The 240163-nt window shown below is 40.9% G+C and overlaps 2 protein-coding genes across 3 annotated transcripts; both read right to left on the minus strand.

Moving 5' to 3' along the window:
- Window positions 1-102919: 102919 nt before the first annotated feature.
- On the minus strand, window positions 102920-184882 carry MSRB3 (methionine sulfoxide reductase B3). Of its 2 annotated transcripts, none has more exons than XM_058022726.1 (7): window positions 184682-184882; window positions 162772-162898; window positions 149352-149460; window positions 147465-147542; window positions 137196-137224; window positions 110004-110101; window positions 102920-105290 (listed from the first exon to the last, which is right to left on the minus strand). In XM_058022726.1, exons 1-7 carry the CDS (start codon window positions 184880-184882, stop codon window positions 105126-105128), a joined length of 807 nt encoding a protein of 268 aa, XP_057878709.1. In that variant the 3' UTR covers window positions 102920-105125. The 2 variants fall into 2 exon arrangements, with proteins under 2 accessions (XP_057878709.1, XP_057878710.1); XM_058022727.1 differs by lacking the exon at window positions 184682-184882 and adding an exon at window positions 168454-168523 and having other exon boundaries at window positions 102922-105290.
- Window positions 184883-187704: 2822 nt separating this feature from the next.
- LEMD3 (LEM domain containing 3) lies at window positions 187705-227166 on the minus strand. Its single transcript, XM_058022782.1, has 13 exons — window positions 225599-227166; window positions 211872-211909; window positions 209395-209461; window positions 202206-202273; window positions 200305-200384; window positions 200076-200224; window positions 199367-199468; window positions 198262-198364; window positions 197851-198029; window positions 191182-191263; window positions 188399-188504; window positions 188234-188312; window positions 187705-187992 (listed from the first exon to the last, which is right to left on the minus strand). The coding sequence occupies exons 1-13, from the start codon at window positions 227115-227117 to the stop codon at window positions 187829-187831; spliced, it is 2736 nt and encodes a 911-aa protein (XP_057878765.1). The 5' UTR covers window positions 227118-227166; the 3' UTR covers window positions 187705-187828.
- Between the last annotated feature and the right edge of the window lie 12997 nt (window positions 227167-240163).

Here is a 240163-nt window from a genome sequence, read left to right on the forward strand (position 1 = left end):
GACATGGTCTGGCCACAGAGTTAGCATCACAGCCTTTGTTTCCATATTTAAGTCATTTCCATTCCACAAATATTTCTTTAATCAGCAAAACAAAGAAACGGCTGTTACATGATAGATGAAGCAAGTCAGAAAAACTAACTGCATGTAACACAAGGACCAGGTAGTGATCAGATCTGGTATCTACAACTCAAAATGAAATCCCTGAAATAATGTCAGAGTTGTGTTTACGAAATTCTTCATAGCACTGTTACAAGAAATAATTACCAAACTGGGCTTTGCCACTTGCCCCAAATCCCAGGGCAGTGCTTCTGTACACAGTCCTACAACCTTGGGGAAAGAATAATTAATTTCTACCTCAGTTTCTATATCCTATAGCCACAATTCCAACTCCTGGCTTTACCCATGGCAGTGACAGAGCAAGCTGAAAACTTAGACACTATTATGATGGATTCCAATTATTTCCAGGAATGCTTCCATCCCCTACACCAAAACAAAATTATAGACTCTCTTGTATAAATACAGATTCATTTTCATGAGCAAAATTCCTCCATCTCTGCAGCCTCCAAAATTAACTATCCACCTCTCCTTCCTCCAAACATAATTTATCCTAGCTGCATTCATTACTGAGCAGCTATGTTAGCTGCTGCTGTTTCTTTAACTCTTGTTAACTTATGCCTCTTACTGTGTCACCTTCCTCTTGTGAAGTAGTGAGTGGTGAGCAGGAGCATAGGAGCAGGAGCAGGAGCAGGAGCATACCCGGTCCATTAAAGAAACAAGCTGGGTACCTTTGGCAGGTAGGAGAAAAAGAACGATCAGTCATGGAACTGACACCAAAAAACTGTATTTTCCTTTTAAAACCCTTAAAAAGCTCTGAAATCCTCCAACCTATTTGGAAAACCATTAGAACTGAAAGCTTCAGCCTTAGCACCTGGTGGGTCAAGGCAAATTGGGTTCTAATTAGCTCAAATGTCCTACCCCACTGCACCTCTGCCACTGCTCAGGGAAGGAGAGAAACCGAGAAACCAGCAGGGCAAGGGAGGTGATTCTCCTCCTGTGCCTCCTTCTTGTGAGACGCACCTGGAGTACTGCATCCAGCTCTGGGGCCTCCAGCATAACCAGGACATAGACTTTGGAGCAAGGAGGGCCATGGAGATGCTCAGGGGCTGGAGCACCTCTCCTGTGAAGACACTCTGGCACAGTTGGTGCTGTTTAGCCTGGAGAAGATTCCAAGAAGACCTCACAGCAGCTTTCTAGTACCTAAAGAGGACTACAAGAAAGCTGGAGAGGAGCTTTTCACATGGCCCTGTAGTGACAGGACAAGGGGGAATGGCTTTAAACTGAAAGTGAGTGGGTTTAGGTTAGATATTAGGAGGAAATTCTTTACTGTGTGGGTTGTGAGGCACTTGAACAGGTTGCTCAGAGAAGCTGTGGATGCCCCATCCCTGGAAGTAGGCAAGGCCAGGTTGGATGGTGCTTTGAGCAATGTGGTGTAGTGAAATATGTCTCTGTCCATGGCAGGTGGCTTGGAATTACATGATATCTAAAGTCCCTTCCAACTCAAACCATTGTATCATTCTAAACAGCACAACCCTTTCTCCTACAGAGACAGATCCTCCTTCTGCAAAAACCCATTCTCAGTCTGGCTTACTTTCTCTTCACATCCACCAGCCCAGTTTTGATCCCAGTACTGTTCAAGAAAATTGGAGACAAAAGGTCTGCAGGTATAACACATGGCTGGCTGTATGGAAAGATGTAGGAAGTAAACTCACCTCAAATTTAGGAGCTGGGAGTGGGGGTAGCCACTTTTCTGAGCCCTATGTTCCCTCCCCAACATTTTCAGGGAGCAGGGGACTGGACACAGCTTCCATGTGAAGGGAATTGCTGCAGACTCATCCAGAGAAAGAGGAAGATGTGGACTGGGCCAGACTGGCATCAATAACCAGGAATGTATACATTAAGGAAAAGCTGTGAGATCTAAACAGTGTCAGCACATGATTTCTGTGTCTCACTTGTTTTTTACAACAGCTTTTCCAGAGGACGTCACCATCACTTTGCTCACTATGAATGAGCAGGGTAGGGCTGTCATTATCACGCATGCACCCTGCAGAAGGGTAGGAGGTGTTAAAACAGAAAGGTGGGCCCAAAGAAAAAGCTCTGAATGACCATACTTAAAAATTTTCCACAAGTTTCTTGGAGTCTGACTCTTGATGTTTTTATTTGTTGGGGAGACAGGAGGTTAGCAACTCTGCACACAGTGTTTGAAATAAATCAGTTTTTCCAAATTCAAACTCAAATTCAGTATCTCCAGCAGCAGGTCAGAAACTAAAAGTCATGACCAGAAGTGGGGTCACAAAAGTTTGAAGTGAGGTTACAAGCTTGATAGAAGTGAAATTATTTAAGCAGCATCAGAGGATGCAAGCCCATCAAATGTGAAACTAATGTTTAGTATTTTCCATTACTTGTGCATTTTTTCTGAAGCTCTAGCTCCAGGAGTTTAATGATCTTCTACTTACATGTAGAGATAAGGGAGCAAAGAAAAAAGCATGAAAAAGCAAGAGAAATGCATCCTAATGGCTTTAAAGAAATCACCTGGGGTGGGAAGATTGTGTTGGGTTTGATTTTTTCTTAATTTTTAATTAATTTATTTTTCTTAAGTAATTTGGTACTGCCTAACTACTGACTGACTAACAGTCCTTCCCTCCCAGGACAGATACTGACTTAATACTTTGCAACCTGTGCAACTTTGTCACCTCTTATCCATTACTCTGTCTACCTTCAAGAGTAAAGTTCAAGTTTTCCAGGGTGGCAATATATCTATTTTGTTATGGCAAATCAATCACTGCACAGACAAAAGCCTTGAGTACAGCTGTCTCAAAGGCAATATAGTAGAAATTTATTGTAGTGTCTTTCTAAATCACAGTAAAAATCAAATTATTTTGCCTTTCTTTTTTTGCTGCTGCAATGGCAAAGAAACTTATACCTGCACCTAAAGAAAGAGGTGATGTTTGAAAGAAAGAAGTTAGAGAATTACTGATTCTGGGACTTGTATCATTTTATGCCATTAGTTTCCCCACAAAGCTGAGTCTCTTTGGCCTTTGGTTTCCTCATGTGTCAAATGGAATAATTTATACTTTACCTGACAGCAGCTGTGAAATAATTAACATTTGAAAATGGTTTCAAAATCCCATTGGGAGGTGGAATGCCAAAAGAATGCAATGTATTTATGGTGTCTGAAAGTATAGATCACAGAATCAAGATTGGAGGAGACCTTCAAGATCATGTAGTTCAACCACCAACCGAGCACTACCATACTCACTCCTAAACCATAAGCCCCCAACATGAGTGCCTCATTCAGATGCCTCTTGAACACTTCCAGAGACAGTGACTCCACCACCTCCCTGAACAACTTATTCCAATGCCTGACCACTCTTTCAGTGAAAGTTTGTTTTCTAATATTTAATCTGAACCTCCCCAGTCACAACTTAGGGCCATTTCCTCTCATTCTTTCACTTGAGACATACCTTGCTGCAACCTCTTGCCAGGTAGTTAGAGAGGGCAAGGCGATCTCCCCTGAGCCTCCTTTTCTCCAGGCTTGGCCCAGCTCCCTCAGCCACTCCTCATATGAGTGGGTCCTCCTTTCTAGACCCTTCACCAGCTCTGTACACGCTCCTGCACATCAGTTCTCTGCACAGCAGAGCACTCAAGGTGCAGGCTCCCCCGTGCTGGGGACAGGGGGACAATAACTGCCCTCATCCTGCTGACCATGCTGTTCTTGATCCAGGCCAGGATGCTGTGTACCACATGGGCACACTGCTGGCTCATATCCAGCCAGCTGTTAACCAGCACCCACAAGTTCCTTTCAGCTGAGCAGCTCTCAAGCCACTCTTCCCTAAGTCTGCAGCATGGGATCGCTGTGACCCAGATGCAGGACCTGATGCAGAAAAAAATTGTGTTATTTTACTACCAGCCCCTTTTTGTTAGAAATTTTGCTAATAAAATAGCATCTTTGCATCAAACTACTTGGTTTGACTATTAGGCCTTTTCAGCTCTTCCCATTTTTTAAGGTATGCTCTATGTCTGGTTTTACCCCAAGGTAAATGTGTATGCATATGCATGAATGATGAAATCCTTGAAACCTTTCAGTGGAAATTATGAGACAGTCTGAGCTATCATAGCATCTCCATATATGTAATGTTTTGTGATGTGTGTGTATGTATTTCCTTAGTGTTCAGAATGACTAGCTGTTATGCCCAAAATAGCCTTTGTACTTTACTCATGTGGTTTTTTTCTCAACAGTTACGCTGAGTCTTTGCAGTCAAAATTTCCTAGCCAGTCATGCAATCAAGTACAGATCAGCTGTGTTCACACTGCCAAAGACAGCCTGTACCTCAAAGGCTCTTCAGCTTAGCTACTTCTCTCAACTTCCTAAGAACAGCTTCATAAAGGAGGCTTTACGTAGATGTTTAGGCTATTACCAAGACCACACTTTCCAGTAATCTGACCTGCCTTTCCCTGAAAAGCCAGCCAGGACTTGGAGTTGAAGAAGATGTCCAGAAGCTCAGATTTCTTATCACCCGCCATTACTTTCCCCGGGTGGAGGGGGGAGCAGGAGGGGTGTGCCCAAACCTCTTTCTCTCTCTCTTTCCCCAAAACAAGCAACCTACCAAACACCAAAGTGACATTTTCTGCTTCTCCATGATGTTCTGGCCAATAGTGATGCTTTGCTCTTGGCTTTTTCAGCTTCTGCAGCTTGCTTCCCTCATCTGCAAGTCTAGGAAGGTTGAGAGTGAGGCTTTGGCAGAGACACAGGCCACCACTCCAGCCTCTGGAAAGCTTTTGATTTTCTCTGGGGAGGCAGGGAGAGCACTGGTGTGAGACCTGCGAGCAGCTGGTGAGTAGGTGGGAGCCAGGCAAGCAGCACTGTGCCCACTTGCATTGCTGAAGGTGCCTCTGGGCAGAGCCAAGGGGGGCCTGAGATACTGGCAACACCAACATGTGTGGTGGTAGCAGATATGGGAATATGTCTGGAGGAACAGACAGCAGAACAGACAGACAGACAGTGCTGCCTGGCTTCAGCAGAGCGTGTTTGCACCCCAATCAACACAGCCCCCTAAACAAGAACAGAGGGGTTTCATAAGAATGAGTCTTTCCACAAATATGACTTGTTTGCGTTGAAACAAGCCATATTCCATTTAAAATCCAAAATGGCTTAGATTTTTTGTGAAGAAACTTATAATGATTATCCCCCAAATGTGTATTATTCCTGTTTGTAAGTAAATGGTTCTAAAAATCACCTTTCAAACAAAGGAAACAGTGACTTGTTTTACAGAATTTACTGGAAAAAGTTACTGATTGTCCAGGCAGCCATTCAGGGGTGTGGGTGAGGGGGATGTTTAAATATAGAAATAGTCATAACTACCATGACTTCTAAAATTAAAAAGAAAAAAGAGCACAAACAAAAATTTACAGTGTCAGTGAAATTATTCACTGGAAAGTGAGGATAATCCATGCTCCTAAAAAGCAGAAAATAACTTCATGCGGTTGACAGTTTTATTATAGGAACATAGGAAAATGGTGACAGAAAATGATATTTTGATGCTGATTGTTTTATTTCTGCCTCCTTCTCCATGTTTTCTTTTCACACATCTGAGCATTTAATACACCCTGATTGTCAAGTAATAAGCAAATGGAATGGTGTGAATTAATTATCTCTTTCATTTAAATGTACATCTTAATTAAGTTTATTCATAGGAGAATTGGCATTCTGAAAAATTCTTTACATTTAAGAGATGTTAAAATAACAAAATCACTGAAGTTTAAAGATTGTCAACTAGGAAAGGCATTTGTTTTCCTTAACTGACTAGGAGACATAAAAAAGCATATCCCATTGACTTTTAAAATACCTAAAAAATAAAATAAATTAAAGTAATTAAAGAACTCCACTAATTTAAACTACTATTTTTTTTAGTATGTAATGAATATGTAATTAAAAACAAACCCCCAAGAGGTAGCTGTTATTAAAAGTGTATTCCACAGGGACAGTTACAGATTTCTATTCCTAAGAAAAAGAAAACTTTTAAAGAAGAGTTAATGGAAGGCATGGCTTATTATTTTTGAGGGTGGAAGGAAACTTGGTCACCGATTTTTATTTTATTTTTATTTAGTTTTAAATAGAACCCTCTAAATATTTTTCGCACAGATGAACTGGTAACATGGAAGTATTTGCTGGCTTTATGAAAGATCGAAAAGGCTGACTTTTCCTCTGGCGTAGCTTAATCATTAGTAAAACCAAAACAAAACGCACACTAAAAAAGCTGTTATTTCACCAGCTTGGGTTTGGTAAGTGCCTGTTGAGTAGCACAGCAGAGAAAGGGAAAAGGTCAAAGTTTATATTGAGCTGGATGCTTTGTGGGGTCTTTGAATTATGCACCAAGGCTCGAGCTGTCCTTTCCTTGCACGTCCCTTGCCCCCACTGCCTTGCTTCCTGCTCCTGCTTGATTTAGCCCTGTAAGGAGAGGAGGGGAGAGGAGCAAAGGGGAGAGGGGAATGGAGCTGGTTTTGACCCAGGGTAAGCATCACTCCTTGCCACAGTGGGTATTTGTCACAGGAGAGAATGTGGTGCTAGCGGACAGGGTGGAGGAAGGCAGTTCAGAAGGGAAACAAAACTGGAGGGAAATGAATTCTTGTAAATTAAAAGTTGAGTGTCTTAAGATATAATAAATAAAATATTTTTTTTCCAGATATAGAGAAAGAGCACACCTGTGCAGTGGATAGCAGACAAGCTATGGAAATATGGATTAAACCTTTAAAAGGAGAAAGAAAATGCGGAATTAAAAAAAGCTTGAAAGATTCTTTCTTTTCCAAAGGCAAGCAAAAGGCAGCGTCAAACACAGCTAAGCATCTTCTCTCCATGTGCCTTTCTTCCACTCCCCGGATCTGTGTTTCCTGAGTTTCTCATTTTGAGTCACTGGGGGCCAAGGAGGGGGTTGGGGAAGGGGAGACAGCTGGGGCACTGCTCCGGGCTGCTCAACCTGAGCCTGGTCCCATCTGTGGGGCTGTCCCCCATGCTGACCTCTGTGGAGGCATACAGGGTCCCAGCCACACAGTGGGAAGGTAAATTTAACCAGCTGCTTCTCAGGAGGACTCTGCCTGGCTGGCACACATGTACCACACGCCTACTGACCTCCAAAACCAAAACAGCAGAGGAAGGGGTACGTCTAACAGGTATAAAAGTCTCGTGGGCTCATTACCACAACAGCTGGTCCCATTTAGTAACCAGGGCTCTGCCCACCCCACAGCGAGGAAGCTGAAGTCTTTCCCTGGTGGCTCTTGATCCTAGGCTGGAGGCTGGATGGCAGGAGATGGTCATAAATCCTGTCACAGTAAGGAAGGGATTAAACCTAAGTGTCCCAGCCTTAGGTAAATGATCTAACCTCAACTGTGTTAATCATAACATACTGGTGCCCTGGCTTAGTAACCAACCTCCAGGTGAAGGGAAGACCTCCTTTTGTTTCTGGAGTCAGCGAGAGGGCAGAGCAGCCTCCCCAGGGTTACAGGATGCTCTGCTGACCTCTGGCAGCTCCCCACTGAGCTGACAGGCTGTGTGGGGTCCCCAGGGAAGCAATTGCTTCCCCGGAGCAGAAGCAGCAGCAGCAGACATCATAGTTAAAAGTGATTTGGATTGCACTCTCGAGTCAGGGGCTTAAAAAGAAAACACTACAGCGTGCAACCCTTGGGTGCCTTTTTTCTCCCCCTCTGGACTCATGTATGCAGTTTTGAAAAGGCTTTTGAAGTTGGCTCACTCCTGTTTTAACCAGCATATTTTTACACAAACCTTTGTACTTTGTATCCATGGTGAAAATGATTAAAATCAACACTAGTTAGCTGTGGCTATGCAAGGGACTGACCATGATTATTGAAACTGAACAAGACCTAAGGCTGCCAGAAGTTGCCTCTCTAACTAAAACTTCAACTACTTATTTAATCAGTTTCTGATTATTTTGCTGACAATGATATCTTGGTATCAGCAGAAAGAGTGCAACTCTTGTTTCTATTTTTGTAGGACAAATACGTACTTGATGGCACAGACAGTGTCTTCTGTGCCCAGCATTCTTCAAGCACAGAATTAAACTGATTAACTTGGTAAATAGGGTATATTGAAGGCTTTTAGTAATTCATACTTGTGGTAAGGTGCAGTTGGAGACTCACTACCTGAGATGTTGGATGGAGTTGAGCAGAGATGGAGGCACTGGTTCTTCCCTCCTCCTCCTCCCCCTCCTGAGCTCTGCATGTCTTGAACTGCTGCCTAACTAGGCTTGGGAACTCAGGCCTGTTTTCTTGTCCCAGAAAATAATTCCATCACTGTAAGCATCTTTAGATCATGTTGCAAGGGCTATTGCATGAATATACATTAATTCAATTAGATTGCTTGTCATGTAGCTATTGTGTAGAGATAAGCAGTGGGCTTGTGCCTTTAATCTTTAACATTGTCATGTGGATTTTTAATGGCTCAAATGTCTCCTCTTTTAGTAAAAGAATTGATGGCTGTAATGTTTTTACTTGAGTGGAGCCTCCCCGCCAAAATTTTTGTTGCAGATTAGCTAGTGCACATGAACAGTTATGAAGGGATGGAGGTCACTCACATCACCTTAGTGTGTAACATGGGTGTAGCTCATGAAATTCCATCCAGTCCCCAGCTTCTGGCACTCATGGCTGCACTGAAGCATATTTGCCACTCAGATTTGCCAGGGCAATATTCCCAATATTCGGTCTTTAAGAGCATCTTTTAATTTTTAACTCTTTTGTTGTCTTCTTGCATAACATATGGCAAATAATTTTACCTTTTCCTGCTCCATTTTCCCAAACTACTCAGTGAGAATAGCACTCATCTTCTGAGGACTGTCGGAGACTAAATTCATTAGCATGAATTAGCATGAGCAAGGTGCTCTGAGATGGGTGGGCAGAAGGTCCAAAGTGTATTTAAAATTGAAGAAATGTATGATTCCATCTCCAGCTGTTTGCTGCAGCTTCTCTGACTCCTAAAAAATGTTGCCATAGAAACTATAAAAGCTCCTGCCTATGTCCCCTGCTTTTATCTTCGCTGCACTTTTTTCATGCCATGGTTCACAGTTATACCTTTTCCTTAAGCAGAGTTCCTCTAGTAAAACAGCTTTTTCTTCAACTTCTCTACTTGTGAAGAAAGAATGCCTTTCATTTGCTTGCATATAAACTTTCTGCATTTTTTTGTTTTAAAATGACAATTTTAAGTCCAATAGCTGGCTTTTATTAAGCCACTTTTTGTATTTTACCACAATTCTGAAGTGATTACAAAAGATATTTCAAATACAACAAAAACCCAGAAGGATTCAAGTTTCCTTCACCTTCCTAAAAAATTATGGTGTTTTAATGTCTTTTTTTCCCACAGTATTTACTAGCTTTAAAAAAAAATCCTCTTAAGATAAAGTAAAAAAGTCACATTTGTAGTGCATGGCTTTCCTTTTATTTTTGCAAATGCACTTTCCAACAGAGCTCAATCTATTTGTAATTACTCAACACTACAGAATCTCTCATTGGGCAGAAGATTAGATAATAAAGTGTCTATGACAAGGACCAATCTTTAAAAGGGCCAGAGAAACAGCACCTAAGATATCAGTAAGAGCAAAAATTCTAGCTGAAAGAATACACTGGTGTTTCTATTTACCAACTTATCAGCTTTGCTTAAATTAACTATGACTGAAGTATGCTCTACCCTTTTCCTCAATTAACTTTTCATTCATTCACAAATTCGTTGGGCCTCACCCTGGAATGAGACCCTTCGTTCTTCAAAGAGCCAGGGTGACCTGCTACAGTTTCCAACTAATCAGAGAAACAAAAAAAGGCTGAGATTAAACCCCAAGGAAGCCAGGCTATCTTGGAATTCACTTGCAAGAATAAACATTGTCACTTACAACAAGCAGATCTGCAGATATTTAACAAACCCCAGGGTGCTCTATACAATGAAGATTTCCACATTTGATTGCCATCTTCTCTGGCATAGGGGTTTTTTTTTGGTCTTTATCTAATCAAAAAGTTAGCTGGTGTGTTAAACAAAAGAAACTTTCAGCACACTTACAAAGGTTTAGACAAGCCTTTATGTCCTTGTCCATCGCAGTCAGCTCTGGCATTGTAAATCACAAAAATCACATTAAAATCATAACTCAAACAAAATTTGAGACATAATCTATGTGCGCACTAAGTCAATTTATGTGTGACCTTGATTTTTTTTGTAAGAAGAAAAGAAACCCACTTAGAATTTATTGTGGTTAATGCTACCATTTCTGAACACGCCTTGCAATAACTTACTATTAATTTATTATTTTACATAATTTTTTTTTTCAGATGTCTTTTCACTTGAAAGAGTGGGAATTGTGCACTGACAGAATATTCAGAGTTGAACTGATATCTGTAACCAGTGTTACAGATATCCTTAGAAAATAAAAATATGTTTCTGGAGTCAGAAAGTTGGTAAGACTTAAGAAAAAATCTATCTGACCTGCTGGGCTGATGGAATCTCCCTCTGCTGTTGGTTGTGGTTTTCATTTTATGTAGCAGAATGTTCAGTTTAGGCAGAGCTACCCAGAAGATGCCCATGAAAAAGTGTCTGTCAAAGGAAGATCTAAAAGGAGTAAAATTATCAGCAAACATGGGTATGAGTGGTGAATATTTTTTTGTAACTGCTATGTTCATACACGGAAGGAGATAAAACAAGGGAGCAAGAAACGTGAAGCAGAATGTGCTAACCATGCATTACACATTTCAAGAAGAATGAAAACAGGACAAAAGGGGTGGTCAGATCAATGGGTTTCATGCCAGAATCATCTCAACACACATAAACACATCTCCAGTGATTATTTTGACTCCCTGTAACAGTTATTTCTTCCTATTGCTGTATTCTAGAGAAACAATGGAACGTGAATCATTCAGTAAATTGAAAGACGGAGATGGAGAAAATGGACATGCTTCCTTGTACAAAAAAGTCCCAACCTCTTCTGGGATGTTTAGATGCAGATCAAGGGAAATGTCGACAGTGTGAGGAAATGGGATTGCTTGTGTTCAGTAGCTTTTGGTTTATGTTTGTATCTTTAAAGAACAACAAAAAACGTATATATGTATTTATGTATGCATGACTCTATCTATCTATCTATCTATCTATCTATCTATCTATCTATCTATCTATCTATCTATCTATCTATCTTTCTGCTTACCTGCCACTCACCTACCTACCTGTATATAACATTTTTGTAGCCATGAATAAGAAGATAAGCCATGCTCTATAGCATGAAGTGGGGTATTTGTTTTTGTTTTTTATAAGACCAACCAAGGTAGCTAGGCAAAAGAGAACAGCAGTGAGAGTCAGTCTCCTTCAAGTCAGATGGCTGGTGGAAATGGATTGGGCCCTCCCAGCAGCTGTTGTCTGCAGTGTGCTGCCTAAACTCCCCTCAAGTTCTTCCACTGGTAGAACTGGGGAGTGCTAAACAGATGGGGGGAAATGTGAAGCAGGCAGAGATGGTGGATTCTTTGGTCAGCACAGTTATATCTGAAAGCAGATGTCTGCCAACCACCTCCACTGCACTGAGAAAATGAAAACTGCAGCAACTCTGTGACTGAGGCAGATGACTTACCTTCCATTTCAGCACAGCTTGGGTAGTCACAATAAAATTTTAAATGGCAATTTGACACTGGGTTTTGTTTCTTAAAACACAACACAAATGGTCTAAGAAGCTATGGTTCCTCCAGAACAGCAGCATAGGTCCTGGTCTCCTGTACAAGTCTTAACTCTGCTCCCACTAATCTAATAATCCATAGACTTTAGTGGTAGCAGTAAAATGCCCCAAGGGAATAAATAATGACTACTGTGCTGAACAAGAGTTTGCACAGCCTGTGCACTTTTTGCAATATATGTTGACATCTGGGATGAAAATTAACAGGATAGTTGTCTCCATGAAAATAGCAAAGGTGTCTCAGACATGTTCACAACTGACTTGCAAACTGGTTTCAAGAGTGCAGTAGCAGAGACATATTAAAACCACTGTTGTTTGAGCCCTTTATCCTTTCTTGTTTGAAACTTTATGAAAGACTTAAAATTGCCTTCCCCTGAATTCAGTTAACCTAGTTACTCCGTATTTCTCCATATAGATTGTGGAAAGCAGGACTTCATGAGTAGTTCAAACTGTGCATGAAGAGTCCGTTAACAAATACACAGTGCCAAATTATTGGGTACACTGCAGTAAAAACAAAGGGTATGTATGGCTGGGAAGGGGAATAGATTTTGTGAGGAATGTGTATTCCCAAAGGAAGTGGTAACTTCCATAAACTCTTGAAAACCCATTTTCCATACCCACCACTCTCACCACCTTCATATAAACTGGGCTGTTCAGTAAGATGTGTAGCTTTGTGGCCCACTGCGACTTGACATTATGGCTGAACAAGTTGGGTGAAAAACAGCCATGTGAAATTTTCACAGCACAGCTCACACCAATACAAAGCCTTGCCTTGGTTTCAAATTTCTTTACCAATCCAAAACCCAGACAAGCTTTATTGAAAGGCTTGTTAAGGTTCACAAACCACAGGATGAGTTTGTGGGTGCGCCAAAGAAAAGAAAGGTCTAAAAAGAACAAGCAGAAACTGAGAGCAGATCTACTTTGGGGTCTGCCATGGGCTGCCTGTGGGTCTTGGTCAGCTTATCCTCCTTCTCCTCCGTGTCTCAGATTGCACTGCTTGAGTAATGCTGCTGAACTCTCTGTGTCTCCAGAGCATCAGGAGGATGAATGGCTGGGAAGCCCTTTAGATTAGTGGAGTGTTAAACTAGGACTAGAGCTGGCTATAGAGACTTCCCAGTAGAGCCATAACAGCAAAGCTCCAACAGAGACTCAGCTGGAGAACCCTTTTTCTGGTTTGCAGAAGTCATCATAAGGAAACACATAATATTTTCCTGAAGACAACTTTTTTGACTTATAGTGTACACCTTTTCATGGATTTTGCCTGGATACTTGTGGCTGCTAGTGCACTTCCTCTAAGGCAAAGGTAATAATTGTTTAATTGTAAAATGCATTTTACTGATTCAGTTCTCCTCCCCATTCCACCAGAGAGGAGGGGGGAAGAGAGGGAGGTTGAGCAAGCAGCTATGCATTGTTTTATCTCTAGTCAGGCTTAAGGCCACAACAGCTGAGCAGGACATTGGAAGGACAGAGATTTGGGCTCACAGGAAGGAGCAGGCAGAGCAGGCAGCTTTGCTGCCAGCTTCACAGGCAGACTGGTGTGTGTACGTGCATGGAGGGTGGTTCCTATCTGTTGTGCTACAGCTCCTGACAAATTACCATGAAGTCACTAACTGGAATTAGTCTGTTAGGAAAGATGTGAACCTGGGCTCAGTTTTATTACAGTCATTTAGGATTTTAGCAACTGCTTTACCAAGGAAGGATGTAAGAAAAGATGCTGACAAAGAAAGAAAAACAAAAGGGCAAACATGAAAAACAGTTTAAAAAAAAGTCCATATACTGATGTTTTCATTCAGGTAAAACTATGCTGCTCTGGATCACATACCTATAATTTCATGAAAAACAGGATGGTATGGAAAGTGAGTCCACTGACTTCAGAGAATACTTTGTTGGAAAGCTGAATAAACACACTAATCTGTTTGCTAATCTATGCTGCTGTTTGGAGAAATGCAACTATTTAAATTGTGAGATTGTGCTAAAAGTATTCAGGTGTGCTACAAGTAATTATACAAAATAAGGTATCTCCCTATGACTCAAGCACCTTCTTGCACAAGCATTTTGCTGTTTAAATTCCACAATTGCCTTTTAGCGGAGCTATGTGGTTTTTGACCATGTTATTAGAAGTTTTTAACATATCTTGTTGTTTTGTCTATAGGCTTCATTTTTATATTGCAAGTCTGCAAAGCCCTACCCACAAATTCCTGGTATCGGCCAGAGGGAAGAGAGCTTTTTCATGTCTGTAAAGGAATTTTATTGGGTATTAAGAAAACTTGCTGCAACCACATTCATTGAGGGGTGATGAAATCAGAGGCTTTGTGACAATCCCAGTGAAGTGTCAAGATATTGATTACACTGAACAATTTTGGCCAAATTTCATTTTGCAGAAGCCACACCAAATGCTGTCCAATACATTCAAAAGGGGATTTTCTGCTGTGTATGTCTAGACATACAGTCTAGAGAGGGTAGAGAAATAATGGATACAATATCTGCAGCCAAGCAGTAGGAAACAGGGAGGTCTCTGTTATCTTTACTTCATATTGGATGAAGTGAGTCTGCTGCAGGTTAAGAATTTTGAATTACAGTAGATATCTTTCTGATATAGAGCTACATATCATAAAAAAAAAAAAAAATAAAAAAAAAGGGTGCCAAAATCAAGACTATCAGCTACACATAGGGCCCCAAAAATGATCAGAGGGCTGGAACACCTCTTCTATGAACACAGGCTGAGAGAGTTGAGATTGCTCAGACTGAGGAAGAGAAGGCTCCAGGGAGACCTTAGAGCAGCTTTCCAGCTTTTGTATCTAAAGGGGGCATACAAGACAGATGGGGGAAATTTTTTAAGTAGGGCCTGTTGTGACAGGACAAGGCTGGTTGTTCTAAACTAAAAGAGTAGATTCAGACTACATATAAGAAGGATATTTTCTACAGTGTGGGTGGTGAAAAACTGGCACAGTTTGCCCAGTGAAGTAGTGGATGCCATATCCCTGGAAATATTCAAGGTCAGGCTGGATGGGGCTCTGAGCAACCTGATCTAGTGGAAACTGTCCCTGCTCATTCCAGAGGGTTGGACTTTGAAGGTCCTTTCCAACCCAAACTATTGTACATTTCACTATTTTTCCAAATGAGGGGTACCTCCAGCTTTTTGATACATTCATATGATTGTCAGCATTTCTGAGGGGAAGAATTAATTCAAGAATGTGTGAGCAGAAGCCAGAAGGTGTACATGAAAGGATTGATTTTCTCAGGAACTAGACATGGCCTAGGCCAATGAATTTCTTCTGCCTAAGAAAGATTAGAGTCCATGTGACAATCATAGCTAATGAAAAACCCATTTGTGGAATTTGTCCTCATTAGAAGCTTCAGGAACCATCTCAGTGTTACTGGCTCACATAGACGTGCACGTGTGTGCACCTGCACACACACTTTCAAACACATCCCCATTTATCCTGCAGAATAAAACCCCAAATCCATTAGACAGTGTCACCTGTCATTTTCAAGTCTGAATACCTGTACACAAATAATCATTAGGGTTATAATGTATATGCAGGATAGCTTCCAAAATGGAAAGTTTGCTATGAACAGATCCAGCAGCCACTTTATAACTCCACCCCAAAACTTTACTTTTTTCTTTGTTTTTATCACCACTAAATACCTTGTAAAGCCAATGAATCTAATTGTATTATTACTACCTGTATCTGTATGATATCACTTAGGGAAAAGTTGCGTTTATGCTGGTTTTACATTTCAGGATACCTGATAACCCATTGATTAAATATGTTGACACATGCAAAATTTGTCAGCTTTAATTAGGTGACATACATCAGCATATTGTTTTATAGACTTTTTTCCAATACATTATGTCACACTTTTTTACCACTTTCTGAAAATACAAGTGCATTTTCCAAATCCATACATTTTGTCTCCACATAAATCTGTTTGGAAGATAAGTCTTGTAGATTTATCCTGTGTGTATCAATAAGAAAACTGAGACACAGGCCTAGGTCTTTGCCGTTGTAATTCTTCACTTGCAATCTAACAGTCCTAAGGTTCCCATGAAAAAGACATGCATGGAAGACTTTTATTGAGTTACATACTAATATTATGCGCTTTACTTATAAACTTCATAGTGATAAATCAACTGAGTGCAATTTCTCAAGTGCTGCAGAAATTTTCTGTGACTGTGACATAGCTGTGACACTTTGAAGCCATAAAACCCAATCCTGTGCGCTGTGTCATGGGTTCTCCGGGTGCGATAACCACATGTTAAACACACACTTAACCTCCCAGCAGCGCATGTCACAAGGCCACTAACATGTACATGTCCCCCAAGGGAGCTCCGAGGAAGAGAAGAGCAGGGAGGCAGGATTACAGTGCTGCCCCTGCTAATGATTGCTTTCCAAATAGGTCTGTGGTCATTGACTGGGCAAAGCTGGAAAACTTCGAGTGTAGTTGTTTAGACTATTTGACGGACTGATGTATAGGAACTTCTTTGTACAGTGCTGTCAGTGTCTTCATACTGATGTGGAATACCACTCAATAAAAATACTTTTCCTGGGGAGGGAGTAGCTGGTGCTTTATTTTAGCTGGGAGAAACATTGTCTTTCAGTCTGACCGATCGGTAACCGGAACTCGCCCTCGGGGCCGGGGTTCCGGGGAGCTCGAACCCGGGGGCCGCGGCGGGGCGGGGGGTCAGGGCGCCCCTCCTCGGGCTCTTGATTATGTCTAGGGAGCCTCGGCAGGACCGCGCACCGCAACCCCGGGGCTGGGTGCCGGGCTCCCGGAGCGGCAGCCGGGGTCACTTGCGGAACAAGGTGCGGGTGCGGCGCTGGCAGGGCGGCGGGGCTGCGGGCGGCCCGGGCCGGCGGGGCCGCGGCGCTGAGGGCGCTGCCCGGCACGGCCGCTGCCCCCGCCGCCGCTCGGCCCGAGGCCCCCTGGCGGCCGCCGCTGCCCCTCACACGCGGGCCTGTACGAACCGCGCTCCGATCCACCCGCACCACGGGCTGGAACCTGCGGGTTCTGCCCGCTTCGCTCCCGGTGTTGGTTAGGACTGATAGCAGTGAGGCGGGAGCGGCTTGGTAGGAAACGTCTGCTCCGGAGAGTGGAAGGGTACGGATGTATGTGCCCGCATTACATTTCGCGTTTGTGTGGGCACAGCAGGGCACGGCTGTGACACAGAATCTCGGAGTCACGGGGTGCTTTGGGTTGGTAGGGGCCTTAAAGATCATCTAGTTCCAATTCCACTGCCATGGGCAGGGACACCCTCCACTAGACCAGGTTGCTCAGAGCTCCATCCAGCCCGGCTTTGAACACTTCCGGAGACATCCGCAGCTGCTCTGGGCAACATAGGGATTGTCTCTGTATAGAAAGAAACAGAATAAATGCACACACACGCAAAAGAGTGTATGGAGAGAACCAGCTCCACTGAGCTACTTGTCTTGTAACTACATTACCAGTATTAAAAAGCAGCCAAACCCATCCCTTTGCTGTAATAAACACAACAGGTTGAAACAAATACACAAACTCAGAAGCCTATAAAAAACGAAGTACAATTGTGGGGGAAAAGCATTTGTGACAGTTGTCAGCAGCAACGCAAATTCTCCATGCACACTGGAGGTTTTGCTAAGTCTTGAATTTAATAAGGTTTTCCCATTTCTTAATTTGCTGCTTGTTATCCTTGTCAGAAAAATGCTGTCTTAATGCTGTTCTCCAAAGACATAAATAATGATAACTCTTTTTTTATTTTTTAAACGTTTTTACTTGTAGACAGCAAAAATTATTTCAGAAGAAGCCCACTGTGATTTGCAAGCAAGCAAATATAGAAGCAGCAAACAGATGTATGTGTATAGCAAATAAAATAAAATTGTATATATATGTATGTATAAATATGTATGTGTGTGTATATATATGTATGTTCCAGTAGAAAGAATGCTTCCCTTTCCATCAAATCTTTGCCAGAGGAGATGAGTTCACTGTATCAAGAGATTTGTAGAATTTGTAGCATTCTGGATTAATCTTATCTGCAGAATACACACAGTCACCCCCTTTTTTCTTTGTACTCACAACTGTTTTCTCAGCTTCTATGCCTCACAGCTGCAGTGCTAATAATTTATCGTCCCAGTTACCTCCCTCATACTACTTGATCTGAGTCTTCTTCAAAGCCAAAGGAGTGAGCCGTTGGACGGGGTGCGATACAGGCAGCATGCGAACGAGGGGGGTGAGAGTGAGCTTCAGCTTCTCTTTGGTCATGAGTTCATGAGCCTAGTAATGCTGATGGGCAGGGTAACCAGAGAAAGCAGAGATTATAAAAAATGACCTTTGAGATGAGGCCAAATCATCTTTGATGTAAAGCAAATTTGTACAGCTCTGTTTCTCTAAGCTTGCAGTAAAACAGACCTAGCTGGCAGTGGGAGACTGAGTGGAGGAGTTCCCTGAGTGTTGTTGGGAGGCACAGTGATGTTTCTTGCTGCCATCTCAGTGCAAATGTCATGATAGGGTGAGTCTGAAAGCACCTTGGTACCTGCATGACCCTGATGCAGTAGTAGCCTCTTGGAAATACCAAGGGTTGGCACAAATGACAGCAGCCTCTAGACTGCTCCAGCATGTGCCCGAAGACTGTTCAGCAGTGTGTAGGTCAGCAGCTGGAGAGACAGAAAGATGTGCTTGGGTTGTACTCCAGGTTTTGGTGTGAGAGCGAAGAGCAGGGCCAAGTCGTGTTATTAAACAAATATACAAACTGGATTCACTCACATGTGGAAGTAGCAGGCAGCCAGATACATTCAGTATCAAACATTTGGAATGGGATAGTTTCCTCTGAGTCTTCATGACCCAGGCTACTAGTGATAAAAGGAAATTCACTCTATGTGAGCTAAAAGTTATTTCAGTGCCAAATTCCACCTCCTGCACCTCATTATCTCTCCCCTTCTGCACTCCTGGCTGGCTTCATGTGAAGGGCTTTCAGTGCTGAGCCAAACTTCCTTGTTTCCATTTTTTTTCTTTGCTGTTCACCCTAATGTTTTCCTTTCTCTTTGCATCTCTCCCAAGGCTGATCAATGCCATGCATGCACAAACACTCAATCTCCCAGCCACTGCTGAGCAGGACTCAACACCATTTTACCTTGCTCCCAAGACAGGCAGGACTCCAGGATAGAGGACCAAGTGGCTGTGGCCATAAACATGGTGTCCAGTGCCCTCTTACACCATGGTGCCCATACACAGGGCTGGCAGCTATGACAGAAGGCTTAAAGTAGACCTGTCACTTTCCAGAATCACAGCTTAACACTAGAGAAGACATCTTCCATACCTAAACAAGCACCAGATGCCATAGGTAGGCAAGCTCACAACTTGTCTGTTTACCCCTTTGTTGGTGTCAACTGAAGTGACTCATTGCCTTCACAGAAGACTTGTGCCTCGATAAGTTTTGTTTTTTTTCAGAAATGATATCCTGAAATTAGACAAGCTCAGTGCCAAATTGAGTCCACCATACATTTTCAATTGCAGCTGACCAACTACGTAAAGGTTTCATTACAATCACAATTTCCAATTAGAAAATGGCCATTCTTGAGTGCATTTTCACATTTTCCAACAGAAATTTAGAAATATCCCCAATATTTAAAAAATGAGGCTATCTCAAACCCTGCACTTCTCTATGAAGGGAAATTTTAAACTACAATGCTTTGAAGAGATCTCTTTTCTTTTTCTCTATTTCCAAATAAAAGCATTGATTGAAATTCACCCTGTGTGTGAAAAGGTCCCATATAAATTCACCCTGTGTGTAAAAATATCCTATATTACTACATTTTGGTTTTCTCCTAAGAGGGAAAAAGCATTATGTAGAAGTGTGCCCACTCAAACCCAGTGGCTTACCAGGGGCCTTCTCACATCATGGTTTCCTGGTGATGTGCAAGCTGCTTTAGAGTGAGGTCTGCAGACACCTTCCAGCAGTGTAGGTTGATACAATTTTTGCAAATGTGCAGTCTGACATGAGTGCATTCACACTCTGATTGTTGTGCATCCAGAAGCAGATAAGGAATACCTTATTGCCTTAGTGGCTGCTGTAAAAGCCCCACAAATGCCAGCACCTGAATCTCCTCATAGAACATGAAAGCAGGGCAGGGCAATAAGAGAAGAGAGTGCAAAGTGGGAGGTGATGGAAAGATGCAGACTAAAATGTTTGGTGGGGTGAACAGCAAGAGTACCCCTAGGTGCTCCCTAGCGGGGTAGGGAGGACAATGCAGGATGTGAGGGCTTGGGTGAATTTTTGGTCGTGTTTTAGTAAGGTGGGGAAGAACAGTTTTGGATCCTAGACTGAGTCTAGTGACAGAGTAGAGAAAAAGTCATGCTTCCTTGAGCCTGCATGGACAAAGAGCCTGTGGAGGACCAAGAGCTGCTACTCTGCTATTATGAAGGTCCTGTAGCTGCTGGTTTGTCGGCAAAATACTTTTGGAAAAATGATAATCTGTAAGTCTTTTAAACTCATTGTCTTAAGAGTAGAGAAACAAACTACATTACTTGTCTCAAGGACCAAAGGAAATTACTTGTTTATCTGCTTTTACCTACCAAATAGGATGTGTTGGTAAAGACTGCATATTTATGCCATGATTATGATTTCCTTATTAAACAATTTCTTCCAGAAGACCCAAATATCTTTGTAAACCTTGTTCCTGTATTAATGTGGGCATACAGAGATGCCAAACAGCTGAGACATGATGTTTTCTAAATGACAAAGGAGTCAGGCACCCAGCTCTGCTTGGCTTTCCCTGGGAGCAGTGCATCTCAGCCCCCTTGTAAATTCCAGCCTAAGCGATTTGCCCCAGGGTCATGAAGTGAGTCAGTATGTAAAGTGGGAACAGAGCCAGGCCATCCTGACTCTCTGTTTCCTACCCTAACCACTGCACTACTCACAGGATATTTGGTCATGCAAATCTCATTGCACAATATCTTGTCAGCAATGTTTTGCCACGAAAAAATTGTCGCCCCTAACAGCACATGGAAACAGATAGAAATAGTAAGCCCAAGCAGTTCTCTATATTCAGCGCTGCAGATGACACATCCCACAGTCAGATCTTATTACAATCAAATATTTGTGGTGAAAGGACTGAGATGAAATGATGCAGTCCTGATAAAATGGCCATTAAAGACCAGATGTATGCACCTGGAAAATGAGACACACTGCATTAAGTATCATGCCACAAGTACTCCATTTCCTATTTGGGGTCAGTTCTAAAGTCAAATGACATCACTTCTCATGCTGAGAAGACTCTTTTTAGTCTTAGAAATTCATGTAAAAATGAAATAATGAATTAATGCAAGTCAAGTATTCATATATGTTCACTTAACCCAAAGAAAAATATGTTACATTATATATTTATATTTATATTTATATTTATATTTATATTTATATTTATATTTATATTTATATTTATATTTATATTTATAAGCTCAGCCAGTGAGATAAGTATCAATTGATTAGTGCTGCTGGAAGGAGAATTTGTCACTATAGATGAAACTGTGCTTAGTATACTGAAATTAGTGAGTTATAGTCAGTTATCTGTTTGGAGGGGTGTGTGTGCGTGTGTGTGTATGTATGTATGTATATATAGTATTCTTTTAGCTCTTGCCCACTCAAGTATTGCGCTGACATGATGAACCGATAAGGGTATCCTCAAACTGCAGGTTCATCTTTATAAGTTATTTTAAATTTAAAGTAAACTTTAAAATGAAATGTGTCATTTTCATTCTGTGAAAAAGAGAATGAGAATCCAGAGGACTAGTTAATAATACAATTATTTTCTTGACCAAGCAGTAAATAAATACAACAGTAAATAAATGCAAATGTTAGAAAACATTTCCCTTGGTATTCTATACAAAGATTGAACTTGCTGAGAGCTTTGCAGTAACTGAGTATATAATCTATCACCTTTCCATTACACTGTCTTTAGCTGGAACACAAGACCAAGAAAAACATCATTTTGCCTTAAAAATAGCCACAGTCTCCCTGAGAAGCAGATTACACTGAGCCACAGCAGACCCTGTGAATGGGGAAAATGTTTCTCATTTCCGTGTGCCCATAGCCTGTTAGCATTATTTACACTGTGGCATTTCCCAGATACCCAGAGGAGTGGAGCTCATTCTGCTAAGTGTTGTGGAAAGATGTCATGAGAAAATAGTACCTGCCTGCAGATAAGAACTTTGTGTTTCCACTGTGCTCCTCTGCACTGCCTAGACAATGCAAATCTCTTTCAGTTGCTGTTTTCCAATACAATCCAATGCCATAATTTTCCATAGTTTTCATAGGTGAAAAACTAAAATGTGCCTTTTAAGCATCATGTGCGACCAAAGATGGGAAAATGGAGCAGCCAGCCAGGCTTGGTTTTGCATCCAAGTGGTTAGAGGACACTATTAGATCATACCTTTTGCATGCCTTTGTTCCTGCCAGAGTATTTATCACCTGCATTACCAGAGGAACCACATTTCCATTCAGGAAATTCTGTCCACGATGAAAAGTAATGCCGCACAGTGTAGCTGGAGTGCCATGACAGAGAAGGTCTAGGAACCATTAAACATGATGAAAACATGAGCAGAGAGCTCCAATGAAAGAATTTTAAGGCAAGCACTGACATCTCAGTGTCGATCCCTTTGTTACTAGATTAAAACTCAAGAAATGAGCATATTTGGAAACAGAAGCAACTGAAAACTGAACTTCCCTCTCATTCCCATTGTCCTTGGGTTTGAATTCTCAAAACCATTTTAAAACATCTCTAGCAAGTCAACAGCAGCTCCTGCTAAGGGAGGCTGCCAGGGATGGAGGCCAAACTGGCAATGCAATTGCATCTTAGACATCTATGGTCACTGATTAGCGCAGACTAGAGAGTCTGCTGAGAGTTATGCAGTGGCAAGAACTGATCATCAACTGTCAGTCACTGAGGCTATGAGGGATGTCATCACTTGTCCTGCCACAAGCACCTTGAACACAGTTATCTGAACTTTGTGTGCACTTCCCTGTCTCCTGGCTTTGATAAAGGTGAAGGTCACAAGTCTGCGCAGAAACTGCCAACTGCTGTCCAGAGTAAATGCTGTCCTAGACCCATGACAGGGGAGCCTCACTGGGGAGACATCAGTTCCCCTTAAATGGGACCTGGCAAAAACCCATGAAGAAGACCAAAACTTGGTGAGCAGAGTAAGACTGAGCACTTGGATGTTTGTGTCCATCCTGTCCAGGCTGGGTTATTGCAGTTACTGTCTGTGTTGGATCCAGAAGCAAATTAACATGTTCTCCTCAGTGGAGCAGGTTACCATGAACCCTCTATTTTTCTGCTCTCTACCCCTTCACTGATTTGTTGTGCAGTTTGTTCTCTGTTTCCAGTTTTTACTTCTGATTTTTAGAGGACTCTAAAGTTAACTTAGGACCCCTTTGAGTCATCTCACATTGACTCACTCAGTTCAGCTGTGTTCCACAAAGATAATACAGCTTACAAAACCTCAGATGAATCAAGCATACAGAAAACATTTTATGAAAACCTAATGAGATTTTAAAGATAGATTTAATGGTGTATGACTAGTGCTTGGGCATGTGACATCTTCCTCTTTACAAAGTGCTTTTTTCTTAGAAATAGCATGATTACAGCACAGGTGATTAAAATGTTTCCCACTGCCCAAACTACACAGAAAATCTCTCCCTAGTAGTTCCCATGACATATGTAGATCTCATTTACCTCAGTAGCATTTAAGCATCCCATAAAGAAATTCTATAAAACCCCTAAGAAATCCTTTGCCTACAATAGGAAATTGAGCAATTTGATTTAAACTCAGCCAGTGCTGGCTCTGGGTTTGCTGAAGGTGTGGACAAACCCAAACACATTAAATGTGATATACATGGCTAAAACACACTTGAAGGAAGTAGGTCAAGAAGAAGTTGGCTTGCTTTCTTCTGACAGGTTGGGGCAAGTCTCATCAGTGTATGTGCATTTGGCTTGTAATCCAGCCTTTAGTTTGGATCCTTCATTTGAGAATGACCTGTTTTGTCTTAATTTTATCCCCTCCCTCCAACAGCAGGGGTTTTGTGTAACAGCTACACAGAACAGCTGCTTGGACTATGCATAGGCCTGTTTACATTAGCCTGGTTTTTCTTGAGAAAGTCATGGTTTAAACAAATGGTTATGTCTATTTTAATCATTTTTGTCTTCTTTTGAAGTGTTTTTTCAAACATTAGCTTTTTTTTACTTCAAAATCAAGTTTAGCTTTACAAATTAGTCTGCTCTGTCATGTCCCCTTTAAACACAGCTGTTACTACAATGTAAACAGGGTTTTAAAAATTTAGATAAACAGTTACAAGAAAGAGGTCTTCAAGTGTTTTTAACACATGGTCAGTTCTTGCTTCCTTGATTTTCCTTGGTTTAATAATAGAATTCAAAATACATGCTGTAGTTCACAAATGTCAGCTCCCAATAATAACACTTACATAGTGTGTTACATTTGCAGTGATGAACAGAGAGACACCAACTAATCCTCCAAATGCCTCTGTGAAAGGCTGAGCATTATTTTATGGGAGCCAAAATGGAGTTTTGTTGGTTAGAGTAGGAAATATTTGTAATGATTTCCTACCTTTGGAAACAGCTTCAGTGCTGTCAGAGAGGATCTCCAGCCCTGTCAGTGATAAGAGCTGTTGGAGCCCCACTAGTGCTGCAATTACTGTATGTAATGTATGTACATTACTGCATGCAATATCTTTATGTACCAGCAGCCTGTTGGAGCACAAGGCAGGGACCAGGACTTACTCAGTGGAACCAAACACTTTGTTGTCTGTAGAAAAAAAAACCCATGGAAAATCAAAATTAGTGCTGAAAATACCATTAATGTAATTATATTGGTATACCCCATGTTAGCAAAAGACTGGTCAAAATAACCAACAATATTTTAGAAATTAAATTACGCCATCACATTGGCTGGAGTTCAGTATGGGATTTAAAAGATTCTTTGCTGAGACTCTGGGCACTCATCCTTTCTTGGCAGCATCACCTCTCTTTAACCGAGCTATCCTCGTGCCCTGTCTGAAAATTTTGCCATTATGTTCAGCAGCTGGCCTCACCAGGACATTACGGCTCTGTTAAAAGAATGTCAGTCATGTAACAACAGGGTGCACATGATTTTAATGTGAATACTTCTGTGAATGAGAGAAAGGGCATGGGGATCATAAATCTGAAAGTGAATGTTTTCCTTTTAATGAATTGAGAATGATTTCAAACTTCGGAAGTACTAAAATAAAGTGAAATTATGAATGAGCTCTCCCTTCATGGTTATCTCTAACAGCTAAATGTGAAGTGTATGGTATTTGTGTTGCATTTACATCAGGCAGCTGTGAATCCATACAGGGCCATTAAAAGTCAGCATAAAATATCATAAAGTTTGTTTTTTCTATGAGACTCCATGCTGGTTCCCCCAGATGAAGTTACACATATGCTTTCATCCTCAAAGCTCATTTTCAGATATTTAGAACTATGTTAAACATCACCTTTTTGGAATGCACGTTTCCAGTGTTGGATTGAACTACTTCAAGCAAATTGGATAGGCCTTTTGAGAAAATTTAGAGTGAAATAGTATGTCCCAGACACTATAAAAACTATTTGGTTTGATTTTTTAAAATTGAGAACAGTTTCCTCTTAGGAAATAGAACTTCTAATTTGCCCTGAGTGGTAGGACTCAGATGTCATCCTCTATGGGAGTCAGGTACCCAGATCCCTTTTGAGGCTGGGGTTCTCAGGTTGTAGTTTAAGTCCTCTGAGAAGATCAATTTTGAGCTGGCATAACTCAGTCCAATGATTTTGAGGGTGCACAGTATATGTTGTCACATAATGGACTATTGATGTAGGAAGAAGGGGTTTTTATGGTTTAGGCATTGAAAGTGAGAAAGACTCAGAGGATTAAGACTCATTTCACTTTAGCCATCAAAAAAACTAGGTACCCAAGTTCAGACCATCTATGATCAAAGGCTAGAGACAGGGCACTGCTAAAGGAAGGCCCATCAGAAAGCAGTATTACTAAGGTACAGGAGATGAATCACTCCTTAGAGGTACCCTTGATGAAACAGAGCTGAAGAGCTAGCTTTTAGTCAACTAAAACTGCTGAGATAAAAGCTGCCTTAATACCAAAGGCTTATTAGCAAAATAAAAATAAACCTAATTTCTTCACACACCCTTCAGTCCCTGCAACACATCCTTTGTTATGGACATCTGCAGTATGTAATATGGAAGGAGGGAAAGCAAGGTCACTCTTTTACACAATACAGTATGTAAATAATATCAGTTTTCTGATATTTTATGTCAGCATGCGAACTGAAGGGAAATTTCAATCTGGTAGATTGATCTGCTGTTAGTTTATTTACAGTCAGCTTCCAGAGTAAGCAGAAGAAAATGGACTCTCAGTTTTAATTAGTGGGTGCTTTTGAAATAACCCTGTACTTTCCCTCCTCCCTTCCTTCTGTATGGTATGCAAAGAAAGGTAGTATCAAAGGAGAGAGCACCAAAAGGAGGCCTTCTGCCTGGTACTTGTCTCCAGACATTTTTTAGGGGAGCTTTGTCATACTGAGTATGAAAATTGTGTGGACTGGAGCACTGAAAACTGTGATCTGGAAAATAAAGGAATCCCTTGCTCAATTAATCTTCTAACGTACACCTAAGAAAAACCATATCACACACTCCCAGAAAAGAAAGAATTAAAAAAAAATAGAGAAAAAGCCAGGAGGGAAAAGAAGGATGGGAAGAAGGAAGGGAAGGGAAAAGAACAAAGAAAAGAAAATGAACAGCTGGGTATTGAGTCACCTGCCTATCAAGAAACAACAAAAGCCAGTTGCCCACCCATCCATCCATCCATCCATCCATCCATCCATCCATCCATCCATCCATCCATCCATCCATCCTTTACCCTACCACAGCAAAGTTTTTTATTGCAAGGCCATGTGTTTTCCAATCCTCACCGTCAACATACATTTTCTTTCCATATGATTTTCGTCATTCATGGTTGGGGATGAATGAGATTGAGGTTTTTATGGTGTTTTCCTTTTCTTTTTTAGGGCACTGAATATAAGATGAACAGAGAGAAAAATTTTGAGAAGAAAAGATAAGGAATAAAAAGCCAGTTAGTTCCTTAATATCGTGGTTTCAAGGCTAAATTTTGGTAGGTCTTTCAGAGAAAGGTCCTTTTTAAAGAAGCGGAACTAGGGATGCTTGTCATCTTTGCTGGTGAGGCCACAGACCCAACCCTGAAGTGACATTTGCTGCTTTGGACTAATGGTCACATCATACAGATATGTCTTTCCCTAGTTTCCAACCCTACTGTGGCCATGATCTGTCAAGGGGTCATTCTTTCTATTTGTAGTAGAAACATCTTCAGTGCTGTCATGAAAGCAGCCTCTCCACGCACTGGGCTACACAGGCTGTTTGGAAAAGAGTAAGGCAAGAAATTTCATGTGTTAAGTTATACACCAGAGGGAGTTCCATGAATGCAGTACAAACATCCTGATATTACCAAAGAAAAATCCATTTAAAAATGACAGGACCTGGGAACTGCGATCCGTAGTTCACACTGTAGCTCCTTCTGTTTGCAGAACGTGCGTCCCTCCAGGTTCATTTGCCTTGCACTTTCCACAAGCAGCCAAACTTAGAGGCTGTTGAAAGCAAAATTACTCCTTGAATATTCTTTTCCCTAGATGGATCCTTGTCTATTTCTCACTGAGAAAACCACATTAAACTGATTTCCTGTAGGTTATATTAGAAAGTGGGATCCATTTAGGATCCCATGAAACAAGCACAGTTCTCACATTTGGAACTGCTTTAAGACAATATTAAAGAATTTGCAGCCATTTGGCCCTATGTGATGTATATAAGGATGGACAGTCTCCTCCTCACCCTTTCCACTCCCTACATGAACATGCAGTTTTAATGTCAATCTGCTTGCTGAAAGGATGCTATGATTTATAACTCATCTTCTGTTTTCCTTCATTATAATTCTTTTTCCCCTGCCCCTCTTGAAATGATACAAATTCCTTTAGGAATCAGCTGGTGTCTGACTTTTCCCCTGTACTTGAGTTTGCAATGTTGAGCTTCTCCCTACAAAATGGCATCCAGAAACCTGCTATATACCTTCCTAATGACTTCAAGAGTTTACTGAGTTCTAGAATTTGAATACAGATGAGACACAATGTACCAAACACAATTCCTGATGTTCTGTCAGGTCTTCTTTCCTACTTTCTTATTGTTTTGTGTGGTGATGTCTTTTGCATTTAATCAGATTATTTGTATACTGTGTCCCACCTTGCAACTGAATTTTTTCCTTTGAGAAAATTTCTTTCCTAATGCAAGAAAAGGTAGTACCCTCATTGAAATCAACTCTCTAAGTAAGAGGGAAGGCTTGTATTGTGTGAACATTTGATAACTATGACTGTGGGCTGAGTTGCTACTCCTCTTTGTCTGAGGAACTCAGAATCCATTAGGCTGATAGCCACTGTTCTTTTGAGGAAACTACAGCCCTTGTGGCCCTTCCTGTTTCCTTTCAACATTCTTAATGTGATAGTGGAAGAGGATATCCTAAGGTCAGACATTAAAATGTGAAGTTGTGAGGTGATGATTAAATGGGAACACAGTGAAAACTTCACTCTTCATTATTTTAATATAGTCCAGCCTCTGCTGATATAATCATTTCCAGCAGATATTTAAGGTAGTTATAGAAACGATTAAAAGAAAGGCCTTTCATTTATTATCTTAATTATATTTTCTGTGTTGCCTTTTTTTCTTTCTTTCTTTTCCCAGAGACCAACATTAAGTGTTCATGTTTAAGACTTACAAGCCCATTTTACAAGACAGTAATATATTTTCAGCTCTGTTTTGCTCTTTGATCTTTCAAAGTGTAATGCCTTACAAAGTGTTATAGCAGTGGACTCTTCAGTTGAAATTCATAAACATTTTCCATCATAGCTCCATTGTTTCACAGTCTTACACACTTCTGAAAAATCAGTTTTGGGCTGAAACTGTCCATTCTCAGTCACTGCAATTAGTTTTAAAATAGGGGAATTATCTGTTCAGGTTTTTTTTACTTATGGGAACAGTAGAGAAAAGGAAGCAGCACTTTCCCACGATAAGTGATTTTCTGAGCACTACTAGAGCAAAACCAGCTGAAATATTAATTTTGAACTTCTTTCTGTGAGCTGACTGCAATTAGTTTGTTTATAAAACATTTTTCTATATCAAACCATACAAATAGAAAAAGTGACAGCATCCAGGTGCATGGTGCTGATAGATGTGATCTCTCACTTGCAAGAAAGTTATGATTCAGCAACAGGGGAGTTCTGCAGGGCTGTTCATGGGCTTGAAGAGAAACACACTCTTCAAAAATAGGGTGTAATTAAAGGGTAAACCCATAGTAACCAAGGCAAGATCCCATGTGAGAACAACAGAGTAAAGTGAAGTACCATGCTCGACATGGTGAACAGGCACTGGGGCTCTGGCAGTCTTTGCTTCCCAGCTGCGAGGGAGGGGAAGTGCAGGCGGCATTGGCAGAACTCATGCACCCGCCTTGGCTTTGCACTGTCAAGGAGAATATTCAGTCAGCCACACAGGGACAGATTTCCATTCCTGTTTTCATTATTTAAATGCCAAAAGTATTATTATTTTACATTTGGGCTCAATCCAGACTCCAAAATACAGAGGATGTGCAGCTAAATTACAGTTTGCTGTTAGAACCTTACTTTGGCATTTCCCAACACTTAGTGATTTTAACCATTCATCTGTAGCAAAGTATCAGCCCAGGCTTTTCCCCTCCATTTAATTTTAGCCTGAGTATGGAGTGAGTACAATAACCTCGGTAAATTAAAGTGTCATGTGATTTCCTCTCCGTGAGCCGAGAGGATGTGTCTGCAGAGCTGTAATGAAGGAGAGTGAGCACCAGAACTGAGAGCTTGTGCTCCAAGCACATCAAAGCCCTTCAGTGTTCGTAGAGCTCATGTGCAAAAAAGTGCAAATGCTGTGTGAAATTCCAGTCTGAATGATGTATTTGGATGAGTTGCTGTCCTCTCCTATCTGCTGTAAGGTCTTCATCTGAGAAGAACGTATGACAGAAGGGGATGGAAAAAGCTTCAACAGTAAAGATGTGCTAAGATTAGGCACATGAGTAAAAGCCTTGTAACTGATCTCTAAATTGTTACACCTGGCTGAGATTACAGTCTTTTGCCAGTTCATGTCCAGCACTTACTTGGAGCATAAGTTAACTGGAGGCTTGTGCAAGTGATCATGAATTCATTCAGTTTTAACTTCAGGTCTGGTATTTTCACTTTTCCTTTAGAATCATTAGGTCTGTCATTATATCCCTTCAAGGAAAGGGAACAGACTCATAATGTTTTGAAGAGATGTAAGGGACAGGTGTGGGCCAACGCTGACCTCTTTCAGGTCCCATTAGATGGAGTCAAGAGCTTACAGCACTTCCAGGAAACATTCAGAATTAATGAACTCAGGAATGGGATCTCAGGATCTAGGTTACCTAATGAATTCTAGGAGAGTAGAACCACATTATGAATTGAAAACGCCTAATAGCAGATACTTCAGGCTGGCTGCTTGTAATTTCTTCCTTTAGTCCCAGCCCTGTTACAGAATTTTGTGGGGATGACAGAAGGATTTGGATAATCAAACGTGCAGTTCTACTCAAAACACCAGCTTCAAAATGGCATTATGTATTAATGATTCCCAGAACAAATTTGCTCAGTTCACAAGTGAAAAGCTGAGGGGTTTTATGTCTGCCAGCTCTGCAAATTCCCCCTAGGCTGTGAAGGTCAACTTTGTGCTATTTCCTTCTCACACATCATCATCATCGTCATCATCAGTAATAAAGATTATGAGGGCCAAGCTGTGCCTCAGTTACACCTATGAAAACTCCAGTGTGTTTCACGGGGTTACACAAATGTAAGGAATTGTCCCTGTGGCTGCAGAGCTGTGCTGCAAGGCCAGCACTGTACAGGGACCTGCACAAGGGATGAGCTCCAGCCCCCTCTCCTCTGCCCCACAGCACGGGGGGCAGTGCCTGTAGGTGACAGATCTGACACTGCAGTGCTGCCTCCTGGTCACCTGAGCTGCTACACCAGGTGAACCCTGCAGGAGTTTGTGGATGGATTCAGGCACCATGCAGGCAGCCTTGCTCATACAAAAGCTGAACGTCTGCTTGTGAGTGCAATGGCTGCAGCTAGGCCCTGGTGCATGTGCTTAGGAATAATTCTTCACTGTGAGGGTGGTGAGGAACAGGAACAGGTTGCCCAGAGAGGTTGTGGAGGCTCCATCCCTGGAAGTGTTCAGGGTAAGGTTGGATGGGGCTTTGAGCAACCTGGTTTAGTGGGTGGCATTGCTGCCCATGGCAGGGTGGTTGGAACTCCACGATCTTTAAGGTTCCTCTCAACCCAAGCCATTCTATGATTTTCTGACTATCAGCTTTGGAAAGGCCTTAGACCTTGTGTTTTCTCTCCCAATGCCTGGGGTTTTCTCTGGGTTACAGAGCTCAGACTTTGGGCTTTCTTTGTACCTGGACTCGTGCCTGTGTTGCAGTGTAGCTCCTATACCTTCAGTCAGCTGAATATGTAAAGGACCCAAATGATTTCCCACAACTTTCTGAGAAGGCAATATTGCAATGAGATTTACGCCAATTTCTAAAGTAGTGCCTAATAGGGAGCAGACTTCCTGGGGAAAGAAGTGTTATTTTTCCTAAGAAGTGTTATTTTTGTCACTTCTCAGACAAAGGCTGTACTACAAACCCATCTCAGTGTGACAGGGCTGACTGAAACTAAAAGCTGTCCTGAGGCACACTGTCCCCCAGAGCACATGCCAACATTTTCTATAAGAGGCTCCCAGATGACAGCTCTCTGCATGCAACTCTGGACAGGGCTGAGCAGCTGAGCTTCCTGTATAGGATTTCAGGATCAGACTCTACATGAGTTGAAAGTCCCCCCATAACATGTGTGCAACAATGGAAGTGAGAAAGCAGGTGGCTTTCTGTGCCTGCAGAGTAAGTTCAAGGGCATTTTCAACTATGTAATGGCTTTGTTCTTTATGTTGTTTTCTATTTGATGTCTACCTGATGCAGGCTGTGCTTGGGAGAAAGTCCAAGAGCCTCACTGCAGCCACACAGGAAGCATTAAAAGAGGAGAACTAGACCATACATTTGTTAAATCTCGGGCTTTTGGGGGATATTGAAAATTTATTGCTTCCTTAGATTATTTTTTGAATATTGCGCGTGCTTGGATAGCAAGACCCATCATCTAAGCAGCACAATGCACAGCTGACAAAAGCTTTTTTTACCTACTTTTCCTGTACCCTTTCACTGCTGGACTGTTCTGGGGATGGTAGAGCTAATCTGGCATAATTTCCATGGCACCTGGTGTGTTCCCAACAAGCAGTAGCAGCTTTCTCAATAGATTCAAGGTGTTGAGAGGCTGCTAAAATCCTTGCAGTTGTGGCTGCCTTCTCTTTACGGCTCTCCATCACCTTCTCTGTCTCTAAAGACTCCTTGGTACTGATGCTTCCACAGGGGTGTTGCTGTGTTTCATGATCCAGATGAATCTTTGCCAAAGCTCCCCTTTGCTTTAAGAGCAACCTTTTGTACTAAGGGATTGGAACGGAACAGAATTCTTCATTTTTGCACTAAGATGTAATCTCATTGTTAACTTTTTATGTGTCAAAGTTCTACTTGTGTGAACTACACAAATGCTTGTGAGCAGACACCCTGCTGAACTACAGTGGGTGAAATTACTTGGCATCATGAAATGTGAATAAGATCACTCGGAATTGGAAATGTAGTGGGAGCACAGAGCCACTGCTGGCAAAAACTTTTGTTCTACCAACAAGTCAAAGGCTGTGGGAGAAAATAGGCACAAAAATGTGAAGGGACTGGCTGTGCAGTTTACTCAAGTCCTTATCTTATCCCCAAATAGAAAAATCAAGCAAGACATCAGAATCTGTGAATTTGACTTGATTCCCAACCATTTAAAAATCTTGGGATAATATTCCCACTTCAGAAAAAAAAAAGGTTGAAAAAACTGTGGTCATATTCTTCATATTTTCATCTTGTTCTGAATAATGCCTTTACAGGGCAAGTTCTTGTTGGCAAGATAATATATTGTACTTAGCTTTTTTATTAGAATCTTCCTGTTTTCTCCCATGTTCTGAAAGTTCTGAAATGAAGTATGTCACCACCATTCCTTGTGGTCTTTTGAAGCATATCAACAGCTTTGTGATGACATGGAGAAACATGGTGCCATTCAGATTTGTCTCAAGTCTTTTTCCAATTAGTGAATCCAAACTGTGTGAAAGCTTCCTCTGTGTGCTTCATCAAAAGCAGTTTGCAAAACAGTAGCAACAAAGTACATTACCCCCATTAGCATCAGAAAAATAGGTCCACTGAAAATCACAAAACTGGGATAAGCATAAAGGCAGGCTTGTTTTTCCGAAGTCATGCACAGGGAGAGCCCTAAGTCACAGTGGATGAGGTGTTTAATAGCATCAGGCAATTAGCATTTGGTTCTAGTTGCAGACGACATCGGAGATATGTCAATCCTACAACCAGCTAAATTTGATCCACTTGTTGTTGAATGTCTGGTCTCCTTCTTTTTAATCAGACATGGTTCAAGTGATTCCATTTCTGCACTTTTAAAATCTATACTTTAGGATTTTTCCTTTCAGTCAGTCAGTGATCACTTGGATTGGAATGGCACAGGATTAAAGAATTAGATCCACACAATACTAAAATATGTAGCTGGCCCCTGGCTTTTGTGCAGCCACTTGTTTTGTCTGAAAGGGTCTGCAACGCAGCAGGATGGGAGAAAGGAAATAGCCTTCACCTGATCTGTTCATTGCCCAGAAAACAATTGCTTTTGCACTTTGCTTATATAACCCCTGCTTTCCTGCCTCAGCCAAGAATCCTGACAAGGATGAGACAAATAAGATGCCAGTTGGCAGCCCCTTGGCCCCCAGGGCTAATTGCACTGGGGTCAGAAACTCCAGCTTCTCTGGCCTCTCCCCTCCTTTTGCACAAGGAGCTCATGGAAAATCCACAGGACAGAGAGGAGCAGAACCACAGACTAACCCAAGAAGCTGTTCCAAAGTATGGGCAGCTGGGACCTGCACCCATCCCAGGTGCTCAGCAAAGTCTGGTCGCTCCTCTGCCACATGCAGGAACTTACCCACAAGACATGGAGCAGCCTGAGCTCCCTGAGACAGCAGCTCCCTTTGCCAGCAATGCTGAGACCATACTAGGGAGGAGCCAGTACTCTCTGGTCAGCCTAGTGGCAGCTGCACAATGTGCTTGGAAGGGAATGGAGGTGTGCAGAGCTTCACACCTTGGAGCTGGCAAGATCAGGCTGGAATTGTACTTGTCCATCTCTGCCCATTCTCCCTACAGGAGCTCAAAGCATGTCTCCACAGGCACCATACTCACAAACACAGAAAGAAGGGATGAGAACTCCTTGAGTGGCAGGCAAGAAAGGTGGATGGTGTCTTGAAAACCAAGCGTTGAGGAGCAGCCAGCCAGGCTGCTGGAGAAGCAGCAGGACTTAGCCCCACACCAGCACATGGAGCTTGCTTTCGTGGTAAGGGAGTTCCTGCTTGGGGACGCATTTTTTCCCTAGGGAATTAAGGAGTCAGTACTTGTCATATGAAGAGATGCTGAATGCAACTGACTAGGTAGCAACCAGACAGGCAGGACCATTGGAAGGGTATGTTAATGTATCCACTGAGGAGACCTAACAGTGAACTATCAGAAACCTGCTCCTGTTGTAATACTCAGTATAAAAAGACACACCTTCTTATATATAGCTATATATATGTACATATACATGAAAGAAAAAGGGGATGTGTGTGTGTGTCGGTTAAGTCTCTTACTCAAAATCAACAAATAAAAAGAAAGCCTAGTAGTAAAGGGTATTTCCAGTAAGTTTCTAGGAATGTGGCCTGTTGCTGGGATAGATAAAAACCTAACTTATCCAATGAAGGGTGGGTATATTTATATTTGCAGTACATAGGTGACACAATGCTCATGAAGGTTTTGCTGGAAGATAGCCTATAGACTGGCAGAGATAATTATATCTGCAGTCAGAGTCATCTGCAGAACAGAATATTGACTGCTATTATGGATCACTCTACGCTCTTTTTGTTTGACAACCCGAAGACATTAAAAAGAGCCACAGCCCTTGAATACATGCTGTCATGGGCGAGCTGCGACCTTGCAACCATGAAGTATGCAATGCAATGTAATGAAACCAGAGCTCAGTGAGGGGTGATATGGCAACACAGATGGGAAAATCCAAAGAAACTGATACTGATAGAATTTAGAGAGTCTTAATTATTGAGTAGAAAATGCATGGATCATTTGCTACGGTCACAAAAGTTCTATTACCTGGAAAATTTTATTTCAGTCCATGTGTCAGATCAGACACAAGTTATTCTAGGAACAAATCCTTGAGAAACTTGGGAGTGAAATAATTGAATTTTAAAGGTGAATGAAGTTTCCAGGAAGATATCAAAGGTGAGAGAGGAGCCCAAATGTGCACATTGAGAAAAGAAAATGTATGGTCTCATTAACTCAGAAATAACAAATTATAATCAATATACACCCAGGATATGATCATAAAGCTTATGTCATTATGTGAAATGCTGAAGTTCCCAAAAAAAAGCTGTAAAAGAAATGTGTTCAATGAGACATGCCTCTTATTTCCATAAAATGAATTGATATTTTTGCTTCCCTTCTTGCAAAATGGCTAGAAATTTTCTAGAAGACAAATAGAGATATTACAGATACAGTTGAAAGCATGTGGTCTTGAGATACTAAATTCTAGGCAGAAGAAGCTGGATAAGATAAAGACAAGAAGCTAAAGCTTAGTTCATAGGTTATGTAAGATCCTTGCTTTGACTTTATTATTTAGAAGAGATTGTACTTCTGATTATTGTAATTTATAATATATATATATATATATATATATATATATATATATATACACACACACACATGTGTTCTACATTTAGCCATAATGCATTCTCTCTGCTTTCTGAATTGGTGTAGTTGGTAAAATTTTAGTAGGATCCATGTTGAGAAATAATATTCTTATGCTCAGCATAAAAGGAAAAGATGGTTTCAGTTTTGAGTAGGATGGTCATGGTTCAACTACTGCAGAAGTTTTGAAGTCTACCTTGACAAAATTTGTGACCTATAGCTTACAGCTTCTGTAGAAGAATTGTTTTCAAGAAATGAAGAAACAAATCATGTACAATATTTTTTTTTGTATTTATAATTAATGGGAATTTATATACTGAAAAGAGTAGTGTTTCAAATGGTTGTTTTTTTAATATGAGTTAATGTCCAGTTTCAACAAGGTTAGGTAATAGAGTTCTGTCCCATACTCCATCTTTACTTTATAAGTAAGATCCCTGAATATTGAAGATGACACTAAATCTATTTTTCCAGTCTCAGTATCCTGTGTCCTATTGATTGTGTATGAAAATGCAACATGAAACAAAAGAAAAGGAAACGTTTGCTCAACTGACCTTCTCAGTCAAGATTTTTGAGACATGTTGTGGAATGTGCATTTTATGAGAAACAGCTTTTTAAAGTTTTGAAATCAACTGTTTCTTGGTGATAAAGATTAATTTAAAAAATAATTTGGAAGGAAATGGGGATGGTCTTCTCAGCCCCAAGGACTAGGACCTCTCACAAGGCTATTTTTAAAAAGTCAGGTTTTCATTTTGATTTTCAGTATCCAGAACATAAGAAGAAATGTGATAGAAAAAAAAATTAGAAAGACAGTCACATTAGATAATGACACATACACTGGATTTGTAGAGCACTTTCTTTTTACCAGGATGCTATCTGCCATGTAAGCAAAGAATTGTAAGTACAAAATTTATTTTTATGTGCAATGTGTCAATTGATTTGTACCATTTCTATGGATTGCACAATGGGTCTACATGAGAGAAAATACATCCCACTCCAGTCAGGCAGTAACGACAGCCAGCACCTCTCTCATTCCAATCGCATACCTTTTTTTAGGCAATATATTACATACAAAGAAACCATTGTACTTTCACTCCTGCCAAATGTGATACAGCTTAGAGGAGACAAAAGAGCAGAATGGTTCCTTTTAATAGATCCTGAACCTTCAAGTAAATGTAGAGAGGTTGCTCAAGCGCTAACCTCTGAAAGCTGAACCCCGCAGCTTTGATTGTAGTCGCTCAAACAAACCAAACTCCGCAGGGCTTGCCCAGTGGTAATTGCAATAAACAACATCCAAGAGCTCCCAAATATTGCTCAACCGAGCACGGGGTTGGCGACCTGCCAGGCAGCTGATGGCCACTTCTGATCTGCACACAAGGGCACGGCGCAGAGCCCTGGGGAGGATGGCAGCGGCCCAAGGGACCGGCATGGCTTTCCTCAGCCAGCAATGCGGGTCGGCGGTGGAGCAGAGGGAGGCGCTGGGGAAATCCTGGACATCTGTGGATCACATTTGGCCCCTGCACCTCCCCTGGTGCTTACACGTAATGAGTCCAGGAATAATACATACACAAGTCCTGGAGAGCGGTAGTACGACGGAACACAACCATTGTGGCCAAAATAAACACAACTAACAGCACTTTCCATTCAGAGTGGTGCTACTTGTAGCAACTGGGAGCATTGTATTATATTTAAAGCAAAATAGCACATGGGGAATATGTCACTTGGAAAAGAAAATCACTTGTGTAGAGAAAGCCCCGCTCCCATTCATGTTGAAGTCACCAACAAAACTCTGACTGCTCCTTCCCTGTAGGCTGTTTTGGCCTGATGTCAGCAGTGTTTCTGCAGGTTGTAAGCCTGTGCGTTATCATGGCAGAGCCCTAGTGAACACTGGGTGGTAAAGGGGGTAGTTTTCAGCAGAGGAATCAATATTCAACTTCCTAAGTACCTGGGAGAAATTCCCCTGCTGCCACCACTCCATGCTGTGCTCCACTGCCTTCCCATTAAATGTGTTTGAGCACATAAAGTTGACCTCTGCATGCCGAGAAGGGTTCCAAGGAAAAACAAAACCCAAGTTTTCTTTCAGGATTGCCAATATGGGCAATATTACTTATTTGTAGTTATTACACTAGTTGACAGGAGGCTAGGGGGAAATAATGCCTGCAGAAACACTGTACCCGATGAGGGAACCCCAGCTAGAGAGCAGTAACAAAGAGACCAGGCAGTGACGGTATATAAATTAATCATGAGTGCATGACAGGATGCTTTGTGCAAAAAAGCAAATTGCTATCTTTGGACATGTTCCAAGGGAACCTGAGTAAATCAGTGACATAAAGCATTCCCCTTTTCACAACTCAGAACTCAGGCATGAGATCCTGGCTCATGTTGGTGAGCACTTAGTCATACCAGCAGTCCCACTGACTCCAAGCCCATAACTTATGGAGTCTGTTTTGTTCTGGGCTCCTTGATTCAGAAGAGCTAGTGATAAACCAGGGCCACCTAAAATCCAGAAACACAATTGATGAAAAGGTCAGGGGTCATGATCTATGAGGGAATAGCAGGTAGACTTTGCTCACGCTGGTGAATAGGTAACAATGGTAACATGCTTTTTTTTTCAGGAGATGATGCAGGTATCAGTGAATGATTCGAAAAAAAACCCAACAAAAACTGTCTAGGAAAAAGGTTCCATGAAAGAGAGAAAAGAAGGTGCAATAAATACCACTATAGTAAAACTCACAAGTTCCAGTCAGGCTAGAACAAGTATATCCTGAGAAATCATCAAAGTATATAGAGCTCCCCCTCTTACCCCATCCATAGGTGCAAGACAAAGCCAGACTTAATACTTAGGAGTGAATGTTAAACATTCATAAGAATTAAAGTAACAGTATTAAAAAGCAGTGCAAACATAGCTTCTCCAAAACCCAGAAGGACACTCAGTAATAGTTCCCACACCAATTTTGTTGCAGTTAAGGGACACTCCAATCCCCACCCTCCCTCCCAACAAAAGAAGCTAAAGCAGAAGTATAAATAAAAGAAATAAAAATAAATTATTGAACAGCAATAGTGATTGTAGCAATTTCATCCCTGGGAAAGAAAAAAAACCCTCACATTTTAAGCCTTTCTTGATGTGAGCAGGAAAAAAACAAGCTAGACTTCAGAAACAGGAAATCACACAGTTCTGGGCTCTTGGAATGTTACAGATCTTGGCCAAAGGGCTTGTGACTGAAAAACCTACCAAATGGACAAATTGATTCATATGCCTGAATATAACCAGGCTACTTTTAGGCTGTAAATTCACATGGTACAAAGGCTCATGTAAGTTTCACTGTGTCTTAAAAGGTATCCAATATATATTTTCAAAAGACACAATTAGACTGAGTATTGTTACAGGACAGAGCTGTTAGTAAGTTGTAAGGCTGGGGTCACTATCATGTGATAAATGGGGGACTTAGCAAATCACATAGCTGGTAATCATGTTTTGGCTCTATAGCCAGCTCAAGGCTTTCCAAGTGCATGGAGATATCTAAAATTATGCCAGTATTATTAAGCTATTCACAGTCTCCAGATAAGCCCCTTCTAGCCAAGAAGACAGTATATCCAGCATCAGTATTTCTGTCTTTCCAAAGCTGAGGACAAGACATCCCAAATGCAGCCAAAATGAAGTAACATTCAGACATTACTCCATAGCTTAGACTGAATTTGCAGTGTCCCCATGAAATACAAATATACTCTACCTTATATTGTGTAATGTTCTCCCCATCTGGCTATATAAAGAGCACAGACAGCAAAGATGACCCATATTTCAGAGTCCTCAGTGAAGAGACCAAGTAGCCATCACCAGGAGCATGTTCCAGTACTCTGAAAGGAACCACCAGAGAGCTGCTTCAATTAAAACAGCAATATCCCTGGCTGATGAAGCAACTGTCCGTGATCAGATACATCACTAGCAGCCAAGAAGTCCAACATAAGCAAGGTAGCTTGAAGATTTTAATCTTACATTATCAGGAAACAATTTACAGCTTCTCATGAAGATATTAACTCCAAAGAAAGACTAAATGATGTAACAGCATCTGAATCACTATCCCTTGAACTGGAAGAATCACTGTATTTCCTAAACTGGAGACTTATTAGAAGGGCTGCAGCTGTCAAGCACTCCCCCTGCCCAAAAAAGTAAGGGATGCTACAGCCACTTTTATGTCCCAGCTTCAGTCCTGTGCCCTGCTTCACACCCCAGATACCTGTGAAGTCCAACAAAGGATCAAGTTCCAAGATGCTTCTCAGCCATTTCCTCTGCAGAATGTAATGCAAATGTTCCATATCTCCCTTGAACATCAATGGTTTCCCAGAAACTGAGAGGCTACAGGGTATGGTATAGCATTCATAAATCAAATATTTCCCTTATTAATGGATCAGTTTATGATAAGCCCTTTCCTAGATAGATGAGTAAGTTAAATCCATTTGTCAGTAGAGTCAAGCACTGGAAGAGACTGCCCAGAGAAGCCTCAAAATCTCTGTAGCTGGAAGTTTTCAAAACCTAACAGGACAAAACCCTGAACATCCAGGTCTGAACTCTCTGCTGACCCAGGTTTGAGCAGGAGGGGAGTTCCAAGAGGCTGGAAGAGGCGACCATGGGCCAAAGCCTGATGGGCAGTCCAACAAATGCTATCTAATAAGATGGGTACAGAGACTGCATGAAATACAGTTTAAATGGTTAAATTGTCACTTTGGGTCTATCCTCCATACCAAAAAAAACCCAAAAAAACCCCAAAAAATCTGCTTGCCTTGAAGGCCAAAACCTCTAATACCATGAGTCCACTTGCCTCTCCCATTCTCTGTGAAACTCCAAAATCACTAGTGGGGACAACAGGGAATTGCTATGATGTTGGCAGGTAGGAGATGAGTCATATGCAAATCCATGCGGTAACTGCAGTGTTATTTATGTGGTACCATTAAGACTGGTTTTTATTTCAGCAAGCCTAAAGACTTTATGAGACAATTTGAAAAGTCAATTGAAACAAGAAAATACTTAATTGATTTCAAGATTCCTTGCCAAAAGTTTAAGAAAGAACCCAGAACATTGCTCAGTTTCTTAAACAGATTTTTCTTTAATTTTTTTTGGCTTATAGACAAAATTCTAATTTCAAAATATTTTACCATAAGCATGAAAAGCAGAAACATTTTTAAACAAATGCACTTTCTATTAAAAATAATATGAAACAAGTGAAAACCCCGAGAAAAAAAATATTTTTACAAAATACACTTTTTCATACCAACATCTCAACACTTCCTTAGTGAGAATTCTTTGTGTCTGGAAGTTATTTCTGATATACATGGTGTAGGAGAGGGAAGAATGAAGCTCTGGTGTGTATAGCACTGTCAGACGTATTGGAATAACCTCAAAGGCCTATGAATGAAAATCCCAGTCAGACTGTCTCTACAGGAAATAGTCCATTCAAGGTCTGGATCCCTTTCAGAGAATTTGCTAGCAATATATATTAGCATTTATCAGTAAGCATTAAACAAGTCTTACAGGTATGTTACCGGCTGTTTGTTAATGACCAGTACGAGATTTTTCCAGGGTCACTGCCTCCTTATTTGCCTTTCATGAATACAGAGCCAGTCAATCCACAGGGCATGATAATGCTTCATCTCATGCAAAAGATACAGATTTATCACTCAGCTCTCCAAGGGAGTTGCAGCATGCTTGGGTTGCGATGGCTACTTTCTGACATCTAGAATTTAATGTGTGATAAGTTACTGTTTGCATGTATGATCGGAGGAGATTTTTTTGGTTTTCTGACATAAATTAATCTTTGATTTATCACCCAAAGGTTGGTTTATTTTCCAGGTCCATTTGGAAATATGTGGAGTCCAAAAATATTAAAGAATTCCTTAGTCTGGGTTCATTCCCCTAGGAATGTGCACTTCTAGAAGAATGCAAGAAAACAGGAGACTGGAAAGCCATCCTGTCCTGCATGCAGCATTAGACATCAGTACAAATGATTGTAGACCCTCACAGACACACAGAAGAGTAAGTGGGTAGAGACTGACTGGCTGTTTATCTTGGTCTTCAGGGTGAGCAGGTGGTGTCTGGTAGTATCTTTACACTTAACTGTCTCTTCAGTCCCCCTAAATACACAAAGTTCAGGTTTTGTTTGGTGTAATGATAATGACAGCAACTTTCTTCAGTACATCCTTCTCTCAGTGTCTTCAGCCGCAGCCAAGACCTGTGATTATTCAGAGAAAACACTGCAGCAATGTCCAAAAGTTCACACTGTCTACTGGATATTGTTTGGGTATCTACATGGAAGAAAATCTAGCATTTTCCATTATTTGAAATTAATTCTTTATTGAATTATGAAGATTTTACTGTCTGACTGGAATCAGTTTTGACACTGCTGCCATAAACTAAAGTCAGAATTTTAAGCCACACCTGCCCTGAATTTGTTGCTTAAGACTAAGAGAACTGCTGCAGTGCATCACACTGCTGATTAGCTCACCTGGAAAAGGCCAGCAAAGGATACTTTGTGGCATCATAAGAAATGAAATCTCTGCAATTCCAGGCAGTGTTTGAGGAGCATCTTTATCTGCAGGTTTCATAGAACCAAAGAATATTTTGGATTGGAAAGGATCTTTACATGTCATCTAGTCTGACCACCTTCTATGACCAGTGGCATCTTCAGCTACACCAGGTTGTACAGGGCCCCAATCAGCCTGACCTGGAATGTCCATCTGGACAGTCATCATGGAGTAACCATCAAGAGACGTCCATGGATTTGTTCTAACCTTGGTTTGAACCTACATATCCATTAAGTCACCATGACATCCTTGTGTCAGCACACTGTGCAATTGGGTGGAGAGATCTGTTTGGTTTAAGGCTTGTTCTGTCCAGACAGTTCATTGAAGACCTCTTGTTTTTTGATTGTGGTGAGAAGCAAATCTCACCACAAATTTCCCACTCTCCTGGTTTCAGGATTTTCCTTTTTTACCATCCATTAAAACACACACAGTGAGAAACTTTGCGTCTCTCACAGAGGAAGGCATGCACATAGAGCACACTTTAACGAACACATCAGAGTTAAGCTTTTTCTTTATGGTTTCTGTGACATTAACAAAATCAGCCAAAGGAGCAGATTTGAACAAATCTGGCAGCCAAGCAGCATTGGACTGTATTTACCACAATGTAGGCAAAGCACTCTTGCTGTGACGCTTCAGAGAAATTGTGTTGCATGTGGTCACCTCCGGGCTAAACCTGGCCTCTGTGGTGCTTGCTACTATATCTCATTCATCTTTTGTTTTTGGGAATTCTGTTAAGCCTTGAAGCACCACAGAAAGTACAAAAGGCTTTCATTACAGATTGGTGAGTGTTTTCCCTTAAGAAGATTCTTGGCATCCTGTGGAAGTGAATCACTGGCTACTCTGGCTGCTGCATAACTACTTATTGTTTTATTGAACAAAGGAGTAAAAAGTCACATAAAACCTTGCATATTATAAATGACCAGGGTATAATTCAGACCTGCCTATGTGTGCATTAATTTACACATTGGTCTTTTTGGAAAAAATGTCAACTGAATAAATATAGCTTAGGCTGAGCACTTGAACCACGAATTATTTTTATTATTTTTTGGTTAAATTCCACCCATCTTTTTTTCTCGCTTTCCTGGCATGTGAGTTTTTCAAGTGCAGAATGAAACCTTTTGCTAACAAGAGGAAAAAGAACTAGGACTACAGAAAAAGCACATACCTTTTCCAAAGTCATTAAGAGCAACTTTTGGCACTTTCCATATATGGGACATAAAGCTTTATGAACCCAATCCTTAATCTCTAGGCTCTCTGACTGATTTATATGTTTACTTATGGTATTGTGTATTTTCTTCTTCTGAAGAGCACAGTCAAGTCTCTTAAAATTTGTACACAAGAGACCTTTTTTATGTCAACAGAATAGTGTGAATTTCAAGAAAGTACTACAAGCTCCTTAGTACTTCAACATCCCTTGAGTCTTGGTTGGGAATGTATTTTTTGGAAAAGTCCAATTTTTAGTTTCTTTAACAGAAGTACATGTGTCCTACAGTTTGTCATGGACTTTCCTGGAGCCTCTCTGAGGGCCTGATCCCCAACACACCAGCTGTGAGGTGCTAAGTGACCACACTGCCCATGGATGAGTCACCACTGAGAAGTGTTGAGTACCTGCAACTCCCTCTGAAGTTAATGGACATAGCAGGTGCTCAGCATTGCTTCAAGGGATGGTCAAGACAGACGGGGAGTACCCCAACCCTGAAAAAAACCTGCTAGCAGAGGGAGGTCCTAAAGGAAAGAAAATTTGCTGAGGCCCCTTACATACCATTCTTCACAAATCCTGCTCCTGTGGAAAGAACAGGGAGCCCTTGTGCTCAGGAAGGCTGCACACCTGAAACGCCTCTTGTACTACCCTCAGGACTGCCATTTAAAGGAATAGAGGTTAAAAAGTCAGAGAGGTGCCTGCCAGGAGTCGCCTCAGCAGGGAGGAGCATTGCCCGCACTTCATCCCTACACACGGTGTGTCTGTAGCTGCCAAGATCCTTCTGGAGGGCTCACAGCACTCTGGGGTATTGGCCAGTCCTCCCAGCTCTGTGTTGTCCATGAACTTGCTGCTGAGGAGGCCTCTGCTCCTTCATCCAAGTCATTAATGAATACATTAAACAGCACTGGGCCCAGTATTGAACCTTGGGGGACACCACTTGTGACTGGACTCCAACCAGACCCTGTGCCACTGACTCACTGACTGCAACCATCTGGTACCTGCTGTTCAGCCCATTCTTAATCCACCTCACTGTCAACTCATCCAGTCCACATTTCTTGAGTTTGCCCATAAGGATATTTTGAGAGATGCTGTCAAAAGCCTTGCTGAAGTCAAGGTAGACAACACTCACTGCTCTCCCCTCATCCACCCAGGAGCTGTTTCTTTGTAGAAGGTCACCAGGCTGGTCAAACATGATTTACCTTGAGTGAATCCATGCTCACTGCTCCTGATCAACTGAAGGAACGACTTTTCTATAGCATAAGCAAAGTGTAGTAAGCTTACAGAAAGGCTTCCTTTAAAGATGCAGTAAGAAGCAGGCAATAATTGTGGGCCAGGATTTTGCTGGGTGGTGAGGTGATGGCATACTCCATACTGGTAGATGTAATGTAGGCAATATATAATGGCATGAACAGTCTATATAGCTTACCAGCTGCACAGCCACCTGTGCATTATGCTCTTCCCCATGTATGCCATAGACAGTTCTGCAATAGTGTGAAGTTGGAGATGGAAATGTATGGAGAATGGATGCGAGTACTTGACATAAAATGAGCCAAGCATCCTAAAATTGACATAGGATCTGTAAATGAACTCTCCTTCCACTGAATGTAGCACTAGCTAGCATTGCCAATATTTCTGTACGCGAATGCTTAATTGGGAAACCCTTTTTGTTTTCAGATCCTTTGAGCTCACCAGATAAGTAAACCTCATGCATGTGCAATCGTGCAAGTTGCCTGTGAATATCTGAGTTTTAGGTAATCCACGTGTGCACGATGTATTATTAATCTTTGTAAAAGCACACATTGCTATTTTTCCCTTTTGCATTGCTGGGATCAGGATGTTGAGGCTGATTGCATGTTAATCTGTATGAAGAAAAGGGGAAAAGGTAATGCAAAGTTCTTGAGAAACTCCTGTTTTCTTCATGACTCCAAACTAAATTGTTGCAGGCACATTTGCCTTTCAGAGGTTATTATCAGGTTTTGCTTTTTAGAAAACTACAGGAGAGGTTCTTGGAGATGAAATTTATATAGGGAAGCTCGTTTCCTGGTTTGCAGCTACATCAGTGTTTCAAGCTGGATCTAGATGCTACTTCTGAAGTGAATCTCTTAATTGCCACAGTTTTACATGCCTTGTATTGCCCTCTCAGAGTGCACACACTGAATTCCTTTTGGATGAAACTAAGCCAGGAAATGATCTCCAGAGAACCATCAAATGTGCTCCAACTGCTGATGGGCATTCAGTCCAGAGGAGTAGACTAGAGTTAGTCCAAAATAAAAGACGGGAATGTCAGGCCCTGTGCACACAAGGCTTTGCATTACAGAGCTGCTCCTACTGCTCCATGTGATGTCTGATGTAGACATAGAATCATAGAATAATTGAGTTGGAAGGGGCTCATCAGGATCATTGAGTCCAACTCCTGGCCCTGTGCAGGAAACCCCAAGAATCACATCATGTCCCTGAGAGCATTGTCCAAACACTTCTTGAACTCTCTCAGGCTTGGGGCTGTGACCACTTCCCTGGGGAGCCTGTTCCAGTCCCCAACCTGATATCCACCCTAAACCTCCCCTGACTCAGCTTCATACTGTTTCCTTGAATTCTGTCCCTGGTCACAAGAGTGAAGAGATCTGTACCTGTCCCTCTGCTTTCCCTCATGAGGAAATTCAAGACTACAACGAGGTCTCCCCTCAGTATCCTCTCCTCCAGGATGAACAGACCAAGTGACCTCAGTGGCTCCTCATACAGCTTCTCCAAACCCTTCACCATCTTCATGGGCCTCCTTTGGACACTCTCCAATATCTTAATGTCTTTTATTTTGTGGCTCCCAAAACTGCACACAGCACTCAAGGTGAGGCCACACCAATGCAGAGCAGAGTGGGACAATCCCTCCCCTCACCCTGGCTGGTGATTCTGTGCCTGATGCACCCCAGGACACTCTTGGCCCTTCTGGCTGCCAGGGCACTGCTGACTCATGTTCAACCTGCCATCAACAGGGCCCCCAGTCCCTTTGTGCAGTGCTGCTCTCCAGCACCTCCCCCACTTGGCCATTATCAGGCAAGATGAATAAAGTGCATCACTGATATCTCCTCCTTCCAGCTGTGGTGCTGATACCTAGAGAGGCTACCTAGAACAGAGGCTATACAGTGTTAAAGAAATAAAGTAGGCATTTATTAAAATACCTTTAAAAGATACACCCTGAGCAGTACAAGAGTCCAGCCATGGCTCTACCCAAGATGGACCCTGGATGGATGCATGATGGATGACTGATCATGAGTTTTTACACTTTTATAAGTTTTGGTCCATTTACATATTGGGGTTAATTGCCCAATTACAGCTTCAGATTAGGAAATCCCATCCTCCCAGATTTCTCTCCTCAATTCCCTGTTGTTTACACTTTTGGGGCCGGAAGCTGCAACTGTGTCCTTGGTTCTCAGGCTGGAAAAGGTTTGTTTTGTCTAACTAAACTGTGAAGAGAACTTGCTAACACTTTATATGAAGGTCAGAGTCACACACTAAAGCAGTACAGAATCTGAAAAATATGAAAGCTAAAACTTAAGGCACCAGTGCAAAGGGAATCTCCATGAAGCTGTTAAAAGAGGTACCAATATAATGTGCATAGGTTTTCCCCCTTTCCGTTGCAGAACTTAGGCTAATTAAGATGATGATCTTTCCTTCAGGACTCTTTGACAACTATGTTACTTGGTGTGTGAAATGCATGGTATTAACTACAAAATAAATAGTGGAAGAGAGATGTGACCATGTATGCTCTACGTTGTGATGCGGGTCCTCTTCTGCAGATGCAGCAGACATGGAAAATGGTTTCTACACCGTCCTTGTTGTCCATGGATTATCTGAACCACAGTGGTGGCATGTGTCCTGTACTTTCAGCCATTTGCAGATGATGGTATGATTATTTGATTCTACTGAAACAAATTTTCCAATGGAAGATTTGCCTTTCTTCATAAAGGGTTGTATCAGCTTTTTATTTTACACTTTTCTGTAATCTCTCTCTCTCTGTGTTTACTTCTGAGGTATTTTATCTCCTTAAGAAATACATATCCCATTTTTCTGGGGTAGCAGCTGAAATGCTACAGTTTCCAAGATGATACTGCAACATCGTTAGCAATGGCAGTATTTGTGAAGAGTGTGAAGAGGATAGCCTTCCCTATGAGCATTTGAATATGTCTCTCTGGTGTCCCTCTGTATATCTCTGGAACAACAAATCAGTCTGAATGTTCCCTTATTTACTTATACAAATGTTGGCTCCATCTGATCTAACCTTCTCCTTGCCTCCCTGAAGTGTCAGCCAGAGTCGTGAACAAATTAGTGCTCTCCTGAGTATCTTGGGTGCTATGGTCACTCAGCACTGAAGCTGCCAGCTCAGCTTGGCTTTTGACAGCTAGGAGTACAAAGGGAAAAGAAAGGAAAGATTCTGTTCATTCTGTGCAACAGAGGATGCAACTGGGAGAGCTGCTGGAAAGGTTCCTCATTTTTGTTAAGGAGTGGAAGCATGTACAGGTTTAGCCCAGAGAAATGCATCTGAGGGTAGAACACGATTGGAAGGAGTGACTATAGTTTTTATTCATAGTACATGTTTTAATTTCCCTTCCCTTAGAATAGAAATAATGCCTCATCTGCAGGAATAATCCACTCCTTTTGCTGAGATAAATGACTCAACTTTTTTCCTCATGGTTCATTCCATTGTAAATACAATTAATGACTCAGACTCAGAATGTTTCATTTCCTGCAAATATAATTATTGCCTTGTAAAACAGAGTATCTCCTCCCATTATCCCTTTAGTGACAGAATAACAATCACTACAAGTACAGAAAACTCATCTTAGTCCAGCTGAGTTCAGTTGGAGAACAACTGGTTTAGATCGGCTCCTACTAATAAGGGAGGAATGTCTTCATTTGTATTACACATGATGATTACTTCCGATTATCTCTGCCGAGCTTTAAATAAACAGGGACTTTAGTGTCTGATTAAAGAAATAATGAGTTCTGAATTATTTCTTCCATGTGAGCGAAATTTAGGGAGATTCCTAATATGAACCAAGCCCCGAGAAGGCAAGAGTATCCCCCTTTAGAAGGCATGTATGTGTTTTCTCCAGCATCTACCTTGTCTTTCTCAGATGGTGTAAACCAATGCTGCTTTTGGTGGAGCAGGGACAGTTTACACCAAATGAGCCTCTGGCTCTGTGTTTTCTGCCTTCCTATAAGAATTCTGTTTGCAAATTGATTCTTCCTTGAATGTGCTTCCCAAAAAGAACACAGCAATGCACCCACATGCATTTTGCTTCTACCCTGTGAAGTATTTTACCATCCTGAAGAAAAATCTCTATGCTGAAGCTTCCCTTCTGTGATACTGAAGAGCTGTTTTCACACCAGTCATATCTTTTACTGTCAGATGATTTTCCCTGCAGTAAACATGAGACGTGCATACACAGGCACTCAAGGCCAAGTTTCAACCCCATAAAGAATCAACAGCAGTATTTTATGGAGACTTCCAAACTCTTTGTATGAGCAGCAGCAGTTAGAGATTTCCTCTACTGCTGACAGTCTACAACAGAAAGGAAGTTTTGGGGAATTTTTGAAAGATGCTACCACAGCAAAGGAGTAGCAGCACTATGCTTGCAATGTAGATGGATTTAACAGTAGGACTCAGGTTGTGGTGTTGACTGCCAGACAGACTAAACAACAGCACAAGGAACTGAAAAACTATCAAAGGTATTTCCCCAAAGATTAGCTACCCACGTTGCCACTGTAAGGGAGGGAAGGAAACTTCAGTCTCTCTGACAAAACCTGAACTAGGTCACCAGAAGCAAGCAAACCTCAGAAAGCTTGACCTGCCTGAGACTCCAAGAATTTCCGTGTGCAAGAGAATAATGCATTAAGGGAATTCACCAATATTACTTCAGATTTCTTCGGAAATTCCTCAGGAAAATGGAGCCTCGGCACATAACTAAAAGGAGATAGTAAATCTCACATGAAATATCCACTAGGGAGAAATGTGGAAGGAAGCTAGCACATTAGCACATGGCCAAGAGCTAGGGGAGGGAGAAAAAATCCAGCCCCTCAGTTTGTCTGTGCTGAGGTGGTCCGGGTCAGCATACCATTCTCTCGTTGAAAGAGGATCTTTGTCCTGTTCTGGAGGTTCCCCAGAACTGTAAAGGAGCTGAGAAAGGAGAAACTCTCCAGAGTCTTCTTTCCTGAGCTGTATCTTACAGCTGCTCTACAGGAGGTTGCAATTTGCCCAGCACAGCCAGTAGATGAAATTCACCAGAGCTGCTTTGGTTACTGTGGAGAGGGTCTGACTCAATGTGCCATCATGGAGGCATGAGGTGGATGAGGTTTGCATAAGAACAGCTGAACTCCAAGTCTTTGTCTCAAGGATGTTCAAATGTCTCCCTGGAAATCAGAGGAACTCAGCTGTCAAGTTGCTTTGGAAAACCAGAGTTCACCTTTTTCCTCATGTAGAAACATTCCAAATGTTTATTCACACTCAATCTTTAAAGTGCATACAAGTATCACATTTGCTAGGCCTTTTGTACAACAGAGAAATTACAGTAACAGTTGGGGATTTTAACATCTATTTTTGTCATTTTGGTGGGATATGTGTTTCTGAGAAGATGTAGCTGGTAAAATTCTTCTATTCCAGGAGGTGAGAGAGCTCTTCTTGCAGGACCTGAAGTAAAAAAATTATCACATCAGCAGGGATGGAAAATCACCCTATGCTCTGCAGGGGATTGTCCCCATATGCTCCTGACTTTAGTGTAGAAAAAGCTCTGTGACTTCCTCCTACATTTAATTTGCAAAATAAAAATTCACAGACCTGTAGCCTTTTAGGGGAGAAGCAAATTTTTCCACCCTTGATGCAGTGGTCCCTTTTCCCAAATCATGCTTGGTAAAAGTGATTTGCAGTCAAAGATTACAGACCTCAACCCAAACTTTACCCTCTGTTAATGAAAGACAACAGCAATCTGTTAGTTCTGCCTGTTAAATGATGGAATGACTGAATGCACTTTGTACAGCAGCATAAATATGCCTCTTCTGAGTGCATTGTGGCTATACACTGAAAACTTACACACTGCTCACATGAACTGGAGCCTAGAAATATGTGCTCATCTAAGAGGTCTGGGCAGGGGCACAGGTCCCTTTTCCTCATTTTTCCAAGAGAGCACAATGGTTTTTGGCATTCACAATGTGGACTTTGGAAGATGAATAAAAAGCCACAGCTGAGCATCCTTTTTCTCTTACCTTGCCAGGAGCAGATATTTGGTGCAGAGTTGACACCACTGTTCTGAGTAGTGACAGGGGAGGACAGCTTTAGATGACCCTTCCCTCCCTAATCTGTAGCCAAAGTTTGGCAGTCCTCCTGCCCACAGGTTTGGAGGAAACTTCTGGTACATGGGAGGAAGGATCCACACAACTTTTGTACACTGGCTGACTGAGGAATGTGTCAGAGCAGGAGCCAGGACATCTTCTTCCCCATGCCTCCCTGCTTCACTGAGAAGGGAGCATGAGGCTGGATAGGGCTGAGAGGCTGAAGTCAGGACAGGAAGATGGGGAGGGGGAAAGAAGGGGGGAAGGAAACTGACAGAAGGAGTGGGGTGAAGAGCAGACAGAAACCAGAAAAAGGAAGGATTTTCATGTCTGCCTTTGACACACCAGCACAATTCATGAGAAAGGCAAGCTTTTGATAAGAAAAATATTTTATTCTCCTTGTTGGCTTAAATATTTGCAGAGCCCTGAGATCAGAGAAAGACTTTGGGTGCCATTCCACATGCAGACAGCCATCACATTAAAGGCAGGAATAAACACAGCAATATTACTGCAGTATTATTTTAGTCATGAACGAATCTGAATGCTGCAGTGAGGGCTGGAGGGTTACAGATGGGATCAAGAGGTGGCTCATAAAACAATCTTGACCTTAGGAGGGGTTTCACACCCTGTGAGAGCTTGAGTGCATCTGTGGGAAAGCAGCCCCACAGACCTCGCCCCTATACCTCCACCAGATGTGAGGGCCCACGGGCAGCATCTGGTGCTGCACAACTCCAAACTGAGCACACCAATGTTATATGAAAATCCACATCACACACTGCACACAATAAGTGAAAGCAGAGTGCTGCAGAGTAGATGTAACATCAAAAACTAGGCTGCCAAAAAGTGTAATCTCCCTCTAGGAAATTTATTGCTTGGAGGACTCTGTGCTATTCCCACAGGAAGATACTGGCTGCTGGTGGAGCCATGGGCCATGCTCCAGCATGCAGCATGCAGGTCAGGGTGCCAGGGCACCCCACAAGAGAGCAGGGGCAAAGCTGTGCTTCTGCTCTGTGGATCACAAGTGATTGCACACCTGCACATGCACACGTCCCGCTGACACTGCGCTGCTATTCCCACCACCCTGGTAGTCACTGTCCTGCTTTGGCTTGTTTTTAAGGACTCAGTGGGTACATGTCCATGCTGGGCCACCCCTGTGAAGTAGTACATGAGCTTGTGCTTTGTGCCCATGGAGAGAAGAGGGGTGCAACTGGGGGACTGACAAGCCCTCTGTCCCTGATCCAATCACATTAAACAAAGGGTGCTTGTCCAAGGAAAAGGAAAATCAGCCCCCCTACCCAGCTGGGGACCAGCTCCAGGTGGATCAGAAGTGCAAACAGCATATACTCTTGCTTCTGTCTTTTTCATTTCTGTTTCTACTGATCTTACATACACACACACATATATGCTATTTTTAACCTCCAAAATTAAGCTAGTAGGATTTTTTTTTCCTATTGGCTACACACTATGGTGAAATTACTTCATATATTGACTAGATTTTGTCTCCAAACATGTTGAAATATTTGTGTGAGGGTTGTGTATTGGGACCCATCAGTGCTGTACGGGTTGATGCAGTGATGCACTGCTTGCCACCATACTGAGAATGCTGGGATCCATCAGCTGGCCCAAGCACAGCTCAATGCACAAAGCACTTCTTACAGCCAGCCCCGAGCAGCCCAGCCTCATGCTAACAAAGGCTGGGAGTTCATTTAACTCAGTGCAATCTGCAGATTCATTCACAAATGTTTTCCAACAGACGTGCAGGCCCTTTTAGAAATGACGCGTGTGTAGATGGCAGCATCGCGTATGAACACGCTTTGCTTCATCACTTTTAACACACTTCCTAGAAACCCATGCTCCCAGGCTTAAAAAACACAGATTTCAGTTGCAAGCAGAATGTCAGCTTATAAATGACTCCTCTTTGCCTCAATGGCCAGGAGGAAATGTGGCTTCAGCTCAGACAGAAGAGACTTTCCTTGTTTCTCTTTAAATTTCACTTAACAGGGGATATGACCACTGTGCCACAGGGTGTGCCATAGGGGTTTTAAGCCTTTATTACACCCAGATGGTGGGTACTGACAGAGCCAGCTTTGGGTGTGAGAGATGGCTGGCAGGCACTGTGGGGCTGGCCGTGAGGCTGGACCATCAGTCCCCAGTAGCCACAGGGTGATACCCTGTCACAGTCTCATTCTTTGAAGGCTGTCACTTGTACATGGTGCTACAAGGCAGGGAAACATCAGGAAGCAGCTTTGGGAAGGTGGCTGCCTCCAGAGCCACCCCCTTTGTATGGTGATGGAGAGGATTGGTTTCAGACAGATAGACCTTGACACCACGTCTGTGTCAATCATCTTGGCCAAAGCACTGAGGCTGCTGGCTTCAGGGTAATCTGTGTGTCTGTGCTCACAATGACATGGAGGCTGCTGGCAGGACCAGTCTCCTTGCAGGAGTGTGGGTCCAAGGCTGAGAGTAGCCATGAATGATCCTTTTGTCCCCTTACCCCCCTCCCCTTCCTCACACCAGCACATATATATCCTCAGGTGGCCAAGGACCAGGGTATAAATTTGACTTCTCCTTAGTCAAAACTTCCACTAATTTGATCATGGTTTTGCCAAGGAAGGAATAAATATGGAGCAGGGACTTTGGGGATTTGTGCTATAAAAGTGAGAGCTGGAGAAACAGAGACTGGAACAAATATTTGAAGCAAGCGGTCACATCCAGGCATCCTGGCTCCCTCCTACGTGTAATTCTGGCCAAGCTTCTGCCCTCAGTCTCAACACCTGCCCCCATGGAGGGCACAGATTATCAATTGCCAGTGGGAGACCTCTGACAACTGATAACAACAACTTCCTGAGTTTCATGAGGGTCAAGTCAGCTCTAGGTCAGGCCAGGGCACAAGTGTTGAGAGCCAGCTTCCTACTTCTGACCCTGTACACTGGTGCTGTGCACAGCTCTTTGTCCCAAACCTCTGCAACACACTTATCAAGCATACTCATATAAAGGCAAGCTGGAAATTTCACACTTCTGAATGCAAAATAGATCACTCCATACAATTTTCCCATTTGTGCAGGTGTATTTCACCTTGGTGCCAGCATATACATATTTCCAGGTACAGCATGTATCTCTGTCTTGTGAAAATTCAGGCACTTGTCTGCTGCCTGAAAATTTGAGATTTGTCTTTTCCTTAAAAGCTCTAATGTCCAGTCTAGGAGCAGTTTAAATACCCAAAGGACTGGGGTTAAAACCAGCTGAATGATCCCCAAAGCAGTCTTAAAAATGAATTTCCTGTTCCCTCAGGTGTGGGTAAGTCCTTTACTTGCAGCTGGGCCAATGAATTGGGCACCTTATTTCTTTCATTTTCCCATTAGCCAGTCTGTAATAAAGCACCACAGACATCAAGTATGATTTAAATCTCCACTTCTGCTCAATATGCATGTCTGTGTAAGGTATAGGATTTTTTTCCCTTGGTCTCTTTTCTGTTTCAATTTATCTCCCTCACTCAGGAGTTTGCTGGTGAATACAATGGCTTCAGACTGGAGAGAGCTGCAGCTAATTTTCTTATTCTGTTTGAATAAATGGCTGTTGACTCTTACAGAAGTAGGTTAGGTTTGTCATGTGGTTCTAATATCCCTGAGTGCCAGCCACAGAGCTCCTAGTGCCGGCTGGATAAAAAATACACCTTTCATACATGGCTGTATTTGTCCTTGTTTAATGCTTTTTCTGCACATCCAGCTCTAAAAATGCTGGACTTGGAAAGGTCCCATTGTAAATGTGTTTTTCTGAACACTCTAGTTCTCCTTGGTCAGGTAGCTTTTACTGCTTGTCCTACCATGAAAGAGGAAGGGAAGCCTCCACACCATGGGAAAAGTATAAATCTCTCTTGCTGTAGGATGCAGAGTCCTTGTGTTCATAAATGCACATTGCCAGACACCCTTCATTGGCCAAGGAAGCCACTGCACAGTGAGATCCCAGTTTGATGCTACCCTCCTCTGGAGCTCAGCTGTCATCTCCCACAGCCTCACTCTTCCCACTGTCCTTTGGTTTCTTAGGATAGCACTCAAGGATTACTGCTGTAATCTCCCCAGTATCCCCAAGGACACCAGGGAAGCTAAAAGTGTAGAGCTCCAACAAAACTGGCAGCCTGTCATGGTGTCTTTCACCACAGCAAGCCATTATGCACTGTGGTTATTCTCAATAAACCAGGTGGCACCAAAATAACTTTTGCCTTCTGTCATGGTTAGTTTCTATATAGGCCCAGGAATTAATCAAGTCTATTGCTCCATTTCACACATTTCCATAAGGAGTGGAGTGGCCTCCACATCTGGATACTGTTTCTAGAAAAAAAGGTAATTAGGTCTAAGGACAGAGATTCAGAGTCCTCTTAAACCAGCACAAGGTGAGGACTTGCCTTTGGTCAAGGAGGAATGTCTTAGGGAACACCCAGGCAAGCTCAATATCCACAGGCCCTGACAGGATATACCCATGAGTGCTGAAAGAGCTGCTGGACACCACAGTGAGGCCACTCACAACATCTTTGGAATGTCATGGAGATCAGGAGAGGTGCCTGAGGACTGGAAGAAAGCAAATGTCACCCTGGTCTTCAAAAGGGCAAGAAGGATGACTCAGGGAACTGCTGGCCAGCCTCACCTGAATCCCTGGAAATGTCATGGAAAGGTTATAGAGTGCTTCATTCTGGAAACCATCTTTATCCACAGGGATGACAAGAAGGTGATCAGAAGTGGTGAGCACAGATTCACTCAAGATAAACCATGTTTGACCAGCCTGGTGATCTTCTACAATGAAACAACTCCTGGCTGGATGAGGGGAGAGCAGTGAGTGTTGTCTACCTTGACTTCAGCAAGGCTTTTGACAGCATCTCTCAAAATATCCTTATGGGCAAACTCAGGAAGTGTGGACTGGATGAGTGGACAGTGAGGTGGATTGAGAATGGGCTGAACAGCAGATCCCAGATGGTTGCAGTCAGTGGCACAGGGTCTGGTTGGAGTCCAGTCACAAGTGGTGTCCCCCAAGGTTCAATACTGGGCCCAGTGCTGTTTAAGGTATTCATTAATGACTTGGATGAAGGAGCAGAGGCCTCCTCAGCAGCAAGTTCATGGACAACACAGAGCTGGGAGGACTGGCCAATACCCCAGAGTGCTGTGAGCCCTCCAGAAGGATCCTGACAGGCTGGAGAGATGGGCAGAGAAAAACCATCTGAAATTCATCAAAGGGAAATGCAGATCCTACACCTGGGAAAGAATAAAGCCCTGCATCAGCACAGGCTGGGGTCTGACCTGACGGGAAGCAGCTTTGTGGAGGAGGACCTTCAGTTATGCATATTAGTTAGAGGCATCCTCTGAGAATGGCAGGAGAAACATGAAGGGCAGTTTCAATGGTGACAGATCCTGACAGCTTTATGTTTAGGTGAGAACTGGGAAATAAGCTTTGGGAAGTATGTTTTGATATTTAAATGCCTATGAGAGTAAGGGCAAAAAATTGTATTCAAGTGCTTTTGTGGATCCAACATGTAGAGCTTTGAAAGTATAAATGCAGCACACTTGACAACCATGTTTGCAATTAGTTATGCTCTTGAGAACTAATTACATACAATAAAAAGATCTATCATATTCTACAGATGATAGGGATTTTATGTATCACTTATGTACCTTTGGGATAAGGTTTTAGCATATGGAATCAAAACCTATGAGCATGAGGCAAACTGGTGGCTATCCACTGTGTCCTTTTCACAATACCATTGTGTCAAGCATAAATTGGCCAGACATTTCAATTTATTTACTGCCATTTCTCAGCTATAAACACTCTGAATGGTTTAAAACACTCAAACTATGCTTGCCATAGTATCCACAGTAATGAAAAGTGTGAGTATTTTGCAAGCTGAACAGCATCTGGATCGTTCAACAGCTAAAAGATATGTAGCAGAAATTAAAACTTGGGGAAGTAACCTTAGAAGGACAACATACTCCTCCTTTTAATATTTGTTGTTAACTCAGAGGCTTCGGGTTAATTATTTTGTTTCCAGCATATGAAACAACAATTTGACTTTGCTAGATGCACGGTTCTGTACCTCTGAATCCTAAAAGCATATTGTTTACACAGCATAATCAGCAAATGAAAATTATCTTGTTCACAGAGGATCTGGTTCCCACAAAATATCCACACCCTTCCTTGCTCATGAATTATGGATGTCTGGAGCCTTTACCAGAAACTTGGCTGGGCTGTGTAAAATCATTTTCTGGAGTGTGTGTTTTATTTTGAATGAAGCAAGCAGGCAAGAAGCCAGTAGGATTAAAATGGATTCTTTATTTAAAACAACTCACAAAATACAGCAGCTCCTACCATTTTGTTAGTGTCGCCTATTTCTTTCCAGATCCCTTTTCCAGGTTTTGACTGGTGCTCTCAAGTACACTGTGCATCTCTCAGGGCACATCAGAGGTGCCCAGGGCCAGTCGCCACCGCAGAGCCAGTGGACACGAGAACAAGGAGACTCTTATTGGAGCCCCAGCTGCCAAGTCACTGGGTCCATTATCCCAAGCCTAGCATGAGGAAGGGACATCCATCTTTCTGCTCACTCAGCTTAAGGGAAATAATTCCTCCAGGTATAATTTGGAAATACTGTGAAGCTTTAATTCTCTGAAATCGTAACAGAGAGCTCTCAGATTCCCTGATGAAAAAGGGAATGCTCTGTATCTATCTAATATTACATTGCACTCAAAGCTCTCTGAATTTATTTGGACAGGATTAACAGAAGTTTATTGAATACAGGCAAAATAATAAATCAACCTCATCCACAAGAGCTGGGATAACATGAGTACTCTGGCAGTGCCAAGAACTATCCTGCTTGACCAAGCACAATGCAGTCACCTTCTCCACTCCAAGCAAAATGGATCAGTGTGATCTCCTTTAAGTCACTGCAAGGTTTTTCTCCTTGTTGAATTTGATACAAAACCGAGAAACCATACAAACCTGAAACAAGAGATACAGGCCTCCTCTGCTGAAGAGGAGGTACCCTGACAGCAACAAACTACCTCTAGTGTCACAAAAGATACCAGAGTCTTGTAAAAATACTTCTTGGTGCAATTAAACAAAAAGCTGCCAAATTATTTAGCAATGACCTCTGACAGGAGAAATCAAATCTGTGTCTTAAACTCCTGCCACAATTACTGTTTCAATGTCAGTTGTCTGTCTGCTGTCAGACCTGGAGAGCCCTGGTTCCAGCCCTCTGCCTGTGTCAGCAGAGCTGAAGTGTTTCTGAGTTCAAGCAACAGCTGCCCCTAAAGGCCTATGAAAGTACTTGCTCTTATCCACTGCCCTTGGGTCCTCATCATACAGGAATCCCTTCCAAGGCCACTGCCCTGAAAGAATAGATCATCCTTTTGCTATCTGACCTCCAGAGAGCCAAGAAATGGCCTCTCCCACTGTGGAAAATCTTTCCTGACTGATGATACCCTCATTACAAAAGTGGCCTTGCCACCTCTTTAATCACTACTCCTTCTTTCTTGTTTTGTCTTTCCATGTTCACTGCTTATTAGTTTGCTCAGCTCAAGAACTTTGACTTTTACAGGTTGTCAACACCATGGGCACTAATCCCTGAGCTCAGGGAACAACTGCTCGCCCCATGCCAGCCCCTGTCCCAAAATTGCCTCTTCCCTGCCCCACATCTCACAGCTGAGGCTGGGATGGGCAGAGGTGAGCACTTCTAGGCTAGGACAAACGATGCTGAAAATGAGGAAGAAAAAGGGGGAAAAAAGCCCAAGAACCCTGTAGGGGCAATTGGCAGCTGTGCAGTTAGGAGGGCTCAGAGGGCTCCAGAAAGAAAGCATTACTCTGTGCACTTTCCAAGACTTTTTTTGAAAAGATGCCAGGCAGAGCACTTCAGAGCTAATTGCAAGAAGTAAGGATGATGGTGACATCTTCAAAAGTGGCCAGCTACCAATGGGCTTTACAGGGCCATAAGGCTGGTAGAAGATTATTTTCTTTGTTGTAGTGAAATCACATAGTCCTAGTTCTTATAGCTGTGTAGGTGTTTATCCAAGAACATGTGCTAAAGAAATACCTATGTCACTGAGACAAGACCAACCACCATAATTTATATAAGAAGGCCCACATTCCAGCATTAAGTAAAAAAATATTCTTGACATTTGCCATTTTTAAATCACCTCTGGGCAGGATATCCAGTCAGATATTGCCACAGTCCAATTAACCAGATAAGAGGAGGGACAAGAGTTAACATTCAAAAATACACAATTCTCCCCCCCTCCCTTGCCTGAAAATAAAGAATAATTAGAGTAGGATTATACATTTGTTATCATGTCTATTAATAATCAGCCCAAGGGCACAGAGAAGAGACCTTTTGACAAAGCAGAAATTAGAAAGAAATAGCTTAGGGAGATCTGCTTAGAGTAGATTAGAATTGTTGTTGAAAAGGTTTCCCCCTCCCCAGAAGATGCTCAGAATTGCACTATCATATTAGGGGAAAGTACTACAAAGGCTGCCAAAAAAGCATCAGAAGAAAATTAATGTAAGAGGAAAGACTGAGGCAAGGTGGTGTTTCAAAGATTACAGGCTTAATGTTGAGAATTTCTCTAGGCCAGCTTTTGTACTATCAGCAAAAGGCCCAGAGTTAAAATAAAATATGTGCATTCTATTTCTACTTTCTGATACTACTATTTCCTACATGTGGTTCCTTCTTTGGCTTGTAAGGGAACCAACATCGAGAGATCCACTGTATTGCAAAAAAACAAAAGCTGTATTTTGGTGTCAAAAAGGGTCATGCTTCTGACTTCTGCTATTCCTGATCTGAGTGACAATGAAAACTGTTCTCGTGTGCAGGACAGAAGGGTCATCTTGGAGCTTGTGGAAGTTAATTGTCCTTCAAATCAGAGGGAAGAATGAAAGGACTATTTCTGAAAATGAGTAAACACAAAAAATACAAAGGTACAAAAAATTATCATGCAGCCACTAGAATGGCAGGAGTCAGGAGCGTTCAGTGCTTCAAACAAGTGAGAATTGGAGCCAGGGAGGGAGGAGAAGAGCAGGGAAATACTTCTTTTGGTGACAAATTCCATTCTACACATATATAAGTATCCCCAGACAGATGCAGACAAGGGGAAGAAGATCTGCCCAAGAAGACAAACAGTAAGACATGCTGATGAATTTATGTATTTTCCTGGTGTAGTTCCACTGCTGCATATCCTGCTTCCTTCTGGTCAGATAAGTATGTAAAAAACCAAACCAAACCAAGCAAAATTCACTAGTGCCTTTTGTACTTCAAAGTGGAAAGAGAGGAAACAGGGGAAAACAATGCTGCTTCCAAGGGCACACACTAAATCAATTTCTGTAGAAAAATGGAGGCTTGTAAGATTCTATTAATGAAATAAATTCTCTGTGTATGACAAAAACTTCCTAACTTAAAGCTTTCACAGATAGAAGAAGGTACATTCTCCTATGTACATTAAAGCCATCAGAAGCAGTTTTGTAATCACAACACTTCAGCTATTGCTTCCTGTCCAAGCACAATGTAATCAGGAGAGAGAAGTGCTCCTGCCCATAATAACTCAGAAGCCCTTAGCAGTAGTTAGTAGCAGCTGGTTTTTCCCCAGATGAAAGACTCAAAAGCAGAATCATTTTTCTGCGCTATTTAATGAGATAGGATGAACCTGGAGTCTTTGCCTTACAAGAAGACCGTAAAAAATAATGCTTGCATACAATTGCACATGGTAAGATCATTCTTAATAATACAAGATTTAAGTGCCTGAGAGCAATCATTAACATGAAGAAGGGAAAGATGGATCATCTTTAGTATCTGCAGTGTGGAATTCTGTGTCTTTTCCTGTGTCTGTGGAATTTAACAAATATTACCATTGAAGATTTTTGAGATTTGTTTTAGTGGAGCAGTCAGGAAAGTCTTCCTCTTTCTACCTGCTCTCCAAGATACTGTGGTAAAACAAACCATTTCTTTCTCAATCTGTCTGCATGGTTCCTCATTATTAATTGTATTTCCCAAGCTTCAGGAGTGTCTTCATTAACCTAAGGAAGTCTTGTTTTCAAATTCCAAATGTGGTTTCTTCTCTGATCCTTCCTACATCCCCCTCCTTAAAATGAAAGGCTCCCATTCATAGTTACCCTTTCTTTCCTTCTCTTTTGCCAGTTTTCAGTCCAATATGCTCATTGTCCTTCTATTCCATGACTTCAGACCTTAGACATTTTAACCAACAGTGGAGAATGTTGTCAAATGCTTTCTGAAAAACGGAGTCTATAATATCCTTTCCCCTTCCTCACCAGGGCAGTAATTTCCTCAAAGAATTCCAACAAATTAGTTAGGCATGATCTCCTTTCCCTGAATTGATGTTAGCTGTCTTTAATCAAGCTCTGCTTTTCCAAGTGTTCCCTATTTGATTCCTTAAAGGAGTTTCAGTCTTTTCCCTTTAGTGAAGTTAAACTTACAAGTCTGATTTTTCCCAGTGTTTGGGGAAGCTGTGTCCTTTTTTCCTTAAGAAAAAAAATGATGAGAAATAAATTTCAAGTAATTTCAATAGCCTCTCATCTAGAGAGACTTATTCCCCTGGATTCTTAAGCACAACTTTTGCTGTCAAGAAAGGGGATGCATAGTAAGAAGACAAGGATGAGAATGACGAAACGCATCACAGATGACAACTTTGTGTAATCACATGGCATATTTTGAAAGCTGGAAACCAAATAATAACAAGTATTTCTGATGAAGCCTGAGATTTGTGTGGATCAAACTGAGGCCCAGCTCCTCTGCAGGGCAACAACAACGGGGACTCATACAACCCTACAGCGCTTCCTCACGGACCTCACTGTGGAACCTCTTGCAATGGGACATGGTTTGTGCTGAAGTCCTTGCTGTATGCATTTAAGGGGCTTTTCAGGCTGCCCCCAAGGTCATCCTTCACTTCAGGCATGAGTAAATTGGGAAGGGGGATGTGGGAGATCAGTCCATCAGTCTGCATGTCCCCCTGTGCACAAGGATGATGTAGTGCATGACCTGGCTTGACGATGGCACGAACCTCTCTGCGCACGCTGCTGAGCGCAACTGCATCGTGTCCAAGTCAGCCACTGCCATGCAGTGCCACAGTTCTTGCTGGGTATTTGCTGGCCATATCCAGTCACCTCTGACTGCACTTGGGACAAGCCATGAGGGGCAGGCAGATCATGGCTTGGGGGGAGGCTGCAGCCCAGCAGTGCCTCAGGACAGGGCAGCCTGGGAGCCTGGCACAGGGCACTTACCATACCCTGCTGCTCTCACACCTGCATTTGGCCTTTCTTGTGGGTGGGTTTCACTTTGTAGTATGTCCATAAATCACCCCTTTCTTCAGATACCAGCTTCATTCCCACTGAGTTCTAGGGACAGAGCACAGACAAGAGGAGAGCTGCCTTGAGGAAGGGGACAAAGATACGATCGTGCAGGATGGCCTTGCTCCTGGTCTCATGAAGTACCAAATACCCAACACATAATTATATCAGAGAAAAAAAATGACGTTTTCACTGTCATTGGTAGCAAAAAGGAAATAAAAAACATCAAAGAAAATAAGGAAGTTCTGCCTCTTTGAAGTATACAGGATCCACTCAAAGTTACAGCAATAAGCACATCCCATGAAACTTTACATTTTAATATGAAGTTGGATTGTATGCACTTCTTGGATTCCCATCTCTGCAAGTGATACTGAATTGATCTAAGATTAGAAATAAGACATCCCACTATGTCAAGAATAAGGTTTCCTATAAGAAACCTTATTGAACGTTTTCCTGTAAGAAACCTTATTATGTCAGTAGGTTTCTGTCCAGAGTAAAGGCAACTGTTGGATCCTCCTCATTTCAAGCCCAAATTGTTAACACAGACTGTTCTGGGAACATATCATTTACTGCTCAAAAGGAAAGGAGGTTCTAGAGGCTGAAGAATCTCTCAGAGGTAAAGAATATACATTTTAAAATATACCAGAATCAGTCATTAACATCAATTGTGCTTGAAACACTAGACAGCCCTCAAAGCTGTTTCTTCATACTTAAGAGGACAATACCCACTTCCTACCTCTGGCTGTCCTCTTGTTTTCTTCTTGCCACTAAGCACCATTCTTAGAGCATCAGACTTCTGAGAAGGGAGTTTCATAAACTCTCTCTTAAACTCTTTTCCCTCTTAAAAAAAAAAAAAAAACAGCTCTGCCATTAAAAAAAAACAAAAAACAAAAAAACAAAAACCAAAAAACCAAAAACAGCCAAACAAAAAAAAAACTACCCCAAAACCAACCAAACAAACAAAACCCAAACAAAAAATCCCTCAAAAAACAAAAAAAAAGAGAAAGGTTGATTGCTTCTGTTACTCCTACACTGGAAGTATTCAGAACCTCATCCCTCTGTTGTTCTGATTTTCTTTCTTCCTGTTTCCAGATTTCATGACCCACCCATTTGTCGTTGTGCTAAGATTTCCCTTTGACTTAAATATATCTTTTTGTTTCCTGAAGGTCTCCTTTCTTTCTGCCATTCTCCTTCCTTTGTCATTTCTAGTGTCTCCTTTACAAAGTCTTATCTCATTCATAACAGCTTGTCTATAAAAAATAAATATTGTTGGTGGATCAGGCACCAAATTTGTTCCACTAAGCTGAAAGTCTTTTAGAGTTTTGATTTCTGGAGGACAGTGATCAGACAAATCTGCTGAACTGCAGGTAACTGACCTTAGCTTGTGTCACGTGTCAGGTAAATCATGTCACTTCAAAACGCAGCAGAAGGGATTAAAACTAATATTTGAGACAGGAGCATAAGCATGGTCATTCAGTTGTGTTGCTTAGACTTGTTCCGGAACAAACTACAGCAGGCATCCCAGCTTCTGTAAATCTTACTCCACTTTCTGGGTTTGTTTTTTGCAGAACTGATGAAAGTTAATGGTCCATAAAAGGCAGCAGACACTCCTATTTTATGAAGCAACTCCTGGGGCTAGTACAGGATCTGGTAAAAGGGTGAGGGTGTTAGCCCAACACTGAAAAGGTTCTCTCCCAGTCAGAGAAGAGGGAAAGCAGGGCAGTGGGATCCTCAGCTGCCAGCCCACGGGTTAAAGCATGGTGCCCTTCCCAGCCCTGGCTGGGGAGCTGAGCACTCAAGGAGGAGCCAGAGGAAGTGGCCAGCAGAAAGTGAGTTTCACAGCATTACTCAGCGTTAACTAATCTTATTATTAATTCCTGCAATGCTAATGAAGGATAGCCTTGCAAGACTGGTGAAAGGTCAAAACCGGGATACTTAATAAATATATTTTAAAACTAATTGGAAAGTATATTGTACATGGTTTTATGCAGCAGTCAGATGATGTCCTTTTATAACCAGCAACTTTTCACTGCACTGGATGCACTGTCTCCAAGGCTGTCCCAGTGCAGTGTGGGACAGAACCCAACAGAAGAGCAGAAGGAGCAGACACACTTAATCCTTGACATTTCAGTCCCATGACAGCCCAAGCATGCAGCAGTAACTCCATTATTAAATCTCAGCCCAACTCGGAGAGTGTTTCCAGATCTTCTCCAAAACCAATAAAACACAAATTTTAAAAAGCCAGGAATGCTGCCGTTTTGACGGACCATTAAAAGACACATTGTACTGCTACAATTTTATCAATTACCTATATTACTAGGACCTACAGCAGCTTCTTCCTATTATCAGGTTTGACATTTTTTATAGATTTCTGATTGACCTGACATCACTGCACCCAAAAATGTATTCTTGCTACGTATCTGGTGTCTTATTAATTCCCACATAAAAATAACTGTGATTCAGCTGATTTAAAGCAGTTTGAGTTTGCCTGCCTTGCAAACAGGCCTTCAGTTAAAGATGTACCTCCTTTTCCAATTTGTATTCGCAGCTTGCTTGTTTTGGCTAGCTTTCCTATGCTGACTGCTAGGCTGGCTCTCAGCAGACCACCCCACACCACTCACCCTCAGACCTTACCAGGCCTCCACCAGTGCAGATGTTAGGATAGTGACCTGCTTCAGTGTTTTTGATTCCTGCTGTGCCCCTTGTCCTGACTCAGCATCCTGGTGAGAGGACGTGATTACTGCTACCATTGTCACTCACCCAGCTGGTGAGGTTCCTCGCCGTGGTTATCTGCCTGTGGTAGCTTCAAAGACCATCAGCATCACCTCCCTGGGGTTCACCAGATGCAGGTTAGCAGTTGCCTCCTTTGTACTGCGTGCCCATTGCAAAAGGACTTATGGAAGAAAACCACAAAGAAATGAACTGTAAAAGTGCATCCCATCACCCTCCTATGGTGGGCCCAGAAGTCACAGTGCTGTGAGCCTGCCTCAGTGAGAAGTGATTTCTTAGCTGACATTTGGGCATGTGGAAGGCTAATAAGTGCTTTTCAGCCAGCTAATCAAAATCAGTTGTGGTTTATTTCTAGCCTTCACCTTCATGTGCACTGAGGAAAAAAGTCACTGGTACCATCCACTGAAGTTGTCTGCATTTTTTCCATGTCCAGTCAACTCTTGATGTTATTCTCAATAGACTAATACAGAACATATGTAAATTGGACTGTAAGAACATATTTAGTATATTTACCTTTGAAAAATGAAGTTATGATGAGGAATGAACATCGAGGGGGAAGAGGGTGGGGAGATAGCTGGGAATATTTCATCAGGGCACAGCTAATCTCCAATCTGGATGCACTGTTCCCAGGTGATCGAGAGCTGACTGAGTTTCAATCACAAACGTGGCTCCTTTCTTTTCTGCTTTAAACCAAAGTAAGCTTGAATTCTCTGGGCTAATCTACATCTTTTTCTCATTGCAAGACTTGGCACTATTCAGTACAAATAGCATGCTTTGCTCAAGGAACTGCAAGAGTAATGAAGGCCAAGGCTTTTTGAATCGTGCCTGAGATGCATTAGCGAAGCTGTGGGGCACTTCCCGCAGCACCTGCCTGGGCTGTTCCTGGCAGCACTGGGAGCTGATGGGTTTTCCCTTTCCAGATCTCCAGATGACAACAACGTTTAAAGAGGCAGCTCCTATTGCACGCCTGATTTTGGCAAGTAAAGGCTGATGCTTACGTGGGAAGAGAAATCACCCATTCCTTTTCATCGTGACCTCTTTACCTAAGCTTCACAGCACATCTGGTCCTCTTACCCCATGCCGCTGCCTCTGATGCACCCTTTCTTCTTTCCATTTTTCTCCCTTTGTAACTTACCCCCTCTTATGTTACCACCTTTCAAAATCATAATAGCTTAACATGATGTTTCCTGCTATCATTCCTTCCTCACCTCCTCACCTGTGGTCCTGGTTGCAGCCGTAAGCTCTTTGGGAAATGGCTTTCCTCCGCCTCCTTTCTGCATCTGCTGGATGGGGGCCCCAGGCCTGGTCGCTCTGCAGGCTAATAAACGTGAATAAAAGTAGTGATAACAAGTAGCAACTCTGCTCCTTGACTAATCAGGTCTTACGTATGTTGAGGACTTTGCTTCTTTAGAAATTGCATATCCACTACAGAAAATGGGAATTAATCCATGATCTTATGCGTTGTGAGTTCAAAGGACAATAATCGCCTCACCTGTGTTATGCTGCTGACCTGATACAAAATTAATTTGGAATGCAAGTCATGGGAATACATTTTTCATTAACCATTTGAAGATGGAATTCCTGAAGAAATTACTGAAAATTTTTGTGTAAGAATCAATAACAAGAAAGTCCTGACCTGCTCCTTAAGAGTTCACAAGTCAAAAAAGTACTGAACTTCATCCAATAAATAATACATTGTGAATTGTTCGCACAGCTGTGCTCTACTTGCAAGGGAAGTTCAGGGGGTCTAATAATCCCTCTTCATGCAGAATATTTTGTTACATGGAGAAAATAGTAATTCAGAGGATTCTCAATTTTTCTCCTGTAATAAATTAAGAAACTGTTTGATTTTGGCATTTTCAAGGAAAATGCTGTTTTTTTTTCACTGCTGTGAACTATCTCAGAATAGGGTTTCTTAAAAGTAAATTACTAGCATGGCTGCCATTAAAAAAATCAGCATTGGTCTAGTAATTACCACACAGTCCCAAATGATGTAGTACAGGAAAATATATTAATCCCAGAGATAGTGTATGGTAACTTATGGTAAAAATTGCTTCTTTAGGAGCAGCCACCACAACTCCATCTGTTTTAACTAAAATAACTGTCCAAGTGACCCCAATTTCAACTTTATGAGGCTCATACTAATAGGGAATCTGAAGAAAATGAGACAGAGTTTAGCTTCGTGTCACTACTCACATTTTCAAGCTCTTTATCAAGTATCTCTTAAAAGTGTCCTGTATGCTAGAGCTCCAAATGTCTGTCTGCAAGTGATGGACTCATCTTTAAAGAAACAGATCCACTTAATGTGTCGAGCTACAAACATGAGCCTATTGGTGCATATGAACTAACATGTCACCCAGTGATTGATGTTTCCCTATTACTCTGCCAAAATACATTAAGTTAAGCTCCTTTTCATCTCCACAAATAGTAGGGACTACAGATGGCCCTCATTTGTAATCCTTGGGAACTAGCACAACCAAGCAATGCGAGAGGGTGTCGGTACCCATCGCCCGCCTGAAACGGATTAGGGAGATTTCAGTGTGGAGCAGCGTTACAGGAATAAAGTCACATGGCAAGAAATAATGGAAAGGACGGGGTGCTGATAGTGGCTGCGGGCATTAGTAACTGCAAATGACAATGCTCTCTGAGCAGACAATCAGAGAATCACATTGTCACAGAATCACAGAATGGGTAAAGTTGGAAGGGACCTGGTCCGACCTCCCTGCTCAAGCAGGGTCATCCCAGAGCACATTGCACAGGCCTGCATCCAGACAGGTCCTGAATATCTCCAGTGAGGGAGACTCCACAACTTCCCTGGGCAACCTGTTCCAGTGCTTGGTCACCAGCAAGGTAAAGAAGTCCTTCCTCATGTTCAGGTGGAACTTCCTGTGCATCAGTTTCTGCCCATTGCCTCTTGTGCTATTGCTTGGAACCACTGAGAAGAGCATGGGTCCATTCCACTGACACCCTCCCTTCAGATCCTGATAGATATTGATGAGGTCCCAGTTGTCTCTTCTCAGGGATTAACAGGCCCAGTTCCCTCAGCCTGTCCCCATATGAGAGATGCTCCAGTTCCTTACTCATCTTTGTTTCCTTATGCTGGACCTGCTCCAGAGCGCCGTGTCTCTCTTGTACTGAGGAGCCCAGAACTGGACACTGCACTCCAGATGTGGCCTCACCAGGGCTGGTAGAGCGGCAGGATCTCCTCCCTGGACCTGCTGGGAATGCCCTTCCTAATGCATTCCAGGATACCATTATCCTTCCTGATGAGCCATGGACAGCCACACAGCTTGTCCACCACAGCCTCCAGGTCTTTCTCCACAGATCTGCTTTCTCAGCAGGTCACCCCCAACTGGTGCATGAAGTTAGTCAGATTCAATAATATTTTAGCAGTGTGCATGACTAAAATCTGCATATTCTTTAGTGGCATTCTGGTCCCACTGAATTTCATGGCTCATCTACCGACTTCAGTTTTGGTCAGGATTTCATCATGGCATGAAGATTGTTGAGGTCCTGGATGAGAGGCAGAAAAAAGTGGGGTTGTTTCTTGGCACTGTTTGTCTAGTGAGCTTTTGGGACTGGGAGATGGCTGGGCATCTGCTTTTTAAAGTTGTGCAAAGCAATTCCCCTGTGGCCTTAGACTGGTTGCTGGAGGCTCCCACTTTAGGTGTCCTGGCTGCAGCTGGTCATAGAATCACGGAATGGTTGGAATTGGCAGGGCCTTTAGAGATTGTCTAATCCCCTTTCCATGCAGAGGTATACCTTCCACCAGGCCACTCAAAGCCACAATGAACCTGGCCTCAGACACTGCCAGGGATGGGGCACACACAGGCTTCTCTGAGCAACCTATTCCAGTGCCTCACCACCCTCACAAGTAAAGAATTTCTTCCTTTTATCCAATCCAAACCTACCCACTTACGGCTGGAAGCCATTACCTCTCATCCTGTCACTACAGCCCTTTTGGAAAATCTGTCTCCGAACTTTCTTGTAGACCTCTTTTTGTTTTGGAAGGTCTCTCCAGAGCCTTCTCCTCTCCAGGCTGAACAACCCCAGCTCTCTCAGCCTGTCTTCATAGAAGAGATGTTCCAACCCTCTGATCATCTCCACAGTGCCCCCCTCCAGCAGGTCCAGCAGACCTGGGAAGAGGAGTCTGACTGCTCAAGACATGTTTGGTGTAAAGCCATGCTGTGTCAGCAGAGAGAGGAGATGGGCCCCGTATCACCTTCACCAGGATCAGGGCCAGTGGCAGGCAGGGCTGCAGCTGCCAGACTCTTCTCAGGGCTGCACACACCCTGCCAATTGAAGGTGTTTTGGGACACAGCATGTGTATGTCTGCTCACCAGTGAACATGTCCTCTCACTGTCCTCAGAGCTCAAGTCCACAGGGTCCACCTCAGCCAGCCCTTGGCTCTGGAGCCTGCCAGCCCCTGGGGATGGAAGGGGGATGCCGGTCTCCCTCTCCCATGGGTTTCTTTTTACATAAAAACTATTACCATGTCTCATGTGAAGTGAGCACATTGTAACACAGACAGTCTTCACCTGATGCATATTATGAGAGCAAATTTATGTCACCTCACTTTTTAGAAGAAGACAAAAAACCAAAGAAAGCAAACAATAATTTTGAGAGAGGGATTTGTGAGGCAGAGGATGGCAGATGTGGCTGTGAGCAGACAGTGCCAAGTGCAGTTCAGAGGCCAGGCTGGGAGGGAGCCTCAGCCTCCAGACAGCACAAGAGATAATGAAGGTCTTTCCAGACACCATTATCTGCTTCAGCAAAGCACTGGGACTGGCTGATGGACCTTCTCCAGGGAAAGATGTATGCAACTCCTCAGAGGTCAGCACTTAGCCAGGGGAATGAGGCTGGTGTGGGTCTAGACTCAGAAACTGCAGAGACAGGGATGTCTGAGTCTTCTGCAGGGTCACTGCTTGCAGCCGCCCAGAAGTTTGGCTGGATCCTAGACAAGTGATAGAGGAGCAGACAGCATTCCACATTTTCACATGGTGTAGTTACTCCTGACTGACTGAGGGTAATAGCAGAAAGGTCCTTCTGGAGCTGGCACCAGCCTCTGGCACTACTGTGTTTTCCCTTCTGTGCCACTCCCTGCTTGCTTCACCAGTCCAGTGTACTGCTGCAGCTGGCTCTAACACCCAACATTCCTGCCATGAAAGTACTGTCTGATTAGAACTCTGAGTCTGGCTGCTCATCCTGGGTAGTGTCACAGTAGCATCCTTCCATCATCCTTCCTTTCTTCTTTCCATCAGGTTGACAGTCATCACCTTGTGTTCTCTTCACTCTTTTCTTGATTCTCTGTGCAGATAGAGATTGTACCGGTGCATGGGATAACCAAGGAATACCCCAGCCTTCTCAGCCTGAGCAGGCCCACACAGCCTCTCTGTGTGTCCCCAAGGACTCGGGGTGGGGGGGAATTCACAGTATCCTGCATAAGTGCATTTCTCCTCATTCTGCACCTTCCCCGGGATGCCCAAGGCCCCCAGAGCCATGGTCAGCATCATGATTGACAGGTTCCCACCACCCTTCAGCATCCATGTTTCTCCCTCTCCTTCTCCCATCACAGAAAGCCTCAAGATGAACCTTCAGGTGAGAAGGGGAAGTTTGGAAGCTCCCTCTGGCCCCAGCTAGAGAAACAGTGGAGAAAGAGGGGAAGGTGGGCACTGGATGGGGAGGAGTTGATGTGGTGTGAGGATCTGGAGGCTGTAAGCATAATCCAGGCAGAGTGTGACTCTGACATAAAGGGTTCTTCCCATTCATGCTAAATTGTGAATAGATTTTCCTTTACATTAAATAGCCAACTTCATAAAATTGTACACATTTTCTTGTCAGAGGTCCAGTTTTAGATGTTGGATTCAATTGACTGAAATATCTTTATCTTAATCCAGTTGAATTTAGATAGGACTGTTCTCATTATCTCTGCAGAACCAAGTGTCTCAAACCTGAGCCAACTGCATTTTCCTCTGGAGTTTAATATAATAAAGATTTTAACAATCATATTCATAGGATTCCAATTAGAATGAGGTTGAAAATAATGATACAGGGCAAAGATAAATGCACTTCAGGTGGTAACTAAGTATTGAATGTCCAACATCAAATACACCAGTGATGACACAGGCATTAAATGTGCATGTAAAGTATCCATATGCAAATTACTGACTGAGTGTTATATTGGTGTGCATAAGAACATGCTTCCTTCTCTTATCTGGAAAGGATATAGGCTGAATTTCTGCATCTGCTTTTCAAAACAAAAAGGACTCCTGAAATGGAACTCATTAGTGCAGGCTGGTCTACATTCCCAGGACAGCTGAAAAGGTAGTAAAATCAGAATTATTCACTTCTCTTAAAATTTAAGTTTTGCAAATACTTGGGTGTTTCATATTTACAGAAAGAATGTCCCCTTTTGGATACATATAGCTTGATCCTGCAACCACTCAAGAATCATATGGAATGAAATTGAAAACAAAAGCCATTTTCATATCTGCTGTCAGTCTACATTTAAAAGGTGGAGATGAACCTTACTGCTCACTTTCTCATGAATATTTCTGTGAATAAGATTTTGTTCGCAGTGGAGTCTAACACCTGTGAGCTTTCATGTGGGGCACTGTTGGTATTGATGTGGCCATGTTCAGCCTGTGGGTTTTCAGGGCTTAGGAGAAACGTTTTAAGCTCCCTATCAGCAGAAACATGAGTAGGTACATTACTGAAGAGAAGGACAAGTCTTGGAGAGGAATGACACAATATAACCCCAGTAAGAAGAGAAATCCCACGGTCTGTTTGTGTTGATATTAATGTGCTGTACTGAAGGAACTTGAAGGAACCATGCAGGATTATCTGTTATGAATACTTTAAAATCTTGTTAACTCATTTTTTGTGTCTTCTAGAAGAAAAATGGTGGAAATTTCTACCAGTATTTCTTCATGTTACACAGGAGATGCAATCCTGATTATTTTAACAGGAGGATTATCCCAAAAAAGGATCTGCTTTCTGGTAAGTCTCTCAGAGGGGTTAGCTGCTGTGCTGCAGCACAGCTGTTCACTGCCATGAGATCCAAGGGCATCCTGCAAGGTGGCTGGCTCAAGGAGGGCAAGCATGGGTAGTTTTGGAGACTGTGGGACACGAAGTCTTGCAAAGCACCAGGGCTAATGTTGTTGGACTGGTATGTGATTTGCCATAAACCACTTCAAACCTTCCTCACTGCAGTTTTTGTTCAGCAAAAGCAAGCTTCAAAAAAAGAGTAAAAATATGTTTTTTCCAATGGCATGTAACGTCTATGTTATATCAGTCAGTACATAACCTCTGCAAATATTATATGTTCACTGCATGTCACTGTAGGGAAAAAACCCTAACCTTTGCAAATAGTAAGGTTTTTTTAAAGTGGAGTTCATTACAATGTTACTGTATTAAAAAGTTCAAATTTCCTGCTTATTCTTTCTCTCTCCAGAAATATGTTCTAGTTCAATGTATTTAAGTGGAGTTTGAATTTTTCTCTCCCAAATCTCTGTTTAAAATCTCAAATGCCAACATAACCCCACAGTTTTTTCTCTTACCAAAAGTCCCCTTTCTGTAGGTCACAGAGGCGGGGTCCTTCCAGGGCTAGCACAGAATTTCACACAAAAAGCAGCCAGCCTTCTGCATCCCAGTTTCTAATTTAATTTCTGGATCATCTGCTCAGTGGCAGCATTTCAGCTGTTCAAGGAGTTTTCCAGCACCCCGCAACCTCCACTGGGTGTGCTGAGGCTTTTGTTTCATTGTTGGTTTCCCTGCTATGCTGCCAATGACTGACAGCACACATGTGCCCCCTGAGAGCACGATGGACTGTGTATAGCTCACCAGGGACATCCTGGCGGCTTGTGAACCGATGCAGGAAATATTGTCAACTACGTGTTACTGATATATCCCAGCTCTTCTCATGACTCGTATCTTTGAAGGTTTGTTGGGTTTTTTTTCTGCTTCAGCAATTGATGGTGCCTGGAGCAACCCAAACCTGGTCATTAACCAATAAATACTTGGTTTAAAATATCCTAGGTTAACTAACTTGCTTTAAGAGAACTGACTGAGAAGTCATTTATTTAGTACTTATGATCCTATCCTAAGCGGGTGCCTAATTTACAGCTGATTGGTGAATGTGCATCTTTACAAAGCTGGTTCCTGTGGGTCCAGCTGCACAATGTGAGACGAAAAGGAGCCTGAGGATGTGGAGGAGAGGGCACGAATGGCAGCGCTGCCACTGAGAAATGCTCCTCCTGCACCAAGGGGCAGCGTGGTCTCCCACACCCCCAGTCACAGTCCAGGGCTGTGGCCCCTTGCCCCACTGCAACCCTGCTCTCTGCACTGCACTGCACTGATGTCCTTTTGCAGAGAAATGCACCGTTCCTGGTCAAGGTGTATGTGCCTCACACCCACACCCACACTGTTCTCCCTCACATCCCACACACACCCCTCACAAGTTCACAAACACACCTTGCACGTCTGTTCCCAGTCTTCTTCTTGGTGTGGTACCCGGCCTTTCTTCAACACCTCCAAGAGAAAAACTGAAAATGAAATGTCTCCTGGTAGTCTCTTTGGCACATCAGCATTCAGCACAGTGGGATAAAGAAAATTAGTTTTTTTCTAATCATTCAACCTCTGCTAATGCATGATCCTAAGATAAAATTTTATTTAATCACAGCTAATTTTTCACAGTCACAACAAAATCAATCAGGAAACTAGGTGTGGTTGTTGGGCAGTCTTCCCACCACAAGTGGGTGGGGAAACTGAAGGAGGAGCCCTTGGTCCAGCCCAGGACAGCATCACCTTTGCCAATAGATGAAGCTGGGCAGGGCACTACCTGGTACCATTTCTATGAAATGCCATGTTTTTCTGATCATAAATGCCTATGTGCAGGAGGGCAGAGAGGCTGCCTACACAGCCAGGCGTCTCCAGGCAGAGGAACAAAGCTGCTTCCCTCTTGTCCAGGGAAGTCCTTGAGTCACCATCTCTGGAGGTACTAAAATATCAGTAGATTTGTCATTTAGGGACCCGGTTTAGTGGGGGCTTAGCAGTGCTAGGCTAAGGGTTGGCCTCAATGATCTTAGTGATCTTTTCGAATCAGAATGATTCTGCAGTTCTACTTCTGAAGGAGTCCAGATCCTCAAGTCCAGATTGCTGAAGATGTTTTGGTTGTATTTTAATGGACACTGGCTTCAATGTGGTTAAGCAGGCAATTATCCTGAATTGGATTAATCCCATCCTGACTACAAGCTATCCTCCCACTTTTTCAGCAGTTCATGCTAGGGCTGCAGAACTGTGGGGCAGAGTCACCTCTGCCTGTGTGGGTAGCACAGGTCCCCAGGCTCTTTTCTAGAGCCCAGAGGAAAGAGGGTGTATCACTGTTGCAAACACACTGCTTTCAAAACAGCTCACTGACACCTACAGACAGCCACCAGCTCTTCAGTGTCAATTTCACGTATTTCTGATTATTTAATTCAAATTATTAGTAAGTCAGAATGAACATGAGAAGATATCACCCACTTACTTACACCTAGTGGTGTGCTAAGGAGAGAAAGCTCCAACACTTCAGTGACTGACCACCTTCTAACTCTCTTTGTAGCTTCTGGTCAAGTTCTGCTACCTGGACAAAAAGGGGTGAGTCTGAGCTTTTGACTGATGTGAGTATTCTATTTTGTGTGCAAAAAGTATCATTTACCAGGACAGCATAAATCTGGTACAACTTGTTTGCTGAAATACAATCTGACAGGTACAGTAGCTAGCTGTAACTTTCCAGCCAGGCATATCCTAGATCAGAGGAAAATCCACAGAGTGTGGAAAAGTGGTTAAAGTTATGATAATTGTTACAGTCCTGTATCTTCTACCAACAATGAAATCAGCTTATAACTCCTGAATGGAAAGAATTATTCCATAGCATTCTCCCTTGTTCTGCATCACTACCAGGAAACAGGGCTATTACATAAGATGAGGTTAACCCTGGATGAGAAGAGATACATTTTATTTTCAAAAGATATTAAGAAAGACAAAAGTAAATCCTTCTGACCTGGAAAATTTCTATTCTGCTCATGCATCAAAAAAGAAAACTTTTTAAAAGAACATCACAAGGATAGCATGAACAAGTAAAATCCAAGTTAAGGCAGGTGCTGTGTGCTCAGCTAAACCAGGGATAGCACATTAAATCTTTTCAAGAACACCAGAGGTGAACAGCCCCGCTCAGGAGTAGCCACATCCATCAAGGGCTGACAGTGGATAACAGCAAGGATAACCCCAGCCACAGCTGCCCTGCACTGTGGGTGTCCCCACACCAGACTGCCTGTTCCAGCTTTGGTGGCAGTGCTCAACCTGCAGCAGTTTGTGCCAGGTCAGCACCTGCACCAAAACATCTCAGGAGCCAAAATTCCCTTCTGCAGGACACACCTGCAGCTGGAGCTGGGATCAGGACCAGTCAGCACTGGACCACTGAAACATGCCACTCTGATACTCTTGAATTTGGGGAGTTTGATTAATCTTTGGGCTTTCAGATAAGTTATACCAGCAAATACATTCCATAGATTTTGCTGTGGTATGCAGTCATTTTAATACAGTCTTTAATGTATTATAAAAAATCAACACATCAGCCAAGGAGTCAGTCATTACATGTGCTTTGTTTTATAGATGCGAAAGGATAACACAACAAATAGGTCATGTTTAGCATCGTTACCTCCCCATGTAACATACTTGCTAGGGCAGGGACAGACCTGGAGCTATTTCTAGGCTGTTCCATGTAATGCTTTTTTATCTGCTCAGGTCATTGTTTTCAGGTGTTTTATCTGTTGTTGTTTACTTGAAGGGAAGCAGATTTTCCTTCTCCTGCTACAAAGCCATAAAAAGGAAAGATTGAAAGATGAGCAGAAAAAAGCTTCCAGCCTCTCTCTCCTAAATAGCAGGTTGCTACTCTGCCTTGAGCCTTTCTGGCGTCTGCCAAACCTTTCTGGATTGAATGGAGAAAAACCATGTAGCAAGAAGGAGAGGTTTTTTCCCCCCATATAATGAGAAATATTCTCTTTCGTGTCCTATGTACAAACCAGTCCCCAGCCAAGGCAGGTCATCACCCAGACAAACCTGCCCACACTTGTGTGGGGCACCAAGAAGTGTGGCAGGTTCAGGGCTTGCCCACCCTGCCTGCATGTGAGTGCTGCAGATGGACTTCAGAGATTATGTCCTTTGGAGACAAATTGCCCTTTCCCGGTATTACAATCGGATTTTTTAAATTGTGAGATGACTCTGATTGAATTAAGATGTAAACCATATGCTGAAGTCAATAGCATGGATTTTATTTAAAAGTAAGTGAGTGGTAGAGAGAGGTAAGGGGAAGGCAAAGAGAGAGAGAGTGACAGAGAAACAGATCATGTAGAAAAAAAGATATCACCACTCCAAAGATTCTGATGGCATCCCATTGGTCTTATCAGTGGTTGCAGACTGCGCGCATTAAGTGGTAGGAAAAAAAGAATCCACAAAAGACTCCTTTCATAGGGCTTAAATTGCTCAGGGGCTAGGTGGAAACATCCCCAGTACCTCCCCTGGATGATGTAATAGTGAATCAGGAACACTTAATGAACCTTTGACACCTACTAAGACGTTCCAGCTGTCTCTCACACCATTGAATCAATCAGGGACCCATTATGGTCCATCATCCGAGATGAACAGCTCAGGCTATGTGTGAATGTCCTGGGGCTCCCAGGAGAGTTTTCACAGCTGAGTCATTATGCAAGGGAGGACGCTGGAATGATAAGAAGGACTATCCCACCTATCAGGATCTGCCTCTTAAAATCCTCTCCCCTAATCTTGAAACCCAGTCTGTAAGCTCAGGTGTGGCTGCCCTTCTGCAGCTGGGAGAGCGATCTGCATCAGGAGCAAAGCAAGCAGATTGTTTGAGCTATGAGCATCAATCTCTTGCCACACCTGGGCGGTCACTGCAGGTGGTCAAATGTTAGCAATTCAATCTCTTACACTTCTGGATACATTCTCCTTTGACCTGGATAACTGGACAATAGTACCACCTTATCTTATCAAGGTCCTTTTGCAGTCCAAATCAGTAGGCATATTCAGGGAGGGGTGAGCTTCCATAGATGAGCAGCTGTTTCTTGGCGTTTGCTACGGTGGACAAAAGTATTTTGGTGATTTTAGCAATGTTTAAGCTATTAACCAGTTCAGTTTCTGGCACCTGGGATCCCTGCTGCTCTCCAGCCAGGCAGCATGGGCTCTCCTGTGTGTGGCTGGGCCCCGGGGCACACAGCAGGAATGGAGGGTTGGTCTGGTCGGGGGGAACACCCCTCTCCCTGGCTGCAGTACCCACAGAGTGAGTCCCACACCCGGCAGGAGAACACATGCAGCCACATTTGCACATGTGCACCCAGCAAAGATGCTCTTCTAACACCTCCTTTCCTCCACTCCTGTGCCACCCCCATTGCCTGTGACTTTCTGTAGTTACTTGGATGTTGAATTAGAAACACTTAAATACACTCTTTGATCCTCCACTGGAAATGGTAGCCCAACACATTTGGCTGTTAGCAGATTGTGGGACTGTATGCACAGGCCTGTAGAGCAAAATATCTTTGGTTTTGTGTAGAAACCCAGCTGTGCTCACACACGTGCCATGGCACATGCTGCATTGAAGTGTGATGACAATCGCAACTGGAAACACAAGATGCTTTCAAGGCCCTGTAATTGAAGCAAAAGAAAAAAAAGGCTGGGCTTAGAGCCTGTAGTGATCAGTACCAGGCCACGCTCTCAGCAGAACGCTGCCTTGCAACTGGCAGCATTTGACAGAATTTGTAATTGCCTTCCAGGCCTGGTGGCTGTTGCTTGTGCAGAGTTGGAAATCAGAGCCATGTGGGACCAACCAAGCAGTTGAAGTGTGTGCTGTCCAAGTTTGCCTGCAGGAAACAGAGTGGCAGCAGAGGTGATCCCTGAGGGAAGTGGAGCAGGGAAAAGAGGGCTGGGAACAGCCAGCCCCCATCTGCAGCTCCTTGAGAAGGTGCCCTGTAATATCATGCCCTGCATCTCAGCCAAGGGAAAAGTGGTTTTTGCTGGAGCAATGACTTCATTATATGTCAGTGCTTTTGGGGTGAGTGATTTTAATGGAAGTCTGAAGGCTGGTCCCTCTGCTGAAGCTGCCTTCAAGCCCCTGGGAGCCTTGGCTGGGATGCAATTGCTGTGCCACCAGCCATCATGAGCCTGTGAGAAACAACTGCTCACTTTTTGAAAATTTAAAAAGGTTTATTAAACCTTGACAAAAATACAACAAAAGGACTATATAAGGAAAAATTCGCAGCACTGGGAACCGCCCTCGTGGATACCACCTGGCTTTGTCTTCAAGATGGATGCTCAGTCTTTTATACCCCTGGGGTTGCATCAGCCAGCCCTGCTCCCTCCCAGAGTCTGTCAGTCAGCTCTTCTTTGCCATTTATGGGTGGAAACTGCTTTCTTGTAACTGGATTGGAGGTCAGCTGTTGCCATGCCGCACCCCCTAAGCACCAAGCTTTTCCATTCCCACCTGCCCCAGGTAAGGGACACGTGTGCAGCTTCTTTGTCCCTGTCCTAGACAGCCCAGGCTGTCTGATGGCAGCAGTACAGGGGGGAAAGGAACTGTGGGGAGAACAGAGGGCATCTAAACTACAATAACATAACTATACATCACTAAAGCTTTTCTTAATATTCACACAATAGTTATCCCTTAATTGCAAGAGCCAATAATCTCTTTATCCATCTATAACAAGCCTGAGTAACTTTTGTATTTCTATCTTGCCTTATTTGGCTTTCCACAGGTGTGTTTACTCTTGCCCTCTCCCTCCTTCTCTCTCTAAATACATGCCTGTACATACCTTACAAGTATATGTAGAACAAAACATACTCATTTACGCACTGTACTTGTGATATTGTTGGCTTATTTCCCTGGATTAAAGGATTACATGCTAAAGATGCCCCTATATGCTTGACTATTCATGCAACCCTTTAGCAATTATTTACTGTCAGTCTGACCAGTCTGGCTGGGTTTGATTTTCTGTTGGGAAAACATTCAGTATCACCAGCTTAAACTTGCTGTCTGGAGATCCAAGAACTAAATGCCCCATGTCAAGCCGCAAGAAGGACTAACCTCTCTACTTATCATAATTTACCAGGGTTTAAAGAAATGAGCTTTACTAGAAGAACTGAAACAAAGAAGGGAAAATCTATAAAGTATCAGCTTGGAAAATTCGGTGAATCTTCCCAGACTCAGAGAAAACCAGGGAGAAAATTGCTGTCCTGCACCTGAAATGCATGTGGATTCAGGGAAGATTACAGCATATTCCAAGAAAAGTAATCACTTTCATGGCTTGGCAGAAAGGCTTAAGACATCTATGATGCTTTTTTTATTAGATTCAGCCTAACACTATCTTGCCAGATACTTGCTGCTGTCAGTTTTCCTTGTCTTCACTACTTCTTCTCTACCACCACCTCACTGTCCAGAACATCCCCAAACTATTCCAGCTTTTTAAAATAAGGAGAAGAAACATGACAGTGTCTCCTAGAGACATACCTGGCTGGTCAGATATTCCTTCCCAGAAACTCTCCCCCTTTCCTCATGCTCTCTTACTCAAATCTTAGCCCAAATCTTACTCTTCTTCCTATGTCTGCTGGCCCCTGGTTCATGTGGGACACAAGAACTCAATTTTTCTCAACTTTTAAATGCAATTTTTTGTAACAAATAAATTCCCCCTACTTAATTATAACTTGCAAAGGAATCTCAGCTGGTGCAGTCAACCTCTCGTGCTCCTCTGCTGCTGGCAGGGGTTTGTCTCAAGCTCTCACAGCTCAGCTATTCTTCTCCCTGTCCTATCAACAGAAACAAGTGTTGAGGTTTTGCCCTTTTAAATCTCCCAATCCCCATTTGGAGGATATGCATGTAAATATATATATATAAATATATATAAATGTGTGTATATATATATATATAAAAATATATATATATACACACACACACACACACGCACATATGCGTTCAGGGAACCCATTCAAGAAGGGAAGGCAAGAGAATCCTCCCACTGCCTTCCACTTTGTGGGTGGAAGTAGTTCAGGGAATTCAGGGAACAATTCAGGGAAGAAGTTCACCGTGTGAAGGACCCTAAAAACAATTTTAAACAACTAAATGAGGAAGTGTACAGAGAGCCTGTGTGATGGGTTAATGTTTCAATTGCATTATAAACTACATGCTCGCATGTCTTGGAGTGTCTTTGGGCAATCTCCACATTGGGATTAATCTATTTTTGAGGGTGTGGCCAAGCTGTGCTGTCTCTGAGGTTCAAGACATGTCCAGAGAAATTCTGTCTGGCTCCAGGTTTGAAAACAACTCTGGCACCTGGAGATTGTGTCAGCTGTGTCCTTGTTAGTTGGCCTGTAGCAGAAACCACAAGGCTAAGACAATTCTGATTCTTCAGAATACCACAGGACCATTTTTTTCCATATATGTTTTCAGAATGGTTTGAGGTTATGTGCCCAGTTTAATTGTTTCCCTTAGTTCTGTAAAACAATATCAGTCTTAACTTGTCTGCATGTTCATAGAGGGAGTTATTTTTTTTTGTAATTAACAAGAACATTAAATCAAGACAGTGCTTGTTTAACATTTCAACACATTTTTGTCTGAAGTGATTCACTCAGACTGTTTTCCTGGAAAAGGTGTTTTCTGGGCCTGTAATCCCCTAGGTATGTGTTTCACCTTCCAATACTGAACTGGTATGAACATATGGAAAGAAAATCTTATCTCCTTGAATAATACCTAATACCATTCCCAGAAAAAATAATAATGATCTGGGAAATCTCCAGCTATTAATGTTTTATGAGTAACTAACCCCTCTATCTGCTGTTTTCATCCTTCTTCAGTACAGGAACAAAACGTCCCAGGCACTCCAGTGCATTTGCCAAGTTTCTCAAGCACTGCATCATCATGGCTTCCATTGATGCTCATTGTCATAACAAAAATCATGGTGTACTGTTTGATATTTATGTGGATATTTAATGTACTTTTATAAGCTTTCTTGCTCTTTCCCTCCCTTTTGGATCTTTAGTTCAATGACAGGTATGAACTCTATGCATAATACAGGGAATGCATTTAATACACAACAGTTGTTCTCTCACATGCAAGTGGTTTCTATAAAGAAACCATCCATCACTGCTATATAATAAGCCACATCTTTTCCTGAATTGTCTGTCCTTCTGAACTCACTTATGTGGGTATAAATAATATCTACTATAAAATAGGGAATGTGCAAATACTGGAGTTACTCTTGGAAGAGTTAATTTGAGATAAAACTATTAAAAGTGCCCAGATAACTTATGAATCCAAAACCCATTTTCAAAAGGGGGTGAGATCTAAACTAGTGAAAGGATGTAGATGACTAACCAACATAAATAACACAAACCCTAGTGTGGCTGCTCTGGGCTGTTTCAGCTCTTCAGTCCTTCTCCTGTTGCACACAACCTGCACATTCAAACTTCCATCATTGTGACATTCCCTGGGCTTGTATACATCCACAGGGTCATCTCAGGATTTTTGAAGATAATTCTTACTTCCTGCACAGGTTAATCTCTTTGATATAACCACTGGTGACTGGCATAAGAGCCACGAGTGTTGTACAAGACCCACAATGTGCTTCACTACCCACCAAACCTACGTGGACATGGCTGCTAACTAGTCAGGAATTGGTGATTGATTCATGGCCATATGTCAAAGCCAAAATGTTTCATGAAAATATTTTTCATTCTGGAAGCTTTTGCCATGCCCAGGCTGGAGTCCTCTTGCCAGTCTCGCAGGCTGCGTTCTCTGGCAGCAGACGATGCCCAGCTCCAGTTCAGGGGTTGCAGCTCCCAGGCCCTGCAGCACAGCAGGGCTGATGGCCAGTCTGGAGGCGCAAGAAGGAATGGGACTGAGGAGTTTCTACTCTCCACACATCACAGAAACGTCCAGTAAAGGCTGTGGAGTCACATCTGACACCACTGCACTTCAGACACAGCAGCCACCCGAGAAGACCATGCCTCTCCTCCCCATGAGCACATCTGCTGCCTTTGATTTTAGAAAAGGTGAAAAACAATGTTTTGAGCTTCCTAGGGCAAAATATTTTCAGAATTTCATTTCTACTGTAAAGGTAAAACTTTTTTAGGCTTTGTTCCAATCCAGAACGGAACAAGAAACTGTCTGGAAATGTCAGCATTTCCACAGAAGCAACATGCCAAGTTTTGACCTACAATTTCTTTTAAAATCTCTTTTTAATCGGAGTCCCAGAACATTGCTAAATATTCTGTGGAAACCATGGTTTCAAAGCCCTTGTTTCTTATGAGGATATTTCAAATTTCTGTATCCACATCCTTCACCTGGAAGTCACCTCATCCATGTGTCTCCCCTCCATGATTGTGTATTACACTACTATGTTGTGGGGGATTTGTGTCCAAATGTGGTACTGTGACAAAAAATGCAATGCCAGACTCTCTGTTTAAACTAGGAATTAAATTAAATTATGTGATGCAAAGTGAGCAATGTGTGATAAAAACATAAAAATGCAAAGAGAAAGGGTCTGTGTTTCTCTGAACATGACAGGGAATTGGCTACACTTTTCCTCACAATATTGAATGATGATATGTGCATGTGTTATATGCATGTGTTTCCTAATTTTTCCTAGCATGATGTGTAGCTCCCAGGTATTGTTGCTATCTGATCCTCTCCTGCTTTTTCAGGGACTCTCACTTGCTCCTGATGATGCCACTTGGGCTGTGTGGGGACATTTTATATCCACTTGCTACCTCCATGCACTAGTGAACCTGTTGGCCTACTCAGAGGAGGGTGGTGATGGGAAGTGAGAGTGACAGAAATCTGGAATTATTAATTTCTAGTGCTCTGAAAAAAACACCAGTTTTCAAAAGCGTAGAAGGCTAGAAATAAACTAAACATTACATCAAGCAACATCCTTCCCATTTCAGATATTTTACCTTCAATTTTGCACATTGTCCCTTAGGGTGGTAAAAAGCTCTGGCCTCTCTAGCTTCACTCCCCATCACAGGAAAAATGTCCTGCCCAGCCTTGCAGAGACTCCTTGGAGTAGTTACCTTAACCTGCTTTTCCTGATGGCCAGTGTGGACTCTAAATATCCCTTTTCCACCTCAGCTGTTTTCTTCACACTCCTTGTTCTAAATTCTTGTGTTGTGTTGTTCCTGCACAAGACAGGAACCTGGAGATATAAATGTAGAATAATTTTATCCCACCTGAAGCCACAAAATATTTCTTCCTCCTTAATTCAGGAAACAGGGTATTCCAGTGGAGGATGAGTCTCACCTATTTATCATTGTTGTCTGGACATAATCACATGCATTCAGTAAAGACAGAGATTCTTTTGCAGACCTTCCTAGCAGACCTTAACTCACAGCTTCCTGATACCTGCAAGTGAACAATCCTGCTAGCAATAAAAAATAATCTCCCAGGAGGACCTCTGATCCTAAAGCAAATGCTGTTTAATTCACCACTCATTAGGAGTGTATCTGGATTGATTTATTAAGCACTTCTGACCCCAAATCTTTTGAACAGCATTCCTTCACGATTAAATAGGGAATGGATTTGGGCAACACTTCTGGCAGACAGAGTGGAGGAAGGCAAGTGATTCCTGAAAACATTAATATCATATAACTTAATGAAAATATACTACAGGTTGGCATGCCCAGACCAGGAGGGATATGTTTTTATGTTTTCCACCCAAGGCCCTGGTAACTTCTGTAGTAAATATGGTTAGAACAATTCATTAATTATACATTTGTTGTTCCACCTTTGTGTATTTTAGAAATATGCAGTCACATTCAATCAATTAAAAAAAAAGGGAAAAAAAGGCAGTATCTTTGGGTCCAAAGAAAATCAATATATTTCATAAGTACACAACAGTCTGCAGCAGCAGAGACTCTGATACCCTCTAGGGAATCAGATCCTACTTTTTGCTTAATATTCAAAGAACAGAGAAATGGATACAACTGTACCAGAAGTCTTTTATATGTGACTGGCTACAGACAATTGCTTTCTAGTTGAGAAAAACAAACTTTCTCTCCAGTTGTACCCAAGTAATTACAAACAAGAAGAGAATCAGCCTCTGTTCTCTGAGCATATAAACAAAACACTTCAAACCTTGTAATAAGAATCAAGAGAGCAAAATACAAGCTCCTGCTATATGCCTTGCCATTCTCATTTGGCTACAAAGGCAGGATAAAGCATGGAGCAGTCTGTTGGCTCTATGACCTGTTTGGCCAACAAAGGTATATGCAGCAAATCTGGTATGTGCACTCCCCTCTCTCCTGGCTTCTAGTTAACAAGACAGTGCAGAATCTGGCTTGTCTCCCCCACAGAGATTCCAGAGAATTTACCAGAATATTTGCATCTACATAAATCACTAAGAACAACTGTTGCTTTAGGTGCCACTTGAATGGTAAGGAATGCATCAGCTCTCATGAATTCATCAGAAGATTCCTAAGAAAGTGAGCTATTATCTTCAATCAGATCTTCCTGTTCACAGGAGACTAAATGGCTGGGAAAAAACCTAATGAGAAATTTTTGAAATGGTTTATCTCAACTGACTTTTGGCACCTAACTCTCCAAATCAGATGTCTATTTCTGGTGGGTTTTCTCTGTTCTTAGCAGAGAGCAAGGGCTTTTTCAAAGAGTGAACTACATGACAGAAGAGCTAACAGGGAGTGATTAAGGCCCTGAAGTTAGGTTCTTGTATAAAGTTAGTAAGAATTGTGCAGAAAAGACCTACAACGTTGAACATTGTCAAACACAATTTGTCATCAGTAAGGATCTGACAATGGGATTCTCTGTGAGGTGCAGAGAGGCTCCTGTGAGTCTGCTCCATCTGAGATGTGCAAAATCAGAGTTTTCCCCAAAAGGATACTGCTGGGTAAGCTCCTTCAGCTGCTGCATAGGGTATCAGAAGGGAGAGCAGAAGTCCTCACTTCATGAGCACCACAGGACTGGGAAGGGTGAGTTGGTGAGACAGGTGGGCACATCTCACCAGGCTTCCCTACACAGACGCCCCTGAAATGGGATTGTGCTGTCCCCATCAAAACATTGATCCCAGAAGAGCTGGCATCTCTGCAGGTGGCTTCCCAGAGCAACCCTGCTGTGGTGAAATTGGGCATAGTCCCAGCTGCTGTCTGGGTGCCATGAGGGTGCCAGGAGTGCACCCATCTGGTATGGTCAGCAGGCTCCCTCCTGAGATGTGAGCAGGAGCCCCAGCAGAGAGGAATGGAATTTACCCATCTCCAGGCACTGTCTAACGAGGGAACAGGACTTTGCAGTGTAGGTGGGGGAGAAATCCTTCCCTCAGCAGCATCAACACACCCAGGGCAACACAAAGCCATTAATTACCTCGCACTGCTAACAACAAGTGACAGAAACAGCTTTGTGTCTTGTACTTGCTGCTGAAAATGCATGGAAAGTTTGTTCACTCTTCTGAGACCTTTCCAAGGGGCCACACAAGTGGTGAGCCAAATAAAGCCAGACACAGCCAGATCTGCCTTTTGCTTGGGCCTTCTGGATAAAAAGTTTGTGGTACATGAAAGAGCTCTTTGAAGTGACTGCTGTTGATGCTTGCAATGCATTTGGGTGAGCACAGAGAATACCAGGGCTGATGGTGTCAGGAGTCAGGGGGGCTCTTCCTCTTCATGCATGGAGAAGCTGAGGATATCTGAGAGCTCTTTCTAATACACTGTGGGTCTATATTTAAAGGACTACATACATTTAGATTCTGCTGGAAAAGGAGAAGGGTTTGTGACACGGGGCTGAGGGTAGAGCAGCATTTGCTGCAGCTCTGCGTCCTGCTTCACAGCGTGGCTGCGTCACCAAGCCCACCTTTCCCTGGGTGGCTGCTACAGATTATTCTGATGGCAGGGTACGTTTCTGACTTCAGAACACGTTCCCCATAAATGGCAGCAGGTAGATTCATTATTAACAAAATTTGTGATCTAGAGTCTCCAGATTAAAACATACAAGAACCTACCAAGTAGGTGGGTTTTTTACAACAGTTCAAAGAGCTGCCAGATGACCTGTCTTCTCTTGGTGGTGAAACAAATCATTGTGTTTGATACAGAGTTTTCCATCATTGTAAGGTAATTAGAAAGAGAGGGGAAAGGAGCAAAACGAAAAACCAATACAGAGAAAAATAAATCAACTTCGTGTCACATCCAGAGCAAAATCCACACCATCGGCTGAGATTTTGTGAGTTCTTGGAATTTTCCCTGTGTTGCAGTGTTATCTAAGCATTAGTTAGAAAACAAATGTTGAATGTCTTGGGGCAAAGGTGTAACAAATAACAAAATCCAGCCTGCCTGTTCCCATTAGACCAAGAGGCATCTGCATTGCAACCCTGCCCCAGCTAACCCCTCTGGATGCTGCTCTGCTCCATCTCGGACAGGTAGAGAAGACCAATGGCACTTTCTTCTGGGAAAGCAAATGGTGCACAAGATTTGAGCTGGGATGACCTGGCAAGGAAGTAGAATGGTGCTTGTGTAGGAAGATGGAGCAAAAAAAGTGAAGAAGTTAACTCCTTCAAAGAGTGAAGGAGTTACATGAGGTTATCTTTTCAGCCCCTTACCCCTGTCATCTTCCTATTTTAAAACCAGAAAACTCTAGGGCATAAAGCAACCCAAAGACAAATCCAATCTGTTCAGCTGGAAGCTCCTCACTATTCACAAAGTCATGAAGAGTTCTCAAATATTCCAGAGTGATTAAAAAGAGGAAATTCAAATACTTTATAATCTTTGGGTTATAGGATTAGGCCTGTAATAGTTTTACTTGGCTTTATAAGCCTGATCCTGTCCCAGTGAACATGATGGGAGGTCAGTTATCAAGCCACAGGGGGCAAGATAAAGCTCTATATGAGTTGCTATTTTTTACTCTTAAAGTTAGTCTTATTGGGCCCAGCCCAACTTCAGCTGAAGTTAATGAAAAGACTCCTGCTGACTTTAATGGGAGTTGGATTGGCCCTATTGTCCTTTGTTGAGAAAAGTAATTTTAAAAGGTCACGAGGTGAATTAAAAGAAAAAGAAACAACTACATCGATAAGCTTTATTCAACGTGCTCACCTTATAGAGAAGAAGTGTTGTCTTAGCTGGTGAGTGTAGTTCAAACTAGTCCTTGTAGACTCTGTAAGGATAACAAAGTATGGTTTTACTCAAAAAAAAACAAGTGGAAATGAAAATTTCTGAGTTCTGATTTAAAGATCTCTCGGTGGCTTCTATCTGCTCAATTTACAAATAAAACAGACACCAAAGTCAGACCTTAATCTCAATGAAAGCAACCTTGTGCCAGTGCAATTCCACTGACTTTTACAGATTTCTTCTTGATGCTTCAGTGGATTTCTTCTTGATTGACATGGGTGGGAGAGCTAAAATAAGATGCTCTGTTCCTAATTGCTATGGCCAAACTGTGACTTGGTCTATGCACTCTTCTTTCAGGGTAGTCTCTCCCTGCACCTGAAGCAATCTGGTAGGCAAAGTGACAGGGAAGAGAAGAAGGATTAGTTAATGACTCTGCTGATTGTGTAAAAAAGGAGCACAGATGCAGCTGATTCTCCAAATGTTCCCTTGGCTGTGAAGGACAAAGAAGACCAAAAGAAAAGAAAAACTTACAGTTGTTCTGGGTTTTGACTTGCACTCTATGTTTTCTCCAGCTCTAAATAAAGCAGAGCACAGGTTTTATAGCCATTTTCAGCAGATAAAACTATCAAATGAAAAGTTACTATTTTTGCACAATATTTTTTCATTATAAATTACAGACCAGTCTCCCTCAGAACAACTCTTATGCACTAGTTGTCAGAAGATGCTGTTGGCAATCAGCTTCACAAAATTCTTCTTTTCCTGCTTACCCTTTTTACAGGATGCATTTTAAGATCCAAGGGGCATAAAACATGCTACATTTCTTGGGAAATGCCTGAAGGAGTTTGGTTTTGATTTCTTTGTGTTGTCCTTGCTAAATATTTCATGCTGTGAAATTCAGATAGCCTTCTCCAATACAGGAAGTAGCAACAGGAAAATTAAAGTGTATACCTCCTCTGCACCCCACACCCCAATTTACTGCCATTTTATATATACAAAAATAATCTCTACCAAGCTGAGATGAATCAGAACCATCTTTCCAGCAGATGGTTAAAACTAAAGGGAGAGAAGGATGGCTTCATTGGGCTAATCCAAGAAAGGGAAAAGCCCTCTAAGCAGTTCCCTTTGCAGGCAGGTTAACAGTCCTGCTCTCAGCAGGTTCTGACCATCAATGAACTAACCCTTTCCTCCAACTCGCCTCCCGCTGGGCAGGAATTCAATGCATGAGCAGAGGTCAGTGTTAATGCCATCCTGCTAAAGGCATCCAGCTTTCATTCACAAAACAAACCACTTTACTGGCTTCAGAGAGAAAAGGAAGTAACCCAGGAGAAAAAATGCACAAAGATTTCCTATTAAGCAAGAAGCAGTTTACAACATAATACCAGTTGCAAAAGGGTTGAATCAAACATTGATATAATATATCTTTAAAGCAGCTTCCTAAATGAGAATCAATGAAAGATTATTTTGCCCATGTCTAAGCTTAATGGCACACTTACACAAATAAGATGAGAAACTACAGCTGCGGTGAGCACTTGTGCTGCCTGCTGCAGTTTATAGAACAAACATTTGGGATCTATCTGGCTAATCATGTATATTTTTCATGTGATCATCTGTTTATGCTTCTTTGGTTTATATGTCTTGGGGCTGGGCTGCGTGCCAAGGGGCTGGGGCGGCACTCAGCAAACAGCCCCTGGTCCCACGGGACCCCTGCAGGACCCTCAGTTACAGCTGCTCCAGCCTCACAAGGGAACAGGTCCCCCCCTCCTCCTGCCTGTTTCTGAGGATGCAGTGTGTTTGGAGCTGCACTCCTTAACCCCTCCTGTTCTTCCCACAGCGCTTGTTGCACTGGAGCCACACACTGGGCATGCATATGTAAGGACAATGCCATATTCTGTTTGGTGCACATTTTAACCAAAAAGTTGTATGGTGCCCTGGGGTGGCTCGATAGGGCTAGTGGTGGAAACACTTATTTCTGTATTTGCTCCCAAAATAAATTTTTTTCTTATGTGGCTTGTGTCACTTGGCCAGTGGCAACTTGAGGAACTCTCCATGGCTGCCTACTAAGCTGGGCTCCCTGGCTCTACTGTTGTTCCTCCACCAGACCATCCCCTCTTTCCATATGTAATTCCCATGGCTGTTTCACTGGGCATCTTCATCTTCCAGCCATGTGCACCCACGGAGGCTGTGCTTCCCCCCGCAGCTCTTTGCCTTGTGCCTCCCCATGGACAGCCCCACAGCCCGCTTGCACCCCAGGGTGCTGGGCTGATTTCTGCCCTCCCAGACCACAGCCAAGCTGCACCAGTGAGGGGCCAGCCCATGTCAAGTCACCAGTTGTGCTGCTCATGCCCATTGCGGCCCCCGTGGCCTCCCTACACCAGACTCAGCAGGTGCTCCTCTCCAAAGCATAGGTGCAGACTGTAGCCATTGCAAAATACAGAGGTTAGAGGAACCATAAAATAAGCCAGGGATGGCCTATGCCTCCAGTTCAAGGCTATGATAAATTTTAGAAGTGTTGATGCTGCTAGTGGGGCCTCTAGCTGTGATGAAGCAAAACCAGGGCTCTCTCAACATCCCAGCACTGCCCAGGTGCTGGTAGCAGGCAGGAGGGCTCAGACCAGCACTTGAAGATGGTTCTAGTTTTAGCAAAGGAGTAAGTCACTTTGAGCCCCCACCCAGAGTGGCTGTACAGTAATGAAAGGAAATGCAGAATGAACCTGGGTAAAGCCACAGACACACAGCTCCATAACAGTGACCCATGCTGTACCTGGCTATTCTGCTGATGGTCACTAAAGTTACCCATTTCCCTGGTTAACATTAAATGATATCATTGTTCTCCATCAGTTGTCATGCATCTGCTCTGCAGAGGACCAGAGACTCCCCAGACAAGCAGTGAGAGGGCTTTGTGGGATTGTGCCATGTGTCCCTCAGCCAGGCTGGGGGTTGCTGTCTCTCCCAAAGGAAACTTCAGCCAGGCCTTGCCCTTCATCACAACAGAAGCTAGAGACTCCATGGGTCCTTCTGCACATAAAGGCAATGTGATTTTGAGAGTCTGGCAAATAACAGCAGGGTCTGTTATGCTCTGCCTGCTCTCACAGCACCTTAGGATTTTGTGGGATGGACATCACTTCTGTACCCAGAAGGCTGTAAACCAAAGTAGTCTTATCTACTGGCAGGATCTGAGGCATAGCATGTAGAAAACTGCTCCTCCAAAAATCCCACCACTGGGGAAAGGACAGAGTGCCTGTACTTTTCAAATGCCTTACAGCTGAAAGCAGGTCCCACACAGCCTGACATGATAAAGGATGAGTGTGTGGGATCCTGACTCATGGGGCTCTGCAACCCCCGTGGCTGCTGGCACAGCCTGGAAGGGCAACTTTGCACACAGGACTGCCATGCAAAGCTGAAGCATGTTAAATCCCTGGCTGAAAAGGGTGACTGAGTGTTTCTCTGTGCAGCCTTTACCTCCCTGAAGATGTTTACTTTGCTCCTTGTGCTTCCCCTCTGTTTCCTTCCTCTCTACTTCACACCACTAATACATTAGGCACAGAGTAGAAATGAAACAGAAGAAATGAAAATGCTGTCTCAGCAGCAATAGCTCTCAAGCTGTGCTGGAAGGAAAAAATTAAAGTAAGATGGGTGGCTGAGGGAAGGGAGTAATGTGCTTGTCTGGCTCGTGGGTCCCCACAGGGAAGTCCGAGTGCAATGGTCTCTTCTTTATCTACACCCCCGTGGCACAGCACTTCAGTCTGGAGGAATACCATGAAGACAGAGGATTGCCATGCAATAGACCCTTCACAATAAGGTGCCAGCAAAAGTACTGGAATGTGTCCTTGCTACGGAAAAAGAAAAGGAGGAAAAGAAAAGGCCAAGGAAAAAGAAAAGGAAGTACAGAGTGGTAAAGGAAGTAAGTGGGGAAGGAGATCCTCCCCTCAGTCTGGGATGTCCCAGTTCATACACTTCTGAAAAGAAATTATTTTTCATCATGCCTAAAGTGGGTTACACAGTGTAAAGCTTCCTCCTCATTGTTCATTAGCATCACTGAGTCTTTCAGACAGAGCCTGAAGGCCATTTGCCCATGTTGAACATGTTATGTCCTGTGAAGGTCGTGGGGACGGCTGAATGAGAATAGTTGGCTGCCAGAGAGGCTGGTGGTTGCTGCACTGGCAATTTTTCTTTTCATCAGTCATTTTAGGCAAGCCAGGATGTTCCTTTCTCACAAATCTTGATCTACAAGTACAGGCCCCAGATTGCTTAATATTCTGGGTGCTAAGGGAATTTCAAATTCCTGCAGTGGGACATATGTCTATAGAAATTCTTTGTAGTATTTGAGACCCTCTGTAATACTTGAGTGGGTCCAAGTTTTTTTTCTATTTTTACAATAGCAATATGAGAAAGCACAAAGCTCACATATCTAATGATTGCACAAGTGGGATTTTTGGGGGGGAGGACAATAATTTCAGTCTGATCTTTTTCCATTATTTTTATTCAACTCTACATTCCTCAGTTCAGCTCTACTTAAACACAAAACAGAAACAATGAAGTGGCCCTTGTGTGAGGAGCAGCGCTTGTAAGAGACAGTCCCTGGGAGACCACAGGTGCTGGTGGCCTCGTTTTATAGGACAGCGACTGATATCCACCAGTGTCTGGAAACACCAAGCCTATTCACATGAAAAATAAATCTCATGTGAAATATGGCCTTCCATGGATCATCTAGTAAAGGTGAACGTTTTTTATATCATATTGCACACTAGGAAATAAAAACCAAACTGCACTGACAGGATGCATTGACAGTGCCCTTTCTACAGCAGATTTTTATGTGTTTTCCAGAGTCTTTAATTCTCTTACTTCAGAGTCTCTCTCACTGTGGATTTATGACATGTTTCCTGCTTCCCTTCTCCTCATCTGTTCTCCCATATCTCTTAGTTGAACTACTTTAAAGTGACATGTTGACGCATATCCGCGCGATGAAAGCGAGCACATCGATGGAGCGTGTTTCTCTGCAGCGTGGTGACCCCGGACCAGCCAACACCCCCAGCCAATGTCTGAGTGCAAATGCAGTGGACAGGCAGAGGGACATAGGCCTGACAGGAAAAATGCCAAAACCAGGCAGTTAGAAAGTCTTGGCCTCCATGGAGTAGTCAAGATATTGCTCTATTACAACACTTTGGATGCCTCCCTGGGGCTACTGGATGAGAAGTAAAACTCTTACTGCTACTAAGTCACAGCCCGTGATGGCAGCACTTTGGAAGTCCCCTCTGGAATAGTCACCCTCTGGTAACTTCTGATACCTGACATAGATGTATTACCCACCCCACCACCCACCATCATGTTCACCTGTGACATGCACCCTCCACCCGCAATCTTCTTTCTCTTTTTTCCTCTGAGCCCAGGCAGCCTCTGCTTGCTCAGCTTCGAGTAGCAGGGGAGCAAGGAAAGCATCCAGAGCAAGGAACCAAGGGTCTCCTCTGTGACCATGCTTGTCTGGGGACTAAACCAAGGATGGTGAATTAAAGGTTCCCCTCTCTCTGACTGCCCTCAGATCACTCATAACTGCTTTTGTTCCTTAGTTTCCTCCTATATAAATTAAATGACTCTATCTGTTCCCTGGTGGTTTTTTCCCCTCCTTTCTATCTATGTTATTCCCCCATTCTTACAGATTCAATTCAATGCCCAAGAGCATCTATATTTGCTAATGTTTCGAATGAAATAATTTAAAACATGTTTTGAAGAATTCCTGCTTCTCAATGCACTGCATCTTATGGAAGTGTGAAATCCTAGCATGAGGTTCAGACCCACAACTTAAGTATACCAAATGCTGTAAGAGATCACTGTCCTCTCCCCACTGACAGTCATCCTTGTTCTCTGGATAGACCAAGGAAATCTTCCTTTGGTCCTTACAAAGAAATGCTTATCTGTAGGACAGCCTCCAAGCTCTCTGCAAGAAGTGAAATGCTGAACACCTTTGTAAAAATATTGATCCTCAGCACCCCTTTCTGGAACATCTGTTCCAGGTTAGCCTTTCCAATGGATGCCTTGAGCAGCAGGGATTACTCATCCTGCAGAAAGAGCAGCACATGGCAGCTTGCTGCTTTTGCCTTCTGCTGGGCAGAAGATTTTGGAGGATGTGCACTTTTAAGGGATGCATTAATTCACCTTTCAAATGATCTGGCTGCTTTCTGCAGCTTTAGAGGCTGCACATGGTCTGCCTGCATCATCATAGGGCAATTTCTCGTTCCTGGTCAGTACAGCCATAAGTTAAATCTCAGCTGTTCTCTGTGTAAATCTATCAATGCTGTGTAATGTTACACTATTAAGACTCTTTTCACTATCACTAGTGTAAAAAATAGTATTTTCACCATAACACTTGTAAAATAATTATGCAAAAATATATAGATCTGCTTGCAAAGACCCTACAAGGAGGTGTCCTTAAAGATATTAAAATTTTTCCAATGTTAGCGTGAATCTTAGAGCTCGCTGTCTATTGAGATCAGCAAGGGGCAGTTTATGAAGATGGCTATGGAAAATCATTACAAAAATTCAAACCTGTGAGGTCATGCTCTTCCATAACTTTGCAAAACACCATACATTTGGATTAGTTCAGACATCTATCACCTGTAATAAAAATATGAATTGAAAAAAGCCAGTTCAAAGCAAGGTTTGCACAGAGCTCAACAGCATCCCATAGCATTCTGCAGTGCTGAACCCAGCAGAGTAACTCAGTGCTGTACAGAAAGGTTCTGTCTCTTGCTTTCTTTAAAACCTCCTGCTTGGAAATTTCATTGGATCCCTCTAGTTCTTCTGCCACAAGAAACAGGGTTCCCTATCCATCTTCTCAACATAATCTTACAGTATTCTGGTCATCTGCCAGGATACTTTGGACACAGACAAAGAAGCAAAGTTTGAGAAGGAAATAGTTAAAATCTCACTCTGACAGCTGCATAAGTGGGAAGCAGACTGTTCATTTGAAAGTGTGAGAATGAAGCCTGCTGTATACAGAGAAGCGGGCATTTGTGTGACTTCTTAGCTTAGACATGGTCCCTCACAAGGTCACTGTTTGCCACCATTCCACCAGGTCTAAATGGCTTTGGAGTAGTTTTTGGGAAGATTTTGTAACTCAAGTTAATCTTGACCTAGAAAACACTAGTCTGTTTCAATACTATAGCTTTGCTCTCAGCTCAGATCTACATGAATCATGTTGGGAGTTCAGCACATTATAAAACATAGAAATGAGAGTGGGCTGACTTCTGATTCCAGGGAAGTCTTGAATTAGAGAATTCCAGAAGCCTTGTTACTATTTAAAGTCACCTGCCTTCCAGCCCTCACCTTTGAGTTCACAGGTATGCTGGCCGTAGTCCCTCTCCTCTTCCAACACAGGCCATTTTTTTAAAGGTTTCTTTTGAGTATTCTGCATCTGAGCTTCAGTCTTTGCCTTCTCTCATCTTTTTCTATAGCATACTTAATGCTACCAAAAGACTAATGATAAACCTACTTTCAAAGGGACCTTAAAATCTAAGAGACTGACAGTCTGCATGAAATTTCCTAAGTACATCAAGGTGGTTATCACAAAGGCCTCTCTGGACGATGGCTTTTCCATGCTTCCTGGCCAGTTAAAGCTGGATACACACCTATTTAAGTCTGAGGGACACAATTCTGAAGGGTTTGCTGAAGTCAATAGCAGAATATGTCCCAGGACAGCAGGGACAGCACAGTGTAGGGTCACAGAGCACAAAGCACTATGAAGGGCTTTGCAGAATATGGCCCTCAGGCACGAGAAGTGATCTTTTTGCCACATGCAGCTGAGGATCCTCACACAAATGTGCTCTGCAATATTGCTCATACACATGGCATCGAGCATGGAGGAACCATTTCTGCAATATGCTGTCAGCTGGTGAGAAATTTTGCAGGAAAGAAAGCGCACAGCAGCTCCCAAAGCAGCTCCCAGCTGCCTTAGGCTATAGGCATCAAACCTACAGGCAGCCTTGCTGACACCACATAATTGTCCTCAGGTAGGGGAGGCTGAATGGCACCCTTTGAATCACAGAGTTTCACGTCTCTGGCAAATGGAAAAGCAGACATCAATAGATGATGAATATAGTGAGAATTGTATTCTAATTGGAAATAAGATGTATATTACCTTGTACTGGATCAAATAACATGAAGGATTAAAATGGCTGTGCTGAATAATTGAGATCCCAGTTGTATAATTTTTCCTATCATTTTAAAGTTATGCCACGGAACCAGAAATATTCCACTAATAAAAAAGGTTGCTCATAAAAAGGAAAAATATCAAACAGCCATCAATGAATAGGAACATTAGAGAGAGAAGAAGAATTTTCCCACTCCTCACCCCTTCTGTATATCCAAGTGCTACTTTATAAGCTTTGATTCTTTATAAAATTATAAACACAGAGAAATTCCTGAGAGCAGTTAGTGTACTCACGTCAGACATATGGTGATGCTGAAAATTTCTCTTAATTTTCCACCCATGCATTCGAGCTGCTGTGCAATTAGAAAGAAGTGGCAATACTTGATCACAGTAACAGCTGCATCCAGTCGTAACCTAGTGATTCAAAGCAGGAATATTCACCAGGTTTAAGACAACTCCATCTGAAAAATCACTTTCTAAATCTAGGCATGAGTAAACAGATTCCTTTCTACTGGGACTGTTTGTCCCCAGTGCCACACAAAGCAAGGAGCTGTAACCACAGGCACATTCGAAGCCTCTGTGTCATATTACTAGTAGCTTGAAATTCAGACTACAGCTCTTTGAAAAGATAGTATTTTTCCAGAAATGTTTATTTTACATTTAGAGCTGTTATTGTTATTTCTTCTCAGTGGTGTAGAAGTCCAGTTGGAAGAGTTTTCTTTCCTCTGCATTGAAGTTGAAAATTCCTGGAAAGCCATGACAATATTCAGCATTCATGATTACACAGACAGACATATTTCATGAAAATTGCATAGGCTTTTAATACAGGATTATGAATGAGCTCTAATGTTGAAATTATATTAGATTGGATTTCAGACCGTATTTAACATATTTCCATACAGCAACCTTGGGATGTCTTTTCAATAACAGTGATTATTACAGGCAGGCTGTTTTTTAAGAAAACATTAGTTCAAGGTGGACAGGTCTTCCTGAAAAATGTTCTACATCTTTATGGCTGATGTTTTAGTTGTTTTGAATTAACTTTTTTCACAGCCAGAATGAAACGTTTCACCATATAATTCTTCATGCATGTCTTCAAACAAACTTGGTGCCTTTGCTGTGAATTTTCGAAGCTGTAATACAATCTCAGGCATGAAAACTCTTTGTGAGCTGAAGGTGAGCATTTTGCCCCCAGTTATCTGGTTTCTCTCAAAATATAAATATTCTTAGGTAACATCTGTCTCTTTAAAAATACTGGTTGCCCAATGTGATTTGAAGGCATCTCTAAGTACCGACCTGTGAACAATCCCAGGCTTACTCTTTTGCAGGTTTCCAACAGCTGACTGCCCAGCCCACAGACCTTGATAAGGACAAGTTGCTTGATCTTATCTCTATATCATGACAAACACATTGAAATTATGCATTGGCCAGGAGGCATTTGGAAAGCAGAAGTCAGTGACTCATTGGGATCTGCCTGTATGAGCAATTTCTCAACCTGTCCTCATAGCACTGATCCCTGGACCAGTGGCTCAGCTCTGCCATTTGGCCCATTACTCCTTCCTTACAGAGTTCATACTCCTTCTTCTGTCTGGAACAGCAGTGGTTTTAAATGTAGTTAATTTGAAGATATCTGCTATATTAGGCTCAAGGTAACTGGGTGTGCCTCTCATGGTTCATGTAGTTGTCTCCTGGGGTTGCAGCACTTGCCTCTCCAAATTTCACTCGCTGCCATAAAGAGCACATGGACTATTGTGATACACTGATCTTGCCTGCTATTTGTGTCTCTTCCACACTGGTGTCAATCTAACCTAAAGCTGCAGAAAATGCTTAGATTTTACCAGTGTGAGGCACTGAAAGACCTTCCTTCAGTCATTAGCAAGTCTGATAGCTCTCATTAGTCTACTTCAGTCACTGGAGAAAAGAGATGTGTATTTCCTACACTGGTGACATAAACACTTCCCTCACTTTTATACTGCTGGAAGAAATGTGTATTTTCAGGGCTAAAACAGTAATCCATTCACAGTGCATTTCTGAAACCAACCCTATTCTATTCATCTCACTTAAATGGTCAAAACTGTGAAACTGGATGCCCCAGGTTCTACTCCTAACACCTAATAGAGATTCTTTGAAGGGATGTTTTGAAGACATTTGAAATAGGAAGCCCTGTGCCCTATTCTCACTGCTGTTGTGAAACTCTAGGTGAGTCCACACAGATGTGGATTTTTATTGCAGTTTAACATTTCTAAATACCATGCTGGTTAAGAATAGGCTGAATCCTCCAAAATATACTTTTATTTTTTACCCTCTGACTTGACCGATGGAATGTATCAACTAATTAAAAATCAACAGGAAACAAATGTCTTCACAGAGGTAAAGTAGTTATCTGTGGCAATTGTGGTTTGTGGCATAAAAGCTAGGATGGAAAAAACTCCACATTCAGAAAGACACATGCATTTTTAAACAGTATATATGAACTCATGCATGGCCACCCAGCGAGGGATGGAAATGCCTGAGAGAGATGCTTCCTCCAGAGCAGATTTGATAAGGTATAGGAGACCGTGCCTTCTCAGTCAAGCTGCCCACAGATATGACAATTCCTGTACTCTGAGACAGAGCAGGCTTGGCCAGTCAGCAAGGAGGAGCAAAGCTCTGCATCCTGCTTGGTCAGCCTCAGCCCTGCAATGCCATTCACAAGGGATGCAAAACTGTATCTAAAAGTGCCTCCATTTGTACTAATAGCAGCAACCTATCACAATTTTTTTTCTTGCCACCCAATATCAACTTATCAAAGAATAATTTAATCTTTTTTTTTCTACTTAAGAAAATCTGACTTTTAGAAATCTCCATACCCTGAATAGTTTAATCAACTGAATGATGAAATAAAATACTCAAAGGAAAGTGGAAAACCTACCATCTCACTTCACATCTGGGTGTAGGAAAAATGCTGCTCCACTATGACCAAAATGCTTTTAGATAAAACCTACTACTGGGCATTGTCTCAACCTTTCAAGAAATCACTTTCCACTGTGAACACTGACTGCAGTCAACACAAAATATTTAATCCTCTCATCTGAGACTCTTCCACATGCTTTGAGGTACTTGAGTTCACAAGTGAGAATACCAAATATCATCCCTGCTGCATATGCATCAGTCAGCTCTTGGACACTCTCCCTTGATGTCATGGTGTCAGTAAGGATGAGTGAAGCTGCCCTTTGCCCAGGCTTCTGTTTGATTTAAAATACCAGATTTGGTTGTTGCTAAAAGCACCTCCCACCATGGATGTCCTTGTTTTCCAAAGTAAACAGTCTCTGGCGTCTTGTGACCTGAACAGCCCCAAGTGTCTGACCTTGCAAAACAAAAAAATATTTTATTTGAAAAGAAAAATCTGCAGCTTAAATTATTTGAGGCACTGCTTTCCTTCCTCAGCAGGATGCTGGAATGTCCAGGCTGTGGTAGGAGCTGCTTATACGCCACAGACATACACAGGAACATATTTGCCCTCCAATGATATATTAGGCAACGGTTTTGAGTTGGCAGGCTACTAAAAGCCCTAGCCAAACAAAGATAAAATTGTAATTTATCAACAGAGAATGCTGAATTCATGGTCACTGGTGACTGCTGGGACTGGTGGTAGCCCACAGAGCTGAAGCTGACAACATAAAGACAACAAACTGCAGATACTGTTTGGACTTTTCTCAGCTTTGAGGGGAAAATAAGCTCTTTTTTTCCCCTAGAAATTGTTGAAACTGGGAACAAGATAAAATCACCTTTCTCCAAATCCAGTACGACATGGCTCAAGCAGCTGAAGTGTATTAAAATACTGTGATTGCAACTATCTTCTGCAGCATGTCGAAGAAGGCATGAAAACAGAGCAGTGGTGGGTGCATGCAGAGAGGCAGCCGGGGCACTGGCTCACTGAGGAGTCAGCAGTGCAGGCTTTTGTGGTACAGACCTCTCTCAGGAGAATATGGTCTATGGCTTTTAGGACTTATATTCTCTGAACTAGTTATTTCAGGGAGTAGGATTTTCCAAAGGCCTTGTCTTCCTGTCAAAGATTTTAAGGATTCTTGAAAATATTTTATCTCAAGTATGTTGAGACACCTTTCCCAGTAGTTTTTTCCATCACTTCAGGTTATAGGAACTTTGTTTCACTAAAGTAAGTGATGCTAGACACACACCAGAATGAGGTTAAGAATTAGGACCTATTTTTACAGGGTTTCACAAGTCTGTGTTATTTTGATTGTCTTGAGTTAAATGTGATCTTAAATGGTTGAAATTTCCATTTCCATCATGGAAATCCATGCAGTTTAAGGTGAATCAGAGGTGCAAACAGCATGGGGCAAAATCCAAGTTCCTCTTTCCCTTTCCCCACCCTCCATGTACCCTTCCATCTCCTGACTGATCTCTAGATGGAAACCAACTGTTCTTAGAGCAAGGAATTCAATCTTCTCACCAGTGGTAGCATCATTGCCAGCCACAGTGATTTCTGTGAACTGGTCCCAGCACTAACTAATTTCACAAAAAAAATCAGTGAACAGCTAAGAAATCACCAGGGATGCTGGCTGTTACAGACCTAGGGCAAATGTGGAGTTCTGGAGGTGAAAGGATCTCTACACCATTACTGACCTTTGAAATTTCCCAGTCCCAGAGGTGTACTTTCATGGGAAGAAAAAGCTGTTTCAGATCACACCAGATATTTTCTGCACTGCCCAGCAGTTAAGCCTGAGGATGTTCTCCAGATGTTTGTGTTTCTATGAAACATACAAAAATAAAGTTGTAAACTGGACAAGACAATACTCGAAATGTAAGAACAAGGGCTTTAGGGCAGCCTGGAAAAACATGAACATTAACCAGCCCACACATAAAATCAACTTGTCCTCTTTAAGAGGCCAACAAAGATGTATTTTAATTGCTTTTCCAAAGAACTGCTACTTTGCCCAGCAGGTGGGCACATATAACTTGTCATGGTTCTTATATTGCCAACAGGCAATTGTTTGTATTTTGAGGAACAGATACTCCTTTCACTTGGGCATACAAGAAGTGAGAGGTACAAGGTCTAGGCCAAGATGAAGCAACTGTTTAGACAGTTTTTATTCCACAGTGAAAAGAAAATAATAATGTACCATTGTCTGGAAAACTACAAAGAGCAAAAATTGAACATGCACTGGCTTAGATATCTACAGAGTGAAATGTTTTAACTGTTTGCAAGCTGTCTAACAAAGGTAAAACAGGACTTTGAAAATGGAAGTCTGTTGTCTTTTCTTTTCTGGAACTGTTTGTCTCTTCTGCTGGCTATATTAGCTAAGCAAAATGTCCAAGCAGACGGGCTACAAGTCCTAGGAGGTCTTTGGGGAAGACTTCTGTATTTTTCCTGCTTAATTTAGGCTGCTCGAGTGGGTCGTGATCCCAAAAATATTTGGACATAATGGACACCTTTTTGTTTAGTGCACTTAATACTACTCTGGTAGCTTGTGTATAGGGATTTCAGAGTGTCACCTGCCTACACTGCTTGGGGTTTGGCTATTCCAGTGATTTCACTGGGGCACGCTTGCAAGTATTACCTCACCTTTGTGGTTTCTTAAGTGACTGTAAAAGGAAGACAGCTGTTGGTTGCTGTCATGGCTTTGGTCTGAAAAGCCCGGTCAGGCCCTGTGGTGCATGACTTCTCTTTACAACAAAATGGGAGCAAGCCACACTGGAATGCAGGTCTTCACATATACAGGGTTAAATATTTTTGCAGGTTTATTGTAGGACCTGTAGGTGGCCTCATTTTAATAGTCAATAAAATAAGAAGTATTAGTCCAGTTCCCCAGCATGCTAAGCAACATTTTGTCATACTGAACTTGGAAGCTGACAAAATTGCTTCTGGTGCCATTCAATACTCTGCCATTCATTCTATAAAAGAGTGGGTGTATTTATAAAATCATTGATTGCAATGCAGAAAGTGCACACATTAGTTTTGTTTTCATCCTTATTTCCCATTCCCTCCCAGACCATGGGTAAAGGACAAGAGGACTGCTGGCTATGCAGTGACATTAGCACAGACATTTTGTAACAGAATGAACAGTAAGAAAAAATGAACACGTATCCCAGACTCTGTCAGAGAAGGTCTAACACAAATTTGATTGGGTAAATGGACTACAAAACAAGGTTAACTGAAACAAGACTGAACTATTCAGTACAATTAAATACCAACATTCACATCCACACTTGGCATCATGTTTGTGACAATGTATTCTTTGCTGCCACCCCAACAGAAACCCTGACTTATGATGCTGTCCTAATTTTGTGCTGTAGTCACTGTGGTAAGGCCTCAGTTTTAAGTACTTCATAAAGACACACTGGGGTTTTGTTTTAGTGAATGAGACCTCATAGAGCTTGTGAAAAAGGCCTACAATTCAAGTGCCTTTTATATGTGGAAGGCATAAAGCCCCAGCAACAAGAGAATCTCAAAGCAGATGGTTAACTGGCCGTGTGTAGCTGATCCTGCCACAACCGTTTCTCCTACCCTGTGGCTGGGGCACCCTGGGGAACACCAGGAGCAGCTAGGAGAGTATCTCTTACTAGAAATTTCTCTGGTTTTGAAGTGGTGGTGTACACATGTGTGTTAAGAAAAACTGCATGCCATGCACAGCAAGACACAGCCTGCCTTGAGCTAGACTGGAGCACAGAGCCATGCCCCATGTCTGCTGCCAGGGCAGCACCAGCAAAAGCATGAATGCCTCTGAAGATGTGCCTCAGCACAGCGCCTCTGGGTGCTGACAGACTGGCCAGGTTGTGCTGGCAGCACAGGGCAAAGCCAGCATGGGGCATCCAGCTCTGCCCCTCCTTTTAGTGGGTACAAGTTAGTACCTCATTTAAGACATATCAAACTACTACAGTTTTGAGAGGGAAGTACAGTGGATGGGTGGGACACAGAGTCCAAAGGGATTAATTTCTGGACTAAGAGAGATCATACTAAACTTGTAAACAGGTGTGCAGTGCGTCATCTAGACACTGAAAATGTTTGAGAACAAGTAGCAAGGGATTTAATTTCAATGTAACTCTCTGGTTCCCACAAACATACACATGGAAGCTAGCTTAAACACAGCCTGCAACTCACACCTATCTTTTAAAACACGCTGCAGGGCTGATTTACCAAGTGGCAATAACCTGCTGCCTGTGCAGTAGTACTCCAAACCTTGGAGATGAAAATTTGGCAGAAAGCAACTTACCAGCTACATTTCCCCACTGCAGATGGAGCCTGGGCACTGCAGGGCTCCTATGACATCCTTGCCTGAAACTTACCACATCCCACACGGAATCCTTTGGAAGAGACTAAAACTTCTGCTGAGGTTGAGCCTTTCTCTATACATTTCCTTGCTCTGCTGAGGCCCAGGTGTTTGTGATAGTCTCTTGAAAGTTGGTAGGTGCAAGGATACCTGGTACCCTGCAGTGCTGTGTCCCTGCCAGAAACCTGCAGGAGATAAGGCACTGTATGTGTAATATTCACAGTAAGTTAGGGGAAAGCAAAGTAAAAGCAGTTCCCTAAGACATCCTGCAGTGAAGGATGCAGAAATGTGACATAAAACCAGATAAATAAGGAAGCAAAACAGAATTATTTATAAAGAAATTTATTTTATATTTGTGTACAGCAAATATATGAAAACAAATGTGATTTGAAAAATGTATATTTGATTTCTTAAAAGTATTGAACCCTCTTATGGAAAGGTTTTAGTTATTATAAAGGTACAGAAGGCTAAAATTATACTCAAATAATATAGGTGTGTGTACGTATATATATATAAAAAACATGTGCAATTTTATATATATATATATATATATATAGCATATATAAATAACATGTGACTTACATGATTTTTAAGGTATCTTATTTAAACATCATATTTAAAATAGAGATATTAGAAAATATAGTTTGCTATTTCTACACAGTTTGCATTCAGTTTTTATAAGCATCTAGAGTGCAAAATTTAAACATACAGAAATATTCTATTATCCTGTACATTGTGCTCAGCTCCCACGTTTCCTCTGTCATGATCATCACCAGACTGAACCAAATTTGGAGGGTTCTATACTAGCCCTTACTAGCATCTTCTAAGAGCAATAAAAGGAAATCTGTCTTACCTTGCACTGCACTGTGGTATAGCTTGTGCACAAGAACAATGCATTTCCTATATTAAATGATCTAACTCCCAGAGATCACATGCACCTCACCATATTGATTCATTTCATTGCATTCCATATCCTGCAAAAATAAATCTCCTGTAGGACAGCATACATTACTGTGTTCTGAAGCTTAAGTACTATATTTCTTTAACATAAGGCAGGAATATACTGAAATTTGATAATACTTAAATCGAACAGCAATCTGGAATTAAACCACATTTATGTACCACATTTTTATAGATGCTGCGTTTTTAATATTTTTTCATGTCTTTCTAATGTTGCTTTGAAAAAAAGGCAATTATGACCATTCCATATGCTTTCACAGTAGCTATATTTTAACTGAAGGGTGTTTGAACTTCAGATAACATGTTTATTATCACTGACATAAAAACCTCGATCCTGCTTCTATAAAAATCAGTGGTTGCTTTGTTCCTACTAAAAATAAAATTGGATCCAAACATGTTAGTCACAAAGTTTGCTAGTAGAAGTAAATACCGTGTTCATTAAGTCTCTCAGTGTTTAAAGGCAAAGTGGTAGCAAATACTGTGTAGTATAGCTTAAAGAACAGTATTATGCACAATTCTAAGTGTTACTCAAAAAAATCGAAAAGCAGCTGTGAACAACATCTCATGGGACAGTGAATTTTGCTACATGAAAATTTCTGGAACTGTGACAGACTTTTTTCTAATTAATTTCTTACACCAACACTGTCACTCATGCCGCTACATTGCCATTGCACAAATTAAAGACTGGATCTTGTATGCAGTATGCATCCAGACCAGCTAATCTTTAAAACTGGATACGTCAGGAGGGTCTCCCTCTTTCTACTGCATTCATTCCTAAACTTCTCTCTAGCAGAAACTGTCATGTTTCTGAATCCTTGTAGCAACTGACAAGATAAAGAGCCTAGTGTCATCCTTCATCTACTTCACATTGCAAGTTTATCTCTGCACTTGCCCATATAATTACCCCCTGCAGATTTCAACTTTAATTCAGATTTGCGTTATGCTTGTTGAATAGGCCTCACAAACAAAGTCTCATTAGTAGCCTGCAAAAGTGAGCCTTACTAGGTAAAACCTTGATTTAAATTACCAAACAAAGGGGAAACACAGATGCTGAGACAATGTTTACATCCTCTCAACCACACCCTTGAAATTTTGGCAGCAAATTAGCCAAAGGATGCTTTTAACATCTCATCCATCTCTTTCAGTTGGGAAGGAACAGCCATAACTACAAGTTTTTGCAAGGTGCGGCTGGCTGATGCTGGGAGATGGTTGGATACGTATGACCAAAGGCTGCATGCCTCACAAGTCAGAACAAAGCAAAGATGTGCTAGGAATTCAGGATTTTCTTATGCTCAGAAGTTTCCTATAGACTGGAGATAAACACAAGTCCCATTTGTCACACAAAAAGGAATAGTGTGTAAACCTAGAGTAACACAGTATTAAGAAGAAACTAATAACTAATGATGTCAAAGCCTCTCAATTTAAAGATTCCCCAAAGCAATCTCAAAGAAAAGAAGAAAAAAGAAAACCTGCGGACTCAGTCAATACATTTTTCAATCCAATTATACAGTAAATGCACTGGCAGGAAAGGCCTCAGTTCTGAAAAGGTGAGGAAGAAGAATGATGGTGCAAAATGCTTTCATACATTTGAACATTCTTAGGATATAAGAGAGCAGGCAACTTGAAAACTAGAAAACATTCCTTGTAAGCTGTGTGGGATCCACGCAGTTTTCTGCAGGCTTTGCTTCATCCTACAGCTCAGCTTTGCCTGTTGGGGCAGGACTGGCATTAACGCTGCCTTCTCCAGCGTTGTTCTTGTCTGCTGGCTTGAAAGATAATGAAGCAGAGTTTGTGCAGTATCGTTTGCCAGTTGGGCGAGGTCCGTCATCAAAAATGTGCCCCAGGTGAGCCCCACACTGAAACAAAACACAACAGAGTATCAGTGTGTCTGTGCCGCTCGCTCGTGCCATCGCTGCGCTGTCAAACAATGACTGGCAGCTGCTGCCAAGGAAGCCACTGATGCCTACATCACCCTTTCAAGTGGGATTTACAATCGACATTTATTTGCAGGAGTGATCCAGGAAGATGATCTTCTGAGATACCACAGGCACCAAAGACTCCAAGCCCAAATTTCCAGGGTGTTTCCTGTCACCTACGCTTGGTTGGACCACCATCTCTGAGGTGTTTCTATAATGATTTCATGGCAGGAGCACAGCTAAAAACATGGTAGTGAGGACAGCACTGCCCATGCTTCACTTACTGCTGTAAGGATATCTGTGTAAGAAAGGGACAGCCTCAGCTTTGGCCTCTCCTCAGCCTGCAACCATCTGCTACACCCCTTGGTAAAAAAAATTAAACCCTTTGGTGATCCTGGCAAGGACCTAAACCACTAAAGATATTCTTTGGAGTGTGCTCTCACATTTCTTTTTTTCCCCTTTCTATAGTCTGGCATGCTTCTGAGCATCAAGGTCCTTCTGGGTGTACTTCTCGACCCTGGAGGGGATGGAGCCCAACCCACTCATCTCATAATAATTTCTCTAGTACATACAAGACGGGGACAGGTGACTGAAAAAGACCTGTAGTGCAGATATGTAATTTTTTTTTAACCAATAATTTCTGTCTGGGAGAAATTATAAATGATACTGAATTTTGTTTTTTGTAAGGAATAAGAAAGTTCAAATGGTCTGCTGCTCCTTTTGCTCTGTATGAATCAGACCCAAATACTTGCAGTGCTATTCAGGGTGAGCACTACTGATCTTGTCTATAAGAAAGGTAACAGTCTTTTGCTTTACAAGGACTGTTTTACAAATACAGTATTTTGAGGAAGCTAACCCTGCTGATCCTTATTCAAAAATTAAGATTACTATCACTGCACATTGTGCCTGACAATTTATCTGGATAAGAACTTCTTGTAATTAGTCACTTGAATTCCACAAGTTCATTTTTACAGTCTGCCGCGAGAAACAAAAAACTAAAACCTTGCACTGGAGAAATATTTATCTTGAACAGGAAAGTCATGCTGCTTTACCAAAGAGCCTTGGCCTTTCAAGTCAATAGCAGATCTCAGTGAGAGGTGGAATGATGTAATTGAGATCACAGACCTGCTTCATGGGCTCACAGTCAGACAGCAAAAATTAAAGACTGCAAATTATTCTTAAAGTTTAATTAATTCATAGTATTCCAAATACATAGAGGCAATAGTGACTATTCCAAACTCTGAATGAATTAGTGATGGCAAATCTCTACCCTGCAGTTAATGTGTTGCTAATGTTCTCCTGCTGTTATGGCCTTTAATTCACCAAAGCAGCAGGAAAGGTGTGTGTAGTAGCACGTAGTCTCGCCTCCAGGTTAAACTTTCTCAATAGACTGAAAGGCTGGGGGAGACTCTCACACCAGCTAGGTGGGACAGAAACTCTGCTCATTTAATGACAGCTGAAACAATAATCTTCACTGACTTCAGGAGCAGGGCAGGTAGACATGTGAAGCTTCAGTGCTCCCACCTGTTGGTTTCACCCATGCAAACACATCCCACATCCCACAGCAGGCTCCCTGCACCTCAAAAAGTGTCACTGAGACAGCCATGGCAGTCCAGCAAAGATCCCAATAACAACCAAGGGCTTCCAGCCTGTGGTATCAGCAGAACACACCCCCACAGGCAATGGAAAATGGCATGCATGACTGGGTTAAGCAGCAGTTGCTCAGCTTTTTAAGGAAGGAAGATAAAACAAGGGAAGTAAGTAAAAGGAAGTTGAATGGGACCTAGAGAAAACTAAGCTTCAAGTTTTCTTCCTGAAAGACTGCTGTCTTGCCATCCTTTCCTCCATTTTCCACTGCTTATCCTTTTTATAATTTTCCTTTACATTGAAGGCCATTTTTATGTTAGCATGCGCAAAAAATCAGAGCTGTTTCTGAACGTGGGGCATCTAACAATGAAGCATTTCACCTGGCTATAAGCATACCTTTGGGGGGAAAAAGAATTAAGTGTCCCAGGGAGAGTATTTTTCTCAATGCTCAGCATCCTAATTAAATCATCTCATCTCAACTAAGAGTGCTTCAAAACCTCCTGGCTGGAAGTGTTAAACAGATCTTTTCCAGACTAACATTTAACAAAAGATAAATCATTCCCTCTCTACTGGACAGCAACAGAACAAGAGAAACAGCAGAGAGAAATGGTCTATAGAAGTAATATATTCACACACAGACTACCAAGACAATCTATCAAAAAGGTTTTCCTCACAAAACCTGTGAAGCTGTATGAGAGTCCAAGGCAGTCTCATTACACCTTTTTGTGATGGCAGAATCACTCCAGGATTGAATTACTGCAAAATTTGTTACCTTTTGAGATTACCCCTCACCAAAAATTTATGTGGCGATTCTCTGTATAGAGGACTCTATAACTCATCTGCCCTAAACAGAAATGTATTTCAGTCCTTTGTATCACAGTATAAGAAACCTGGCACTCAGCTGAGAGTACAAGGATGAATTGACTTTACTGTCTCTCCCCACACATAATAGGCGCTGATCATTTTTTTAGGACATATGTACATGCCTGCAGAGCCTCTGGAAAAAAAAATAATTATCTGTTGCAGCCTTGCACATAAATACATTGGGCAGAATGAACTGGTACAGTGAAATGGTTAAAGCATTCCAAGTATGTGCTTGGGAGCAGGAAAGGGAGGGGGTCACTGCTAACTGTCAGTATGCTTGGATCTCCTAAGCCTCCTGGTTCTAATATACTGCTGGGAGGCACGGAAAGCAGCTTGCAGTCAGCTGCTGCAGCAGAGAGTCCAAGCTATTGGTGTGCAAACACTACTCTTGTGACTACGGAATTTTATTGATTTGCACAGGAAAAATAGTAGGTAGGGAGACCAGAGGGAAAGGGGTGCTTGAACAGGACAGAGGAAAAAAAGAGATGCAGCCAGTTTTACACTATTCCTCAACTGCATTTGTATTAACTTCTACCTGTCACTAATCACTGACCTTTTAAATACACCCAGGGTGTGTTCCAAAAACAGTGAAAGTTATTTCTAGGATAATCCCACGGATGTATTTGATTAATATTACAGTGATTTTCCCCCTGTGTTTGCTTTCTATAGTGAAGAACATTAAAAAATATTTCTTTTATTCTCTCAGACAGGCGGGAAGGTCTTTCAAAGAAAAATCAACCACTTTTTCATCTGCAAAGGATTAAATGGAATTATTGCCCCAGGAAGCTGGAATAGCTGGTAGGAAGTCGCTATTGGATTATATAGCAAATATGACCTTGGTCATATTTTTTTCTTCAAATTCAGATTTTAGTTTTGCTTTGATTTTATGGTATCTGCATGTGACTGCTGCTAATATTGCTGGTCTCAGGTCTTTTAACACTACTTTGCTTGGTAACAGGTAAATGACGTTCCCATATTCCTTGGCTGACCACAGGCTTCCTTGGGCTTCTCCAGGAGCTCTGGCCATCTCCTGAAGTGTGTCAAGCAAGTTGGCAATAAGCAGATTTTAGCACTGTTCAGGCCTACTAAGCAGAGCTAAAGAGACTGGACTGCATTTTTGATTATGCCAGTAGCCACTGCTGAAGCATGAGCTTCCCAATCTGCAGTCTCATGGCTACCTTGCTATTGAATTTAGGGAAGTGGATATTCCCACAAAATGTTGAATGGATCTTCTACAGCATATCATCCATGCAAAAACTTCAGAATTTCATAGTATATATGACAAACTAGCAGACATCCTAATATGGTCATTAACATACTGGGCCAAATGCTCTATGCAGACTGAAGTTAATGGATACTCTTGATAAGTTTCTCCACTCACTCTGAGCCTTATATAATGAGGTCTGACTGACTAGTAAGAATGCATATTGTCAGGGATAAAATCACTTACCCCCACAACAATGCTGGAAGAAGAGCAAATTATCACTGCCCAAATAAAGCTGCTCCTTCTCTCAGGAGGAGTTTGAGAATGTGGAGCTAGAGGGCTGCAAGCTGCTGGCTACAGCTGCTGAACACCAATGCAGCAGCTTCTCCCTTTGCTAGGTAATGACGATGCCTTTCCCTTCACAGAAAGGAGGGCAGCACAAAGGATGAGAGAAAGTAGAACAAGACGGATTAACGGAAAATTTGGGCATGTTTTGAATGACTACTGACTTCATTATTACGGCAGATGGGATTATTTGAGGCAGCCATTAGGACTGTGCTGGGAATGAGTGCTGGGAGCAAGTTAGCATGGATGCACAGTAATGTAGAGTGATGGAATCAGCACATAGACAGTCGCTCCACTGCTTTCAACTTCTCTCAACTGCTCACATGTGGAGTCAGTTGGACAGGCTCAGGCTCAGGAGCTCCTTTGAAGGGACCCTCTTCAGGAAGACTATTTTTGCACACTCAGCACTGAGTCCAACCATTTACATCTGCTCTGGTAAATCTCACATGAGACAATAATGTGCATTCCAACGATCCCTTTGTGCCTTCAGCTCATTCCACCCAGCTTTTTTGCCTATGACCCATTGTGCTCTCTCACAATTATTACTATTTAATAGAACTGAAAGGTTTGCAAATCTCAAGGAAAGTACAGCACACTGTAATGGTTTTTGCAGCCTTTGCTATTGGAATGGTCTGAATGTGCTATAAGCTAACCTGACTGCAGGATATCTCAATCCGATGCATCCCATAGGAGAAATCATCGTTGAAAGCAATTGCATCAGGACTGATCACATCATAAAAGGAAGGCCAACCTGGAAAAGAGGAACAAGGTAGGTAAAAAAAGGGGGTGTCTTTGTGGCAGATAGCATTGCAAAAAACAGGACAGAACTAAACTTTGAAAAATGTTTATCTGACTCTAGAGCATGGAAATAATGAAATGGAAATTTTTTTTTTATCCTAAATCACTTAGGTACTTTGGAAAACTTCCCCCCCAACCAGGTACAGTTGTTTACAGGAAAGGACTAAGCTTTCCCTAGCTGCCCAACCTCCATCTCCACAGGGATTCCTGCCCTCCACCACAAGCAGTGATAGCAGTTTAGCTTGGGGATAAAGGCCCCAGGTAAGGCAATTCAGCTTTTACCATGCGTTAAAAAAAAAAAACCACAAATTCCACCCTGAATATAAACAGCAAGGCTTTATGGAAGAGAAATGCTTTTGCTTTTGCAATATAAAGATACTTAAAAAATTAATTGGGAAATTGCAGTTTAGAGCCCCAAAACATGCCTTAACCTTTGCCTTCCCCAAGGCAAACCCAAAAGGATGTGTTCAGGCACTGAACCATCACGCATTAGAGGTAGTGAGATGATTATTATTGTATAGTCTCATGTCAAAACAGTAATGAGTGCTTCAGATCAGACATGGACAGGTGGAACCATAACTATGCCTGTGTTAGACACTAGTGGAGGATCTGCATGTGGTCTGCATCCAGGATGAAACAACTGCATTCACTAATGTACATGTTCAAAGCAGCTGATAGCTGAGCACTGAGCTGCATGACCTGACACCAGATGATGATATGTGTACCTGACCTACCAGTAATGGCCACTTACCAAAATAATGACCTTCCACTTTTTAACTATTCCACACAAAATCTCCCCCTCTCCACAACACAGGCAGTGGTGACCCAGAAGACACACATTACATAGTAACTTCTCAGCACTCCTCAAAAGCCATCATAATGCTCCATTTCCTGAAGCAGGGTTCCCACATCAGCAACTGACAGGCCATAAGGTCATGTCAGCATCTACCAGTGCCTATCTGAAATCTCACCAGCTATCTGTCCTTCTCATTCAGTCTCTTGCCAAATATAACATGCACAGGCAGCTCTTACTGTCTCCCTGTATTAACCATATGCTCAAGAATAAAGAATTTCCTCGTTTCTCGTCCTAGTATTTGTTGAGCATTTGCTACTGATGATTTTATAAAATGACTTGCAATAAGCTATTAAGAAACACAGCAGTAGCTGTGAATCACTGCATGCAGATGAATGAAGGGTGTATACAGCTTTCCATAAGACAAGTGAGTAAAATTTTCTGTAAGTAAGTAAAAGGAGAGTGGAAACTATCAACTTTTCCGAATGCAGGTAGAGAAAATGTGTAAACTGGAAAAAGACCCATATGTCTTCAGTTGTATTCTGGATTATTAAATATAGAAGAAGATTTATTAGGATGTAAGCATAACAAGGATATTTTTTTTAACAAATAAATGCTCAGAAATGTGTTTTTCTTGCTTTTCAGAACACACATACAGTAGCATTTCTAAGCTACCTGAAGGCATTGCAAGTCATAAGCCCTATGCTCACAAGGTGCCTCCTACCACCACAATTGCTTCCACCCCAGAACTTCCTACAGAAACAAGAAGAGTCATTGCCCTCTCTCCAATGATTACAAATGGGAGAGCTACAGACAGCAGGCAGACTGAGGAGCAAACACCCTGAACAGGGAAAATATCCCACAAAACAGGAACTCAAAACAGTGCAGCAATGCTAACTGTAAAAAAACAATTTATAAATCCTTCCCCTCATGCAAAATGTTGCTGTCAAACAACTACCTTCACAAACAGAAAAGGAGTAAACACATGACAAGTTTTGTAAAAGGGGTTATCCTGTTGACAGAAAAATTGATGTTTCCTAATTGGTGGCTCCTTTCCAACACCATTTGTCATCTTCTTAGCTGGGCCTCTGTCTAATGAAAATTGAGCTAGTCAGAATATTTTAAATGAAGTCTTATTTGTTTGTTTGTTTGTTTGTTTGTTAATTTAATAATTTTGCAAAGCAGACATTGCAGTTTGCCCTTGTGTGATGGCAGAGGAATTTCAAAGAGAGAGCTCTTTGGAACAACCACCTGATCATGTGAAAGCCTTTAGAGAAGGCAAACTTCAGGGCTGCAGAAATTCTCAAAGGAAACCATGCCTCCTTCATTATAGCAATGAGGGGGAAGTTTCAAAGACTGCAACACAGAGATTGAAGCAATCTGTGTCTCGCTGAGAAAATTATCTTGTGAGAAGAGTTTGGAGGAGATGTGTTTATGTCAGCTTTGACATTAAGAAAGACCATCCAGCTTTCTTTCTCTGGACTTCTCCTTTTGGTCTTCCCATTCACCAGAGAAAAATTATTTCCTTTGGATGCACTCCATACACTTCTACAAATGAAGTAATCTGAAACCTATATAAACAGGCAAGCTTCTCCTAAAGTAGTCTTTGTACCCAACTGGAGTGACTTCAGATTAGACTGTCAGTTCATGCTACATGTGACACATGTTCCAAAGGCTCCACCACTGCCACATATGGTCCCCAAGAGAGGGACTAGGAAACAGATCTCCACAGTGTGTATTTTTAACTCCCTGCCAAACTGTCTCTTCTCGAGTTACATGGCAGGCCAGGCACAGCACTCCCAGGACCAACCACTAACTCTGTGAGGGTTAACTGAAAACTGAGCAAACCTTGAAACAGACAATGTCCTGAAGGGCACAGTGACACACACTGTCATTCTGCTGACCTTGAGAGGAAGATGAATGAATTGCTCATTGAGTTGATGAGCCAGACTGACCAGAAAATCAATCCCCTTTTGCAGTCTCATTTCCCCTCCTGAGGTAGAGTGGAAAACCCATCTGATAGCTTGCTAAGCCTTCTTGAACCATTTTGTCTGCTTCAAAAGTTGCCAGGAACAAGCTGTAACAGCAGTAGCCTGCTTGCCTGCACATCAGGCCCCTCCCAGTGGTGTAGAAAGCCAGCCTTAAAGCTTCTGTCTATACAAGAAGTAAATGGCCCAGCAGTGGCCTCCATTTTGCAGGCCCCAGGCCACTTCACCTGTCTCCCTGGCTTCAGCCCCTCCATCCTGCCCTCCTGCCTCCTTCCTGCCCTAAGGCTGCAAAATGGTTAGCTACCTTTACATTTTAGGCTGCTTTAAGCCATCCATGAAATCTTCAGCTCACCTTTGAAGGCTATCTGGCTACTTGTTAAGGGCATGCTCCTGTAGGGATAGGGGTGAAGATGACAATTTTGGATCTCCTGTGCTTCTGCTAAGTGGAGAGAAACAGTAACCCTTATCACAGCAGAGGCTGAGAACTGGTGGAGACCCTTTGCAAGTCCTGGTTCCAAGACTCAACCCTCCTCGGATGATGGCCCTCTGTCAAGTCTAGCCCATATGTGATGGGCAGCAGGAGCCAAGCCATCCTTTTGAAGGGTGGTTAAACATACCAGCTAGGAAGAAACAGCCTCTGCAGGAAAGGGGCAAAGGGTACTGCAAGAGAGAAGATGAGGATGGGAGGAGTTTACCAGATGAATGAACAACTTCAAATGATATTCACACTTTTGTGTGTGTGAACAGCAACTAAGATTTGTGAATACATTTATCCTTGAATGCAAAGTTTAGTTTGAGGGGCAGTATGACACAGCAATTGCCAGCAATTTTATTGCATTATAGACATTTTAAATGGGTACATTCTCAGATTCACAGACAGTTTGCACCACACTGGCAATATAAACAGGATTTAAAATAGGAGTCTGTCATGTTTGAGTTCACTCCAACAACTCTTTTGCATGGGAGTCAGGCCACTATGTCCTAAGGGCCAGTTTCTGGTAAGTTAATAAGCAAGCCACAAGCGATGAGTAGTTTTTCAAATATACACCAATTATAATTTCTTAGATCTAAAATACGCTTAATAAAGCCATGAAACTTTCTTCTGTCAAGTATTTAAGTGAAAAGCATGTGTAAACTGAACATTACTGACAGATCTTTTCCGCTCCATCCTGCATGAGTAACGGAGAGGATCTTATGCTGCTGGGAGTCACACATAAGAGTCATGTCCTATTCTTTCTCTTTTGAGGACAGTCTCCAAATATTTTGTAAAAGCTGTGTAGCATTTCTAAAATTCACTCTACATGCCCTCACCAAAACTGAATTTTTTGTGTTTTATAATGCTTTCCCTATTCTGGAAAAGAGGAGACAGTGGTTTATGCCTCTTTGTCAAAGAATGCTTTCTTGCCTGGTACTGCCCTGGGCAGCAACACAGGACAGGGAGGAACAGAAACATTGAGTCTGGTAACCAATGCTGGATGCTGCTTTTGCCACTCTGGGCAGAGGACTTAAATCATTTAGAAGAGGCCATCTTCTTTCTCACTTCAGATCTCCTATTCCAGGTACCTGACTGAGTCTGTATTTCTAATGAGCTAGTCACGGTGGGCACCTATACAGGCAGCAGGCACAAGGTAGGTACCAGGACAACACAGCTGCAAGCACACAGCAGTGTGTCCCAGAGAGCTGACAAACTGAACAGTCAAACTGAGATGCTAAAGTAGCTATAGTGCCAGAGGAAGGCAGCAAACACAAATAGTGTGCCCATCGTCAAGCCCCCATTTTGCGTTCCTGATACAAATATGAAACCCCAGCAGGAGTAGATTGTTTCTTTCACATTAATCCAGGAAGCTCCAAAGACCCTTATTTTGTGGGCTACTCCAGGATTCTTTCTTGGGGCAATTCTAACCTCATGCAAAAAAAAAAAAAAGACATTTTGTTCTCATAAACTTTTGGAAAGTTACCTGCTGATTGATTGATTGATCAATTTTAGAAGCATCTCAAACCTCTATCCAGTATTGCAAGTTTGCACACATTTTACTCTAGTTAGATCTCCAACATCCTAGTAGATGGATGCAAGCACTTAGACATCTAACCGTTAGAACTGTGCCTCTATAATTATTTGCAGAAGCAAAATGGCAGGTTGCTTTAGAAAATCAGCCCCACTAGGCTATTTTTCCCCCTCTCCTTAACTAATACTCCTTTTGACATTTTTTTGAACAGCACAACTGCAATCCTAAAGCATGTAATACTCTGACATAATTCCCATCTCATACACCTGCCGATTGGAGAGTTCCAGTTTCTCAGTAACTGTGATGTCTGTGGTTGTTTTTCATTTTAGATCCCTAGGAGATTAAATCCAACCTGCATTTTATCATTCTTTGCTGTAATTATTCCAAGCATTTACTTCAGTGAGTTATTTACAGATGGAGAAGTAGGGGGAGATGGAAGATGTTAGAACTACCAAATGGCACCAGATGTAAAAGAGGACCTTGACCTGAAAAATACCTTGTTTCTCTGATGTGCTGTATTTTTAGAATTCTGATTCCCTTTTAACCTAATGTGGATTAATGAAAACCCAAAGGCTTTTTAAGGTACAGTCTCATCATTTATCTTCACTGAGAAACCATGTCTGTGTAAAAACATAAAGTGTATTAGGATTAAAAAAAAATAATAAAGCTTCTGCTTTGAAACTGCTGTAAAGCTGAAGAGCTTTCACTTTTTCCTTTCTCAAAGGTTTATTGAAACAGAATCTGAATGACATAGGCATCCACAGCTGTAACTTCTCACATAAAAGTTTAATGTAGAACTACAAAGTGACATGTTGCTATTATGTAGGATGCCTGTACAGATATAGGTTTGGTTTTTTTTTGGCTAGCACAGAACATCCTGGGTTATTTTTCTTAATATCTCCATGATGATGAATGAATAATGAATATTCTTACTCACAATTATTTTACTGTGAGGTAACACTTCTTACTGTGGAGGTTCATGTAATTTATCTAAATGTAGGTAGAAACAGAATCAGGCACTGAAACATCCTTGTTCACCAGCAAACAGCTTTACATTAGATATGTATTCCAATGGGGAAAAAAATGGCCATTCCTTTCCAGCACCATCAGATACAAGAAGGACAACACAGAACTGCTTTTCAACAGACCACACCGAAAAAGCATCAGAGTGGTAGCTAGGCAGGGGTTGAAGGGAACAACACAAAGACAAAATGAAACTTAATTTTGGAAGAAAAAGTAAAGATAGAGCTTCTCTCTAATATTACCTGTCTCTAACAGCAAAACTGGGCTATTGCATGTGCAGCCAGAACAGTGTGGGAAGGGAATTTTTCAAAACAACTGAACTTCTAATAGCAGCTTTTATGAGACAATTGCCATCTGTTTTTTCCTTTATGTTTCTCACTTGGGAAATAAAAAAAAGTGAAAGCCATGAATAAAGGTGGTATTTGTTTTCTTCCTTTACAGCACTCTGAGCATCCAAACAACTTACCATGAAACAGCATATGCAATCCAGATTTATTTCCTTGTTAGTGGGAGGAGGTTATATTTGTTTAAAATGATTGTTAAGGGAGATCTGAAACTTAGCGTCTACAATTTCATTTGACATCTGAATTTTTCAGAACAAGAGTGTCCCTGATGTCTCTTGAGCAATAAAAGCATGGGGCCTACTCTCTTTAGCAATTAATAACTCTATCACAATACTGCTCTTGCCCTAGCTGCTTCCTTTGTGCTTTCACTGTGGTCTAAAATACTGATTAATACAAGCTGGTTCTTTTAGAGTCTTCCTCTGTGATATTCAACATCTTGAATGTACAAGCCACTGCTAAAATCTCCAGGTAGGCAGGAGCTAGGATCTTCCTCATGTCTTCTTACAAAGATTGAGTTACTAATGGTTTCTTTCTTGGTTCAGGTTCAAAAAACTACTGAACCTAACTCACTTCCTCCCAAAGGACGGGTTTCTCCCCTCATCTGAATAGTGTCTCTTGTTACTTTAAATCATGGCTAATGTTTTTAAAAATATATCTTACACATAAGTCAGCTGTAGATCTTCAGCATCAAAGGAGCCAAACAGAACTGTGTGAAGCAGTGTAACCTTAAGCTATAATTTTAAAATGCCATCATGAAATCTCTCAAATAGTTTTTAAAATTTACTGTTGACCTAATAACCTCAGTCCAAAGCATTCAACTTCAAATAGTTGTTTTTGTTTTCCCTCCAAAAGCAGTATTGGTAAAACAAATATATATACTGCAAAATACCTTTAAATTTGTATATCAATGAGTTATCTGTGCAACTCACTTAAATTGCTGAAGTTTTCATAAAAGATTAGTAAATCAGGATAGCAGTAGAGCTGGCAGGCTTTAGATGGAAGTGATTTGATAAAATTGGAATTCTAATGCAATATGTTCACAGAGAAAGTTAAAAAAACCAAGCAAATGCAACCTTGTAATAATCAACATCTGGCACTGAAATGAACAGCAGTCACAGATGAAATACATATTTGAAAAATTTGTCATGGTGTCTTTCAAGTAATGAACATCCACAAATTGTTTGTTGAAATATTTTCCTTTTAGTACTGTTATGCATGTCTGGGAAATAAAGTTTGTAAAGAACAGCCAGAACTCAGCTGCATGCTTAAAACTGAAACCACAGAGGTTACTGAATTAATTTTAATACCAAAAAACCCAAAGCCTGTACTGTCTTCCTTTTGCAGCTATATTCCTTCTATGAGCCTCCTTCACTAATGCCTCTAGTATTGAATGCTCTAGCAGACAAGACAGGACAGCTGGACAAACACATTCTCATCTCAACTGTAAAGTTATAATTTTCTCTTCCCACTAGTTTTCCCTTGAAACAAGGGAAAGTGTTACTACACTGATTAAAACAAACAACCCCGCCGCAAACAACAATAAAAAAGACAAACGCTCCCTTTCTTCCATTTCCTTTATTAAAGGAGATGTCTAGGTGAGGCAACTTGGTCACAAACTAAAAACGGACATCATTTTCTTGGCCATGAAGGAAAACTTTTGTCAGGATTGGGGCAAAAACCGGAGGCAGTTAGATGATGGCAATGTCTGATATCAAAGGTTGACAGAATAGAGCACTGAAAGCAGAGTGAAGACAGAGCTTCAAACCACCAGGTCTCTAAGGGCCATTTGGCCACATGACAAGACTCTGCAGGAGGAGAATATGGAGAGGTGGAGCACAGCTCCTTCTCATGCCACTGTGGAGAACAAAACCCTCCTCTTTGCCTAATATTACAGTTTATCCACAAAGCTAGTCCTTAAGATTGATAAATTTCTAGACCATGATTTTTATCACACTGCAGGAACATTTCACCATGAACTACACACTCATCAAGCCCTGCAAGGAACCATGGCCTTGAAGCCATGCTTCTCATGGGGAGTGCAAAATCTACTCTCTGCAGTTTTCTTCAGACTTCTGAGGAGACTTCTGCCTCCCTAGGCCTCAGGGTAACTTTACAATTCCCTCTGAGTATTGCAGAGACTTTGTCTCTGCAACGTACAGTTCAACACTATGCCACATGCATAAAAAAATGCAAAAGCCACAGGACTACATAAAATCATAAAAGAAGAAAAAAGAAGTATTGCAGGGTTAGATTGTCTGGAGCTGCTGTTGGTTTGGAGGGAGATTTAAATATTTTTAACAACCTCTTATGCAAACTAAAAGAGGTAGGTAGTAACGCATCCTAGAAAACAAAGACATTTCTTCACAGAAAATGCTGGCAAAAACAACATACATGTGCACATATACTCACACATGCTCCTTTTAAGTTTTCTGCAGAAAACTTTGTACTTTGAAAAAAAACCCTGTAAGCATTGAAATGGAAAAGTTAAGACTTCTGATTGTAATGTTCACCTTTTGTTTTCTAGGACAGTTTCTAGGGCAAAGCATGCCCTTTCTCATAAACACTACATTTTCTTTCAACGTTTTAAAAGGAAATAATTTCACAGCCATATAATATCATCAGTAACACAGTCCATGGAAAGAAACAGCAAAGCAGTTAAGACCAATCTCATGAGGAGCTGCTCTCCTTTAATGCTTTGCTTGGGAAGTCCAGCCTGCCTCCAGAATATCCCAAAGACTGAGCAAGCATTAACATGAATATGGCTGCTGTATAGGTCAGCTCAGCACAGGTCTCTTATTCTCCTCTGTGCCTGTACTATTCCTTTCATGACTACATCTTTTATGTCTTCTTTTCCTTCTCCACTAGGATTCTATTACATTTTGTACTCAAATAAATAATTCAAACAAAACATAAGTACCATAGGCGAAGTCAAGACATGAAAACAACTTCCAAGGTAAGCTATGAACATATGTAATTAGGCACAGTGCAAATGTTCACAGCGGAAGTCAATTATACTCACTACATGTTTTCGCACACAAATAATACTGGTTTATAAACATACAACTCACTTCAGGGTCTTGTTTTCTTTTACGATACTCTAGGTAAAGAAATACGTACAAAGGAGTAATTTGTTTGGAAAACAAACCTGCTGCAATAAACAAGAGGAGAAATAAAAGATATAGAGAGTAGCAGCAAAAGGAAACGGGCCCCTATACAGAAGAAAACTGGAGAGGCAAGATCCTAAGGAGTGGACATAGTGCCTCTCATCGAGGCATTCAAGCAACTCAAGGAAAACTCTGTACTCATGCGGATTTGCCTCTATTACATGCTGCTTCCCACAACGTCAGGCCAACTGTAGTAGCTTGCTATCCACAACATCAGCTATGGACGCTCTTTGGATACTCCTTTCTCTAACGTTGATTAATATTTGTGTTTCTCTGGGCCATCCTGATGTGCCAGTGCCACCGCTCCGCAGGGGCCATCGCCCAGGCCGCGTACCCCTCCCCGCCAGTGCCCGTGCCCGCTGCTCCGTCCCGCTGCCGCCGGAAGGGCACCGGGGCTGGGGCAGGCACGGAGGGGCCCAGGCTCCGGCCCGGCCCGGGGCTAAGGGAGGCGGCCGCCCCCGGCCCGCCCGGCCGCTCCTCAGAGGCGGCCGCCGTCTCCAGGCACGGTGAGCCCGGGAGGCTCCGCACAGCGCATGGCCTTGTTCTTGTCTCCACCTGCTGATCCCATAAGCGAATGTACGCGAGGGAAAGCAGCCTCACGGCTAGACAGACTGGCAGACACGGGTCGGTGGTCACACAGCCGTGTTTCAGGGCTGTTCCCGTGCAGTCGCCGTGACCCGGGAGAGGAGGCAGGACACCGACACCGCAAAGGGGTGACCCGGTTTCTTTCCACTTTCCCTGTCAGACTTTGGAGGACAGGCAGGGTGCCATTCCGCCGTCCGTTCCCTCCTCGCCAGAGCCATTTTCAGGTTCGGCCGAGCCCCGCTGACCCGGGGCACGGGAGGGTCGGCGTTCCGCCGAGAGGGCGGCCAAGGCAAGAGAAACCCAAGTGCAGGCAGCCGAGCTGCCACTGCTAACGCTCGGTAAATTTCTGGAGCTCATGTGTCAAAAAGCATCACCTTCAGTTCGCTGAACCCTTCAAAAGAAGCACACACCAAGGCTCCAGCCTAACCTAGCTCTCACCCTCCTCAGAAAGGACGAAAAAAAAGACAGGGAAGGGATATACAAAGGCATTTCTCATCAGCTGCTAAATGGCCCGATATAGCCGGAACCTCCGCTTCTCTGCTTTATAGCAAGAGAGTGATGAAAACCCGATGGGACAGCGTGCAGGCTGCACTTTGAGCCACCGGGTGCATTTTTGGAATTGGACAAATATTCTGAAGTGGACACCTGGGAAGGGCATGGGCAGCAAGGGGAAATACTGTCAGGAAAGGAAGAGTTTAAAACTACTAGGAAAATTCCTGACTACAATTTTAAGAGGTGAAGTGCTGGTACAGATCAGTTTTCCTGAAAAACAGGAGCCGAGCTCGGACCTGGCTCCTGATCTGCTGTTTTGAAGACCTCAAAAGCAGAGCAATTTAGACAGCAACTTCTTCAAGGAGTCCGGGTAAAACTATAAGGACATAAAATTCCAGTCAGACACAGGAAATTCTTGGGGCAATTCAAGAATTTTATGAGTCAGAAGATAAAAATCCCTCTGAATACCTAAATAAACTAATCTAATGAAGTAGTCACCAGGAAAGGAGTGTGGTGAATCTGCATGTCAGGAAGGACAAATTTAAACAAACAGGAAATTGAATAACCTGAAGCTGTTTTCATTTTTACTCCCGGTTCCCTGCTTCTATTTGTTTTTAAGGTGCAAACCGAGTTGATGGCTGCAGAAGCTGAGGGGACTTTTTCATTTTAGAGGAAGTGTCAATTTAAAAGAAATTAATTACCTGGCTTCCTTTTGAAAAGGTGGTAAGTTGTTTATTTGTGATTCATTATTTACACTATTGTAGACCCTTCAGGGCCAAGTGCAATTGGCCACTAACCATTGCAAAGGAATGAAGGGAAAATCATTGATGTAAAGTTCATAACTGAGCATTTTGCTTTTTCCCTGTCAAGCAGAAGTGAAGTTAAATACTTCCTATCAGATATTTTACCTATGCTAGTGACTGGAGGGTTCATTCCAAAATGGATAGCTGCATCTGGTCCAGGTTCATATTGAGGTGCATACTTAGATTTTGACATAGAAAAGTTGACAGAGAGGTTTCCAGAGAGATCCTCATGCCTACAAAGGTCTAAAGTTTAGGTAAATGGAGCATCTATGGGAAGTGGTATTATACATAATGTTACATCCCCCAGTGTATAGCTATAGAGCTATACATTGTCTAGACTCAAAAAAGAAGGGGTTTACAATTGAGTACTGTTGTATCCCAAATGTCTTTTATAAGGAGTGAGGAGCTTTTTCAGTTTATAACATTTTCATTAAAAATTCTCTCATTTAGGAAATGAAATAAATTTTAGCAAATTGTGCTTTGCAAAGATCATGTCAGAATTCCTAAAATTACAAAGATTGACACTGTTCTCATCATGTTGCTTGTATACTGTAGTTGAGCTTGCATTAAAGTCCTTTTGTTCTCTCAGGTTTGCCTCAGCTTCAAGGAAGTAAACATACAGAGAAGCTGGATTTTTTTGCTTTATTTAATGAGGGCTGTGATTTCAAGACTCTTCCAGAAGAGACAAAAAGGAAAATTCTCTGTAAACAAGCTTTACTCCAAAACGGCTCTTCGGTTGACTAAAGTATTTCATTATACAAAGAGTTCATTATATGAAAACAAAAATACTGTATTTTAATTTTGATTTTCCGCTTTCATTTTATATTTCATACTAAAAATTGCAGATAAAAAGTTGTGCTGAAATAATTTTGAGATGAAAAATTAAACCTTCTTGCTCAAGAGACAAGCCACTGGTCTCTCAGCTTCCACAGTCTGATATGCTGCAGTAGACAATGTGTTAGGCATAGGTTGAACTGATTGCACTACTTTTATATAAATTTAGAACACTTCTTAGTTTTCTCTCTGAACTGCCTGTCTGGATCCTCCTATTTGGGGTTGTTTCTGGACTCCACTTAAAATACTAATTGTTTATATTAAACAGACAAGAGAATGTGTGATGTATTTTAACTGTCAAAAGTGTTGTGAACAGCAGCAGCTGGAAGAGGAATGTTTAATTCATTCTGTTACCCCCAAGTCTTTTAGAATCCTGTATCAGCAGCTACATCTTAGTCTTGCAGGCAAAGAAAACAGGGTATGAAGGGGTGGTAGCACTGCAAAGCTTATTCTACAGGGGAAAAAAACCAAGGGGCATTCATGTAATTATTACATCAAACTAGAGTATCACTAAATCTGCAACAGTATTGATACATCTGTGAAAGCTGTGCACGTTTTTGTGTGGAACAGTTCACATACTATGGCTTGTTTCTTGTGCTGGTTTACTCACACTGAGCTGATGCCAGACACAAGATGCAGGTAGTGATTGGAGATACCACTTGAACTATTCATTGTGTGATATTCCTAAAAAAGGACTCTTAAATCTTCTGGACATGGCTCAGCAGCCTGTGTGAAGCTGTGAGGAAGAATAAGTTTCTGCCCCTGCTCAATTTATTCTGACAGGGCACGTCAGAAGTTCCCCCACCATAACTGTTGCAGCATAAGCTTTTGCTGGGACCAGCGGATCCTGAAACAAGTGTAAGAGCTGTTACTTAAGAGAGCTTAATAAAGGCCTTGCTAAGTATCAAGATCACGTTATTTTCAACCTTTCAAATTTTCAAAAGCAGAAAAGCATCCTACCACATTTATACTATTTTGTGTATGTCCTTGAGAAAACCTTCTAAGTAAAACAGCAAATTAGCTGCACATGGAAATATGATCCTTCTAGTGTCTGAAAACATTAGGTAAAGACATGCAGGAGCTTGTGCAAACTGCTCTAGTGCAGGTTTTCTTGGTTTTTCAGGCCTGACCTCTGCCATGTGGTTTGGGGGTCTCTTTTTTTTTTTTTTTTAATGTCACATTTACAGGATGAATTTGGCACTCCGGAAAGGAGCACTGCCTTTGTTCATCCCATCAGTCTTTCGCTTGTCCAATTGCCACGGCTGTATTAGTAGGAAAAATAGACCTAACGAGGTGTAAAATAATGCTCTACATTCAAAACTTGAGCGCTGTAGCTCATTTCACTTTAATATTTACTCCAAAAGTAAACTGCGGAAACCTTGCATAAATAGTGCCAAATGAGTTTGCAAGGTATTCTAAATGTACTGAAATTAAGTTGATTAACACCTCATACACACAGTTGTTAATTTGGTTCCCTACTACCAAAACTTCTGCCAGGATAACTCTGCTATGAAGCAAGAGAGGAGATACATGTAGGGCAAGCTTGACTGGAAGAATTCTTAACAAAACAGCAGTTAGGCAACAGAAGCATCATCCATACCAAGCCATAAGCAGAAATACCTAAGTTGAAAAAGTGGATTGAGGTAGAGATTTTAATTTGATTTAAGGCTTTTTATACCCTATGTGTACCATTTCTCATTGTCAGCCCTTCCACTTTGTTTCTTCTATTAATTAGATTTTTCTTACACTACTTCTTTCTTTCCTTTTTCATTCAGAAAGGCAGCAAACTTCCATTCAGAAACGCAGTTTGAGCTTCCTCTCAGGCAGAGAGTGCTTGGGAAGCTGTAGCCTTGATTTGCTCTTGGAAGGAGCTGTACAGAGACTTTGTTCAGGTTTGAGAGATGAGTTTGTGGTTCCTTCTTAAAGGAAAGTTCTACAAACACTCTCACCAGAGAAGGCAAAATACAAAATCTTAACAAGAGCTCAGTAGGATATCTTCCATTTAAAAATGCTGATTTTTTAAAAAAAAGGAACATGAAATGCTTACTTGCTGGCAGCAAACTTTTTCATAGGCATGTCTTTCAGCAAAGACACTCTCAATGAAGTAACCTGCTACTCAGGAGGTCCCATGGAGGTGCATGGGAATCTTCTGTTCTAAACTTCAAATATTCTGTATCCAAAGTGGAGAAGCTTTACAGGACAGACTTAGGTGTCATAGGGTGGCTGAAACAATCTTTCAGCTTCTTCCCTTCTCTTTCCCCTGCCCTCAGTTGTCTTAGTCCTGCTGCTTTCTCACTGTTCACTAGCTGAGGTGCTTATCCATTTGTGGTAAGAAAGTTTAAATCAACTTTCAGAAGAAAATAATTCAACTTTTTTTCTGGGCTAACAAGCTCTATCAGTTAAGTAAGAGGTTAAACAAACAATGGAGGCAACATGAGGTGGAGAGTGAGAAAACAGGGCAAGGAGTGCAAGGATAACTTACTGTAATATCCCTGACTGATAAAAATTGTACTATTAGAATAAACTAAACCTCTGAACTCAGCTTTGACACTACATCTGTGCACTAGTATCACAGAAACATGATTATAAACTGACCACACAAACAACAGATTTGACTAGAAGGCTGCTTGAGGTCAGTGCCTTTATAATTCAAACAAACCTGTAATCCTTTAGTTCCAAAGATCTCCTCTGTCTCAGCATTAAAAAAGGCAAAGAATGTGAATTTAGAACTTCAATAACCTGTATCTTTTCAAAGTGAGCAGGTAGCAGTGGATGCACTTTTCTGGAAAGGGACTGAAATACAGTGTACTTTTCATTCCCCAAGCATGATGTGAGCTCTTAAAAAGCAGATAAGACAAATTCAAAAGCTACAGTATGTCAGTTCCCAACCCTATCTTAGGTAAAACAAAGTCTGACCACCTTTGACACCAAGCTACTCCAGTACTGATTGAATCCTATTCAACAAACTCAGACTTTTTTGAAAATACTTCATAACTCCTCACAAGTACACTCTCTTTTTACATAACTACGGAGTGGTCAAAGGGGATTTAGCAGCATTGCAACAATGGAAGTTGCAGGGACAGGGAAGGACTGGAATGCCAGGGGTTGCAGCTCTTCCCTCTGCACCTTTCATGTCTTCATGAGAGTGCAACCAAAAAAACATGTAGTCTGGCTGCAGGGCACTCTTAGCCTTAGGAAAAAATATCTGCTTTCAGTTGCCTAAAAGGGACTATTCTAAGCCCAAACTTTCACTGAAATGTAAAGGGTTTCTAGTACCCTGATAGGTTTGCAGTCACACCAAAATTTTTTTATGTGCACTGTAACCTCTTCCCAGCTCCCCAGGAAACTGAGGCATACCCATGGTTTTAAATGCTCGTGCTGAAATTGTATCACTTCAGGTGTTCTCAATAGGATTCCTTCCTGTAAAGAAACTAAAGAAGTAAAATACTGTCCAAACTGCTGCAGGAAGAGAGTGGACCCAATAGCACTGTCAGTGGCTGACAAATGACTTGGTTCCTGTGCCACTAGCAGCAACCCACAGAGCAGCTCACTGAAAACCCAAACAAGCCTTGCAGCCTCTGGCTTTAGAGCAAGAACTAGAGGACCTGAGGACCTCTGACCCATGTTCTGAAACAGACCTTATAAATGTACTTCCCACCCCTGCAGGCAGCTTAATGACCTGTACAGGCCGTTTCTGACATCAGCTTCAGAGCCTCACCTTCACCCTCCTTGAAGCTTTTTGGCATGAAACAAGAAGGTGCTGCATTTGCACAAGGCACCATCCCATTGGTGTATTTTTGAGGGAGGAGGTGGAGTGAGGAGAAGCAAGAAACCTCAGTAGCAAAATTTCCAGTGTTCAACTTTTATTTTTCAGTGTTCAACACTACTATCACCAGGTGTAATATTTGTTTCACACTGCTATTCTTAACACATTTTTTAATCTACACCCTAAGAAATGTTAAAATACTTGCAAAATGGAATTGCTTTCTGAAAGGCCTGAAACAAAGTGATCACCCTTTGGAGAGCTGTTTGTGCAATGACTGATCATCTCTATTGTTGGCATTCCCAGGGGTCACAGTGGGGTTCAACTGCATTGTACCAGGGCAGAACACAAAAGAAAGGCTGTCACAGCTGGATGATTGTGTAATCTAGGAAACCAACCTGTGGGTGCCAGATATTAAACATACAAATAAATGGGGTCTGAGTTTTAAGTTGATGCCAGGTTTGGGAATTTGGTTTTAGTTTCTTTCTACTATAATAATAGTGCCTTAAACCAGAGCCTTTAAGTGTCTCAAAAACTTTCTGAAAAATCTTAAATTTTTCAAAAAAAATTTTTTAAATTTTTAATTAATTTTTGTAAAAACTGGAAAAGTTAGAGAATTTGGATAAAAATCAAACAGCTCAACTGTTTTCCACTCTTCATTTTGCAAGCATATAGTGCAAGTCTTTGCTTGAAATGTTTCCTTTCCAATATCAGTGTATGTTAAAAAATCTGAGTGGCACATATCCTGCCCCAGTTCAATACATAGGAAAAGAGCCAAAATATTTTCCTTCAGATTACCAACTTAAAACAAACTTGCCTGGATACACAAGTCCCCAGCCTTGTTCACATGTACTTGTTTAGTGCCCAAATAAAAAAATCTCACAGTTCTAGCTCTGGCTACCCCACCCTCTGGGACTAACCTTAGCATCCTCTGTTTAAACATTTAACCTCTTTCTACAGTAAGAACATATAGCAAAGACCTTGCATCCATCTGAATATGAAAACTGGGTGAGCAGGACAAGCAATAATTTAATATGTAGCTTTGTACTAGCGTATCTTTCTCGTTTCTCTGTGTTTAATGATCTACTTCCTTGTGCTCATTCCATGCAACTATTTTTGGGTTTTTTTTTTTCTTCACTGATCTTTATGAGATCATTTAAATATTTGCATAAGCTTCAGTTAGTATCAGTTTGTTTCCTGAGAGGGTTACATTCTTCACTCTTGCTTTGAGTGTTTTAAATACCCGCTATCGCTGCTGTAACTCTAGTTCTCCATCATTCATTAGTTCTAAAACAGACCTGCACAAATAGACCATATAATTGAACTAATGAGATATGGGTGGTAAGTTTATGTAAGTACAGCCTGAATGAAAGGTAGAATGTCTGCATAGCTTAGATAATCTTATTCTTTACATTGCAGTGAAGATGACACTGCATGCCCTACATCTATTAATCTCCATGAATTCAATGAATGTTCTGCCTTATTCTTTCAGCTTCTTTATGAGACTATCTTTATGTTACTAAATTTGAAGTAACACAGTCCCATCCAAATGTTAAAGCAGAACTGTAGGCTGTAACACATTTGATTACTTAGGCATTTTAGTATCACTGTCCATCTCCATCTGTGTGAGGTTTAACCCCAGCACTGGACAAGACAGTTTATGAAAACTAAAAAACATGCAGGAACTATTGGCAGAGGAGTGAAAGAAATATACTGTTAGTGCTTGTACAAATTATGAGAAACCCATTAAAGCTCAGTCATTTTGTGGATAAGTAGAAACATTCCCAGAGGCTAAGTGGCAGGATAAATCTCATGAGTTTGAGCTTCTGAAGTTTCCCAATAGCCATTTTTGCTGTGGGAAGGAAGGTGGAGGGTGCAGGGATGGACAGAGTCTCTGTATGATCCATCTCTGTCCTGATCATCTTAAGGCTGTGGGCATTTGGATGAAGGTCCATGTCCTCACTGCCACCAAGTGCAGTCAAGCTGCCTGGCCACTCTGGGTGCCATACCAAAAGGTAAGTGATGGCATAGGTCCCAAACTTGGACTGGTGTATAGTGTTCACAGGAGGTGGGAAGGTGGTCAAGTAAAGGAGGTCAGGTACCCTTTCCCTCCTCCCAGAAATCGGAGCCCAGGCAGGGGCATGTCCCACTGAGCAGTCTAACTGGTGTGTTACACATCCCGGCCAGGAGCACGTTCTTTGGGAAGAGACCTTCCTGATGTGAGAAAGCAGGGGGAACATGAAAAATCACATAAATGTATCATTAAATGAATTACTTCTTCAAAACCAGAGTAAGGGAGTTAAGATTACAGTTCTACTATGTATATTTCTTTGCTTTTTAGGAGTGAGGCTTACTTTTTGTATGGTCTATAGTGTGATGCCTAGAACCAAAGGAGTGAAAGCAGCTGCTGGCTGCAGGATTCAGGATTGTACTGAGCTTCAGCAACAAAATGCTGCCTTGTGTAATCATACTGGCACAACAATACAGATACAGGTACACCTGAGATATTTGCCATTGTGGGGCCAGGGAAGAGTCACACATGCAGATATTAAAGAAAATAGAATTATTGAAAAAGGGTTCTCCTGTAATTCTCTTCTCCACCAGTTAACAGTGTAAATGATGACCAATGTAAATTCAGTTTGCCACAGTCTTAATACCATCATGACCTAAAGGGCAGTTCTGACAGTAGTCTTTCATTCAGGTTTTTCTTGCTATGCTTGAAAGCAGGGAGTGTTTTCATTCCAGTGAAACACTGTATCTTCCTTTCTTGCATTTTAAAGTTGTTTCAAGAACCCTAATGCTTTATGCAGCAGATTTTTTTATTCACAAGAACATTTTTTGCCACTCTTCAATGTAAATATGTCTTAATTGGTTTCCAGACATTCTATCAGTGCTAAGCATTGTCATTTCAAATCCCACTCCTCTTTGATTTAGTATTCCTGGAACTCCATTTAAATCCCTTCTAGTGTGTGTGACAGGGAAAAAAAATCACTGACTGAAGGGGAGATAATAGTTGGGAAGTGAGTATATGAGTACTTTCAAAATCCATAAATCTTAAGGTAAACACTTTTAAAATTATAATATAAACACGGAAATTCTGTTCTCATGACCACCTCCTTGAAAAGTAAGAGACAAAACCAGAATGCTTATGGTTTTAAATGTTAAATTTTCAAAAATACCCTTCAGTTTTCATATCTGCATTTATTGTGTCAGCCTTCCTTAGCTTGGTTAGAGCAGTTAACAGAATAAAAGACTTTGACTTTCTAAAAGTTTCTCAATAGTGACTTAAAATCATCAAAATATCTTCCTACTAAGCTTTTCAAAAATTTCACATACTTTCTGAAATATGCCAAAGACCAGTTTAATATTTGGGCCCTGAGTGAAGCTAGATTGAATATGATACATTTTTTATCCACTCTTATTATCCTTAGGCCATATCTCTTTGAGTTACATATTTCTTTTCTTGCCTGTAAACAGATGAACACTGGTGAATGATCAATTTGCAAAACATACTTTACCAGGTTTTTCACATCTGACAATTCTTACTAAGAATTTAAGAAAAAGTTATAAAAATGCAGTAATTCTCTGGGGTCACCATTTCTGGAGACACATAAGAAGATTTGGGTTTGTTTAGGAAAGGTGAGATTTAAAAAGGGAAATGAAAATGCATACAAAGAGAAACAGATCTAAATTATCACTAAGCTAAACTTATCTTTCTCATGAATATACTCCACAAAAGCTCTGTCTATAAGAGGTTTACTGACACCCAGCCGAAGAACTTGGGAGCAGTTGTGTAGTTCTCTCAAATTTATGATTTTTATCCTACTAAGCCTCCACAGCAACAGACATGGAAAATTACTTGAGGATCCCATCCACTCATCCTCAACTCTTGGTACATTCATTCCAGTGATAATCTATTGTGACTTTCAATGATTATGTAAATCAAAGTTACATGCCTAACTCTAAAATTGATGGACACTCAAAAGGGTGATTCAGTGTGCCCTGAAACAGACTTCTCCAGCAGAAGGGATGAACTCATTTGAGGATGTTAATCTCTTCCAACTGACTTGAGATGAAGCTCAGAGGGCTATGTTAAGGTAGATAGTCACAGTTAGCTGAGATGATCCCACTCCACCGACATGGTACTAGCTAGCGTAAAATATCCCTCCAAATGAAACGCTAACACTTCTCCATACACAGGGATTGTGTGAAAGCCAGACATAGACATAACCTGAAAGGGATATTATGCAGAAAATGAAAGCACCTCCATTGCTACAGCTAGTAAAGAAAAGATTAGTGCTAAATTAGGTGCTTCAGTCTTATTCACAACAATCAAACACTGTGAATATTGATTCTGTGATCTCAATAGGCACAGTGTTTGGATTGGAGTATACAGTCTAAGATTGTTCAGACATCTGGACCGTGGCTGATGAAAAGGTTGGGACCACTTTGTAAAGAAAAATAAGCGGGCAAGACAACTATGTACAAAACAATAAATGGTAATTCACCCCCAGTGGAAAGCAAGGTTGGTAACACTCCTGATCCAATCACATAGGGCTACGATTCTTTCCTTTCAGAAATGCTTTCAGGCCTTGTAACCAAATTCACTGTTGTGTGGCATTAGACCTGATTGTGATGCCCTTACTCATATAAAACTCCGTGCAAATTGTGTCTAACTTAAACTGGCAGCATTAGGCCTCATTGATGTTTTCACTAAGGACTTAATTCTAAACAGATGGCTGCTCACATGTACAGTGGCAGTTGCGTTGGTATGACACAAACTTGTCTACCATTACATCTTAAAGACTGTGGTTGCCACTAAATTAAGTCAGCAAGAGACAAGTTAATCTTCTTTGCTTCATACTCAGATCAACACTAAGGATTGTGATGGTGATCACTGAACATTCCAGTTTGATTAAAAGCAGGTTGCATTTTTCCCTTTACTATTAGTACTACAAAAACTGAAATCAGTTTTAATAAGAGACTAAAATGTGAAATAGCAAAAGCTGACAGATCTTTCATATGGTTTCTTAATGGTCATAAATTTACTACATCACTACATCAATGAAAGAAAAACATTAAATATTTTAATCTTTATTGAATCCTCTGTCATTAATAATTATCACATAGCTAGTTTGTACAGTCTAATTTTTTTTCAAATAACAAATTTATTCCAGTTTCAAGTAATACTGTATGATATCATTCTCATCATCTTGTGCAAACGAGATGTTAAGTTTCTTTTTCCTTTAACAAATCCAGAGGGAAGAAATAAAAATACCTCGCATCTCATTCAAATTCATAACCTCATAAACCATGCTAGCCAAAACAGAAGATGCGCTATTTTGGAAAACATGCACATAGCCACAAAAGATATTGTGCTTAATGCAACATTGCCTAAATCCAAAACAGGAAAATGCACTTTTGTGGTAGTGAGAAAATAGTAAGAACAGTGAGAACAAGAGTGAACACATTGACCATAAGGATCCTGTCCTGTTAAATTCATCAAGGTGCACAGGCAGAAAACACCCTCATGGTCCTCTGCCTGATGTGTGGCTGCAGCTTATCCCATAGAAAAGCTGAAGTCCCAAAAGCCATCTGACACATAGTGTGTGGGGGTTCCAGCAGGGTACTCACTGAATGCCATTGTCTCACCCCCTCCTCGTTTCCAGAGGCTGATGAGGCTGGCAGTGTGGTGCTTGTCCCAATGGTTTCACACAGCTCTAGATTTCCTTTGAGCTCAGTTCTGGTCACAGCAGTGCCAAACACCTCCAGATTGTCACAACTGAAATGATGCCAAGCTTTGCAAGTGATTCAGGAACAAATGATAATCAGTTATCACTCATCAGCACATAGTTCCCTGGGATGTACCAGTAAGATGTCCCAGCCATCTAATACTCCAAGTCAGGAGTATTATCCACATCAGGGCATGGCCCTGAAACATTCACCAGATGGTTCAGTTTGCATATTTGCATGATAAATCCTGATCATCACCATAGGAATTTTGCAGATGGTTCAGTTTGCTTCTGACTAAATGCTCATTTTGCTGCTGAACAAATATGACTGGCCATGCTCCTCAGCCATTGCATCCCCAACAACCTGCATGAATAGTTGTTAATGCCAAGAACAAAGTAGCACTGACAAGTAACAACAAGATAATCTGAGCTGCTGTTCCTGTTTTTGCAGTAACTGTCTCCCACCATGTCTCTGTGCCAGCTCATGCACATTTTCAAGAATCCAAGCTGGTGGTGGCCAGAGAGAAGGAAATCATTCCTCTTAGTTGAAAGAGAACCTGAAGAGGTCATTTACCTCATCCAAAAAGCTCTGGAGCATCCCTGTTCTTCAGTATCACAGTTTATTTTGCCACGTTTTACAGATTCTGCAAGAGATCTTTTACTACTTTTAAATCAAATGCTCTGATTGTAGGATGACTGTTGAACTTGCCAGCATGATTTTGTTAAGAACACCAAATATCACTTCTCCCTGTTTCTGAAACTACTTAGCCTTCCTAAGAAGAAATTAAGAACTGCTCTAACACAACCTGGGTGGAGAAGCTGACAGCAATAAAATTTAGGAACTTATTTATTAATCTGTATTTAAATATTTGATGAGTTAGATCAATGCATGTTTTTATTAAGTACCTTGCTGCTTTGTCAGCCTAAGGTTTTAGGCAAGTTATATTTCTTTTGTGTTGCCCTGGTAGTAAAGGTCAGTGAAAATTACTCACTTTCAAAATGCCTTTTTGTATCCATTTCTCTCTTACTTGGGCAGAGGATTCTTTATACTCTTAATAGTTGTACTGATGATTTTCATACAAGGGGACTGATGACAGGCTAAGGGAAATCAGGGCTGATACACAGAGTTTGGAAAGCCCATTGCAGAACATCTGGAAATGTAGCTGAGAGGAATTTGTGAGGGGAAAACATCTGATCACCTCCAGCCTTATAATTTTGTTCTTCTGTTCTCTAGCACCTGTGCTGAATCACGTAGCCTTGCAAGTTTGTACATTGTAGTGGCCACATTAAAGGAAAGATGCCAGTAAACACAAGAAAGGAAAGGATGGGAACCTTCATGGGAATATAGAGGTGGCAGCATTGTGCAGTGCTGAAGACATGGGAATACACTCATTCTGGTGGAAAATGCAATGTGCTGAGAGAAGAAATGACCTTCAGAGTCCCTGGCTGACACTGTGAGTCCAGACAAGGTAGGCAAAAGAAATTCCAGGAACTGTTGGGGGCTCCTTGACTTGCTTTGTATTTGACTGCTGGGGCAGTAGGAATCCAACAAAAGCTCATGTGTATCTGTCCCTCAGGACAGCCTCTAGGTGCATGGGCAGCTATTATATCTTAATTTCTGATACTAATTGGAATATTTCCAAATTATTGACACAAACAGTGGCATAAATCACATACATTATCTTTACATTTCATTTGATATGTAAAAGCAGGGAGGCAGAAGAACAGGTCTTGGAGATAAGTCTCTTTTTTGAGAGAAGTGTGAAGCTGGCACAGCAGATGATGGACACAGCTGAAGGCACTGTGTGTCCTTGGGCACTCTTTTTCTTCAGTGCACAGATATGTTTCTACAGCATGGTGCTTCCCTGACTCTCCCTCTCGCACCCTGTGCTCTCTGACTTTCTACATTCCATGGTCTGAGTGACAGATACACAAAAAAGAGTCCACTGGAGTCCTTGCATATTGTCCATGAATTTGTCCTTTCCTTTTATCACAGAACAAAATGGAATATTTTGCCCGTGATTTCACTGTGAACACTCTAACTTGAATATCACATCTCACCTCCACATTGGGTGCAGGATGCAGCAAGTAGAAAGGGACATGTCCCAGGAAAATTCCAGCCCTCCCAGTCGGCAGTAGGAAATTCACCATTACCATTCCCTGGTGACTAGGGGGCATGCTGAGGTAGTTTTCTTAGATTATTTTGATATTATTAAAGTGGGATTTAAAGTGTGCAGCAACAGCTTTTGAGACCTACAGTTCATCCTGTTAGGGAACAGCACCCTGAAGACCTATTTACTCTAAATTTTAAAAAAGCAAAAATCTATTTATCATTTATCAAATTATTTCCATTAATTGTTCCAATATAATTCTTATATTCTTAAATTCTGAAATCTTCTAACCAAGCACATGGCACAATAAGCATTTTAAACACTAAAATACTGATAATAAGAACAAAATTGTTTCACCTGTGGGGTTTTTTGTGGTTTACATTGTTCTCCAACAAATTGTGAGGAAAAAGAAATATTTCTCCTACAACCGTTTTTGCTTTCAATTACTTTGTTAGAAAAAAATCTATTTTCGGTACCAGTAGAATTCATCATAGTATGACAGGAAAGCAAAATTGTTTCATTTATAAGATCTTGTAACAGCGTGAAGCTAACCCCATGGTCTCTGAGACAGAAATCCTGCCAGCTGTAGACTTATAAAGAGTTAGCAGAGAAAAAGAAGTTTCTCAGATGGAGCTGTTAGTCATGATATGAAGAATGTGTGTCCCCTACAGATGTTATAGTTATTTGCATGATAAATCCTGATCATCACCATAGGAATTTTGCAGCCTTCTTTTAAGTTAATGCTCAAGTTCCAATTAATCTTCTTTTGACAATGTTTGTCTAATATTTCAGTGTTTAACAACATTTTCAGGGTTACATTTGCAGTGAGCTTATTTGGTACTTTAAATGCTGTATTTCTGACTTTGTACTTGCTTCAGAAAGACTTCTTTTAATTCTTCAATGCTTCACAAATATTTCTAGGAAAGGCAAGTATAATAGCATTGATAAATGTTTATTAAGGGCATATCTAGACTTGCAAGTTAACTGGAATTAACACTGGGGTTAATTTAGAGCAAGCAATAGTTGTGGAACAACTCCCTAGGAAAAAAAAATATATTCTATAATAAAATTACCTCATTCTCATGTTCCACACTTGAACTGTTTTGAGTAACATAAGATAAATGGGAACAAAGCATGTTTGTTCCAGTTTGTGGGATCATTACTTTACTTAGGAATGACAGTCTAGGGAATTCAAAATGAAATGAGGGATGTGAAAATACCTTAAGGTGTCTCCAAGAATCTTGAGGTTGCATAAATACAGACTCAGATGCCAGCAGCCCTTTTTAAACCAACACTACACTGACACTTTCCAAAGGCCTGTGAAATGCAGAACAGGGTGCTACACAAGGCACTGCACCCCCACACACAAAAGAGGGTTTTTTTTTACAAGGATGCCATCACCCATGCACCTTGAGTGAACAGGGTGCATTCACTCAGCAGGAGGTCTGGGATTATTGTCTGCTTTGGGAAAGTTATAGCAAATTCTTTGGTAGGGAAACAAAACCAGATGGTGCCAGTATCTTCACTTCTTCTCTGCTCTTACATATTGGGAACAAAAGAGAAACTTAGAGTCCTTGTGCCATCTGACTGTCAGGATCAGCTTCTTGGTGGAAGAATTGAGTGCTCTTCCTGTGAAGAGAAGGCAGCTGTACCTCTCACAATGATAAGGGGGGTTTGAGCCTTGGTGTTGCTTGGTTTTAACAGCTAGCCTTGGTTGTTAAGGGTATCTTTACAACCAAGATACCCTTGAAACCTGTGCCAAGAGACACAGCACTGATGAGACCGAGGTGTTAAACCTTAGTAATTCTCTGTTCCAAGTACAGGGTTTGGGGCAAAGATTAAAATGGGACCAGGAGCCCAGGGCAGAAAGGCCTGGTGACATGTGCTGAGCACACCACAGCTGCAATAGTGCCGAACTTTTACCACTAGCCTCAGAAAAGCCATGTCCCTGCCTTTGCTGCCCAGGGAGCGGCAGGCAGAACAGTGTACCTCACAGGAGAACTGCTTCAAAAGAGACTCAGAAATCTACTTGTAGCTTAAGCCACCAAGCAAATTGAAGCTCTGCAGAGAGCATTTTTCCTTTAGCAGAGAAGCAGACATGTGACATTCTGCTCCACACCCCAGTTTTGGTAACTGCACTAAAATAAAGGGGGTAATGGCAGAAAATGTCTGAAGCTGTCCCTCGTGCAATCCCTCTGTTTTGTCAAGATCCAAAAATCAATCTTAGCATAGAGTTTATTCAAGAAATATTTAAAGCAAGTAATCCCAAACTCACAGACTAAAATCACAATAGGAGCAAGATGACGTAAGTGTACAAGATGTAGGCATTGGCTATTTAAATGCTTCCTGCTGTAGATTTCACTTCCATATAGTTCCAAAGATAAAATCTAATGTAGAAGGAAAAAGCAATGTAATGCCTCACATTTCAAGCCCACTGGAATAAAGGAACTGGGATAAAAGGAAACTTACTATTCCATAAACAACCTGATTAATATACATTGTAAAATTCACAACATTATAAGCAGTTATAATCACAGCATTAAGCAAACTATATAGAAGATAACATTAGTCTAAAACCAAAATTTCCGCAATAATATAAGGTTTCCTGTTTAGAACAGACTTTTTCATTGTAACAAAAAATGTATTTTGAATTACCTTTTCAAGCAATGGACATTTCAGCTAGCTTCCGGACAATAGCCTATTCTTATTTTATTACTGTTTAACTTTAAGGAACACCTAGGAATAGTGAACTGAATAAGTAACAGTCTCCCCTGTTTGCTGTCCTGTGTTTTTTGTCTTGTTAGATATACATTAACCTGTTAGACTGACCTTCACTTCCCTCCCAGTTCCTACAACACATTACAATTCTTTATAAAGACATCTTGGGAGAGACTGCCTTTTGGTAATCCTCCTCAGTTGAGCTCTACAGACTGGTCTGGCATGCATTGTGTACCTGCATCTGTCACGAAAATTTGATGACAAATCATCTGTTTCCTGACAGAGAGGCTGCACTGACTTCAAATTCCCACGAAATGGTTTTGTCCACCAGGAAGAAAACCATTTGCTCTATTGCAGTGATCATTTTCAAACTCCAATCCTCCATTTGATTTAGTCTGCATTATCGTTCATTTGTATTACAATTTTTCTGGATCAATTAAAGCCTGTTGTAAGATACATCTTCTCTATCATCTTTTGGGAAAATGTAAAGAGACCGGAACTAATGAAAGGAATGAAAGCAAATGTTTCACAGTAACAATGCTGTTTTCAGAGGGTGAGAAATGAAGATCCTTTTTAAGGCTGACCTACCCCAGTTTGTTTAAAACTAAGCTGAACTTGAACTGATAAACTACTCTTTTGAGATTAACCTGAATAGTGTACATTCAGTAAAACACTGTAAATGTAAACATACCTGAATTGGAGTCAAACTTTGTTTCTGACCTGAAAAAGAAAATAAAAAGATTGTAAGTTACAAGAACTGCTTTATGCCATAAAAGCCATTTGTCAGACTGATCCCTCCAGCAAATACCATCTTTAACCAGACTGTCTAACTCTGTACATTAACATTTAATACATTCAAAGGCATTTAAACCCAAATAATGACTATTATCTTTAATATTTTACTGTTTTATATGCTGTAGTTACAAAGAAGATATTTTGAAAGGCAGATCACTAAATGAAGAAAATAAAATATAAATTTGAATTAGGATTAAATTATATACTGTGAATCATAGCATACAGTTGTTTGTATGAATTAAATAGTTTCCATTCATTTTCAAAAGTCATTAGGAGGATTTAACTCATTCATGGATGTTTCCAATCTATTTTTGAAGCAGATACCGTTTCATTAATGTCATATGTATTGTATCCAATGATCTGTACTTAATTGTGCAACATCCTAGGAGGTTTTTGTTTGTGTGTGTCTTCAATTTACTCATTCTGCACATAGGAGTAAGTGGTTTGATTTTCTTAAAAGTGGAAAGTGGGGGGTGGGAGAGAGGAAGGGAGCCAGACCCAAATTTTAACTTGTTTTAAAGTCTTTGCAAAAAGACAATGATGTGTGCATTATGCACCATTAGCTTTGGTCGTGCACTGCAGATTTTTCTGTCCCTAACAAGTAGTGTTTTCTTCTAAGGGCTTAGCTCTTAGCAAATGAACCCTATAACCTGTATATTTAATAAAAGGAAGAAAAAATTAGCCCTTGTGGGAACATCATATTTCGGATATCGGTTAATAATACTTGTAAATGTAGAAGCCTTTGAAGGTCTCACTTCAACTGTGGGAAAACTTAAGTTGGGTAATTACTCAAGATGCTGCTGATGTGCTGTCAAGCAGAATTAACCCTATGACTAGGGCTATCTACACAATCTGCTACAAGACAGCATTGTCTATATTGAGCTCTCAAACCAATTAACAGGCATGTTCCAATCAGATTTATATCGCCCACTAACAATCAGTTGCACACATGGTCATGGCTGTCACAGCAGGACACAAGGTCTGACCAGCAGGAGACCTGTTAAAGCATCTTACGTTGGCAGCAAAATGCATTTCCCCAGAAATTCTAAGGAGGAAGTACAATGTTGGATCCTTCTACATTGCATCAAGGAAGGAATGTATTTTTGGGAAGTTACAGTCCTTCTTTTTTCAGCTACAAATGACTGAAGCTCAAAAACTAATTGCAGATTTATTTTCAACTTTTATTTTATAAGCTTCTACATGCTGTTACATGCACTCTATATTTTTATATAACTCACATTGTAATTGTATACCAAATATCTATGCTACAGCAAATAAATATAAAATCAATTATAATTTGAAAAATTAACAGGTTCACACCATTAAAGTCATCAGAAAGGAAACAACTCTCTTCTCCCATTCTGCTCATTCTGCACCTTCCTTCAGTGTTCACAATATTTTGTCTTAAATATAACTCTCAGGAGATGAAAAGGTGAGAGGGAAAACACATATCTTCATAATTAATATTTTTAGTACCACCAAAAGCACTGAACAAAGAAGGCACGTTGCTGACATGCCTTCACAAATAGCAGCAGCAGTAACTGCCCAGGGCACCAGCCCATGCACAGTTTGGCAGTATAATTCAATTGGTATTACACCAGCAGGATGAAGTCCCCACCCTGTGAAATGTGGTAACCTGGGGGAAATTCCACTGAGTTGGAATTAAAGCTACTTAGTCAGTGTTTCATTTACAATATTCTCCTCAAGCTGCTGTATACCTGCCTATACTATTCTCTCTTGCTCATCACAGTATCAGCAACACCTCACTACCTACATAGTCAGACAAATGTATGAATTGTACCCTCAGCATCTGTTTATCTGCACAATCAACTTCTCGTTGCCTAAATTGTAGATACTCCCTATTAGTGGGTCAAAGAGAGCTCTTGCTTCTCAGCCTGAATGCCTTGTTATGGACATATGCACTGCAATTTGTGGCTTCAACAAACTGGCCCAAGGGCCAAGGTGGCAGAGCGTGCATGGGGAGGAGGGTCACAGGGGTCACTGGGCACTGTAATTAGTACCAAAGCTCCAAACAGTCATAAATTACTGGACAACACATCAGAAAACTGATATGGGGGTGATAAATGAATCGAACTTTGTCTGGCAACAGCAGAATAGTTATGAAAGAAAACACAACATGGGAGGTAGTACTAGGAGCCATCAAGAGGAGGAGGGTCACCTGTGTTATGGTCACCATTTCCCTTTGGAAAACCATGTAAAATTTAGGACACAATATTACAGAAACTGTTAGAGATCTGAATAAGGCACAGAAAAAAGTGCAGGAAAATAATGAAGCATCTTTAGCGTTGCAAATAAGCAACAAGTGGCAAATGTGAGAGAAACACACTGCAAGAACACAGTCACCTTGGCTACTTGAAGGAATGACAAAGCTTACAGCCATTTTAATGAAAGCAACATTTTTCCCTTCTTCCAAGATTTATATCTGCTTCTCAACAGCATATTAGACAAAATGTCAGAAACTAATTGTGCATGTGTTAAAAATGCTCAACTAAAATATGGCCATTAAATAGGAAAAAAAATAAATGCTGAAAGTACATTCCAAAGGGATGTTCTGCTACACACAAAAATATCCACTCTAACTCCTTTATACTTTTAAAACTACATTAACTAGAGGGAAAAAACTCCTCAATACATTGTTTGTTATCATAGTACATACTCTGATACCCAACCTAAGCATCCTACCAAGCAAGATGCACATTACATAGCCAGGTCCTGACTGTACAAACTGTCTCTTATCATTTATCACAACCAGAGGGTAGCACCCCAACACCATGCCCCACCATCCCACCCCTAAATGAACAGATAATAGCTTTCTGCATATTTTCTCTACTTCTGTCTCTTATAAAGGAGTATTCTGAAAGCCAGGTGATCATTCATAAATACCTTTGGAAAGGAGTCTATATGCATAAAGAGGAACAAGAGGGTATTTGTAAAGTGCTTTTCATTTCCAACTTCAATATGGCTCAACTACACACAACACATGGCAATACAAATGTTAAGTAGGCTCAGCTACCGACACACAATGTGCCAGGAAATGGTGAGCTACTGGAAAGATTTAGCTAAGCAAAGCTGCTGCAATACTTGCAAAGATCCCAGGAATAACTAAGTCAAACACAAACAACAGAATATATGATAGTCATTTGATCTGTACTGCAAAGAGGTGCAGGGTTTCTACCTGTTTTTTTCTAAAAGATATCATATACCAGATCTTCAGACTGCCAAGTACAAAGAAAGAGTGAGAAATGGAGTAATGATAACCATCATGTGTTCCTATAGTGTGAATTTTAAACTACTGCCTTACTAAGTAAGACTAAACTGCAGTTGTTCAGTGCCACAAATTAGAGTGTCAACAGACACACTAGAGCTGAAGTTAACACAGATCTGCTACTTGCCAGGGAAGCAGGCCTTTGTCAAAGAGAGAGGGAAGGGGACTTACTGCAGAACCTCTGCTGTTGTAACACAGCCTTTCCTTTTACCTTTCATGATAAAGTATTTAACAGGTTTTTATAGGTTTTGTTGAGGGAACATAGGGAACAGACTTTGGAAGCCCCACAACTCTCTCAGAAAGTACTCTGCAGTTCTGATCCTTGCATTGTAACATGGAAGAAGTCATTTATTCCTCTTGGCTTTCTAGGCCTTTGCATTAGCAGTTTATACCAGGGTGCTCCTTTGCAAGGCTGTGTTTCAACTGTGCTAAACAGAACATTGATAGGGGCAGACATTCAATATACTACTTCTCTCTGAAAAGGACTTTGATAAAGATCTGTTACAGTCATAAAGATGATGCATCATTGTAGGATCATATTTAAAGGAAAATGGACATGTACTAAATGAACTAGCCTATAGTTAAAAAATATTCTAGTCCAGAGAGTTACCATGTTGTTTGTAATAGTGTTAGTATTAATGATTGTACCATGTATACTTAAAGGAATTATGAACATGATTGAGAATACTATAAATCATGTGAGAGTGTTTTGTCTTCTCTCCTTACTCCTTTGGTATTTGATTTTCAAAGAATTTCATTCCATATTGGCATGGGCAGTTTGTTGAAGGGATGATGGCCTAGCAGGCTCCCGATGCAATCCAAGCCAGCTCATGTCCTGGTCCAGGTGACTGATTAGGACACAATCAATCCTCTCTCTCCCATGTTTGCCTCCCAGTGGTACAGAATATACCTAGCTGCAGTATCTGTGTTCCTGCCACAGCATTGCTAGCATAAAGAAGGCCAGGACAGTAATGCTCAGTTGTGAACATATTCCTGGACACTGCATTGGCCCTTATCATGCTGATGAGAGCCCTAGACAGGACCTAGGCAAACTGCAGGGGAGGCTCAGGCCAGGGACCAGAATGAACCAGGTCACTCAGTTTCAGAGTAAGGAGCTGATGTTAAAAACACAAGCCATGTCTTGTCACTTGACTCTAGGGCCAGAGAAGAGACTTTTGTCCATTTTGTTAAGTATAAACACAACCCTTCTGAAAATGTAAACCATTACCTGGAAAGCAGTCACTGATTGTACTCATGAGGTGAAGCTCCAAATAGCTTCTGGAAGCTCCTGAAAGTCAAGGTTCCAGAAAGAAAAATACAGCAGTATTCCAATGTAAAAATAAGTACATTGGATGTAACTACTGGTGTAACTACTTAGGAATTTATAAGACCTGCACCATCAGGGAATTTCAGAAGTCCCCAAACTTTAAGAACCAAGCAGAAAGAGCAAAGCTGGGCTTGTTGCTGTGTTTTGGCCAGGGGACAGATCCTCTGATGTCTCTGGCAGCAAAACTACTAACAGATATTTCCCAGAGCTGGACATCCCTAATGCCTATCTCTCTTCAACCCTCATATGGATTCTCATTATAATACCATAATATATATTATTTACCATAATTTTATCTGCTACAGTCTAGTAATATAGCTGAACTCTTGTTCAGGCCTCTCCTCAAAGAGAGCTTGAGTATGCTCTCTTTCCTGATTTTCTTATTGCTTTAAGAACTTATATACTGTGAACTTAATATCTTTGAGGTTTAATAACTACTTCCCTGAAAAATTTGGCTGAAATTGTCAAATAGATTAAATGATACAGCTTTATTATTACAGAAGGATTGACATGGAGTCAGCATTACACTGTATTAGTTCCTCAACAAGCCTGGTTAAAGAAAAAAATTCACTATTGACAGATGATGTGATAAATTTTATTCTGCATATTGATGAAAAGCCAAATTCAAAATGAGCATTTTAACATCAGAGAATTATTTAGGTTGGACAATACTTCTAAGATCATTAAAGGTCCAACCATTAATCAAGAACTGCCAAGTTCACCACTCGACTTTGTTGCTAAGTGCCACATCTACATGTCATTTTATACCTGCAGTGATGGTGAGGAGTAATCTCTGGGTGAGTTCAGCCCAGAGAGACAGAATGTCTTTAATGTGAGAGTTATAAACAGATAAATATAGAAATACATACCTTCTGCAGTCATAATCCATAACAATTCACCCTACCTGATTTTTGCTTGAGGTATATATGTGCACATACTAAAGCATAAAGGAGGTTAAAACCAGCTGAAAATTACTTCTTCCAAGCAGAGTGACTGATGAACAGTCAATACAAAACAGAGTAAATTTCAAACAAGGGAAAAAATATATCAGACTTAAAAGTTTACAAAGAATATATTGTACTTTTACACTGAAAATAGCAATGAAATTCATACTAGAATCAGTATCCATACAAGGATGGTAGAATCAGAATCTGTGCAAGGATCATCTCTGGTACTCAGCACTGGTGAGGCTGTATCTCCTGTTCAGTTTTGGGCCCCCCACAAGAAGAACTCCAGGTGAGGTGGTGGAGTGTGTCCAGAGAAGGATATGGAAGCTGGTGAAGGATCTGGAGCACAAAAAGGGTGCTCAGAGAAAGCCCTATCACTCTCTAAAACTACCTGAAAGAAGGGTGTAGCCTGGTGGGTGTTGAGCTCTTCTCCCAAGTAGCAAGCAACAGGATGAGAGGAAATGGCTTCAAGTTGTACCAGAGGAGGTTTAGATTGAACATTAGTAAAATCTCTTTGTGGAAAGCATTGTCAAGCACAGGAACAGATTGCCCAGGGAGGTGTTTGAGTCACCAGGCCGTAAAGTATTTAAAAGATGTGTAGATATGGCGCTTGGAAACATGGTTTAATGCTGGGCTTGGCAGTGCTGGATGAACAGTTGGACCCAATGATCTTAAAAGTCTTTTCCAACCTAGACAATTTGTTGATCCCTACACTGGTGAGAACCAACTTACTTCAAACAAATGTCATTAAGTAGAAACTGCTGGGATTGACAGTCTTCCAAGGAAATGAAGAGACAGTGAAGACAGATGAAGTTGCTCAGGTGGTTCTTTTGGATCTTACTAGAGAAACCATATCAATGATGTCATATGGGCTCTCCTAGACAGATAACCAGTGCTGATTTTTCATGTGCCTTCCTCAAAGAATATGAAGATCAGTAAGAAAGCTTAAAGACCATTCATTAAACACACAGCACTGGTGCAAGGAAATACTTTGTAGAGATCTAGCCTGGTGACTGAAATCCTTCCTGGTCTTGTGAAGGCAAGAGTGGTACTATGCTAATGGTACAATAACATTGCCCAACCACTCTTTCATTTTCTCTTGATTGGATTTCTGAGAGATGTTGAGAAAACCTGACACAGCTCAACAAAAACCAAATGAAAACATAACATGGATAAGACTGTTGCAGTGTCTGCTAGTATACATTCACAAGAGCCAATACTATTACCAAGAATTCCTTCCAGGAAGCACTAAGGGCAGCAGTGGCTGTTTTATGAAGACTTGGTAATTTAGTCTTTGGCCCTAAAAATTGGAAACTGACAAAACAATAATATTTATTTTTTTAAAAAGAAATCATTCTCCCAGGCTTCCCAGTTCCCATCTATACCACATTTTTCTCACAGTCCTGCATATGGTTAAGGACATGACCATGGTTTACTGAATATGGAATAGATGGTCTCCTATGGCAGTAGCACGAGCCATGGATTTCACTCAGGTCCATTTTAACCTCCTGTTTCCATGGCTATGGACAGAATGGTATTTTTGAATAACATATAAGAAAGTGCCTTGAAAAATTAAAGTAGGCACAATCTTGCAAATACAGTTGGCCTGAGAAAACACTGAGGATCTGGTGACATCTGTGGCTCTTTGTGAACTGATACAGAAAAACACAACCCTGCTGTGGAGACTGTCCAGCTGTGATAAGTGTGGCTGATAAAAAATTAACACAAGTGGGTATGGTTGATAACTATAAGGACTTTTTCTTTGGCTTATTAGTTGTCTGTCAGATCCGAGTTCTGCACTGAGACATGCTCCAGCTGCACCAGGTGAGGTCCAGTGAAGAGAAAGCCATGAAAAAACGCCCTAGAGAAAGGTGGGGGCAGCAGGGCTCCTTGTTTTAGCATAAGTCTACAGCTAGACTGGAGTAAGTCTAAGACAAAACTGCATAAGGACCGGCTTGCAGGAAAGGACATTCTTGAGATTAGTTTATTGGCTCTCTCATTTATTGCTTTTTTAGACAGCTGTACTGGGATGTAGGAGACTGCACGGCGTGAAAGTTCAGAGATGGAATAGTAAGATTCACTGGCATGATTATGCATTTTATGTGTGAGGCACCTTTGATTGTGAAAAAGTTAAAGCATGTCCTTCATAAAGCTTGGGATGTTTCTCATAACACTAGCACAAGTAGGTAGATGAAGAGATGTGACATGCCTAATTGTTTCTTTTATCTTCCTTGTGATAGAGACAAAGTTCTATTTTAAAGACTTACCAAAAAACAGGTCTTTCATCTGGAGTGTAAAATTCATATGTTCCCTGACCTCATGTGTCACATGGTAATGAAACAACGTAAATCAGAAACATTAAAAGTTGAAGTTTGTTAATATTACTGCTGAAGCTCCAGTCTCTTTCCTAGTTAAACTGACAGGTCCATAGTCCAAATATATATATTTACAGATTACAACGACATAAAGACAAAAAAAATCAATGGACATCAATAAGAAACAAATGTAAATGCAAGTTTCAGATAACTATTTGGACATTACAAAAAGAAACCACCAAAAAAATTTCCACAACATCACAAAAATTGCTCACATTTTAAATGGGCAAATAGACTTTCTTTGTATTATACTAGCATCTTACTCCTAAGGAAATACTTCAGTAATTTACATTTTGTGGTGAAAATGTAAAAAATATATATTTTGCATTCTCTTATCTATGTTTCCTTCTCACTGTTTTTAGCTGTCTGGGCTGAATCAGGGACCAAGATTCAGAAATCTCTCTTCCCTGGTTGAGGAAGATATCATATACTGATATTTTGAGGTCAATAAACAAAAGAAGAGGGACTCCTACTGGCTTCTGCATTTTTTCCCACAGTTGTCAGCCACCTCAGAAAAACTGGCTGAATTAGATGTAGGCTAGAGGTGGCAAGAGTTCATAAGGCAACACAAAGACTTTGGGGGGACTGAGTTAAGGCCAGTCTAATCTCAGGATACAATAGGTCAGGTGTTTTCTTCAGGTGCCCACTGGCCTGGGAATTATTAAAATGAAAAAATAACTTTCCTCTTTCTCTCTCTCCTCCCATAAAATCCACAGGAGTCTCAAAGAGAATCTGAAAACAGAGACATTTCCATATAGCTCATTTTAAAAAGAGAAATCCAACTCATTAACTCAAGACTATGCCAGAGCAAACTGTACACTTGAGATAGTCCCATATTGCAGCTTTTTCCCATCGTAAAACTATTTTGAAGGCAACTGGAAACTAGTTCACATTAATTTATGAATTAATGCTGTCCAAAAGTGGCCCCACAAAAAAACCCTATTCTTTCTCCATCAGATGATAGAGAGGAAGCCAGTCTTGAAGGTAGAAGGTGAAATTCTGACTCCATTTGCTAAATATGAATTTACTTCAACAGAGCCAGGATCTCCCCTCAAAAGATTTAGCTATAGTAAGCAGTGGAATGCGGTCTAAGCAGCAGAGTAGAAAGACGAGTTATGGAGAGTTTGGATCCCCACTTTGCACTCGCAAGCCAAGGACCATAGTAACATATGACATGAGACTATTGTCTCGGCTGTGTCTGTAACCATCCGATTTTCAACCCAAAAGATTCACATTATTACCAGTTTCTGCAGGTAATCCTTCTGACAGAGGAATCAAACATTACAGAGACCAGGTGCTTCTTTCATTTTACAGACATCTCCTGAGGACAACTATCACTGCTACATCTGGTGATTCTAGAAATACATCGATTGTATTTTCCTTTAACCTATTACTGGCACAATATTGTGTAGTATTAGTGCTATCCTGACCATCCTGCTTCATGCTCTTGTAAAGGTACCTCTTTAAGTGCAAGGGACTAAGTTAGGGAGAACTGAGGGGGGGGGGAAAGAAAAAAAATTAAACTCTCCATCAGAATGAACACAAGCAGCCAGAAATAAGAAAAAGCACATAAACAACTGAATCTGTGTAGAACAATGCAGTGATCAAGGGAATTCAATCAACACTGCTTCTAGCATCAAATTTAGGGCTATAATTCCCACAGTACTTCTAAAGAGTATTTTTAAACCAGCTCTCCATGTGTGCTAATTTGGATGAATGGAAATTCAATAAGTAATGAAATATTACACAGTTTTGTTTTCTTAACTGCTTGAATTCTAAAAAAAATGCATCTACTTTTTTTTTTCATCATCAGCTAAAATGCTGTATGTATAATTCAGCATTGCCACTTGGTATCTCTTAAAGCTACCTGGAAGTAATTCTAACAGTCAAACATCAGTATTGGTTGGCTCAGTGAGACTGTTACAATTACTTGGTAGAGCTGCATATAGAAAAAAAAATTAAATTACTGATTTTTTTTCCCCTGTCATACTTCCTCTTTTACCTGAATGTCATCTTCCTATCTCATTTATCCTAATTTTTTATATTTGCTATAAGATTAATTTTACTACAGCATTATTTACATTTTTTCTCTTGCATTCTTTAAAAGGTGGAATGACTTCACCATTCTGTGATTTTATGAAATGACCTTGTACAATTATGTATGAAATATATACAAGACTATACATAACCTAAGAGACAAAAATCTCAAAACTATATTTAGCATACTCACTTGAATAAAGGAGTTCCACAAACAACACATTTGTATATTCCTTGAGCTTTATGGTGTGTGTACTCCCCCTCAAAGGCACTGGTAAAACAAAAAGACCGCATTTTAAAATTAAATAAAGGAATTCCTTTTTTTTTTTTTAATTTTTAAAGTAGTTGAGTCTTTAGAAAAATGTTATAGAAGAAGTCCACGATTTCTAAGTTGGCAGCTGTTTTTTATTAAAGGTAGCAAATAAAGCAAGCACAGGAAAAGGGGAACGTCCTCGTTAGTGTGCCTCGGATGTTACGCATCATGCAAAAGGAAGCAAATTGTCCCACAGTTCAAAGGCTGGAACAACAACAAAACCAAAAAGGATAGAACAGAAGTCTTCCCCTATCTGGCAAGTGAAATGTCAAGTTTTTGTAAACACAGATCATTTGGCACGTAGCTCAACCTGCCCCACCTCGCTGTGTCCATGTCTGGGCCGCGTGCAGGGCTCAGTGGCTGCAGTGGAGCGAGGTGTGAGGCGCTGCAGAGCCGTGGCGCTGGGTCAGGCCAACGCCGGCTGCCCGGGCGGCACAGACATTGTAGCTGAAAATGAAATAATTGGTCCAGGATTTCAAGCTGTGCGCGCCTTATATTTTCAGTTGAAAAGCAATATTCCAGCTTTAAGGGAATATTTTTCTAAGTTAACAATCTAAAAGGCTAGGAGGTCATTCACCTAATACGAATCAGCTGCGCTAGCCCAACAAAAAGCCTATGTGCTCAGCAGCTTGTTTTTATTATCCTTTCACCCTTTTTATGAGGTCCAATTTTTTTTTATAAACAGGATTTTTAAGAATGACCTAATCTCCGATTGTTTGTGTGCATTAAATCACGTTGTTGGTCCCGTACACAAGAGCACGGAGGGCTGGGGGGAAGGCAAGGCAGGTCTCCCAGCAAAGGCAACCGTCCCCTTGCCCTACCACGGCTGTGGCAGGACGGAGAGGGCTGGGGTGGGGAGGGCAACTGTCCCCACCAGCCTCTCTGGCACGTTCAGCCACCAATTTCAGCGTCAGGAAAAGGTTTGCCTATTAACCAGGACCCCACGTGCAGCAGGGAGTCCTTGCAGCTCTTGAATGAAAACAAGCAGTTACATCATTAGTACGTTTAGAGCAGAGGTAAAGCCAGGGCCTTGCGCCAAGCTCAGTGGTATAAATTAGACAACAAAAATGGCTGGGCCTTGGCAAGTTACCTTTGGCTGGAATCAGCTGAGAGAGAGAGACTTTATTCACTAAAAACAATCTTGGAAGTCTGTCCTTTTTTTTCCCCTCCAGGACTTAAGGCTGGGTTCCAGCGACTAAAGCCATGTGAGGGCAGTTATTGAAAATTTTTGACATTCCAACCACAAATGAGCCAATAAATACCTTCTCCACATGTGCTTCAAAAAGAAATTGGAGTGGGGTGGAAAAGAACTAAATTATGCTACCTTCTTTCTGCAGCCAAAACGTCTATACTTACAATGGCCACCTTCAAAACTCCAGCCTCCTGGCACAGGGCCATTTCCCTCGTGGTTCTGCTTACTGCGATGTCTTCCAAAAAAAGTGTACCTAAACCACTATTACTTCCACACGTTTTGTAGTAAACTAAAAACAGGCTCTAACTATGAGCCTGGTGACTTTATAAGACATGCAGTGTTCATTAAAAGAAAAAGTCACACAAGACCCTTGGCCCTGGCCCCCCAGTTGCAGATGCTTGTCTTTGCAGTAGTGTTAATTTGTAGGGGTTAGTAAACAAGTGTAGAAATCCTGGAAGAAGAAGAAAACAACCAACAAAACTTGGTAGGGAAGGTGAGGAAACAGCAGTAAGAGGAGAGGTGGAAAAGAAAGATGCCTGTGTTTTTAGATCTGAGTTTCTTTCATCCTGCCTTACCTTTCAGTCCCCTTCTCCTGAGTGACATGGTACTGCAGGGGTGTCAGTCGCTTCCTCAGCTCTTCCTGGGAAAAGACCACCTTACAGTCCTTTTTATCCCTACATGACCCTGCAAAAGGAGAGGATATGGGAGAAGGAGCCTTTTTAGCTTAAATCCTGAATAATTGCTTTGGCAGACAGCCACAGTATAGCTTCTGCATTCACTTGTCAATGACCAGGCTGGTCCCTAATGCACAAAGAATGGCTCAGCTGAACTGCAGCTGATTATTTATTCAAATATAAGTATAGAAAAGAATTTTTATGGAGAGCCAGGTGATTCCACTGGAGCAGTGACAATGTGCTACAGCCAAAGCCCTTTGGTGTGTTATACACTAAATTGTTGCGCACACAATCATTCACAAGAAAGTACCGCTTTTCGACCATTAAAAAAAGATCTGCAAAAATCCCAGCTACAGCTGAAACATTCTTTACAAGACATCTATATTGGAGACTTATGGTAATGGGCATATGATGTTTAGCCACAACATCTGACAATTTCAGTACCCTTAAAAGTAGCTGAAAAACAATTCTAACCTTCAGAATTACAGTAAGGTTGATTTAATTTCTAGTTGCATCCTCAACCTTTTCTCTGTTAAAAAAGTAGCCTTTTTCTTTTTTCACTGTTGAAGCACTAGAATAGAAGTCCTAAGGAATAAGTAATTTCTTTATGCACAAAGCTGTACAAGGTTCAACTTGTAAAATTTGTTGCAAAGGTGGGTTCTGTTGAAATTACCCTCCTCTGAAAATCTAATCTTAACACTTTGCTTAGTTCACACAGAAAATCCAAGGAGTACATAAGGATTACAGTAAAAAATAGACATTTGCATAGTGCAAAAATCCACACTGTGAAAGCAAAAAACAACAATAAAGTTACTTCTGGGAATGAAAATTCTCCAAGTAATAACATAAACTGCAAAATATTCAGGTAACTTTGATAAGCATTGGCAAAAACTAGCTGACAAAATATAGCAGGGAAAAAGCACTCTAATTATGACAGTAATTAAAATATAGTGCAATAAGAAATAAACACTCCCGACGAAAATATTTTTTGCTAGAAATGTATATACACTCATAAAAAGACCAATTGTGTTCCCAAAGTAGAGGCAACAGAGCTACCCATCTGTATGTCATTTAGTACAGGAGAGGCAATGGCAGGTTTAAATTACATGGTATTGGATTGCAATTTCCTAACATTGGATGCTTTTCTGCTTTTTTACCTTGAGTCATTACTAAGGAGCGTTCATAAAAAGTAGCTTAGAGCACAGATGCTTGCAAATCATTTAAGAAAAGATGTTTCTTTCTTCCTCCCCCTCTTCTTTTCTCAATTTTTTAATGTGTGGGGGTGGGTGAATAGGGGAGAGAGAAAAAGAATAATGCTGTTGGTCACTACCAACTAACCCTAGGAAGTATTTTCAGGAAGAAAAAAGTAAAATTGAAAACATCTGATTGAAGTAAATAGTGCAAACATAAAAAGCTTTACTAGTGAAAGAAAAGTATTGAAAAGCGACTTTATTTCATAGATTAGAAATTACTTTTGATCTAAACATTCTTAAAAACAGATTGTTTTCCACTCTGACCCATCTCATTAGCTGTGCTGCAGACTCTTCGTTTTAATGGCAAGCTTTGAAAGAGCGCTGCTGTATGCCTTTGTTAGCTTCAATCTTATTTGGGAGAGGGATAAAGATTTCATTCCAGGTCTCTTTGTTTGTCTTTCAAGAACCACTAAAGCAGTATTCACACAAATTTTGCAGGAATGTGCCCTGTGCCATAGCTTACAAATTATTTGGTTTTGGTGCACTTAAAGGTCACCTTCCAAATTAGCAAAATTTTCCTACATCCTGGCTTTTCAACCTTAAATGTAAATATTGTTTTCTAACTGTAAGTGAGGTTTGTTCTTTATAACATTTGGTTGCTTATTTAAGGATGTCAAACTTTGGAGGTTTTTATTCTCCAAACGTGCAGGACTCTAGGACTAATAAGTCTTTCAAAGTATAGCTAACAGGGAAAGGAAGCATATGCATTATATAAATAGCTATTGTTATCTTGCATTACGCAGCTCAGAAAGAAACTGTTTGAGAGACAGTCTTTTCTCTACAATTTCAGTTTAAAAAGTAGTCTAGGGAGCAACAAAGAATCTTACAAACCAACATCTCTTCAATTTTTAAAATATCTGCCATAATTTAAAAAAATAAATTCTATTTGCTCCATAACTGCTGCTGCTGCTGCTGCAAAAAGGCAAACTAAGCATTGAAAAAGGGAAAATACTGAATGATTTTTTTAAACAGTCAGTTTGCCCCTTTTACATTCCTTAAATAATTTTTCATTTTATTTACAAATTTAATGTTCTCCAATCTGTGGGTTTACTATATGCATAAGAAAATTTCTAGATGCCACATGATCCACAACAATGATCAGAAGTAGGAAGTGTGTTAAAAAAAGATCTTTTGTATGCATTGTTTTAATAATTAACCGTATGTTTTACAATACAAACAATTGTTTATGTCTGCAGGGGAATTTTGCCAAACTACACTGAGGTAAAATGCAACCGACCCCAATAAGGGATTCTTCAAGGGTGTAATTTGAGTATCGATCAAAAAAAAGTTGCACTACAAATTATAAAGAAAATCCCTTGGTCCAGCCTTCAGCATTCAAGAACGGCCCTATTAAATTAATTGTACTTACTATTTAACTGCTGGCAACAAACAGATAGCTCAGTAAATGGATCACACTATTTCCCTATTGCTGTGGAGGCAAAGAGGTAAAGCAAGACTCATCCCTGACTGCAGAGGATATAGGGGTATTTTATCTGAAATGGGGATAGCCTACAAGCTTCTATAAAAATGCAATTAATCCTAGAAAATACTAGATGAGATTCTAGGAATACATTCCTTCAGTTAGGAAAAAAAATACATGCAAGAGGGACAAAAGTGCATAATTTTTGGTAAAAGAGTGTTTCCTTCTGGTTTTGCAGCTGTTCCTTTATGACATGAGATGACTATCACATTCAAGGCAACTGTTTGTATTCTGGGAGGGGACAACATAAAGCTACACAAAGATGTCCAATATAAGAAAAATTGCCACTAGTAATGGAGCTGTTATTGAGCTAATTATTAAACTAGAGAATAAATGGGCAGGCTGACCACCTTCCTCCATCTGGTTCTCCATAGATGGGATGAGGTTTGGGCTCTGGAAAGGGTCCATAACAGGCAACAAAATGCTTCAGCAGCTCAGCCATAAAGGCAGGCTCAGAGTTCACTGGCTTATCCCACAGTTTGAGGCAAATGAGAGAAAAAGTCATCAGTTCTACAAACAGCATTTCGTCACCTGATTAAAGGTGAGGCTAATTTAAATGCTGTATGAGAATAAGAGAGCCCGGATTCATAGAATCTATGTTGGCACTCTTGTTCCTTGGAGACAGTGATCCCAGCAATGACTTTTAGAAAAGGCCAGGACAGCTATGTTCTGAACTCCAGTTAGATGCAGCTGTTAAGAGGTGAACTGCCTGCAAAGACAGACAAAATTCCCTTTGATCCACTGCAGGATTGGAGGCCAGATTAAATCTCTCTAATCAGCACCCCATGGTGCCTTCTTTGGGGTTGGCACTCCTAAGAAAAGCAGTGTTCAGGCAGCTCCTTCAGCCCTCTGGCAACAGCTGCAGCAGCGCTAAAGGCACTTATGATCCTGGAGCAGGGTGGAAGGTTTTGTGAGGAAAAGACCAGCCTCACAAATCTTAATGGAAAACAACCCCAAACAAACAAACGAAAAAAACCTGAGGAGGGTGAAACAAACATCAACAGAAACCCTTCTTGGAGACTTCACAGTATTCTTGTGTTTAGGAATGGGATTTTTTTTCTGAAAAGCAAGGGAGGGCATGCTGCCATTTACTATTCACCTGCAGACTATGAGCATTTCAGAGTTCAGCTCTGAAGTCTGCTGTACAAATTAAGTGAACAGAAAGTATTTTCTGAGTGTTGACCTGATAATGAAGACATTAATCATCTCACCTCACATATAAGTTCCAACTGACTTTTCAAACATGTGGTTCATAACACTCCTTCCTTATAAGCAATCACAAGAAAACCAGCAACCAGATATGTTCAGACAGATGGACACAAGTTAGCAGACCATTACTCCTCAACTCAGCCCCTCACCTGTTCCAACACACCAGAGGTTGGTGATTAGTGTCTGATATGCCCTGAAATGTGGTGGCATTTTGCCTGATAGCTTTCCTATATCAAACATTCTTTTGAACCATTCTAACATTTTTTTCTTGCATTTTGTTGCTTCCTATCACTGAAATTAACTCAATATTTCAACTGCATGGAAGACACAACATCCATTTTCCCTCTTCTATCTATGCTTATATTCCACTAGCATTAATGGACATTATGGTCATGCACTGAGGACATACCACTTAGACTTCCTGAGCAAGATCAAATGTTCCAGCAGGGCACAGCCATATAATAAATTGGGCTTCTAGTTTTCCGTACTATTTCTTTTCATATAACCAAGCAGTTTTTTAGGGGCCTTCCAGTACCTTTTATTTTTCACATTCCACCCCAACCCCAATCCTGCAATGTGACCTGTGTAGGCACACCATTGAAAATATGCATAGCTACTTAAGGGTCTATGACTGTACATGAGACTACAGGATCTGGCTCTATGTATACATCTTTTTGCTTCCCAAAGTCTGTCCCATTATAAGCAAATCTTGGTAAATTGATGGTAAATTACCTCAAACTGACATTAAGAGGAATTCCACAAAGTTAAAAAATATTTGCATACATTTCTTTAAATAAATATCCTTACATACACTATTGCTAACACTTAGTATTTTTAAAAGTGGAACCTCGCATTTCTTTTTACTTCAGATTTCATTTCACAGTTTATGCCTCTTGTTGCCAGTTTTGCCTCACTGTCTGATTAAGAAAAGGCAAACTCACAACTCTCTCTCACATATTTTAATTTCTGTTTAATTTCTTCTGTGCAGCCTCTAGTTTTCAGACTCTCAGGAGAATGTTGCAGTGTTCTCTCACTGCAAACAAGCCAGGAACTGCCATCTAGTTTAAAGAAGAACAACTCTTGAGAACGGTTACATTGCAAACAGTTCTATTGGCTTGTATTTGGAAAACACAGTTTTATAAAACCTGTATTTGACATGATAGTTCTTTTTATAATCCCCTCACAAGCCATTTCAAATTACCTTAGCCTGCTGGTGACTAGGATAAACGCTGCAAAAGAAACTGAAACTTCAATTTCAGAACTTCCTCTGAAATGTTTGGAGGTCAGGTTTAAGTAAAATTCAAACTTCATCATTAAAAAACCCCCACAAATGTTTTACACATTGAAAAACAGATCTGTGGTTCCTTTGCTTTCTTGCTGTAGGTAGCTAACTCCCACCTGCTGTTGAAATACCATTTGCAGTTTCATGCAAGCATTAGAAGTAATGGAGCGAAGACCATTTCCACTATATTGTGCGTTGAAAATCCAAAAGCCAGGTACCAGAACAGCAGTTTGAATTTTGGGTCAAATTCCAGGTTCTATCTTGAAAGAACACCACCCAAAAACTAACTGTCTTTAAAAAAATTATTTGCTTAACACCAGGAGGGTCAGATGGTCACTAGGGAAGGGCAAGCCCCTTCTCTGCAAATTTGCAAACTTCCCATACTATCAAGTAACAGAGCTATCACATTTTTTTTTTCCCACCTGGTCATCAGCACAGCTCTTGTCTAATAAAAAAATTAAAGAAAAAAAAATAAAACCTCCAAACTGCCAGCTAATGCATCTCTATGCACTTGTTTTCTCTGCACAGAAAGTGGTACTGGGATCCCAGCAGGCAGGCCCATATAGGCAGCATCTGTTGTTTCCACAGGTCTGCAAACCTGCTTGCAGCAAGTTACACTAAGGCAGCCATGCAAGCCAAAGAGTCATTCCCTGGAAAAGAAATCTGAAGCTGCCTCTCCTCCTTGTGAATGTAAAAAACATTTAACAAAAGACTGAAGTGTTTTGCTTAGTGGGAAAGGGGGAAAGAAAATCAGCTCCTTTTGTCCTCTCCAGGCATGTCTACTTTACTTCCATGTCTGACATCAATGAAATAAATGTCACTACCAGACACAATCTTGGTCTCACAACTTTTCCAAATTATAACGACTGAGAGGAGTCCACCACTACCCTGCATTAGATGGTGGAGATGAAGACAGCTTCCTCTGCAGCTTTTTGAGCTGTCATCTTCACTACTGTTGCAGCAACAACAGCATGTGGCTGCTCAGCAGAGGTTGGTGAATAGAAGAACCTTCAATTAAGTGGAGCAAAAGCTCATTATGTTATAAACTGCCACATTTGTTATCGTTTCTGCTGCGATGGCCAAAGACAGAGTGCACAGGGCAGCTGACCTATTTGCCTTACTCTTGGATGCAAACCAGGCAAGAAAAGATCAAGATCTATTGGTACAGCCATGGAGGGGGGAATATTTATAATGATGGATTTCTCTTCCTCTGCCCCCAACAGATAAAGAGACTTTTGTTTTGCTGATATTATCCTAGCACCTTTCACTGGCACTACATTTGTTTAAATTAAAAACAAGAAAGACAGAAACACTGAGCACTCTTTATCTGGTCAGTAGATTTCTGACAGAATCAATAAAAGAGTGCCCAACATATGGAAAAGCATTTTATTAACAGTGAGATCAAGGTGAATTTAGTAAGAGTGCTTTATGCTACCTTTTTTATTTATAATATTTCATTAAGTCATCAAAATAAGTTTATTCACATAGCTTTAATAAAGGTTTAACCCTGCAGCAGAAACAATTAAAAAGTCAGCATTTTCCAGCAGTTGTGTGTAGCTTATTTTGGCATTCAGGCTGTTGCTAAATCCTCCTGCTGCTTCCTCCACAATAGTGATGTGTGGCCTGTGAAATGAGCACTGGATTTCTAGACTTAAGGTGCCTCAATCTGTACTTGGGATGGGGGTGGGGGAAAGGAGAGAGCTGGGGGAAGGTCCTTCCTCTCCTCCAATTCTTTATAACACCCCAGTCTAAGCCCCTGAAAAACTTGATCTGTCTCCAGCTGTGGAGGGTAAGGAGCACTTTTGCAAAAGCTCTGCCTGCTCTGTGGCCTTTCATCCCACTTCCCCAAGCACAGAGGGGCATACCTAGCATGAAGACAAGAACTGCTGGGACACTCTGCTCCAGTTCATTCTCTGCTATGACACCACAGAAAACACTGTAGCCCACTTCCCTCTCAATCTGCTTCAGGACTAAAGGTAGAGGAACAGTCAAAAAGGGCTGTAACTGCCAACTGTATTCCCTACTGGGCCTTATGGAATTCCTTATGTTTAGTTAAAATTCAGCCATGCCTTATGAGTCGAGAAGATGGGGTCAAGCCCTGTAAAAGGGCTTTAAGAGGATTTGGTGAAAACTTTCACTGCTCTGCTGTCCTTGGGACTCCCTGGCCTGGGCCAGAGCATTGATGAGGAGTCCTTACCCACAGTGCACAAAGCTGCCAGCACCAGACCTGGGCTGCCTGCACCTCCCGTTCCACAAGAACCTCTTCTCCAGACAGAGCAGAGGGCACCTTTGTACCCTAGCCATGCATCCCTACCCAGCACACCTTCTTTTGAAGGAAATCACAAACTGAGATACATATTTAGCTTGTAACTAAGAACAATTTCCCCTCCTTAGCATTCTGTGGGGCACACCTTGTCTCTACTCATTTATCCCCAGATCATGATCTGTGCTGTAGCAACCTATGGTTAACCTAGCAGCTAAGGTATGGTAATGTTGGAGCCTCTAGTGCCTGATTCCCAGTCCACACTCTGGACCCATTCAAGGTTCCATTAAATTCCAAGCTTATAAATTCCCTAAGTGATCATCTCCTCCATTGTTTTCCAAATTACTTTTACTGGCTTTAGGGCTCACATTCACTTCTTGCACATTTTCTTGCTTGTCCTCCCTCAGCTCAGCAATATAGAAAATCTCCTTTCTTTCTGTGTGCTGTCATCTCTCCTTCACATCACATGCTCCTCAGAGAAAAGACAAAGCCAGGAGTTTCTTTTAATTGAAGGGGAAAATGTGAAGGCAATCCTTAAAGGACTTCTTAGTCCTCCTGTTAGACACTCCAATAACTAAAAAAAGAAACTTTTCATGAGAAACTTTAAAACCCAGAAACACCCTGAAAAATCATCTTTTCCGTACCCAACTAAGCAGAAAATACACTAAGCCTGAGCTGCAGAAGGCTCAGGAATGGAACACAGGAAATTTATGAACTCCCAGAATTAAAACATTCCTGCAAGAAGGGTGGAAATGGTTTGTGGTGGATCCTTTATGAGAGCAGGAAGGGAATGAAAACAACTTTAAAAGATCCATCAGGGTACACATTAAGGGACTGTCTTTGTGCATGATCTGGGAGCACAAGAAATGTCTCATCATCCCAGTGCTTCTCAGTGCAAGAATCACTGAGGAGCCTCCACCCAGGTGGGCCAGGGACAAGCACCATCTGTCTCCTGAGCAGATGAGGAAGAGTACAAAATCACCAGAACAAAGATTTAAAAAGAGCGAAAAAAAGAGCACAAACTCTAAGGAACATAACAGAAGGTTTCTTGTCTTCTTTATGATCCCAGGTTTGGCAAGTACTAGACATTTTTAAGAGTACTACACCAAAAGAGATATCTACTAATAAATTTTGTCTTAAAATGTATTAAGTAAGGCATTCTAGACTGAATATTATTGTACAAAAGGAACATTTGTAAACACACTACAACATCAAATGTACTCCCATTAAGACAGTTTTATCTATTTTTTCAAACTCATTTTAAAGCCATTCCAAAAAATATAATGTTATGCTCTATTATGATAATGTAGGGTTCTACTATCATATGACTAAAAGGCAAACATATACACAGACATTTATATAACAATGATACATGAATGGTTTCACATGCTATTTACCATTGAGATCACACAGTGAATATTTTCTACTCTTTTCAACAGTCTTCCTCAAAACTGCTGGAAGGCAGTAAACTGGGTACTTGTAAGACTGACTTCTAAATTTAGAAATCTATTTTTGATCCAAATTGATATTTGCATTTTTTTTAAATTTAGCTGGATACAAATGAATTTTAATTTTTGCCCCCCAGCCAGTTCTGAGGAACAAATACATTCATCTGAGACCTTGTATAGCATACTTAAACCCAGAGCAAATTTTTATGTTCAAGACATAAACCCCAGAAAATATGAATGTATAATGAAAACATTGACAGGCATTTAACCATAGGTGCATGGATGGTTTATGCTATACAATATCAGTCTTACTTTTATTTTCTTTTAGACCATGTGAACAGACTTCTGGAGTAGTACATCTCTGGTGACATACATTACGGAAAACTAAGGGGAAGTTATAATATACATTATAGAAATTACATCTCTGAACATAGAAACAGACAATATGAAATGTTTAGTCATACTCAAGTCACACAAAGTTTGACAGCAACTACTGTACTTTGAACCCACAAGACTAAAGTCTTTACTAGACTTTCAGTTGTTAAAGCCATAGCTGGCAAGCAGTATGCACACAGATATTTCATTGACATGAGCAGTTTGAGAGTTGGGAGGAACAAATGCATACAAATAATTCATGTACGCAAATGTTTTCAAGATCTGCTTCTAAAAGTAATTCTTTATGTTAACAGATTACTGCTAAAAACCCAGTTGTGAGACCCAGTGATTTTTTGTTCACTATTAATTTCAATTTTATGAAAAGACATTATGTTAGAACTTAGAATTAACAAATATTTAGTAAAAGAATGAGAAACCATACTACAGATATTTACTTAATAAAGACTTACACCATATGCCCAACACCATCTTCATACAGATGCATTGCAGTTTAATCTAATGCTAGAAAAGTACAGTTTCCTACTAGTAGTTATTTTAGTAATTAAACACTACAAAACAATTTGGTATTACCTAGGACTTTATTATATGGGAAAAAACCCCAACCCTAAGTCTACCCCTATAATTTTTTCATCATTACTTTTACTTAATTTTACAAGCACCATAATTTTCTTTTATCTACAGGAGAGGAAAATCCAATTTATCACATGCAAAAAATGTGATGTAAGCAGCACAACATTCAAAGTGTTAAAGAAATAAAGAGTCTTTTTAAGAAATGAGAACCCATAATAATTAAAAGACACAGCAAAGCAATGTAAGTTATCTTTCTAGGTTATAGCTTGGTGGTCTGCTTCAGAAAACATATGTACATGGAATCTGCATAATCAGTACTTGTATCAGTTGCTTCTTAATATGCATAAAGCAGATGAAGTAGGTTTTATACTAAAAGTTTGGTGGGTATTGTTGTGGGTTTTTTTTAAAGACTTAATTTCTGTGAATTAAATCCTGGCAGGTACTGAGTGCATCCTACATTTCCAAAGAAATTCAGAACATTCAGCTCAAATAAAGTGGGCTCAAGGAGCAACACTTCTCTGTCACACAACGGAGCTGCAGTCATCACTGACAATGAAGAAACCTTGAACCAATGTGATGGTAGTTTGCATACAGGCAAAGACTTTGCTTTTTTCCCAATATTCTTGCTTTTCTTAAAATACTTGTAAATGTTCCTAAGTTCTCAGGGTGTGCTTTCTGAATGAATGACTCCTAGACGGGAAGCTTTTTATATATTCCTGGGTGTGCAGAACAGCAAATGCCTAGTGCCATCTACTGGGAGCTCCTGCTCCTGCTCAGACTTGCCATCTTGTCTACAAAAAATGTTATGAGCAAACAGTGCGCTAGGTGTGCACACATTGAAACGTTTAGTCCTAACTTCAGACAAAAAAATATTTTAAAAATACAATTTGGAAGAACAGATCCACACTTCAGGTGCTAATATATAAACACAAAAAGAACAAGTAAAAACACTTCACCAGTACAAGTGAATCTCACAAGTGCTTACAAAATAGTAGCTCAAAGAAGGGACAGGTCATCTCTATTCTAAGATGCATTCCAATAGTATTTAATTAATTTAATGGGGAGAGAGATGCAAAAAAAAAAACCCTCTTGTTTCTGATCTACAACTATACATTAAATATAAATTATATATTGCCTTGTGTTACTTTGTTCCTTACAGGAAGGATAGAGGTACCATTCCAAGCAAAGAAATTGAAACAATACTTTCATTCAAGTCCTTGTCCAGCAAATATTTAACTGCATAGTGTTTAAAACATTGTTTGACAGCCCAGTTTACTGCTCTGATGGCACTTTGCTTCCTTACTCTGAGCATGGGTTCCAGAAGGTTAAGAAGTCTCGTTCCATATTGAATTTGCCACTGAATTAAAAGGTGGCCAAGCTGCACACGGTCCCAGACTTGGCGGACACATGGCATGGTGGTATGGTTACAGGACTGCAATTCACACAGAACTGGACAGTGGGAAAAGTACTAGCTCAAAGTGTTATGTTATAAAAACTCAGGAGAACTTGGGTGTTTTCTGTATATTGAGAAGCCAAAGTCACAGGGCATTGTGGCATTTAAGCAGATGTTGGTTTGACATTTCCTTCCCATGTTTTATTGGATACATGCTATGCCATTTACTTGCAACCCCTTAAATACACCACAGGCAAAAAAACCCAAACCAAAGGCAAAGCAAGCCTATATTAATTTTTAAGCATCTGGGGAATTTAGATTACTCTTAAAATATGTGATATATGTGATTGTATATTATTCCACTGTTAGCAGATGAATTTGAGCTTCTTAGATATAAATATCTCTCTATATATATCTCTATAAAGTAGTCAGTCATTGGAACTCAATCTGATAATGGTCCCACAGTTAGGGATCTAAGAGATGGGAATAAACAGTAGTGTTAACTTTGTATTCCAAAATGTGACTACTGGATTATGACAGAAAAACAACTTGATTAAACAGCTACTGCAGTGCTTTGGAAGCAGGTACAGAGCAGCAAAACCTCCTGTGGGGTCTGTGTGTTTCTAGCTGATCAGCTTGCACATCTCCTTTTCAGAGTGGAAACAAAATGGCCAGAAGACTGAGTGTCCCCATGTTCAGGGAGACAACAGCAATATCAGCACACATCAAAAGGTGCATAATGAGGGCTAAGGAAATTTGCTTACCCTATATTTTTAGGATTTTAAATCTGGCTCAGGAGCAAATATAACAGGAAACCAAGGTCAAGCTGACACAATGTGGGTTATTCTCTCTCTTCCTCAATATGTGTTTTCAGTTCCTAGCAAGGTTAATGGGAGTTTTGCGCACATGTGGGGGAAATGGAACATAAATGCTGCAAAAATTGGACTCAGATTTAGTTCAAATAAAGTCTAATAAGCTTTATAAGGAAAATCCATCAGCTTGAAAACTCATGTCTTATCACTGAAAAAAAATCTTTAAAACATCACCTCCATATGCTTGCTAAGTCCAGGTCTGGGAGAAACTGCTTGTAACATTCTGCACTCTTATGTAGCACAAATACCCAAGCTGGCCCATCTTTGAGGCTTAACACAGATCAGCCAGGACTGTATCTTTTTTATTCAGGCAGCAAGAAAATTTCTAGTAATGTTCAAAATTAACTCAGCACAGCTTCTATTTTCTCCCACATAACCCTGTATACTGACATTTTTACACTGACATTACAGACCGTTGCCTTTTAAGTGAAACACAAAATACTTAGGTTCAAGGTTTTCATGATAAAATCAGTTCATGGACATGGGCTCTTATAGCACCCTTCCCAGACTGAATGGTCAAACCTGGGCCTTACATGAAAAGTGCAGCTGCATGTGGGCATTAAATTGCATGTTTCCACTTAGTTATGTAGAGAAGTGTCATGTAATTAAGGAATGTGCTGCCAGAGGAATGAAAGAATTAAGTTTTAAATTCTGCACGCTTTTTGTACATGATTTTCAGTATAACATACTTGATTTATAATAAAAATGTGAAAATAAACACATGGAGTATAACTATAGTGTACTGCTAAATATTTTGGAAAATACTTTTAAGTATGATTTAATAGCAATGATTTAATAGCAATCAACATGTGAAATTCTTTTAGATATTATCTTTTAAAATTAGGAATGGCATTAAGTAAAATATTTTCAGTTTAATGACACATATTTTGCCAAGAATGAGGAAAATAATACAAAATTTAAGAGACTGTATTTTGACAAGGAAGTCAGCATTTCCAAGATTTTTAAAATCTCGGATATAAAATTGCTCACTCAACTCAGAGACTTTTACAAAAAAATAAAAATGTGCAAATAAACTTCTACTTCGAAGGAAAATTTAAACAGAACAGCCCATAGCACATTGTTTCCTGCAGCAGAGACACCCCTTCCTGCAAGGGCCTTTATTATGCATGACACAACAAGCAGCACCCATTCAACCTGAGGGAAGCCCACAGGCTCGCAGGGCCACTGGCTGGCTCTTTGTCACCAAATGCAGCAGGTTGAATGCAGACATCACTGTGATATCCTCACCAACAAAACCAGAGGCAAAGAACAGGGGCAAGAGCTGAGTAGGGAAGAAAAAAAAAAAGAAAAAAAAAAAAGATGAGAACAAATTAAAACACCAAAAATGTTTTCATTCACAGAAAAAAACAATACTTAAAATTTTATATGACTACCACATGGGACCACAATTCTAAATGTACTTTTTAAAGTGCATTTAACCCATTCTTGCTACCCCACCCCCCAACATTTTGAGACATATTACAGAGTCTTCAGTGTAACCATTTTATATGCTACAAAGTGAGAGGGCCTGGACATTTTTATAGGGGGCATTCACAACAGCTGCCTTAAATACCCAACCGAGAGCAACTTGGGGTAGTAGCCTGGTCACAGGTGCAGGGGTACTAAGGGAAAAAAACCCTTAGAACATCAGCTAGATAGTAGGAATCCTGCATGGAACACCCAGGAATGCTGGGAAGATCAAATGCAGGCTTTTTTTATTTATTTTATTTAAACCAAGATCACACTCCGCAACATTTCTGAATGGTGAATGCTGGAAACTAGTCTTTGCTAAAAATTGTTCTTTTGATGACTTGTTTGAAGAATGTGACATTTCATTGTAATAAACTTGCCAGATACCTTAAAACCATGGCTTTTCAAAGGCAGGAAATAATTCATGTTGTAAACTGTCCATGAGATATATTTAAACAATCCTCCAGCCAGTTCAAATATAGCAAACAGAGAGATGGCAGTCATGAGATTTTATTTCAGAAGGGTTTAATGCACAAATACTAATTGTTCCATTCACCTCACAATGGGAAAGAGGAAATGCAGATGCCTTATAGCCCAGCCATGCACAGCCACAGCTCACTTCAGAAGATTATGTGATGTAGGACTGGAGCCAATCCCCAGCCAAAGTGGGTACAGAAACTCTCTGGGACTCTCGTGGAAGCAGGATCAGGCCCTTAGGAGCTGCGGAGCAGCAGGGCAGGTCTCCCAGCCTCCTCTCAGGCTCACTCTTTCAGCTGCGGGAGCTGCGGGGTGAGTCCAGCCATGGCCCATAGCAGCGGCTCTGCCAGCGGGGCACAAACTGGCCACGGTCTCGTCCTGAGGAACAAGACTCTCAGAGGAAGGACACTTATAGAACACCCCAGACAGGTGTAGACACCCTATCCCTGACAGCATTCAGTGTCAGGCTGGACGCGACTGAGCAACTCTGAGGTGTAGTTGAAGTTGTCCCTGCCCATTGCTGGGCGTTGGATCAGGGGGCCTTTAAAACCCAAACCGTTCTGTGATAATTCCACGATTATAACAAGGACCCAGCCCCCAGCCGTACCCATCACCAAACCGGTCTGGGCGCATCTCACACACCCGCCTCAATTCGGTCGTACCCGAACCAAACTCACTGCGAGACCCCCGACACTTCCGTGCTGCCTGACGGCGGAGGGGCGCTGGGGCAGCAGGCCCGTGAGCGCCATCACACACACAAACACGTCCCTGCCATAGCGGCAGCGGAGCCGCGTGAAAACCAGCGCGGATCCCTCCGGAGCAGACCGCCAGGAGACCACAGGGCTGCGCGCAGCCCCGCCGCGACTCCGCCCTTGCCCCGCAGCCGGCAGTGTCCCGCAGTGGGCAGTGTCCCTCAGCCGGCACTGTCTCTCAGCCGGCACTGTCCCGCAGCCGGCACTGTCCCGCAGCCGGCACTGTCCCTCAGGTGGCACTGTCCCGCAGCCGGCACTAACCCTCAGCCGGCACTGTCCCTCAGCCGGCACTGTCCCTCAGCCGGCGCTGTCCCTCAGCCAGCACTGTCCCGCAGCCGGCACTGTCCCGCAGCCGGCACTGTCCCGCAGCCGGCACTAACCCTCAGCCGTCACTGTCCCTCAGCCGGCACTGTCCCTCAGCCGGCACTGTCCCGCAGCCGGCACTGTCCCTCAGCCAGCACTGTCCCGCAGCCGGCACTGTCCCGCAGCCAGCACTGTCCCGCAGCCGGCACTAACCCTCAGCCGGCACTGTCCCTCAGCCGGCACTGTCCCTCAGCCGGCGCTGTCCCGCAGCCGGAACTGTCCCGCAGCCAGCACTGTCCCTCAGGTGGCACTGTCCCGCAGCCGGCACTGTCCCTCAGCCAGCACTGTCCCGCAGCCGGCACTGTCCCGCAGCCAGCACTGTCCCGCAGCCGGCACTAACCCTCAGCCGGCACTGTCCCTCAGCCGGCACTGTCCCTCAGCCGGCACTGTCCCGCAGCCGGAACTGTCCCGCAGCCAGCACTGTCCCTCAGCCAGCACTGTCCCTCAGCCGGCACTAACCCTCAGCCGGCACTGTCCCTCAGCCAGCACTGTCCCGCAGCCGGCACTGTCCCGCAGCCGGCACTGTCCCTCAGCCGGCACTGTCCCTCAGCCGGCGCTGTCCCGCAGCCGGCACTGTCCCGCAGCCGGCACTGTCCCTCAGCCAGCACTGTCCCGCAGCCGGCGCTGTCCCGCAGCCGGCACTGTCCCGCAGCCGGCACTAACCCTCAGCCGGCACTGTCCCGCAGCCGGCACTGTCCCGCAGCCGGCACTGTCCCGCAGCCGGCACTAACCCTCAGCCGGCGCTGTCTCTCAGCCGGCACTGTCCCTCAGCCAGCACTGTCCCGCAGCCGGCACTGTCCCTCAGCCAGCACTGTCCCTCAGCCAGCACTGTCCCGCAGCCGGCACTGTCCCGCAGCCGGCACTGTCCCTCAGCCGGGCTGAGGCCCGTGCCGCGCTCCGGCAGCATCAGTATCGAGCGCCCCCTGTCGGAGGGCAGCCCGCAGCGGCCCGCGCCGGTGGCGCCGCCTGGCGGCCGCTGCCCAGCACACCCCTGCGAGGCGCTGCACTGACAGCCCAGACGGACACCGCCTCCCTGCCCTCCTCCTCCTCCTCCTCCTCCGCCCTCCCTCCTTCAACTGTAAACAGCTCAAAGGAAATTATTTGAAATTCACAAGAATTATAAAATATTCTGGCCTTTTGAAACTGTCAATTATGTCAGTGTTCACCAAAATGTTAATATTTACTCTCACATATTCATAGACTTGGAGGACATGCAAGTCCTGGGAGCCCAGTAAAATATCTCTGAGCATCCATGGAAGTACTTTATTGCAGTTAATCTAATTTATTCTTTTATTGCTGATGCTTTGATTGCTATTTCTATTTACTCTTACATTATAGCAATGCCCAGTAGTTCCAGTGGGAGGAGATCTCCTGGTGCCAGGTACTGCATGCACACAAACCCTGCTGCAGGAAGCTTCCAGACCCCATAAGAACGGCTTGTGATGAATCAGTAAAGAGAAGTACAAAGTCAAACTCATTGCAATTAACGCTTTTGGTTTGGACGTGCTTCACCCCACCTGCCAATTCCACGGGAACAGAGAACAGATTTAGGGAGAACAACAGTAACATTGCAACAGGTTCATATCTTCCCTCTGCTCTTTCTGTGGCACATGCAAACTTGGCCATAGCCTTTTAGCATGTTCAAGTGCCATGTTCATGTCTCTGATTTACTTAAGAGGAACAGCCAGAGCATGACAAACATAGGAAGAAGTCCAGAGGAAGGCAATGTCATTGGTGATGTGTCTGGAGCACAAGTCTGATGAGGAGTGGCTGAGGAAGCTGGGGTTGGTTAACCTGGAGAAGAGGAGCTCAGGGGTGATGTTATCAGTCTCTTTAATTACCTGAAAGAAGGTTGTAGCCAGCTGATGGTCAGCCTCCTCTCTCAGGCAACCAACAGTAGGATGACAGGACATAGTCTTAAGTTACATCAGGGAAGGTTTAGTGGAGCATTAAGAATAACTTCTTCACAGAAAAAGTGATCAGACATTGGAACAGTCTGCCCAAGGAGGTGTCATGGTCTAGTTTACAAGGTAGCACTCGGTCAAAGGCTGGACTCAATGATCTCAGAGGTTTTTTCCAACCTAAAAGATTCTGTGAAAGCACCATCCTGGGAAACGATGGCTGGTGGTTTAAACTCCCATGCTATACATGCCTGGCCCTCCATAGGCTAAGCAAAGCCCCCATGCTGGTGCTGGAGGTACCTGCCTGAGCCCCAGGGACCCCATCTGTACTGGCACAGCACCCCACCTTGCCAGGGGCCAGGTGGCCTGGGGACAGCAATGCTAACACAGCTGTCACATGCCTGAGCCACAGTGAGTACTGCAGCACTGCACTTCCACCACACAGACTCACCAACCCCATGTCTTTATTGCAGTACTGCAGTATGCCACTCTCCTGTAAGGACAGATGCTACATGAAGAGGTCAGAGCAGAACTCACAATTCAGGGAAGGGGGTGATGCTTTCATACATCACTGTTTGGGTTTATTTTGGTGGATTTCCCTTTTTTTATAAACACACGCTGCTGTCCTGCAACACCCAGGACACTGCTGGCTCCTCCACAGTTCTCCCTGGGTGTCATCAGACCCCTCGGAGCTCCTTCACTGCACTTAACTCTTTAACAGAGTACAACATGGATCTTCCATCTGTTTGGCTCTCATAAGATGGACACCATGCTCAGCAATAACTTGCAAATCTTGTAAGTACAGATAGTACAAATACAGCAGTAACTATGGCATTAGCTGGGTTTCAGAAGCAGTTTTCTAGGATATGCATTTTAATTCCAGGGAAGCCTTCCTCTCAGGAGCCTAATGTTGGCAAATATTAAGGAACTACCAGCTTTCAAGAGCTTCTATACTGTCCATTGTGGACATTCAGAAAACATAAGTTTCACCCTGAAATTATTAGCTATAAAGTAGCGTAGGTGGTCTGTCAAATTTGTCCTTCGGAAATTAAGAACTTTGTATGTACTCAGGTTATGTTTTTTCAACCTCTGTCTGCAACTAGAAAAATTTCTTTGGGTGAAGGACAACTTGAGAGGTTAAATTCTGATATTACCACATCTTGTTTTTAAGAGCAGTAGGGGAAACATCAAGGGTCTCTGGAGCTCATAACACTACTGGTTTAAATTTTTCCATATTCAGTGTTATTCCTGACAACTCAGATCCAGAATTCCTAAAATTACATGAGAATCCCAGCTCTCACAAGAAAAAACATGAAGTTTTAGCTCTTTACAAGTAAATTAAAAAAACATCCACAAATTCTTAAGGGAAGGATCAGGGTTTTTTTTCTTGCCCCAATAATAAGACCTTAGTAGTGTGAGGTTTCTACCTTTTTCCAATTTCCCTTCCCCCAGCCCCAAGCCTAATTTGGAGGGCAGGAAACAATTAAGAGATAGGCACACACTAGTCAGCCAGGCTCCCAGGCTCTTGTCAGGAATTCCTATGTCACTGGAAAAGGCATAGAGCAAAAAAATTGCCACACTGAAGAAAGCCAAACAACTAGAAGTTAGAAAGAAGTAAAGGCCTGGGAGTCTACAGTACTCAAGTGTTAAATTAACAGTTTAATTGTTATCAGTATTTGTTTTGTAAATTTTTTTTCAGTCCAGCAATAACTTTGAACAGTTGCTTTGCAAAGGGTTTACTTATTTATTTTGACATAAAGCAAACTATAACCAAATGTTTCCCTGACAAAACTTAGTGGATTATTTTGTATATATGTTTATTTCAGTTTTAACACTTGGATATTTATTTTTTTTCTAATTTGGCTTTTGCTCACCTAAAGCTGCTGCCAGTCAGAGTCAGCAGACAGGACAGATCAACCCTCAGGAACTGCAGAAACAAAAGGTGCAGCATGAAGAGAGAACCACATGAGCAAGTGTTTGAGTGGATCATGTCTTTCTGTGTCTAAACAATTATTTACTCCCTAGTCATTTTTCCTTTACACATTCTGTGCTAACGCCAAAGACCTTGGCCTTTCCTGCTCTCTGCACTGCACTTGGTGGCTTTAAAGGACTTTCCTGTTTGCAGGTTTGACATGGTGTATGCTATGGTGCAGACAAAGGCAATGTTGAATAGTTTGTAAGAGATGTTTAATAAACCACTGTGAAGCTGCCAGCTCTTGCAGGAGACTGGAGTACAGGAAAATTTTTCAGCAGGGGCCTGATGACTGCTGGTTATTTATCAGTGAAAGAAGGAGGGAAGAGTTCCAGTTCCCACTCCAATCCAAGATGTCTAATCCTGAAACTAGCACCCTTTGCAGTGCACAAGGTATTTTCACACTTACATACCTGGGCTTCCAACATCCTGAGAGAACCATGAGGAGGCAGCCTTCAGCCCTCAAAAAACCACACATCCTGTGAATATGCATTTGTGCTTTATAATTATATTTTCAGACAACTGCATGTTTCAATGCACCGTACTGTATTTGAAGCATTTGGCAAAAAGTAGTAATTGACAAAAGCCTGGAAAGTGATAATTTAGATAAGATATTATGAAGAAATTATTCACTATGAGAGTAGTGAGACACTGCAGGAGGTTGCCCAGAGAAGTGGTAAATGCCCCATCCCTGTAAGCCAAGGCCAGGATAAATAGAGCTCTGAACAGTCTGGTCTAGTGGAAGGTATCCCTGCCCACAACAGGGGTTTTGGAATCAGATTATCTTTAAGGCCCCTTCCAACCAAACCATTCTGTGATTCTATGAAATTTACTTTTAAAAAGAGATTTTAGGCTCTGGATTTTCATGTGCTTGTATATCTATTGATAATACAAACTAGGTGTCTTCAAAGGTTTGTGATTTGTTATTTGCTATTAAAATACCTTGCAAAAGCTCACTGTCTGATGAGAATAAAATATTTTAATCATTAACAGCTAGGATAATGATAAAGGCAATTATAAATTTAAGCTTCTCAAAGACTTACTGAAGAGGAATAAAGCATTCTAAATGAAATTAATTGCATTAACTTTACAGGTCTACAGAAGGACTGTACCATATAGCTTGCATGCTTGTCGGCATATATTCCCCCTACACAATGTTAGCTTCTCAATTACAGCCACAGAAATCTGAAGTATTAGACCTGAATTCCCACTTCACTTTTAAGACTCTCAGTTAAAGCATGTTCCCCTTAGCTGCTTGTGCTGGAATGTATAAACCAAATGGCAATCCTGTCTACTTTTAGGAAGTTTACATTGTGCCCTGATAAAAGAGGTAATTACTGTCACACCTTGTAATATTTGAATGGAATGTCAGGAAATGTCAAGGTTAAAACCTGAAGTTAGTACTGTCATTAGAAAGGAGCCTAAACAGTGAAGTTCAAAACCGTTTTGTTTTCTTGAATTTTACATATTCTCTTATACTGGATTTTGTTCTTAAACCCTTCCCAGAGCAACTGAAACTCCAACCTAAAAACCTTCCTGCAAAACACACATAAGACATTTTCAAATACCAGTTTGCCCCACATATGCTTTAGGATACTGTCAGATCCAGGTGCTTAATGGGCCTTACTTATAGGAATGATAATTTGCAAAGCAACCAGACAAGTCCCTAACTGTGGAGCCTATTCAGTGTTTCATGCCATGAACTGCAGCAGAGCCAGCAGGGCTGGAGGTGGCAGACGCCTGCCTGGGCACAATAAGCGTGGCACACACCAGGGCTGCTCAAGCTCGAGGGGTGCACAGGGCCCTCCCCAGTCCCACAGTTTCCTCAGCTTCCTCACGGTGCCCACCGGCCAGTCCTCCTTCTCCTGTGAAATGGGGTTATCCAGTTCAGTCTATGGACATTCCTGAGGTATCCTTGGCATATTCTAGCTGGGATGCTTCAGCAGCTTTTGTTCAGTGGGAGTAGGGAAGGAAGAAGAAAAGTCTAAAGGTTGAGATCAGACATAAAACAGAGGGAAGCAGAAAAGAAGAATAAGCAGAAATGCTCATCTGCTCACACTGAGTCCCACTCTGTGATACACAATTGACAGGCATTGCTGTATGGACTGATGCCCTCCATCCTTTATCCTTCGGTTGCATAAAGGTTCCTACTGAGGTGAATCAGAGATATTTTTAGGAGTTCAGCCTTTAGTCTGAGCTTGATTACCCAGACTTCAGTCCTCCATTTAAGAGAGATGAGATTCCCACAACAGATTTTGGGCTATCATACAGCTTAAAATTATTATCTTTCCAATAAAATAATAATGAAAAATCTTGGAAAGTAAACCAGATTCTGAAATCTCTGCACACAATTCAGCATAATCTCACTGGTTCCAACTGCTGACAAAAAGATATACAATGTGAGGAGGCACCATATCTTTCCATTTGTATTAGAGTGGTTCTCCAGAATAGAAAAATTATTTATACTTATAAAAGAAAAACACTACATCTGAGCAGGAAACAAAGATGTATATTTAATTTTCCCCTAATTACCAAATTGAGCTAACATTCTCTCTAATAACAGTCGCCTAAAATGGGAAGCTTACTGTCTCTCACAGGAATAATCCTTTCTGTATGCTGAACTGGCCACTGCACAGCCACTGCAGTTCCCCCTCTCCCCCTAGCAAAAAAACAGCTCTGCAACAACGAGGCTGGGGTGACTAAAGCTCCAGGATGTGTCCATGGACCAAATTTAAAGAGCCTGAGAAGTGAGAAGATAATCAAAACAAATGAGTTTTTGAAGGCTGTACCCTCCAAAAAAGCAACAAGAGGAAAGACATATTAATGCCTCCCTGTTCAGCAACTGGCTCCCTGGACAAGAAAAATGTGGGCTTGATTTCTCCTTATTTTACAACTAATATTTACACACAGCAGAACACTGATACTGATCTCATCCAAACAACCAAGGGATGTGGTCTGTGGGGATGTGGAGGACATCCATGCTACACTGAGTACAAGTGCAGGAGGGAGGCAATTGTTTCTGCTTTAAGTAATACAGAAGAAGGTCCTTGCGAGGGACTCTCACTTGGTCCTTAGGGAGGGTAGTAAAATGGAAGGAGATTTCATTAATGTAGAGACAAGACAGCACAGGCCTTGTGAACAACAGACGAAATGGAAAAAGTGAAACTGCAAAGAGACACAAAAAAGCAGCAACCCCAAGGAAGGGAAGAAACAAGACAAACAAGGAGTCCCCAAGCCTGGGATGAAAGAATTCTTGGCTAAGGGCAGAAACCAGTGAGTCTCTCAGTCTTGCAAGTGCTTATACATCTGTCATTTGCAGATTGTTTCCCAATAGTTATAACTGGCAATACTTCCCAAAGGAAAGTAAATATAGGTCAACTGGGACTCCCCTCCACTCCTGCTCCTCCCAGATCTGATGCACTGAAATAGGGCTGAGCTGCACTTCCATTTTCCCTGACTTGGTAGCCTGCCAACATACAGCACATTCCTTTTATGGCAGTGAGTTTATAACTACAACAGTCGTAAACTATTCTTAAATGGGTCTTTTCTGAGAATCATGATCCTTCCAACATCTTGAAAAATTTCTCATTTTTTCTATTCCAGGCAGTCCTCTCCAGCACAGTGGTAAAGATTTAATTGCTTCTGGTCTTCAGATGATGAGATACAAGTGTTCTGGAAATAACCTTTTAATTGAACAATTCCTACTGGCAAGTCCAAAAGCATTTTGTGTTGCGCACCTATAAAGGATTAATTCTCAATACCAAAAGAAAAAAAAATTAAAAATTTCTGGGTACTGCTGTGAATAGAACTATGCAAGGGGTACCCTAGCACTTGAAGACATGAAATCCATTTCTGTTATCAGGATGGTTTGATTAGGTATGTCTCCCTCTCCACCATTATTTGCATTGTCAGGCTTACTAATACAGCAGAGATAACAAACTTTCTATTCTATTTTTAATTTGGGACAAATCCCATGCATCATGTTACATACAGCTTCCTTTTATAGCAATGAACAGAAGCCCTTCAACAGAAATTTCTATTCTACTTTTCTGAAACACCTTTGTACTAGCTTTTACTTTTCAATTGAAAAAGAAAGACTAATTTTGAAGACTAACAAATACAACATTTGGAATCAGCGTTCTTTTAAATTGGGTTACACATTACTCTGTAACTGAGCAGACTTTTTCCTTGCCTTACAAAGATTATTTGCCAGGGTAACAATACACAATAGATCCATGACAAGAGCAGTTTCTCTTAGGTAGAATATCTCATAAATGAAGCAAAGAGAAAGCCTCCAGCTAGCTGGTATGACTTAAGCGGATTTCAGACCAACACAAGAGAACAGTACCCTCTTTTGAAAAAAGCAGGGTCTCCCTCGTCCTGCAGCCAGATGTGCGCAAACCAGCCCTGCAGGGGTTTGTCCGTCTGCTGAGTGTGCTCCCAACCTGCATGGCACACGCACACATGCGCACACACACGCACACATACACACACACACACGCATACACGCGCACGCACGCACACGCACGCACGCACACATGCGCACACGCACGCACACACACACACACACTCATGCACACACATGCACACACACACGCACGCACACACACACACACGCATACACGCGCACGCACGCACACACACACACGCGCACACACACGCACACACACACACGCACACACACGCACACGCACACACACACGCACGCACACGCACACACACGCACACGCACGCACACGCACACACACGCACACGCACACACACGCGCACGGGCTGCAGGAGGTGGAAGGGGAGCTGCCACTCCTGCTGCGCAGAGAAGCCGAATTCTCAAACATCACCCACCACGTACATTGGTGACTGTCTTTAATGAGGCACTGTAAGGAAATGTACAAATGACACTTACTAGTGCACTGAAGGAGACAAAGTCCCTGAACACAACAGCGCCAGAAGAGTTGTGATTCCAGACATAGTTTTGCCCTCCAGTTTAATGATTTCTCAGAGTAAAATCTGTACCAGGGAATAAACTCCAAAAACTCCCTGCCACAGCAGGAAACTAAGGCATTCTTAATGGATGCCATGGAGTTATTACAGTGAATATAGGAAATTACCAACAATCAGCAGGTCTATTGCCAGCAGATTTTTAAGATATTTAAAATTCTTTTAATTGAAAAAGTAGTTAGTGCTAATATCTGTCTACATGTGCATATATGCACATAATGTGCCTACAGATGCCATGCACCTTGCTACAAAAATAAAGTTTCTTGCAAAAGAGACATTTGTCTTATTTGTGTAGTTTCATTCATTCTGCATTCTTCAGCACAGGCCATTTGAAAGTTGAATCATCTCGCTGTATTTGTATTATTTCCTACTTGAGAAATTACAATTTTTATATCAGACTCTGAACTAGACCTGAGTATCTTGTATTTTGTAAAAATGTTTTTAGGTAAAGGATTTGTAAAATTTAGTTATGATCTCTCTGTCAGACAGCATAACTTCATCTCAGAGCAATTCAGGTGCTGGTTTCTTTTTTTACCATCCCAGCTGCTAGAAAAGCACTTGGAGTTAAAGACACCATAGCTGCCAATCTCTCCCCAGCAGTCTCCCTTACATGGAAATGTTCCACGTGGCTTTCTGTACACACCAATACCGCTCCTCACCACCGAGCGGTGCCAGCTCCCTTTGATACAAAACACGCTGCACAGCCCCGTGAGTTGTCCTTCAAACACACGCACAGGTCTACGCATATGTCAACAGAACAAAAGCATCCTTTAAAAATGTACCTTTGATCATTCAGACTGTGTCACGATGGTATGCAGAGCAGCCTTATGAATATACAAGAAAAACTCAGCCTTTTATCCAAAAATATTTTTTAAAATTATAGCATAAAGTCTGACATTGCAAAAATAAAAACAAAAACAAAAAAATCAAACACAAAATAATGCCTTGCACACTGCAATAGGAACATTTATCATCCAAAATCCAAAGAATCTATATGAAGCTGAAAAAACCCTCAAACATCCAATACATAACAAAATAAAATACCATCAGTAAAACAGAAACTCCTAAGTCTTCTCTTGTCAAGGTTGTACTTTTATTTTTATGAAGAGCAGCAAGAAGACACCACAGCAAGTAAGGAAAGAGTATAACTTAAGCTTTGAGTGAATACTGAGTGTCAGTGACTGAAAAGTGAAAGAGCAAGGAAAACTATTTCTGTCCTAACAGCAATAAATTTGATTCAAATATAAAGATCACTTGATTTTAAACCACTACCCAAATTTTCTGCAATTTAATAAGCAGAATTATATGCACACCTACCTATATTTAGTTAATTTCAGGGATTTATTCAAGACTCTCCTTCTTACAAGAGAAAATGTTGTAGAGCCATAGAATCACAGAATAGGTTGGGTTGGAAGGGACTTTAAGATCACCTGGTTCCAACTCCTCTGCCATGGACAGAGGCACCTTCCACTAGACCAGGTTGCTCAAAAACCATCCAGTCTGTCCTCAAACACTTCCAGGGATGGGGCATCCACAGCTTCTCCAGGCAACCTGTTCCAGTCTCTCACCACCTTCACAGCCAAGAATTTCTCGCTAATATCCAATCTAAACCTATTCCCAGTTAAAAGCCATTCCCCCTTGTTCTGTCACTCCAGGCCCCTGTAACAAGTTCCTCTCCAGGTCTCTCATAGCTCCACCAGGTACTGGAAGGGGCTCTAAGGTCTCTCCAGGGCCTTTTCTTCTCAAAGCTGAACAAACCCAGCTCTCTCAGCCTGTCTTCATAGAACAGGTGCTCCAGCCTCTGAATAGCTTCCAAAGACAAACTTTTTAAATGAAAAATGTTACATGCAATCTGTGAGCTGAATTGTGATTTTCATTCCAGTGCAGTTTTAAAATCCACAAACATAGCATTTTATTTTTTAATTAGCCAAATGTATTTACACTGTCTGTGCAGCACAAGGATCTGCATCTTTAAGCTTCCTAAAGCTATTTTTCAAATCTTGAACAAAAGAAGTATTAATTCTAGCAAAACTTGCTTAAATTATTTCCCTTCTCTTCAATCCTCTTCCAAGTGTCTAAAACACTAAGGTGTCTCTTCCACCTCTTTTAATTGATTGAAAATATTTATTAAACTTTACATTTTTGTCAATCCACATTTCCCGGCCCTAAATGCATTCAAAAGGCTAAATACTCATCCTATACTCCTCCAGCTGGACTTGCAATAACCATGCAAAACCTTTTCTGCAGAGCAAAAAAGCACTTACCTTCGGGGAAAAAAACCCATAAATATTTTCTCCTGCTCTGTTAAAGCAGACTTACAGCAGTGCCAGGCCTGGCAGCAGCCACACAGGCATGTGTGGAGCACCCCAGGCAGTGCTGGTGCAGCTGGGGTGCACAGGGCAACAATGCAGGCACCAGCTCCGTTCTCCTCTTCCCAACCTTCGGCTACTTTCAAGGCTTTGTAATTTAGCTTTCCTCTGGATCAATATCCTAAGATAAATGTTGACATTTTCTTTGCATAATCTGTCCCTAAAAGTGACATCTGTTCCACTTGCTTCAGCAGAGGCAGCAGCAGGCAACTGCAGGCAGCCCCTCCCAGCACAGCCAGCTGTCAGGAACTTCATTAAGCTTTGCCCCAAAATGCAGTTTGCTTCTGTCCTACTTGGACTCGTGCTCCAAAAAAAAGAAAATCCTGCACTTATACCATCAGAGCCCCTCTTTCTTATCTTGGTCCTGATATTTCACATCTCTTAGAAATCCTCAGCAACTCGGACATGCCCCCAGACCTCAGGGGCATGAAACCTCAGCAACTCAGCTCCGACCCCAGCACAGGGCCCTTTTCCTGTAGCTCACTTCAGCATGTCTCAGTGAGAGCCTTCAGCATCCCCGAGCAGGATAAAACAATGAAGGACATGCCAGCTCTATGTCCACCTGGAGTATTTTTGAAATTATAATTACAGATTAGAATTCTGATACATTTGCTCAGTATGTCATTTTTAGAGCCTTGGTGTGTATGTATAGAAAAATTCACATTCTCATAGAGTTATCTATATGTTTGAATTCTGTGTAGTTCTTTGGCAAAGCAAATAACAAAATTAATAAACTATAACCTATAATCAATTAAGCCCATCTGCTAATTTCACACTTTGTAACAATACAATACAAAGAAAAAAACAAACAAAAACTTTGTAACAAACAAAGAAAATAAAACCAACACATGAGATTATCAGGTTGGAAATAGGACTGTTTAAGAAACAGCAGAGGCAATTGCCTGAAGTAGTTGCAGTGACTACTTTGAAACTTCAAATCTGTTGTGCAGACCTTGCTCTGCACAAAAATTGTCACTGGATTTGCCAAAGCTCCTTTCCTTTCCTTTCCTTTCCTTTCCTTTCCTTTCCTTTCCTTTCCTTTCCTTTCCTTTCCTTTCCTTTCCTTTCCTTTCCTTTCCTTTCCTTTCCTTTCCTTTCCTTTCCTTTCCTTTCCTTTCCTTTCCTTTCCTTTCCTTTCCTTTCCTTTCCTTTCCTTTCCTTTCCTTTCCTTTCCTTTCCTTTCCTTTTTCCTATCGCCTGTCCCCTGTCCTGTCCCCTGTCCTGACCTTTTTTAAGAGAAATCTTTATCAAAGTCTATCAAGCTTTCCATCTCATGCTTAGGAACTGCACCTTAGGTACTTTAGCTGCATAAATATGAGACCATCAGAAATTAGGCAGACTAATGTTGATCACTATATTCCAGGATGATGGGGAGATCCTGTGTGCCTGAAACCTTTCCCTAAGGTTGCTCTTCCTCTTCAGACTGATTAAGAAATTTATCCTAAGCATTTGGGAAACAAGGAGGGGAAACTGTCCAGGAAAGAGCATGTACCTTGGAGGTTTTTGCCTTTACAAAATCTCAAGAGGAAGAGGGTATTATCCATTTTTAAAAAGGAAGAAAAGACTGACTAGTGAATTACATGGCCATAAATCTATCTTCAACACACAGAAAGCTTTTGAAGCAAAATACTAAACAATCCATAAACAGGCAATGAAAATTAGAAAGCAGTAAGCCACCATGATGGGCTTGCCAAAACCTAACCCCATAACTAACATACTTTCCTTCTTTCCTTGTACTCTGCAGGCAGAAGGAAAGCAGCAAATCAAACAGACCTCAAATGTAAAATAGATCTGCTTTTAGACAAAGCAAACTGGAAAAGCACTTTTCTTTTGGATCAAGGTCCTCTATCACAGGTGCAGAGCTGCTTGAATAAACACACTCGTTCAGCGCTTCTCCTACAGACCAGGGCCAAAAACCCAGCAAGTAGTCCTACTGAAACTGCAGAGACACCAACCTGCAAAGAGTGTGAAACACTGCTCTGAGCTGAGCAGAATTCAAGATGGCTTTAATAGATTGGAGAAATGGTCAAAAACCAGCAAGATAAAATTCAATACAGCCAAGTACAAAGAATCATATTTAGACTTTAAAAGAAATCTTCAAATGCACAAAATAATCAAAAGAATGCCAGACTAGCAGCAGTACAGCAAAAAAGCATGTCAAGGTAACAGTGACAATAAATTGAGCCAACAGTGTGAAACTATTAAAAAAAAAAGGAAGGCAGATAACGATCTGGAGTTTATTAAAAAAGAGAAACATAATCCATAACAGGAGGGACTGGGGAGGAAGTCTGGTCTGCTCAGTAGCAGTGAGGTATCACTTGGAATATGCTTCTGGTTTGGGGTGTAGGGCAGAAACAGCTGAGGAAAGCCCAGAGGAGAAGTAAAAACAAAAAGAGTGGTTCAGAAAGCCAAATCCCTGCAAAAACTTTTAAGCGCTTGGCTTGTTTAGTCTACAACAGTGATTGTGGAAATGGGATAATGCTCTGAAAATCTTTCTCTCATCTTAAATAGCATTACATCACTCAGCTATTATACTGTCTTTATTACTGCCACAGTTATTACTTGACTGTCATTAGAGCAAAATGTACTGGTCTGTAATTCATATGTAACTGAGCAACAAAAAGAGCTTGTTTTTCCCCAGACAGCTACTGTATTTCACATTTTAAGACTTCATGAGAAGAGCCTAGAGTCTTACAAAATATCTATTGTAATCCTTCCCAGCATGGTTCAACAACTGCTAGAATAAATTGGTACAAACCAGCACCTCTCTCGAGTTCAGAGGCAAGTAGCAAAGCTGCCTTGTGTTTTTGCATGAGGGATGCCAGGTAGCAGCTTAGATACCAGGAGCATATGGTGGGTCCCAGTGAGCCACTAATTTGCTACAAGATCTTGTCCCTTTTGTGAGCTTGCCTTTAAGGAAAAGCAGGAGTACACAGAACAAGCATGCACACAGGCAATTTGGTTTCTCTCATGAAAAGAGATGTTAAGAGATGTGCTGTTCGTACAGTGTATTTTTCCACCATGTACATACAACATCCGATGAAGCACTGGTTTTAATTCTGAAAAAAAAAAATAAAAAATGAAGATACAGTCTAAAAATACATAGCAGTTAAATATTAAGACTTTGACCGACAGGGCTGATTTTCCTTTTCTGTAGCCATTCAAAAGCAGAGGTGATAAGGCTATAGAAAACTCAAATAATTTTATTTGCAGAGTTTCTGAATTTGCATCTCAGGGCTGTAACTTCACAGTTGACTGATTCACCTCTACTTTTCCACCTGTCCCCGAGCTTGCAGCCAAAGCATCTGCTCCTGTCTTACTCCCAGCTCTCTCTCACACGTGTGCTATGGCTACTGACAATGCTGTTGGTGTGCAGGAGGGGAAGCCCAACCAATCTGACCTGCAAGCCTTGGTTTCAGCATTGTACAGACTGGATCAGTGCACTACTGAATCACCCATTAGGACAAATTCAATTCGAACTAGAGTAAAAGCTCTGACTGTTCACCATCAGGACACACTAGGGTGGATCTGCACTGGTTTTATGTTGAATATCAAGCTTCCTCCCAGCAGCAGGATGGTGACAATCTGACCCAGGTGGCAAAGCCTGCTTGTATATTCAACCATTTTTCTTAGCCAACTGAGTAACTTTATATCAAACCAATTGTCCCAGATTGCAAGGCAAGATGTATTCTTTTTGCTATCTGTATGGCAGTTGTCTTCTGTTAAGTGGACAGTTTTCCTTATCTCTTCCACAACTACCCCTCCCTCTGGAGAGACATCTGCTGATAACAGGCTACTGAATGTCACTGCATTACTGATAAGGACTATAGCACTCCATTGTGAGATGCTCCGCCCAGAGGGAGGAGCCAAGCACTCCTACCTGGATACAATCTTGAGGTTCTGGAACACCAGCACAGCTTCTCCCCTGGATTTCCCAGAGGAACAGCTGCCTCTTCCACGGGATCTTCAGAGGAAGACTACACCCTTCCTACAGGATCCCTGCTCCAACAGAACCACACCTGACACTCCAGAAGGACTGCAGTCCTCATTGCAACTGGACTGCTACCAACACCCTGACCAAGAGGGTGTCAGGTTGTATTCTGACTCTGTCAGTTTTGTTTTGGTTTACTGCATTGTTTATTTTATCTTTTTATTTTCTTCCCTAATAAAGAACTGTTATTTCTGCTCCCATATTTTTGCCTGAGTGCCCTTTAATTTAAAATTTATAGCAATTCGGAGGGAGGGGGTTTACATTTTCCATTTCAGGGGAGGCTCCTGCCTTCCTTAGCAGACTCCTGTCTTTCCAAACCAAGACACCAATGCTTTCTCTTGAACCAGCTGCAGGAAAGCCAAGGCCAGACTCACTGTGCTGCATGAACTGAAAGAGTTCCATACACATCCATGTGGCTCCCACCCACCAACCCACCTTGAAGGTCCTAGAAGTTGTTAAAATCACCTCCACTCTCTGTGCAGGCATCTGAAACAGCCTCGCCTGCAGATTTCCCTGAGAACTACACACAGGGGAATGGAGAGGAACAAGAACAGGGCAATCCCTCAGCCAGAAGGAACACTCAGTGGGCTGTTTCCTTTTGGCAACAACTGGCATGGATCACTTCCCCAGGAAGCTGCTAAGGTTCCATGTGTTGAATTTTTTTTTCCATTTTCATTGTGTGGTGAGAGTGAAAGTGGTGGCATTTGGCAGCTACATTCCATCAGCACTATTGTTGTTCCCTGGTGGTAGGGATTTGTTTTCCATCAGGTGAAATGCAAAGGCGTTGTCCCCTTTTGGAAGAACACAGAGCTAAAGAGACCCGTGGGGAAATCCTTCCAAATGCCATGCACAACATTACTCTTTAAATTTCTTGGATGAGGTAACACTTCCCAACAAAACAATGTGTTAGCACGCCATGTACATTTTGCTAAGCTGCTGCCCACAGTTCAAAGAAATCATCAATCCTGATGTTCAGATGCTACTGAAAGGAAAAAGCAAACTGGGGACCTCTGCAGAAGTCCTGTCCTTAGACTTTGTCTAAGCTGAATCACATTTAAATCCAAAACTTTCTGGAAATAAAGAAGTATTTATGCTAATAATTATTTTACAAAACAATGCTAAACTATAATTTAAGTCTGTGAGGACAGCAAAACTGTGTTAGCACCTTATAAGTGTAAGTATTGTTCTTGCCTGTTTTGGGCTAGTATCGTTCAATTCCTCAGATCCTAAAGTCCTTATTGCAAAAAGCCTCTTTATTCCCAGATCCAGTTGCCAGATTGTGTGGTTTTCAGATAATGCTGAATTGAGGTTGCTAAATGAGAACCAGAAGGCTGGAGCTAAGCAGATAAATTATAATTTCCAATTACCTCACCATAAATAGGGTTCTCAAAGAATTCTTCTACCTTATTTTCACACAAAAAATACAGATCAGTGTCTTCACAAACTAAAGACACAAAAATCCCTTTTGAAATACACAATGATATTCTTCAACTTCTGGTAGAAATTAATGATGCAATATGTGTTTCCTTCCTTTTCTTAAGTGGTTAGTTGAAAATTACTTTAAAAACACTGCAAGTTGGTTATACATTCACAAAATACCACAGAGAAGGACTTAAATCTCTGGGTTTGTGCTTTTTTTTTTTAAGCTAGTACATATTAATAGCTCACTGAGAACAAATTATCCTTCTGAGGGAAATGAAGCCTCTGAAAAGATAACAATAAATCCTACCAAAGCAAGGTGAGTAAGAGAAGGGAAAGTTAGCCTGTAGCCACTTCTTACTCTATGAGACACACACAAAAAAAAAAAAAAGCCCCAAAAGCTCTCAGGTTTTTTGTTGTTCTGTTTAAAAGACTTCTGTTTTTACGTGGAAAAAGTAACCTTGAAATAACTCCATGTATGGACATGAATACTCCTGAGCAAGAAACACCCTATTTCTGTCTAATCTTGTAGTTTGTTCCAAAATAAGCATACCAACTTCAGAGTTACTCAGGGTAAGAAAAATCCACACCTGACTTTATTCAACAGTAATTCCTAATTATAATGTCATAAACACACCAGGAATTTGAGGGTCCATGTAGGGATCTTTTGGCTAAGAAATCCATAAACTAGAACTAGACTCAGCTATAATTAGGCCAATGTTTATTCCACTTTCCTATCAGTTAAAGCCTCCATAGCTTAAGTTCATATATAGCCTGGGTGCTACCTAAACTGCAGCTTTTAATGGAAAAGAAAAATAATAGAAAGGGGAAAATAAGGTCATTTTCCCTACCTATGACTAATACAATGCTGCGTGTAGTTTAAGAGTTGCTCTGTAATGAGGACACACTCACTTGCATTATGCGGCTCAACAAAGCTATCTCCAAATTGGATGGCTTTACTGCATTGCTGGCTTGCAGCAATGCCAGTCAGATGCAGACAGGCAGACTTCTTAACCTTCTGTCTGAGAAGATTAAATCTTTAACAGTGTGTTTTCTTCTCTTCCCCTACTGACTCTTATTACCCCATCCTTTAAAATAAGTAACAAAAGAACCGTTAACAATTCACCTAATAGATAAATTCTATTTTCTAGCATTTCTAATGTAATAAATAGGCTGGATCTCCAATGGTACAGAAACAAGTATCAGCTTACAAAGCTGACAAAACATGAGTAGGTAAACAAGATCCTCCATACCTTCATAAATAACAGGGCAAAGGACCAAATACCTCCCTCACGTGCAAGCTGGCCCTTACCAAACAGCTGTAAGGAATTCTTATGGCATGTACAAACAAAAAATAAGGAATTCTTACAGTACGTACTGACATTAGCATCTGAATTAACTAACCCTTGTAAGAGTAACTGCTACCACTTGGAAAAATGAGCAAGGTCAATCAGTCAAAAGACTTTATTTTTGTCTAGGATCAACTACTTTATATGGCTTTGCTACCAAATATAGAAACATTACCCCATCTACAAAGGCACTATTTTTAAAGATTGTGCTTTTGGAAGAAAATTAGAATTGTTTTTTCCTCCTAAAAGATCATTCCAAATGTGTATTATTAAGATCCGAGGTACATCAGATCGGAAAAGGACTGACCAACCACATCCTGGACTGAACTATATATTGTTTAACTCCATTAATTTTGCCAGTTTTAACAAAGCAATGCCGAACTTTATTTCTTAGAAAAATCTTTTTTAATCTCAGAATTCTAGGATTATTTAGTAACTCTGGTTAAGCTGCTAACCATAGTTAATTCCCTACATAAATTTTAAAACACAGTTGAAAAATACTGTTCTAAAATAAGCCATGTCTAAAATGAGGCAGGAGATTCTTTTAGAAACTATGAGCAAACGTCTGATTAAGATGACAAGCCACATGGAAACTACTCCCAGAATCAGACTCAAAGGGCACTGTTACCAACCAAATTTGGCAGACAAGGAATCATGACGAACTGCAAAGGCACGCAGCAACGTAACAAAAAGTTCGGAATCATCAGCAAATAAGACAGAAAGCACTTATGTCTACTCAGCAAGGGCAAGAACATAAGCGGGACGAATTCTAAGCATTAAATTCTGGATTCAAATGAGTGGCACTGTGATATAGTGGGACTGGAGACGGCTGTTCCATTTACAGGTGACTGGCCATAAGCAAGCCGTACCAGTAAGGCAAAGTATCTGGCTATTGCAGATTTTTCATTCTGATTTCTATCTGTCCAGAGAACTCATCTTCAGAACAGTTTTAATAGCAACAACAGAGAAAGAGCTAAAAGCATGACATATATAATGTAGGGCTCTGTACTTTCCTAAATGCTGTGTTCAGGGTTGGAACACCTTCAGAGACGGCCTTACAGCATTTATCACTAGCTAACAGTGGACATTCGGCCTTATCTGTAGATAACTACTGTTAGATTTGGCATTTTTAATACACAGCTATGCTTGTTTAAGATCACTGTGCCTTCAGACAGTCTGAGCTAAGAGGGTGATGACTGAAAATTCAGCTCAAGCAGGAAAGAGAGCATTTATAGCTAATTTGTCAAATACTACAGGAAGCTTAATTAAGTCTCATTTCTGTTTCCAGGAATATTCCGACGCAAGTACAGCTACATCAACTTGGGCAAGGGACCGTAAGAAATAAATTATACTTTATCCTTTGCATCGATTGTATCTTTCAGAAGAATAACACCAAACAAACCTAGTCAGCGAACACACTGAGCTTCCTCAGAATAACACAACCAAATTCTGAGCTCATTTGTGAAGTTTAAGCTCCTTTTTGACCTAGCGCTGCACAATTTACCGAGCTGAGGATCGCGGCTGAACTGAACTCGTTACGCACTTGGTCAAGCGCTGCTTCCCCGCGCCAGCTATTCTGCTGTGCGCCCCGTTCGAGTCAGGAGCTCCAGCTACCGCGCAGGACACCCGGAGCCCTGCGCCGCGCCAGGGTCCAGGCGCTGCGGCGGCCACGGGAACGGCACGGCCGGGCTGCGGCCGGGATGCGGGGGCGACGAGCCCTGTCAGAGGTTCGCTCCGTGACACGGGGGACCGACCCTCGACCCCAGCCCCCCTCTCCGCCGCCGGCAGGGGCCGCAGGGTCCCCCTCAGCACCGACCCGCTCCCCTCCGCTCCCGCCGCAGCCCCGGCAGGTGCGGCCCGGCCCGGCCCGGCCCCCCCGCGCCGCCGGGGCCGCTCCTCCCCTCGCCCCCGCCGCAGCCCCCGGCCCGCCCTCCCCGCGGCACGGCAGCGGGGGCCGGTGTGGAGGCGGGGGGGCCGGGCGCAGCTCCTACCTGCGGTTCCTACCTGCGGCTCCTGCGGCGGCCGCCAGCGCCAGGCAGAGCGCGGGGAGCAGCGGCGGCGGCGCAGCGCGCATGGGAGCGGCCCGAGGGAGCGAGCGAGCGGCCCCGGCCCCCCCGCCCCGCGGGAGCGCAGTGACGGGCCCGCCGCCCGGGGAGCATGACGGGAAATTCCTGGGCACCGGCGGCCAACGCCAAATATGAACATGGAGCCGGGAGACTCCCGCCGCACGCCCGGCACCACCCGGCAGCGCGGGGAGGCGGCCGGGACCCTGCCCCGTCCCGCCGCCGCGGAACGGCCGAAGCGCCCTGTCCGAAGGGTTAAAGGGTGCGCTTCGGGCAGGCCGAGGAAGCGGCTTCGCGCCCCTTTAAAGAGACCTTCCTGCGGTTCCAAGGGAGCCCCGGCCGGAGCGCTCGGGCCGAGCGGAGCCGGCGCTGCCGTGACCCTCAGCTGCCTGCGCGGCGCCGGCCGGCAGCGGGGACAGCGCTGCCAGCGCCGCAGCGGCTCCGGCCCACGGCTCCCAGCCCGAGCCAGCTCCTCACGTTAGCACCGGCCCCGAAACTACCACAGCGCTCAATGCCCACCCTGCCGAGCTTCCAAAAAGGAGGGAACTGAACGACATCGAACTTCCTCCTCCTGCTCCCCTTCCTCACGCGACGCGTATATGTAAATAATGGACTGACAGACCCTGGTTTGTTCCTCCTACCCCCAAAACTTCAACCTGTCACTAAAACAATTCTCAAACAAAGCAAGATAATGGCAGGAAAAAAAGCCAACCTCTTCTGTTACTCTACCAAAATCCCGTTCATGACTCTTGTACCTCAAAGTACAAGAAAGCGGCTGAAAGCACAAGGTTAAGGCTTTTCAGCCCTGTCCTTTAACAGGGCAGACAACACGGCATGACTTAGGAAGCAAGGTAATGTCTCTGCACTCCCTGTGAACAAAATCAGGACAAAAGTCCAGCTGACAGTTAAGTGAAACTCGGCTGTGTCAGCTCATGGCAGCACCCATTCACATCCTAACAAATACTAAAACTTAATTACATGGCTGTTACAAATCAATCTCCCCCTCCACCCCAGATAAGAAAAGCATTTGAGTCAGAGACACCCGAATATCTAGAAGGTGAGACACATATAAAAACCCCTAATAAACCTTTAATTCGAGTCTGGTTTGGTTTTTTGTTTGTTTTTACAGGATAGGGTGACAAGTTACAACAAACATCTGATTTTTCTCAAATGTTCAGATATTATACATATTCCCCTGTCTTGCAGGAAGGGATATCGGTCAACTTAACAGTTTAAGGTAAAATAAGCTGCATAATAGTACATATTACAATTAAAATGTACAGTGTTTACAAGAAATATATCTTAGAAGCAAGATAGATGCATTTGCATCGAGGCGACCTTTTAAAATGCCACAGCTATTTTTACATTCACTCTTGCAACAGGTCACAAGATGGGGTCACTAAGGTCAGGTTAACAAATCACTATGATGCACATCAAATACAACAAAATTAGTTTATATACATATATATAATACATATACATGTATATTATACATATACATATATGTATATAATAAAACTCATCAAAAATCTACCAGACCTGGCACAATCCACTTACCCATCAAAAATATGTACTTGTCCTTGGTAAGTAGAATTCTGCATGGCTGATTATATATTATATATACTCATTCATTAGCATCTGAGACATAAAACCGAGGATTTAAAATTTTTCGGTTAACAAACTCTCCAATAATAAACATGGTGCCCACAAAAGCACAAAGGTAAGGCACAATAGGATTTCCTGTTGCAGAATAGTGTGCATCATGTTTACTTAACTGTAAGAAAAACGTGCATTATTTGTGCAAGTTCATGCTGCAGATCCATCATATCTACAAAGTAAAGTGAGTTTCAGTAAAATTTGTGGGACTGGTGTGCTTCCAGTCTCACCTCCTACAGGATGTTCAGCTGGATAACTAGGTAAAATGGTTGTAGGAGTGGGGATTAGTAAAGCCAATAATCTTAGATTTGCAACTAAGCTTCTCAGCAACAATTTTGTACTTCTAGGTAAACATTAGTAAATTTACAAGCTTGGAATCACAAGATTTACTGTCAGCTGCACTAGTTTGCATGAGCCAAAATTGTTGCAAGGAAGGATTTTTTAAATTTTAACATATAAATGGAGAATTAAAACATGTTATAATATATTGGGAATGTCATTTAATCCAATGGTATTTTGTCACAGCCCTGACACTTGTAATAATAAATACAGCTTTTCACAAAATATTTTTCCAGTATCTGCCAATTGCTTCTTTATTGCTCACAAATTTGAATTCATTACAATTGGTATCAGACCTTTCACACAAAATCAGTAAGGTATTTTATATAAAACCTATAAAAGATATTTAACCTGTATCCAACACTTTTAAGTATTTGGCCTCTTGTCATGGTACAGCCAAAACCATATAAAACAATAGGTTTTGAATAAAATAGGAAGCTTATTTGCTGCTTTGACGCAGACATCCTCACAGAACACAACCCTTTTTGCCACCACCAGCATTTACATTTATATACAAAACCCAGTACATCCGCAATCAGTTCATCTTCCCTCACATTGATATGCAACCACTAATGCCAAATTCACTTTCCCCATACCCCAGCTGCAGAAAAAGATTTTTATATAGCAACAAAAAACTAATATTGACTGAATTTTCTTTTAACTTATTCACCATCAGGAACTGTAGGTTGCTTGTTACAAAATACCCACAAGATTATTTCACAGGAAACTATGGAAATACAGGAAGTCTTCTTTTCTCCATGCTTTTGTATTAGCAAAAACACTTCTTGGTGCAAAAATACGTCACCACATCTGCAAATGTATAATGAAATTGGTATTCCTCATGCAAAACTTAAATGCATTGGTTTACTATAGCCCCAGAAAACTTCGTGAAACAACTTGTTTTTCCTTTTTTGTCAGCTCAGTATTACTGCCTCATTGCTAAGTCCCTTTGGAAACAAGACTTCTGGAACGTTCGAACTTTTATTTAATTCTTTAAAGTATTACATACAAAAAGCACTAAAAAAGGAAGACGGTGGCCGAACAGGAACATTCCTGTTGCAAGTAACAGTCCTAGCAGTTGTAGAAAGTTTTCTCAGGAACTTCCCTGAGAGTTAGTTGTGCCTGTCCGAAGACGCAGATGTGACATAGAGTTCATGTGTTTGTTTGATGGCTTCAGTGGAGTGTTACAAGTAAGAGCCTGGGGAAAACGATGATGATACCGATCTAGTCGCAGGTATTTTACTGTTACCAGCTTTCCTACGAGGCAAAGAAACAGGAAAAGAGAAACCTTCTAGTTCAGTATTATTCCATTTTGCTTCAGGATGTAAAACACAAATATTTCATTACATCAAAATTAGTTTACTAATTATTAGTTTAATTTTTTAACTGCTCAATACTTTAGATACCAAATACTTCACCATTTAAAAGAACTCAAACTGCCCCCATCTTCCGCACCCATGGGTAATTTCATGTTTTATTATAAACTCTCATTCCTTACCATCAAACCAAGAGCCATGTAATGCCTTGAAAGCCTTTCCAGCATACTCCGGGGAGAGACACTTGACATACACACAGCCCTAAGTAAGAGAAAGAGGGATTTGGGTTTTTTGCCAGTCCAGCTGAAAAGGATGAAGTATGACGATGTTACTGGAAAGACACTCACCTCACGTGAATTTTTGTCTACGGCAATATGAACAATTCCATCATTATCACTGCACTTCTCCAAGATTGCTTCTTGAATTGCTAGATGCCAGTGATCACCTATTTCCCTAGGCAAACAATGAAAAATTTAAGGGACTATGTAATTCTTTAAACAGTCACAACATTCTCCTACTTCCCTACTGAGTCTGGTTTCGCTGTAACTTTACATAATTTTCTGGTAAATGCCTCTGGGACAGGTTAAATACTTTTCCTACTGAATACACCATAAATTGGCTCCCATAGTCCACTTTAGAAAATTCAACCCTACAAATCAAGAGAAGTAACTTCTTTGGGGGGTGGGGTGTTGTCCTAAAATGGGCCTATCCAACTGGTGCTTAGACTGATAGTTAAAAAAACATGTTTCTGCCTTGCACAGTAAATGTCTAGAACACACAACAAAGTCTGATGCTGTGATGCGAGGGTTCATAATGTACAAGTGAACAAGTTGGACAAGTTGTTCCCTTGATATGATTCCTCCCTGACTTTTGGCAGTAGAGAGGTGATTATGTGCTGTGCTAATATTAATAAAAAAAGTTAACCACTATATTCCCAGATGATTCTCAAGCCAAGAAAATGACCTTTTTCATGGGGCTGCTTCTAACAGCTACTGGTGTAATCACTGAAAGGAACTCAGTAATTATTGTCAGTATACAGTCACTGTAAGAGCAGCTAAAACTAGTTTTGTTAAACATAACTTGTACCCACAGCAAACGTCAAAACAATACTTGACAATCTAATCAGAGACTGGTACATTCTGTGTTTTGGGTGGTTTTAGATGGATGAAAGCATTCATCCCTTTCAGGTCTGGAACAAGAACATAAGCCTCCTTCCTCTAATGACACAAGCAGATTAATAATACAGTTTGTCTTGCACTGAGGGCTCTGGATTTTTATTTGTGTTTTCTTTAAGATAACTACAAGGGTATGATAAGAACTATTTCCTTAAACAACATTCCTCTGAAAGACAGCTCACAGAAGAAGAATGCACTAGGAAGTACAATATGGAATTGGATCCCACTGTGAATGCAATCCAGCAGTCCAGTAATGGAGCCAGGTCAGCTTCCAAAAGAAAAGGTCTACAAAAATTCAATGTATTAGAAGTTGTAATGTTCCAAATAGCTGACTGGACATGGGCACTAAAGACAAGTGTCAAAACACAACTCCTAGTCTAAAAATGTTGGGGCTTTTAAATGCACCTATTGGGCATGGACTGGGTCAGTACTGAAAAGCAATGAAACTTACAGCAAAGATAAAGGCTAAAAAGGGAGACTGTTATGACAAAAATAACACCTCAGTAATTAGTTCCATTAACAGCAGACATTTTGAACTGCTAACATTCTGAAACAGGAAAATAGCCAATACCACATACCAATAAATATTACAGTGAAGCTTCAGGAATGGACTTATTTCAGTACCACTCAGACTAACCAATACAGCTCACAAAGTCTCCTTTGAAGCATCTACAATAAGGATGTTGATATCACTTAAAATTCTCTACAAATCTCATGTTTTAATCCTCCTACAGGAGGATCAATTTGCTTCAAGAACAACCTCTGAAATTTCAGTCTTGCTCACCCTACTCCAACCTGAAAATTATTATAGAAGCTACAGAAGCTGGTGTCTTTGACCAGACATTAAATCTTAAAGACACTGAGAAAAGGTTTTTGGAGTATTTCTCTATGTGAGAGGTAACACTGTCTTCAGCTAAATTAACTAACAGCTTTTCAGTTAATAAGGCAAGGAATTAAACTAATTAAGTGTGGCTAGAAAAAAAGGCTGAATAAATACATCCAAACTTGGCAATCACTTGTGTCCATACGCTGATGTCCTCCCCTACTTCCTGTCCTAATCAATAGGTTGTATTATTGAGGTAGCATCTCACATGTACCCTTGTAAGACACAGCCTCTGTATTTTTCCCTTGTATAATCACATTAAGGAATAATTTACTCCAGAGAAGTTATTGGAGTGCCTGTATCTCTTTACAGTGGACAAAGAGACTTCAAAGCTTAGACAGGATTATCTGGCATAACCTATGTGTTAGTTCCCAACTCCTACCGCAATCTAGTCCACAGCCAAAGGCGATATTACAGAAAAGTGGAGTAGATGAAGATTTAAAAGATTACAAAAAAAATTAATTATTTTTCCTTAGCTTTTGGTACATTAAATAAGCTTGTTACTTATTCATACACAGTACATACTTCAGAATTATGAGAATGACATGAGCATTAGAAGCCACTACACAGCACTAATTTGCTCCCACTACAAAAATCCATTTGCTTCAAAATTAGACAGTCACAGTGCCATGAAAGCGATTTAAATTCAGTCTTTTAAATGCAAACTGTGCAAGCTTTGTAGCAGTCCAAATACTCCAGAATGCTGAGCAATACTTTAAAAACTTACAATCTGTTGTCAGGCCACAGGAGTCTCCTCTGTCAGTTGATACAATTGAACATTACAAATTTAATTAATGGATAAAGATCAGTCATTGCTCCAAGTAGTTTGACTATATGCCACATCCTTCAAGAAGTGAGCCAAAGACACAGAGCAATACAATGAAGGACAGAAGACAGATTGTTAAGATTTTTTATGTCTTCTCAAAGATGTTAAGAGAAACATTTTTTTTTACAACCTGTTTTTTTCAACATGTTCAAGTTTCTTCACTTCTTCCAAACCCCTCTCAGAGGTAAGAAATGGACTCTTCCAAAAGAATGCAGAAATACAGACAAGGTAACTGCTTTTACTTACATAACTGGATCAAACATATTGCGAATCTTTAGACATGGTGTCAAGCTGTTCGGGGGTGAATTTCTTCTATCTAGATGAAATGCTAGAAAGAAAAATAAATTAAATATTAATTATTTACAGGCATAATGCCATTGAGGTAAGAAATGTCAACTTTATACATTAATACCTTTCTAGTTTTACTCAGAAGAAAGTTTATTTCATATATGAAAGAATTCAAGCAAATTAGTTTCACACAGTCTTCTACCACACTGAAGAAACATACCATATTTTGCTTAATTTTTTATACTTAAAACCTCTACATTTAAGACACTCTCTTATATCCAGGCCACATGGAAGGAATTCAGGATATTTTTAAAAATAACATATACTTGAAAAGAAAGGATTTGCACTACATCTCCATGAAAATCCAGATATACACAACACCTGGAGTAAACTTTTGGAACTGGAATTTAACCATACAGCTCTAACTGCCTGATGAAATTTTAATTTCTTCTACTTTTGGGGCAATATGCTGCCCATCTGGCTAATAAATAAGGAGGAGACCTTAAGATGGATGTTGCATTACATTTGTAGTGCAGTAACATGTCAAGGATGCGCTAAAAGGACAGAGCCTTTATAGCCCTAAATGATCACACATGATCAGAAGCTTCTAAAAATCTGAAATGAAACATACCAGAGGATAAAACAGATATAAGAAGAAAAATGAAAATCAAAAATTACAGAGTAACTCAAAGCTGAACAGTGCCACAAAATACATTCTGAAATCCTAAAATAAATAGTAACTTCACTAAAGTTCACAAGTTCGACTTGTGAGAGTCCCAAGAGAAGACTGTACCATGAGAAAAGGAATCAAGGGCCACTTCAGATTCAGATAAGGCAGCTCCATACCTTGAGAAGGGCCAACAAATCAGCAGTGGAAATGAAAGGGGATAGCCTAGTAAAACAGCTTTCAAGGCTTGAAGGAAATTTTACTTTGAAGACTAAGTAGATTCAAGAGTTTGAACATAAGATTAAAATATCAACAACAAAAAAACTGCTATTAATGCTTCTCCTTTGCAATTCTACTTTAGAAAAATTTAACATATTCAGGATGTTATATTCCAAGGGTCAGAAGTGCCTGTTGTGGGCAGATGTCTGTGCTTCTTACTGCTGATCTTTTAAAATCTTGAAAGTACATCCAAAATACATGAACACTGCTGCTCTTCTGTATGCCACCCAAACAAAAACTGTGTCACACAGACAAAATTAAGTCACGTGGAAGACACAGTTTGTGAAAGACAAGCACTAACCAAGAGAAAATTCACTGCCTGGAGATACTGCGTAGAAAAACTTATTCTTATGTAAATTCTCAAGACAAATGAAATATAATTACCAACTAGAAATTAGAAAAGGTAACCTCCAATTCTAATATCCAACCTACTGCAAGTTCCCCAAATAACTAGAAATGTTCTTATTAAGAATACATGCACACAGAGTGCAAGTCACCAACACCTGTAATAACTGTCTGTTTTTGTCTTGGGAAGAGATTTCTAAGTATGCTGGTGACACTGCATCTATCTCTAAGCTGCCTAGAGTTTAAGGACAAGTCCTTTTTCAATAGCACATGGTTTTGTAAAGTTTTTTGCCCCTTATTAAAAATTATACATAGGGTATACAATAAAAACTTTACAGAACTAAGCAACATTGAAAAATACATGGACTTACCTTACTTATGGAGGTTGGCTCCAGCAGATCAAGGGGGGGGTGAAATGTCACCAGCATATTGTACACTGGGGCACCACACCATACTGGAGAAGGTGATCTGGGGTGGCCTAGTCATGGACCTGGACCTGAAAAGGTGTGGGGTTGAGGAAATTATGTGCTGATGGTTTATAACTAGGTTTATTCAGCACATGGTTTTAATCCAAGGATAAAGAATAGCGAGGTTATTTGCAGAGATCCTAGACCCAGAGGATCAACATTTCTGCAAGCTGTTTATGAACTAAAAAAACTCCATACTGATATTTATGGAAGCAGTTAAACCACTGAGCTATCCAAAAGTAACTAAATGGGGAATTCACCTTTTAGTGTAGTTACCTATATAAACTATTCTTTGCCTGTTCCAGTTTCTAATAACTTTGATGTCCTTTTGACTGGAAGATCTCAGGTGCTTACTGAGATAACCTCAGCCAGAGCCTACCATCAGCACAAGACTAAAGTGCTTCTAACTTAATGGAACATCCTACCAGTAGGGAAGTGTGCCCAGGGCAGTGCAGCATATGAAAATAAAGATGAACTCTGTCTTTTCTCAAAAAAACTTCTCAAAATCATGCTAAATTAAAAGTAACTTTTGCAACTTAGATGGAGCTTTTCATGTATAAGGGAAAAAAATTACATGGAAATCAGTGAAGTGTGAAATTAATGCTAGAACAATAATAACCCTTAATATGTATACCAGAAATGGCACCAAAAAAGAGAGGGTAGAGAAGACACAGGCAAGTTAATGTTGTACCTACACAGCAAAACTGAAACCGGCATAGTTAAGTGATGTCTCTTGAACTTAATTTCACATCTGTAACAACTGATTCTCCCCCTCCTCTAAAAGAAGTTGCTTCAGTGACAAAGCTGTTCAGAATAGAGTACTGATTATTTGAAAAGTTACATTGGTGTGGAGCATACAAAATATTCTTGATAAGGGCATAAGCAAACATTCTTGCAGGACAACAGTATAAGCTACACACTAGTTAACTAAGTATCTCACATCCTTTTCTACATAGGTCTAAGGAGTAATGCTTACAAGACAAAGATGAAAAGGTAGAGATGAAATAGGGAAGCAGAGACACAACTTTGTGTAGTAAGCCACTGGTGGGAAAAAACTCAGGACTTTCATAAATTCCCCATGGGGATTACCGAGCACTTTCAAGAAAAGGAAGCTACTTTTTATTTAATTCATAATGTACATTATTTTACTACCTTAAACTGAATATCACTATCATTCCAGATTTGAAGAGCAGCAGCAGCTAAACACATGTGCTTTTGTCAACCCCTTTATTACTGTCTATGATGGAAGAAGTATCTCTTGCACTGGCTTCAAAATGACCATTGAAGAGATTGCAGTACAGCTTTCTATACCCCTTGAATTACTAGCATATTATTACAAAAGGAGTTCCCAAGTATCATCACCATGGGTTACAAGACAACCCAAAAGATCTTTAGATGTAAATTTGATGAACTTGATAAGGCTGAATACTTGCATCAAATATAGGTAGCCATGTTTCTTAAAACCAGGTTTTTTCAATGTTAAGCCATGGATCACTGCAATTTAATAAGTACTAACCCTTCTTATCAAAGGCAAGAAAAAAAAAGAAAACAATTACCTGAAAATATTGAAAATATGTTCTTTTATACATCATGTTCTATACAATATGTTCTTTATTACACATGGAAGATGCTGAAATTAATATCACCAAAGAGAAAAGTATGGTTGAATTGAGGTTTAATATAGCTAATTCAGCTATAGAAGACAAACACAGGATGGATACTGAATTTTACAAGCAGCATGAAATCCAGTTTTCTTGCAATAGTTCAGAGTATAATTGTGGTTTGGGGTTTTTTTTGTTTGTTTTTGTTCAGAGAAAGGATTATGTTCTCACAAGCCGGGGAGGAGGGGTGTCATTCACAAAAGGTAACAGGTTGTCTTCCACACTGCAGGATGAAATATCACCCTAGACGTGGTACTTCAGAGAACCTCTTTATCTCATCTCCAGAGCTGTCAAGGAACTTTAGCTTGTACTGTTAGCTTAGCTACACTGCAGCCCTGCCTACCTAGCTTTCTTCAGAGTTCCAGTTATCAAAGGTGCGATAGGACAATTGTATCTGTTCTTTCAAAAGCAAACTGAACACACTAGAATTGTGGGGTTCTCTCCACTGTGAGATTTAATTAAATCACTTGGCATGATCCAGATTGTTTCTCAATTGACTATTCTTTTGTATATTGTTTTCAAAACATTGCATTTGTCCACCCTACAATTAGCTTACCTACCCTTTTCTTTTTAACAAATACAGCTACTGTGTCCAGTAGGTAATATTTCAAAGGAATGGCACCAGAATTTATTCTGATCCAGAAAAAAAAAACAAAAACAAACTAAACTGTCAAAACACAGGCTGCACCCTGAAGAACTGGACAAAATGTCACAGTGATGCTTTAACACACTGCTAACAGACAGCAGGCATTAGATCTCAGGCAAGCTACAGGTCCCAAGAGTTAAAATGTACACTATCATTAATGGATACCCTTGTAAAATGATGACAGGCCTTTCCGAAAAGGGTTTCTTCTTCAATTGCACATGCTCAAGTATTGTTCTCTGCTACAGAACACTACCACATCTCAGATGGTTAAAAAACTGCAAGCTTGAAATTTATTCACAAGATTCAGACCCAGTAATTCATTATGATTTGCTATATGCTGAGTCTGTTGAGGGCATAGCAGTCTTGAAGAGTATCTAGATTTATGAACTTATACATTCAAACATCAGAACTGGAGTACGAACTTAAATTCCAGTTAATGCATACTTCCAAGAAAGAAAGTGACACATACATGTAGAATTCCTAACATCAGGAAAGAAATAGCTGGGCAAAAAGCACGAGACTTATGCAACAGAACTATTTCCAACAGTCATTTGAACACAAGGAGTGCAAAATAGAAAGAGCCTTTGCATGTGAAAATTGCCTTTGCCTGCTGACTGTCCAAATAAATAATATGAGCCCAAATAACCCACTGTAGTTTCAGGCACCCCATTTCCATGCCCTTCTGTTAGAGCCAAAGTATGCAATTTCAGCTCTTCAAAGATCTTCACTAAACTTCAAACATAACAAGGAAATCAGAAAAACTGCAATTAAAAGGACTGCAACAGAATGGATTTTGATACATCCTATGCAATAGGAAACAGGAAGTTGTAGTACATACTCTCTAAGCGACATACAGATGACAGCCACAGCTGAGAGATCAAGTTATTCTGTCCATATTTGCAAGAAGCTGAAGCAGGTTATCAGATGCTCAGACTGGGATGGTGCATATCAATACTACTACAGCAGTCTTTCTAGGAAGTGTTGGAGACCACTGTTCTGTTTACACTCTTGAATGTGTATTACAGGTAGCAAAACACCACCTGAGCTATCACACACTGAGGGCTCTCCAGGTGAGCAGAATCCAATCCCATTTCTAATACAGGACAGAATGCCATGGAGTGATTTATACTGCAGTCAAACAGGACAAGAAAAACTGAGAGCAAATGAGCTGCAAATTGTAACTAGAGCATGATGTTTCCCAGCCTGCACTGAACAATACAATATGTAGAAGATTCAGATTTATAATACATATATGATTTGCAGAAGCTGTGTTCAATTTAAGTGCTTGAAATTCAATCGTGGCACTACTAGAGAGATGGAAGAGAAACAGCTGTTGACAAAACCCACCATTTCTGTATTGCAACTAAAGCACTTGCACATCCCTAATGTACAATGTCTGGAAAGAAAAGGTTCCACAACTCCTGGAATAAAGTTCACATACACATTTCACTCAAGAAAACTTTGAGAAATTGAGAAATTCAGCAATACAGTTGTCACAGCAGAATGTCACATTACTACTACTGCAAACAGAACCTCAAGCCTGCAGCAGCATTCATGTGGTACTTTTAAAAAAGCAGCCCTCGTTTCCAATGAATTATTTAAAATGAGAAATGTAATGCTAAAACCAGTAGTATAAGTTTGAGAAGTATATAATGATATTACTTTCACACTCAGAGATAGAAATGACCATTCTTTTAAAATTGCAAATCAGAATTCAAATCCTATAGTTTCAATTTTTCATTGACAAAAAAAAAAGAGAAAACCAAAACCTGAAGCTTAACATGAAGAAAAGCAGAAAGAAAAACCAAGAAAGGCTTTTCAAACCAGGAAAATATGACCACTGCAGACATAAAACTGCAAACCTATTAAATTCTTGCCATTTGGTTTCATGATAGAACTGAAAAGTGACAGACCACTGAAAAATCCGTGTATGACAAACTACCTTCTCTATTAAAGCAAATGCTAACCACAGAGTCTGAAAAACAAATGCTGTGTAGAAAAACATTTATGACAGAGATAGAACATCTAACACTATTAGATGTTTCAAATGCACATTTTCCTAATTGAGAAGTCTTTTGTCCTGGCAATTTCCCTTTTAAAATAATTATCTCTTCCCCCTAACTTTGTCTTTAGGCAGCTTACTGGCAACTTAACAGTAGGAAATCTAAGTCTGCAAGACACAATTTACCTGCTGTCATACACAACCAATTACACTAGTAACAGTAAGTGTAAGCATGTCAGAATTTGACCAACTAAAGAGTATTCTTTTTAAATTCACAAAAAAAAAAAAAATAGTAACTCACTTCGGCTGAATAGCCACTGCATATTTCTGCAGTAGCTACAACAAAAAAGCTACCTTCCCTTGAAAACAAGGCAGACACAATGCACCAAAAGTAAGTCCATAAAACAAGATAATAGAAAAGTAGCACTAACAGTTTATAACAATCCCTAAATGCAAGAGAGAAAACAAGTCTTTCATGCCTGTTTTCAAGCAACAGAGTACCATTTTTAAGTTAGATGCAGAATTAAGACAATTATATCTGCAAAATACATCTTCAGTACCTTGGCCTTGCCACACTTTCGATGGTATCACTAAAATTTTGTCACATGCTGCAGAAGGTTGCATCCACTTCCAGACCAAGAACTCGGCACCACCCACTCTTCGTGTCTCTGTGCGAACTCTAGATTCATTTGCTGCAAGAAAGTCAACTGCTCTGTTCCAGACTTTATTCATCTTCCTCCTTAAAAATTGAAACAAGAATCACAAAGTTAGCATAACAACAACCTGCATAGTTGAATCCAATGTAAGAGAATCCAATGCTTTTCCTACCATCTGTATCAATAGGAAACTCCAAAATACTACACTGTGCAATCTATTAAGAAATTAAGTTATTTTTATCTGAAATTAAGTTAATTGACCAATTTATTTTTACAAGTTTTCCCCCCCTTTCAGTACTTCTAGTGAGAACGCACCTGTCCTGAGGTGGTATTAGAGAATCACGCACATGCAAAATTGGCATGTAAGGCTGCAACTCTTTATTTTCTGAACACGCCTCACTGTGGCTTCTTAGAACATCTGAGGACAAAAAAAAAAAAAAAGAAACCAAACTGATAACCTTGTAGCTCATGCAAACATTAAGAAAACTATCACTTCTGGCAATTAACACCTACTCTGAACACTCTTCCTGATTTCAATAGTTAGGTTTTTCTGGCATTTTGAATCATTGTTTTTTCCAAAACATTCTTAAGGCAAATTAACAGCGTATCTAGGTATCCCAAGTAACTTTGAAGTAAAGGAAGACAGTTCTTACATTTACTCTTGACTGGTACTTTTTAAGTGTTAGTAAAGATGGCCATCTTTGAAAATAAAGTGCTTTCCTTCCACCTCAACAAAACTTGATTTGCAGACAAAAAAGGTAGGCACATGGTTAAAACAGAACAGTTTTGATTCCTCTACCATCTCTGTATTTATCGTGACTACCATAAATGAAAGTAATAGAACAACTTAAGCAAGACTACAAGACTCCAAACAGAAAGATTACAAACTGAACCTACTGCTAATACTGTGGCTTCAAGTAGAAAGAGAGGATTTCAGATCTCAGTTGTGCATACTATTTTGCCAAAAAACCTCCTGCTAAAAGTAATTAACTAAAAAGCTGCTTTTTCTATGAAAAAAACATTAAGGATGGTATTGAGAGCTACCACACATTTTTGGAGTGGATATTTTATCTGAAGTTAGCTGAAAAAACACATACAGAAAACAACAAGTCACTATACTTCAGTAAACAAACATCACATTTATATTTGTATTCAACAGGAGGACAAAAAACTATCAAGTCAATGGCAACTTTATAGCCATGTTGATGTAATTCACAAATTACAAGCTTCATGTCAAAAGCTTTGATTAGGTTTAAAGGATGGGGTATTTTAAAGAGAAATAAAACACACAGATCACACTGGACCAAGAACTCTAACAGTATGACAACTAAACATGAAGAAATCTGAATTAATTAACAGTACTCTGAAAGCTTATACAAAGCTGATACAGATATATCAGACACAATTAAACATGTCATACCTATGATTTTCACCACCATATCATACATCTGCTTTGTTTCTTCTTCCTCTTTTGCCCAGCGGTATTTCATGTAGTGTAAGACTCCCCAGACCATTGCTACACCTGCATTAACATGCATAATACACTTTAAGCAGTATTAGAGCACTGGATATTTAACAGAGTTTACAAAGCATACTTCAGAAGTAGACTATCTAACAAGCACTGTACATTCCAAAACTAGTGAAATACACTGTACTTGCTGCCTGAAAACAAACTCTTCCACTTGAAAGGGCAGATACTTCTAGAAAAACATTTATTGTTTTAAGAACAGCTCAGTACTCCAGATCATCTTTTTTGCAGTTATTTTTTAAACTTCCTGGAATAACAGTGAAATATCCTCAAAATTAAGGCTATCATCTTTTTACTGAACAGTTTGCTTTTTCTGGTCAGTTCAACATGGAACTTTTGAAAGCCATAAGATATTGCTCTGGCAGGGAAAAAGATTTCCCAAAGAATATGTTCAGCTGACTACAGAAGCAGATGATAACAACCAGTGTGAAAATACAGTGGTGCAATAGAAATGCATATCAAACCCTAATTTAATCAAGATATGAACAGAAACTCTAAGTTTTATGGCTGAATAAAAACTTTCTCTAAACTTGCTTTTCTCCATGCACTTAGATAAATAGGAGTTACAACAAAAAAAAGGTTGACTGTTTTATTAACTTACCCCAAAGCAATATTGATAATCTGTGAGTTACATTAACAAACGCACGGCGAAAACGACACCTGAAAGACATCTTTGGACTAGTGGATTCCAGATACTTCACATCTGTCACGTTAGTGACATCCATCTCATTAGGGTCATTGCTGAGACACCTATTCAAAAACATACAGTACTTATGAAAAAGGACACATTCTCTTAGAAGAAATTAAATTAAGAAATAAACACCACTTACTTTATGCCAACATCTTCCCCACTATTCAAGATCCATTGTAATGATGTGTTAAGTACACTTTCATATTCTGGATCTAAATTCTGTCAAAATACAATATTAATCAGTAATTTCATAAATAACCAGGGACTTATCATGCAAATAAAACTGAGATACTATACAGAGCAGTAGTTAAAACTATATTGTTTCATTCCTGATACTTCAGGTTTTCAGTACGTGTTCACTGCATAAAGTAAATATATTTGTGCTACAAGCAGTTCCCAGACTCACCAGCATCCCTCAAACTCAGAAGTATTTGAAAAGCCAAGCCACGTTCACTGTTTTAGTCACAACTCTAGAGTAAGAAAAAACTATTCAGCCACTAGGCGGCGATCGCTGGAAATCTACTCCGAGAGTGAAACTTCAACTGCATCTGAACTCTGCTGGAAACGCCTCCTATGAAAGCAGTTCCATGCTCCATTCTTTTTTAACAAGCTTGAGTAAATACAGTTTTAACAGATATTTTGAAAAAAAATCCAGGATTTGTAGATCAAGAACTGACATCACTGCATTGACTTTTAAATAATTATTTTATATTCATTCTAATAGGATAACACTCACTGCTATCTGAGCTAAGGTTTTCTCCATAGCTCATCTTGCATGCTCTTTTGCAGAAAGAGAAAAGTGAAAATGGAAGTAACTGTTGTATCTGAAATTACAGTCCCAAAAAAGTTTTATTTTCATCTTTCCTCTGAACCTCACATTGGCTTAGAAGCCAAGCATAAGTACTTAAGAAAAGACAGTAATGGTTTTATTTTACCTTTGAGACCAAAGTATTGAAAATTTTATCAGTGAACACACAAATTCTGCAAAGAAGCTGTATGGTTAAATTAGACTTCCTACAAAGCAACAATTTTTCATATTAAACTTGAGCTTTCTAGCACAGCTAAAACAGTTATGGTAACAGTGAACAGTTATGTCATTCTTTCAGCATAACAGATAGGCAAGACAATCAGCTCTAGGGCATAACCTTAATTTTTTCCACAATGGACTGATTTTAACTGATATAGATTATTATTGCCAAACCATAAACCAGTGTTAGCAGCTTCTTTGGGATGCTCTAAAGCATTGCCCCTTTTTGTCTATTACATACACATTTGCCAAAACATAAAATTTCTACACATTTGTATATTACATACATCAGTTTACCTCCTCCCCATCCAATCAAAGAATCTTACACTCTCTGCCTCTTAAAAGCTTCAAGTACTTTTCCACTGAAGGGTACACCAGCATGGGCTAAAATAAACCCTACAGCTATCAAGACAAGGCAAGAGTCATCTTTTATTTGGGGAGTGAGGCAGGGGAATAACAGCGAGTGGGATTTCAAAATACTGCACAGTGATCAAATTAACAAAAAGGCCTTTTTTTGACCATTTCTATTTAAAGCGTCAATGAATAGCCTCTCCAAACAGCTGCTGCCTGTCAGGCTACTTGCACAGATCTACCCATCAACCATTCTCCACAAAGAATGGAAGAGTATCCCTTTCTACTAAGTCTCAAAAACCAAAACAGTGATTTTCAGAGAAGCATCTATATATTTGAGTATTATAAATGTATTCTTTTCATCTTGGTCAACTATTTCCATCGAAAAAGCCCTGCCCTGCATGTCACTGAAGCACTACTTGCTACACTTTCATTGTCATTAATTCTGTTTCTTTTACCCTCCCTCTCCCCAAATGCTCACTACATCCCCAAATAAAAATCATATGTAGTATGTACTAAAGTCATCAGTTCTGATCATTTCCAAATACTATTCAATACTAAGTCAAATTTTAGTCAATACAGTAGATACAAAAACAGGCCTTGCAAATTGTAACTTACACAGATCTTCTATACAATCAATGAAAAATAACTCATTTGCTTACTTTTAAATATGCAGCTGCCTCCTGGACGGTAAGGTTTCTTTGAACAGAGCTGCCACATTCATGTTCCCCTGGTAAAATGAAAACTTTTATTTTGATCTATTTATTATTGCATTATATAAAACAAAATCACCTAAACACCAGCTTATGGTTAACAACATTTACACAAGCAGTCATAGCAGTACAGTAATTCTCATAGGTTCCACTAAAAATATGGAAAAAATCTCTGCACAAATTTCTCCTTCAAAAGAAGTTTAAAAACCCCGATGATTTTCAGAACTAATAATATGCACAAATTACAGCAATACAATCTCATGTGCTGCTCAGAAAGTGTGTTTTGGTATTTACACCAAAAGCAGAATAACAGGCAGCATGAAGAACTGTCAAGAAGGACGTTACCATAAAAGTTACTGTACCCTGACTCAGCTTCCAGATAATTTCCTTTAACTCCAAAACCTGTATTATCTTTCATAGAGCCCAAGTTCCAGTTGAAATACATCCACAGTATTTCTATGAAGGCACTATGAAGTTACCGCATTTTACACTGGCCTAAATTATTCTCATTGCTTTCCTGAAACTGCACAGAATCCCACTATAGCTTGAAACAGGCACTTTTAACATCTTCTATTGATTTTGGAATGTGTGCAGAAGTAGCCAGGAAATAAGGTATTTATATGCATAGTCAGTCCTCAGAGCAATGTGCCATCATCTCCCTGGTTTTCTCTGCTAAACTAAAGGTACATGGTTAATGCAATGAACAAAGAAGTAGTGAAAGTAGTGACAGTCATATCAACACAAAGCCATACAGAAAAGGAAAAGGTCTAACGCCAGTTTTCCATCTATCACTAGGCCATCATTTCTGAAGAACTGTCAGCATTGGCAAGACACTTTTTCCCCTGCTATTTCTTCAAAAAAAACCCCTAAATCTTGGCATTTGCAACTATGTTTTTACTGTGCCAAAACAATAAAATAGGAAACAACAAACCCAGTCTTTCATTGGCTGAGTGTTATGCCTGCCTTACCTTCTTGAATCTATGCCAAGTTGTACTATTCCCAAAGCTATAGCAAGGCTAAGAAAATTTAAGATACTTGTGCTTCTGTAAAATGTAAACCTTCACTTATATTGGAATATATTTTTTAAAAAGCAATTTCAAGTATTAGTTCCCTACAAAAACAGGAACATTCAAGGCAATGTGAGCAAAAGTTAGGAAACACTAGCAAGTTATGGAGAAGCACCTTCACACCTCACTCATTTGGAGTTCCAAAGAAATACACATTTCTATGAAGCCAAAGTCCTTCTCAGACTGCAGAAGTTTTGTTTAATACACTTCAACAGATTTAAGATAATTTCGCCTTGCAAGCACATTAGCCTAACAGGGATGCTGTTACTGCTGGGATATAGAGAAATAGCAGCAGTGTTTGTAAGGGTGCTAACTGGCCTAGAAGTGCTGCTGGAACTCAGCCTGTGTGCATGCATATATTCTCAATCAAGTACTGAGCAGAAAATTTTACAAGTTGTTTCACTTGAAAATTAGCATGCAACATCTAAGACTTTCAAAGTGCCTGAGTCTACTGTAATTGCAAAACTAGACAGATCACTGCTGAAAATGGACACCACTTTCATAAAACCCACTCTAATTTTAGCACCTGAATTGGAGCTATGGGCTTTTCTTGTATGTAATTTAGGCAGACTTTGGTTTACAGCCTAAACTGTACAGCCTGTAAATTTACATGTATAATCATCAGTGATTTCATGTTTCAAGATTAGCAGACTTAGAATAACTATACATCGTACTCATACAGTCTCTGGTGTAAACACATTGTTTTAAATCTAGAATTGATAGAATGAATACAAGAAACCCAAAACATATCTCTGTAAAAGCTGTATGTACAATTTACACCTGATACTAAGTTGTATGACATGAGCAAGTCTGAACAGGTATTCCTACATTTAAGCCTTCTCTCTTGTATGGTAAGACCTGAAGTCTCTCTGAGGTCTTTTTAATACAGATAAAGCATGTCAGTCATACTTTGAACAAAACAGCTTGTGAGAGAAGGGGGATGAGACCCTTCTGCTAAGAAGCTTTGCTTTGGTTGGTTTTTTAATTATCTAGATTAGCAAAAAAGTCCTGTTATGAAATAAATGGGAGAGAATAAAAAGGGTGAGGTTAATATGCAGATGAGAAAGCAAACCAAACACACAAGCAGGAGACTTGACTGTGAAAAATATGAATTCTTAACAAGAAGTTTCAGGGTTCATGTTGGATTTTCCACCTTCTGAGAACACAGCATTGCCTTTTACAACAGAACAAAAGCTCCCTTAGGTAGGAGACTACTGAATTACTTTAGTAGTTTTAAATGCTAATCTTATGTGCCTTCTTCCAAGAATTATTTATGCAGCACCCAGCCAGCACACTGACTTAACAGCTTCTGGTCTCATCTTCAGCAATCAGCAGACAGTTTCCTCTCAGTCCTGCTGCTGAATTTTTCTTCAAATTGTATTCCCTCTGAACAAGTTTAACAGTTAACCAAACCTTTGCTGCCTGGGCTCTGTCAATGTCTAAGGCCCATCAGTTCAAATTTCCCTCAAGCAATACTGGGGGACAGGGGGGCAGAGGAACAAAAATCACTTTTATCTTGTCTCCCACTTTAAAAAATGTAAGCTAATCACTTATGGAGTTTCAGTCTTGTACAAAAAGCTATTGGAGACACAGTTTCTCATTCCAACACATTTTTTGCTGAGATTCATTTAACAGCTTTCTTCTGAGAAACTCATGAATTTGAAAGTTTGCAGAAAGTCAGGCATTTCACAAGCCAGACAACCTTCTGTTTTACTGTAACAGCAGGATATTCCTATATGCCATTTCAGTCACTGTGTTAGCTAATAGTTCTGCAAATGAAGGCTTACTTTGAATAACTTTGGTGCAATCATTAACCGCTTGGCCTGGAAACCCACTTTCCATAGTCTGAGCCAAAAATGTTTCCCACTGTTCCATTTGAGGCCCTATATTCAGGAATGAAACTGAAGCACAGGCAAAAAACTTTACACAAGTCTGCTGCAAGATACATCTCATCTCTTTGTAAAAACTGCCCCTCTGTTATAATGTCTGCTGTGAGCTTACTTTAGAAAGCATGAATCTTTGAGCTTAAACTTTCCTTGACTACTGATCACCAACGTCAAGAACAACCAAAGAACCTCTGCTTTTGAAGGAAGGCAAATAGCACATCCCAGAAAGAATCACAAAACTACACTTTAGCTTATGTTAGTGTATTTGGGCAAGTCACTTAAGAAGTAGAATTCTTCTAAAACCACTAACAAAAAAGCAACTAAAGTTAGAATTCAAAGAAATACTTATTATGCCTCAACTGCTTCTAATATAAAAACCAAGTCAGATATTCTTTTCCATGCAGGCTAGAATATTTGAAATTGACTTTCATTTAGGCATTTAACTTATGAGCTGCAGCATATACAGGCAACAGAAATATTTAAAATTTTGAAGTATTTGCTTTACTCTGTAAATAATTTTCTTACTTGGTAGCAGAATGCAGTGGAAATCTAGTATTTCAAAGAAGACATGGATTTAGCACAGATCTCTAGCTTATAGCTGGATATGATATGGCCACCAATACAAACTTCTAGCAGGGTACAAGACATTTGTTCAGTAAGTCTCATGTTTTCAGGCTACTTGCAGCAGAATACTAAAGTGGGCAGGTCAAGAAAAGCAGAAGACCAAGAGCAAGTAAGAATGCCTGATCTTCTAAAGGCAAATTCAACAGCTCAACAACACTGCAGAACACCAAAACTTGCCAAACAGCTGTTTAATCACTGGTTGGAAACAGCACAGTATCAATCACCTGAAAAGACAAAGATTAGGAGAGTGACAGAACAGAGAGCCTGCGACAGCCACCAGATAGAGTAACTGACACTTGAAATTAATATTAAATAATATTAGGTGGTTTGCCAGGTTTCTCTTCCAGCCATGGATTTATCAGGAAGCCTTATTACATATGAAAGCCTAATTCACCCCTGCATCTTCAAGGACCCATGAAAAGAAGGAAACTGTCTAAACCCGATAGACTGTCACACTGAAGAATGCCAGGCAAGAGAAGTGGCTACCTAAAAAATCATTTATCTACAAGAAAGGGTCATACCCATGGGTGGCTGGTTGCTTCTTGTGACTATAGTGGTTAGATTTACTCATTTTGCAAGTCTGACTGAAAATGGATGTGATCTCTTGAAGTCTCTCCATGAAGGACCAAAATATCCAGTAATTAACATATGCTGAAGTAACTCTAATTTTAAAAAAGCAGGTATTTTGTTTTAGCAGAAAGTATTGGGTACTGAAATATATACTGTTTATAAAAAGTTGCTGTTTTGAAGAATGGCTAAACCATTCAAGATAAGAACACGGGAACACAAATTTCAGCTCAAGGGAGAAGCACTATCTGCTCATCAGGTTCTGAGTTTCCTGTGAGGCAAAAATAACTCACTATAGGTTTGGCAGCCCAGTAATTCTGAAAAGAGTGATGCATTAAAGGCAACCCATATCTATATTGGATAATGAAATAATTTGACAACATATTGGAGCACCACAGTCCAGAATAGGTATCTACAATTGCAACATGGTATATTAACTCAAAATGAACAAACTATTACTCTGACATTTTCTTCCTTAAAAAAATTAATGTTCAATCTTCTATAACAAAAGCCCCATCACTTGCCTTCCATTTGAAGTTGACAAGGTAAGAAAGTAGATCAGTAAAAATAATGAGTCTGTTTTATTAAACAGAGCTAAAAACCAAATTTTGAGGGGACCATCATTATGGTAGTCAAGATGTTCAATAAAGCTTAACAGAACAGACTACTTCAAGTTTCCAGCCTGCCTTTTTAATATTAATAGTTATAACATGAACAAATGATTCATAGCCAAGTATGAAATGAGAGAAACTTTTCCAAGTATGTGACAGAGAGACCTGAAAGGCACCACTTTGTGTAAATCTGTATTCTTTAACTTCTCTTTTGAAATGGTGCACTGTGCACAAGATCAACACTCTTAAATCCTGCATCTCCCTTGCAGCTTTCTCTGTTTTATGCCTTTTAAACTGCTTCCAGACAGTGTGCCAGGTCTACATCAACACAGTATTCAAAACTGGATGGCAGACATCGTCCTCTCGTATCTTAAGAAACTTAGCATTGAAGAGAATTTCTGTCTAAGTAAAGACGGATTAGGTCCTTCTTCAGACTGTATGAAAGCTACTCTACTGAGCAACCAGGTAATCTCACTTACAGCTCCAGTCTGGAGCACCACCTAACCAGACAGCATAGTTCTATTTTTCAAAAGGAAGCATTTGAAGATCCTTCTGGCCAGAAACAGACTACTAGAGAAAAATGCACCTTTGAGACCTAGTGAAGCAAGCAGCTGTCCTGGAGCATATAAATTCTTCTTCATAAGGCAGACAGGTAAAGATTTGTACACTGAAGTAAGCCCCAGCTAGTAAAGAAAACTCCCTTTCTTTCATGGATGTAGAAATTATATGCCAAACCTTTTCACCCATTTAGTACATTGTGTGGCCCCTGGAGGGCCAGATGACACACTGAACAAACAGCAAGCTGTTACACTCTTCAAAAGAGAGGGAAGCAGCATGACAGTGATCGAAGCAAGGAAAAGTAGCAATCCCCTGGAACGCTCAGCTATAGTAGTCTATGTCAGAAGACAAAGATGATCAAGAGACTGGAGCATCACTTTAATGAGGAAGACTGAGGGAGCTGGACTTGCTCAGCCATGAGAAGAGACAGCTGAGAGGGAACCTCATCAATGCTATAATTATCTGAAGGGAGGATGTCAAGAGGATGGAGCTGGGCTCTTCTTGGTGGTACTCAGCAACAGAACAAGAGACAATGGGCAGAAACTGATGCACAGGAAGTTCCACCTGACCATGAGGAAGAATTCTTTACTGTTGTGGGTGACTGAGCACTGGAACAGATGGTCCAGAAAGCATGTGGAATGCTTCCCTTGCTGGAGATGTTCAAGAACCATTTGGATGCAACCCTATGCCCTGTGCTCTGGGATGATCCTGCTTGAGCAAGGAGGTTGGCCCAGATGATCCACTGTGGTTCCTTCCTTGACCCATTCTGGGATTCTCTGATGTAAACCAACCAAAATATGTGGGGCTTGTCCAAACACCTATTTTATTCACAGCAGACACCATAAATGCTGTGGAAACAAAATGTTTCTGCATGAAGATAGATTACTGTTGCAATGTACAGGGTATTACAGAGCTGCTCAAATTTCTCACACATTTCCTATACAGCCCTGACATATTACACTGTTGGCTTTGTATCTGACACAGAGCTGTTTCCACATTTTTTTCATGTTTGCAAAATGTCTGTAGCACCTGATAGTAATGGAAATGCCTTCTTGGTAAAACTTGCTGATGCCAAACAAATAGTTGGCACAAACACCAGTAAGACCTCCTGAACACGATGGGTTAAATATGCAAGGATGATAAAAATGGCTTAATAGTCATGACACAGACTCAGCTGTAACTCTCATTTACCAGATGCCAAAGTTATAATCACAGCCTTCACTTCACCATTTCCTATGTGTGCAGTTTAAAGCTGCATTCCTTATGACTCTAGATAAAACCACCCTACTTTTTACTTTGAATATTCAATAATACTATCCCTAAACACCAAATCTGACACATTACTATATGCAGCACTTTTCATTACTGTATAAGTCATATGGTTAAGTTGGACATTTTATCTAACAAGGCAATCTTGTTCAACCATTACTGTTCACTTTATTAGCAACCGTTTTAACACAGTCGCAAAATATTTTATTTTCACCTCTGTGAATTAACAACCTTTAAGAAACCCACACAGTCCTCTTCACATATAGTAAATTTAATTTAAGCCTTTTAACAAAATGAGATTGCTAAAGTATTCAGGCATCAGGTCAAAAACCACACAGGATCACAATATTCAAGAGCCTATCTCATTAGCAAACATTGCAGCAAAAGGTGCAACACTGGTGGAAAAAGACAGTGTAAGTGAACTAGAAACAGGATTTCGAGTTCCCCAAAATGGAGCTCTATATGGCTATCAGAGACCCAGTTATTGTAAATCACTATCTGAGCAGGGACTTTTATGTTGCCATAATGTTACATCACAATATTTTTAAAGTGTTACCTGCTACTTGTGCCAATTTATCATGAAGTGCATACAAGCTCTTCATCATGAGACTTATTTCATCTTCCTAGAATGAGAAAAACATATTTATGTTAAAACAAGCAGTTGTACAGATGAACTTTTTTCCTTTTATCCCCAGAATCTTCAATTACCATGAGGAAAAACCCCACGGTTTAAATATGCAGGTAGGAAGCTGTAATGTCTCACACACCAACAATGATGCAGGCAATAGATTCTGAATCCAAATATACACTACACTGAATTTTCAGATCTTGACTGAAGCTGAACTAGATTGCAGCTTGGACTCTGATGGATCTGCCAGTTCACACCAAGAGAATCTCAGCAGTATTTTGATACTACCAAAAGAGTAGTGAAATGACTCAAAAGAAATCTGTTTCGTTTGGGGTGGTTTTTTTTGATAGCTACTGTGTAAAAACAAAAGTTTTATTCTTTATAAATGTGCTGTGACATTTTATACAAGCCACACTAAAGTACCATCTGGTCACATTCCAGCATAAAATTCAAGCAAAGGAAGACTTTTGTTGCCCACCTTCCAACTACAGTAATTTAATTTAAAAAAAACCAACCAAATAAACCACCCTCACCAAACAAAAAGCCAAAAGAAAGCATACCAGAAAGCTGTGAACTATAGTGTTGATACTTCCTGCATACACCACAAAACAAAAAGGCCTAATTCCCAAAAGAAGCATGAATATGAGATGTCATATAATTGCTACTTACAGAGGAGTTAAACTTATCAACATATCAAGAAATTTATTTAAATATAACCAGGAGCATTTTATATTTACAAGGAATTAGTCAAAACATGTAGACAAAGAACATGCAATTACATACACAATTATGGACACTGAAGGCTATTCTGAAATGTTGAAGTTTTATCAAATGGCTAGGACTAGAGCCTTCATTCCAAAAAATATGCAAAAAAGTAATTTTCCAGTTTGTGCATATGCTGACTATACTAATTTTGAAAAAAAAGTAACTACAGTAGGCTTAACTCCCTGATGCACCAGCATTATTGACATAATTTTAAAATGTGAATAGTCCATTTCCTTTTTCTTGTAAGAAAATTGCTACCAGAAAAGCAAAATACTTCTTTCATCGATCAAACAATGGACAAATTATTTCCCAACAGCACCAATTACCAGCATCATCTCTCCCTATTCTGGTACTAGAAAACCATCACTGAGATTAAGTTGATAGTTGATACTTCTCAGGAAACTAACCAATCTTATTGACTCATTTCCTGGCTGGAGAACACTGAATGGCAGAAGAGGAAAATCAGTCTTCCAGCACACACACACCACCAGCAGTACATCAAGTTACATTTACTTGCCAGTAGGTACACCCACGACTTCACTAATAGCTACACTGAGATGAACATGAGAAATATTACTGTGACCATTTTTTTTCTAATTAACAGTTGGACCACATAAAAGAAGCAACTGAGCAGTATAACCTTTGTAGCTAACAAAAAATCAAGCATGGAAAAGGATTACTATGGAACAGTGCAGTAGAAACAGGAGTAAGTAACATATAGACAAGGCTCTCAGGCCAAGTCCAGTGAACAAAATGTATTCTCTCCACACTAGTAAAGTCATTTTGAAAGAATCCCCAGAATCTGCCTCGAGAAATTTAATTTGTTCAAGAGATTCAGAAACATTTTCTATCCAAGAAACCAGCCAAGGCCACCTGCTTAATATGCAATTACTCACGTTCGGAGAGTTCAATCCTAGACACAAAAGCCACCAATCCACCAAACAAAAACACCAAATCCCAGACAGTAAACAAAAAAAAAAAAACGCCCCCTCCAAGGCCTCCACAATTATCTTGCAATACTTGCTTATATATGCCTAGCAAAAGCAGATCACTATGTTTACAATTCCAGTCAGAAGAGAGAACCACCTGAACACATGCTGCAGCGCTAAGGATAATACAGACAGCTTCAACGGTGACATCTCAAAACTTGTTAGCCTGATACTTCAGACAAAAAAAGTAAATACAGGAACAAGTAACAGAATGGAATCAAAGTGAAAGAGACAAATTTTTAAATTCATTTTGAAGGACTTTAACCCTTGCACTTCTGTAACACTAAATTAGATCCTTGGGTTTCCTGTCAACCATCTCTTATCAGCTGTGCTTTCAAGGTTGAAAAGCCTAATGTTACCAGTAAGTGAAAAACTGTGAAATTTAGTCTCAAAATCTCCAATACTCTTTTCTTTCTACAACACAAATTATGTACGATTTTCATTGTGTATGAAGCAACCAGCATGCCACAGCCAAATCTTGTAATCTTATTTATATTGCCCAAGATGAAAAAAATTTTTAAATATCAGTTACAAGAAGTGCATTTACTTCCTGCAAATTTTACTAAAACTGCATCCTTCTGAATAGATCTATATTGTTTGTATACAATCATCTGACAGATTAAAATCTCAACATTAAGTGGTTTTACTTACTTGTATTTTTTTGAGTTCTTCACTAAAGGGATCCTTGACTGTCAAGAAAAAAAGAAAAAAAATTAATTCACTCTAGGGTCTGAAAACACTAAAAAGGTATACCAACATTGTAGCTTTATGACAACACTGCAATAATTAAGATAAAAACATGGTCCATAATAAGACAAATAACAGAGACATCTATTAACCTTTGCCCTAACTCTGCATTTGATAATGCAGTATAGTAGCATTTGGGTTATACTAGATTTTTGTACGTCAACAAATTTCACAACTATTTCCTTACAAACAAAACTGTACTTGCCAATTGCTGAACCCTTGCTTTATAACTCAATTGCTTTGAAATAATTTGAAGGTTTTACATTTTAGTGGACAATTTAAAAAAGGAAAACCTCTCTTTTACTCACCACTAATACATATAACAAAGCTCTACAACTCAGCATGTTCTTTTAACAAGAGTGAGATGACACACTGAGAGCTCATGCACTCCCATGCATATAGGTATCCACAAAATATTAACAGTTGCCCATCCAAGAGTAGATGATTGACAATATCTTGACTGCTGATCCACAACCATGCTCAAACTTATCAGTCAGAGTTATATTTATAATTCAGTTATAAACAGGAAATATAATAGAAATGTAAAGGTTGACATATTAGATCAAATTCATGGCTAGATTTCTCATTTAGGAGAAATGGAAGATACAAAAGAAACTAAGGATCAACTTATAAAACAGGGTTCCCAACCTTAGTCAAGTGTAAGTGAATATGGATAAGAAACAAAAAATCATTTTCTAAGAAAAAACCCTAATTATTTGTAAAAGAATGTGATTTTTATTAACTGCATGAACTTCAGTAGCACTCTTGTCAGCAGACAAATGTTGATCTGTTTCACTTTAGTTTTGAAAGGAAGTTTGAAGTCCCTTTCTCTGCTCCTACACGTGGCAATGGTTAAGATCCACACTCCTACAGTGACAACCAACAAATGATGTATAAAACAGAGGGACAATGAAAACACTTCCTAAATGAAGAAGGCTTGACTCTCTGCAACTTTGCAAACAAGTTTGTCCATGTGCCTCAGCTCAGAAAAAAATTAAGCATGTTACCAACCCAATAAGCCCTTTGGCTTCTTCTGATACAGCAAATGGAAAAAAAACTAAACCAAACCAAAATCACCCAAACACAGGGACTGGTTTTCACAGACATCCAAATACTGTATTCAGATATAAGATTAATTAAAGCTGATACAAGCAGATGCTGAAGACTCTTGCATACCAAGCCCTACAGCATTTCATTATTTCATTCTATAGGTTTCTATAGGTCCAAATTCACAGCCATTGCTTACTGGATTATCAAGCTACAAACTTTAAAGTTTTATGCATTTCATTCATTAACTCAAACACACCCAGCACACTAAACATTTAATGAAAACAGCCTAAAATAGAATTAAACACCTAGTTTGATTGTTAGTTACCCAGACAAGGATAATTACAGACTCCAGGGTCGATGCTATTCAGCACACATGAAATCTTGACTGAGTAGTGGTTTTAGATTGGAAGGTGGGTACAAACACAAGGTACAAGAGGGAGTAGATTTCAGTACACCTGATTAACATACTTTAGCATCCATGAAAGTCACAAAACAAACACATGTGCAACATTTCCATGACTGCAAAAACTCAAACTGAAAACTGTCACCTGAAATTCTAGATGTGTTAGGGCAGCCCAGAAATTAAGTAGAGGCTATGGTGGTGGTTTGATTTTACTGGGATTGTGATGCTGGGAAAGTCTATCTCATATTTGGGCAACTTCATATTTACATAAATTACACCTTGAATTTGTTAAGGAAGCTAGATGATATGTCAGTGTTTGCCTCTCCTTCACAAATATATAGTGGTTACAATGACCAAGAATACCAATCACCTCTTCAAAAATACTTATCACAAAAATGTAGCAATCTCTGAAACTCTTTATTTTAACTCACACTATAGGATTTCCATGAAATCCCTCTGAAGTTAGTGATTGTTACTGTTAACCAAAAATTGAAGTACATTTTATACATGATGCTATCTCGTTTAGCATGACTGGTGCTGTATGAGGCAAGTAAGCAAAATGCAACTGCAGCAATTTATCAGCTGCATATGCAATTACAACTGTTAATCAATCTGCATTTATTTACCACATAACCTCAATTCACTTGAGTTAATAAGGCCACTCCTTAACCTCTTCAGTAATTCCTCTTCTGAATACACCCTTCTTTCTTTTGTCCAGAACCTAATCTCTTACCAAATCCTCCCACATGCTTCAGTCACAGATGCAAAGTTCTCACATACTCCAACATGCCTAAGGTATTTCAATATATTACATCAGCATTCTTGGTTCAAAAGCTTTCTTGACAGTTCTTAGAATATGCAACTATATTTGTAAGAGTGATAAATTCTTATTCTACAAAACTAAACATTATATTAAGAATTAATTATTAATGTAATATTTTTAATCTGAGCATATATTTCCCAAGGCTCCTCCTCAAAACGGGTTTGAGACCTCAACCATGCAATAGTTGGCTGCCTGGAAAATAGTTTATCAAGCTCGCATTCTAATGGAGTTCAAAGAACAACTTACCATCTACTCATGCTACAAAGTTAAAACATGCACCCTTGTACCAGAGGTGAGAGTAATAAATACCATTCACCCTTTCGTAATATTCATGCCTTCACTTCATTCATCACTCATACACATTTGAGAGTCCTCTTCCTCCTTGCTATACAAGCCACCTCTGAACCTTTCTGCAGCTCTATGTTCCTCCTAATATTTTAAGGTGACATTTTTAACAGAACCACTGTAATGCCATAATCTATTTTTGAATGTACAGATAATGTGATTTTAGAGATGAAAAAGCAAAATTCCAATGCAACTTTAAGGAGCTGTAAAGCTGCAGCAGCAGAAACAAGAATGATCCCAATTAACCAGTAAGCAACTCGTTTCTCAGTGTGATGCCACAAAGCATCAAATACCATTCACCCACAGGATTCAGGGACTGTGCACTATGACATATACCTCCAAGGTAGCAGCTTCTGCAGAAACAAGAATGCTTCTCCCTGTAAAGTACTTTTCTCCTCCTCATCCACCAAGCCACAAGCAGACTAAACTCAAAAGAGAAGTAGTAACATTTCCAATATCTGTCTTACAAAGATGTGTTCTGTAAGAGGATAACCTAATGCTTTCCATCAGATTTTTTCTCCTACTAAAACAAACACATCAGCTGGATAATATACTGCTACCAGAGTAAGAAACAATAGTAGAAGCACTGCTATCAGAAAACATGATCTCAAAACAAGTTTTCAATAATTTTACAACTCAAGAATTTTCAATGTCAGCTAACAGACCTGTAACTTTTTCTAAGTCTAGGATCAAGGAGTGACTTCACCCAGTGACATACCATGTATGTGTCAAGAATAATTCTAAAACATTGCTCCTCTGAACTCCTAAACCTTAAAATGCCAGAAAAATACCAAACAAATGAGTTATTGCTTGAAATGTTATTCCAGAGCTCCATATTTCAAACTTCTTAAACAAAATAATCCTGTCTTTATTTTCCTCTCTGCAATTATTCAATGCTCAAAACAGACAAGCAGTTTTGCATTACCTTCCAGCTCCATATTTCTCTAACTCAGGTAGAAACCATTTCGAACCAGTAGGCTAAATCTCTCTGCTTTGACATTAAGACATCAAATCATACAGCAATTCCTTCTATATGGATCATCTTTGTGCGCTTTGGAAATGGTTTTTACATTTCTATGAGTACTCCATTACAGTTTGAATACTCCTTGGCTGTGTCAATTTTGAAGATAATGTGCCACAAGGATTTGAGAACGCTACAAATGGCTGAACCTTTCCTTAATATCTAATCACTTTTTCAACTGGTTCAGTTTAAAGCTCTTTTATTGATCATTTTTCCAGCCAATATAATTTTAATTCATTCTATTTCCAAGTAAGTGATGTAACGATTGACAACATAACCAACAATTTCAAGTTGCTCCCTTCTACTGACAAAGTTCCCCTCCAAAAGAATTAAAAATCATATTTGTGATACATACTTCAGACACATTTTCCATCAGCTCTGAAAATAAGTCTTCATTATTTCAGGTAAAATGATATGACCTACCAGAATTTCTCTTTGGAGTTTTCACTACTTAAAAAAATAAAAAGCCCAAAAAATTACCACAAAATAACCATCTCCTTTGTTTAGCTGTATCACCCTTTCTAGAAAGGTTCAAATCTACTCCTGCTATTTAAATGCTGGTTAGAATAGACCTTAATGTTGAAAGGTGCTCCTGCATGTCATGCCAATTTAATTCATATTTAAGGAGAGACACAAGTGTTTTGGGAAGGCTTCTCATCAGATTATTCAGTTTCACTAAATAATAACATTATTTTCATTGTAGTGCTCATATTAGTGATCAAAAAACCTAAAAATTATAAAAGCTGTCAGTTCTTAAGAATATTTAAGGAAATTTTTTTAGTAACAGTATTTGCACACATGCTCTTTTGCATTATATTACAAATAGAAGAAACAGTTGTCTCTGTTCTATCAGGGAAAACGGCCCAAAAGTTCACTTGCCGTGCATTCTAAAAATTAGATTAAAATCACATACACACAGTATTCACCACAGGCTAGTGTGCATACATAGGAAATAAAAAACCCACCACAGTAAGACTGCTCTTATAAGCAGTTGCAAAACATTACCAGGAGAAATGTTAGACTTCAGACACATACCAGCATTTTACTATGGATAGAGAATCAGAACAGTCTTCTGAAATAGCTATTCTGCGTTTTTCTGCACCTCTCCCAAACAATTTTAGCTCCCTACATTTTATAAGGTTAAAAAAATACCCACCACTTCTGCAAATGAACACAAATTTAGAAAAAAGGGGAAACTCCATCTTGAAAGCATAACAACACAACATGTTTTATGTTAAACTAGGAAGCATTCGACTTTCCTCAAACTCCAAAGTTCAAAGTGGAAAGCAAACTAATAAAGCAAGTGTTATTGAAACACAGAAGGTTTAAGAATCAATGGGAAGCTGCAATTAAATATTGAATCTACTGTCACTCTGCCAAGGGGCCCAGTCTTGATACAAATACCCTGTGATTTCACACAAGTCATAAGGATTTCTGTCTTGAAGAGTTTCCAAAAATAAAATCACCTCTTCTTCCAGACAGACTTCAGTTACAAAGTACTAATAAGAGTATGAACAGTTTACAACATCCAAAGGTAACATTTTGATCAGGAACAAAGTCAAGATACAGATCACAGGAATTTTTCATTTTTAAAACTGGGGTTCTGTTGCACCTCTGTCCTTTAAATCATTCAGCACACATTGTTCTATCAGTGCTTGCTGCACTAAGAGCAGCAGAACTGCTGAACAATGCATTTACCATGCCTGAACACAACAGCAGAACACTGAAAACAGGTGCTCCATGCAGGACACACAGAGGGAGTTGCTAGCAGGTCTCTTGGCATGACAAAGATGAGCATTCACGGAGGAAGCAGCAGACAGTTTTACAAGTATCCACAGTAGTTAAGAAGGAAAACTGCTCACCACATACTGTACAAGTTAGAAGGGCTCAAAATCAGAATGAGCTCAGCAGTTAATACACAACATAACACTAGACTGGACATGCATAACACCAGGGAATATTTAGTTACTTCCATTTTTACTCCTCCAGACTAAGACTGAAGAGCTGGCTAAACCTTCCAGGTTGTCTACCATACTAACTGCTTTTGTTTGATGATTTGTTTGATTAATCTACCTGGTTCAAACAAAAATTATCCAAAGGGAACAACTGGACTAACACACCATTATCCTTTACTCAGATGAAGAGTCTGCTTGAATTAAGACTGAACTTGAACTAACAGGTATGATCACTGTTTATTAATGAAATAGGTTATGCCTATTGGTTAAAAGGTTACATCATCAGCTTGTGGATTAAGGTGATGAATCTTCTAGCAGTACTGTGCATACTTCTAACCCTGGTGATCTAGAGAGGAGAAAAAAAACAAGAAAATCCAAAACATTTATTGGCAAGAAACTCACTTGCCATGGAGAAACAGGAAAAAAAGAAGACAGGAAGTACAAATGAGTCTCAACAATATCTCAAACACTAGGGGCAATAAAACTGTACCACACCTTTGGCACATGACAACTCTGTACTATGCAGGTCACTACACAGCGGCATAAAAGTCAGTGCTTGAACTATGAAAAAAAAGTTTACAGAATAAGATCCTAATCCTTTCCTCAAACCACGTATCTTGTACCTAAGGGAGCTGGCCATATAGTTAGTCTGATCCCAAGGCTTGTGTAAGCAGCTCAGTACATTTCCATCTTCTGAATGGCAAAGGATACCACATGCTAACTCATTCCCTTACAGAAGGAATAGGCAGACCCTATTTGGCCTTAGGTCCTCCATTACCAGGACAGCTCCTTCCCAGGGCTGCTACTTTCATATCATTTCCCTCCAGTCTGCTCTCCCTCAAAAGGCATCACTTTAATACCACGCATCCTACGCAGCAGAATAAAACAAGTGGATTTAACTTCTCATGTTTTTTCCTCCCCCTACACTTCATGGGCATTTGTACTCAATCTGCACATTTCTGTTGTTAGTTCAATAAGCAGGTTCTCTAGCTGAGTGTCAAAAGAAATAAAGTGTTTAAAGTTATAAATAAAAAGCCACCGCACTGCACAATTCCAAAGTATGCCGACACATCCATGCTCAATGTGAACGACTGAAACTACACAGCCTACAGTGTTTCTGCAGGGAGTACCACCTCAGATGGAAGCAAAACTTAACAGGCATTGATCATAATACACCCAGGATCACCAAATCAAACTGTGCGTATGTACCTGCCCATTCTGAATGAATGAGCTCTAAGGAGTAATCAAAAGATTGGTACTTCTACTCCTGTTTCAAAGGTCACTGTACAAACAGTGCAGCAGTACAGCTTCTCTGGTGTTCTCAACACTACCTTTTCTTTGAGTTTATATCAAAATGAACATGCATTTATTATTACATGCAAAAGACAAAGTACCCAAACATGAACACATCCTTTAGCAAAGCTCAGATTCCCCATTTCCCATAGTGCCTTACTCTTTTATCCACACCTGCTTTTACATACGCAGATGTAAAAGCATAAGTACTTCTCATGCTTACAGATAATCAGAACAGAAGAACAGCACTAAATAACATTGTGGGAGGTACAGCACAGTAGGACTCCACATTGAACATTACAAACTCTAGCAAGCCTTCTAACACAGAAGGAACCTACATGAGCTCAGCTTTAAGATGTGCAGTGGTTCTTCAATCTATCCCTGCCCAGATCAGTATACTTCTTCCCATCAGTACCACTGCCCCTTTCGACAAGCTTTTCTGTATCAGAATGACTCAGTGGGCAGAAGCTACCAAGGTTACTTTTGATCAAGACCTGAGCTACACCATGTCCTTATTTACTATAATCACAGCAAAGGCACTGCTACCTTCTTCCACAAATCTGTATCCACCAGGAAAAATAGAAGGAGCTAAGGGCAGATAAGACAAAGTACTAATGAAGAGATTCTCCTTTAAAAAAACCTTTTTTTTTTTATTTCACCGTCACTGACCAGAGTAAACTTATTGCCCTCAACCTAACAAAAATCACAACAGACAACTAATTTTAGCAGAGAATACACTCACAAGAACAAAAGGAATATATGCCTCATGATTACAACACTCCGTGATTCTCCATAACATTGGAATAGCACTTTCATCAACAAAAAAACACTGTACTGGCTTAATTTAGTTGCCAAAGCTTTTTAGTGAAGCAACTTTCTCAAGCAGCAGTTCTGGCCTGTTCAAATGTTCATATTGTTACTGAAGCACAAGTCCAGAAGCATGACAGGGATCAGTTGGGTACAACTCTACAACTCCTGCCAGCTTTGCTGGGTAAGCAGTCAAGCTAAAGTTTGAAACCTACTACTCTCAGATGAAACACAGATCTCAAAAGGATTTAAATATCAATGATTTTTAGAAACACAATTGCATGCCAGAGATAGGAGGACTGCAGGCCTGATTCTCCTCCTGTACTGGGATAACTATAGACTGTGAACTGAAACAGTGTTAAGTAGGGCTCCTACAAGGCAAAAATTTAAGTCCTTGTGTATCATGGGCTCTTCTTTAAAATATTTCCACTGCATCCATTATCACTCTATGCATCTGTCCTAAGCAGAAATATCTGTATTGCACTTGAACAGTATTAGAGTTGACTGAGGTTCTTAACAAATGAAACAAGTCTGCTTTTTGCTTTCCCACACCTTTCTAGTCTCTAGTGCTTTTTAAAATGTAAAAGTTGCAACCAGATCTGCTTTCAGATTCTGGATCACCATTCTCACATTAGAAACGAAATTTGTTTTTGAGAAAACTACGCACTGTAGAATGCAGTGCAAACTTTTGATTACTTTTTGATATCTAATGAAAACAGGTTGACTCCTGTCAGAGCTTTTCTGCATCCCTAGTCCCCAGGCAAGTGATTCTAGTCCAGATTTTCCATTACTTACTTCGAAAAAACTCATGGCTTCCAACAGTAACTTTGAAAAAATGTCATAATAAGAATCTACAGTAATGGCATAAGGAATGTTCTGTGCACATCTGCTAACAGCAGCACACTTAAGCACATGAATGCAAAGTCATAAATATTCTGAACGAAGTATCAACTACCACTATCTCCCTAAAAACAGGAATTCTGAATTTCCATCAGTTTTGTTTCAAACACTGCTGAACAATTTTCTTATTTATTCTTTATACTCCATATCTATTACAAAGGTGAATAGACTGTTTATAATCCTTTAGGAAGGACTTGAAACTGTCAGCTGAGCTATTTTGTACTACACAGCAATTACTTAGACTTTCCTAGATGAAAGTCACTACATAATAATTATTCAACTTTCCTAGATAAAAGGCCAAATTATTCCTCATTTTAAAGAATAATTTCTGACATACCATAAGGAAGATGAGAGTTTAGAATTGCCAAGAATCCTAAGGAAATCTAACTATTCTGCCTGGCTTTACCTTATGAAGACAGCCTAGGGATTCTTCTTGTTTGATCTACTGATCTTGATCCAAAACTCATCAAACCACAGAACTGAGATTGCTACAACAGAGATTAGTCTTTAAGAAAAACGCCAGGATTTTCTTTTATATCACCTAGTTGAGAAATACTTGCTAACTAGGATTTAAAGCAATATACAGAAAGTGAAACAGCAACATGCTAATATTTCAATAGAAGTTGTTACATTGTCGAATACAAGTCAGGGTATCCCTTGCAAAGCATGGGTAACGTTAATAGGGACACAACACAGAAATGTTACAAATCTTTTAATTTTTCTCCCTCCCTTTATTATGTCCTCTTCCATAAGTACTTCCTATCCACAACTAATTTTCTTCTATTAAAGCCAACACTGTAAAGAATAGACTCTTCTGAGAAGGTGATCTTAGAAGGCAACTAAATTTGTAACAGTTATCTGCGAAATACCACAGCACTTCAACAGTAATTTGCAGGCCTGTGAGCTTAACAGTCATCATCTTGTCTTTTATACAGCAAGTCTAACCTCTTAGTAATTAAATTCCCTGCATAAAATTCCATGGAAGTTTTAACACCTGAGAGATTTAGACTTCAAGAACAAAGGAACATCAATGGAATTGAATAAAACTCTTAGAATTGTGATTTGCTTAAGCTTACATTCAGAATATGCACAACTGCTAAGTCTCCCTGAATTAACATTTCAAAAACACAAGTTTTAGTAAATATAGTAAGGATTATCCTCCCAGCAGTTGTTTTGTAACAAGTATCATAGAAAGACCAAAATTGCTAGCAACAGATGTCACTTTAAAAGGCTTCTTATAAGAAAATAAGACTTTAAACAAAACCTACCTGAAACTTTCAAGATTAATTTTTTGTTGTGATGGTTTTGTTCTGTTCTGTTTTTTTTCTTTTGTCACATCAACTGCTTCCCAGACAAAGTACCGGAGCAGAAATGGTGGAAGTAACCTACATACAATCTATTTCAGATGACAGACTTCAACAGTATCTGTACTAGCACCCACATCTTTCAGAAAGAAAGTGAACCATATCTGAAAGCAACATCAACCCATCTGATACTGTTACCAACTTTTCATTAAAAACAACTTTAGAATTAACTTCCAGGAACAGCCACTAGAGATGCTCAGAGCAACATCACAAAACCACAGGAGTTGGAAGAGATACACACACATCTCTTCAGGATTTGAAGAACCTAGGAAGTAGATTAAAGTGTATCATTTTCCTGACAAAATATTATGCTGGCTTGGCAAGAAGTTGATACAATCCCATGGTCTTCTGAAGGCAGGTGCAAACAAAACATGCTTTACAGCCAGAGCAAAAGGAACGAGGTAACCAGCACCAAGCCCAAACTGATCTTTTTCAAATGTAGCACTGTCAGAGACAGCAAGCATAACAGGCATTAGTTGGGTCTTTCAAGTGAGCTTGAAGAGCAGTTCATTTCAGCGGGTTTAAGAAAAACCCTATCTATATTTTAGACAGGAAAATGCATAAAAACCTTAATTCAAGCGACGTTTATAGCTTAGATACAGAAGGATTAGCCCAGTTCTGATTTTTTTATGCTACATGTGAAAAAACTAAAGCACTTCATAGCTATTTCAGAGCACTGCATAAAAAAGCATTTGAACACTATGCACAAGTCTCTTGTAAATGTAAGTGTAAGTAACAAGTCTCTTGTGAAATACTCTGCTCACCCCTTCCCACTTATGTTACTCCACCTGGCCTAAATTCAACTCCAACACCTGGTTTTAAGCCTCCCTCTCATCAGACACACCTCTTCTGTTCTTAGATTGACAAATATTTAAGTGTTGATATTGAGTGTACTTTGTGATAAGTATTTCTCAACGTCACAAACATACTATCACCTTACTTTGACTGCATTTCATTTTAAGCACTTAACTGTTAAGAAAACCAACATTAAGCTCACTGTGCATCATTCCCTGTAAATTTAAAATAAGATGTCACCAAATATACAAATAACTGTCTTTATTGCTTTATCATAGTAAGCATGATAATTAGATGCATATATTGCAACTCTGCTGAACACTAAAAGTTTTTATGACACAGACACACAGGAGTTTAAAATAGCTGATTTTCTTCCACTATCAAATCACTGTCACCCAACAGAATCTAACCTACAACCACCTATAAGACAGAAAAATCCCAATATCCAATAGCCTAAATTATAAGGCTGTTTTTGAGATATACTACTATTTTAATTAAAAAGTATGAATCATTTCTGCTTCTATTAAGAAAACCAGACAATGCACCCATATAAACATAAGAGTCAAAGGACTCACTTGGATGATGTTTAAGCTTAGGAAGACAGGGTTCTCCCCCTTTGCAGTAAACATCAGTCTTTATTAGCCTGTCTTGTCTGTTCTTGCCCGTTCTACAGACCCACCGTATTTCTGTGCCATATGTTGATTTAAGAGGAAATTAGTAAGCACGTGCTAAACATATGGGCAAGGTAAGTCCCTCCTCATTCCCACATTGCTTAAAAGAAGTGGCCTGCTCCTCTCCCTATCAAAGGAGCTAGCCACAAAACCTGCTGTTTGCTTCTGCCAAAGGACACTATTCCCGTTCCCATTTGTTATGTTGCAGCGAAGCCTGGGGCTGTGAGGAAGCAGCACAGATGAAATTCGAGTGCCATTGCCAGAACGATTCTTCAGGAAATCCACTTTTGAGAGTTCCACTGAAAAGAGAGCAAGTAAGAAGAGGCCAAGAACTGGTTTACTTGAACTACCAAGCAACACTGGGCTACCAGAGCACTGACTAGGCAGCCTATCCTAAGCAAGGTCCTCTAAGAAGAGCACAATTTTTCCTGTGTAACAGTCCCAGCTGGGTTAACTTTTTAAGAGCAACATACTCAACACAGTCATCCCACATGCTCTATAGGAACATTCACACATTCCAAAACAAATTTTTTTCAATACAAAAAAAATATCCACTCTGAACTTTAAGAACTATTGCTATCTGCATTGCTGAAACACTCACCTTTTACCAAACAGGAAGACAAGCCAGTTTTAACTCAACCACTGAACCTGGCAGTTTACCCCAGTAGGCTGACAGATCTTCTCCGGTTAAAATCATATTTCAAGACCAAATGCAGCATATAATACTTATTCTAGTACAAGAATACAGCTTATCCATACATAAGAAAATGTAGGCATGTCTCTATCAGTTATGGCCAGAAGCTGACCAGAGTATACGCAGTCCTAAGAGTCACACTACACTGTGTCTAATTATAGCCCACCTGTGTATGTTCACAGCCAGCTCAAAAAACAAGACTGAACAAGACTTAAAAGCCACGTGGACCATTGCAATGAAACCACTGCAAATCCCCAAGTCCTTGCTGCTACCGTCCTTCCTCAACACTAAATGTCTTACATGCCACCCCCCCCTCCTCAAAGAGCATTAAACAGATTTTAAAATTATTCTGCTACCCTAATGTAATGAACAAAGTTTGAAAGGGAATAAAAAAAAAAAAAAGCCAGCCCACATGGCTGCCCTGGGACATCTAGCAGATCCCAAGGTAATAGTCAGATCACTCCTTACAAGGCACTGTATACATGTCCACAAATGAGTACATAAATCCTCTAATCTCCATAAAAAAATGTACACACTTGCCCCACTTGTACACCCCACAACATTCTCAATCATTTCAAGAAAAGCGCAAGCTGCCAAGAACTTTCTAACGCTCTTACATCCCAAAACCAGATTTTTGCATCATTTCTTACCAGAAGCAGTGAAAACCCAGGACAGCAATGGAATGGTTTTTCTTTCTGATGTTAGAATCTCCACTGTCCATTTCAAAACAGCCAAGAACTGAATTAGCATGAATCACCACCCTCAGGTGGTATGTTTCCATTTTGGTATTCTTCAAAAATTGTAGGTTTTAAATCCATTCCAAGTTACTTCCACATGTTAAAGGAGTTCCCCAATAATTCAGTATTAAAAAAAATAATGCTCTGAAATTCAGACTAAAGCACAGCAGTAATTCATGTATAAACGTTATTATCAACTAAATTTAGAAGCAATCATTTATTAGAAAACAATACACAATACGTCAAGCATTCACTGCACAAAATCTGTCATCGTGTGCAACATCATCTCAACCTAGGATCCTTTTCAAGCCTCAGCACACATGAATGAAAACAACCTGCTTCATTACCAAACAACTACAGCCAAATCTCAGCCCTGCAGGAATCCCAGGTATCTAACTGTGCACTTACTCCTGCAAGATTAACATAAAGTCTTACCTCGCCAATTCTCTATTAACCATACTCCTGCTAAATTGAACAAAACCCACAGAACTGCTTTGGGAAGAAAACTTGCTAGAAAATAAGGTATCAACAGATTACTGCAGGGAATGCTGGGATTTAAGTTTATCCTCAAATATCTTGCAAGCTTATTACACCAGCTTGCAAAGCACATACATAAGGAAAGACAATTTCTCTGTGCACCATCCTCTACAGAGAGATTATACTAAGGTGGAACCCAGAACTGTTCAGTAAGGGAGGTCTGGGAACGCAAAGGCGCATTAACAGTTGTTACATCCAGTTGCAGAAACTCCTCTTACCCTTCACCTAATACTTACTGTTGGCTCCCACATCCTCAGCTACTCCAGAACCTCTCATTCTCAGGTATGTGAATCCCAGTATCAGAAAGAACAAGCATGCAGCAGTTAAGAGGAACATGGACAGGTAATGTGCACTGAAGCCTCCAGTGGTGGATACCTCCTCTCTTTTGAACTGTTGGAGAAGCTCCTCCTCGGGCTCAGAGAGATTCTTCTTGTAGGTGTTTTTCAGGTAGGTATGATTTGAACCCGTATGATTGGAGTGATTGAGTCTAAGGGAGGAGGTGGTTCCACCCGGGGGAAGGCTATTAGTAGATGAATAAATCCTGGATTCAACATTACAGCTACCAGGAGCACCGCTGAGAACATGGTTATTGGTCGCTTTCCTAATGGCGCCTGGAGGGTCAGTGATTTTGCCGCTGTCCACGTCCGTGAGCGGTGGTGGCAACAGCAATACTGATGGGGATTTCTTGGGTAGGCCAATGCGGTATCTGGGGCTGGGAGGACTAGAGTCCAGATTTTCACATCCTCCTCCTCCTCTTCCCCCCGCCGCCGCCGCCGCCTCCTCCTCCTCCTCCTCCTGATTTCTGCCCCTGTCTAGACTGCCGGCAGCAGCCGCCCCCGCCGCCCTGTCATTCGTTACGAGCACAGCAGCACCGCAGCCTCCGCCAGCCCTTTCTTGGCCCGTCTCCATCACGCCAGCGCCGGCTGCAGCGCATTTGCTTGTTATGAATGGAGCAGGCGACTTGCTGAGGCTCCGTCTGGGCCGGCGAACTGCAGACTCCTCCTGCTGTTTGGCCCTCGCCCCCGCCGCCTCCTCCTCCTCCGAGTCCGAGTACTTGTCCCTGCTGCCTCCGTAGGAGAGGAGCCGGTTCCCGTTCACGGTCCGGGTCTTCCACCGCTGCTGCTCGCTCTCCTTTTCCTCCTCCTCTTCGTCGTCGTCCTCCTCCTCGCCGTCCCCGAGCTCTCTCAGACCCTGAGTCGCCGTCGGTCTCCTGGCCGCCGCCCCCCACCAGGCGTTGGGCTTCCGCCGGGCCGCCTCCTCCGGGGGGGAGCTGCTGCTCACGCCGCAGGCGCCGTGGGGGGCGGCGGGCCTGAGGCCGCGGAAGAGGGGCGCAGCGCGCTCCCTCCGGCCGCCGGCCTGGCCCCGGGGGCTGCTCTCCGCGTCCGACTCGTCCGAGCTGAAGCCCAGCAGCACTTTGCCGCCCCCGGCGGGGGGTGCGGCGCGGCCCCGGCCGCCTCCGGCGGCAGTCCCGGGGAGGAAGGGGTGCTCGGCGCCGGCCAGCCGCGCTCCCGGGGCCGCCCGCCCGGGGCCGCCGCCTCCGCCCGGCGCCGCTCCGGCTCCCGTGTTATTGTTGTTGCTGTTCCGGGTCTTGTTGGCGCCGCCGCCGCGGGCCCCGGCCCGTTCATCCTCGCGCAGCTTCTTCAGCTTCTTCAGGTAGACGGGCCGGGTGCTCTCGGTGACCGGCCCCGGGGAGAAGCCGAAGCGCCTCAGCTCCGAGAAGAGCTCCTCGTCCGTGAGCTGCGCGGCCGTCGCCATTTTCCGCTCCCCGCCGCCGCCGCCGCGGCGCTTCCGACCCACGCGCCGCGCCGCGCTCCCCGCCGGAACTGACGCGCCGCACTCGGCTGTGGCCGAGACCCGCCCGTCACCCCGCGGCGCCGCCCGCCGGGAGCGCGGCCGGGGGAGCGGGGGGATGAGCGGGGCGGGGCCGCCCGGCGCCGCCGGCCCTTCCCGGCCGCCCCCGCTCGGTCGCGGCTGTCGCGCGGGGCTGGCGCCACTCCCACCGCCACCGCGAGAGATGGGGCCCAGGATCGCCCCGTCCGCCCCCGGGCTCGCAGAGGGGCTCCCGGGCGGCAGTCGCGCCGTGGCGGGCGGCGGATGGGAGCAGGGAGGGCACCGCCGAACGGGCGGCCCCCGGCACGGCGCGGTTGGCCTGTGGGAGGCGCTCTCGGCGGCGGCGGGGAAGCGGCGGGGCGGGGGCTGCCGAGTGCGGGGCTGGGGGGAGACAGAGGCTGCTGCCGAGTGTCGGAGGGCTCGGGAATGCGCTGCAGTGAGCAGCGTCAGACCCAGCCCTGAACCTCCACTAGCGCCATTCCCGAGTGTCAAAGTTAGCCTAAAGGTGGCTGGAGAAATGGGAAGAGGCTGCGTGCGCCTCTTGGCGGGCCGTTCCCGAGGTGGCAGGCAGCAGCTCCTTTCCACCAATGTGCCTGGTGGGAGCAAAGAGCAAACCTTTCCCTGTTGCAGCTCCAGCATCAGGACATCTCGGCTGTGAGCAGACATACAACCTCTCATACATACGAGAGGACGTAGTCTTAAGCTGGGCTAGAGGAGGTTTAGGAAGAATTTCCTCACAGAGAAGGTGATTAGACATTGTAATGGACTGCTCATGGATGTGGCAGACACACACCTGGAGATGTTTGAACAAAGTGCCACATCCAGTCTTAGTGCTGTGTTCTAGTTGTCACGGTGTTATTCAGTCATAAGTTGGACTTGATGATCTGAGGTCTTTTCCAGCTTAATAAATTCTGTGTGGTTTTGCATGTGATTAATTTTGGAATTATTTGGATGTATTTTACTTCTTTCTTTTGGAAAATATAATTCTTCATATGTATTGCAGCTGAAGTTGTCAAACTGTATACAGAAACATACTTGTCATATGGTTGTGCCAATATAAAGAGATGTCATCCCGGCATTTCTCAGAGCATGTGGTGTGTGCTGACTGTTCTGGATAGGCCCTTTGGCCACAGAACCTCATATGGAGGCTTCAAAATCTCCTGGCCTGCCTGTCTCTACCTATCCACCCTGAATGACAAAACCCCGGGCTCAGTTTTTCTACATACTACATCAAAAACACAGGAGGCTGAGCCTCAAATTTTGATCTAGCTCTGACTGGCTTTCCACCACCTTTGGCAAATTGGTCCAGGGACAAGATCGAACTGCATGAACAACTGTGTGTTCTCCCTCATAGTCTGCTGCCGTGAGGATATTGTGGATGTGCCCTGCTAATGTCAAAAGTGAAGTTGCTAATTTTGTTATTGAGGAGCATTTGCAGAAAAGGAGTTCAGGTAGCTGTAAGGCAGCTATGTGAGAAGATCAAGCCAAATCTACTGAGCTAGAGGCATGGCCAAGGGTCTTTATGACTGCTGTGCTTTATGTGGCACCACTGCACAGCCTCTTGGTTCCCTGCATTGGAGGAATGCATGCAACTCCAGCTGTAGGATCATTACACTCAACATGACCTCCATCATGCATTAAACTAGTAATGTAAATGTACCTGTTCTGTCCTATTTCCCAATCTGTCCTAGCCAGCTGATACCATAAACGCCATGGGAGATACTTCTGACATTCCATTCCTTCTCATCAGTGAGAAGCAACCCACACTTTGCAGCAGCTAGTCGGGATACGTGTTTGAACACGCCTGGCCACATTCAGTGCCTGTCTCCAGCTGCCTGTGACACTGGCCAAACAAACAGCAGTCAGTCCCAGCCCAATCTGGAAAGCACTGGCTTGGACACCTTCCTTCTACTAGCAGAAAGTGTGCTGTCCTGCAAGAAAGTGAGGATCTTGTTATCCTACCAGTGCAATTCCTATCTTGCTGTTTATTATTGCAAGGGCATGAGTTATTTTATAAAACTGCTTACTTAGCAGCAGGAGTACAGTAAATACTATAAATAGTTAACAATTATTATATTATAACACCTGCAAAACTTGAATAATCTCCTCAAAAATTGAATCATCTCCTTCATGTAGATACATGGAACAGCTGACTGAGAAGTCTACGTATTCCAAGTCATGATATAAAATCTGTGTGCCAAAATATTTTGAAATGTTTAAAAAATACGTCTTCTTGTTGTACTGAAGTTAGGATACTTCCATTACCAATCCAAAATCACATTTCTTTCATAGAATACATTAGTATCAATCCCTTATTTTTATCAATATATCCACATAGTCAATTTTTAAGGCAATACTGAAAGTGGTTACTTTTCTAAAGTACTTTTCTAATTTTTGACTGCAAGGAGTGTGGAGGCTGTTTTTCATCAGCAAAAAAATGGTGGTTGTTTTTTTGGTAAGAAGTTTTGGGTTGTATTTTCCCTCTCATCCTTAAAGGACTGGTGTTCTAAAGAAACTGCCAGTTCTTCCATTAGGTGAAAAGCTGTTCTGGAAGTTAGCAACCATACTTATGTTGACTTCATTAGACTGGTACTTGAAGTTGTATTTTAACACCTCTCTTATTTTTCTTTCCTGATTCCAGATTTGTGTGATATTTATGCTTTTTTAATGTTCTTAGAATGTGTGAATGACAGCTGCCTTTCAAATGTTAGCAAGTCTCTCACTGCAACTTCCTCTTCAATTAATGCAGCCCACTCCCTACAGAAATCACTGTTGCATACCTGAAGCATGTAGAAATCATGAGTCACATCTAAACGAAATATTATCCTTAAACTCACAATATTGTAAGTGCTTGTGTATTTCTATTTACCTTTCAATTTTTGAGCCTTAAGGTATGCTGAGATCATATTCTCTTAGGATTGTGCTGATAATGAATGTGAATGTTAGTAAAAAGTAAGAATGTGCCTTTCCTGTCTTTTTTAATAAAAGTGGAGATAGTCACATAATCACAGGCCTCCAGGAACTAGTGGAGTTACTCTTATGGCAGTATGCCTCAGAAGAAATCACTCCCCTCTGAAAACAAACTGTACTAACCTATTTTTAAGCCTATTTACCCTTGTTTATCCAGTTGTTCCAAATACTACATGATGAACAAGAAATACCCTTTTCCTTTTAACATTTAATGGGCTTTTTTTCCCAAGCAAACCGATCTTAAATATTACTGTTGCTGCCACATTTCTGAGTGAACAGATTCACTTGCCTTCTTTAAATTTCTTGTTTCTCCTCCTTACAACTCCCATATGAGTTTTTTTTTAATAAGAGCAAATCCATCTTTGTTAAAATTACAGTGGTGTTATGGTACTAACACATATTATTTGCTTATGTACTGGCCATGCTATTCAGCATGTGAGTCTATGTATGCATTTTTCTTTCCTATGGGCATCGTATTAATATTCAAAAGGCTTATGCTATCTCTTGCCTTTGCATTGCTGCTTTTTGTGGCTAAGGTGTGGGCACATGCAAAGTATCTCTTGCCCACACAACCCACATGGTGCTGGACCACTCAGATACTGCAGCAGCATGAGCACAGTGTGCTGGATTCCCCACCTCCTGCAAAGAGGCCATGACCACATTACAGATTACAGTTCTTTCCTAAGTGTCCCACACTAGTTCCATTCCCACAAAGTTAGCGATGACCTGCTGTGACTGTGCAGTTCTTGCTGCTAAAAGTGAACAATCCTAGTTCATGACTCTGAGACTTCAAAAAGGCAACAGAATCCCCTCCTGCAGTTAATATGTCAATGTTTATATAACTTAAACTGATCCATAGCATATCCTCTATTGGGTGGTCATCCCTGATCAGGTCATATAATTTCTGCTCACTTTATGATATCTGTATTCCTGGGCATTGACCCTTTTGATGAAACTGTTGGAAGTATTACCGCTGACTCTGTACTTTGAAAATAAATGATCCACAAAGCAGAACTCTTAAATCCTAAAGATTGACTTGAAAAACTGTATTTATTTTTGAAAGGACAGTTTATTTACATATGAGCTTTTCACTTAAATTCACTTTCTGTATTCAGTTCTCAGAGACCGGAATAGGTAGGTATATTTATTTTAAAACCTGAATCTGAGCCGTTCAATTCCTCCGGAACTGAGCTTAAAGAATAATGTCAGCTATCAGAAAATGACAGATTTCATAACAAACTGTGACAAAGAAATAGTAGAATTTAAGAAAATGCCAACAAGAGAGACAAGGGTTTTAGGAGTAAAACAAAGAAGTAATAGTGACTAAAAGTTGATGTTTAATATGATAGTCGACTTTCTCCTTCCAGCCTCTTCAGGAAGCAAAAATGTAGTTACCGAGGGGCAGATGGATGAAATCATGAATGCAGATGAATGGTTGAGGGGATCATCCTGAAGCTATTCAGAGAGAATGGAAAAATCTCATTAGTAGGACAGTATCAAAATGCTCACCCACCTGTTGGTCCCTAAAACCTTCTTGCCCTACTATTTTATGTCTCAGAGAATTGTTGCTAAAGACTACTGCATGTTTTAATCAATATTTCTAACAAGGTGGCAAATCAGTTCTGTTTTGTTCTCTAAAGCATTGTACAGTTACAAACAGAGCTTTTTGTTTAAATTTGAAAAGGAAAAAGGGAAGCTGAGCTTGGTGGTCAGGCAGAGTACTTTATTATTGGTTCACTACTCTTAACATACAGAAACTCTGGCTGGGTAAATCAAGTACTTGCCATGTGGAATTGGTAGAAGTACTTCTACATATATAATGACCTCCCAGCACAGTTGTGGCCAAAAGTTGCGGCAATACACTACTCTGGCTTTTGAGCATCTACTTTCCTATGGTTAGGTGTCCCTTGCAGTATTTCCAAGATCTAAGGAACAATAAAAACTAGAGTTGTATACTTAACCACAGAAGAATACTGGGAAGGGATCCTGCCTTTCTGAAATCAATAGAACCCTGAAAACCTGGAGATGCCTGATTCCCTGCATTCTTGTACCTTTCTCACATAAGGAATAAGGAAACACCTGTTAACACCATACAGGATATAGACATGTTAACTACACCTGATGGGATTTTTTTTTGCCATGACCTAAACAACCTTTAACGTGGCTGTAATGTGGCACTGTAGCCTGAAACCTTGAATAGTGTTTGGCACCAAAGTGATGAGCAGCATAGATGGAGTCATAAAGAGCTCACTGTTTACAATTACATCTTTGACTTTGATCCAAAGCTAATTAATGTCTTAAAAACTTAGGATTATTTAATAATGCTTAAAAGAAGAGCCATCATGTGCAAAAAGAAAAAATGAAGTTTATATTTTACCTTTTTGTACAAGTGTAATTGTGTAATGCATTTTCCTGTGCCACAGGATTTCTAATTTCTAATTTCAGTTCATTCAATAACTAAGCAAAATATTAATTCATAGAGTTGACAAAAATAACCAAATCCAAGAAGTAAGAACATGGCCACCATTCTGTTTTCTGTCCATGTCATTAGACTGCTGCAAAGCACTAAATTCAGTGTGTTCCAAATAATTATTGGTATTGTCTATGCCTCTTTAACACTTTGAGATCTGACCCATTTTCCTGGCTCTTTTGTAACTGGCTCTGTGCAAACACAAGAGAAGATACTCCCTTCCCTTGAGTACCCACTTGCTTCCATTACCTCTGTCTTGAAGTGCAGGCAAGGTACATAAGCAGGAAGCCAGTAGCCCTTAGAAAATTCTCTCTTTGTAGAGAAAGCACTTGTGCATTTCAGCAGTGCAGACTGCCACAAGTCTCTCCGTCTCTCCTACTCTCAGCTTCTTATTGAGTATTGAATCAATCCTTTTATTATTAGCGAGCAGTGGTGTCATCCTGGCATATTTTTAAAAGATTTCCTTAGGCTACATTATTTCCACTGTTTATAACTTCACTCACATAGAAAATATCTCACAAAGAGGAAGGAAGAACTTCCATAAGAACTACTCACAGACAGTGGGGAAAAAAGTACCACTAGCCCTAAGACAACAATTTTCTTCTCAAAGTACATGCTACATTTCTAGAACTTTTTTTTCTACTGTAAAAATCAAGTACTTTTAGGGAACATTAACAACAACCACCTTTGGCCTACACAAACATCTCCATCTAAAAGCAGCTTCATCCTGTCTGAACTGAATCTTCTGTGTCACACATCATGGGAGTCTCTAGCATTCCCCACACTCCCTGGTCTTCTAAATACATGTGAATGTCATCATTGCATTCAGTTTCCTTCTGTGCTTAATTCTTTATGGTCCTTACAGGCCAGAAATCTCTCTCTGCTCTTCAATGTCAGACTTCCTTTGAAGGCTGGATCCTTCATCTCCACAGCGTACCATGTAGCGTTCTGTACAAAGGTTTAATTTCTAAGACCAGAGACACATCTGACACCATTTGTTGCTGTACCTGGAAAAAAGATGGCCTTCACCTTGCTGAACTTGCATTAGAACTGCAGTCCTCTTACTGTAAACTGTTGGAACAGCTCCAATATCACTTCTGAGAAATCCTCACAGCAGCAAAACCCTAGTCCTCTCCCTGCATAGCCAGACATGAGCAATGATTTCTGCCAGTTCTCTCCATGCCTCTATGATGAGCTGGCCTAGAGTGGAACAACTCCCTTTTCTCATGGAAAAGAAGCATAAAAAGGAAAAAAACCCAAACAGAAATGAAACAGAGAGAAACAGTAGACACAGCAGAAAGAGTATCAAGAAGAAGTAAGAAAGTTAAAGGGAACAGAAGAAAGAAGAAGGAACAGAGAAAGTAGTAATACTGAGCAAATTAAAAGCCAAATACTGAAATGCCTGCTTTGTACCCCATGAGACTTTGTAGGACGGTGAGGAGGTACTTTTACAAGGAAACCTAGAGGAAATATTTGGAGGAGCTCTATGTGCAAATGGGTAGGGCAAGGGAAAAAAATGGGTTTTTTTCATTCATACACACTGTGTAGGGAGCAGTAGGTGGAGGAGCGCATTCTCCTCTCATCTGCACCCCGAGTTCATCGGGAGTGCAAACAGTTGTTCTCCAGATGTTTATGAGAAAGGAAAATAGTATTTACAAATCTGAAGGACGGGGGGCCCATAATACACAGGTAATTGTACCCTTTGATCAGCAGAACAGAGGCTCCTCTAACTCACCATTTTCTATCACGTACAGACACAAGTTTCCCCTGGCTAGGATTAGTCTTTGTAAAAAACTTCCTGGGCAAAAAATAATACAGCATGAAAAAGAAATTTAACAGTATGCTGAACAAAAAATTCTCAGTTTCGTAGTACCTGAGAGAAAGGATGAACCATGTCTGTAATATATCTGATGTATCAGTGGAGAGTTGTCATCCAATTGTGATCATTAAAAAATTAAGCATGCACTTAAGTGTTAGGACAATAAAGGACCCAAAAGGTCTTACCTAAGGTCATAAAGAAGACTGTGGCAGAGCTGTAAACTGAGTTAATGTCATGAGGGCACCAGGCAGGAAATGAGGAGCCTTGTTCTTTGCCCTTGGCTCTGCCACTGATTTGCTGCATGGCAAATTACTTCCTCTTAGGTGAGTCAGTTTCTCCCATAGGCAAATTGAAATAATGATTCATCTTTGTAGAAGTGCTTCAAGAATGATGCTGGAAAACATTATAGAAAAGCAAAGTATTCCACTCCAGTGCACTCCCTAGGCTATCATTTGTCCTCTTGCTGGATTTTTTGAAGAGTGATGTCTTTGTTACGGTTAATGGTACTTTTTTTACAGATAATAAAGCTGAAAAATTATATAGCAAAAGCAAAATTAAATGCTGGATTACTTCTATGTGCTATATGTTATGTGCTATAGCAGACAAAAGATGTGCTAGAAGGAAGTTATCTGTGTAGCAGAATCAGCCAAGCAAAACATGAAATGCCAATTCAGTACTCAGTCTGGAGTAAAAAGCAGCATGTGACTAAATAATTTTAAAATTTGTCGTTCTATAAGAAAAAGAAAGTGGCCATGTATTATTAGACCTTTCAATGTGTCCTGAAACAGGCACAGATATAAAATGAATGAAAATATGTTAGACCATAAAAGGAAGGCTATAATTTAAAAGTCAACAACCTTATTTACAGCAAAAAAAGGGAAAACACATAGCAGTTAAGGCACAAGAGAAGTACAGGCCATACCTTGTGGTTAGTACCCAGGGAAACTGAATTACCCTGCAACAAGCTTCAAGAAGTAAAATGGGAAAGACAGGTGAACCAAAGTTTTCAAATGAGCCTTTTATAATGTATTCCTAATCATCCAAGCATCCAAATTGAGTTGTAGAGAAGACCAGCTTTTAGAAAAGTTAATTATTCACAAATTTAAATGAAATTAATTGGAAAACCATCTAGAAAAATATAGGAGGGAAAAATTGCCAGCTAAGATTTTTAATAGCTATTATTATTATTTACTTGAATGAGAGTTTTCAACATCATACATTTGCACATTTACAACATAGTGTACATCTGCCATTTGTTATAAACCATATGAAGAAGCCAGCAGTGTCTTATATTGGCCAAGATGGTACCTTCGAATTAATGCTTTAATCTACATTTCACATATGCAACTGAATGTACATAGTATAGAAAATATGTTTTGATTTTATTTATAAAATATTTTAAACCCTTTGACATCGAGAATATTGTTCAATCTCAGTAAAACCAATGTCCAATAAGTCTTAAAACACTATTTTGTTTATGCTCTTACCCAACCAAGTTTTTCATGCTCCTTTACCCTCAGCTCTAGGACAACATCATGTCCATTCCTAAATACATCTAGACCTATTTTTATCATCTGAAAGGATATAAAGATATGTATGAAGCTGAATTGCTCTATGAAAACACTAACTGCCTAAATAGTTTCCGTATATTTTGCATGATGCCATGACATTTATTTTATATCACTGCCTTGTAATTTCATTTTAGCTTTCTTTAATAACATTTATTTGCTTTCCATGGCTTTTTTACTAACTCTTTGGACCATTTCCTACTTCAATTATCATTTACTGAAGCCATGCTTTAGAACCTATTACTCCTTGTTCCTTCCCTGAGGAAACATTTTACTATGCACAGTTCAGCAATTTTTATATTTTACATCATTCATCTTGACATTGTGTTGGTTGTAAAAGTTCCCTCATTCATTCTGTGAACTGTGGAAGTCAGGACTCTTTTAAATCTATCTGCAGTTGTCATTAGGATTTTCTGAAGAACTGATGCCAGGCAAAATTTTCTAAATTCATCTTGTAGATAATACATACATTTGAGCATTCTCATTATCCATCTGTTGCTCTCAGATTTCATGTTTTACTTTCAGGTTTCCCATAATCTCACATTATTTTTTCTCTTTTTGACAACTGGTAATGCTGTAGTGCTGTAACTTACATAATGAATGGATTGCTGAGGATATATACAAGTTCAGCTACTCCATCACTCCCTCCACTTTCTTCCTTCCATGGGTTTCTGTACTGAATTTTCTTGTATTAGCATACCCACTATGCTTTGCCTGTTTGGTACTCATTGTGGAGTACTCAGATTGTGGAGTACATGAACTATGCAATTCAAGAACATCCTGTGTTTGAAGGAGTGCTTTAACCGGTTAATAAATATGCTATGAGGTGGCTGTTCTCACTCTGTTTCAGGTGCTGCCTGTGCAGTTTGGAACTAAAAAAGCTCTTTCTTGTTCTCTCCAATCTACTGCTTGTGTGAAAATATTTCTGGTTCTGGCTATTGAGAAAACCCCAATCTCCAGCAATTAATATGACAAAGAGAAATCCCAGTGGTGAGCTCTCTAAGCAGTTTAGTCCATTTGTACATCACTATTTGCCACAGACACAATTCTCACAAGTCCTCTGGAATGCCTACTGCTTTCAGTTAAAAAGCTGCAACAACCTCCTGCAGAGATGCAGAAGTCTTATTTTCTCAGAATATCCTATATTAATTGGATTACTTCCAAACATGTCATTACATAAATATGAGAGATGTTTAGTGCAATTAAAAAGGCTTATAGTGATTGTGTTCAATGCCAGATTGATTTGGATCTTTTGCTGATTGGATCTTTTCATTGTTTTTGATTTTGCCAGCACCCCATCTTTCTACGTCTTTACTGCATTTCTTCTCTTAGGTTTCTTCCCTGAGTGCTGGGGATTACAGCCCTTGGCATTCAGTTCCTCAATTCCTTTACCAGCCCAGGGTGACACTTCAGCAGCAGCTTTGCAGTTGTTCCAGGAGGATGGGAGACTTTAGGATACATAATGAGACAGAAATTCTGGCCCTGTTAGGTCAATGGCAGTTTTGTCACTGCCTTTATTTAAGCTAGGATGGCATCCTGCTTGTCTGACTCATGTTCTACCAAAACCATGAACTGAGTATCAGGGTCTGTGCCCTGTGCATCCTTGCTCTTTTGTTTCCTTGCTGTTCCAGCATAGGGAATGTTTGAACCTTTTTCTTTAGCACAGTTCAAAGTATTTTATATCTTCTCATACCTGCTCTAGAGTAGTGTATAAAGGTAGGAGGAGAACATAGTTGAATGGCTCTGCTTCAAAAATTACATTATTTTTGGATTATTTTGTTCTCCCATTCAGTTTAATGCCAGAGAGGAACATATGGCTCCAAGTGATTCTTTTCCACTTTGCAATTCACATATTCTTTACCATATGTAAGGCATTATTTCATGCTATGGCATATATAATCTTTCCCATGTCTATTCTTCCTTGTGACAGAATGAACAATATACATTTGATCTTTCTGCTCCTGAGGCACTGTCATTCTGATGGTAATTTTGGACACTAACTGTGGTTTTCCAAGAATATTCCTAAGAGAATTTGAGGTGCTTTTGTTGTTATTTGTGTGATAAATTGTAATGATATCTTTAGTTTTCACCTTGATTCTGGAAGTGCCTGAGGTTTTCTTGCTAGGCAAGTCACAGACCACTAGCTCAGTTATCAAAGAAGCTTGCATGATCCTATAGTCGCAGAATTTGAGCTTTTAATCTGCAGTGTATGACAAAAGCACCAAAGGCTTTGTGGGCAGCCACATTCAGCAACAAATCATCCTGCTGTCATACATTTCATTCCTTTTCAGTGAGTAATATTTACACAATCTGCCCATTATCTCCTCCAATAGATGTCGACTTTAACCCACTGAAGCTGATTCTGCAGGTAAGTAAAGTTAATAAAAGAGATTACTTTGTTTGGTACAATATTTTTAAAAAATTGTGAAGGATTAATTGCTCAGATCCGTTACTCACACTCTCTGTAATTTCTAAGGCTGAAACTTCATTGCATCCACTTTTCTCTCCTTCCATTTTATTTTTTACTTTGCTAAAATCTTCCTCTCAGCCCACTGAGATGCTGGATTCCTTAGGATCCTAAGGCTGCCTCTTCTGGGTAATGCTACATCCTCCCTCAAACAACTCAGCACAAGTAACTTGGTGAGTCTGCAGTATTCTCTTCATTCACAAAAAAGCACTAAAGTTCCATGAAGGCAAACAATTGAAGAAAACTGGTAGAAATAGTTTTGTATATACATGCTTCAATATAAAGATTTCATTCTAATTATTTCTGAGACTATTTGACAACTAAATGCTTCAATGAAAGCTTAAAAAAAACTAAATTAATTTTAAAATCCAATTGCAAATCTTATAAATAGGAAAGGTACAATTAATTGTGTTAATACTAATATAAGTATTTAGTTTAGTATATTTTTCAGTGTTTTAAGGACATAATTTGGAAATATGTTTTTCAATGAAAAATTCACCGATCAAGATTCAAAATAATGGAAACAATTAAAAATATACTTGCATTGAAATTATTTATAGAAAAGCAATAAATATTTTTGTTTCTTAAAAATTTCTTTAGTCTGATAGTTTAGAAGGAAGTATTCACATCTTCTAGTCATACACACAATTGGTTTCAGAAATGGAACTTGAAACCTGAAGCAAAGTTAGAAGTTCTGACACCAGGACAAAGAGAATCACCAGGTGAGAGAGCTGGGAACTGATGCCTTCAGGATAATACCAATGATTAGTCTGGGGATTAATTAATAAAAACAGCATGCACTGTTCTGTGGGAAATGGAAAGATGGAAACTTCCACAGTTTCAAGAGGGTTTGATCTGCAGCCTTGGAAGGAGCTTGGATTGATGTAAAAATAAAGTACACAGACATTAAGTATAAAAATAATAAACTTATGTTTTTACAGTTGTAAGTAAGAATATGCCTTAAGTAAGAATCTGTACTGGGTAAGATGGTGAAGAGTCTATAGTATAGTAACAGGATTGTATGGGGTGAGTTAAGAGTTTAAAAGTTATAATAGAAGCATCTGTGTGTACATGAGTTAGAAGCCCATTGGGTGAAAATATCCACAGTGCTGTAGAAATGAGTAAAGGTGATAGGTTAGAAAAGCAAAATAACTGTCCATTGGATCAGAAAGTTATATGCTGTCTTGTAACAAAGAACTTGGGACTACTTTGTGCTATGGCTGACTGCCTGCTTCTCTAAGATCTCACGGCCTCTAAGACTGATTCTTCTCTGAGCAATAAATCATTCTTAGCCCAATGATGGTCCCATCCCTTATTTAAAACAGTGACAATGACACTGTTCCTTTTAAAAATTAAATAATTGAGGTCTGAATTTACTACAGTCCATTAAAGTAATGGAAATTACAATAATATTTAATAATTTAATAAATTAAAGCAGTGCAAGCATTTACTAGTGAAGTTTAAAAGGTTAGATCTGCTTTTTTAGAAGCAGGGAAATGTCACACAAGTTTTATATTCAAAAAACTCCCAAACCATTGAAAATTCAATTACTAAAAACTTTAAAAAACTCTGGGATAACACAACCAGATTCTGGGATTTTACAGACAAGACCAAAGTTCTGATGTCAGCCATGCTTGAAATGAAGAACAAAATTGGTGATCAGCTGGGAAAATGAAT

Source organism: Melospiza georgiana, chromosome 4, assembly GCF_028018845.1.
Source record: "Melospiza georgiana isolate bMelGeo1 chromosome 4, bMelGeo1.pri, whole genome shotgun sequence".
In the NCBI taxonomy this organism is placed as follows: domain Eukaryota; kingdom Metazoa; phylum Chordata; class Aves; order Passeriformes; family Passerellidae; genus Melospiza; species Melospiza georgiana.

Bases quoted from the DNA above. Each gene is read 5' to 3' on its own strand.
- LEMD3 (XM_058022782.1), bottom strand. From the start codon at position 227,117: ATGGCGACGGCCGCGCAGCTCACGGACGAGGAGCTCTTCTCGGAGCTG. The intron at 200,385-202,205 runs GTAAGCAAATGA...GTATTTTGACAG, and splicing joins AGGCAGCTGCATATTTAAAA to AATTTAGATCCAGAATATGA. The intron at 188,313-188,398 runs GTGAGTGTCTTT...TCTCTTACTTAG, and splicing joins TAGACAAAAATTCACGTGAG to GGCTGTGTGTATGTCAAGTG.
- MSRB3 (XM_058022726.1), bottom strand. From the start codon at position 184,882: ATGTTCATATTTGGCGTTGGCCGCCGGTGCCCAGGAATTTCCCGTCAT. The intron at 162,899-184,681 runs GTAGGAACCGCA...TTCCCTACTCAG, and splicing joins GGCCGCCGCAGGAGCCGCAG to CTCTTGCCCCTGTTCTTTGC. The intron at 137,225-147,464 runs GTGAGTATGCTA...TTTCTTTTTCAG, and splicing joins TGTGGAACTCCTTTATTCAA to GTCAGAAACAAAGTTTGACT.